Raw genomic sequence first — 288,358 nt, forward strand, 5'->3', positions numbered from 1 at the left:
CTGGGTAATATTTTTGTACTTTTAGTAGAGACAGGGTTTCACCATGTTGATCAGGCTGGTCTCCAACTCCTGACCTCAAATGATCCACCCACCTCAGCCTCTCAGCGTGCTGGGATTACAGGTGTGAGCCACCGCGCCAGGCCAGCACCTTGGATTTTAACCACCATCCTAGATCAGGAAGTTTAAATTTCTCTCCATGTTAAAATTTTCCTTCCTCGTATTGTTAATACATTACTATTTGATTAATACAAATTACTATTTGTTAATACAAATACATTCTATTTGATTCAGGTTTTGAAGCAAAATTCCTGATAATTTTAAAACTATGAGAGTTATTTCTTTCTATGCATCTTATTGCTGAGGTCATCTTAGCTGATCATTAATTGGACAATATAGTGGTAAATCCATACTGGTCTTTGACTCTGAAAACATTCTTTCAAATTCCATTGGTGCTTTCCACTGTTTTGACACGACTTTAAGATGTTACCCAGACTCTTCTGAGCGCAAAGAATATGTGTGTGCATATAAATGGCCTAACAAAACACACCACTCTGTCTATAGCCATGAACAGGAAGTCCCCATCTCTGGGCACTGCCAGTCACCCAAGAGGACAATGTGAAGAGCTGGGGTTGCTGCTCTAGGGAGAAGCTTGTGGGCTTGGGCGAGTTTCAGTTTGGGAGGCTTTGTGACTTAAGCAGGAAAAATATTAACTCAGATTACTCCCTTTGGCCTAAAAATCATTTCTATTTTTTATTGTTTAATTTTTGAAATAGAAAATGTATTCATATGGTTCAATATTTTTAAAGTATGAAAAGATAATTCAATATTTAAAAGTCTCACTCCTCATAACAACTGTAGTCTCTTTTTTTTTTTTTTTTTGAGACGGAGCCTCACTGTGTCACCCAGGCTGGAGTGCAGTGGCGTGATCTCGGCTCACTGCAACCTCTGCCTCCCGGGTTCAAGTGATTCTCTGCCTCAGCCTCCCGAGTAGCTGGGATTGCAGCATCTGCCACCACGTCCGGCTAATTTTTATATTTTTAGTAGAGACGGGGTTTCACCATGTTGGCCAGGCTGGTCTCGAACTCCTGACCTCGTGATCCACCCGCCTCAGCCTCCCAAAGTACTGGGATTACAGGCGTGAGCCACCGCGCCTGCCCTACTAGTCTCTTTTATATCTAGAGATTCTTGTTGAAAATATGACTATATTCCTCGAAATCTACCTCCTTTATTCCTTCCCTTAAAACGGCCTTTTTTTTTTTTTTAGGCATAAATAATATACAACAGCCTGGGCACTGTGGCTCATGCCTGTAATCCCAGCACTTTGGAAGGCTGAGGTGGGCAGATCGCCTAAGGTCAGGAGTTCAAGACCAGCCTGGCCAACACGGTAAAACCCCATCTCTACTGAAAATACGAAAATTAGCTGGGCATGGTGGCGCATGCCTGTAATCCTAGCTACTCAGGAGGCTGAGGCAGGAGAATCTCTTGAACCTGGGAGGCAGAGGTTGCAGTGAGCCAAGATTGTGCCCCTGCACTCCAGCCTGGGCAACAGAGACCGCATCTCAAAAGGAAAAAAATATATATGACAAAGTGTACATATTTAAAATGTGCAATTTGATATGTTTTAACATATGTGTATACCTGTGAAACCATCACCATAATTGGGGTTAGGGAAAAAAATCCATCACCCCAAAAAGTTTTCTTTTTTGTTTTTTGAGACAGAGTCTTGCTCTGTTGCCCAGGCTGGAGTGCAGTGGCCTGATCTTGGCTCACTGCAAGCTCCGCTTCCCAGGTTCATGCCATTCTCCTGCCTCAGCCTCCCGATTAGCTAGGACTACAGGCACCCACCACCATGCTCGGCTAATTTTTTGTATTTTTAGTAGAGACGGGGTTTCATCGTGTTAGCCAGATGGTCTCGATCTCCTGACCTCGTGATCCACCCGCCTCAGCCTCCCAAAGTGCTAGGATTACAGGCGTGAGCCACCGCGCCTGGCCTACCAAAAAGTTTTCTAATGTATTTCCCTAGTGACTAATGATGTTGAGCATCTTCTCATGTGCATTTTTGCTTTACCTGTATCTTCTCTGTTGAAGTATCTGTTCAGATCTTTTGTGAGGACAAGGTACGGGGTTCCAGGTAGGGATCCAAGTTCATTTTTTCGCATGTGGATATCAAATGTCCCGGCACCATTTATTGAGATGGCCGTCCTTTCTCTACCTCATCGCTTTTGTAACCTTGTTCAATATCAGTTGTCCATTGATGTATGGATTTATTTATGGACTCTATTAGGTTCCATTGATCTATCTGCTCTCTTTAAGCCAATACTATGCTGTTTTGATTGCTATAGCTTTATAACAATTTTCTCTTTTTTGGCCCTAATTTCACATTTATTTTATTTTTAAAATTTTGACTTTTATTATAGACTAAAGGGTATATGTGCAGCTTTGTTGCATGGGTAAATCGCATGACTCTGAGGCTTGAGGTCCCAGCGATCCTGTCCCCCAGGCAGTCAGCATAGTACTTAACTAGTCGTTCTTCAGCCCATGCTGGTAACAACTTTCAAAATCAAGTAGTGTTCTTCCTCCAACTTTGTTTTTCTTCTGCAGAGTTATTTTGGCTATTTTAGGTCCTTTGCATTTCCAGATGAATTTGAGAATCAGCTTATCAATTTTTACCAAAAAAAGAATCTCATGGGATTTCAATTGGAATTGCATTGACTCTACACATCAATTTAATTGCCTCCTCTTGTTTCTTTTTTATATGAAAGGTTGTCCCCCTACACACAGTTCTGCACCTGGCTCTTCACACTCCACAATGAATGGAGATCTTTCATTCTTCTCCCTTAGCTCCCATTATAGTTTCATTGTATCCTTTTGTTGGGATGGAACTTATTTCATTTAACTGTAGTGAAACTGATGGATTGCTAGCTTACTGCTGATATTTTGCTATTACAAACAGTGCTGCAGTATAATCACTGTACGTGTCATTTCCCTTGTGGGCAAATATATCTGCAGGATGAATTTGAGAAGTGTGATTGCCAGGTCAAAGGGAATATACACTTAACATTTTAATGGCAAGGGCCAGGTGCGGTGGCTCACGCCTGTAATCCCAGCATTTTGGGAGGCTGAGGCGAGCGGATCACAAGGTCAGGAGATTGAGACCATCCTGGCTAACACGGTGAAACCCCATCTCTACTAAAAAAAATACAAAAAATTAGCCGAGTGTGGTGGCACGTGCCTGTAGTCCCAGCTACTTGGGAGGCTGAGGCAGGAGAATAGCTTGAACCTGGGGGGCAGAGGTTGCAGTGAGCTGAGACTGCGCCACTGCACTCCAGCCTAGGTAACAGAGCTAAACTCCATCTCAAAAAAAAAAAAAAAAATTAATGGTTATGGCTAAATCCTTTCCTAGAGTTTCATTAATTTATATACTTTTCATTAATACATTAGAAGGCTTGTTTTGCCATAGCCTTAACAGTGCATTACCAAACTTTCTTGTTTTTGCCAAATTGATAGGTGAAGATGGCCTATCAAAATCATTTTGATTTTCACTTCTTTATTTCAGGTAAGTTTAAACATTGTTTCATGTGTTTAAGAGCCATTTGTATTTCTTTTTTTTTTTTGAGATGGAGTCTCGCTCTGTTGCCCGGGCTGGAGTGCAGTGGCGCAATCTCAGCTCACTGCAAGCTCCGCCTTCCGGGTTCACGCGATTCTCCTGCCTCAGCCTCCCGAGTAGCTGGGACTACAGGCACCCGCCACCACACCTTGACAGGGTTTCACCATGTTAGCCAGGATGGTCTCGATTTCCTGACCTCGTGTTCCGCCTGCCTCAGCCTCCCAAAGTGCTGGGATTACAGGCGTGAGCCACCGCACCCAGCTATATTTCTTTTTTTGAGACAGAGTCTGGCTCTGTTTCCCAGGCTGGAGTGCAGTGGTGCAATCTCAAATCACTGCAACCTCCACCTCCTAGGTTCAAGTGATTCTCCTGCCTCAGCCTCCCTCGTAGCTGGGACTATAGTTACACACCCAGCTAATTTTTGTATTTTTAATGGAGACAGGGTTTCACCATGTTGGCCTGGCTGGTCTCAAACTCCTGGCCTCAAGTGATACGCCCACCCTGGCCTTCCAAAGTGCTGGGATTACAGGGATGAGCCACCGCACCCCGCCCCATTGTATTTCCTTTTCTCTGACTTTTTGTTTTCACAACCTTGGCTGCTATGGTCTGAAGGTTTGTGCCCCCTTAAAATTCATATGCTGAAATCCTAACCTCCAAGGTGATACTAGGAGGTGGAGACATTCAGAGGTGATTAAATCAGGAGGGATTATGTCTTTATAAAATAGTCCTGAAGGAGCTTGTTGGCCCCTTCCACCATGTAAAGACACAGTCAGAAGGCACCATTTGTGAACCAGAAAGCATTTCCTCAGTAGGCACCAAATCTGTCAGCCCCTTGACCTAAGAGTTCCTAGCTTCTGCCAGAACTGTGAGAAAAAATTTCTGTTGCTTATATAAACCACGCAGTTTGTGGTATTTTGTCATAGCAGCCTGAACTAAGACTTGCACACTTTTTCTCCATTTTGCCATCTTTGCTTATACCTTTTTTCTTTTTCTTTTTTTTTTTTTTGCCATAATGGAGGTTTTAAAAATATTTATGCATTTGAAATTACTAGCCTTTCCTTTGAGGCTTTAGATTTTTAGTCGTAATTAGAAAGTCTTTCCCCACTCCAGTATTTGAATTTCCTCGTGATTTTCTTCAAGTACTTTGATGAGTTTTTTTTTCTTTTACATTGAAATCTCTTCATTATTTGGAGCCTATTCTACTACAGTGCATGATATCTAATTTGTTTCCCTGTTGTCTCAACACCATCTATTTAAAAGTCCATCTTTCCCCCCACCCACCTTTGATGCCACTTTATATAGTAAATGTTCATGTGTTTGAGGCTATTTCTGGATTTTTCTGTTCTGTTCCATGGAATGTCTGTGTAACCATGCATCAGAACCACACTACTGAAACTGTTTTTCAAATTATAATATGGCGTAATATCTGGTAGGAGTAGTCTCGCCTCATTGCTTAGTTTTCTGACATTAATTTTTCCATATGAACTTTAGAATCAGCCTATTGCAGGAAACTGTTTGCATTTTTATGAGGATTATTTGCCATTTTTAAGTTATTGTAGGAAGAATCAACCCTTTCTAGTGTGATTTTTTTTTCTTTTTTTCTTTGAGACAGAGTCTCACTTTGTCACCCAGGCTGGAGTGCAGTGATGCAATCTCAGTTTACCACAACCTCTGCCTCCTGGATTCAAATGATTCTCCTGCCTCAGCCTCCCGAGTAGCTGGGATGACAGGTGCATGCCACCACGCATGGCTAATTTTTGTATTTTTAGTAGAGATGGGGTTTCACCATGTTGGCCAGTCTAGTCTCCAACTCCTGACCTCAGGTGATCTGCCTGCCTCAGCCTCCCATAGTGCTGGGATTACAGGATTACACGGTGGTGCCCGGCCTCAGTTTTGACGACTTTCCCTGATGACTAATGATGTTGAGCATCTGTTCATATGCTTATTGACCATTTATATCTTTTTTTTTTTTTAAGATGGAGTTTCTCTCTTGTTTTCCAGGCTGCAGTACAGTGGCGTGATCTCGGCTCACTGCAACCTCCACCTCCCAGGTTCAAGCGATTCTCCTGTCTCAGCCTCACGAGTAGCCGGGATTACAGGCACATGCCCCCATTCCCAGCTAATTTTTGTATTTTTAGTAGTGACGGGGTTTCATCATATTGGTCAGGCTGGTCTCAAACTCCTGACCTCAGGTGATCCGCCTCGGCCTCCCAAAGTGTTGGGATTACAGGCGTGAGCCACCCACTATATCTCTTGTTCGGAGGAATATCTAATCAAGAAAATCATTTTTACTGTTTTTATTTTTTGGTTTGTTCGTTTTTTTCCTCTGAGATGGAGTTTCACTCTTGTTGCCCATCCTGGAGTACAATGGCGCGATCTCGGCTCACTTCAACCTCCGCCTCCCAGTGCGTCCGGAATTGGTGGGTTCTTGGTCTCACTGACTTCAAGAATGAAGCCGCGCACCCTCACGGTGAGTGTTACAGTTCTTAAAGGCGGCGTGTCCGGAGTTTGTTCCTTCTGATGTTCAGATGCGTTAGGAGTTTCTTCCTTCTGGTGGGTTCATGGTCTCGCTGGCTTCAGGAGTGAAGCTGCAGACCTTCGTGGTGAGTGTTACAGCTGTTAAGGTGGCGCATCTGGAGTTGTTCGTTCCTTCCGGTGGGTTCGTGGTCTCGCTAGCTTCAGGAGTGAAGCTTCAGACCTTCACGGTCAGTGTTACAGCTGTTAAGGTGGCGCGTGTGGAGTTGTTCATTCCTTCCGGTGGGTTCGTGGTCTCGCTAGCTTCAGGAGTGAAGCTTCAGACCTTCACGGTGAGTGTTACAGCTGTTAAGGTGGTGCGTCTGGAGTTGTTCGTTCCTTCCGGTTGGTTCGTGGTCTCGCTAACTTCAGGAGTGAAGCTTTAGACCTTCACGGTGAGTGTTACAGCTCATAAAGGCAGTGTGGACCCAAAGAGTGAGCAGTGACAAGATTTATTGCAAAGATGAAAGAACAAACCTCCCACAGTGTGGAAGGGGACCCCAGTGGGTTGCCTCCACTGGCTCGGGCAGCCTGCTTTTATTCTCTTATCTGGCCCCACCCACATCCTGCTGATTGGTCCATTTTACAGAGAGCTGATTGGTCCATTTTACAGAGAGCTGATTGGTCCATTTTACAGGAGAGCTGATTGGTCTGTTTTGACAGGGTGCTGATTGGTGTGTTTACAATCCCTGAGCTAGACACAAAAGTTCTCCACATCCCCACTAGATTAGCTAGATACAGAGTGTCTACACAAAGGTTCTCCAAGTCCCCACCAGAGTAGCTATAGAGTGTCGATTGGTGCATTCACAAACCTTGAGCTAGACACAGGGTGCTGATTGGTGTGTTTACAAACCTTGAGCTAGATACAGAGTGCCGATTGGTGTATTTACAATCCGTTAGCTAGACATAAAGGTTCTCCAAGTCCCCACCAGAGTAGCCAGATAGAGTGTGGATTGGTGCATTCACAAACCCTGAGCTAGACACAGGGTGCTGATTGGTGTGTTTACAAACCTTGAGCTAGATACAGAGTGCTGATTGGTGTATTTACAATCCCTTAGCTAGACATAAAGGTTCTCCAAGTCCCCACTAGACTCAGGAGCCCAGCTGGCTTCACCCAGTGGATCCTGCACCAGGGCCACAGGTGGAGCTGCCTGCCAGTCCCGCACCCTGCGCCTGCACTCCTCAGCCCTTGGGTGGTCGATGGGACTGGGCGCTGTGGAGCAGGGGGTGGTGCTGGTCAGGGAGGCTTGGGCCTCGCAGGAGCCCACCACGTGGGGGAGGCTCAGCCATGGCAGGCTGCAGGTCCCGAGCCCTGCCCCGCGGGGAGGCAGCTAAGGCCCAGGGAGAAGTCAAGCATAGCAGCTGCTGGCCCAGGTGCTAAGCCCCTCACTGCCCAGGCCGGCGGGGCCCACTGGCTGCTGGAGCGTGGGGCCCGCGGACACCCACGCCTACCCAGAACTCACGCTGGCCCGCAAGCACCGCGTGCAGCCCGGTTCCCACCCACGCCTCTCCCTCCACACCTTCCTGCAAGCTGAGGGAGCCGGCTCCGGCCTTGGCCAGCCCAGAAAGGGGCTCCCACAGTGCAGCGGTGGGCTGAAGGGCTCCTCAAGCACCGCCAGAGTAGGCGCCAAGGCCGAGGAGGCGCCGAGAGCGATTGAGGGCTGTGAGGGCTGCCAGCATGCTGTCACCTCTCACCGGGTTCAAGCGATTCTCCTGCCTCAGCCTCCCCAGTAGCTGGAATTACAGACGTGCGCCACCACACTCGGCTAATTTTTATTTTTAGTAGAGACGGGATTTCTCCATGTTGGTCAGGCTGGTCTTGAACTCCCAGCCTCAGGTGATCTGCCCGCCTGGGCCTCCCAAAGTGCTGGGATTACAGGTATGAGCCACTGCACCCAGCCTTTACTGTATTTTTTAGCAGAAAGAAAATGATTGCATTACAGTGGTTATTTTTAAGGGCCCTAACCTCCACTTTGTCCTGAGATCTACGTTGTGTTGTTTTCAGTGTTTTAACAGGCCTTTTTATTTTTATAAATGCCCCAGAAGTTGTAGCGCAGCCCTAACTTTCTAGCAGGACTTTTAGAAGCTGACAATTTTCCTAAGTTTCATTCATATCACATGAAGGCAGCAATTGTTAAAATATATTTAGATTCCATTAGGGTACATTTTGCTATCACATTGAAGTCTCTCAAGAATCATTTTATTCCCATCAGATGTCGTTACTGAGCAGTTTCTAGTGCTGAACATGACTAAGAACCTTTAGGTGGTGCTCTTTGATTAAAAACGTTTATCCCTCAAACAACTTAAATACAGTAGTATATTGCAGGAAAAAGTGACCTTTATTTTTTTAGGGATGATCTCCCAGGTCTGCTCAATTTTTCTGCCATTTCTATTGCAGAGGCTAATAATTTGCCCATCTCCTCCCAGCCCAAGCACCCCAAGACTGATACTTTTCTATCACCTGCTGCTAATTTTGCCTCCCAAAGAGTCTCCCATCTCGACGCAGAGAGAACCTTCTTAGTGGGGTCACAGCTTCCCTTGCGTCCAAGAGCTGTCTGTCCCACAGCCTGGTCAGACTCCCACAGCCTTGTCAGACTCCCACGGCCTCAAACCCCAGGTTTGCCACTCACTTCCTCACTCACTCCTCTTTGCTCATTTTTCTGCCAACGATTCGTCATGTATTTCTAGGACTATCTGCTCACTTCTCACCCCTTACTTTTTTTGTTTTGTTTTTTGAGACGGAGTCTCGCTGTCACCCAGGCTGGAGTGCAGTGTCACAATCTCAGCCCACTGCAACCTCCACCTCCCAGGTTCAAGTGATTCTCCTGCCTCAGCTTCCCAAGTAGCTAGGATTACAGGTGTGCACCACCACGCCCGGCTGCTTTTTTTTATTCTTAGTAGAGATGGGGTTTCACCATGTTGGCCATGCTGGGCTCGAACTCCTAACCTCAGGTGACCCACCACCTTGGCCTCCCAAAGTGCTGGGATTACAGGTATGAGCCACCGTGCCCAGCCCCAGTCCTTACTTTTGGTTGAGGGTTACCTTTCCTTTCATTCTGGCTAAAGAGTTGAGGTCAGTTGGAAAAACCCAGACTCAATCTTCCTTTTTTTTTTGGAGAGAGTCTCACTCCATTGCCCAGGCTGGAGAACAGTAGCACAATCATGGCTCACTGCAACCTCTGCTTCCTGGGTTCCAGCAATTCTCCTGCCTCAGCTGCCAGAGTAGCTGGGATTACAGGTGTGCACCACCTCACCCGGCTAATTTTTGTATTTTTAGTAGAGACAGGGTTTCGCCATGTTGGCCAGACTGGTCTCAAACTCCTGGCCTCAAGTGACCTGCCCACCTCAGCCTCCTAAAGTGCTAGGATTATAGGCATGAGCCACCATGCCTGGCTGATCTCCCTAACTCTAAATCTTTACCCCTCTGTCTCTAAAGTCTGGCCACCTTTTTAATTCTTTTAGAGACAGAGTCTTGCTCTCACCCAGGCTTCAGTACAGTGGCATAATCATAGCTCACTGCAGCCTCAAACTCCTGGTCTCAAGTGATCCTCCCACCTAAGCCTCCCAAGCAGCAGGGACTACAGGCACATGCCACTACACTGAGATGTTTTTTTTTGAAAAGACAGAGTCTTGCTGTGTTGCCCAGGCTGGTCTCAAACTCCTGGCCTCAAGTGATTCTCCTGCCTCAGCCTTCCAAAGTACTGGGATTACAGGCGTGAGCCACAGTGCCCGGTCCTGATCACCTTTTCTCCATCACTTCTTCCCTAACACTTAGTTTCCCTGTCCCTGACTTTCTCACTACTAAAGGACCCCTGCATTCCTCTAGAAACCTTGTGGGACTAGATTCTTCTGTCACATACCCTATTCTTAAAAATAACAACAACAAAAGCCAATTTAAATACTTTAGAAGATCATACTTTTCAAAGATTTTACTAAATCATTTTTTTAAACAAAATATACATTAAATCTCAGATTTACAGAATATAGAAATAATTTATCCAAAGAAATTTGCATTTAAAATTGTTAATATTGCACCCAACAGTATGTCTTTGACACATTTGCATTGTCAATCTTTCCCACAATTTGCAAAAACAGGAGAGAAATCTGAAACTAACAGAATTACACAAGCTAAGTTTTCTGTAAAAAAAGAAAAAACTTACAATTTTTTATTTACAAGTTAAGGAAAAGTTGTAAACGTTCAGGATTTTACTTCCACAGAATAAAAAGCCATACATTCTTTTATCATACCTAGAAAATGAACATATACACATTGTGATTACCTCATAGGAATTCAACAGGACTGATATTGTGAACATTCACAGCCCAATGGTAAAAAACAGAATTCTCGAACTGTGGAAACTAGTGTGTGAAAGACACAGAATGAGAAAAATGTCTGGAAAAAAATTACTTTCTCCTCCTTGAGGAGTTTCCATAATTACCTAAAGTTATCTTCAAATTTAAAAGGACACACCATTCCCCAGTCTTAGGAATGTGGCTGCCAATAACCTTTTCTCTCGACATAAGACAAGTGAAAAAGAGTGAGGTCTTTGTTCAAGTCCCTTATAAAATACTTTGCATATAGGTAGGCACAAAAGTTTGCTTTCCAAAAGAAAGCTTTGCAAAATATTCTGCAATTTATTACTGATATCCTCAGTTTTTAAAAACCCCCTTTTTAAGCCCATAAATATTTATATGCTTTAAAAAATGAGAGTAGGGAATCAAATCATTTGGTACTATGGGAAGCTGCTAAAATAATATTTGATAGTAAAAGTATGTAATGTGCTATCTCACCTGGTAGTAAACTAAAAGTAAACTGAAACTTTATGGAATCTGAAGTTATTTTCCTTGATTAAATAGAATTATTAAACCAATATGAGGAAACATGAAACCATGCAATCTACTATCAACTTTGAAAAAGTGATTGAACGAACCACTTAGCTTTCAGATGATGAACACTGATAAGTCATTTGTCATTACTATAAATTTTAAAATCTGTTAATAAGATGGCCTATAGGGAGGAAAAAGGGGCCTCTGGGAAATTATGCTGAAGATCACAGAAAGGAAAATGTAACTTTAATTTTATAATACAATACCATTTGAACTGAAATACAACATGCTTTGTAATTCTATTGCCCTGGATTGAGACTGGATTAAAATGTTCCCTTTCAACCATAATGTACATAACCAGTTGAATAATAGGACTTTTATTATTATTAAAAAATTTTTTTTGAGATGGAGTCTCACTCTGTTGCTCAGGCTGGAGTGCAGTGCCACGATCTCGGCTCACTGGAACCTCCACCTCCCAGGTTCAAGCAATTTCCAGCTAATTTTTGTATTTTTAGTAGAGATGGGGTTTCACCATGTTGGCCGGGCTGGTCTCCTGACTTCAAGTGATCCACCTGCCTTGGCCTCCCAAAGTGCTAGGATGACAGGCATGAGTCACCATGCCCAGCCTATTTTTAAATTTTTCTTAAGACACAGTCTTGCTCTGTCACCCAGGCTGGAGTGCAGTGGCGCAATCTCGGCTCACTGTAACCTCCATCTCCCAGGTTCAAGCGATTCTTCTGCTTCAGCCTCTCAAATAGGTGGGATTACGGGTGCCCACCACCAAGCCCGGCTAATTTTTTAATTTATGGTAGAGACAGGGTTTCACCATGTTGGCTGGGCTGGTCTCGAACTCCTGGCCTCAGGTGATCTCCCCTCCTCAGCCTCCTAAAGTGCTGGGATTACAGACCTGAGCCACCACGCCCGGCCGAATAATAGGACTTTTAAAAGTCCTATTTCTTGGCCCTGCTATTGTTTAATAGTCCAACCCAAGGAGTTTGTTATAAAGATTATTTATTGTCTTCAATATCTTTGTGATGAATGCAATTCACACACACACACAAAGTCCTGAGAGTCTTTCATAAAAAAATAGACGTGCTTTGTGGCCGCATCCCGGCCTGGGGGTAAGGGATCAGCTGTCCCCGGTGCGCCTGTACTCCGCGGTGCCATCGGCCACGATGGCATCAAGCGGCGAGCGCTTCTTGCGGATGCTGCGCCCGGAGGAGATGAGGTCCGCGTAGCCCCGCTGGTGCGAGAAGGCGTAGGCCGAGCGCCGCGTTGACACGCCCCGGCGGAACACCTGCTGCCGTCGCTGCCACTGCTCCTCCGCCTTCAACCGCTTGCGATGCTTCTGGATCTGCAAGGGGGAGAGATGGGGAGGGATGAAGATAAGATCCACACCAGGGAGGAGGCCTGGCCAGACGGTTGACAGAAATGAACACTGATGAACTCCCCTGACACCTGCCCCATTTTGATGCAGGCAGTTCTGTCCCCACTTGTGTGTGTGTGTGTGTGTGTGTGTGTGTGTCTATATCTTTTTTTTGTTTTTGAGACAGTCTCGCTCTGTCACCCAGACTTGAGTGCAATGGCATGATCTTGGCTCACTGCAACCTCTGCCTCCCAGGTTCAAGCGATCCTCCTGCCTCAGCCTCCTGAGTAACTGGGGTTACAGGCATGCACTGCCACACCCGTCTAATTTTTGTATTTTTAGTGGAGACAGAATTTCACCATGTTGGCCAGGCTGGTCCTGACCTCAAGTGATCTGCCTGCCTCGGCCTCCAAAAGTTCTGGGATTACAGGCATGAACCACAGTGCTTGGCTATATCTATTTATCTATCTATCTATCTATCTATCTATCTATCTATCTATCTATCTATCTATATCGACATATATATATGATGATATAAATCTATATCCATCTCTCTATATCTATACATAGATTGATTGATAGATCGATCTACCTGCCTACCTACCTGGAGATATATATTGAAGCCGAGGGAAGGTTAACTTTTCCAAGGTCACACAGCTAGAAAATGCAAAGCCAAGATTCCCACTCCTCCGAAGCTAGTGCCCTTTTCTAATTCAGACCAGATGGGTACAGTCAAAGAGAAAATTCAGTAGGGCCTCTTTCCTGGGTTGTTACTACATACTGTTGGCACTGCAAAAGGGAGACCCGAGGGATACTGAAGGTTGCCTCAGTAGCCTCTACTCTCTCCTTCTTTCTAATGGAAATTGATTTTATTCAGATTGCCCCCCCCAACCCCTGACAGCCACATTTCTCATGGGCGGTGGGCAGGTTGATTTCCCTTGCTAAACTAGTCCAGACTGGGCAAGTGACCTAATTTTGGCACGGGAGACCTGAGGGCACTGTACTGGGGCCCTTGGGTGAGAAGTTCCACAGCCCCTAAGGAGCTACAGAATAGGCTCTTATCTCCCCCCGACACTGATAGGTCAGGAAGTGATGCCCAGAACTGCTCTGGCCATCTTCCAGCATCCATATGAAGCTAATAATGAAGGTTTCTGAGAGAAGAGATGGCAAGAACCAGCCCAATCCTTTTTTGACAACATTAAATTGCTCAATCAACTGGGCCTGAAGCCTACTAATGATTAATGATGACGCACTACTGTAGAGACGTTTTGAGTCACAGCTTTCTGTTCCTTGTAGCTCAAAGGATCCTGCTACAGAAGGTGACATGTTTCTTTAAATAAAGAAAAAAAACCCCAATCTGATTTGTATGACAAAATGTTAACACTGTAATTGTTAAACTGAGGAGATAGACATATGGGGCTCATTGTATTCTCCCTTTTTTGTTTATGTTTGGTAATTTTTGTATTAAAAAGCAAGCACACTAAACTCCCAATTCCAAAAGACTTATTTGTGAGATAGAGTTAAAGAAAGAGAAGCAATCATGAAAAATCATTCTTACCAAACTTCCCATGAGCTTAGAATTTTGCAGGAAACGTGCTGTTGGGAAACGCTTTGGATTCTGTGAGGGACAGAGTTGGGAGAGGACTATATTCTTTATACCTTATCACTTTCTGATGGCCAGATGGTCATTGACAGGAATCGGATGGCAACGACGGGTAGTAAGCACACAGCAACAGTCAGGATGATAGTTAACCAAATGTATGGCTGTCTCAGAGCGTTTGAAGCTGTGCCTGTAAAGAACATGGCAAATGCATCACTGTGGTTCTTTTTTCCTAAGAACATAGTTAATATTTCGCCAGGTGTGGTGGCTCATGCCTGTAATCCTAACACTCTGAGAGGCCAAGGTGGGTGGATTGCCAGAGCTCAGGAGTTCGAGACCAGCCTGGGCAACATGGTGAAACCCCGTCTCTACTAAAATACAAAAAATCAGCCGGGCATGGTGGTGTGCACCTGTAGTCCCAGCTACTCAGGAGACAGCAGAATTGCTTGAACCCAGAAGGCGGAAATTGCAGTGAGCCGAAATTGTGCCACCGCACTCCAGCCTGGGTGATAAAGCAAAACTCTGTCTCAAAAATAAAAAATAAAATAAAATAAAGAACATAGTTAATATTTCATAATCTATAAATAGATCATTTATGGTAAAGTTTTACAACTGGATTGGCCTCCCCAAAATATCCATTATGGCTCAAAGAACAGACATTTTAAAATCAGACTAAGCAAAGCAAAATTGGGAAGGTAAATTATTTGAAACAAGGCAAATTTACATAAGTGAGCAAATAAGGAAAAAAAGCACATTTGTTGACATTGCATTGATTAAAAATGCGAAGTTAGGTGATCAAGACTTCTGACTTTTTTTTGAGATAGGGTCTCACTCTGTTACCCAGGTTGGAGTGCAGTGGCATGATCATGGCTCACTACAGCCTCAACCTCCTGGGCTCAAGTGTCCTCCTACCTTAGCCTCCTGAATAGCTGGGACTACAGGTGTGTGCCACCACGCTTGGCTGATTTTTGTATTTTTTGTAGAGATGGGGTTTCACCATGTTGCCCAGGCTGGTCTCAAACTCCTGAGCTCAAGTGATCCGCCCACATTGGCCTCCCAAAGTGCTGGGATTACAGGCATGAGCCACGGCACCTGGCCTTCTAAATTTAAGAATTTAAAAAAGCACTCTTCAGCCGGGTGTGGTGGCTCACACCTGTAATCCCAGCACTTTTGGAGGCCAAGGTGGGCGGATCACCTGAGGTGGGGAGTTCGAGACCAGCTTGGCTAACATGGTGAAACTCTGTCACTACTAAAAATACAAAATTAGCTGGGTGTGGTGGTGCATGCCTGTAATCCCAGCTACTTGGGAGGCTGAGGCATGAGAATCACTTGAACCTGGGAGGTGGAGGTTGCAGTGAGCCAAGATCGTGCCATTGTATTCCAGCCTGGGAAACAGAGTGAGAATCCATCTCAAAAAAAAAAAAAGCACTTTTCAATTTTAGTTCTGGTTTGAAACTCCAAATAATAAAAGCTATAGCACTGCCAGGCCGGGTGCGGTGGCTCACACCTGTAATCCCAGCACTTTGGGAGGCCGAGGTGGGCGGATCACCTGAGGTCAGGAGTTCAAGACCAGCCTGGCCAATATGGTGAAACCCTGTCTTTACAAAAATACAAAAATGGCAGGTGCCTGTAGTCCCAGCTACTCTGGAGGCTGAGGTGACAGAATTGCCTGAACCCGGGAGGTGGAGGTTGTAGTGAGCCAAGATTACGCCACTGCACTCCAGCCTGGGTGACAGAGCGAGACTCTGTCTCAAAAAAAAAAAAAAAAAAAAAAAAAAGCTAGCACTGCCAGTACCTGGTGTTTTATACAGATCATGTCATTTGATCAGTTCTGAGAGATGGGTATTATCCCTGTGTCACATAAGTAAATTGTGTTGTAGAGAAGTTAAAAAATTTGCCCAAGCTAACAAAACCAACCATGGCAATGCCTGAATTAAAGCCTCCTTCTGCCTGACTGGAGCCGTGCTTTTCCACTGCAATTTGTTTTCTGAATTTTTATGTCTGAAGAAGTAATAATTCAGTTCAATAATACAATCACATAATCACAGACACGACCCAGTTTTCAAAATCGAATGACCATCTTCCAGAGCCACATTTCTCATCATGTTTTCTGTACTTATACTCTCAGTTTGTAAAAACAATGGTCTTGATTTTTTTTTTAATGTGGTTTTTACCCTGCTAAGTATGTATGGGATTAAAAAACTCCCTATGGAAATATGCTAAGTAACTGGGTTACTAATATTTTAAAACACAGAGTTAGTAAAGAAAAACACAATCACAAAAAAAATGAGCTGAATCTCAAGAAGGAAAGGGTTACCACAGCAACGGACTTCTACAACTCAACGACTGGTCATAAAAATCTGAATCTTTTACAGGGAAACTAGTTTTTTGTTTTTGTTTTTTTTTGGAGATGGAGTCTTGCTCTGTCACCCAGGCTGGAGTGCAGTGACGTGATCTTGGCTCACTGCAAGCTCCGCCTCCTGGGTTCACGCCATTGTCCTGCCTCAGCCTCCTGAGTAGCTGGGACTACAGGTGCCCGCCACCACGCCTGGCTAATTTTTTCTATTTTTTAGTGGATACGGGGTTCCACTGTGTTAGCCAGGATGTTCTCGATCTCCTGACCTCGTAATCTGCCTGCCTCGGCCTCCCAAAGTGCTGGGACTACAGGGGTAAGCCACCACGCCCGGCCAGGGATACTAGTTTATGGGGATTGTTTCTCACTGTGAGTCCAAGCTCTCTATTCAAAATAAGAAGCTCATGAATTCTAGTTCATAATTATTTTTTATTAACATTTTATATTTATAATATTTATGATATTTATATCAGTTCAGATTCATTCTAGCATTTGTCAATTTGTCATATATTTTATGCAGTTGTAATAACTGGTCACATAACTATTTTGTTTTCTATCAATTTACTTATTGTTCTGCACACATATTTCTTATTTGTCTCTTTTTTGTTACTTTATTATTACTTTTTTAAGAGGCAGGGTCTCGCTATGTTGCCCAGGCTGGTCTTGAACACCTAGGCTCAAGTGATCCTCCTGTCTCGGCCTCCCAAACTGCTGGGACTATAGGGGTGAGCCACTGTGCCTGGCCTGCACACATATTTCTAATAATGTTGACCACTTTTGAATTCTAGAATTTCATCATATTGGTATTTCATGGTATGATTAGCTAATTTAATAATATTCTTAGGTCTTGGGTTATTTCCATTTTTTCCTCTTTTTACAATTAGAAATGTTATGGTGGTGCCATCTGTACAAATTAGCTTTGCCAAAACTTGGTGTGTTTTATTATCTCAGGATACTTTCCCCAAGTAGAAATACCTGGCCAAAATGTGTAAAAAGTTTTATAATCCCTTATGCATTTTCAGATGTTTGGAAAAATTAAAATATATTGCAGTGTTACTAGCAATACTTGTATACTCACTTTTCCAAAAACCTACCAATACTAGGTTTTGGGGGTTTTTCTTTTAAGAAAGGGTCTCACTCTGTCACCCATGCTGGGGTGGCATAATCATGGCTCACTGCAGCCTCAATCTCCCAGGTTCAAGCAATCCTTCCCACCTCAGCCTCCTGAGGAGCTAGGATCACCAGCGTGTACCACCATGCCCAGTTATTTTTTTTTCAATTTTTTCTTTTTTTGTAGAGACGAGGTCTCCCTATGTTGCCTAGGCTTGTCTTGAACTCCTAGGCTCAAGAGATCCTCCTGCATTGGCCTTCCAAAGTGCTGGGATTACAGGCGTGAGCTACCACATCTAGCCCCAGTATTAGGTTTTCTGGGAAAGAAAGAATAGGCTTTTATCTAGCCTTTTGAGTCTTAAGTTATCTAATTCAACACACGTACAGTGCTATTGTAAAGCTATTTTCATTTGTCTTCCTCCCATCATGTTATGCCCTTTCAACCCACCATCACCATTTAATTTCCAGACAAGACATTAATTTTCACTAGCAATAATAATTTGCATATATTTGTTTTGTTGTGCTTTGTTTTTTTTTTTTTTTTTTTTTTTTTTGAGACAGGGTCCCGCTCTGTCACCTGGGCTAGACTACAGCAGTGCCATCACGACTCACTGTAGCCTCAACGTCCCAGGTCAAGCAATCCTCCCACTTCAGCCTCTCCAGTAGCTAGAACTACAGGCATGTGCCACCATGCCTGGCTAATTTTTTTGTATTTTTTGTAGAGATGGGGTTTAACCATGTTGTCCAGGCTGGTCTTGAACTGCTGGGCTCAAGCAATCCACTTGCCTCGGCCTCCCAAAATGCTGGGATTACAGGTGTGAGCCACTGTGCCCAGCCATTCCACTTTGTATATTTTATTACTTAACAGAAGTTATGTCAAAATCTAAACTAATGACATTTGTCTGTACATTTATTTTTGGAATTTGGAAATACCAACCTGTAAATTGAAATGCAGATGGAAAGAGAACATGTATTCCAGCACTATGAAAGTCAAACATGATGCCAAAATAAAGTGTAATGCTTCCAAAAATTGAAAAAGCATTCACGAAAGTCCAATAAGAAGTATCCAAGCCAATCTGTTGGGAAACCAGAGAAAAACAGAGCACTCATTTTGGGGAGTTAGCAAGAAATAAAGGATCTAACAATCCTGAAAACAGAATTCAGCAAGTTAGGCATGATGTGGCTTGAATACTGGACCAGAAACTAAACCATCCTTGACTCAGGCAAGAAATAGAAAATGTGCTTGGTATAAGAGATGAAAATAGCATTTATATTTTGTAAGTGGCACAGGTGCAGTGGGAGTCAGGTGGATGTGCACGCTACCCTATATACAGAAATATAAGTAGGTACCAATAGACACTGAATACGGCCAATGAAAGCCACGTACCTGGAAATTGACTGTTATTACAAGAGCAGAGGCAATGGTGACGGCAAAAGACTGGTAGTCGGAAGGTGCCTCTCCATCCTGCCCTACGGTTTGCAGATAAGCTCCAAGAGGTATGAAGAAGAGGATCATCGATGTTAGGACCCCATGCAACAAGCTTACAAAGAATCTCTTATAGTTGAATAGTAAGTCTCTTTGTCCCACTATGTATAACCCAGGGAATCGGAGGCTCAGTTTGTCACTCACATCCTTAAGGAGAAAACAAAATGATGGTATTTTATTCATCAGGTCAAAGCAGTCAGAGATATGTTATAATTAATATCTCACAAAAAGTTGCAGCCTGCCGTTAAATTTTAGGAAGGCAAAAACTGAACAAGATAATCGATCAATCCTGCAATATTTGTGGTGCGCAGAGCTCAACCTCATTGCTTAGACCACCATTACTTAATATTTAATTCAGAGAAGGGCTAGGTATAAGTTTATTACTTTGCTACTTATGGAAAGAAAACAAATTAGTAATGTCCAAAAATATGTAGGGAGGCTACTATTTTTACCTCCTGAGTGAATATATATTGTTGCAAATCCTTTGGGAAAAAATTTTCTCATACAAGTTGATGAGTTAATTATAAATTATTACTTTTTAGTCTTTATAGTGCTTTCTTTTTAAGAATTGGCATTAGATAAAAATATACACTAGTTACATAAATTTTGGAAAGGATTTAAACTGACTTTAAAATGAGTAAATTATTATTGTGGAGACATATTGGACTCTCGGGTGCCTTTTTTTCCTTTTCTTTTCTTTCTTTTTTTTTTTTTGGAGACAGGGTCTCACTTTGTTGCCCAGCCCGGAGTGCTGTGGCACAAACACGACTCACTGCAGCTTCAACCTTCCAGGCTCAAGCGATCCTCCCACCTCATCCTCCCAAGTAGCTGGGACTTCACAGGTGTGCACTACCATGCCTACAATTTTTAAATTTTTCTGTAGAGATGGGGTCTCCCTATGTTGCCAGGGCTGGTCTCAAACTCCTGACCTGAAGCAATTTGCCTGCCTCAGCCTCCTAAAGTGCTGGGATTACAGGCATGATCCACCATGCCCTGCCTTCAGGTATCTTCATAGTAAGCTCTTACTGTCTAAAAGGAACATAACAAATATGTGTGCCAATGAATTCAACCCAGTCACAGAAATCCTCTTTTCTCTTTTTTTTTTTTTTGTCTTAGAGATGGGGTCTCACTTTGTTGCCCAGGCTAGACTTGAACACCTGGGCTCAAGTCATACTCCTGCATCAGCCTCCCGAGTAGCTGGGACTACAGAGAAATCCTCTTTCCTTATTACAAAACAAGAAGCACAGCCGTGACCCTTGATGCCTGACAACAGAATTATAATAGGGTTTGATCAGAAAGAAGTAAACACCAGAAGAATGCATTGAAACGTTTGCTTGGGACTTCTCTAACGCATTCTCATCTGTCCAGAAGTGTCCCTGCTCGTGCGAGGCTCCTACCTGGTCGAGCAGCCCCATGAGGAGCACGGGCAGGCTGGTGTACAGCACATTGTAGAGGGTGATGAACCAGTCCTCGTATGCAGTCTGTGAGGGGATGACAGAGGCTCCATGTCACCAACAAAGACACATGCCATCCTAGTTAGCACATACTCATCTGCTTCCTTTATTTAACATTTTGTTTGTTTGTTTGTTTTAATAGAGATGGGGTCTTGCTATGTTGCCTAGGCTGGCCTCGAACTCCTGGCCTTAAGCAATCTCCCCATCTCAGCCTCCCAAAGTGTTGGGATTATAGGCAAAACTCTACGCGCCTGGCCTGTTATCAATATTCTTTTTTTTTTTTCTTCTGAGATAGAGTCTTACTCTGTCGCCCAGGCTGGAGTACAGTGGCATGATCTTGGCTCACTGTACCTTCTGCCTCCCAGGTTCAAGTGATTCTTCTGCCTCAGCCTCTCAAGTAGCTGGGATTACAGGCACACGCCACCATGTCTGGCTAATTTTTGTGTATTTTGTTGAGACGGGGTTTCACCATGTTGGCCAGGTTGGTCTCCAACTCTTGACCTCAGGTGACCCGCCCACCTCGGCCTCCCAAAGTGCTGGGATTATAGGCGTGAGCCACTGCACCCAGCCCTGTTATCACTACTCTTAATGTCAAGGTAACATGAAAAAATAACCAAAGATAAACATACAAGCAAATCCCCTCCTTTTTTTTTTTTTTTTTTTGAGACAAAGTCTTGCCCAGGTTGGAGTGCAATAGCACAGTCTCAGCTCACCACAACCTCTGCCTCCCGGGTTCAAGCGATTCTCCTGCCTCAGCCTGAGTAGCTGGGATTACAGGTGCCTGCCACCACACCCGGAAAATTTTTGTATTTTTAGTAGAGACCAGGTTTCACCATGTTGGCCAGACTGATCTCAAACTCCTGACTTCAGGCGATCCACCTGCCTCGGCCTCCCAAAGTGCTGGGATTACAGGCGTGAGCCACCATGCCTGGCCAAATCCCCTCCTTTCTAAGGTAAAATGTTTTTATAGCACCAGAAACATTTAGAGAAGTCATGATCATTCTTAATTATGCCCCAACTGTAAGGAGACACAGCCCCAAAACTACAAATATAGAAGAAATAAATTGTCTTTTCAGAACTAGATTTTTATTCATTTAAGAGCTCTACTTAGTAAATAACAATAATAACAACATTACATTACCTGCGCAGAGTAGCCATTGAAGAAGGAGTACCAGAAATGAACCAAAGTAAAGGCAAAGTTTTTGTAAAAGAAGTATCGTAGGAACTTGCACATCCTTATGTAAGACCATCGGCCATGCACCAGCAGTAGCCTCTGCAGATATCGGAACTGAGCGAAGGAATAGTCACTCGACATGACAGCTTGCATTCCTTCTTGTCCACTTATTCCAACGCCAATGTGGGCAGCTATGGGGCAGAGGGAGAAAACACTGTGGATCATAAACCGATTGTGAGGCAAAACATCAGTTGATAAAAATGGTTCCATAGCAAACAAAAAACAAAGACAGACACTGATGGAACAATAATACAGAAGCTCTTGCTCACCATCCCTCACCCCCAGCTCTTGAACTCAACTCAAAGTCTGAGTTACAAGTTGCTAAACAGAGCACACAGTAGGGCCTCCATAAATATCTGGGAAAGGATCTCATGTGGGTGGCAAATTCCATTTGGATTATCTGCCAAGATCACAGCCATCCCTTCCATCCACAGAGTGAGCCCCAGGCACCCATGTGTACACTGTGTCCTTGCCTCTTTGGCAACAGCTGTGTCAGTCATGGGCAGATATGTAATTTGTGGTAGATACTACAAATCAGCTCCCACAACTTCATTCCATCCTTATTCTAATTAGAGAGGTGGGAAAGGAAATAAAAACCCTACATTTCCCAGACTCCCTTGCAGCTAGGCTCTTTGTGAATTAGGTTCCACTGTTTAGATCCACTTATGACTTGGAAGCAGAAGTGAATCAGAGCCCAGCATCCCTTCCTCTTTTGGGATTTCTGCAGCAGAGCTCATATCTACTTTCCAGCTACCTGGATGTTGACAGGCAACTATAAAGGCTTCTTAATTAGAAGCTCTTTAGAGGAACCTCTTACCACTTACCAGAAGAGTAGAAGCTCTTCTGGTAAGTGACCCAGCCTAGACCCTGCTTCTGTAGACCATCCAGAGCTTTTGAAAGTACCTGGTCCCCTGTATTAATCTTTTCTTGCTTAAATACCAACTGGGGTCTGTTTCCTGTGCTAAACCGTGACTGACAGAAAACCCAAGCTGAGCCAGTCTCTCTCTTGAGATTCTGGAATTAGAAGTCAGTTATTTTGTGTCTAGAATTTTAAGGTCTAAATTCTTGAGGTAAGAAGTAGTTATATTTCTTTCTCTCTTTTTTTTTTTTTTGAGATGAAGTCTCACTCTGTCACCCAGGCTGCAGTGCAATGGCGCAGTCTTGGCTCACTGCAACCTCTGCCTCCTGTGTTCAAGCGATACTCTTGCCTCAGCCTCTCGAGTAGCTGGGATTACAGATGTGCGCCACCACACCCAGCTAATTTTTGTGGAGATGGGGTTTCACCATGTTGTCCAGGCAGGTCTTGAACTCCTGAACTCAGGTGATCCACCTGCCTTGGCCTCCCAAAGTGCTAGAATTACACACATGAACAACTGTGCCTGGCCGAAATAGATATATTTCTTCCTGAAGATTTCTAAGGGGCAGAGAAATAAAGTAGGGGGGAGAGAGGGGTGGGGAGAAGGGAGAGAATGGAGGGAGAGAATGGGGGGAGAGAAGAGTGGGGAGAGAAGGGAGGGAGGGGAGAGAGAAGGAGGGGAAGAAGGAGGAAAGGGAGAGAGAAGGGGAGAGAGACAGACAGACACAGGGTTCCTGGTGCAAATCTATGTCCTTGTTCCAGTATCTTCCTGAGGCCTGGCTTCTTCTTGGACAACAGGAGGTGTTTAAATAAATTTACTTTTTTCTTTTTTTTCTTTGAAGTTCCAGGATACCTGTGCAGAATGTGCAGGTTTGTTACATGGGTATACGTGTGCCATGGTGGTTTGCTGCACCTATTGACCCATCCTCTAGGTCCCCTCCCCTCGTCTCCCACCCCCCAAATTTAATTTTTTCTTAAGCTAGCTTTGGTTGTTCTCCAATACTTGTAATCAAAAGAGTTTTAACCAAGAAACTATTAAACTTTCAAAGTCTTATTTGTGGCCCTCTGGGACCTTAAGACATTTTTTTTTTTCTTTACGGGGGAAGGTTTCCAGAATGTATAAAATTAAAGTCACAATTTTATTTATGCTTCCAATAGTCATAAATAACACTTTCAAATTAGAGAATGATTAGTTTTGTCTGGGTCTTAAAAGTAACGAATATGAAGATAGACAAGATCATTTAGAAAAGATATGTTGGAGAACACAACCTATCATTGCTCAGACCCTGAAAAGTGGCTGCAATGCTGCGGCGTTCCACCTAAAAAGAAGCTTCAAAAATCCTGCCCTAGTTACAGAACACAAGGTCTGGCAAATTCAAAACATAACTGTAGTGATGTATCCAAACCTACGTTTTCAGTAACACTTTGCAGTTCTAAAAAAACAGAACAAATTGCATCTCATATAATATTTATGATCTCTTTGAAAACACACAAATATTTCCTATGACCAGCATGGTTGCCAAACTTGCTCTTTCCTGCCAAACCATGGCCTTTTCTTTCCTGAACAAGCCACTGAGGAAAATGCTGAGATTCTCTTGGCTTATGTGACTGAGGAAGAGGAAGCCCTGCCCCAGGCCCTGGTATCCAGTCCTCAACCTTCCCACTGAGCAGACCAAGGACAAATGTGAAATGAACACTGTCATAGTTCCCAGGGCAACCAAAAGCACTGAACAGATACACTATAAGGTAACATTGGTCTTTTTTGTAAAATTTAAGTACAGGCATTTAGAGTTTCCTGAAATCTCAAATGCGGTGTTAGGTGCCTCACTAGTAGACATTCTTTTATCATTCCTTAACAAAAAGAATATTTCCTCGCTACAGCAATAATCCCTCTTGCCTTTTTTTTTGAGATGGAGTCTTGCTCTGTCGCCCAGGCTGGAGTGCAGTGGTGCGATCTTGGCTCAATGCAACCTCTGCCTCCTGGGTTCCAGTGACTCTCCTGCCTCAGGCTCCCGAGTGGCTGGGATTACAGGTGCCCGCCACCCCCATGCCCGGCTAATTTTTGTACTTTTAGTGGAGATGGGGTTTCATCATGTTGGCCAGGCTGGTCTCGAACTCCCAACCTCAGGTGATCTGCCTGCCTTGGCCTCCCAAAGTGCTGGGATTACAGGCATGAGCCACCATGCCCCACCTTGCCTTTATCTCTCTCCTGCTTCACGTACATTCTCAGGGTCTAAGACCAAGAAGAGACAACATCCACCCAGCTGGTATGAGATATCTTCAGGTAGGATAGAGGGAGAAGGCAGCCTATGATAGTCCTTGGATCCTTGCTAGGGGCAAAAACATGGTGGGTCATGATTCCTTCACTTCTTCCAGACTACACTGCTAAACGTGAATGTTAGCAAATGCTCAGATTATTTTTTGACACTTGAATTTCACTCGACTACTTTATGACCAACAATTTGTGTGTGTGTGTGTGTGTGTGTGTGTGTGTTCTTTTTTGTTGTTGGAGAAAGGGTCTTGCTCTGTCACCCAGGGTGGAGTGCAGTGGCACAAACATGGCTCACTGTAGTCTCAACTTCCCAGGCTCAAGTAATCCTTCCGTCTCAGCCTCCCACGTAGCTGGGACTACCGGTGTGTGCCCCATACTTGGCTAAACTTTCTGTATATTGTTCTTGATGTGGTTGGAAGAAATGACAGCTTTTACAAAGTACATAAAGGCACTAATACTACTTGTATAACTTCTAAGGAGACCCCTAAAGTTTCCTATATTTTTATCCCAAAGGGATGCTCTATAACTTATATATAAAAGTACCTGGGGCCAGGTGAGGTGGCTCATGCCTGTAATCCTAGCACTTTGGGAGACTGAGGCAGGCAGACTGATTGAGCCCAGGAGTTCAAGACCAGCCTGAGCAACATGGCAAATTCCCAACTCTACAAAAAATACAAAAATTAGCTGGGCATGGTGGCTCATGCCTGTAGTCCCAGCTACTTGGGAGGCTGAGGTGGGAGGATTGTTTGAGGCCAGGAGGTGGAGGTTGCAGTAAGCCAAGGTCATGCCACTGCACTCCAGCCTGGGCCACAGAGGGAGACCTTGTTTTTTTTTTAAATGCACCTGGCATATAACAGTGCTTAATAAAAATTTTAAGACAACTTAAGAAAAACAAGCCCCTCTAAGATTATCTACATTGACTTTGTGCAATCCCTCTCATTATGTATTGGTGAACTCAGAGGAACAAAATGTTTCAAGTCTAAGTCACATAATCAGTTGATAAATCTCCAAAGCAAACCCGTCCCCTCCCATTTTCTAGAAGGCTACTTTATAACTGAATAAAAATCATGTTTGACTTGTCCTTTTGGCACAGCTAGTTACGTTAAAGGTACATAATGGAAAATAAACTAGAGCTGGCTGGCTATGGAGGAAAGAGATAGATCTAACTCCGAGCAAGCAATACCATTCGCATGGTAGGGCAAGCACACGCAAAAAAAAAAAAAAAACAGTGTGGATGAATTAAACTGCTAGTGACCACAGACATACGCACTGATAAAGAAGGCAAGATGACATACGTCATACAGCTGACTCCTGTTGAGGAAGATAAAGTTGGAATATTCTTAGTATACATCAAGGAGGAGGAGGAGACTAAGAAAAGAAAGAGACAGACTCATGAGTCACAAAATAGACTGAAAAGTCTAGTTATATATAATGCATTTAAGCAACCCAGCATCACAGGAACATGCAATTACCTGTGTACAGTCAGGTAATACTTCAGCTCAGTGATAATAATACGACAGAGCTGGAGATGACATTAGGGATTATTTTCTTTTCCGATGAGAAAACTGAAACCTGAGCATAAGCCCAAGGTGACACCGGATTTTGGCAATAGGATGAGGACGAATATCCAGGTCATTAGTTTGAGTATTTTTAATACAAGATACTCCCTTATAGTGACAGAGGGAGGAAAAAGGAACAGAATTCAGACAGAGATGAGGGCTGTGGGTGTGCTTCTGCAGGCTTTAATACCAGCACAACTGTATTTCTGCATGGCAGGACTCAATATTTTAATTGTGTGGACTTAAATCTAGCATCCAGAAAAAGGCACCTCTAGAGGTGAGGAGGATGATGAGAGCACGTGGAAGCTTTTCTTCAGTGCTAAACATGTTACTCTAAACTCACACCAGGTGACCCAATGATGAAGTTCCCACAGATTTACCAAAGGTAGGAAGAAAGTCCCAGAAAGAAATGCTTAGATGAAGGAGAATGATATTGTCAAAGCAAGCACCAGCCAGAGTTCAATAATTTATGTCTTACAAAACTTATTAAATATCAGGGTTTTTTGTTTTGTTTTGTTTTTTTGAGATGGAGTCTCACTCTGTCGTCCAGGCTGGAGTGCAGTGGCACGATCTCAGCTCACTGTAACCTCCGCCTCCTGGGTTCAAGTGATTTTCCTGCCTCAGCCTCCCGAGTAGCTGGGATTACAGGTGTGCACCACCACACCTGGCTAATTTTTGTATTTTTAGTAGAGACGGGGTTTCAGCATCTTGATCAGGCTGGTCTCGAACTCCTGACCTTGTGATCCACCTGCCTCGGCTTCCCAAAGTGCTGGGATTATAGGCGTGAGCCACTGTGCCCAGCCAATATCAGGGCTTTTAATAAATCCGAAATATGGGAAGAGAACCAGTAAGAGGAAAAAAATACACAATATCTATATAAAAGAATAAAAATATAAGGATAAATTCCCCCCCATAGACCTTATTTTCCTCTTCGCATCCTTCAGAAGCCCTGTCAGTGATACTCTTTCCTCCTGATGGGCTGTGGGCTTTCTGGGGGTAGGGTCACAGGCGTTGTCATGGTTAAGTGACTTTATGAAACATCTGCTCTATGAAAACCTAAGCTGTATAATCTAAAAAAAGAAAATCCACCCCCTACACATTCCAGCCATTTCTCCTCTCTAGCACGTTGGGCCCCACTGGCCGTGGGTGCATGACTCACTTTTGATCATGTTCACGTCATTGGCCCCGTCTCCGATGGCCAGCGTGATGGCTTTCTTGTACCTCTTCACCAGGTCCACCACCATGGCCTTCTGCTTGGGGGTGACGCGGCAGCAGATGACTGCACTGCACTCGCAGGCCAGGTCCACAAAGTTTTTCTGCCGCTGCTCTTTCTTAGCTTCTAGCCTCCTTTTACTTTGGGTCCGCATCCGTCTTTCTTCTTCTGTTCTTGGGAACTTCAGCTTCAGAATCTTATTTCTCTTGGTCTTTTTCTCAAGAAGAATTTCATTCTGTGAAATCAGAGAGAGAAAAGGTTACATTCACTTTAGTTTTACCCCAGGAGTACCATTCCCAAGATTTAAATTATGTGAAGGATAATTTTTGGATTATGTCACTGATTATATTTGACAAATAAATTTGATTTTATAACCAAAACATGTATATATATGTGTGTGTGTATATATACATACACACGCACATACATGTATGTGCGTATATACACACACATACACATACATGTATGTGTGTATGTATACACACACACACACGCACACATATATATACATATATATATATATATATTTTTGAGATGGAGTCTCACTCTGTTGCCAGGCTGGAATGCAGTGGCATGATCTCGGCTCACTGTAACCTCTGCCTCCCAGGTTCAAGCAATTTCCCTGCCTCAGCCTCCCGAGTAGCCGGGACTACAGGTGTGCGCCACCACGCCTGGCTAATTATTTTTTTGTATTTTAGTAGAGATGGGGTTTCACCATATTGGCCAGGATGGGCTCCATCTCCTGACCTTATGATCTGCCCGCCTTGGCCTCCCAAAGTGCTGGGAGTACAAGCATGAGCCACCGTGCTCAGCTATATATATATTTTTTAATGGAGATGGGGTCTTGCTGTGTAGCCTGGGTTGAAGTGCAGTGGCTATTCATTCACAAGTGTGATCATTGCATGCTGCAGCCTCGAACACCTGAGCTCAAACCACCCTCCTGCTTCAACCTCCAGAGGAGCTGGGACTACAGGCGCATGCCACCACATCCCGCTTATAAAATATACATGCAACAAAAATTTAGAAAATCCAACAATCTATAAAGAAGAAAATGAAAAAACCCATTAATTAATAAACCAAGATAACCACTTTTACCTCTTTGGTATACATCCTTTCATATATCATATATTATTAAGTCTCAAACTTGGAAAAACCACACTTTCATGTATAGGCTAAGAGACTTTTAGGTTGGCAGTTAACATGTGAAAGCATCTAAAAGTGGCTCCAAATGAACTTCTTTCTTTTGAGTTAAAGGCACAGATACACTAATGATACGTACCAACCAAGAACCAGTGATGATTAAGGCACGGTTTCCACCGGGTGGAAAAAAAGATTCCTGCACAGGAGGTGCAAACTTTGCATAGACGCCACCTCTATTCCTCTGGTTTTCCATCCTTGCATGAAGAAGAGAACTAGGGGAAACCAAATTTCAGTGTTTAAAGTGTAAGACCCTAAATAGGCCCTTGACTCTGAGATAACTTTGACTTAAAAAAAAATTGTGACAAAAAAACAAAGTTTACCATCTTACCTATTTTTGTTTCTTTATTTTATTTTCATTATAATTTTTTTGAGAGAGGGTCTCACTCTGTCACCCAGGCTGGAGAGCAGTGGCATGATCATGGATCACTGCAGCCTCGACTTCCCAGCCTCAGGTGATTCTCCTGCCTCAGCCTCCTGAGTTGCTGGGACTATAGGCACACGCTATCACGCCTGGCTAATTTTTGTATTTTTTGTAGCAATAGGGTTTTGCCATATCCCGGGCTTTGACCATTTTTAAGTGTACAACTTAGTAGTGTTAACTATAGTCACATTGTTATCCAACCAATCTCTAGAACTTTTTCATCTTGCAAAACTGAAACTCTATACCTATTAAACAATAACACCTCATCTCACTCGCCCTCCAGTCCCTGGTAACTTCCAGTTAACTTTCTGTTTGAATGAATTTGAGCACTCTAGATACCTCATATATGTGAAATCAAACAGTATTTGTCTTTCTGTGACTGGTTTATTTCACTTAGCTTAATGTCTTCGAGGTTCATCTATATAACATATGTCATAATTTCCTTCCTTTTTAAAGTTGAATATATTCCATTATGTGGAAGCACCACATTCTGTTTATCCATTCACTCACTGATGGGCACCTGGGTTGCGTCCATCTCTTGGCTACTGTGAACAGTGTTGCTATGAACATGAGTGTGCATGTATCTCTTTGAGATCCTGCTTTCAATTATTTTGTGGATATACCCAGAAGTGGGATTGTTGAATCATATGGTAATCCTTTTTGAAATTTTTTGAAACATCACCATACTGTTTTGCATAGTGGCTGCACCATTTTATATATTTCATCAACAACACACAAAGGTTCCTTCAACAATGATTGTTATTTTCTATTGTGTTTTGTTTTTGATAGTAGCCATCCTAAAGGGTGTGAGGTGTTATCTTGCTTTGGTTTTGATTTATCTTCCCCTAATGATTAGTGATGATGAGCCTCCTTTCACATGTTTATCAGCCATTTGCATGTCCTCTTTGGAAAAATGTCTACTCAAAGTGCTTTGCTCTTTTTTTTTTTTTTTTTTTTTTTTGAGACAGAGTCTCGCTCTGTCACCAGGCTGGAGTGCAGTGGTGTTATCTCAGCTCACTGCAACATCCACCTCCTAGGTTCAAGCTATTCTTCCACCTCAGCCTCCCAAGTAGCTGGGACTACAGACGGGCACCACCACGCCCAGCTAATTTTTGTATTTTTAGTACAGACAGGGTTTCACCATGTTGGCCAGGATGGTCTCAATCTCTTGACTTCATGATCCACCCGCCTCAGCCCCCCACAGTGCTGGGATTACAGGCATGAGCCACCACGCCTGGCCAGCCCTTTTTTTTTTTTTTTTAACTGAGCGACATGTAATTTTACTATGTCTCGATTCGTCCACCATGGGGGTACCATGTAATTCATCATTTTTCAAAGACAGTCAAAGGAAGATACAGTTGAAAATGTATACACAGCAACAGAAGAAAGGCAATCTTAGGCCAGGCACTGTGGCTCACGCCTGTAATCCCAGCACTTTGGGAGGCGGAGACGGGCAGATCAGTCGAGGTCAGGAGTTCGAAGCCAGACTGGCCAACATAGTGAAACTCTGTCTCTACTAAAAATACGAAAATTACCCAGGCGTGGTGGCGGTGCCTGTAATCCCAGTTACTTGGGAGGCTGAGGCATGAGGATCACTTGAACCCAGGAGGTGGAGGTTGCAATGAGCCAAGATTGCACCACTGCACTCCAGCCTGGGTGACAGAGTCTTTCTAAGAAAAAAAAAAAAAAAAAGGAAAGACAATCTTGATCTGAATTAGAATACTGGCTATTGTTTGTTAGGAATAAACTTATTTTCATATAAACAAAATTATATCTGTGTTTGAGAAATTCTCAGTGCTTTATATCAACAAATTAAATGTTTGTGTTAAAATGATATATGTGACAAGGCTACATGTAACACTTTCATGTGATAGAAAAATGAGTCATGAAATTTTGGAGTGGAAGGGACCTTAAATATCTTGTCCAATCTCTTCATGTTACAAATAAGGAAATCAAGCCAGAGGAAGGTGATGTGATTTGCCTGCTGCAAGTTGATAGGAAAACTAGAATGAGGACTCAGTTATCTTGTAACTTCTGGCTCAGGACTCTTACTATTACATACAAAAAGCCATTGTTCTTCTCCTTCCAAAGAAGGCTTCTCAGCCTTTGCACTCTTGATGTCTTGGGCCTAATAATCCTTTATTTTGTGTGGCCATCCCTTGCATTGGAGGATGTTTAGCAGCATCCCTGGGCTCTACCCACTAGAAGCCAGGAGCACTTCTCTGCAGTTAAAACAAGCAAGTGTCTCTGGACAGTGCCAAAGGGTCCCTGGAAGGCAAACTCACTCCCCACGGAGAATCACTGCACTAGAGGATTAAGTATCTAGTATCCGTTTTCCACATCAATTTAATTCTCATTTTCAAGTTAAAAGTGAGTGACTAAGACAAATCATTGAAAGGCCATAAGAGAAAAAAAATGAAGATACCTATTCAAATCATTTTATAGGAATCATCAATTTAAGAGCCACCTGGGAAGATGATTCCTCTCTCTATAAAGGTAAACTCAGCTAAGGGCATGGTCACAACATTTGCTACTTGCATACATTTTATCTTTTACTTTAGCTTAGGGACCAATTTTTAAGACTTTCAAAAGAGAGACCAGAAATTTTTTTACAGCCCCATCTACAAAAAATAAACAAAGCCATATAGTAATTAATCAGATTACTTGAAGCCCAAAACTACTAAAGTAAACTCATTAAGCATTAAGCATTTATTTGTCTGTTGCTACTTTTTTTTTTTTGAGACGGAGTCTTGCTCTGTCACCCAGGCAGGAGTGTAGTGGCACTATCTTGGCTCACTGCAACCTCTGCCTCCCAGGTTCAAGCAATTCTCCTGCCTCAGTCTCCCGAGTAGCTGGGATTCCAGGCACATGCCACCATGCCTGGCTAATTTTTGTATTTTTAGTAGAGACGGGGTTTCATCATATCAGTCAGGCTGTTCTCAAAATCCTGACCTCGTGATCCACCTGCCTCGGCCTCCCAATGTGCTGGTATTACAAGCATGAGCCACTGTGCCCAGCCTGTTGCTACTTTTTTAAAACCTAAAAGCACAAAGGGGCATGGCTTATGTACCTCTATTTGGGCACATAAACTAAATCAGTTCTAAATGGAACTGATTTAGATCATAAGGCTACTGATTTTGTCTAATTTGACGGAATACCTAATATACTAGAACAACTAGAAAATGCTTTATCACCATCATTAGAAATAAGACTAATATTGACCATCAATTCCCTCATCACTTTATCACACCTGGCAAATGTGTATGTTAACAGTTTAATCTGACCTCATGCTGGCCTGAGAGAAGCTTTGTAGGGAAAAATCTTGAGGAACTGTGAGGCCATCAGTAAACACATCACAGTAACTGTGTGCAGCATATTTATAGCTTCAGAACAAGACAGGGCTTTTTCATCATACATTTCCAGGTCTGCTGCGACTCTGATTCAAAGCTAACAAACGTTTCAGCATATGCTAACATTTGAATTATCAGGCCTGCCCCACCTAGACTAGATTACAGGGGACCTACATGATGTAACCCACCCACACATTTCCTTCCGGCAAAAGTTTTGGGTTTTTTTTTTTCCTTTCTTCTATTTCCCTTTCAAAAGTAAAAGTTCCTAGAAAAAGCAAAATAGGACTATAATTCATATTAATTTGCTAGCGATATTACAGGCTTTTTAACGGATTTTTTAGTAGGTGAACCGAGTTTTTTTTTTTTTTTAATGAGACAGAGTTTCACTCTTGTCACCTAGGCTGGAGTACAGTGGCGTGAGCTTGGCTCACTGCAACCTCTGCCTCCTGGGTTCAAGTGATTCTCCTGCCTCAGCCTCCCGAGTAGCTGAGATAACAGGCACCGGGCACCACACCCAGCTAATTTTTGTAGTTTTAGTAGAGACGGGGTTTCACCATGTTGGCCAGGCTGCTCTAGAACTCCTGACCTCAGGTGATCCACCCGCCTCGGCCTCCTAAAGGGCTGGGATTATAGGCATGAGCCACTGCGCCTGGCCTGAGCTGAGAAGGAATGGAGAAAAATGGCCTCTGAAGGGCCCCAAGTTTCCCTAAAAGTAAAATCTGCTCAAATTTAGGCTGCACCTTGATTACTTGGAACTGCCTGTTATTGTCTTGCCTCATTTAAACATGAGGAAACTGCCCCAAGTGACACATCGTAACCCCTATTTCTTCATATCTGCTATCTTCTACAGACAGTCTTGCATTTGGAAAGATGAGCTATTACGTAATTTCATACTGCAGGCTTTTACTCACTTAATATCCTCCCCATAGCAGATGGTGGTGTCTTCAGTCAGAAGTTCACAAGCAAATCCTATATTTTCAGCAGTTTCTACAATAGAATAAAATTAAGTCAAATGTCATTCCTGCTGTTTTTATTTTATTTTATTTTGTTTTTTGAGACAGCATCGCACTCCCACTGCCTAGGCTGGAGTGCAGTGGCACGTTCTCTGCTCACTGCAGCCTCAACCTCCAGGATTCAAGTGATCTTCCCATCTCAGCACCACCCCCAGCCCCCAAGTAGCTGGGACTACGCAACTCACTGCCAAGCCACCAAATAATTTGTGTTTTTTCTAGAGATGGGGTTTCGTCATATTTGCCAGGCTCATTCTTACTGTTGAACTGAATAATTGATTTTACCTAGTAATGATATTTTTTAGTTCATGAACATAACCAGATTCACACAAACACACTATTTTTCTATAGCAATCTGTAGGAATCACATGCAGAAAAAAAATCCTTTTCTCCATAATAAAACAAGTGAAAGTCAAAGTCTAATTTGAAATGTTTTCAATAATAAAATGTGCTATATTATCAAACATATAAACTGGTTATTTAGTAAACCAATGTTCATTAAATTACTAAACACTCTCAGTTCCTGGTTCAATTACTCTGTTATTGGCGGGGGGCGGGGGCAGAGGGAAGCATAATAATTTCCACCAACCCTTACGTGAAGATTTTTTTTCCTTTTAAATTACCACCCAATTTGGCATTTATTTAAGGTCAGGGCTGTGCTTCCCGTAACTTTGCAGAGTGTGTAACCCGTTGACGATTTCAGCGCAAGAGACATTATTTGATTTCTTGTGGAAGGCTTACAAAGTAAAGTATCAATACCCAACAAGTGCTTGTTGAGTTCTAAAGTTAAAAAATTAAAATCATTCTTTCCTTAGGTATACAATTTTATTGCCAAGCAATAAAATTGGCAAGAAAACCAAAGTTATTGTTCAGTACTTTGTATTGTTCTACTCTGTGCCCACCAAATGTCAAAGCACTGGAAGGACAGAGGGACAAGAGGGATGGCCCTTTCAGGATGGGAACCCACGTCTGGCTGGAGAGATAAGACCAGTTATAATCAGCAAGACATGGCCAGGAGCTAAATTATAAGGAAGAAACTGCTACTGAGGGGGATCAGGAAAGGATGCAGAAGGATGTGCTGGAAAAACAGAGGAGGGTTTCTCAGAAAAAGCATCTTCCGTCCAAAGAAACAGTGTTTGTACAGGATGAAAAGTCTGAGGAGGTCATCTTGGGCAAAGGAAACGGCAGCTATAAATATTTGTGAATTAACAGATATGCTTCCCTGCACAATGAATTACCCTTTTTGTCTCCAGTAAGCACCCAGATCTTAATGTCAGCTTTTGCAAGTTTTGAAATGGTTTCTGGAACTCCATCCTGTAGCTTGTCTTCAATAGCTGTAGCTCCCAGGAGCTAGAATGTATATTTAAAAAAAAAAAAAAAAAAAAGGAATTAGCAAACAAACCAAAAGTTTTCTGTAATTACAGGTTGCCAACCTGTAAAAAGAAGGGCTAATTATACATCCTGGTTGCTGCTCTCCTGGGGCCAATGGCCAGTGTTGACAGGGAAGGCTGCCATGTTTCACAATTACTGCAAACCAACACAGCTAAAAACTTTTTCCCTAAAGGATGAACTATTTAATTTACCAAGACAAAAATGCAAGTACAAAATCAAGGATGTTAAAAATACACTTTTCTTGTGTATTTGTGGCTTTATACTGACATAAACCATAAACCAGTTGCAATACTAGCTATTTGTTGAATATTTTCCACTTATCTAAACCCTACAAAAACTATGTATTAAATTTGGAAAACTTTTAGAAACCATATATTTTTCTTATTTCAAGATTTTGCAGAATATGATTGTTTCAGTAATTCCCCCAATGTAATAAGTATTAGATGCAGGTTTGTTATTGTTTAAAAATTATAATAAATTTTAATAAGTGATATACAAATTATGGAATTAAATTAGAACTTCTCCTAATGTATTTTGTCTTTTGGTTTCTCATAATGGCAACTTCTGTTCTGCTCCTATTTTGGTGAACAAAAGAAATAACCTTCTTCCATTGTGCCAGTGTCAAATGCTGAAGTTACAATTATCTCTTAAGCATGAGATCAAATATTCAATAAAACTTAATAAAAATTTCAATTCTGCTTAGAATATCAAAGAAAAAGTTATTAAGGCTAAAACTCACAATTAAGTCTTTTTCAATCTCCTCATATACTTTATCCAGAGCTTCGTCCCGGTTGGTGGAGGCCACACTGGCAGCCATAAACTTTTTATTCCATTCTGTAAATTCTTTTTCTTCAATTTCCTTGTAGCAAAGGCATAGGGTTCTAAGAGTTTCATTTGCAAAGATCTGTTTTATTTAAAAAAATAAATCCACCAATGCAAAGAATAGTTAATTCATGTAATTCAGGATCAAGTCTGAAATTTTACTTTGAAGTAATATACTAACAGAATTTAAAAAGAGATCATTAAACATGACAGATTCTGTACAAATACACTTTATAGAGAGGGGATTAAATGTCACTTTTTTTTTTTTTTTTTTGAGACAAGGTCTGGCTTTATCATCCAGGCTGGGATGCAGTGATGCAATCCTGGCTCACTGCAACCTCTGCCTTCCAGGCTGAAGCCATCCTCTCACCTCAGCCTCCCAAGTAGCTGGGACTACAGGTGTGCACCACCACGCCTGGTAATTTTTGTACTTTTTTTTGTAGAGATGGGGTTTCATCATGCTGGTCTTGAACTCACGAGCTCATGTGATCTGCCCAACTCAGCCTCCCAGCGTGCTGGGATTACAGGCATGAGCCACTGCTCCCAGCCTAAACATCACTTTATAATAGACTTTGCTTTTCTAAACTTCTATAGGGTCCAGGACTGCACTTCCAGTTTCCAAAGGGAAAAGCTTACCTTTCTTCTAAATCTTCTATTACCTTTCTCATTTTCTCATTTTCTCTTTTTCTCTTCATGACTAGGAAAATATCAGACCAAGGGAGCTGCCTTGGGGTGTAATGACATAAGCACGAACCTGACAACTTTATAACTTGTTCCAACAAACTGTGATACAAGTCCAATCACCTATGAACTCTCCACTAAGCATTATTCCCTCAAACCAATTCTAAAATACACAAGCCATTGTTAAAGCTGAGGTCAAAGCTTTTAATGGAAAAGAGTATCTGGCAATTTTCCCATGATGAACGATTTAAACATTTTCTTTTTTTTTCTTTTTCTTTTTCTTTTTTTTTTTTGAGATGAAGTCTCACTCTATCGCCCAGGCTTGAGTGCAGTGGTGTGATCTCGGCTCACTGCAACCTCTGCCTCCCTGGTTCACGCCATTCTCCTGCCTCAGCCTCCTGAGTAGCTGGGATTACAGGCAGGTGCCACTGCACCTGGCTAATCTTTGTATTTTTGGTAGAGACGGGGTTTCACCATGTTGGCCAGGATGGTCTCGATCTGTTAACCTCGTGATCTGCCACCTCACCCTCCCAAAGTACTGGGATTACAGGCGTGAGCTACTGCACCCAGCCTGATTTAAACATTTTAAACAGTTTCAACATGAACCAGTAAACATCTCATTACTTTATAGTCACATCTTTTTTATTTTGACCAAGTTTTGCTCTTGTCGCCCAGGCTGGAGTGCAATGGTACGATCTCGGCTCACTCTACCCCCTCCCTCTGGGGTTCAAGCGATTCTCCTGCCTCAGCTTCCCAAGTAGCTGGGATTACAGGTGCCCACCACCACACCCAGTTAATTTTTTTGTATTTTTAGTGGAGACGGGGTTTCACCACGTTGGCCAGGCTGGTCTTGAACTCCTGACCTCAGGTGATACACCCGCCTTGGCCTCCCAAAGTGCTGGGATTACAGGCATGAGACACCAAATACTCAATCAGTTGAACCACTTCTGCCATCTTGGCTAGACAAGATGTGACCTATAGTCAGCTCTGTCATCCTGTCACATATGAATGCTTTCCTTCCTTCGTGCTACAACTTGAAGTTAGTGGAGGTCTTGGGGACCACACACATAGTAAGACTACAACCTAGTATGGTTATGTAGCTTGCTCAAGGCCACTGGAAGAGAGCTAAGCCATTCCCCTGCCTCAGTCCTATAGACCTTGAAGACCCACATGCTGGGAGAGGGCACCATGGTGATATCCCAGGAAGTCAGTGGCAGGGGCAGAACTGGGACCCAGGTGGCTGTATTCCTACTTTACTGCTCTTTCCACCCCAACTATTGCAAAGCAAAGGGAGGGTCAGCAGTTAACATACAGCTTTCATGCAAACTTAACAGACAGCATCAGAGAGTAAGTTCAGAATCCCTTGCAGAAAGAATAAAAGTGAAACTTACATCCAGGGCATCCTGTGTTTCTTGCTTAGTAGGATTCATTCGATGTAACCGTTCATAAATAACAGTGTCAGCACCTTTACAGTAAAGCTTGATATTGCCTTCTGGGGTTCTTACTGGTAGTAAAAGAAGGAAATAAACACAACAAAGTTTGATTTTTTATATATATATTTTTTGAGACAGGGTCTTGCTCTGTTGTCCAGGCTGGAGTGCAGCAGTTCAGTATCGGCTCACTGTAGCCTCGACCCCCCAGGCTCAAGCAATCCTCCCATCTCAGCCTCCCGAGTAGCTGGGACTACAGGTGCATGCCACCATGCCTGGCTAATTTTTATTTTTATAGACATTGGAGGTCTCACTATGTTACCCAGGCTGGAGTGCAGCAGTTCAGTATCGGCTCACTGTAGCCTCGACCCCCCAGGCTCAAGCAATCCTCCCATCTCAGCCTCCCGAGTAGCTGGGACTACAGGTGCATGCCACCATGCCTGGCTAATTTTTATTTTTATAGACATTGGAGGTCTCACTATGTTACCCAGGCTGGTCTTGAACTCCTGGGCTCAAGCAATCCTCCTGCCTCAGCCTCCCAAAATGCTGGGATTACAGATGTGAGTTACCACACCCAGCTAAGTTTGATTTTTTAATAGAAAACTACATTTATAAAGTTAATTTGAAGTGTTACTATCTCATAATTCACTATTAGCTTAAAACCATCAGTTCCTCTAGAAAAGTGTTGCCTTCAACAAAACTGGTAAGTCATTATCTACATTGAATGTAATAGTGAAATAAATATAAAAAGATTCCTTCACAGTCAGCTCTGTTTTTTATAACCTCAGTTATTCTTCCAACAAATATTTACTGACTCCCTACCATGTGCTATGCCATGTTCTAGTTACTTTCTTTTGTAGACTTTTTCTCCATCCAACCAACAGGTAGTTTCTCACCTATGAACTCACAACACTTACTGCTTTTAATACTTCAAGCACAACACCACTCCTTATGACCATTTTTTTTGGGTTTTTTGATTAATGCAATAATTGTAATACATCCCTCACTGCTAACCAGATTTTAAATCAAGGTAGATGGCAAGCGTGATAATCAGTCTAGATCTGTGTAAGGGACACAGAAAGCGTTCAGTAAGTATGCCTAAGGAGGGTGTAATAGTTAAACCTGTATATTTTTATTGGTTAAAAATTCAATCATAGTGGAGAAGGCTTGTAGATACCACCTTAACCAAGTGATCAAAATTAACATCCCCATTAATGAGACAAACCAATAATATATACCTTCTGGCTAGGCAGGGTGGCTCACGCCTGTAATCCCAGCACTCTGGGAGGCCAAGGCAGGCCAATCACCTGAGGTCGGCAGTTGGAGACCAGCCTGACCAACATGGAGAAACCTTGTTTCTACTAAAAATACAAAATTAACCAGGCATGGTGGCACATGCCTATAATCCCAGCTACTCAGAAGGCTGAGGCAGGAGAATCACTTGAACCAGGGAGGTAGAGGTTGCAGTGAGCCGAGATAGCACCATTGCACTTCAGCCTGGGCAGCAAGAGTGAAACTCTGTCTCAAAAAAAAAAAAAAAAAAAAATATATATATATATATGAAACATATATATACACATATATACATACATATATCTACATATATACACATTTATAAATATATGTATATATATACTTATAAATATACATATATAAATATATGTATATATACTTATAAATATACATATATAAATATATGTATATATATACTTATAAATATACATATATAAATATATGTATATATAAATATATGTATATATATACTTATAAATATACATATATAAATATATGTATATATATACTTATAAATATACATATATAAATATATGTATATATATAAAAATATAAATGTGTGTGTGTGTGTGTGTGTGTATACACCTTCTGATGTGATACTTAAAGAAAAGCACAGCATCACTTACGGACTCTTCCTGCCAACAATGTGTAACCTAGCTCTAATCATGAGGGAACATCAGACAAACCCAAATAGAGGGATAGCCTATAAAATAACCAGCCTGTGCTTTTTAAAAATGTCAATGGATGAAAGATCAAAAAGAGATTGAACCGTCCTTGACTCAGAGTCATGATCACCTAATATAACCTGTGATCTTAGACTGGATCCTGGACCAGAAAAACAAAGAATGAACCTCCCTGGTAAAATCTGATAAAGTCTATTGATTAGATAATATTGTACTGTGTTAAATTTTCTGGTTCTGAACATTGCACTGTATATATAAGTGAGTGTTTCTGTTCTTAGGAAATACCTACTATGGTATATAGTACAGTATTTAGGGGAAAGGGACATTAGGCCTGCAATTTATTCTCTTTTTTATATTTTTATTTTCTTTTTTTATCATGTAATCTTGCTCCTTCTAATGCAATTTACTCTCAAATGGTTCAGAAAACAATAACCTGTATGTATGTGTGTGTACATATATATGTGTGTGTATATATAGGTATATATAATGAAATTACATATATATAATTAGATATATATTAGATCTATATATAGAGATATATAAATGAAATTTCATTATGTTAACAATTGGTGGATATGGAAGAGTATGAGGGCTCTTTAAACCATTCTTGTAACTTTTCTATAAGTTTGAGATTATTTCAAATTACGAATTTAAAGCAGTTCAGTGGTAGGAAGTGATTTTCATCTTCACTTGGTGGTCTGTTATGTGCCTGCATTGCAGATGTGATTTTGATTCATAAGCATAGCTTTGCTTTTCTCAGAAATCTTTTCCTGCTGAGTCCTCCCTTCCCTACCATCAAGTACAGAAGAGAGCACTCAGAGGTGCTCAAAAAATAAAAGAGCATGTGTTGTTTAAAATAAAAGACTGCTACAAATGTCTACCTGCTGCTTCAGAAATGTTCCACCTGCTGCCCCAGATTCAGCATCTGGCAGCCCACGTGGTTAAAGAATGTCAGCAGCTGTAATCCCAGCTACTCAGGAGGCTGAGGCAGGAGACTCGCTTGAACCTGGGAGGCGGAGGTTGCAGTGACCTGAGATCGCGCCACTGCACTCCTGGGTGACGGAGCAAGACTCCATCTCAAAAAAAAAAAAAAAAAAAGAAAAGAAAAGAAAGAAAGAAAGAGATTAAAAAAGAACGTCAGCAGCATTTGCAAGATTCAGAGATACTGTGGCTACCCCTTTGAGTAGGGAACACAGTGAAGAATGAAGAAAACAATACCAGTTTCTTTTTTTTTTTTTTTTTTGAGACGGAGTCTTGCTCTATCGCCCAGGCTGGAATGCAGTGGCGCGATGTCGGCTCACTGCAAGCTCTGCCTCCCGGGTTCACGCCATTCTCCTGTCTCAGCCTCCCGAGTGGCTGGGACTACAGGTGCCAGCCACCACGCCCGGCTAATTTTTTTTGTATTTTTAGTAGAGACGGGGTTTCACCGTGTTAGCCAGGACGGTCTCAATCTCCTGACCTCGTGATCCACCCGCCTCGGCCTCCCAAAGTGCTGGGATTACAGGCGTGAGCCACCGCGCCCGGCCAACAATACCAGTTTCAATAAAGCTGCAGAAATCTCCCAGGAGCCAAGTAGCTCTTTCACTGGCTGCTTTATCCTGATGCCACTCAATACAATGGGCAAAAGCAACATCTAAATGAGCGATTCATAGGCAGACTCTGAGGGGGACTTACCAATGATAGACATTCGCTTCCGGTCACTGTTGAAGTCCAAAATGGCAAGGACATTGTAAGTCCTTTCAGTGCCCAGTTCACTGATGGTGATGGTGTTCTGGGTCCTGGCGAGGAAGGCAAAGCCAAAGTTCCTGGCAGCGTTTACCAGGGCACCTTCATCGGGAGAGGCTGCCTGGTAGTTGAGCTGACCTAACAAGGAAGCGAGAGAAATCCCAGAAAAGCTGTAAAAACAAATGCAGAGCTCATTGTTGAGGCCTCTGCTGAGGCTCCTGTGGGGGTCAGATGGGCTGCAAAGCCCAAAACATCCCCAGGAAAACGAGTCATTGACTTGGAAGGGTTATGCCAAGATTAAAACTTCTTTGTTTTATCTTGACTTATAAACAGTAATATAAACTAAAAAAGAAACATTGGTGGAGAATGAGGGAAAATTCCCATAATCCCACCATCCACAGGAGAAACAACAGGTGTTGACATTTTATCATTCCCTCCAGTGCCTTTTAAAATGTCTGTATCTGAAATTGTTTCTATCAAGCTGAATATACATTTACATCCTGATTATTTTAATGCTGTATCTGAGCATATTGCCATCCCTTTTTAAATTCTTTATAAACATTTGAACAAATGTAAATATGTTATCATTTTCCCATTACAGACACTTAGTTTATTTCCAAATTTTTTTACTCTCAAAAAGTCACATTTTAATAACCCTTTTGTATGTGTGTAAAGATTTTTCTGTTTCTTTTTTCTTTTTAGAGACAGAGGTCTCCCTATGTTGTCCAGGCTGCTCTTGATCTCCGGGGCCCAAGTGATCCTTCTGCCTCAGCCTAATGAGTAGCTAGGGCTACAGGCTCATGTCACCTCACCTGGCTTATTCTCTTTCTTTCTTGTTTTTCTGAAACAGGGTCTCACCCTGTTGCCCAGGTTGCAGTGCAGTGGCACGATCATGGCTCACTGCAGCCTCAATCTCCCCAGGCTCAGTGATCCTCCTACCTCATCTTCCCATGTAGCTGGGATTACTGGTACACGCCACCACACCTGGCTAATTTTTTGTATTTTTTTGTAGAGACGGGGTTTCACCATGTTGCTCAGGCTGGTCTCAAACTCCTGGACTCAAGTGATTCGCCTGCCTCAGTCCCTGAATTGTTCGGATTACAGGCATGAGCCACTGCCCCTGGGCCCCTGGCTCATTTTCTAAGAGCAGATTCCTATTAGGAAAATACTGAGCCAGAGAACACTGATAATTTTAAAACTCATTGGTATACAATACTAATTTGTTTTCCAAGAAGGTTGTACCAGTTTATCTTCCCTCTAAAAAAGTATGTTTTCTTTCTTTCTTTTTTTTTTTGTTTTTTTGACACAGTCTTACTCTGGCACCAAGGCTGGAGTGCAGTGGCACCATCTCAGCTCACTGCAGCCTTGATCACCTCAGGCGCAAGTGATCCTCCCACCTCAGCTTCCTGAGTAGCTGGGACTATAGGCGCACATCACCACGCCCAGCTAATGTTTGTATTTTTTATAGAGACAGGATCTCACCATGTTGCCCAGGCTATTTTTTCTTTACCATAGCTATATTCTCCTTATTGAAAAAAAAAAAAAAAAAAAAAACCCACAGGCTGGGTGCAGTGGCTCACGCCTGTAATCCCAGCAATCTGGGAGGCTGAGGCAGGTAGATCATGAGGTCAGGAGATGGAGACCATCCTGGCTAACACAGTGAAACTCTGTCTCTACTAAAAACACAGAAAATTAGCCAGGCATGGTGGCACGTGCCTATAGTTCCAGCTACTCAGGAGGCTGAGGCAGGAGAATCACTTGAACCCAGAAGGTGGAGGTTGCAGTGAGCCGAGATCTCGCCACTGCACTCCACCCTGGTGACAGACCGAGACTCCATCTCAAAAAAAAAAAAAAAAAGAAAGAAAGAAAAGTTGAAACAAACCAACCAACCTTAGTTTGATCACTATCCGATATCTTAATGTTTAAAAGTTAAATAATGGAAAATTGTCTTCTACATTTCAACAATAAGAATAAGCTAGGTTTAGTGGCACGTGCCTATAATTGCAACTATTCAGGAGGCTGAGGCAGGAGGATCACTTGAGCCCAGGAGTGTGAGGTTACAGTGAGCTTTGATATTCCACTGCACTCCAGCCTGGCTGACAGAGCAAGATGCAGTCTCTTTTAGGAAAAAAGAAAAAACCAATAAGAAGAGGAATAAATCTCACAGCCAGATACACAAAAGAGTACATGTGCTAAATGATTCCACTGAAATAAGCCAAAAAACTGACAGAGCTAACCTGTGTTATTCGTAGTCAGGAAAGTACTTTTCTTGTAATCACTGGAAAGGAATGTAAAGGGAATTCTAGGGGGATTGATAATGTTCTTTTTTAAAAATCTGGGTGCTCATTACAAGAGTATTGGTTTGTGAAAATTCATTGAGTTATATACTTATGATACGTACATATCTCTGTATACACATGTTGTACTTCAATAAAAAGTTTAAAAAATACTCTGCCTACCCAAGATCTTCTATTTTTCTACTCTAGTTATTTTGTCTCAAAATAGAAGGAAAAGCATTTCCGTGGCCAGATGACTTTGGACAGAAAGAGCATTTAGTTTTCCAAAATACTTTGACCAGGATGAAGGCCACAGATGCATGAGCAGCTGTTTATCCCCCAGCCTCACTTGGAATGGTTGGTGCTCTGGGGTAATGGTGGCAGAGAGAGCTAAACACACCTTCCTTCCTTCCTTCACAATTGGCTCAGAGGATTCACTTTTTAAGTCAATATTAATCACTTCCTAATTAATAATTAAAGATGACACTTAGGGTCTCTCTGTATTTGTTCACTCAGAAAGTCATTCACTAGAAGCTATAAACGCACTTCCTAAATCCGGCCATCTAGCAAACATATACAAATGCTAGAGGGCAAACTATTTAACCAGAGACAAATCAGCAGTGGTGAGAACAAAGCCTTTCCCTTCGGCAACTTAAGTTGGCACAGCGATATATGGCATAATATTGACAGCAAACGCATTTCCAGCAGAGAAAAGGAACAAAATAATAAAAAGTGGTAAAGTTCCCACAAGTAAGACACTCATATCTAGAGCAAACACCTTGATATTTTTATCATTAAAGAAAAAAAAATGTTTTCCATTACCTTCTGATAATGGAATCACAGAATTGCAGACTAACAGAGATGGGAAGAACGTCAGTGACTTGGTCCAAATGCCAACCTTATGACTGCTGGAAGACACTTGGACTAAAAAACTATGCAGCCATAAAAAGGAACAAAATCATGTCCTTTGTCACAGTAGAGATTAGGCCATTATCCTAAGCAAATTAACTCAGGAACAGAAGACCACATACCTACCACATGTTCTCACTTAACATTGGGTACTCATGGACATAAAGACTGCAAAAATAGATAGTGGGGACTTCAAGAGAAAGGAGGGAGGGAGGGCAACAAGGGTTGAAAAACTTACTATTAGGGCCAGGCACGGTGGCTCACACCTGTAATCCCAGCACTTTGGGAGGCTGAGGCGGGTGGATCACGAGGTCAGGAGTTTGAGACCGGCCTGGCCAACATAGTGAAACCCCGTCTCTACTAAAAATATAAAAAATTAGCCACGTGTGGTGGTATGCACCTGTAATCCCAGCTACTTGGGAGGCTGAGGCAGGAGAATCGCGTGAACCCGGGTGGCAGAGGTTGCAGTGAACCGAGATCACACCATTGCACTCCAGCCCAGGCGACAGTTCGAGATTCTATCTCAAAAAAAAAGAAGAGAAAAGAAAAGAGTGTGGTGTTGGTGGTATAGTGGTGAGCATAGCTGCCTTCCAAGCAATTGACCCGACTTCGATTCCCAGCCAACGCAGCAGGCCGACCTTTCGTCCTGGCTAACATGGTGAAACCCCGTCTCTACTAAACATACAAAAAAAATTAGCAAGGCATGGTGGCGGGTGCCTGTAGTCCCAGCTACTTGGGAGGCTGAGGCAGGAGAATGGCATGAACCCGGGAGGCAGAGCTTGCAGTGAGCCGAGATCATGCCACTGCTCTCCAGCCTGGGCAACAGAGCAAGACTGTCTCAAAAAAAAAAAAAAAAAAAAAAAAGAATAAAAAAGAAAAGAAAAACTAATTATTAAGTTCTGTGTTCACTACCTGGATGACGGGATCAATTGTACCCCAAACTTCAGGGTCATGCAATATACCCATGTAACAAACATGCACATGTATCCCCTGAACCTAAAATAAAAGTTGAAGGTGTAAAAACAAACTAAAAAAAAAAACAAAAACAAAGCAACCTTCCTAAGAAAACTCTTTATTTATGGCACATTTAGAGGCAACCAGAAAGACCTTCTTTTTCTTTCACACACTAATTTGTGGCTCATGAAATTGATGTAATCAAAGAAAGATGCTCAAACCACAAATCCCACCTCTCAGTTCTCATCAACCTGATTCCCTAGCTTCAGGGTAATGGTGGCAGAGAAAGCTAAGTGCACCTTTCTTCTCTCCTTCACAACTGCCTCAGCTGATTCACTCTAAATTTTTTTTGAGATGGAGTCTCACTTTGTCGCCCAGGCTGGAGTGCAGTGGCACAATCTCGGCTCACAGCAACCTCCGCCTCGCGGGTTCAAGCAATTCTCCTGTCTCAGCCTCCCGAGTAGCTGGGACTACAGGTGCCCGCCACCACACCCAGCTAATTTTTGTATGTTTAGTAGAGGTGGGGTTTCACAATATTGGTCAGGCTGGTCTTGAACTCCTGACCTCAGGTGATCCGCCTACCTCAGACTCCCAAAGTGCTGGGATTACAGGCGTGAACCACTGCACCCGGCTCACTCTAATTAAGTGACAATAAACTACCTGGCCAGGCATGGTGGCTCACACCTGTAATCCCAGTGCTTTGGGAGGCTGAGGCGGGTGGATCACCTGAGGTTAGGAGTTCAAGACAAGCCTGGCCAACATGGCAAAACTCCATCTCTACTAAAAATACAAAAAGTTAGCCAGGGTTTGGTGGTGGGCGCCTGTAATCCCAGCTACTCGGGAGGCTGAGGCAGGAGAATCACTTGAACCTGGGAGGCAGAGGTTGCAGTGAGCCGAGATTGCGGCACTGTACTCCAACCTGGGCAACAGGAGCGAGACTCAGTCTCAAAAAAAAAAAAAAAAGACTGGGTGTGGTGGCTCACACCTGTAATCCCAGCACTTTTGGGAGGTCAAGGCTGGAGGATTAAGGTCGGGAGTTTAAGACCAGCCTGACCAACATGGAGAAACCCCATCTCTATTAAAAATGCAAAATTAGCTGGGTGTGGTGGGGCGTGCCTGTAATCCCAGCTACTCGGAGGCTGAGGCAGGAGAATTGATTAAACCCGGGAGATGGAGGTTGCAGTGAGCCGAGATCATGCCATTGCACTCCAGCCTGGGCAATAAGAGTGAAACTTGGTCTCAAAAAAAAAAAAACAAAACAAAACAAAAAAAAACAAAAAACACACACACTCACAAAAACAAGCCCTAGCTCTCAGATGTCTTTTTCTCCTCAATCCTCTCACCCCCTTTAAATGATTTGCCAAGGGTCTCCCACATCCATGGCTTTGTTATCCTTCCCAAAGACCCCATACTAATGCAAACCTTCAGCCTCTGTGCCAATCTCCAGTGCCTACCTGCTCCAGACTCTCACACCCGTGATGCGCAAAACTCATGAAACAAGCTCTCTGATCATTAACTCAGAACCTCCAGGTGAAGTGAAGGCTTCCTAGCCTTCCACATTCTGCTCTCACGTGACCTCTGTGCAGGCGGGAGTCTGCAATGGCCTCAAGGTTCCCATCCCAGTGCTGTACATTCACTTTCTCCCAGTTACTCAATCAAGCACTAATCTAGGTACTGCTGTGAAGGGAATTTGCAGATGTGTGATCCTAATCAGCTGACCTTAAAATAGATTATCCAGGTGTTCCTGACTTAATTAGATGAGCTTAGGACAGAACTCTTCTGGGGGAGAGACTTGGAGCAGCATGAAAAAGGTTCAATTTAAGGGAGATTCTCCACCGCTGGCTTTGAAGGTGGAGTGGACCAGCTGGCAGGGAATGAGGACAGTCTCTAGGAGTGGAGGGCAACCCAGTTGACAGCCAATAAAGAAATGGGGACTTCAGTTCTACAACCACAGAGAACTGAATCCTGCCGCAACCAAACGTGAATGTGGAAAAAGACACTGAGCTCCAGATGAGAACATGGCCCAAACTTGATTTTAGTCAGATGCTGAGCGGTGAACCCAGTCATGCCATGCTCAGAATTCTGCCCTACAGAACCGTAAGCTAGTGAACAGGTGTTTTCAGTAGCTGAGTTACACTAATTCACTACAGAGTAGCAGAAAACAAATGCATGTGGCAGGGTGTGGTGGCTCACGCGTGTAATCCCAGCACTTTGGGAGGTTGAGGTGGGCAGATCACCTGAAATCAGGAGTTGGAGACCAGCCTGGCCAACATGGTGAAGCCCCATCTCTACTGAAAATACAAAAATTAGCTGGGCGTGGTGGTTGGCCCCTGTAGTCCCAGCTACTCAGGAGGCTGAGGCACGAGAATTGCTTGAACCTGGGAGGTGGAGGTTGCAGTGAACCGAGATCGTGCCATTGCACTCCAGCCTGGGTGACAAGAGCAAGACTGTCTCAAAAACACAAAACAAAACTTGGAGGTGTAGTCCCCAAGGTCCCTTTCAAGGGATCATTTCCTGGTACTTTATGGTTAAAAGCCGAAAGCAATTTCTTCTCTAAGCTCCTGCACTAGAAGCCAACATGTCTCTATTCGTACAACCCTTGACCTCAGCTGACAGTGGACAAAGAGCTGTGGTATGTCAGGCTGGAGGGACTTTGTGTTCTTTTTTTTTTTTTTTTTTGAGATGGAGTCTTGCACTGTTGCCCAGGCTGTAGTGCAGTGGCGTGATCTTGGCTCACTGCAACCTCTGCCTGCCAGGTTCAAGCGATTCTCCTGCCTCAGCCTCCCAAGTAGCTGGGATTATAGGCACATGCCACCATGCTTGGCTAATGTTTTGTATTTTTAGTAGAGATGGGGTTTCACCATGTTGGCCAGGCTGGTTTTGAACTCCTGACCTCACGATCTGCCCGCCTCGGCCTCCCAAAGTGCTGGGATTACAGGTGTAAGCCACCGTGCCCAGCCCTGCTGGAAGGAACTTTGTACATCCAACCTTCTTACAACACAGAGGAAGGTGGTTCTGAGAGGGACCCAAACTGGGCTGACTCATCTCTAGCATGTAGTCCAGGGCTCTTCCCATAATATCCCACTGGGGAAAGATAGAATAGGGACCACAGGATGAATTTACATTTGCCTAAGTTGGCCAGTTAGCCCTTAAAATCCTATCACGTACTCAGAGAAGAGTACAATTGTGCTAATGAGTCAAAACCAAACAGAACCAGGTGACTTTGTAATATCATACTTTATGCTTATTGCCTGAGTAAAATTGGCTTGGTGAATCAAATAGACTTAGACCTCTGCTTCCATGATTCATGACCTGGTATCGCCCCTTTCTATCCTTCCCCACATCGTCTGCTGATAAACCCTTCCATGTATCCACCCTAATCTGAACTCTGTTACCTTGCTTCATTGCAATATTAGATTCATCCTTGGAAAATGGGTTTCTTTGAAACTTGCTGAAAGGTATCATATACAGCTTCTATACATTTAGGTGTTTTTTGTTTTTTTTGAGATAGGGTCTCACTCCATCACCGAAGCTGGAGTGTAATGGTGAGACTATGGCTCACTGCAGCCTTGACCTCCTGGGCTCAAGCGATCCCCACCTGAGTAGCTGGGACTACAGGCATGTCCCATCACACCTGGCTAATTTTTTGTATTTTTTGGTGAGATGGAGTTTTGCCATGTTGCTCAGGCTGGTCTTGAACTCTTGAGCTCAAGCAATCCGTTCACCTCGACCTTCCAAATGCTGGGATTACAGGTGTGAGCCACCAAGCGTTGGCCTACACATTTAGTTTTTATGCATATTCCTTCTCTGGAAATTTCATACCTGCTACATAGGAAACATTAAGGTTGAGAAAAGAGAGGGACTTATGTGTGCTGCACTGACTGAAGTAAAAAGTGGAAGATGTAGTGAAGCGGATGAAGTGAGGGAATGAAGTGAAGGCAGACTACGCTCCATTACAGAAACACCAAAAGAACTCCTTTGCTCTTTCTATAAAGTGCATGTGTGTCTATATAATTTATCATTATGTCCATTTGTGATAAAATGACTAGCTTTCCTTGATACAGGACAAACGTGCTGTGACAGAGCTGGCACAAACTGCATCGAAGGATTCTGCAAAGGAACCTACAAGCCATTCTGGCTTGTTCCCATGAAATTCACATTAATTATGCTCCTTTAAATGGAAAAAGGCACCTTAAAGAGATCCAGGCTGAGGCTGATATTATTTCAAACCCAAACTATAACAGAATCTAGTAAATAAGAGCATATATCTGAAATTATTTGGTAGAAAAGATTAGTCAAGTTCAAAGTCCATTTCTGATACAGATAAAGCTTGGCTTTTCACTCTCAGTCAATGCTCAGTAATAAATGTGCTAAGAAAAGTTAGATTCTTCTATCATAGTTCAAGTACCAATCATTTCTTTCAACAAGATTTCATTTGCAAAGTGAAAAAAATACACCTGGAGCTATAGCTATGAATAAGTGTAAATTTTCAGGGACAAGAAGCTTGTTTCCTACTTTGCTCTTCCATAAACCATCTAGTGGTAAGTGCTGAGAAATATTCACTGCATTCGAATATGAGACAGATTTGTGTAGTACTTGACATGCATTTGAGCCATAAGCAGGAGTTACCTGGAAACAAAAAACCTGGTCTCTAATGCCTGAGATGCCAGAGAAACACTCACCATCAGTCCTATCCACCATGACTGTGTGGCAAACTGCGAGCAAGAAGAAGAACTGTCGTACTTCTGGCTCTTTCCCTGACTGGATTTGCTCAATAAGATAGTGGTCATAAAATGCAAGCTTCCCATCAGCATATGTATTCCAGCTAAAATCAACTTGCTGAAAGAAATGGAGAAAAACAAAATATGATTTTATAAAATATTTTTGACTTAACAAATGACATGAACTTTTCTTCAAAGGCAAGGTTTCAATTATGCAAAAACCACCTTAGGATTTTAGCACCTTCTTAAATGTCAAGAGGCTCACAACTGTCTTAAATAAAAAGCCCCCCCCCCTTTTTTTTTTTGGAAACATATATGACCATATATGGGTCTCACTCTGTCACCCGGGCTGGAGTGCAGTGGCTTGATCTCAGTTCTCTGCAACCTCCACCTCCTGGGCTCAAGCAATCCTTCTGAGTAGATGGGCCTACGGGCATGCACCACCATACCTGGCTAATTTTTGTATTTTTTTGTAGAGATGGGGTTTCTCTGGTCTCAAACTCCTTGACTCAACTGATCTGCCAAACTTAGCCTCCCAAAGTGCTGGGATTACAGGCATGAGCCACCATGCCTAGTCAAAAGGTACTTTGTGGTGGACTAAACTATGTTCCCCCAAAAGATATGTTGAAATTCTAACCTCTGGTACCTATGAATGTGACCTTATTTAGAAACAGGGTCTTTACAGATGTAATCAAGATAAAATGAGGTCATACTCAATTAGGGTAGGTCCTAATCCAATGATTGGTATCCTTATTAGAAGGGGAAATGTGGACAGAGACACACCGACACACGGGGGACACCACGTGACAACAAAGGCAGAGACACAGAGTTGTGTTTCCAAGTCTCCAAGCCAAGGAACACCAAGGACTGTGGGCAACCACCAGGAGCAGAGAAGAGGCAACGAAAGAGTCTTCCCTAGACCTTCAAAGGAAGCATGGCCCTGCTGGGACCCTGACATCCCCAGCATCCCAAACGATTCTTCGGCTTAAAGGTCTTACCTCTATTTTGTTGTGGTTGTGTTGAGAGGCATCCCGATGGTCCCCTGAGAAACAAACAGGACAAAACAAATTGATTCTACACCTATGTCCAGAGGCCCCTCCTTACCTGGCTTTGCTTATATAGTGATGGTGATAAGACCATATACGGCCTGGACAGGCTAAAATATTTATTATCTGGCACTTTACAGAAAACGTTAGATGACCCCTGGTCTAGATATTCAAATACCAGTGGCTGTCCCTCTCCACTACCTTCTCCTAGGGGCCTGAATCATATCCTTTGAAACGCTTTACCTCCCCCAAGTCAGAAGGACTCACATATGTGAGCCACGTCCTCAGCCCCTCAGTGCCCTACCACCTTCACTGATACTTCTTATGAGAAAAGGCACTCACGGTGCCTACAAGTAGGAAGTATATATGCATGTCCCTATGTCATTTTAAACAATTGTGCTATTAAGTATATTTAAAATAGCACTCTATTTGAATCTAGTATTAGCCTTAATATTATCTCTAAATTTACAGAAAATTAAATTTCTAAATGTTTCAGAAAATTAGAACTGAAATCAACTTTTAAAACAATTGGCTGGGTGTGGTGGCTCACGCCTGTAATCCCAGCACTTTGGGAGGCTGAGATGGGCTGATCACCTGAGGTCAGGAGTTCAAGACCAGCTTGGCTAGCATGGTGAAACTCCATCTCTATTAAAAATACAAAATTAGCTGGGAATGGTGGTTCATACCTGTAGTCCCAGCTACTCGGGAGGCTGAGGCAGAAGAATCACTTGAACCCGGAAGGTGGAGGTTTCAGTGAGCCAAGATCGTGCCACTGCACTCCAGCCTGGGCGACAGAGTGAGACTCTGTCTCAAAAAAACAAAAACAAAACCAAAAAAACAATTGTAGGCCGGGTGTGGTGACTCACGCCTGTAACCCCAGCACTTTGGGAGGCTGAGGCAGATGGATCGCTTGAGGTCAGGGGTTCGATACCAGTCTGGTCAACATGGTGAAACCCCATCTCTACAAAAAAGCAACAACAACAACAACAACAAAAATTAGCCAGGCATGGTGGTGTGTACCTGTAATCCCAGCTACCCAGGAAGCTGAGGGAGGAGAATCATGTGAACCTGGGAGGCGGAGGGGTTGCAGTGAGCTGAGATCGCACCACTGCACTCCAGCCTGGGTGACAGAGTGAGACACTGTCTCAAAAACAAAAACAACAAAGAAAACAAACAATTGTAGTGAAATACACATAATAAAATTTACCATATTAACCAATTTTTTGTTTGATTTTTTTGAGTCAGGGTTTCACTCTGTCACCCAGGCTGGAGTGCAGTGGTGCAAACCCAGCCCACAACAGCCTCGACGTACCCGGGCTCAGGTGATCCTACCTCAGCCTCTCAAGCAACTGGAACTACAGGCACACACCACCACACCTGGCTAATTTTTGTATTATTATTATTATTATTGTTTTTTGTAGAGGCTTTTTTTTTTTTGAGATGGAGTCTCACTCTGTTGCCCAGGCTGGAGTGCAGTGACACAATTTTGCTCACTGCAACCTCCACCTCCCGGGTTCAAGCGATTCTCCTGCCTCAGCCTCATGAGTAGCTGGGACTAGAGGCACCCACCACCACGCCCAGGTAATTTTTGTATTTTTAGTAGAGATGGGGTTTCATCATATTGGCCAGGCTGGTCTCGAACTCCTGAGCTTGTGATCCACCCACGTCGGCCTCCCAGAGTGCTGGGATTACAGGCGTGAGCCACTGTGCCCGGCCAGAGATGGGGTTTTGTCATGTTGCCCAGGCTGGTCTCAAAGTCCTGGGCTCAAGGGATGTGCCTGACTCAGCCTCCCAAGGTGCTGGGATTGCAGGCGTGAGCCACTGCACACCAGTCAACCAATTTTTGTTGTTGCTATTTTGAGACAGGGTCTTGCTCTGTTAGCCATGCTGGAGTGCTGTGGTGTGATCTTGGCTCACTGTAGCCTTCAACTCCCAGGCTTAAGGGATCTTCCTGCCTCAGTCTCCCAAGTAGCTGGAACTATAGGCATGCAGCACCATACTCTGCTAATTTTTTAAAATTTTTGCTTTGTTACCCAAGCTGGTCTAGAATTCTGGGCCTCAAGCAATCCTCCCACCTTGACCTCCCAAAGTGTTGTTATTATAGGCATGAGACACTGCACCCAGCCCATTTTAACCACTTTTAAGCATACAGTTCAGTGGCATCAAGTATATTCACACTGTTGTGCAGCTGTTTCATCTTGCAAAATTGAAACTCTGTACCCATTAAACAATAACTCCCAATTCCCCTGACTCCAGCCCCTGGTAACCATCATTCTGCTTTGTCTCTATAAATTTGATTATTCTAAGTACTTCATATAAGTAGAATTATACAACATTTGTCCTTTTGTGACTGGCTTACTTCACTTAGCATAATGTCCTTAACCCATTTATGCCTAGTGTTCCATTATTGGAACACCAAGCATGTGGGAGTTATTTATATCCTACTGCTCAAGGTCATCACCAAGTTCTGATTGCAAAAATTCAAAAAATTGCAACCTCTGGCATAAACGAGTTCAGGTTCATCTGTGTTGTAGCATGTGTCAAATTTTCCTTCCTTTCTTAGACTGAATAATATTTCATTGTGTGTATCCACATTTTATTTATCCATTCATCCATTGATGAACGCTTGGGTTGCTTCTATCTTTTGGCTATTGTGAATAATGCTGCTATGAACATAGGTGTACAAATATCTCTTTGAGCCCCTGTTTCAGTTCTCTTGAGTATATAACCTGAAGTGGAATTGCTAGATCATATAGTAATGAGACTTCTAATTTTTTTTTTTTTTTTTTTTTTCAGACAGAGTCTTGCTCTGTCACCAGGCTGGAGTGCAGTGGTGTGATCTCAGCTCACTGCAACTTCCACCTCCCGGGTTCAAGCAATTCTCCTGCCTCAGTCTCCCGAGTAGCTGGGATTATAGGTGTGCGCCACCACCACACCTGGTTAATTTTTGTATTATTAGTAGAGACGGGGTTTTGCCATGTTGGCAAGGCTGGTCTCAAATCCCTGACCTCTTGGGATCTGCCCACTTCACCCTCCCAAAGTGCTGGGATTACAGGCATGAGCCACCGCGCCCGGCTGTGAGCCCACTTCTGGCCACTGTCCTCTCCCACGCATGTGTCCCCAGTGCTGTCCATGGTGCTTCTCTGGTGCTCAGCTGGAGAATGGCCCTAGCAGCAGGACTCTGCATCGAGAGGGCACCAGCAATGCCAGGAGACAGGCTATAGTCCAAGTAATGACCTGCACACGGCAGGCAGCCCCACTCACCCAGAAAATGAGTGACGGCTTCCACTTACCATATATCTGCCCGTTGATACAGCACTTTTTAAAGGTCATGATATTTTGTGTGAGTGTCCCCGTCTTATCAGAGAAGATATAATGGATCTGCCCGAGCTGTTCATTGAGTGTGGTGGTTCTAGCTTTTGCGGGTGTGTCCTTCTCAGCATAGTACATTTGCAGGTCCCAGTTGATGAAGTGACTCTGTCCAAGACGAATCACTTCCACGCTAGGAAGACAGAAGATTATTTTCCGTAGAGAGCTCGGATACGAGTGGCAAGTAGTAGAGATTTTATTCTCATTGTACAGACAAGAGCAAGCTGCTTATTTACTGCTATGGTCTGAATGTTAGAATCCCCCTCCAAATTCATACGTTGAAACCCAATCCCCAATTCAACAGTATTGAGGTGGGGCCTTTAGAAGGTCATTAGGTCATGAGGGCTCCACCCTTATGAATGGGATTAGTGCCCTTATTAAAGTGGCTCAAAGGAGCTTGCTTGCCCCTTCTGCCATGCGAGGACATAGCTAGAAGGCACTGGCTGTGCCTATAAAGCAGAAAGTGAGCCTTTGCCAGACCCTGAATCTGCCGATGCTTTGATTTGAGACTTCCCAGCCTCCAGAACTCTGAGCAATTGAGCAATAAATTTCGAAGGTCTTTTGTTACATCAGCCCAAACTAAGCCCTCTACAAGGAGACAAGCCCATGCACTCAGCCTCTGGTTTCTCCTAACCACATGCATCATTCTCAGGCTTCAGGGTCAAGCTGATTTTAGACAAGTAATTTCCACTCAAAATTGCTCAGTGAGATTTCCCACTCACTCCTGGGCACATTTAGCCAAGGCACCCATGTTCAGAATACACAGCCCAGCAGAATGGAAGACACAGCAACACTGCAGACAGAGCAGTGGACACAGCAAGCTTGACTCTTTTCCCCCATTCCCCATAGCACCCAGGGGCACTGGAATGGCCATGTTCACCTTTGCCCTAAGTGGTAGGGCAGAGGGAGTGAGAGTACCCTAGGGTACAGACTCCACTGTGCTCTCAAACAGGGCAAAAGGCTTTTGGCAAGTACCCCAAATCATGATCCCTAAATTATGATAAGGTTATAGAATATCCAAAATAAGATATTATAAAAGGATCATCTGAATTTTAAAACTATAAGGGACATTACCTATCTCAGTTATAAGGAAGCTGTTTACATAGCCAGCAATTGTTAGGTGGGCCAAGGAAGTCCTTAACAAGTTAAACAGATGGAAAAATGACGCTCTCCCCACTTCTCTCCCTTCCGCAAGTATTTCCTAAGTGCCTACTATGTACCAGATACCATTCTAGGTGCAGGGGACATGTCTTTAAACAAAACAAAGTCCGTTGTCTTAAGGAGGTTACTTTCTAGTAGAGACAGACAAATAAATTAATAAAGAGAGGCTCTATCAGAGGTGAAAGTTCTCTGCAGAAAATCAAAGCAGGGGGCCAGGTGTGGTGGCTCACGCCTGTAATTCCAACACTTTGGGAGGCCGAGGTGGGCGGATCATGAGGTCAGGAGTTCAAGACCAGCCTGACCAACATGGTGAAACCCCGTCTCTACTAAAAATACAAAAATTAGCCAGGCATAGTGGCATGTACTTGTAATTCCAGCTACTAAGGAGGCTGAGGCAGGGGACTCACTTGAACCCAGCAGGTGGAGCTTGCAGAGAGCTGAGATTGCACCACTGCACTCCAGCCTGGGAAACAGAGCAAGACTCTGTCTCAAAACAAAACAAATGAACAACAAACAAACAAACAAAAATCAAAGCAAAGCAAGGTAAGGAGATATGAAGATCTCCAGGAAGGAGAAGTGGTCAGAAACAGAATGAGTCAGGAAAGGTCAGGGTAATAAGGTGTTGTCTGAGTAGAGGCCTTTGTAGTGAAAGGGGAGCAGATAGATACCTACGTAAGGATGCCCCTGGCAGAGAAAAGAGCAGGGACAAAGGCCCTGTGCAGGAAGAATATCAAGGGGCCAGAGTGGCAGAAGCCCAGGGAGGTGGGCTGAGGTGCAGAAGGTACGGGCGGAGTGGAAGGCTGAGTACCAGATCACACTTGGGGCCCTGGGGTTGGGTTTATTCTGAATGAGGTTTGAAGTCAAAGCAGAGATACTATCTGGAAGAACTTGCTCCAGCATGTTTTCAAAGGACCTTTATCTCCAAGAAAAAAGAAATCGTATTTGTCACATGACATACCTTTATATAAAATTATGTATACAGTTTCTTTTATAATACACATTGATGGTTTTAGGCAAAATTATCTGTGTAATAGTTCCCCTGACAAAGGTAACACTCAACTCAGTTTTTCTCAAAGTAGCTGTGGAACAGATGGCTGCCCCAGGGCTTTCCTTCATGTTAAAAGAACAACAGTAACTACATGTAATCAAATTAAAAATAAAGCAAATGCACATATAATGACACTAAAATAAAATAAATGCCTCTAATTATAGGTGTGTATGTGATTCCTATGTCTCTGGGCTATTCTTTATCAGAACTAAGAATGAACTCTGGCTGCTGGGTTTATTCCAAAGCACTATCCCTCCCAAAAAGGTCTCAAAGTCAGTTTGGCCAAGGGCAGTGAACTTTCATATTAAAAAGAGAAAAAGGCCGGGTGTGGTGGCTCACGCCTGTAATCCCAGCACTTTGGGAGGTGAGGTGGGCAGATCACCTGAGGTCAGGAGTTGAAGACCAGCCTGGCCAACTTGGTGAAACCTGTCTCTACTAAAAATACAAAAAAGTAGCCAGACATGGTGATGGGCACCCGTGATCCCAGCTACTCAGGAGGCTGAAGCAGGAGAACTGCTTGAATCCAGGAGGCAGAGGTTGCAGTGAGCCTAGATCATGCCATTGCATTCCTGCCTGGGCAACAAGAGTGAAACTCCATCTCAAAAAAAAAAAAAAAAAATGTAAAAGTAAAAAATGAAGAAGTATCACCAAATCAGCTGCTTACCACTTATCGGAGATATGCCCCTGACTTTGTTGTGGTGGTTGAGATTTGAGAAGAAAAAGAGAACATTTTGAGAGGTTGATGAAGGACAGGGAGTTTCTTTCCTACTAGGAGGTAGTGGCCGGAAAGCACAAATTCTCCACCTTGGGTGTGGCAGATGATAATAAAGGCTCAGATAAGAGGTGAGGACCACTTCCAAAAGGGAAAACTAAGTTTTTCCATCACATGCTAAATCTTCCCCTCCTCCCAGTCCCTTTCTGAAGTCTGAGCTTTGGAACCCGGTGAGAAGGGAACCTTACTAATAAGACAATGACTACAGGAGTAGCAATCGATCTTTGAAATCCCCTACCCTTATCTGCAAACAGGATGAGATAAAAGGTGCCTGGCACAGAATGGATACTCAAATGTTAATTTCCTTTTCCTCTCTTACCCTCAATTCTGAAATGAACGTGATTTTCTTACCTGTTCTTTGTGACCTTTGAAACAGTGATCACTAGAAATGAAGGCACTATGTTGGGAGAAGGTACAACATTCTTCCATTAAAGCAAAATGCCAGAGAGGACAGCCTTACCTGACATAGAGAGAGATGGGTACCATGGTGTTGAGAACAATGATATAGCCCCAGAAAATGAGGAATCCACGGTAGGAGGGTGTATCGTCTTCTCCATCATAGAGGTACCAAGAGGAATTGCCCACCTGTGCTTCCCAATAAGCATGGCCGATGGCAAGACCAGCAGAAAGCAGAATAAGAACAACAAAGATCTAGAAGACAGAAAACATTTAAATGCATTCTGAAGATGGATTTCCAACCTCTTGCATTTCCTAGATGCTAATTAACCTTACTCAATACTTCATATGACTGAGAATTTAGTAGTCTGAAAAATAATATATGTCAAATGAAAACAGCACTAACATAACGCTTTGAAAGTCTGTTTGATTGCTGCGATTGACTGATGTATCCTACATCTCCCATAGAAGGTGAGGTTTTGTTCCCAAAATTATCTCTCCAAAGAGAAGGTGGTGTCTTATATTCAAATCCTTGAAGAATCTTATATTACAGGGCATTCTCTCAATTATGTTTACTTTGAACAATAACATACTGTTTGGGGAAGATATCTTACTTAGCATGAAACAACTTCCAACAAGGCTGAACTGGAAAACTGGAATGCTTATAGAAGATATTCAACAGATTTTTTTTTTTTTTTTTTTTAGACAGCGTCTCACTGTATCACCCAGGCTGGAGTGCAGTGGTGCCATTGTGGCTCACTACAACCTCCACCTCCCTGGTTCAAACAATTCTTATGCTTCAGCCTCCTGATTAGCTGGGATTACAGGCACGCACCACCAAGGCCGGCTAATTTTTGTCTTTTTAGTAGAGACGAGTTTCACCATGTTGGCCAGGCTGGTCTCGAACTCTTGTCCTCAAGTGATCTGCATGCCTCAGTCTCCCAAATTGCTGGGATTACAGGTGGCCCTCGCCCAGCCAGAATTTTTTTTTCAGGGCAAGAAAATTTCACCTATATTTGGGCGATTATTCCTTAAGGTGTAATGTCATAAGTATTGCATGACATTGTAAAATAAGATCACTTAAGAAGCAATATGATAAGTATTATGTTGTAGAAGTTATGAGCATATATTTATGGAAGGAATAAAAAGTCAACCATCCTAGTGGTACTTGGAGATTCGCAAGTGGGAATAAAATTTCCAGAGACAAATTTAAATTTCTGGACATGGAGTCCAAAAGTGCTATATCTCACAACTTTGTCGTGGAAAGAGCAGAGTGCCAACAGGCTCTTTGGGAGTGGATAATCACAACCATGACACCAAAGATGAATGTGAAAAGTTCAAATACAATTTTCATGAAATGAGAAAGCAGGGGAAAATGTTTCTTAAATTATTATTTTTATGTGATTTTAAACATGTATATGCAATCAAAGAATAAGTATTAGAAGTATGCATTCAAATTGAACTAAATACTTGAAAAAAATTTTCATTTGGAAATAGAAGGAGTGCTTAATATTTGGGGTCACCACGTGGGCAGAAAAGAGCGAACATAGCAGGTCTGAGACTGCTTCCTCCGAAGGCCGGCTTGCAAGGTTTGCCCTGGGCTGGTATCTGGTAACTTAGATGTTTGGAGGATTTCCCAGTTATTTTTTATTCTCTGATAAGAATAGCTCATGGGCCGGGTGCAGTGGCTCATGCTTGTAATCCCAGCACTTTGGGAGGCCGAGGCAGGCAGATCACTTGAGGTCAAGGGTTCGAGACCAGCCTGGCCAACATGGTGAAACCCCGTCTCTACTAAAAATACAAAAATTAGCCAGGTGTGGTGGCAGGTGCCTGTAATCCCAGCTACTTGGGAGGCTGAGGCAGGAGAATCACTTGAACCTGGGAGACGGAGATTGCAGTGAGCCAAGATCATGCCATTGTACTCCAGCCTGGGCAACAAGAGTGAAACTCAATCTCAAAAAAAAAAAAAAAAATAATAATAATAAAAAAACTCATGATGCCTAACTGTGCAAACAGCATGGTTTATGCTGACCATCTGCATTCTTTTGGGGAGTCTAGAGTTTTTTTGTTAAAAACCTTTGACACTGAGTCTCTCATGAGCTTCCCTGGTATAGACAACATTTCACATGTGGTGTCATTAATTGCTGCTGGGAGAATTAAGTGCCTATTGTGTGTGTGGTTTGGTGGGGAGTGGGGGCAGGATGGCCGACTTTTGGAAGCTTGTGCCTGGTTTCCTTTGCACTTTGCTCCATGAGTCTTTGGTGATCTTGCTCTGTGTCCTTTTGTTGTAATGACTCACAGCTGTGAATACGACTATGTGCTGAGGCCTATGAGTCCTTCCAGTGAATCATCAAACCTGGGAGTGGTCTTGAGTGTCCTCGACATACTTTATTTTTAGCCTTGCCTTGTATTTGGAGCTACACAGTATATGTTGGGGATGCTGCGGGAGGCTTGTTTCTAAGAGAACTGCCTCTATGGGAAAGTAACAGCAATGAAATCAACCCTACATTGACTTCAGGAGTCCAGCTTCACTAATTTATCTAGGGCTTCCTGGTTTTCCAGTTCCCGTCATCAAAGCACTCAGGGCACCCTACAACCGAAATTTCCCTTCCCAAGGGAATTCTCCTGTTAAAAGTGTGGCATTTCTGAGAAAAAGTAAGGCGTTTCTGGAAAAAAAATCCCTTCTTCCTGCATTTGAAGCTTGGAGTGCCCAATAATTTTTCTATTCCACCTAAAGAGGTAAGATTTTGTATTAGAAAAACATACGATAATATTAGTGCAAAAGACAGCAATCTAGATGAGAGATCTACTGAGATGAAAAATAAATACCGTGTAAACCATGTAGTTCATCAAGTAATCAATTTTAGTTCTTTTAAATCTGGTTTTCCCACTATTCTTCATTATTTTAGTGTCAGCACCTGAAAATGGAAAATTCAATGTAGTCATCAGTTGGGAAAAATCAATTCACTAGCTCACCAATAAAATTACTCTTCTTGGCCAGGCATGGTGGCTTACGCCTGTAATCCCAGCAGTTTTGGAGGCTGAGTTGGGCGGATCACCTGAGGTCAGGGGTTCGAGGCCAGCCTGCCCAACATGGCAAAACTCTGTCTCTACTAAAAATACAAAAATTAGCTGGGCATGGTGGCACATGCCTATAATCCCAACTACTCTGGAGCCTGAGACAGGAGAATCACTTGAACCCAGGAGACAGAGGTTGCAGTGAGCTGAGATTATGCCACTGCACTCCAGCCTGGGCTACAGAGTGAGACTCTGTCTCAAAAAAAAAAAAAAAAAAAAAAAAAAAAAGCTCATGATGCTATTACTCTTCTTTTGGTTTTGATGGAGAAAGGACAGAAAAGCAATCCCCTCTAAGTCTTTAAAGATCATAGCTGATTAATTTCCCAAGAAACTCTGAACGTACCTGCAAAAATGACTAAGCCGTGGCAGAAATCGGTGTTCCTAATTACACAGCCACGTAACAAAATTTTATCAGCATCCAAAGGAAAACTTGTGTTTCTCCAAAATAGTGTTCCTGTAAACTTATCTAGTCGGTTATTGGGTTCTTCACATTCAATAAAACCTTTTAAAAATATAAGATTCACATAATCACATACAAAAGTCTTTCTGGTTTTAATCAATAGGAATTGAACCAAGCAACTAAAATTTAAAGCAAAGTAAGACATGTTTGGTACAAACCATCAAATGTAGCCAATGTATCTTCTCTTTGGAGGTACTGGTCTGTGATTTCAAGTGACATCTTAAATTTTAAATTGGTTTCTCTAAAGGAATGGGGAAAAAATGAATTAAATGAACAAATTTTCGAGTTCAAAATGGAAGTTAATCATCCAAAGTTACATTAGCCATACCTGGACATGAAGCCTAAATAATTAGCTGTTTCTATTTTCAAACTCTGTTCACCTTGGAACTTCAGGTTTGGAAAAGGTTATCCCCTGAAGTCGAGAAAATTTCTGACCTTGGGAAATGTTGGTTCCCTTCACTGTTTGTTGTTGTGAAGGTTAGGACAGAGGTACCCACAAACATCCTTCTCATTAACTTTAACTTTACCATCAGCTAGGACTACCAAAGTGCTGTTTGAAAATGTAGTGTCTAATATTTAATCACATTAAAATGATTCTATAACACATATTTGTTACAGAAATTCTGTTTCGCCTCTGTCAAATTCTTTTCCAGAGTGAATAACTGGATCACATGTTTTTGAAAGACAATTTTATTTGGAAAAGGAAATCTTAGCTTTACTCCCAACTGCCCCACCATAGTGCAAGGTAAGGTCGTGGGTGGGCACAAGGGCAGGCCGGGGCAGGTGCTCTCAAGGGTGAGGCTGCCTTCTCACGACTGACGGCTTTATATAGGATTCACGAATACTCAGGAATTTTCCCTAGGGAAGTTCATTCTCAACCTCACCATTCTGTTCTGGCAGGGCATGTTAGGATCTTATGTCTTTGTAAAGCTTTAGAATCTCTCGTGGAAATAATAGCAGTTTTATAGTTGAGAATAAACAGTCAGTCAGGCGCTGCGGCTCACGGATGTAATGGCAGCACTTTGGGAGGCAGAGGCAGGCAGATCACTTGAGGTCAGGAGTTTGAGACCAACCTGACAACAGAAAGCTCTATCAGGCAACTGCCCATAATCCAATTTGGGTATAGCCTCGGGGCCTTAAAGAGAATGCAGTGTCTTTGTCAGTTAAGCCTTTACAATTAAGAAGTGGTTAATTGGTTTTTAACCAATTAGCCTTTACAATTAAGAAGTGGTTAATTGGCTTTAAGTATTTTTTTCCGCCAAAAAAAAAAAAAAAAGTGTGATAGATTTCCAACAGTCAATTGCCTGATCTATGAAGCAAAGACAGCCCTAGTTTTCAGTCTCATGATTTCCGCTCTCTGTAAAGCAGTGTATGCACATCTGGAGCGTGAGGCGCGAGGAGCAGAGGGAGCAATGTCCCGACTCTACCACTTACTGTGTGACCTTGGGCGGGCTGCTGCACCTCCCTGGGCCTCCGATTCCTCATGGGTAATACAGACGAATAATATTCGTCTCACATGTTCGTTTAGAGGATTAAATGAGCTAATATGTAAAGTGCCGGCAACCTCGTGAGCACTCAATAAATGCCTTGAAAACTGGTCAGAAAACTGGTCAAAAACAGAACTTCATTCTCTTTTAAATGATAGCATAGTAACCAAAACCAACACAAGGAGAATTCAAAATTGCCTCCTGGGGCCAGCTGCTGTGGCTCACCCCTGTAATCCCAGCAATTTGGCAGGCCAAGGTGGGCAGATCACTTGAGATCAGGAGTTCGAGACCAGCCTGGCTGACATGGTGAAACCCCATCTCTACTAAAAATGCAAAAATTAGCTGGGTGTGGGGGCTGGAGCCTGTAATCTCAGTTACTCAAGAGGCTGAGGCAGGAGAATTGTTTGAACCCAGGGGGTGTGGAGGTTGCAGTGAGCTGAGATAGCACCACTACACTCCAGCCTGGGCAACAGAGTGAGACTCTGTCTCAAAAATAAATAAATAAATTGCCTATTGGTGAAGACTTTAAAAATCTGTTCCTTTCTCTGACACAGATAATAACCTCGATATTATTCATATCTGTCTGGACGCTGCTCAGCAGTTGATAAAGGGCTCAGACACATATGCTCCTGTCTGATCCTTTTACCTTCCCTGAGAGGTGGAGAAACGCAGGTAGTAAGAGCTCCACTTCACAGAGGCGCAAAGGTGAGATCGGTAGGGACAGCAGCAGGTGGCAGAGGCAAGGCCAGATATCAAGCCGTCTGGTCCACAATGCCCCGATTTCAGTGGAATGAATGTGCCTTCAAAGGCCAGCTTTAAATCAGGCCCATCGAGACACACTTACCCATCCAGTTCTGCTGTTTCCACATAGCAGAGGCTGTTAGGCTCAGAGCTAGACAGCAGGAGAATGTCAGCCTGTCCAAAACAAAACACACAAATAACACCGAGACCCTGAGGGAAAAGCCGAGCACAGGGGCTGGGGGAGAACAAGAAACAAGAGAAGCAGAATTTATTCACTTACTGGAACAAAATCATTTTTTTTCAGACGAATGACGTCTCCAACTTGAATTTCTTTCCACTTAGCAACTTTGAACCTAAGGATTAAAAATAATGAGGATTTATTGACATTTTAAGTTACAGGCAAGGGAATTACTATTCTTTCTGGATGTTACAAATTCTGGAAAATATGCAAGTCACAGAGAAAATGCTAAAATTTTGCTCTTTAATGATGTAAACATATTAAAGGGGGGCATGAAAATCATATTGACCTCTGAAGGAAGCAATGATGAATGACTTTGATACATTCTTTTCATCTAGGTCATGTAAGGAAGAGTTTATGGGGGCCACTTATGTGCGTGGCAGGGAAATACTTGCCACCCCCTTTTGTTTTTGCTTATGAACTTGCCTCCCTGCTGTGTTCCTTCTCAGTGACCCATCACTTGCTCCATGCTGGTCCCAGGACAGAAGCACCTACATTATGGCACCCACCTGGGCCTCCCAGAGTCTTCGTGGGGCTTCAGAGCTTGCCTACTCTCTTCTGTTTAAATTATCTTTATTATTTATTTATTAATTTTTTTTTTTCATTGAGACAGAGTCTTGCTCTGTTGCCCAGGCTGGAGTGCAGTGGCACGATCTCAGCTCACTGCAACTTCTGCCTCCTGGGGTTCAAGAGATTCTCCTGCCTCAGCCTCCCGAGTAGCTGGGACTACAGGCACGTGCCTTCACGCCTGACTAATTTTTTAGAGATGAGTTTTTACCATATTGGCCAGGCTGGTCTCAAACTCCTGACCTCAGGTGATCCACCCACCTCGGCCTCCCAAAGTGCTGGGATTATAGGCATGAGCCACCTCACCTGGCCGGTTAACTTCTTAATTGTAAAGGCTTAACTGACAAAGACACTGTATTCCCTTTAAGGCCCTGAGGCTACACTCAAATTGGATTATGGTCAGTTGTCTGATGGAGCTTTGTGTTGTCACCAGAACTTGTGTTTACACAGCTCCTTCAGCCTCCCTAGGGCATCATTTTCAGGGCTTTGCTCACGTCTTGACATCTTTCCCCACATTCCCTTGCTAAAGTGAATTTTCCCTTCCCTGTACTGTCAGAGCATTTTGTTTTTATCTTTTTTATTCTGATATGGATTTTATTAGAATGATGTGTGTAGGTGTCTCATCTTCTGTCTTGAACTATAAATTTCTCAAGGATACTGTCCTGCCTCCAACATGCAGAAAGTACTCCATAAGTGTTTGTTAAATTAACGTAGTCAACTGTGACGAAAGCACCAACTCAGGGATCAGTAATGAGTTGTTTTTTGAGCAGGAGGCTTCAGGCAGAACTGCAAATTCAAGTGCTAAATATAGTAACTAAGGCCTAATTCCAAGACTTTTTATGTGTCAACACTGAGGAAAGTAACCTGACTTACAGCCGTACTTCCACTCTAATGCAAATATAGACTATACCAAGCTATAAATATGTTTAGATGGCTTTTTTTCCTTTGCAAATAAGAAAATTATGTTCCAAAGTTACCTTTCAAGTGTCAAAAGACAAAATCACAACAATTTAAAGATCTTAATTAGCTTTATTTACAATTCTAGGATTAGGAAACACTTCATTCAGTAAAATAGAATAAGTGTCCCAATGAGCCTAGCAGAGGAGGTTGTTGTTGTTAAGACAGGAGTCTCGGCCAGGCCCGGTGGCTCACGCCTGTAATCCCAGCACTTTGGGAGGCCGAGGTGAGTGGATCATGAGGTCAGGAGATTAAGACCACGGTGAAACCCCATCTCTACTAAAAATACAAAAAATTAGCCAGGTGCAGTGGCGGGCGCCTGTAGTCCCAGCTACTCGGGAAGCTGAGGCAGGATGGTGTGAACCCGGGAGGCGGAGCTTGCAGTGAGCGGAGATCGCGCCACTGCACTCCAGCCTGGGCGACAGAGCGAGACTCCGTCTCAAAAAAATAAAAAAAAAGACAGGAGTCTCACTAAGTTTTCCAGGCTGGCCTCGAACTCCTGGCCTCAAGTGATCCTCCTGCCTCGGCCTCCCAAAGTGCTGAGATTACAGGCGTGAGCCACCGTGCCTGGCCAACCCATATGTTTAGCCTGTACCATAGCTACCTACACTGGTAAAGAGGAGCTCTGGGTTGCCTTGAATTTGGAAGTCTAGGGTGCATGTCTGGCAGGGCCATGGCCTGAGCAGCCCCTGCAGTGGGGTCACACCTATAGGAACTTGAGCATTAGCAGGGTAGAGCACAGGGGGCCTCCTCAGAGGAAACTGGAACATCGGATAGAAGAATCTAACAGAATTGCCTCCAATATTTCAGTATTCAGAATTGCCTTCCAGTAGCCCTGCTAAGAAGGTGCTGGCCTATCCATTTGTCATTTCGGGCTTACATGCAAATTTCTATTTTAAAATTTCAGAAATACTGAAATGTAAAACATCTACAATTTCGTTAATTGAAAGATAAGCCAAATTTTTTTTTTAATCCTGGAGTTAAGAATTGTATACTAAATTCTTGTAACATTAGGGGAACTGGGGCATAAACATATATTTAAAAAGTATTTTAAATCTCCAAGTCATTTTTGGCCATAAATGAATGGCAGATAAACACATAATGATTAGATGACTGCCTCCAATGAAATTAAGTTTATTATTTATAGTAGGTTCATTACGTCCACTGGGTATATCATTCGTATATGTGAAAATCTTTAAAACAATATTATAGTTTAAAACTTTTAAAAGTGTTGATATGTTAAAAATTTTAATGAATATTTCCTATGGAATTTAGTACTCAAAATAGTCATCTTTTTATCTATTTTTATCACTATCCTTATTAGATTTATTACAACAGGGGTACATACTCATTAAAAAGATAATTTAAGGCCAGGCATGGTGGCTTACGCCTGTAATCCCAACACTTTGGGAGATCAAGGAGGATAACTTGAGGTCAGGAGTTTGAGACCAGCCTGGTCAACATGGTGAAACCCCATCTCTACTAAAAGTACAAAATTAGCTGAGCATGGTGGTGCACGCCTGTAATCCCATCTACTCGGAGGCTGAGGCAGGAAAATTGCTTGAACCTGGGAGGTGGAAGTTGCAGTGAGCCGAGATAACGCTACTGCACTCCAGCCTGGGCGACAGAGCGAGACTCTATCTCGAGACTCTATCTCGAAAAAAATAAACAGTTAATGTACTAATAGCCTTCTACATTGTAATAATTATCTCTGAATGTGTTTCTAGGCAGAGTTATGCATTACATCCTTGAAACTCAGTTACTAATTAGACACAGTACCTGCCATCCTTAATGACTTCACACGTCCTATTGTTGATTTCCTTATCCATTTTATGGCGAGCCTTGAGAAGGAAGATGGGGAAATGCTGTTTTAAACATCTCAATAGAGAAGGAAGGCACAAGAACTTAAAGTCAACTCAAAGCAATGAGTAGAACGTTGTATGAGAAATCCTCACCACATCGTCCACCAGGTCTTTGATTGCAGTGACGCCCAGCACCACAAGCAGGGGCACTAGTGTGGTGTACCAAGCCAGGGTAGAGATTTGAGGAACTGCCTAAAAGAATAAAAGGGCTTATGTGTGTGTCCATGAAGGCATATCAAGCTTACAGGTAACTTATTGCTAATTCTAAGCTTGCTAATTCCAAGTCTCATCACCGTCATCACATAAGTCTACATCCTGCAGAGTATATAGGAAAGGCTCTTCAAGCATTTGGACAACCTCCTTCTAGTGGTTCTCTCTAGCTTCTGGATACCTGGAACAGAGCCTAGAGGGCAGTGGCTCTTGAAATTATCTCATTGCAAACTTAACTGGACACCAAGGAAGTTTTGTATTATGATACCTAAAAAAGAGTTGCTCTAAATCTTTTGTGAAAATCATATTTAACTGGGGGTGAGGGGGTAGGAGTGGCAAGGGAGAAGTCTCGTCTTAACTTTTTTTTCTTTTTTTTTTTTTTTTGAGACGGAGTCTCCCTCTGTCACCCAGGCTGGAGTGCAGTGGCACAATTTTGGCTCAATGCAACCTCCGCCTCCCAGGCTCAAGCGATTCTCCTGCTTCAGCCTCCTGAGTAGCTGGGATTACAGGTATGTGCCACCACCCCCGGCTAATTTTTTTGTATTTTTAGTAGAGATGGGTTTTCACCATGTTGGCCAGGCTGGTCTCGAACTCCTGACCTCAGGCAATCCTCCTGCCTCAGCCTCCCAAAGTGCTGGGATTACAGGTGTAGCCACCGTGCCTGGCCAAAGTCATCTTAACTTTTAAGGAATGCATGCATAGTAGGTTCTATACTGCAGGTTTCTCAGTCAGTGGTTTCTGAGGATCCCATGCTGGAGGCAATGATGGTAAGAGGTACTAGCTGCCTCTGAAAGTGAGGGATTAGGGAGAGCATCTCTGAGGGCATTAGAAGAAAGTGCTTCCTTCATGATCATCACTATTGGCCTATCCAAGAAAGTGAGCTGGCCTTCCTCCATCAAGACAGCCTCTAAGTTTGAACAAAGATTGGGACGCAAGTTTAATAAAGTTATTTCATAACCATCCTCCTGATCACTGGGCTGTATAATGTAGTGGTTAAAATGACAGGCTTTGGAGTCAACTCCTAGATCCAAGTCTTGGTCAGCTCTATCATTTATGGCTTATGGGACTTTGAGCAAGTTACTTTAGCTTACTAGGCCTCAGCTTTTCTCTGCAAAATGGAGGTCATGCCAGGCCTGACCTTCTAGACTAGAAGAATTAAGTGTAGTGACAACACAAGTTAAGAAGCTGCCTACGGCTATTACTGTTACCCTAATTTGGATTGCTGACCTTAAGAGAAGATAACTGGGCCAGGCACGGTAGCTCATGCTTGTAATCCCAACACTTTGGGAGGCCGAGGTGGGCGGATCACCTGAGGTTGGAAGTTCGAGACCAGCCTGACCAACATAGAGAAACCCCGTCTCTACTAAAAATACAAAATTAGCCAGGTGTGGTGGCGCATGCCTGTAATCCCAGCTACTCAGGAGGCTGAGGCAGGAGAATAGCTTGAACCTGGGAGGCAGAGGTTTTGGTGAGCTGAGATCACGCCATTGCACTCCAGCCTTGATAACAGGAGCGAAACTCCATCTCAAAAAAAAAAAAAAAAAAAAAAAAAAAGAGAGAGAGACAGAAGATAACTGGGGTGCAGTTAGAAGATAAAAAGATCCTTCTTCCCACATCACAGTGAATATGTGAAACTCCTCTTCCCTGCTAGAAGGAAGTAAGGGAAAATGGTCTACTTCCTACAGAGCAGCACCTTGGAGTTTGCAGTGCTAACCTCTACACACACCTTTCTAAGCATCTCCTTTGATAACAGGGCCATCCTTTACTATCTGACTTGAAGGTCTTACAGTTTCCTAAATCATTGCCTATCCATTTCTCCTTAGCATCGTCTCTTCTTTTTCTCTCCTCTCCACGCATCCTCCATCCCCACCTAGACACACATTCTACCCCATTTTCATAAAACCTTAAAGGGTCAATCCCAGCAGGTGTAACTTTTCCAAATCCAATGCTTGCCGTAAAGAATCTGATAAAGTGCCGGGCGCAGTGGCTCATGCTTGTAATCCCAGCACTTGGGGAGGCTGAGGCGGGTGTATCACCTGAATTCAGGAGTCTGAGACCAGCCTGGTCAACATGGTGAAACCCTGTCTCTACTAAAAATACAAAAATTAGCTGGGTGTGGTGGCTGGCAACTGTGATCCCAGCTACTCAGGGGGCTGAGGCAGGAGAATCGCTTGAACCCAAGAGAAGGAGGAGGAGGTTGCAGTGAGCCAAGATGGTGCCACTGCACTCCAGCCTGGACGACAAGAGTGAAACACGGTCTCAAAAAAAAAAAAAAAAAAAAAAGAATCTGAAAAAACCAGGTGGATATTCTGAGCTTAAGCTATGTAATCCGCACGGCAGACACTAAGGGTTGATTCAGGCGCTAACTAGTGTGTGTAGAGTTCCCTCGGTTACAGCAACAGTTCTTGCACAGTTAAACTCATGCTCTCTGGATAACTGGATGCTTTGCCACAATTAGGAAAAAAAATTTTTAAGTAGGCCTTTTAAAATGTAAAAACAGTTCACAAAAATAACTTACTGAAATTTATGACCAAAATTTTAATAAAAAATCAATGATCTTTTTGGGGGGGAAATTCAGCATCTAACTACAATGATAAAAGACAAGCACAAAATAGCTTTAATTTTAAGGTGCAAATAATTTTACAAAGTAAGGATTTTATTTTATTTTTTTTTAAGATGGAGTTTAGCTCTTGTTGTCCAAGCTGGAGTGCAATGGTGTGATCTCGGCTCACTGCAACCTCCGCCTCCTGGGTTCAAGCGATTCTCTGGCCTCAGTCTCCCGAGTAGCTGGGATTATAGGCATGCACCATCACGCCTGGCTAATTTTTTGTATTTTTAGTAGAAACGGGGTTTAACCATGTTAGCCAGGCTGGTCTGGAACTCCTCACCCGAGGTGATCCGCCCGCCTCGGCCTCCCAAAGTGCTGGGATTACAGGCGTGGGCCACTGAGCCTGGCTGGATTTTAGTTTTATTCACTTCAGGGATACCAGTTTTAACACCCATATCAGTATAACATGAAATTTTTTAAAATACAGAATTAGAATAATATTTCCATTTGCTCCCTTTCCCTGTTCATATAACACTGATTGAGCTGGTTCTGTGTATGAGGCACTGTTCCTTTATGTACAGAACCCTGATGCTAATATAAAACACTTTCAAGATTATTCACATTATATGTGTCTACAGCTTAAATGTTATCGAGTCACTATAATTCAAACAGATTTAAGATAGCAAAGGGCATTACCTGTAAGATAAGAAGAGCCAGGAAATATAAATTGGCTGCTCTCTTAAATTGCTCAAACAGATTCATTGGTATAAAGGTAAATGCGTTGTACTTGTATGTTTTAATTGCATTATTCTGTTGGAAAAAATAAGAGTCATTCTAAATGATGCTGTATTTATCACAGTGTATACACATCTGCAAAAGTCACAAGTCCCACAGCTTACAGTGACAAAGGAACATCATCTGTCAGAAAGATATTGAGGATTTTGTCTGGGTGCAGTGGCTTATGCCTGCAATCCCAGCGCTTTGGGAGACCGAGGTGGGTGGATCACCTGAGCCTAGGAGTTTGAGACCAGCCTGGCCAACATGGTGAAACCCCGCCTCTACTAAAAATACAAAAATTAGCCAGGCGTGGTGGCCTGCACCTGTAATCCCAGATACTTGGGAGGCTGAGGCAGGAGAATCGCTTGAACCAGGGAGGCAGAAATTGCAGATCGCCCCACTGCACTCCAGCCTGAGTGACCGAGTGAGACTCTGCCTTAAAAAAGAAAAGAAGAAAGAAAGATACTGATATTTCTTTTAAGCTTTTAATTCTAGCCAAGCAGCCAAGCCTCAAAATGACTACTTGGAGTCTTATGACAGAGGCAGTAAAAAGAAACAGACATCAGACTGTGACCAAATAAATCCTGCTGTCAGATTCCTTGACCCATTAGAGACTGTTAGAAAACAGGGTAAAGGTAGACAACAACATGGCCAAAGCCAGGAAAAGTGAGGCTTTTATTTAAGTGAGGAGACAGAGCCTACTATGTAAGAAAGAGCAAAAGGTACTGTAGTGGGTTGCATTGTGTCCTGCAAAAGATATGTTCAGGTCTTAACACTAATATCTATGAATGGGATCTTATTTGGAAATAGGATCTTCGCAGAGATAATCAAGATGAAGTCATACGTGATTAGGACAGGCTCTAATTTAATGAGGTGCTTATTCGGACTGGGGTCCCTATAAGAGGAAAGTTGCACACAGACACACACAGGAAGAGTGCCCCTTGAAGATGGAAGCAGAGATTGGGGTGACTTCATCTGTAAGCCAAGGAACTCCAAGGATTGCCAGTGGCCACCAGAAGCCAGGGGAGAGGCAGGGAACAGATTCTCCTGCAGAGGCTCCAGAAGGAGCCAACCCTGCCAACACCAAGATTTCAGACTTCTGATCCCTGCATCAGGAGAGAGTAAACTTCTGTTGTTTTAAGCCATCCAGTTGTGGTACTCTGCTATGGAAGCCCTTGGCATTAAAACACACATCTTACAACATTTAAGCCCACACTTAATATTTATTATTATTATTATTATTGAGACAGAGTCTCACTACTGTCACCCAAGCTGGAGTGCAATGGCACAATCTCAGCTCACTGAAACCTCTGCCTCCTGGGCTCAAGTGATTCTCTTGGCTCAGCCTCCCAAGTAGCTGAGACTGTGGGCACATGCCACCACTCCAGGCTAATTTTTGTATTTCGCATTTAATCTTTAAGCATTCTTTATCACATTCCAAAGGTAATAAGCATTTTTGAGTCAAAAATATGTTTAAAATCTCTAAATCCATTCCAGGCAGAGAAGGGGAAGATAAGTTCTTAAGAGATTCCTTTCAAACTCATTACTTTCAAACAGGAGGCTTCTGTGCCATCATTGTATATTCTTTCATAAAACATTTCTAAGAGAGCTTAAAATTTAAAAAAGAGAGAGAAAATTTCAATCTACATAATTCTGTTTTGTTTCAAGTCACCCACTACCCACCCCAAAGGTAAACATCAATAAAAATGACATTCTATAGAAAAAATGATGATTATCAATAGCCCCAGGCAGGTGGTTACGTGGAAGGCAGGTGTAGCATGAAGGTAGTAAGCATGCCAGCTACTGGAAAAAACTGCATTTTAATGAAAACAATTCAGAAAGTTAACAACTCACCGCATATTTACTCTCCTTAATACACAAGAATTTTGTGTTCATAAAGTGAGGTTGTTCGTGGTACTTGCGATCGTTTGCTTTGACTTGCCATGTACATTCTTTAAAAAAAAAGGGAGAAAAGTTCGTAAGTAGCAAATTAACATGTTGTTATGAGTTGAATTGTGTCTTCCCCAGATTCAAATGTTGAAGTCCTAAACCTCCATCCCTCAGAATGTGACCTTATTTGGAAACTGCTCATTGCAGATGTAATCAAATTAAAGTGAAGTCATTAGAGAGGACCCTAATTCAACATGACTGATACCTTTACAAAAAGGGAAATTTGGACACAGAGATAGATGGAAGACGATGTGAAGTCACAGGGAGAAAATGGCCATCTGCAAGCCAAGGAGAGAAGCCTAGAACAGATCTCTCCCTTGTAGCTCTCAGAAGGAATCGATCCTGCTGACACCTTGATGCCTCGAGGAAGGCATAAGCATGCCGCTGCTATGAAAGCTGGAGGCAAGCATGCTATAAATCAGGAAGAAAATGAGGAAGCAGGCTGGGCGCGGTGGCTCACGCCTGTAATCCCGGCACTTTGGGAGGCCAAGGCGGGTGGATCACGAGGTCAGGAGTTCAAGACCAGCCTGGCCAAGGTGGTGAAACCCCGTCTCTACTAAAAATAGCCAGGTGCGGTGGCAGGCACCTGTAATCCCAGCTTCTCAGGAGGCTGAGGCAGGAAAATTGTTTGAACCCGGGAGGTGGATGTTGCAGTGAGCTGAGATTGCGCCACTGCACTCTAGCCTGGGCGACAGAGCAAGACTCCATCTCAAAAAGACAAACAGAAAAGAAAAGAAAAGAGAATGAGGAAGCACCTCTTTGGCATCAAGTTCTCCATGAACATGCATGCTGGATGAAGCTCCCTTGAGTGACGCACATAATGGAGAGAACTAGGTGTTGACAAATCCCCACCAAATTGGCAGAGAAGAGAAATTAACAATGAGTGTGGCACAACTATTTTTGGAGATGGGAATATATTAAAAGACATTTGAAAGTAAAAAATTACAAAAATTTCAGTCTTAACAACTATAATAATAAAGATTGTGTGATCTCGGCTCACTGCAACCTCTGCCTCCCGGGTTCAAGTGATTCTTCTGCCTCAGCCTCCTGAGTAGCTGGGATTACAGGTGCCTGCCATCACACCCGGCTAATTTTTGTATTTTTAGTAGAGACGGGGTTTCACCATATTGGCCAGTCTGGTCTTGAACTTCTGACCTGGTGATCCACCTGCCTTGGCCTCCCAAAGTCCTGGGATTACAGGCGTGAGCCACTGCGCCTGGCAAAATGATGTATTTTCTAGACTCCTACTCCAAATGAAATATAGACAATATGGCAAGAGTAACAAGTGTAGGCCGAGCATGGTGGCTCACGCCTGTAATCCTAGCACTTTGGGAGGCTGAGGTGGATGGATCACTTGAGGTCAGGAGTTCAAAACCAGCCTGGCCAACATGGTGAAACCCCGTCTCTACTAAAAACACAAAAAAGTAATGGGGCATGGTGGTGCATGCCTGTAATCCCAGCTACTCGGGAGGCTGAGGCAGGAGAATCTCTTGAACCTGGGAGGCAGAGGTTGCAGTGAGCCGAGATAGTGCCATTGCACTCCAGCCTGGGCGACAGAGGGAGACTCTGTCTCAAAAAAAAAAAAAAGTAACAAGTGTAGACTATTGAGGAATGCAAATAATTAACCTGATTGCTTTTTTAAAGCCACAATATCACTATTGAACATTTTTCTTGCATCATTTTGGCTGCCTTTCATCGGGTAATCATAACAGTTGTGTTATTACAAATGAAAATGTTCCTGGTATCTTTGTAGCTCAAGTGCAATCTTATCAAAAGGGAAAATAAAAATGGAAATATAAAGCCACTCATAAGCACTGTAATCATGTATGCAATCAGAACAGCTCATTCCACTCAAAAAGGCGATCTCAAAGTAGGTAGATAAGACCTTATATAAGGTACTCTTGAATCCATTCTATTTGGCGGTAATTTGCAAATGCATGTGCTTTTAATGGTTTACTTTAGCACACAGATGACTTGTGACACATCCCCGCCACCAGGGTTCTAGAACACTGTTCAGAACCACTGTTAGAAATTTCAGGAAGGCTGAGAAGAAAAACAGACAAGATTTCTCAAGAAGACAGAAAAGGCCAATAAGGGTTTTTTAAAAAGTCAATTTTAGAAATACTCAAGTGGAAAGAAGAAACTGCCCTGTTAAGGAGCTGGACATAATGATCTTTCCCAGTCCACTTCTGGTCCATCCCCCTTGTGGGTCTGTAAATTTGCTTCATAATTAAGCCACCAGCTGGTGGTGGCTCTGTCTGGTCCCAGCACTATACCCTCATCCCTGGCCAATTTTGATTTGGATGATTCAGACAGAGAGGGTGGCATCAGACCTCGAGTAGGCGCAGTGAGGGGTTACCAGAAATGACCTTGATCTCTTAATTTTACATTTCTGCCAATACTGTGGGGAGCCTGGAGAAAGTAACCAGTATGTCTTTGTCTGCAATTGAACCGCAAACGCGTTTTTACTCAATTTTAGAAATCTGACTGCAGTCAAGTAATCAATAACCCTATTTCCAGTTAAAGATCCTTGTTTGGCCTAATTCAGACAAATCAGGGGACAAACAAATTGATGTCTACTCTTTATTCATCTATGAGTTTAGGCTAATTGCTTGAGCTGTATTTCAATGAGATACCATGAAAATATGGAAACAGAGCTCCGTGGACAGACACACTTGCAGAAGACAGCACCTTGCAATCCTCTCTTGGAAGTTCAGTGGATTTGCTGGTACATTAAAGGCTGTGAGAAGTCCTGTAGTAAATAAACTGATTGTATTTTATAAGTTAAATGTTTAAAATGCTTTAATATTTAAAATAGCTTTTCCAAAATTAATATAATCATAGGCACTTTTTAAAAAATCACAGAACAATTATTAACATCAGTTAAGAAGTGCTGCACTGATACACATGCCTTTAGGAAGGGCAGCAAAACAGCAGACGGAGGACTTGACCTTTTTGAGCAAATATTTATTTTAAGTGTCTGCTTGGAACACAGAACTTTACTGGACACTTGAACTACAAAGATAATTTACAGAAAGAGTAGGCATCTTGCCCCATTTTCTTTTTTTGTCCTTTTTTCTTTCTTTTTTCATTTTTTTTTGTTTGAGACAGTCTTGTTCTGTCATCCAGGGTGGAGTGCAGTGGTGCGATCTCAGCTCACTGCAGCCTCTGCCTCCCAGCTTCAAGCAGTTCTCCTATCTCAGCCTCCCGAGTAGCTGGGACTACAGGTGCACACCACCACGCCCGGCTAATTTTTGTATTTTTAGTAGAGATGGGGTTTCACCATATTGATCAGGCTGTTCTCAAACTCCTAACCTCAGGTGGTCCACCTGCCTCGACCTCCCAAAGTGCTGGGATTACAGGCTTGAGTCACCATGCCTGGCCACTTTTTCTTTTTCTTTTCTTTTTTTTTTTTTTTAAGAGATGGAGTCTCACTATGTTGCCCAGTGCCTAGGCTGGCCTCAAATTCCTGGGCTCAAGTGATCCTCCTGCCTCAGCCTTCAGAGTAGCTGGGATTACAGGCATGCACCACAGTGTGCCTGGCTCATCTCATTTTCTAGAATGGATATATTGACAAAGAAAAGAGAAGAAATAAGAAATGCAAAAAATGCACCTTCACCATATGGCCCTTTAGCTAAAAGCTACAAAGCTAACAAGGGTGTGCCATCAGAACTATCCATGTACATGTACAGAGATGATTTTAACAGCTGCCATGTGACGTGTGGCTTAAAGTCACCCTGAGTCTACTAAATGGTTGTGTTGTCAATATATCTAAATATGGCTACGTGCTCTCCAGAGTGTTCCCATGATCACCACGTCCTTTGATCAGTGCCATCTGGAAGAGCAGATGAGTGCAGCCCTCCTCTCATCCTCTCTGTGCTGGCTCCAAACGCTTGCTTACAGACCCACCAACAACCAAGAAGCTGCACTGGTTGGTACACACTGCAGCAAACAAGGAAAACAAGTAGATAAAAAGTCCAACATCAAAAAGAAAAAAAAAACCATAGAAACAATTGAAGAGAGAATGGCTAAAGGACATGAAAAGACAGTTCATACAAAGGGAAATTCAATGCTGTTCTCGCTGAGGCTGGAGTCCAATGATGCGATCTCAGCTCACTGCAACTTCCGTCTCCTGGGTTCAAGAGATTCTCCTGCCTCACTCTCCTGAGTAGCTGGGGTTACAGGCGCCCACCATCATGCCCGGCTAATTTTTGTATTTTTAGTAGAGACCGGGTTTCATCATGTTGGCCAGACTGGTCTTGAACTCCTGACCTCAGGTGATCTGCCCACCTCGGCCTCCCAAAGTGCCGGGATAATGGGCATGAGCCACCGTACCCGGCCTCAAATGGCTCTTAAACCTGTGAGAAGATATTTGGGTTCCTAAAAGAGAAATGCAATTCTTTATTGAGATAGTAGTTTTTATCCTATAATAGCAAAATATTGGCACATGGTAATGCTTGGGATGACATTCTAGGTTCAAAAGAGAGCAGAGAAACAGACACTCTGAGGTAGCCTTTATGGAGAGTAATTTGGCCAGATCTCAAAATTTAACACACACATGCACTGACCAAATAATCACACTTCTAGGAAATATCCCCCGTGTACCTACTGCAGGGATTTTCAATGCAGCCCTATTTATCAGAATGACTAGAAACAACCCAAATGCCTACTGGGAACAGCCAGTTAAACACGATTACAATGATAGCCTATGCAGTCAGCAAAAAAAGAATGAGGTGACCCCATAAATATGGTAGGAATGACCTCCAAATTACACTGTTAAGAGACAAAAGCAGAAGGGTATCTACCATCTTGTGCTTTCAGCTATGTGATGCATAGAATTCATACACAATATGAATGCATATATGTACACACACGTGCACATCTGTTTCTGCATATGTGTATGGGTATATAAGGAAGCAAGTTTGCAAGCATTCTTTGCGCATACAAACGTGTATCTCTCTGGAAGGACATATTTTGAGAAACGTAACCATAATTTCTTTTTGTCATTTTTTTAAAAGACAAAGTCTCACTGTGGCACCTGGGCTGGAGTGCAGTGGCATGCTCATAGCTCACTGCAGCCTCTGAACTCCTGGGCTCAAGTGATCCTCCCACCTCAACTTCTGGAGTAGCTGAGACTAAAGTGCACGCCATCGTACCTAATTTTTAAATTTTTTTGTAAAGATGAGGTCTTGCTTTGCAGACCAGGCTGGTCTTGAACTGCTGCCCACAAGCTATCCTCCTGCCTTGGCCTCCCAGAGTGCCGGGATTACAGGTGTGAGCCACCGTGCCCAGACCAGCAGTATTTTTTTTGGAAAGGAAACTGCATGACTGAGGGACAGAAGAGGCAGGAAGGAAAACTTCATTTTCATTCTGGACCCTTTTCTAATTGGATCATTTACATGTATTACTGTTTTAAAGCAATGTTTGTGATTCCCCTCCTTCCCTCTATTGGCATATATATATATGGCGAATATGGAGAGGAGCAAGGTGGCCAAATAGAAGCTCGCACTAATTGTAATTCCCATAGGAACATCAAATTTAACAACTATCTACAAACAAAAAAGCACCTTTATAAAAACCAAAAAATCAGGCACTCACAGTACCTGGTTTTAACTTTATATTGCTGAAAAAGGACTGAAGAGGGTAGGAAAGATAGTCTTGAATTGCCAATGCCACCCCTTCCCCAGCCCCAGCACCAGATGTGTGGCATGGAGAGAAAATCTGTACGCTTGGGAGAGGGACAGTGCAGCGATTGTGAGGCTTTGCACTGAACTCAGTGCTGCCCTGTTACAGACAGTAGAAAGCAAAAGCAGGCTGAACTCAGCTGATGCCAGACCATAGAGGGAGCATTTAGACCAGCCCTAGCCAGAGGGGAATCTCCTGTACCTTGGTCAGAACTTGAATTCTGGCAAACCTCGTCACCGAGGGCCAAAGTGCTCTGGGGCTCTAAATAAACTTGAAAGGCAGTGTAGGCCACATGAACTACAACTCTTAGGCAAGTCCTAGTGCTGAGCTGGACTTGGAGCCAGTTGACTTAGCAGGCACATGACCTACTGAGACACCAGCCAGAGCAGCTAGTGGAATGCTTGCTCGGCCCCTCCCCGCCAACCTCACTGCTCCAAAAGAGACCTCTTCCTTCTGCTTGAGGAGATGAGAGGGAGGAGTAAAGAGAACTTTGTCTTGCATCTTGGATACCAGCTCAGCCACAGTAGGATAGGGCACCAGGCAGGGTCATGAGGCTGTTTCAGGCCCTAGTTCCCAGACAACATTTCTAGACAATCCTGGATCAGAAGGGAGCCTGCTGCCTTGCAGGGCAAGGACCCAGCTCTGGCAGGATCCATCACCTGCTGATGAAAGAGCCCTTGAGCCCTGAATAAACAGTAGTGATACCCAGTTAATATCCAAGGCTGTGGGCCTTAATTGAGGCTAAGATATTCTGGCTTTAGTTGTGACCCAGCACATTCCCAGCTGTGGTGGCCATGGTGAGAGATTCCTTCTGCTTGAGAAAAGCAGAAGGAAAATTAAAGGGTGCTTTGTCTTGCTCTTGATCTTCCTTCCTTTCTCTTTCTTTCTTTCTCTTTCTTTCTTTCTTTCTTTCTTTCTTTCTTTCTTTCTTTCTTTCTCTCTCTCTCTCTCTCTCTCTCCTCTCTCTCTCTCTCTCTCTCTCTCTCTCTCTCTCTCTCTCTCTCTCTCTCTCTCTCTCCCTCCCTCTCTCTCTCTCTCTCTCTCTCTCTCTCTCTCTCTCTCTCTCTCTCTCTCTCTCTCTCTCTCTCTCTCTCTTTCTTTCTTTTCAGAGATAGAGTCTTGCTATTTTGCCCAGGCTGGAGTGCAATGGTGTCATCTCAGCTCACTGCAACCTGTGCCTCCTGGGTTCAAGCAATTCTCATGCCTCAGCCTCCTGAGTAGCTGGGATTACAGGCATGTACCACCATGCCCAGCTAATTTTTAAAAAATTTTTATTTTATTTTATTTTATTTTATTTTATTTGAGATGGTTTCTCACTCTGTCACCCAGGATGGAGTGCAGTGGTGCGATCTCAGCTCACTGCAACCTCCACCTACCGGGTTCAAGCAATTCTCCTGCCTCAGCCTCCCGAGTAGCTGGGATTAGAGGTGTGTGCCACCATGCTTGGCTAATTTTGTATTTTTAGTAGAGATGGGGTTGCACCATGTTGGTCAGGCCAGTCTTGAACTCCTAACCTCAAGTGTTCCACCCACCTTGACCTCCCAACATGCTGGGATTATAGGTGTGAGCCACCGTGCCCAGCTGTGCCAGGCTAATTTTTGTATTTTTTGTACAGACAGGGTTTCACGATATTGGTCAGGCTGATCTCAAACTCCTGACCTCATGATCCGTACACTTTGGCCTCCCAAAGTGTTGGGATTACAGGAGTGAGCCACCGCGCCCGGCCTAATTTTTTTATTTTTAGTAGAGACAGGGTTTCGCCATGTTGGCCAGGCTGGTCTCTAACTCCTGGCCTCAAGTGATCTGCCCGCCTCAGCCTCCCAAAGTGCTGGGATTACAGGCATGAGACACTGCGCCCAGCCTGCCTTGCACTTGCTACCACCTTGGCCACAGTGGGGTAAAGCAACAAATAGAGACCCCTTTTGGGGTCCCTGAGTCTAGGCCTTAGGTTCTTGGATGACATCTCTGGACTTGCTTTTTGCCAGAGGGGAGCTCACTGCCCTGAAAGGTGACTGAAAGCATTTACCACAAGCTGACTAAAGAGGCCATAGGCCTTTACCGAACATCAGCAGTAACCTGGCAGCACTCCTCATAGGCCTGTGGTGGTGGTGGACATGGGGAGAGGCCCCTGAGCCTGTGGAAGGGGCAGAATAGTGGAAAGGACTGGCTAATGGTTTGAGTGCCAGCTCAGCCACAGTAGAATAGATAGGACACCAAGCAGATTTCTAAGGTTTTGGACTCCAGTCCATGGCTCCCAGATGGCATCTCTGGATCTGGCTGCAGCCTGGGGGAACTCACTGGCTTGAAGCTAGCCTGGCTGGCTTCACGACAGGGCATTGAGGGAACATAGGCAGCCAGATCATGGTTACAGTGGGCCATGGCGAGACCCAGTGTGGTGCCAGCTTCATGTCTGACCCAGTACATTCTCAGTGGTGATGGCCATATTGGTGCTTGTACCTCCACCCCCCTAGCTCTGGGTGGCCCAGAACAGAGGGAGAGAGAGAAGGAGAAAGGGAGAGGAGGGAGGGGGGGAAGGGGGAGAGAGAAATAGCGAAAAAAGAGAGAGAGAGAGATTGATTCTGTTTGGGAGAAAGTAAGCAACAAGAACAAGAGTGTGGGCTTGATAATCCAGATAATTCTTCCAGATAGTCTGCAAGAAATGCAGCGTTATTGAGCTTGGGATGCCCCCTAATGCAGATATGGGTTCAATCATAATATCCAAGTTCTTTTGAATACCTGGAAATCCTTCCCAAGAAGGATGGGTATAAACAAGCCCAGACTGTGAGAGCTACAATAAATATCTAACTCTTCAATGCCCAGACATTGATGAACATCCACAAGCATCAAGAACATCCAGGAAAACATGACTTCACCAAACAAACTAAATAAGACACCAGGGGCCAAACCTGCAGAAAGAAAACTATATGACCTTTCAGACAGAAAATTCAAAATTGCCATTTTGAGGAAACTCAAAGAAATTCAAGATAGCACAGAGAAGATATTCAGAATTCTATCAGATAAACTTAACAAAGAGGAAACTCAAAGAAATTCAAGACAACACAGAAAAAGTTTAGAATTCTATCAGATAAATGTAACAGAGATTGAAATAATTAAAAAGAGTCAAGCTGAAATTCCGGAGTTGAAAAATGCAACCGACATACTGAAGAATGCATCAGAGACTTTTAATACCAGGATTGATTAAGTGGAACAAAAAATTAGTGAGCTGGAAGGTAAGCTATTGGAAAATATGGTCAGAGGAGACAGAAGAAAAAAGAATAAAAAAGAATGAAGTACACCTACAAGATCTAGAAAATAGACTTAAAAAAGCAAATCTAAGAGTTATTGGCCTTAAAGTGGAGGTAGAGAAAGAGACAGGGGTAGAAAGTTTATTCAAAGGATAATAACAGAGAACTTCCCAAACCTAGAGGAAGATATCAATATCCAAGAACAAGAAGGTTGTAGAACACCAAGCAGATTAACCCAAAGAAGACTACCTCAGGCATTTAGTAATCAAATTCCTAAAAGTCAAGGATAAAAGGAAGGATCCTAAAAGCAGCAAAAGAAAAGAAACAAATAAAATACAATGGCACTCCAATACGTCTGGCAGCAGACTTTTCAGTGGAAACCTTATAGGCCAGGAGAGAGTGGCATGACATATTTAAAGTGCTGAAGGAAAATATATTCAAGCATAAAGGAGAAATGAAGACCTTCCCAGACAAACAAAAGCTGAGGGATTTCATCAACACTAGACCTGTCCTACAAGAAATGCTAAACAGAGTACATTAATCAGAAAGTAAACGATGTTAGTGAGCAATAAGAAATCACCTGAAGGCACAAAACTCACTGGTAACAGTTAAGTATACAGAAAAACCCAGAATAGTATAACGCTGTGACTGTGACATGTAAACTACTCTTCAGTAAAATGACTAAAAGATTAACTGATAAAAAATAGTGACTAGAACAACTTTTCAAGACATAGTACAATAAGACATAAATAGAAACAATAAAAAGTTAAAAAGCAGAGGGAGGAAGTTAAAGTGTAGAGTTTATTAGTTTTCTTTTAGCTTAAAATAATGAGTTATTAGACAGTACTTACAAGCCTCATGGTAACCTCAAATCAAAAAACATACAATGGATATATACAAAATAAAAAGCAGGAAATTAAAGCACACCACAAGAGAAAACCACCTTCACTAAAAGGCAGAAGGGAAGGGAGGAAAGAAGGAAGAGAAGACCACAAAGCCACCGGAAAACATAACAAAATGGCAAGAGTAAGTCCTTACTTATCAATATAACATCGAATGTAAATGGGCTAAACTGTCAATCAAAAGACATAGAGTGGCTGAATAGATTTTTAAAAAAAAAGACCCAGTGATCTGTTGCCTACAACAGACACTCCACCTGGACTGAAAATGAAGGGATTGAAGAAGATATTCCATGCCAATGGAAAGCAAAAAAGAACAGGATACCTATATTTATATCAGACAAAATAGATTTCAAGACAAAACTATAAGAAGAGACAAAGTCACTATATAATGATAAAGAGGTCAGTTCAGCAAGAGGATATAATAGTTTTAAATATTTATCCACCTTATGCTGGAGCACCCAGATATATAAAGCAAATATTACTAGAGCTAAAGAGAGTGATAGACCCCAGTAAAGTAATAGCTGGAGACATCAACACTACACTTTCAGCACTGGACAGATCTTCCAGACAGAAAATCAACAAAGAAACATGGGACTTAATCTGCACTATAGACCAAATAGATATTTATAAAATATTTCATACAACAGCTGTAGAATACACATTCTTTTCCTCAGCACGTGGATCATTCTCAAAGACAGAACATATATTAAGTCACAGAACGAGTCTTAAAACATTCAAATAAATTGAAATAATATCAAACTCTGACTGACCACACTGAGTAAAACTAGAAATCAATAATAAGAGGAATTTTGGAAACTATACAAAAACATGGAAATTAAACAATATGTTCCTAAATGACCAGTGGGTCAATGAAGAAATTAAACAGGAAACTGAAAAATTTCTTCAAACAAATGATAATGGAAACATGATAAACCAAAACCTGTGGGACACAGTGAAAGCAGTACTAGGAGGGAAGTTTATAGCTATACGTGCCTACATCAAAAAATAAGAAAAACTTCAAACAACCTAATGATGCATCTAAAAGAACTAGAGCCAGGTGCAGTGGCTCACGCCTGTAATCCCAACACTTTGGGAGGCCGAGGTGGGCAGATCATGAGGTCAGGAGATCGAGACCATCCTGGCTAACACACTGAAACCCCATTGCTAATAAAAAAAATACAAAAAACTTAGCTGGGCACAGTGGCGGGCACCTGTAGTCCCAGCTACTCGGGAGGCTGAGGCAGGAGAATGGTGTGAACCCGGGAGGTGGAGCTTGCAGTGAGCCGAGATCACACCACTGCACTCCAATCTGGGTAACAAAGCAAGACTCTGTCTCAAAAACAAAAAAAAGAACTAGAAAAGCAAGAGCAAACCAAACCCAAAGTTACTAGAAGAAAAGAAATAATAAAGATCAAAGCAGAGATAAATGACATTGAAACAAAGAAAACAACATAAAAGATCAATGAAACAAAAACGGTTTTTTGTTTTGGTTTGGTTTGGTTTGGTTTTTTTTTGGAGACAGAGTCTTACTCTGCTGCCCGGGTTGGAGTGCAGTCGTGCGATCTTGGCTCACTGCAACCTCCGCCTCCCAGGTTCAAGCGATTCTTGTGCCTCAGTCTCCTGAGTAGCTAGGAGTAGCCAGGACTATAGGCATGTGCCACCACACCTGGCTAATTTTTGTAGTTTTAGTAGAGACAGGTTCCACTGTGTTGGCCAGGGTGGTCTCAAACTCCTGCCCTCAAGTGATACACCTACCTCAGCCTCCCAAAGTGCTAGGATTACAGATGTGAGCCACTGTGCCTGGCCAAGAAGTTAGTTTCTTGAAAAGATAAACAAAATTGACAAACCTTTAGCTGGACTAACTAAAAAAAAAAAAAAAAAAAAGCAAAAAAAGAGAGACCCAAATAAATAAAATCAGAGCTGAAAAAGAAGACATTACAACTGTTATCACAGAAATTCAAAGATCATTAGTGGCTACTATGAGCAACTATTTGCCAGTAAATTGGAAAATGTAGAAAAAAATTGATAAATTCCTAGATACATAAAACCTACCAAGATTGAATCATAAAGAAATCCAAAACCCAAACAGATGAATAACAAGTAATGAGATCAAAGCCGTAATAAAAAGTCTCTCAGCAAAGAAAATCCCAGGACCCAGTGGCTTCACTACTGAATACTACCAAGCATTTAAAGAAGAACTAATACCAATCCTATTCAATCTATTCTAAAATATACAGGAGGAGGAAATACTTCCAAACTCATTCTACAAGGCCAGTATTACCCTGATGCCAAAACCAGACAAAGACACATCAAAAAACAAAAACAAAAACAAAAACAAAAAGACCTGTAGGCCCATATCATTGATGAATGTTGATGCAAAAATCCTCAACAAAATACTAGAAAATTGAAATTCAACAACACATTAAAAAGATCATTCATCATGACCAAGTGGGATTTATCCCAGAAATGCAAAGATTGTTCAACATACACAAATCAATTAATGTGATATGTCATGTCAACAGAATGAAGGGCAAAAACCATATGATCATTTCAATTGATGCTGAAAAAGAATTTGATACAATTCAACATCACTTCATGATAAAAAAATCCTCAAAAAACTGGGTATAGAACAACATACCTCAGTATAATAAAAGCCATATATGACAGACCCATAGCTAGTATCAAACTGAATGGGGAAAAACTAAAAGCCTTTCCTCTTAGATCTGGAACATGTCAAGGATGCCTACTTTCACCAGAAGTCCTAGCTAGAGCAATCGGACAAGAGAAAGAAAGAAACGGCATCCAAATTGGAAAGGAATAAGTCAAATTATCCTTGTTTGCGGATGATATGATCTCATATTTGGAAAAACCTAAAGACTCCACCAAAAAACTATCAGAACTGGTAAACAAATTCTGTAAGGTTGCAAGATACAAAATCAACATACAGAAATCAGTAGCCTTTCTGTATGCCAACGGCAAACAATCTGAAAAAGAAATCAAGAAAATAATCCCATTTAAAATAGCTATGAATAAAATAGCTAAGAATTAAGTTTACCAAAGAAGTAAAAGATCTCTGCAATCAAAACTATAAATTGATTGCAATGATGCAAGAAACTAAAGAGGACACCAGAAAAATGGAATGATATTCCATGCTCATGGATTGGAATATTGTTAAAATGTCCACACTGCCCAAAGCAATCTACAGATTCAATGCAATCTCTATGAAAATACCAATGACTGTCTTCACAGAAATAGAAAAAAAATCCTAAAATTTGTATGGGAACCACAAAAGACCCAGAAAAGCCACAGCTAATCTAAGCCAAAAGAATAGAACTGTAGGAATCACATTACCTGACTTCAAATTATATGACAGAGCTATAATAACCAAAACAACATGGTATTGGCATAAAAACAGACACACAGATCAATGGAACAGAAAAGAGAACTGAGAGATAAATTCATACATCCTCAGTAAACTTGTTTTCAACAAAGGTGCCAAGAACATACATTGGGGAAAGGCAGTCTCTTCAGTAAATGATGCAAGGAAAAACTGCATATTTATATGTAGATGAATGAAAGTAGACCCCATCTCTTGTCATATGCAAAAATTGAATCAAAATGGATTACAGACTTAAATCTAAGACCTCAAACTATGAAACTACTCCAAGAAAACCCTGGGGAAGGCTGAGCATGGTGGCTCATGCCTGTAATTCCAGCACTTTGGGAAGCCAAGGTGGGTGGATCACAAGGTCAAGAGATGGAGACCATCCTGGCCAACATGGTGAAACCCCGTCTCTACTAAAATACAAAAAGTTAGCTGAGCATGGTGGCACATACCTGTAGTCCCAGCTACTCGGGAGGCTGAGGCAAGGGAATTGCTTGAACTCAAGAAGTTGAGGTTGCAGTGAGCCAAGATCGTGCCACTGCACTTCAGCCTGGTGACAGAGCAAGACTCTGCCTCAAACAAAAACAAAAACAAACAACAACAACAACAACAAAACCACTTGGGAAACTCTCCAGGACACTAAACTGGGCAAAGATTTCTTGAGTAATACTTCACAAGCACAGGCAACCAAAGCAAAAATGGACAAATGAGATCACAAGTTAAAAAGCTTCTGTAAAGCAAAGGAAACAATCAACAAAGTAAAGAGACAACAGAATGGGAGAAAATATTCAGGCCACTGAATTCATTTTAAATGATAGATTCTTCCCCTTGCCTCATCCCAGAACCACTCTATATCTGCAGGGGCTGGGTCCAGGCACCTAGAGAGTTTGTAAAAATTCTACAAGAGGTTCTGATGTACAGGCAGGACTGAGAACCCCCAGTTAGTGCAAAGGAGAGTGTCTTCCTATGGTGACTTCTATCATTAAAAATCTACTTCTGAACTTGGGCTGCAAAGTAGCAGGAAGAAAACCACCAGCTGAGTTAGGTTTCCACGAGCAAGAGATTCTTACCCAAGGTTCAATCATAAATTACATGACTTGAAAGCAAATTCTCTAAAATGAGCATGTTGCCCAAGATCTTAAAAATAAATAGACTAGGCCAGGCACAGTGGTTCATGCCTGTGATCCCAGCACTTTGGGAGGCCAGGGTGGGCGAATCACCTTAGGTCAGGAGTTCAAGACAAGCCTGGCCAACATGGCAAAACTCCGTCCTTACTAAAAATACAAAAATTAGCTGGGCATGATGGCGGGCGCTGGTAATCCCAGCTACTCGGGAGGCTGAGGCAGGAGAATCACTTGAACCCGGGAGGCGGAGGTTGCAGTGAGCTGAGATCACGCCACTTCACTCCAGCCTGGGCGACAAGAGCGAGACTCTGTCAAATAAATAAATAAACAAATAAATAAAAAGAATAAAATAAAATGAGATGGCACAGTATCACCACCCTTCCCCATCAGTAATCACTCAGTGCAGGAATATCCCTCACCCTGCGACTTTACAAGCATCAATTACTCTGGTGTTCTTAGGCTGTGGAGGTGGATGGCAATTTACAACCGATCAGAGAAAGAAAGAAAATAAGTAGCCAGAGTAGACTCCCATATGTGGTATGTGCCGAAAATGGAAAATGCATCTTATGAAGTGGAACAGCTCCCTCAGCACTTTCCACAGATTCCTTAGGGTATCCTACGATTGATACGTTTCAATGAGCCATCTTTATCTGTGTTTTGGTTCCAACTAAATATTAATTCACAGATGCTCTAAAGACCCCACATTCTTAATTCCAGATTATTTTATGAAGATATCACTTTAAGGCCGGGTGTGGTAGCTCACGCCTATAATCCCAGCACTTTGGGAGGCTGAGGCTGGTGGATCACAAGTTCAGGAGATCGAGACCATCCTGGCCAACATGGTGAAACTCTGTCTCTACTAAAAATACAAAAATTAGCCAGGCGTGGTGGCACACGCCTGTAATCCCAGCTACTTGGGAGGCTGAGGCAGGAGAATCGCTTGAACCCAGGAGCGGGGTTGCAGTGAGCCGATATCGCGCCTCTGCTCTCCAGTCTGGGCGACAGAGACAGACTCCATCTCAAAACAAAAACAAACAAACAAACAACAAGAAAACTCCAAAAATACAAAAACTAGTGTTTCCCAGAACACATGCTGAGAAGTGTGTTCATCAGGAAACGACAGAGCTCATCCCATAGCACCGAAAACATTCCCGCTCATTTCTGAGAATCTTTGCTGAATCTTTACACAAAGGGTAAGGTTACTCCACTTGAACCTGTGGCTTATCTTTCTCCATGGCACATTCTAACAGCATGTTTGTGCCTGTCCTTCCTTCTCACAAAACACAATAAAGGTCCTTCTAGTGAAAAGTACTCTGAATGGGTCTCTCAAAGCACTTGTTTAACAGGAAAGCTTAGTTGGGCTAGGGGATTTCCTTTCTTTAAAAAAAAGAAAGCAACTTTCTGTGCTACAACCCTCATTAAAGAAACTAGCGCAGTTCAGGCTGCTTAGGCAGTGTTTTGCTAGAATGGGTGCTGGTCCCTGGTGTTACTCAGTCTGGTGGTACCTCGCAGGGTGACTCATGTTCTGATGTCTTAAAGAACTGATTCTCTGAAGGAAATTATTCAGGATGTGAAATGTCAAGAAAGACAGATGATGATTAAAAAAAGAAAGAGAAGTCAGGGTGACACTGACCTTAACTGGGAAATTGCACAAATGAGAATACAGTGGGAAAGGAAAGAGGGATGAAGAGGGCAAAGAGAGGAAGGGAGGAAAGAAGGAGAGCAGACTGGCTGTGAGGGAGGCAGGGCACATGGGAAACGGGAGGAAAGAGGTCTGGCATTTACTGAACATCATCTGTGTGCTTGGGAAGGGCACAGAGAGGTATTCGAATAAGAATTTTTGTAAAAAGTCACAGGCAAACTCATTTGATATGGGTTTTGAGAAGCGAGAACCACCCAAATCCCCTAGGAATATAAATCACCCTTGGAAAACATGACTAAGATTCAAGACTGAGCATTTTTTTTTTTTTTTGAGATGGAGTCTCACTTTGTCACCCAGGATGGCGTGCAGTGGTGGGATCTTGGTTCACTGCAACCTCCACTTCCCAGGTTCAAGCGATTCTCCTGCCTCAGCCTCCTGAGTAGCTGGGATTATAGGTGTGCACCACCATGCCGGGCTAATTTTTGTATTTTTAATAGAGATGGGGTTTCACTATGTTGGCCAGGCTGGTCTCGAACTCCTGACCTCAGGTGATTCAACTGCCTTGGCCTCCCAAAGTGCTGGGATTACAGGCATGAGTCACCGCGCCTGGCCAAGACTGAGCTCTTTTAATGCCCATATACCGAGGGTAGAAATCTACAAAACATATGACCTGCAAACTGAATGATCAGGAAAGGATCCTAACCACCAGAATGGGCAGGCAGAGTTGTAAAAAAACAGGGGATGAGAGTTTCCACCCACTACATGCATCTCTGACATTTCTGCAGGCACCCAATCCCGGTCCCTTTGCTGTGTCTCGGACTACACGTCTGATGGCGTGCCACCAAGCACCAAGAGCAAAGTTGACCCTGGACCCCATGGAGCCAATTCTCCTGCCACCCCATCAGATATCTACATTTGGTAGAGATTCCAAAATTGTGATAGGAGACTAAGCAGTGCAATTAGCGGGGAAAGGAATGAGGAAGAAGCATGTTTTATTCACTGTTTGGGCAATCAACTAGAACTTCCTTGTAACTTGTCTGGCTGCTTCAGCTTTAGCTAGTTCACCAATATCCAGTCTGGACCTGTTATGACAGAGGCCACCTTCCTGTTCAGATTGGTGGGAATTCCATTTTCTTTCTTTCTTTCTTTTTTTTTTTTTTTTGAGTTGGAGTTTCACTCTTGTTGCCCAGGCTGGAGTGCAATGGCACCATCTCAGCTCACTGCCACCTCTGCTTCCCGGGTTCTAGTGATTCTCCTGCCTCAGCCTCCCAAGTAGTTGGGACTACAGGTACTTGCCACCACGCCTGGCTAATTTTTGTATTTTTAGTAGAGACGGGGTTTCACCATGTTGGTCTGGCTGGTCTCGAACTCCTGACCTCAGGTGATCCACCCACCTCAGTCTCCCAAAGTGCTGGGATTGCAAGCGTGAGTCACTGTGCCCGGCAGGAATTTCACTTTAATTTTGGTCAAGTATCATGAGTTTAGTACCTTCTGATTCAAGGCAGAAGGCACTTAAGCTCAATCCTCAACAGCCTGAAATCAAAACCAGAAACCCACTCTAAGAGGTAATCCATCTAAATGTTTGCTATGGAAAGGTAGCGGACAAACAACATACAGGAGTCAATGGCCTCCCCACATTTGGGTGAGATGGGGCTCCCAGGGTGCATGCACTCCCCACACTGAGAATCTCCCCACAGGCAGATTCTGTGACCAGAACAGGAAGAATCATTGCAGAAACGGGATTTCATGCATGTCACATCTTCTACAGGTTAAAATTATTAGAAAAAAATAGCTCATCCAGATAGCAGAACCCAAGAAAGAGAAACTAGAGAGGGGGTTTGGCATGGGGGAAAAAGAGGTTTCTAGAAAGCCTGCAAGGGCAGAATGGCAGTTAACAGAGACCTCGGGAAAACCAGCTAAAATCCGAGGCTTCTCTGACTAAGGCTGCAGGGAGGCGTGTCTGGAGGCTGAAACCAGAACACTATGATAATGATTTCTGTGAATGTGATGCTAAGGTTGTTCGGCTAGAATTTTAGGGAACACCATGGAGGAAATATTTTCAGCCTGATATCAAATCTGGGGTCCAGAGAGAAAAGTCTCAGCTTATTCATGGAGAAGAGCTACAAGAGAAGCCCACATCTGTTTGCCAGGGTGGGAGAACCAGCAGGAGATGAAATAGAAAAGCCACAAAAGAAAAGGCGTCATGGTAAAAGCAAGCCAAGTTCTACTGCCCTCAGTGATGTACTGTCTGTGGTCACTTACACTCAACATTGGCAGAGACCACGTGGTCCACACAGCCTAAAATGTTTACTTGCTGGCCCTTTACAGAAAAAGTTTGCTGGCCTTGGTCTAGACCCTGCCTCTGATGCTGGCCTGACCCTGGGCAGACCATATACATATATATATATATATATATATACACACACACATACACAAGGATGGTTATTTATATAACTCATACCGCCAATTTAACAATACTAATAGTTAACATCTAAGACTGATTGATATGTATCCTTTAAAAATTTCTGGGTGCAGTAACATGCAGATTCTTGCATGCATAACTTCATTTTAAGAATATATACACTGGCTAGGCATCGTAGCTCATGCCTGTAATTCCAGGAGTTTGAGAGGTTGAGGTGGGCAGATCCCTTGAGCTCAGGAGTTTGAGACCAGCCTGGGCAACATAGTGAAATGCCATCTACAAACACAAACACACACACAAATACAAAAATTAGTTGGACATAGTGGTGCATGCCTGTAGTCCAGCTACTCAGGAGGCTGAGGTAGGAGGATCACTTGAGTCCAGGAGGTCAAGACTGCAGTGAGCCAAGTTCACACCACTGGACTCCAGCTGGGGAGACACAGTGAGACCCTGCCTCAATATATATATATATATATATATATATATATATATATATGCACACTAACAAAGACCTTAATGTATTTTCTCTGCAGAACTTGTCAGATATGCTCTCCCAGCCCTTCTTACTAAGGACAATGGGTACTTGTCCAAGCCCATCCACCATTCTGTCAGTCGCATCCTAAGAAGAGATCAGAGAAGATTCCCTCCTAGACCACGCAAAATAGACCGATCATCTTTGGCACGTGTGGCCACGACCCACATGAGGATTTATAAGCGACCTAGTCACTGGGACTTCATGTGGTTACCTTTTCTGAATGGCTCCCGGTTCTCCTCTGCTTCCCTGTTGACTCGGTTTTGTTCTGGTTCAACAGCAGACCCCTGGTCATCAAGTTCATCTTCTGTTTCATCATCACTGTAGGGAACCACTTCGTCATTAGGCTGAGAATCCTCATCAAATGTCGTTTCTGAGTCTCTTTCTGTACTCATTCTGCTGGCAAATTGGAACTACCTGCTTAAAAGGAAAGAGAAACCAGAGTGAATTATGATTCAGCCCAGTTTTTGGTTGAATACTGCCTGCATGCTGCTACAATGCCCCTTTTACAGAACATTGTCTAACATGTAAATATTCTGGAATAGTACCCCCAAATTCAACTTGACATGAAAACAAGAACAAAACCATTCAGTACTGATTAAATGCTTGGGTAAGATTTTTAAAAAAAATATGGAGCTGCAAACCTTTTATTTTTAAACAAGGATATATATATATATATATATATTTTTTTTTCAAGGCAATATTTCAAATTAGGGGGTCTCAATGAAATAAATTTAGTGGGTAACAATCAACATTAAAATAAAATGAAACAGGCTATAAAATATCAGATTATAGCACATATAATAAGTACTGCTTGATAAAATAGTTGTACACATTCACATGTTTATTTGCATTGTGGGTGTTAATGGAGTTGAATTTCTTTTTTTTCTTTTTTTGAGATAGAGTCTCCCTCTGTCACCCAGGCTGGAGTGCAATGGCATGATCTCGGCTCACTGTAACCTCCGCCTCCTGTGTTCAAGTGATTCTCCTGCCTCAACCTCCCAAGTAGCTGGGATTACAGGCACACACCACCACGCCCGGCTAATTTTTGTATTTTTACTAGAGACGGGGTTTCACTGTGTTAGCCAGGATGGTCTCGAACTCCTGACCTCAAGTCATCCACCCGCCTCGGCTTCCCAAAGTGCTGGGATTACAGGCGTGAGCCACCGCGCCCAGCTGGAGTTGAATATCTTACTGTGGATTGCTGGCAAAGTTGACAAACCACTGCTCTAAGAAATCTGGTTTCTGCTAACACTAACGTCCTGAGCCTTTGTTCTGATACAACATTTTTAATATAACCTTAGATCTTCCAAGTTTACTGACTTCCCAGGAACACTCCCTAGCCTTTCTATCTTCCTAACTACCACTGCCCACTCTGTATCTGGAATTTGTGTTTGAGCATCTACCGCATAAGATGACCCCATACAAGTGAGAAGAACAACCTTAGTTAGATTTATTTTAGGAAAATATTTACACAAATACCTCAGGTTACAGACACACAGCCTGGCATTTACATAAGCATCACAGTGCCGTGTAGTCAGTATTGTTAATGACAGCAGCTCGCATTTATTTTGTGTTAACTGCATGCCAAGCCTTGCACTAAGCAATTTATAGACATGTGCTCTTTGAAACTTCCCACACCACCATGGTGAATAACAGTATTATTGTTATTCCTACCCAGCAGAAGAGAAAAATCAAAACACTGGAATGCTAAATAACTTGCACAATGATTATTAAAAATTTAAGGCAGCCACGCACGGTGGCTGACACCTGTAATCCCAGCACTTTGGGAGGCTGAGGCGGGTGGATCACGAGGTCAGGAGATCGAGACCATCCTGGCTAACACAGTGAAACCCCGTCTCTACTAAAAATACAAAAAATTAGCCAGACGTGGTAGCGGGCACCTGCAGTCCCAGCTGCTCGGGAGGCTGAGGCAGGAGAATGGCGTGAACCCGGGAGGCGGAGCTTGCAGTGAGCCGAGATTGCACCACTGCACTCCAGCCTGGGCGACAGAGCGAGACTCCGTCTCAAAAAAAAAAAAATGTAAGGCAAAGACAACTGCTTCACAAAGAGAGGTCTATGCTCCATTTTTGTACTATGGTTTATGATATATTTTGAGTGAAAATTGCCTCAAGTAGAACTATGTAGCTGATTGCAAGTTTTGCACCAAATCTTAGACCTCTAAAATAATTTTTACATTCACAAATGGACACTTAGGAAATTTTCAAATATTTATATGAGGATTTTTGCCAAGTATTATGTAAAACATTAAAAGCCAAAAGCAAGCTGGGTTACAATTGTCGACTGTGTAAATAAATTGTGGCATCTCATATTATAGGATAAAGTGCAACAATCTAGATAATCAGAAGAGTATTTGATGACATTGCATTAATGACCTTAAGTTAATAGATAAGTTATAAAGCCATATGTATAGAGTACACCCAGTTATTCACACACACACTTGTTCATTTTCCAAAATTTCAACAATTGACATACATTATTTTATTATTATTATCTTTTGAGACAGAGTATCGCTCTGTCACCCAGGCTAGAGTGCAGTGGTGCAATCTCGGCTCACTGCAACCTCTGCCTCCCAGGTTCAAGCAATTCTCCTGCCTCAGCCTCCTGAGTAGCTGGGATTACAGGCATGTACCACCATGTCTGGCTAATTTTTGTATTTTTAGTAGAGATGGGGTTTCACCATGTTGGCCAGGCTGGGACATACATTATTTTAAGTGAGATGATGCATGCAAAATGCTCAACTCAGTACATAGCCTACAATAAGTATTCAATGAACATTAACTGTTAATTTTTCATATACTTCTTGGCGATTTGTATGTTTCCTTTTGAAAAATGTCTATTCATGTCCTTTGCCCACTTTTTAATGGTATTATTATTATTTTAAAATATTGCTGGCATTCATTATTACAAAGAACAACTTACATTCTACTGCATGATGCTGTACTGTGGCACAGTTCTAAAGAGCCCTATAGTCATGGATGCAAAGTTCCTAGCACTACTGGTCCTCAGCACCTCAGGCCATTATCTTCTGGCTTCAAAGAATATTAATTCCCCAAATCCATAGTCTTTACCTCTGGCCTTAGCTTTTCAGTAGCAAGCACAAGCCTTCCTGGTGAGAGACAGGGCTAGCTAGATTTCCTAGGCCGACTAAGAATCCCTAAGTCCAGCTGGGAAGGTGACTGCATCCACCTTTAAACAGGAGGCTTGCAATTGAGCTCACACCTGACCAATCAGAGAGCTCACTAAATGCTAATTAGGCAAAAACAGGAGGTAAAGAAATAGCCAATCATCTATTGCCTGATGAACTCATCTATTGCCTGATGAGGGACAAGGATTGGGATATAAACCCAGGCACTGGAGCCAGCAAGGGCAACCACCTTTGGGTCCCCTCCTTGTATGGGAGCTCTGTTTTCACTCTATTTCACTCTATTAAATCTTGCAGCTGCACCCTTCTGGTTACCGCTCGAACTGAGCTTTCGCTCGCCGTCCACCACTGCTGTTTTGCTGCCCTCGCAGACCCGCTGCTGACTTCCATCCCTCCGATCCAGCAGGGCGCCCGCTGTGCTCCTGATCCAGGGAAGCACCCGTTGCCACTCCTGATCGCGCTAAAGGCTTGCCATTGTTCCTGCATGGCTAAGTGCCTGGTTTCGTCCTAATCAAGCTGAACACTAGTCACCGGGTTCCACGGTTCTCTTCCGTGACCCACGACTTCTAATAGAGCTATAACACTCACCGCACGGCCCAAGATTCCATTCCTTGGAATCCGTGAGGCCAAGAACCCCAGGTCAGAGAACACGAGGCTTGCCGCCATCTTGGAAGTGGCCCGCCGCCATCTTGGAAGTGGCCCACCACCATCTTGGGAGCTCTAGGAGCAAGGACCCCCGGTAACACTGGCAGTACTTATACTTTCATTGGTTATACTTATCCTTCCCTGGTTATATTTATATTTTCCTGGCAGTATGTATACTTTCATGGTTTATACTATTTTAAAATTATTTTTTATTAAATGAAGCCAAATTTTTTAAAAGTCATCTTTTCCACTAAATCGGCATCACCATGTTAAATCTAAATTTCCCTACTAAGTCTTTATTTTATTTTACTTTAAGTTCTAGGATACATGTGCAGAACATGCAGGTTTGTTACATAGGTATACATGTGCCATGGTGGTTTGCTGCACCCATCAACCCGTCATCTAGGTTTTAAGCCCTGCATGCATTAGGTATTTGTCCTAATGCTCTCCCACTCCTTGCCCCCCACCACCCTCGACAGGCCCCAGTGTGTGATGTTCCCCTCCCTGTGTCCATGTGTTCTCATTGTTCAGCTCCTGCTTATGAGTGAGAACATGTGGTGTTTAGTTTTCTGTTCCTGTGTTAGTTTGCTGAGAAAGATGGCTTCCAGCTTCATCCATGTCCATGGAAAGACCACGATCTCATTCTTTTTTACGGCTGCAGGGATTATTTGTTTTTGAGTTGTTTGAGTTCCTTGTATATTTCTGGATACTAGTCCTTAGTTAGATGAATGGTTTGCAAATATTTTCTCCTATTCAACAGGAAACACTGTTGATTGCTTCCCTTACTGAGTAGAAGCTTTTTAGTTTAATATAGTCCTATTTGTCTATTTTTGTTGTTGTTGTTGCCTGTGCTTTTGAGGTCTTAGCCATAAAATCTTTGCCTAGACCAATGTCCTAAAACATTTTCCCTATGTTTTCTTCTAGTATAAAGTTTTATTAGTTTTTTTTTTTTTTTGAGAGGAGGGTTTCACTCTGTCACTCAGGCTAGAGTGTAGTAGGACAATCATAGCTCATTGCAGCATTGAACTCTTGGGCTCAAGGAATCTTCCTACCTCAGCATCCCAAGTAACTGGGACTACCAGTGCATGCCACCATGCCTATTTTTTTTTTGTAGCGATGGGATCTCACTGCATTGTCCAGACTGGTCTTGAATTCCTGGGTCAAGTGATCCTCCAGGCTTGGTCTCCCAAAGTGCTAGGATTATAGGTGTGGTCCCATTTAAGTCTTTAATCCATCTTGAGTTGACTTTTGTGTATGGTGAGAGACAGGGGCCCAGTTTCATTCTTTAGCATGTGGGGATTTATTTCTGGGTTCCCTATTCTGTTCCATTGGTTTGTGTGTCTGTTTTTAGCCCATATTATGTTTTGGTTACTACAGCCTTGTTATATATATATATCAAGGTGACTGTGAAGGTACTATATGGAAACATTTTTTATTGTTGTAAAATATATGTACATAAAATTTACCATTTTAGCCATTTTGTTTTGTTTTTCTCATTGCAGCCTCCTGGGCTCAAGCAATTCTCCCACCTCAGCCTCCTGAGTAGTTGAGACTATAGGTATAAGCCACTACATCTGACTAATTTTTGTGTTTTTAGAAGAGACAGGGTTTTGCCATGTTGCCTAGGCTGGTCTCAAACTTCTGGGCTCAAGTAATCTACCTGCCTCAGCCTCCCAAAGTGCTGGGATTACAAGTATGAGCCACTATGCCAGGCTTTGTTTCTCCCTACTTTTTTTTTTTTTTTTTTAATTTCTTAAAGCTGTACCATTGGAGAGTTTTAACTTTTTGTTTGTTGGTTGGTTTTCTTTCTCTTCTTCTTCTTATTATTTTTTTGCATCTCAGATGACACAAACCATTGTTTGTTTTCTGAGACATGGTTTCACTCTGCCACTGAGGCTGCAGTGCAGTGGCATGATCCTAGCTCACTACACTAGCAAATCTGAGGGCTCCAGCAATCCTCCTACCCTGCTCCCCAGCCTCCCTAGTAACTAGGACTAGAAGCATGAGCCACCATGCCTGGCTTTTTTTTCTTTCTTTTCTTTCTTTCTTTTTTTTTTTTTTTTAAAGAGATAGGCTCTCCCTATGTTCCTCAGGCTGGTCTCAAACTCCGGGCCCCAAGCAATCCTCCCACCTCAGCTTCCTTTTAGCCCTTTTCAAGTGTAGGGTTCTGTGGCATTAAGTGCATTTATACCAACATTTTGTAAGTTATCCTTTTCATCATTGCTTCCAAACTGCCAGGCATCTGGATATTAAGACTGTCTCCAGCCCTTTGAGGTTGAGAGAGGAAGCAAGCACGAAGGAATGGATTTGACAACCCACTTGTCCGTGACTCAAAGCAAGCAAGGCCTTGCACAACCAACTCGCCACTCACACAATCTGCACAGTCTCAGTGAGAAAGCAGGAGCAGGGAGCTCTACGCTGAGAGTGAAGAAATGTCCTCAACTCGACTTCTCTGCAGTGTGCATGTGTGCGAAACACAGACACACATGGGAGGAATTTGGCTCTGTCATTTTAGTGTACCAAAGGAAAAAAAAAAACAGGGAGAAATCACTTGTTTGAAGCCCTAAATGACATAAGGAAGATTTTCCCGGATCTAAATAATGATCCCTAAGCTCAGGTGCTGTGTATGGTATGGATCTGGAAACTTCATAATGTCTCTGACCGCCACTCCAGGACACTGCAGACAGGTGTGCATTTACTCAGCACCCAGTAAACACCTGCAAGGTGCAGAGTACTACACTAGGCACAGGGAACAGAGCTACTGAGTGACTGCCAGAGTTTCGAAGAATACAGACAAGTCAACTATTAAAGCTAGGAAACAGACCGGATGCGGTGGCTCACGCCTGTAATCCCAGCACTTTGGAAGACCGAGGTGGGTGGATCACCTGAGGTCAAGAGTTCGAGACCAGCCTGCCAACATGGTGAAACTCCGTCTCTATCAATAATACAAAAAAATTAGCTGGGCATGGTGGCACATGCCTGTAATCCCAGCTATTCGGGAGGCTGAGGCAGGAGAATTGCTTGAACCCAGGAGGCTGCAGTGAGCTGAGATCACGCCATTGCACTCCAGCCTGGGCAACAAGAGCGAAACTCTGCCTCCAATAAATAAATAAATAAAATAAAATAAAGCCATAAAACAGTAAAGCCAGTCGTTTTTGCCTCAAATACTCCTCCAATTCATCCCCTCCTCTCTATCTCCATGGCCACCATCATCTCTCCCTGGAAATGCTGCGAGATCCCTCTAACTAGACTTTCCACAATTAACTTCCACATGACCACCAAAGGCGTGCCATTCTCCTGCTTACACCCTTCCTGGGTGTTATGGATTGAATTATGGCCCCTGAAGTCATATGTTGAAGCCATAACACCCCTCAATGTGACTACATGGAGAGAGGTCCTTTAAGGAGGTAGTTAAGGTTAAATAAGGTCATCAGATGGGGCCCTAATCCAATAGGACTTGTGTATTTTATTTTTATTATTTTTTAGACTCAGTTTTGCTCTGTTGCCCAGGCTAGAGTGCAGTGGCATGATCTCAGCTCACTGCAACCTCCATCTCCCTGGTTCAAGCGATTCTCCTGCCTCAGCCTCTCAAGTAGCTGGGATTACAGGTGCCCGCCATGACACTCAGCTAATTTTTTTGTATTTTCAGTAGAGACTGGGTTTCTCCTTGTTGGTCAGGCTGGTCTCGAACTTCTGACCTCAGGTGATCCGCTCACCTTGGCCTCCCAAAGTGCTAGGATTACAGGCATGAGCCACCATGCCTGGCCGATTTCTCATTCGTTAGGTCTCAACTTCAGTGTCCTCTTCCATTCATGGTATTGAGCAGGATTCTGCCCTCCTCTTCCTGCTACCACTGGCCCCCTTGAGCACCTACATTTCTGTTTCCTTCCTAGCACTTATCATGATTTGTAAACATGCATTTGCTTTCATTTATCTGCCTTTCCCACCAGACCATAAACTCTACAAGAACAGATTGGTCTGTGAATACTCAGTGCCTACTACACAGTTGACACTGAAAGATCTGGGGAAAGAGCAAATCAACTTTCAATAAAGTCTTCAAGGGCTCAGAGAGTTGTCTTACACCAAAGTTCTTTACCACCTTTACACAGGTCACACCTACCACATGGTAACAGATTCACAAAGTCACTGGACTAGGGATGAAAGATTGAGGGCAATGATGGGAGAGAACAGCAACAGTTAAGTTCAGAAGTCATACAAGATGAAACTTTATAGGAGTCTGAGTCATTTGAGGCCATCCAAAAACCATTGTCCAAGATTTTACCATGTACGCAAAACCAAACCAGCCCTCTAGTAGGGTACTGAAGATATCAAAGGTGAGGACTGATCTTTCTTGTCCATCACTAGCACCTACCAGAGTCTGGCATATAGGAGGCTCGTTTGTTTCTGTCCTTAGGAGGCTTATAGTCTAGACAAGAATTGGCAAATTACAGCCCATGGGCCAAATTCGGCCCACTACCTATTTTTTTAGATAAAGTTTTATTAGAATGCATCCTTACTCATTACTGACATACTGGCTATGGTAGTTTTGTTTTTTGTTTTGTTTGTTTGTTTGTTTGTTTGTTTTGAGATGGAGTTTTGCTCTTGTTGCCCAGGCTGGAGTTCAATGGCGCGATCTCAGCTCACTGCAACCTTCGTCTCCTGGGTTAAAGCAATTATCCTGTCTCAGCCTCCTAAGATGCTGAGATTACAGGTGTAAGCCACCACGCCTGGTCCTTCATCATTTTTTTTTAATGGCTTTTAAAGTTCACAAGAAGAAAGACTATTTCCGAAATCTGTTTTTCCTCATTTTGTTTATTATTATTATTAAAGACAATGCTGTAAAATATTTAACATATCGTAATATATAATAAGTATGAATTATATTTCTATATGTTCTATGCTATACGTGTTTCTTATTATATGTTCCATACTAAATATAAATTACTACTCTAAGATGGCCCCCAGTGATCCCACCTTTTGGTGTTCACATCTTTAATTTCCTGTGAGTGTGGCATACACATGAGGTGGTTTGCTTCTTTTTTCTTCCTTTTTTTTTTGTTTGTTGATTCAAGTTTTTGCTCTGTCACCTAGGCTGGAGTACACTGGGGTGATCAAGCTCACTGCAGCCTCAATCTCCCGGGCTCAAGTGATCCTCCTGCCTCAGCCTCCTAAGTAGCTGAGACTACAGGTGTGCACCATCACACCCAGCTAATTTTTTTGGTTTTTAGTAGAGATGAGGTCTTGCTAGTTTGCTCAGGATGCTCTTGAACTCCTGAGGTCAAGCAATCCTCCCTCCTTGGCCTCACAAAATACTGGGATTACAGGCATGAGCTACCGTATCCAGCCCCTTTTCCTTCTTTCTTCTTCTTCATTTTCTTTTTTTTTTTTTAAATAAGCCTGAGTTCCTGAACCTTGCTGCTTTATTTTTTGAGATGGAATCTTGCTCTGTTGCCCAGGCTGGAGTACAGTGGCGCGATCTTGGCTCACTGCAACCTCCACTTCCCTGGTTCAAGCAATTCTCCTGCCTCAGCCTCCCAAGTCACGGGGATTACAGGGGTGCACCACCATGCCAGGCTAATTTTTTGTATTTTTAGTAGAGACAGGGTTTCACCATGCTGGCCAGGCTGGTCTTGAACTTCTGACCTTGTGATCCACCCACCTTGGCCTCCCCAAGTGCTGGGATTACAGGCATGAGCCACTGTGCCCGGCCTTGAACCTTGCTTCTAACCAATAGAATATGGCGCAGGTAATGGGATGTCACTTCCATGATTAGGTTATAAAAAACCGTGACTTCTTGTTGCCAGCCAACTCTTTCCCCTTCCCTGCTTTGGTGAAGCAGCTGCCCTATGGAGAGGCTCACATGGCAAGATGTGAAGTTAGCATTGACCAACAGCCAGCAGGGACTGGAGCCCTCAGTCCAATAGCCCTTAAGGAATGCAGTGAATTTTGCAATCACTACATGAACTTGAAAGCAGATCCTTCCTCAGTCCTGCCTTCAGATGAGACATCAGGCCGGGCTGGCACCTTAATTGTAGGCTTGTGAGAAATCCTGATACGGAGAACCCAGTTAAGCTGTGCTCAGATACTTGATTCATAGAAACTGTGAGATAACAAATGCATGTTGGTTTAAGCTGTTAAGTTTTGGAGTAGCTTGTTACACAGCAATCGACAACCAATACACATACCATTAGTCACAAGCAGTAATTCTAGGGTCAGGCACTCAATGTAGCCACTATTATTTCCAAGTTATTCCAAAGAGCCCCCATCTAAAAGGCAGCAGAAATCTTCTCTATTTTCCTAGTTAGTCCAGACACATGCCATACCCTGTTTGGAGTCTGCCCAGTATTCTTTTATTTACTTATTTGAGACAGAGTCTCACTCTGTCACCCAGGCTGGAGTCCAGTGGTGTGATCTCAGCTCACTGCAACCTCTGCCTCCCAGGTTCAAATGATTCTCCTGCCTCAGCCTTTCCAGTAGCTGGGACTACAAGTGCATGCCACCACACCTGGCTAATTTTTGTATTTTTAGTAGAGACAGGGTTTTATCTTGTTGGCCAGGCTGGTCTTGAACTCCTGACCTCAAGTGATCCACCCACCTCAGCCTCCCAAAGTGCTGGGATTATAGGCATGAGCCACCGCGCCTGGCCAATGCTCAGTATTCTTGAAAGTAAAATGACAAACTTGATGACAGTTGTAATTAGATAAAGAATCTCATGAAGCAATAGTAATAAAATGTATCTAAGATCTGCATTAAATTTAAACTTTATACTGTTATAGAAACAGCGTAATTACAGTTCCCAGCAGGAACAGGATTACATTTTTTATTTCCTCCCAAGGCAGGACCTAAAAAATCTAGAAGCCTGGGATAAATAACATAAAACTAAGGTATCAACAGTATCACTATGGTGGGGACAATTCAGCCAGGATCTTTACATATGATAGAAAAGGCTTCTCTGAGTCCACAGCTTCACCCCCTATTCCTCAGAAAATCTGCCCCAGAGCCCTCTCTCACAAAGGAAGATTGGCTGCCTGGGTGTGGTGGCTCACATCTGTAATCCCAGCACTTTGGGAAGCTGAGGCAGGAGGATCATTTGAGGCCAGGAGTTCAAGAGGAGTCTGGGCAATATGGCAAGACCCCATCTCTACAAATAATAATTTAAAGAATTAGCTGGGCACCTGTAGTCCCAGCTACTTGGGAGGCTGAGGCAGAAGGATCGCTTGAGCCCAGGAGCTCAAGGCTGCAGTGAGTTAGGATCTTGCCACTGAACTTCTGGCTAGGTGACAGAGCAAGACCCCATCTCTATTAAAAAACAAAAAACAAAAAACAGACTGGCTCTTGTTTCATTCTGTACAACTTCAATGCGGTCATTAGAAAAGGTACAGGGGAAATCTCAAAACCTTGACATTTCAGAGATGAGCAGCTTTTTCATTCCCCTGGCTAAGGTCCAAAGGATTTCTTAGTCCAGCATTGCCATGGGCTCACAGCATTTCCTAGTAATATTATATTTCTTCTTATCCATAAAAGGCAGCCCTTCCAGGACAAAGGGTTTTCCATACAGATTGTCTCATGCACTTGTCATGGAATTATGCTGAGGCATGTCGCCAGGCAATGTCATTACCTTCTTACTAATGAAAAAACAGGTGGTTTCAAAGCTTGCCCAGGGTGATTTAGCTCCTAGCTATTCAGGCCCTTTCCACACATATCCCAGCTCTGCGCTCTCTGTGGTACAGTGAACGCATCGTGGATTCAGATTGGAATTCAAGCTCTGCCCAGGAAGCATCAGAGCCTGCTCTCCACTCCCAACATCACCTACTTCCCTCCCTTCCCCACACCTACTAACAACATCATTAGTCACAAGAAAACCCTAAGCAAAGGAAGAATTTGACAAGCAAAAAATATCAAACTTTGAGGTCTACAGGCAGATCTGTCCTACACCAGTGAATTCTAAAATGTAAAATGCTTCCCAATGTATGCCGCTGAAGAGTGAAGTGAGATCGATCATTATTTCCTAGATGGTTTTTGAGCTGGGCAACCTGGGAGTCACAGAGGTGAGCAAGAACTTGGGGTGGGTGGGAGAGAGATTTTAAGGAACCAAAAAAACCTCAGAGGCAGGAAAATGCAATGGAAAGGCCCAGCACCGGCGCAGGTGGGAGATCTGGGGGAAAGAGCAGAGCTGGGGAAAGGTAGTTTTGGAGTCACCTCCAAAAGTAAGGCAGCTCATGCAGCCTTGACAAGGCTTTATTCCAGGGAGTGAGAGGGCCCATGGAAGGTGTCTGCAAAGGAAAGAAATCTGATCTGCACAGCACTCATCTGACAGGGGGAAGAGTGACTGGGAAGGTGAGAGCCTGGGAGGGAGACTGTTCAAAAGTCACCCTGGAAACAGCATCTCCTTGTCACAGTTTCTTCACCTGGAACACCAAGTGGTTCCACCTTATTAACTCCACCATCACACTCAGCAACAACACTCAGTGCATGAATCTAGCCACAGCAAGAAGAAATACAGGCCTGGGCCGAACGCGGTGGCTCACACCTGTAGTCCTAACATTTTGAGAGGCCAAGGTGGGCTGACTGCCTGAGGTCCGGAGTTTGAGACCAGCCTGGCCAAGACAGTGAAACCCCATCTCTACTAAAAATACAAAAATTAGCCAGGCATGGTGGTGTGTGCCTGTAGTCCCAGCTACTTGGGAGGCTGAGGCAGGAGAATCGCTTGAACCTGGGAGATAGAGGTTGCAGTGAGCCAAGATGGCACCACTCCAGCCTGGGCGACAGAGTGAGACTGTCTCAAAAAAAAAAAAAAGAAAGAAATACAGGCCTGAACTAGGGTGGTGGCAGCCAGAAAAATGTGCTTAAAATGAAGGCAGGGTGGGGCTGCCATTCTTTTGTCTAGAAAATGAAGGGAAAAAAAAGTAAATAAAAGACTGGGGCTGGTTCCCATAGGATAAGAATGCTGTCATTTGCCCAGATGTTTATTTTGGAGACTCGGCCTCAATCCACAATGTACTTTTATAGTAAATAATGAAAGTTACCAGGAGAAAAGCCTTGTTATTTTTACGTTCAAGCGTCATCCTTAGTTGTTAGGGACAATGGCCTCATTTTTACCCCATTACTATTGACTCTATAATTAGGCTTTAAAGTTATATTCATGTTTAAATAATACAAAGTCATAGGAGCTTTATAATTGACAGCTACCTGGAAGCAAACCCTTCAGGGTAAAATAAGTCTGTCAAGCTGAATTAATTTTAATGTTAGAAGAGTCACCAAGCTATTAATACAAAGATTGCACTCCCGAAAGACATACAAAACATCATAGCTTTCTGGAACAAAATATAAACTTTGAAACTTTTGATCTACAGAGAGACAACTTATATTCCCCATCCAGACTCACTAGGAATGGCTTGTTTGAATGAAAAGGCAGTAGAAGAGGCAGATAAGTAAATAGAAATAATAAACACATAAAATGATACAATAAAAGATTACTCTTACTAGCAATCGAAGAATGGCAAGTTGATGAAAACATAGACACCATTTTATGCCTATTCAGTTGACACTATTCAATGTTTTCAATGTCAGCAGTGGAGATGAATGAATCCTCACCCACCTTGCTGCTGGCCTTGAAATTAGTATATATATTACTGATGGCAACGCTTTATGTACCCAAAACACTAAAGATATATTTGAAGCAATCACCTCGTTTACAGAGCCTTTTCCAACAGGAATACTTCAATGAAAGGACTCTTATTGAAACAAATTTTTTTTTTTTTTTGAGACAGTGTCTTCCTCTGTCACCCAGGCTGTAGTGCAGTGGGGAGATCTCGGCCCACTGCAACCTCTGCCTCCCGGGCTCAAGCAATTCTCCTGCCTCAGCTTCCCAAGTAGCTGGGATTATAGGCATGCACCGCCATGCTCGAGTAATTTTTGTATTTATAGTAAAGACAGGGTTTCACCATGTTGGCAAGGCTGGTCTTGAACTCCTGACCTCAGGTGATCTGCCTGCCTCAGCCTCCCAAAGTGCTGGGATTACAAGAGTGAGCCACTGCACCTGGCCACAAAATTTTTGATTGGCGTCATTAGTTATAAAAAGCAGGAATGGAAACCACATGAGTGTCCAACAAGATCTCATGGTTTTACAATTTTTTTTTTTTTTCTGATGCAGGGCCTTGCACTATCACCCAGGCTGGAGTTAAGTGGCATGATCATGACTCACTGCAGCCTCAACCTCCTGGGCTTCAGTGATCCTCCCACCTCAGCCTCCCAAGTAACTGGGACCACAGGCACATGACACCACAACTGGCTAATATTTTGAGAAAATTTTTGTAAAGACGAGGTTTCACTACATTGCCCAGGCTGATCCCAAACTCCTGGCCTCAAGCAATCCTCCCACCTCAACCTCCCAAGGTGTTGGGATGATATGCTTGAGCCACCACGCCTGACCTAAACATTTTTATGTTTTAGTATAGCTATTAAAAATAACAGCTATTTTTAATAACACTATCAGATGAAACGTAGGAAATGTTTTACAGTATTAACCGTGGGGGTGAGGCAGAAATCAGAATTGTGTTCTATAACTGCAGCTTTGTAAATAATACGTTTGTTTTTAGAACTAACATTTGCACTGAAAGATACATAATTCTCTGTGTGTTTTTCCTTCCAAAATAATCTGCAATTAATAATAGCTATCCACTCCCTATATCCAAACACTGCTGAGCAATTGCTCATATACTGGGTACATTTCGTGCAATTTTTACAGCACACACAAAAGGAAGGGCTTATCCTCATTTTGTGGGCTTGGAGAGGTTAGGTGACATACTTCTCCAGGGTCACATATTGAGGTTTCAACCAGGTCTGTTTGTCCCCAAATCTCTTATGATTTGTCCTGGTGCTGTTCAAAGGGGGAGAAAAGTTGGATCAGGCCATTAGGATTATGCCGACTGATGCTTACTTTTTTTTTTTTTTTTTTTTTGAGACAGAGTCTCACTCTGTCTCCCAGGCTGGAGTGCAGTGGTGTGATCTCTGCTCACTACAATCTCCGCCTCCCTGGTTCAGGCAATTCTCTCCTGCCTCAGCCTCCTGAGTAGCTGGAATTACAGGTCTACGTCACCAAGCCCAGCTAATTTTTGTATTTTTAGTAGAGACAGGGTTTTACCATATTGGCCAGCCTGGTCTCAAACTCCTGACCTCAAGTGTTGCACCTGCCTTGACCTCCCAAAGTGCTAGGATTGCAGGTGTGAGCCACCACTGTGCCCAGCCACTGATACTTTCTTAATATCATTCTGTCTCTTTGCAAATGATTACAAAAACAAAAATGGTAGCATGGAAGTGGGTTCATGGAACCCACTGTGCATGGTGCATGGAATTGAGCTCAGAAGGGATGTTTTGCATGTCAAGGCAGAAGAGTTGAAACTTGCCACATTTTGTCCCTTGTATTATACCTTTCTGGTGTGTTAGTAAACAGAAGATTCCATCTCCCTCCTAAGGATGGTGAGCTGCATGAAATGTAGTCTGGGTCCACCATTTCCTCCAAGAGCCCTTGCTGATCCTCAGCAAAGATCCCCAACCATTACTTAGCACTAAGGACAATGGACCTTGAGTGCCCTGGAGAGGGGCCAGTGACAAAGATAGCTTGAAAAGTCAGTGGCCCAGGCCGGGCATGGTGGCTCATACCTGTAATCCCAGCACTTTGGGAAGCCGAGGTGGGTGGATCACCTAAGGTCAGGAGTTCAAGACCAGCCTGGCCAACATGGTGAAACCCCATCTCTACTAAAAATACAAAAATTAGCCAGGCGTGGTGGCAGGCACCTGCAATCCCAGCTACTTGGGAGGCTGAGGCAGGAGAATTGCTTGAACCCGGGAGGTGGAGGTTGCAGTGAGCTGAGACCATACCACTGCACTCCAGTCTGGGTGACAAGAGCAAAACTCTATCTCAAAAAAAAAAAAAAAAAAAAAAAAAAGAGAAAGAAAGAAAAGTCAGTGGCTCTCCTTAGTGATCTGTATCCAAAGCTGTGGCTTCAGCTGAAAATACAAACAGATGCTCTTAAAATTCCCACATGGCTCCTTTTCATTTGTAAATCTGTCTCAAATTTCCAAATATTTATATGTAAACATGTTCCAAAGCTTAAACAGACACTAAGGTGATTGGCACATTAAGTATGATTAGGGCACTTACTTGGTATCTTTTCTAGATACTATCATGGTTTCCTGAACATCTAAGACTGGTCGACAGAGCCTTACCTCTCATTCCATCTGAAGGTTAACACCTTTACAAATTCTGGGTCTGAGATATTTAATCACTGTCTCTTATGCTGTATTTCAAGTCAGCTTAGAGTACTCAACTTAGATTACAAACTCTTCCAAGGCAGCAGAGTTCATATCCTAAGTTTTGGACCAAGATTCTACTGCAAACATATGGTTAATATTTTATAGGTCCCTTGGAAATACTTGCATTTGGCTTGAAATATCTACAGAGCTTCCTACCAACAGTCAGCAATTCTATCTGTTCTGGCTTTCAGAGTTTGAACAGGTCAAATATAAGGAGTGTGTCCAAGCTTCTCCTACAAATCTGATCAGTTTAAGGACCCATGGTAAGACTTCTGATGTAAGGCTTCTGAAACTCCCCATGTTTTCCTAGGATGATGGTGGCATGCGTTTACAGAGAGCTAACTATGTGTTCTATGCACCAGGCTATCCACTATGTATTCGCATTAGCTTACTTTGTTTGAGGATCAAATTATTATCCCCATTCTACAGATAAAGAAACTGTAACTGAGAGGTTAAGTTCTTTGCCCAAGGACATATAAGGGGTAACCAGAATAAAATCCCTTGGAGACATGCTGCCACAAGCCAAGGAACTTCCAGAAACTAGGAGAGAATCCTGAAACAGATCCTTCCCCAGCACCCTCACAGGGAAGATGGCCCTGCAAAACCTTGATCTTGAACTTCTGGCTTCCAGATTTGTGAGACAATAAACTTCTGTTCTTTAAGCTGCTCTGTGTGTGGTACCTTGTTACAGCAGCCCCAGCTAACTAATATATGGCTTTAATGTGTAGCTTTAACATTGGAGAGGGCCTTTCAAATTCCTTAATTCCAACAAACAGAGGACTCCACGGTGAAGTACTGCAAATTTGTTACTTAATGTCTTTAAATTCTGAATCCACCTTTGCCAAGACTATGTGCACAAAAGGAAAAACTGTGGTTACCTTTTGTAACAAGTTATATAAATAAGACCTAAATGACCATGTTTTCTTTTCTCTCTTCTAATTACCCAAAGGTTAACATGCTATTTTAAAGTTTAATTTAATTTAATTTTGCAGCTTACCCAGGTTTAACAGTTATTTGCAGAGAATAATCAGAAGGAACTGCAACTGGTGTTTAATGCAAATAAGGCCAGGCTGCTGAACTAGGGATGACTCATGCAGGCCTTGTGCAAACATCTATTCTGATTTGCATTTAAGAGAAAAGGTACACCTATAGAAGTATCCAACATGTATTAAAACATCTTCAAAATGTTTTGGAGTTTTAAAGAAGTGCCCATTAAAGATGCTTTCTGCTCCACCTCTTAAAAAAAGCATGGCCCCAGGAAAAATGATAATGTATTCTAGAACTTTTTTCTGCTGTGATATTTTCTCCTCCCAATCAATGTTTGCTTCCCCTTTAAAATCTCTGTGTACTTTCATGGGTGCAGTAGCACATGGTGATGAGGGCTTGGGTTTGATTGAGCAATGCTCACCCCATCTCCAGCCCCTACCCCACAAAGGCAAGTAGTACAGAGAATATATATACTTATGATTCTGACATAAATAAAATGTAAAGCCAATCAAAATGTTTGCATATTTTTTGCTTTTCCACATTCCCCCTTTTCCATAGACCTAGACTTCAATCAACCTGCATCTCCTATAAAGAGAAAATGACTTTCTTGAATGCAACTGGACTCCAATGAAAACAATCCTCTTTAACTCTCTTGTTATCATAATACTATTTATAGCTTTTACTCAATTAATGTTATTATAAGCTCTTATATATTCAACATGTTACAAACCTGAAAACTTACCCCCGAATTAACCTGATTTAGGTGAAGACACCCTATAGAACTCTGAGTTGAGTCAGGAAGATTGATCCATTATTTAGGAAACAGAGCTCACTGTCATTGTCTCCTGTAGGTCTAGGGAGGAAGCAGGCTCTGGCTGAATTGTCTAGAGGATTCTCTCCCTCCCAGCAACCAATCTCCTTCCCACCCCATCTCCACTCTTGTGAGCAAACCTTCAGCTGTCCATCAATAAATCATGCCAGGGATAAATTCCCAACAATAGCAAATCTAACTGGCCTCAACTTGCTATTTTAACACTTTGATCCTAACTTCCGAGAGCTCTTTTTAAAAAGAAAGGAAAAAATGGAATTAGTGTAAGAATAGAGAGAAGAGCATTAAGGATAAACTAGGGGTTTAGTGCCGGGTGCAGTGGCTCACACCTGTAATCCCAGCACTTTGGGAGGCCAAGTTTAGTGGATCACTTGAGGTCAGGAATTTGAGACCAGCCTGGCCAACATGATGAATCCCCGTCTCTACCAAGAATATGAAAATTATCCAGGCATGGTGGCGTGAGCCTGTAATCCCAGCTACTCAGAAGGCTGAAGTACAAAAATCGCTTGAACCTGGGAGGTGGAAGTTGCAGTGAGCCGAGACTGTGCCACTGCACTTTAGCCTGGGCAACAGAGTGAGATTCCATCTCAAAAAAAGAAAAAGAATAAACTAGGGGTTTAAATAGTCCCTAAATCAGCAATCAGAAACAAATCAGGAGTACCTGCACACTGCACAACTCAAAGAAAATTACTGAAAAGCCTTTAAATGTCACATGGATTTGAACTTCACTATTAGATATCTGGAGCTAATTAAAATATTTTCAAAGCGTGTTTTAAAAGTGCTCTGAATAGACTGTGCTCTGGATTTACATGATGCCATCCTTTCAAATATTTCGGAGTTGTGACATAGGCTCTTCTACAATATTCATCAGTGAAAAACTGAGCTACACTCAAGAGCAAAAGCTGGTGTTTGGGCCACAAAACGGTCACCTCCAAGTGCTCCGCAGCTAGGCCTGCCTTATATATCAGTTCCTAGGCTCATTCTGGCTATTGCCCTACCCATCCTCAGAGTCCAACCTACTCTTTTCCTCCTTCATCTTAACAGACGTGTCTACAGTGAATTTGTGTCTTAGTTTTCCAAAGCTTAAACCTCAGGTACAGAAAACAATGTTGCACTAACCATGACAGCTAACTCTGTGCATGTTTGCATGTATCACATGAGTATTTAAATATTATCAATGTTTGGCTGGGCACGGTGGCTCATGCCTGTAATCCGAACACTTTGAGAGGCCAAGGCGGGTGGATCACTTGAGACCAGGACTTCGAGACCAGCCTGGCCAACATGGTGAAACTCTGTCTCTAGTAAAAATACAAAAAATTAGCCGGGCGTGGTGGCGCACACCTGCTATAATCCCAGCCACTTGGGAGTCCGAGGCACAAGAATTGCTTGAGCCCAGGAGGCAGAGGTTGCAGTGAGGAGAGACTGTGCCACTGGACCCCAGCCTGGGTAACAGGCAAGACTATCTCAAAAAATAAAATAGAATAAGAAAATAAATATTATCAATGCTTGTTATGGCTTAAACATTAGTAATTTAGGCTATCAATAAGGAATGTTGGGCTAGGCCTGTGGCTCACACGTGTAACCCAGTACTTTGGGAGGCTGAGGCAGGAGGATCACATGAGCTCAGGAGAACAGGCTGGGTAGTATGGTGAAACCACAGCTGTACAAAATATATATATATATACTAAATTTAGCAGGGCATGGTGGTGTAGCTGTAGTCCCAGTTACTTGGGCAGCTGAGGGAGGAGTATCACTTGATCCTGAGAGGCAGAGGTTGCAGTAAGCCAAGATGCTGTCTTGAAAAAAAAAAAAAAAAGGGAATTTATTTTGCTGTCTGGACCAAACACAAAATACAATTACACTCACCATACTCTGAAATCAGAATCAATGACTCTCAAGAAACAGCTTCCATAGGTCAAATGGGGATCTACAAGCCTTCCAGATTATCTTCAAAATCTATTGATAGACATTTCTGTTGTGCTTCATTATAGAAATTACTAGATTTTCACATATGCGTTAGAACTTGGAGAGGCTCCATCTGCTCTGACCGTGCCCATTGCAGGCCCCACCCTAGCTCCAGCCACCTTCTGCTCCCTCACAAGTACACTCACAAGGGCAGCTAGGCAGCTTCATTCCTTTTCCAGGTCCTCAAATCCCGATGTAATGTCTTTATCATTTGTACTTTAACAACTTACTGCCTGAACCATTCTTTGCATTATGGCTTGTATTGTGGTTGTTTTTCTTTCTAACAGAGTAAAAATCCAAAGGTGCAGGCAAAGCATGGTGGCTCATGCCTATAATCCCAACACTTTGGAGGGCCGAGGTGGGCAGATTGCTTGAGTTCAGGAGTTCAAGACCAGCCTGGGCAACATGGTGAAACCCTATCTCTACACAAAAATACAAAAATTAGCTGGGAATTATGGTGTGTGCCTGTGGTCCCAGCTACTTGAGAGGCTGAGGTGGGAGGATCGTTTGAGCCCAGGAAGCAGAGGTTGCAGTGGGCCATGACTGCACCACGGCACTCCAGCCTGGGCAATAGAGTGAGACCCTGTCTCAAATAATAATAATAATAATAATAATAATAATAATAATAATAATCTGAAGGTGCAAGACCATGGCCTATTCCTCTTATTTCTCAAGTGGGGCAGAATCAAGAAATGGTTAAGGGCTCCTGTCTGAGGTCAGACAGATAGGGGATGAAATCCCAGCTCTAAGGCCTGCTACCTGCAGAAGCTTGGGAAAAATATTCTTAGTAAGCTCCTACTTCTCCATTTATAACATGAAGATAATGGTTACCTTACAGGGTCCTTGTGAAGCTTAATCTTGATCCCATGTAAAGCCCTTGGTAGCATGCACAGTATGTGGCCCCAGATGTCCACTGAGTGAGGCATTCCAGTGATGCATTTCATCAGAAATTCAGTAACACACACAGATATAATTCGTAATATTTCCCCCTTCGATAAAGCTTAGTTTAGTTTATTATTAACCATCGTAAACCTGAAACATCAGGGAACTGAAGTTTTCAAGTGAAAAACAGAGTAGGAAAACAATAAAAACTTTTATCATTGCACTTCACAGCTTGCAAAAGCTTTTCAGATACCATTAACATACTTATCTCTAAAACATCATTGAAAAGTAGATTATTTTCATTTTATTCTCTGCAATAGCTCCATTGCCCAGAACAGCATGTAACACACAGTAGAACTTTCACAGAGAACTACCAAATGTAGAATCAAGCTCAGAGTTCAAGGCTGTATCCAGGTTCTCAGAAATGACAAGATGTAGAGGAACCAGAACCAGATCTTAGCATTTGAATCCAAATCCTGCATCCTTTCCCCTCAATCACACTGTCTCCTGCCCCCAGGGTAAGGTTCCACAGAACTGTAATTATTTAAGACATTCTATATTTTCTAGATGACTATAACTTCAAGATAAGAGAGTAGAGTGCTTAAAAAACCCCTATTAAAGAAAAAAAAAGATCTCTCTTATGTCAACAAGGGAAGAGAGAACCAGTAATATAACTACTTGGATACAGATTTTTGCTTTCCTCAAAGTACACTCAGCAAACCACCTTGATCATGGTATGAACAAGTGAAACAAACCACATTTCAAAACCAGGTTGAATGAAAAGATGCATTGGCTGAGCTTGCTTGGAAATAATATGGAGAGAGAGGAAGTGGACAGATCTATAGATAAAAACAACATTGGCCTTGGCCATGAACAAGGGGGTTCATTTTACTATTTCTACATATGTTTGAAATCTTTCTAAATTAAAACAAGGCAACAACAACACAACAAAAACTCTCCTTCACATAAACCAATGTATTAACATTAGGTCACCATTGTGTAAAGCACATGTGTACTAATCACTAACACAGGCTCTGAAGGGAACACATGCTTTGTGCAGCCATTGGCTCCATCTTGAAAACTCAGATATTAAATAATCTTTTCATAGACAGTTAAGAGGAGATTATTTTTTAAAATGAAATACAGGCCGGGCACAGTGGCTCACGCCTGTAATCCCAGCGCTTTGGGAGGCTGAGGCGGGCAGATCACCTAAGGTCAGGAGTTCATGACCAGCCTGGTCAACATGGTGAAACCCCATCTCTACTAAAAATACAAAAATTAGCTGGGCGTGGTGGTGCACTTCTGTAGTCCCAGCTACTCGGGAGGCTGAGGCAGGAGAATTGCTTGAACCTGGGAGGCGGAGGTTGCAGTGAGCTGAGATCATGCCACTACATACCACCCTGGGCTACAGACAGAACAAGACTCTGTCTCAAAAAAAAAAAAAAAAGAAAGAAAAAGAAAAAAGAAAAAAAAAAAGATACATCTGAATATTTAATAAAGTGAAAATGTTATAGAAAACCATAATGTTTTATGAGTCAGGGCCACTCCATTTGCATTGGACTTGAGGAGGCATATTTCTTCTTTGGTTAAACAGGAATATTTAGCATTTACTTGTTCTTTTTGTGCATTACAATTTTTTTCTTTTAAGAATCAGTTTCAGTCTGGCACAGTGGCTCATGCCTGTAATCCTAGCACTTTGGGAGCCTGAGGCAGGTGGATCATTTGAAGTCAAGAGTTCAAGACCAGTCTGGTCAACATGGTAAAACCCCATCTCTACTAAAAATACAAAACTTAGCCAGGCATGGTGGCACATGCCTGTAATCCCAGCTACTCAGGAGGCTGAGGCAGGAGAATTGCTTGAACCTGGGAGGCGGAGGTTGCAGTATGCCAAGATCACACCACTGCACTCCAGCTTGGGTGACAGAGTGAGACTCTGTCTAACAAAAAAAAAAATATATATATATATTATGAAGTAATATTGCTGTTCCTCAGTTTATCATCTGTAAAATGAGTAAAAACAATAGCAGCTGCCTTTTACAGCTGCTGTGAGGATAAAATGATTCAATATATGGAAAGCTCTGGAATAGGGCTTGACCCAAAGGAAGGCTCAATAAATATTAGCTGTTGTTATTCTTATGTGAGATAATTAAATACTAGGAGAAGAAACACATCACCAAATTGACACTTCAGGGACAGCTGAGAAGTTACTACAGCCCACGCCGGGGCTCAAATTTACTTTCGTGTGTTGAATCATTAATAGCAAGGGAAATACCTAACTCGTAACCTACTGTCCTCAGGCCACAGGAAAATGTCACCCTAGTAGTGAGAGAGATATTAAATATTTTACTCTACCAGCTGCTCAGAGCAAAGCAGCCTGGGGTGTATCCATTACTGCCTTTTTCAGATCTCCTGAGAGATGTCACAAACCCCAAACTCTGGAATTTAGAATATAATATGAACAAGGCAACTTAGAGTTGGTATCTTTGCATAGTGAGTAAATGTAGAATTTTTCAGAATGATAAAGTGGTTTTGTTTATGGTGTTTGTTTTTTTAAGAAATAGAAATTGTCTTTACATCTGACACCTCTGCCACAATCTCCAGTGTATATCTTGCCAATAAGAGACACATTACACTAGCCAGCCTAAAATAGTCTCAGGTTGTTTACCAACAATGTGTAATTGTGCATTGGAGAACCCGGGGCTGAAAGTATTCATAAATTCATGTTACACTCCCATCAGAATTGCCTTATTAAATGGTTCTAATGCTAGCATCCTACATAAATGGCAAAATTCATGCATTATATAATAACATCAACATGTGGGAAGGGAAAGATTATAACAGACACCGAATCTCTTAATTTTTTCTCTACCAAGATAAAAAAAAAATCCTGGACATGTGCTTGCTTCGGCAGCACATATACTAAAATTGGAATGATATAGAGAAGATTAGCATGGCCTTTGCACAAGGATGACACACAAATTCATGAAGCATTCCATTTGTAAAAATTAAAAAAAAAAATTAAAAGCCTTGATAAAATGTCCTGCGGATTTGACAGTTTCACATTGACGCTTAATCAAGTTAATTCTTGATTATTTGTGTGTTTAATGACTGATGTAGTTATTATCCATGAATCCCAGGCTCTGGTCAGCTGCCTGGCCTCACCTAAGTTTACACAGGCAAACTCCCAAAGGGAGCTTTTAACTTTTAACTGTTTAAAAAGCGGTTAGAGGTGATCAATATTCTAATTGTTTCCAGGCCTTGAAAACAGAGAATCCTATATTCTCTCCTGTTCTCTACAGAGTCACAGCAGTGCGATTCCAATTCAATCCAATCCCCAGCCGTAACATAATTAACGGCGCAGCACTGCCAGGGACAGACAGATGAAGAGGGCTTGCACGCGCCCAGACACCAGGCTCACTGCTGAACCATTTGAGCTTAAGTTACATATAGTTCATTATCCCCCTTTACCCCTAAATACTTCAGGGGTAGTCTCTCACATTCTCTTACATAACCATAGTAGAATTATCAACTTCAGACAATTTAACATTAACATTCACAGTTATCTAATAGTCTGATTTCATCATTGACCCAATGATATCAGTTATAGTATTATTTTTCCTCTAGCACAGGATGCAGTCTAGAATCAGGTGTTACTTTAGGTAGCCATGTCCTTTAATCTGAAACATTTCCACAACATATATATATATATACACACACACACACACACACACACATATATATACACACATATATATGAAATATTTACACAACATATATATGTGTATATATATATGTATATATATATTTGAGACTGAGTTTATCTCTGTCACCCAGGCTGGAGTGCAGTGGCATGGTCCTGGCTTACTGCAACCTCCACCTCCCAGGTTCAAGCGATTCTTGTGCTTCAGCCTCCCAAGTAGCTGGGATTACAGGCGCCCGCCACCATGCCCAGCTAATTTTTATATTTTTAGTAGAGACACGGTTTTACCATGTTGGCCAGGCTGGTCTCGGACTCCTGACCTCAGGTGATCTGCCCACCTTGGCCTCCCAAAGTGAGATTACAGGCGTGAGCCACTGTGCCCGGCCTCCACAACCTGTATTTGTCATTTACAACACTGACATTAAAAGAATATGGTATTCCTTCTCTCTCTCTCTCTCTCTTTTTAAAACTGAACCTCCCACTTTTGGGCTTTCTCTGTCATTTCCTCGTGATTTAATTCAAGGTCTCTGTTCTTGCTGGAACATCACATAGGTGATGCTGCGTCCTTTCAGATGTGACATCTGGAGGCACGTGAGGTCTCTGCCCCTTGTCAGTGATTGCATTTTGATTTTATACTTTGGTCATGTGGTCAACGTGTTGTTTGATTTCTCCACTGTATGTATTTTTTGAACTTGTAATTTGTGGGGAGACACTTTTAAGACATCGCAAATGTCCTGTTCCTTATCACAATTTCCTCCTAAACGTGACACTCATGGATGATTCTCCCCTGATCCAGTCTCTACTACAATGGCCATGAAAGGATGATTTCACAGCACCCATCCCCTCCACGCATATTGGTGAGCCTGGGCATGCCGCTGTAAGCATAGCCTCCCTACTTTCCACTTATTAGTTAGTAATCAATATGGATGTGTAAATTCCTATTTTTTCTCCAATGGCATATAATTCCTTACTGTCCATAATTATTTTGGTGTCCACATGGTCCCTGATTTGGCCAATCAAAGCACTTTCAAGGTAGCACATGTGTCCTTGTGACAGGCTCCCATCATTCTTTCAGCATGTCCATACCTTGTGACAATAACAAGATGTTCCAGGCTCAAGTTGTACCTCTCCTGCCCTAGCCTGTAATCAGCCATTTCTCCCAGTACCCCTGGTTCCTTTGAATGGGAAATGATAATAGAGACCAAGATCTTGGCACTTGATGTGCTTGTTACTAGCGGGGTGACTTTGCTTCTTGGTCCTGGTCCTTTGATGGACAGAGCTAAGTAAAAAATGTATACACACACACACATACATATACACTTATGCATACACACGTACATGGGAATACTTATACACGCATGTATTTCAGAAATCAGTTCATACCTATTCCTCTGATTTCAATTGATTCCCACAATGTTCTTTTCCCCCATCTCCCATTTCCTATCTATATGTTCCTTCTTTCTCAGTGAGAACCCTGGCTCTTCAAAACAATAACTCATTTGCTCAATGCTAAAATACATCTAAAACTGTTTCAGAGTTGCTTTGCCAGTATCACTACATAAAGTATACTGTAAGAGTTTAAAATTTCTTTGCAAGTTTCCCTCACCACCCAACTTTAGACAAGATGGAGCATATCTCATAGAATACTGTGTTCATAGCTCCCTGGATTATTTCTTTTTCTCCCCTCTTCACTGTGGTTATGGAATTCATTTGAAGTACAACTGGGTTTCTTCATTTCATGTTGCTCTCAGTTTTAGGGTTTCCCCTATCCCTATTATATATATACTTATATTTAAATATAACTTAAAAAAATAGGGATGGGGGTCTCACCATGTAGCTCAGACTGGTCTTAGGTGGGAGGATCATTTGGTCCTCAGCTCAAACGATCCTCCCACCTCAGTCTCCCGAAGTGCTGAGATTACAGGCATGAGCCACCAAGTCTGGCCCCATCCTTGATTTAAATTTATTTTTGAATATGTAGGACATTAACAGGTTCCCCAAAGCCAAAACTATGCAAAAGGGTGTCTTAGACAAGTAACCCTCCTCACATAACCCCTTCTCCTTGTTCCCACCCACCCTTTGTTGGTAATCGACTTTACTGTTTTCTGTTTATCCGTCCTGTGTGTTTTACAAAGATAAGAAGATAGGCCAGGCGCGGTGCCTCACGCCTGTAATCCTAGCACTTTGGGAGGTGGAGGCGGGTGGATCACCTGAGGTCAGGAGTTCGAGACCAGCCTGACCAACATGGAGAAACCCCGTCTCTACTAAAAAAAAAAAAATACAAAATTAGCCAGGCACGGTGGTGCATGCCTGTAATCCCAGCTACTTGGGAGGCTGAGGCAGGAGAATTGCTTGAACTCGGGAGGCAGAGGTTGTGGTGAGCCAAGATCGTGCTATTGCACTCCAGCGTGGGCAACAAGAGCAAAACTCTGTCTCAAAAAAAAAAAAAAAAAAAAAAGATAGTTGTATTTTTCCTTATGTTTCCTTTTTTCTTTTACAAAAGTAGAAAATATGTGTTCTTTTGCACTTAGCTTTTTTCACTTAGCAATATCTCCTATAATCACTAGAAGTCACTTCTCAGGCAACTGTTTGCAAGTAGAGAAATATTTATGTCTTATGTCTATGTATAAATCATTTTCCTGGAAAACTTTTAAAAGAAATCCATAGGCCAGGCATGGTGGCTCACGCCTGTAATCCCAGCACTTTGGGAGGTTGAGGCGGGAGGATCACAAGGTCAAGAGATCGAGACTATCCTGGCCAACATGGTGAAACCCCATCTCTACTAAAAATACAAAAATTATCCGGGCGTGGTGGCATGCCCCTGTAGTCCCAGCTACTTGGGAGGCTGAGGCAGGAGAATTGCTTGAACCTGGGAGGTGGAGGTTGCAATGAGCTGAGATTGTGCCACTGCACTCCAGCCTGGGCGACAGAACGAGATTCCATCTCAAAAAAAAAAAAAAAAATCCATAGATCCCATGATGGCTCGCTTCCCTTTCTTTCTCTGTTTTCCAAGACAGAAGTCCTCATCTACCACCCTAGGTCCTTAAAGTCTAGCTTTCCTTTAAAGACTCAACTTTAACCTAAGGGTAGGATATTACTGCAGTGAATTTATCAACCTCTAGGCAAGATATTTACAACTCCAGGGACCTTCCCTAAGCAAAATTTCAATCTAAGGTGATAACTCCAATAGCAGCAACTAAGTAAATATTCATTGAGAATTTTTAAAAAATCACCTTGTGAACCTTTAATCCCTAACAGATAATCTGGTAACTCATGGCAAGTGGTCATCAAAGAAACCAGGAAGGGCTGGGCACGGTGGCTCACGCCTGTAATCCCAGCACTTCGGGAGGCTGAGGCGGGCGGACCACGAGGTCAGGAGATGGAGATCATCCTGGCTAACACAATGAAACCCCATCTCTACTAAAAATAAAAAAAAAAGAATTAGCCGGGCTTGGGGGCGGGCGCCTGTAGTCCCAGCTACTCTACTCGGGAGGCTGAGGCAGGAGAACGGCATGAACCCGGGAGGCGGAGCTTTCGGTGAGCAAAAATTGCGCCACTGCACTCCAGCCTGGCAGACAGAGCGAGACTCCGTCTCGGGAAAGAAAAAAAAAAAAAAAAAAAGGTATTTGGATGACTCAGAATAGGCCACCATCGTTGTTGGGAAACTCCTAGTCCTGCCCTGTGCAAACCAACTGCAGCTTAATTGTCTCTGACTGGCAATTGCTACCACCCTCCTACCATTCCCCTCATGTAGGAGAGCTGCTAGGAGGTCCACTCACTTTGTCACTAGCACCCAAATTCAAAGGCACTAGAAAGAAGCTATCACTCCAAACCCTCTACATACCAGCAAGAAGGAGGTTGGTGCTGCAGTACCTGGATATTGCAAGTTGGCCAATCTCTCCCAATCTCTCCAATATACAAAGATCGGGGGAAAAAATGACTAAAAATTATCCTCCCACCTAATGATTTTAATTCCCGGTAGAAATGTAAGTGGAAGGAAGCCAAAGATGAATTCAGTACTATAATATCATGATTAACAAAGTCTTGGGATGAACATTTCATCAACACAATCACTCTGGGATAATGCCTGGGTGGATGAGATACTTGAGTAGCTTCTGCTTCTACATGTCCTAGAACCAGCAGAGGGAAAGGGCCTGTCCCTAAGACCCCTCCAGCTGGGAACAGAGCCTGCAGCCCCAGAGATGCCTGAGGAACCCCCTCTGTGGCCAGCCTATCTCCACCTTCGTCTTTGCTCTTCCACCTTTCCCAAACTGAACATGGTTTGTTTTAAGGGAAAGAGCAGCTAGTGGCTTCCACAAGATCCAGCCCAAAAGTAATGCACATTCTGGCACTTAACCCGAATCTCCTGCAACCTCTTCTCATCTTCATGAAGCTTCTGACAAGGAAATGTGGCTATACTATATCCTCCTCTTTGTTCACCAAGGTAATAAGGAAGATACTTTTTATTTTTTTATTTAAGATGGAATTGGCTGGGCGCAGTGGCTCACGCCTATAATCCCAGCACCTTGGGAGGCCGAGATGGGTGGATCATGAGGTCAGGAGCTGGAGACCAGCCTGACTAGCATGGTGAAACCCTGTCTCTACTAAAAATACAAAAATTAGCCAGCCATGATGGCGCGCACCTGTAGTCCCAGCTACTCCAGAGGCTGAGGCAGGAGAATCGCTTGAACCCAGGAGGCGGAGGTTGCAGTGAGCCGAGATTGCACCACCGCCCTCCAGCCTGGGCAACGGAGCGAGACTCTGTCTCAAATAAAATAAAATAAAATAAAGTAACATAAAATAAATAAAATAAAATAAAAAATAAAATATAAAATAAAATAAAATAAAATAATGAAGCCCTGAACTCATAGCCTCAAGCAATCCTTCCACCTTGGCCTCCCAAAGTGCTGGGATTATAGGCGTGAGCCATTGCACTCACACTGTGTTGTTGTTGCTATCAGGGCAACTGTGATATTTATCTTAAGAAAGTTTTAGATTTAAATGCAATGGCCTCTCTGAAGATTCTTGAGATAAGACAAAGAGTGGGAGAGACCTATTCTCTACTCTAGCATGGCACCACGCGCAGTACGGCCTTAGCAAGTCACATCCTCACCTGGGCTCAGGTTATCATCTGTCAGTGAGGGTTCTTGACCAGATCAATGATTCTAAGATGTGGCCACACATCAGAATCCCACAGTGTGCTTTTAACAGCAATAGTTTGTTGAACCTGAACCCAATCTACTGAACCTGGAATGGGGAACAGGTAAAGTCTGTCCCTGCATTTCTCCAGAAGATGGCTGAGGTCCTTTCTGGCACTAAATCTCCTAATTCTATAGGTTTTTTTCTTTTCCTATTTTTTTTTTTTAATGGACTAGGCCAGGTACAGTGGCTCAAGTCTGTAATCCCAGCACTTTGGGAGGCTGAGGCGGGCAGATCACAAGGTCAAAAGATTGAGACCTTCCTGGCCAACATGGTGAAACCCCGTCTCTAAAAATACAAAAATTAGCTGGGCATGGTGGTACACACTTGTAGTCCAAGCTGCTCGGGAGGCTGAGGCAGGAAAATCACTTGAACCTGGGAGGTGGAGGTTGCAGTGAGCGAGCCGAGATTGTGCCACTGCACTCCAGCCTGGTGACAGAGCAAGACTCTCTTAAAAAAAAAAAAAAAAAAAAAAAAAAAAAGGATTATTACTGAATAGTTTTAGGTTTACGGAAAAATAGAGTGGCAATCCCCACATATCCTTTCAGCCCCGTGCCTTAGTGTACGCTATTCACATCTTGCATTAGAGTGGCACATTTGTTACAACTGATGAGCCAATAATGAGATACACACACACACACACACACACATATATATATTTTTTTCTTTTGAGACAGGGTCTCACTCTGTTACCCAGGCTGTAGTGCAGTAATGTGATCTCGGCTCACTGCAACCCCCATTTCCCAGGTTCAGGCGATTCTCCTGCCTCAGCCTCCTGAGTAACTGGGACTACAGGTGCCCGCCACCACGCCCGGCTAATTTTTGTATTTTCAGTAGAGACAGGGTTTCACCATGTTGGCCAGGCTAGTCTTGAACTCCTGACCTCAAGTGATCTGCCTGCGTAAGCCCCCCGAAGTGCTGAGATTACAGGTGTGAGCCAATGTGCCCGGCCCCAGTAATGACATATTGTAACTGAAGTCCCTAGTTTACATGAAGTCCACAGTTCACTAGGGTTCACTCTTTGTTGTGTGGGTTTTGGCAAATGTATAGTGACACACATGGTACCTAGTTGAAAGAATGACCTCTTGCATTAAGTCTTACTCTCAAGGTGGAACACACAGTAAAGGCAGAAGAGGAGAGCAATAGGCTGCTTATATCCCGTGATCCTCAAGTGATGACAAATCAAAGATATTTACAGTGAACAGTGGTGCATGTGCCCAGCACCATAAACATGAACCTACTTACTTTTTTGCTTTTTCATTGCTCCTTTTTAACACTTGGAATATCTTTCCTACAGCAATACTCTCTGTTACTTAAACTACCAAACCCATTATCTCCTGATGAAGCAATGTGCTTCCCAAACATAGTAATTCAAAGCTGTGTCTTTACAGCCTTGAACAATCTTTTAAAAATCTGAGACATAGCAACCAGATGTTGATAGAGATTACTTCTCTTGATCCAAAGATAACTGGCACTTGGAGTTCTAAGAAAGTCAGGAGTTCAAAGAATGAGAATCTAAGTGAGGGAAAATGAACTCCTTGAACACACGTTTTTTGCACTGTTATCAAGTTATTTCTTAGGATTGATTGTCAGAATGAAATGGTTGTTAAAAAATTGTACTCTAGGCCGGGCGCGGTGGCTCATGCCTGTAATCCCAGCACTTTGGGAAGCCGAAGCGGGCAGATCACCTGAGGTCAGGGTTCGAGACCAGCCTGACCAACATGGAGAGACCCTGTCTCTACTAAAAATACAAAATTAGCCGGGCTTGGTGGCACATGCCTATAATCCCAGCTACTGGGGAGGCTAAGGCAGGAGATTCGCTTGAACCTGGGAGGCAGAGATTGCGGTGAGCCGAGATCGTGCCACAGCACTCCAGCCTGGGCAAGAAGAGCAAAACTCCATCTCAAAAGAAAAAAAAATTGTACTCTAAAGATAGAGCTCTGTTTCCACAAATTGTATCAGAAACGAGAGGTAACATTTCAACATTTAAGCTTTCATATGCATTTATTTTTCAAATTCTAACAAACATTTTCAAGTTTGTTAGAACTAAACAGAACCTACTAGAATCAATTCTATTGATGTCATTTCTTTTAACATAGCAACTTATCACACAATAAGTACTCCATGTATGGGTTTTAATTGACCAAATAAGTAAATTGAAGAAAGTTTGGAAAACTTTCTCTTCCTCTGACACAATTCTTCACTGTTCTTTTTTTTGGGCGGGGAGGGGGATGAAGCTTTGAAAAATTTATTTTTGCATAATATAAACATGTCAATCTTTCCCTTTAGCTCCTTCTTCCACTCCTCCTTCACTGTGCCGAAGAGATACTGAGTTCTTCCAGATTTTTGCTTAGCTGGGTAGTTTCTGAACTCAACAGACTCTCCAGGTAGGTAGTTCCTGCATGGGGCTTTCCTGTCACTGGATCTATGACTTTTCCAACTTTGAAAATGATCTTGGCCTGTTCATGTTTTACATGCTTCGTTCATGGGACAGGTAAAGCTCTGAGAAGCACGATATCCCCAGCTGTGCACTGCCGAAGGCCATCGTGAACAAAGGAGGTTTTCCACTTATTATAATACTTTAATAAATAGGGATCCAGAACAAGCCCGGTCACTCTCGCTTTAGCAGTCTTTTGTATTTTTGTCCCAGTCACCTTCCCCACGATCCATCTGGCATGGACAGATGAACGAACGACGGACATGTGGCTTTGGTCACCTCCGCCATGACTGTGCAGCCACCTGCCCCAGGGAGACTGCCTTCCTTCCTTCCTTCTTTCTTTCTTCCTTCCTTCCTTCTTTCTTTTTCTTTTTCTTTCTTTCTTTCTTTCTCTTTCTTTCTTTCTCTCCCTCTTTCTTTCTTTCTCTTTCTCTCTTTCTCTCTTTCTTTCTTTCTCTCTTTGTCTCTTTCTTTCATACCGAGTCTTGCTCTGTAGCCCAGGCTGGAGTGCAGTGGTGTGATCTCGGCTCACTGCAACCTCTGCCTCCTGGGTTCAAGTGTTTCTCCTGCCTCAGCCTCCTCAGTAGCTGTGATTACAAGCTCCTGCCACCACACCTGGCTAATTTTTATATTTTTAGTAGAGATGGGGTTTTACCATGTTAGGCAGGCTGGTCTCAAACTCCTGGCCTCAAGTGATCCACCTGCCTCAGCCTCCCAAAATGCTAGGATTACAGGTGTGAGACACTGTGCCCAGCCTGACACTATTCTTGAATTAACTTTTCACTTTCAGTTGTCAAAAAAAAAAAACAGAAAATAAGTGTTGGTGAGGCTGCAGAGGAGTTGAAACACTTTTGCACTGCCAGTGGGAATATAAAACGGTGTAGCCACTATGGAAAATAGCATAATGGTTCCTCAAAAAATAAACATAGAATTACCATAGGATCTAGCAATCTCACTTCTGGGTATATACCCAAAAGAATTGAAGGCAGGAATCCAAGCAGATATTTATACAGTAGACCCATGTTCACAACAGTGATATTCACAAAAGCAAAGAGGTAGAAACAATCCAAATGCTATCTGATAACTGGATACGCAAAATGTGGTATAGAGACAAGGAACTATCATTTGGCCTTAAAAAGGAAATCCTGGCACATGCATAAAGACATGCTAAGTAAAATAAACCAGTCACAGAAGGACACATGATGTATGATTCCACTTACATTAGGAATGCAGAGTAGGCAAATTCAGAGACAGAAAGTAGGATGATGGTTGCCAAAGGTTGGGAGGAAGGGGAGTTGTTTAATGAGTGCAGAGCTTCAGTTGGAGAAGAACTTCTGGAGGTGGATGGTGGTGATGGCTGCACAACCATGTGAATGCCCTTAAAGACACTGAAGTGTATAATTAAAAATGGTTGGGTCGGGTGCAGTGGCTCATGCCTTTAATCCCAGCACTTTGGGAGGTCAAGGCAGGTGGATCACAAGGTCGGGAGTTCGAGACCAGCCTGGTCAATATGGTGAAACCGCGTCTCTACTAAAAATACAAAAAATTAGCCAGGCATAGTGGCGGGCACCTATAGTCCCAGCTACTTAGGAGGTTAAGGCAGGAAAATCGCTTGAACCCGGGAGGTGGAGGTTGCAGTAAGCCGAGATCACGCCACTGCACTCTAGCCTGGGTGACAGAGCGAGACTCCATCTCAAAAGAAAAAAAAAAAAAGGTTAAGGTCAAGCGCATTGGCTCACACCTGTAATCCAAGCACTTTGGGAAGCTGACTGGATCATCTGAGGGCAGGAGTTAGAGACCAGCCTGGCCAACATGGTGAAACCCCGTCTCTACTAAAAATACAAAAATTAGCCGGGCATGGTGGCAGGTGCCTGTAATCTCAGCTACTCAGGAGGCTGAGGCAGGAGAATCGCTCGAACCCTGGAGGCAGAGGTTGCAGTGAGCTGAGATCACGCTATTGCACTCCAGCTGGGGCAACAAAGCAAGACTCTGTCTCAAAAAGAAAAAAAAAAGTTAAGATGGTAGATTGTATGTTGTGTATATTTTATCACAATAATTTTTTTTCTTTTCTTTTTTTGAGACAGAGTTTTGCTCTTGCTGCCCAGGCTGGAGTGCAATGGTGCCATCTTGGCTCACTGCAACCTCTGCCTCCCAGGTTCAAGTGATTCTCCTGCCTCAGCCTCCCAAGTAGCTGGGATTACAGGTGCCTGCCACCACACCTGGCTAATTTTTTGTATTTTTAGTAAAGACACGGTTTCACCATATTGGCCAGGCTGGTCTCGAACTCCTGACCTCAGGTGATCCACAGGCAGGAGCCACCGAGCCTGGATAACAATAATTTTTTTTTAAGTACTCAGTTGTTCTTTATCTCCTTTGGAGAAAGGAGAAGAGATTTAAACTGATTTCAACTAAAAATTTCCTGATCAGACAAGTTGCCAAAAGAATAACTGGAATTTCTTCTCTGACTGTGTTTCTCAAGTATCTAGCCAGGCAGTGTGCTAAAAGCTAGGGACAGTGGGAAACCAAAAATCACACATCCTACCTTAATGGGGCTAAGAGTTCAGCCCAATGGCTCTGAAACTTTAGCACATATGAAAATCCTCTGGTGGGCTTGCTGAGCACAAATTGCTAGCACCTACACTCAGGATTTCTGACTCAGGGGGACTGGGCTGGGGTCCAAGACTCTTCATTTCCATCAAGCTCCCGGGTGATGCCAGTGCTGCCGGTACAGGGACCACCCTTTAAGAAGCTCTAGGGCAGGAGGAGGGACTTGTAGGTAAAGAAGCAGTTTCAATCAAGTGTGCTGTGATGGGAATCCACCCAGTATACATACTAGGTAATGCATCCACCTGTCCTAGGAGAGGTCAAGAAAGCCTTTCCTAGAGGAGGTGTTGCAGAAATTGAGGTCTAACCTGAGACCTACAGGACATGTAGGAGTCAGACGGGTGCATGAAAGGGACAGAGCATTTCAGGTGGAGAGTGTCCGATTTGCACAGGTCTAGAGGTAAGAACAGCCTGTTCTTGAAATTGCAAATCTTTCCATGTCATGGGCAGTCAGAGAGTGATGGGGAAAGTAATGAGTAAGGAAGAGAGAGGTGAGGTCTATCAAAAAGGACGTTAGAATCCTACAGTTTATCCACAGGATAAAAGGAAGCCAACCTCAGGCAGGCTTGCAGCATTCAAGAATTGAAGCTCTAAGAACTAAGGTGAGCTCATCAGCTCCGGGAGAAGGCATAGGTCCAGTAGAGTCCACCATAAGCAGGTGGGGAAGGGGGCAGTGGTACATGCCCCTTTAATTCTCGCATCATCTCACACAACCCAAGCTCCATTTCCTCAGAAAGCCTTCTGCTGCTCAGGTAAGAAAAACCCAAGGCCATTGTGCCATCCAGTACAGTGGCCACGAGCCATGTGTGGCTATTAAATTAGCTAAAATTAGAAGCCAGATCGGCAGTTGCACTAGCCTCATTTCAAGTGTTCAACAGCCACCTGTGACTAGGGGCTAGAAAGAACCCTTTTGGGCCGGGCTCGGTGGCTCATGCCTGTAATGCCAGCACTTGGGGAGGGCGAGGTGGGTGGATCACCTAAGGTCAGGAGTTCGAGACCAGTCTCGCTAACATGGTGAAACCTTGTTTCTACTAAAATAACAAAAAATTAACCAGGCATGGTGGTGCGCGCCTGTAATCTCAGCTACTCAGGAGGCTGAGGCAGGAGAATCGCTTGAACCCAGGAGGCAGAGATTGCAGTGAGCCAAGATCGTGCCATTGCACTCCAGCTTGGGCAACAAGAGCAAAACTCCATCTAAAAAAAAAAAAAAGCAGAACACTTTCATCATCCCAGAAAGTTCCCTAAGCCAGCACTGGTCCAGGAAATGAAGTATAAGCAGGATTAGATCTAAGACTTGCCAGGCATTTTGGTTTTACTGCCTGAAGCCAGCAAGCAACTGGTTTGGGTCTTCACTCATGAAAACACACACACATACAAATATATACACACAGAGCTCTAAATTGATTTTTAAAAAATCTATAGGGTATAAAGCAAGACAATTAACAATTATACATTATATACAGTCTACAAATATCCTAGATATCACTTTTATAATGAGATATAAGGAATTCTGGCTGGGAGCAGTGGCTCACGCTTGTAATCCCAGCATTTTGGGAGGCTGAGGCAGGCAGATCACCTGCAGTCAGGAGTTCGAGACCAACCTTGCCAACATAGTGAAACCCCATCTCTACTAAGAGATACAAAAATTAGCCAGGTGTGGTGGTGGGCACCTGTAGTCCCAGCTACTGGGGAGGCTGAGGCAGGAAAATTGCTTGAACCTAGGAGGCGGAGGTTGCAGTGAGCAAAGATCATGCCGCTGTCCTCCAGCCTGGGCAACAGAGTGAGACCCTGTCTCAAAAAAAAAAAAAAAAAAAAAAAAAAAAAAAAAAAAAAGAAAAGAAAAAAAAGAATTTTCTTAAGCTACTAAGAAGAATCCTAGAATCATACCTATTCTCCAAAGCCACCTGTAAATCCTAAAAATAACCAGTCAAGGGAATTGAGGGAGGAAAACATAGTCCAGATTAGAATTCTAAAAGGCCATTTTTACTGTTTACATGCCAAAAAAAAAAAAAAAAGCGAAGCTTTTAAAGCTTTCTCTATTGTGTATTTTACCAAAATCAGTATGAAGGATTCAAAATATTACATAGCTAATCCTTACTCCAAGTTCTAAAAATAAAATGCAAGAGATGGTTGCATGCCAAGTTGGTAACAAATCCCTATGCCAAGGATAGAAGTGGAAATTGATGCAAGGAGGAAATGAGTTATGCTGTAAAATGAAACACACACCCAAGAGAAAGGCTTAACCCTTGGGCTGACCATAGCAGCAAACACTGTAACCAGTTAAAAAGTCCAAGAAGCCAGAGGTAGATGATAATTCTACAAATTCAGAGATGTTCTTGTTTTCCCAGCTGCTCCACAAGGACTTTACCAGCCTAGATAAACAGAGCCCGCCTTCCACTTTCCATGAAGGATCAGGTGGGCAGCTTCCCAGTGAGTAAGGTGGGTGGCTGAGTATCCCTATCTTGATGGTGAGGGACAGGTGGCTTTGGGAAGTGTACTCAGACAGGACAGCTTCCTTGCTCAATCGTAGTCTGACCCAGGCATATTAAGGGGAGGACCAGCTCAGAAAGAAAGCAGAGCCAAGTGTATGCATTGCTCAAAACCTCTGATGACCAGGAAGGCTTGGCCGCCATTCCCTAGAGCCACGCATTCTGCCTGCCCCACGACTCTTCCATCCTCAGAGCCGTATTTCCTCCTGGGCCTGCCCTGCCAGATCTGATTGGCTCCCTTCTCCCTGCTCTGCTATTAAACGCCTTCCTTGGGTTCAAATAAAGCTAGTTCCTCTAGAGCCTTTCTAGGTATGCCCGTGCGCCTTCCCAGTCCAAACCCACTATGAATGGAAGACCATTCATTCACCAATTCCTCGTTTAGTTAAAAATCAAGACCCACCAGCAAGAAACTCAGTGCAAGGCTCCTTGGAGGTGCTGGGGTAAAGCAAGAAACTGCTAGTACTTCATTAAGCCAGTAGGCAACTGGTTTGAGCCTTAATTCATGAAAACACACACACTTCCCTCTAAATTGATTTTTAAAATATCATAAATGCCATCGGACTATCTCACATGGCAAGAAACAGCCAAAGATGACTCCAGAGTAGATAATTGAAATGGATGTGGGGAAAGTAAGCTCATTCAGGAGCACTGAGCCTGGGGCATCCCAAATGCACAGCAAATAGTAGATCTGATCGAAGAACTTTTATTTGTAATTCTGATTTCATAATGTATTAATGATAGCACCAGCTAGCATTTATTGAGCCAATGCTATGTGTCAAGTACCATACCAAGCATTTAACACACACAAATGCATTTAAATATACAAGGATCCAATAAGGTAGGTCCTGTTATTCCCCTTGTATAAATGAAGACACTGAGGTTAAGAAACTTGTCCATGGTCTCACAAGTGTGCGGTAGAGTCCAGATTAAAACCCAGCCAGCCCAGCATCCTGCTCATAAAACCCTCATGCTGAGAACTGCTGAACTGCATTTTTTTTTTTTTGAGACAGAGTCTCACTCTCTCACTCAGGCTGGAGTGCAGTGGTGCGATCTCAGCTCACTGCAACCTCTGACTCCCAGGTTCAAGCGATTCTCCTGCCTCAGCCTCCTGAGTAGCTGGGACTACAGGTGCATGCCACCATGCCCAGCTAATGAGAACTGCTTTTTCTTGCACTCAGGCAGAAGTGCCTCAGCCTAGCAAGCTTCCCTAGGTGCCCACCCACCCCAGCTGCCAATGGGAACTGCAGTCCAAGATTTCACATTTCGGTTAGATGTCTCAAAATTTGTTTAGCACTTTCCAGAGCAGTCCACAAAATGCCACTTGCCTTGACAGGCCTGTGTTCTATGCAATGGCACCACAGAATTTAGTTACCATCCACTTTGCCTCCATCCAGTTTGGGATCTTCCCCACTCCGTGAGACACAAGGCTCCTTTCTCCTGCCTCCAGCCGGCCCACCCTCAGAACAGGGTACCCCTGGAGCCAAATTGTTGAGGCAGGAGCTCCAGATGGGTAGAAATGGGATAGAGGAGAAGGAGAGGCTGAGACAGGGACTTTGAGATGCACTGCAAGCCGCCAGTGGGGAGGCTACCCCTTGGGGGCAAACCACACGCAGGGGACAGGTATACTGGGGCTTGCCTACTGCGGCAGATTGCAAGTTCATGGCAATATACCTGTAGGTGAAAACATGTCAACATGCCCCAATGTTAAGGACAGAACAGCAAAGGGACAGTCAGATACGAGTTAAAGTCACCGTTCTTCTAGAAACATGGATGTGAATTTTGTTTGTTTTGTTCTGTAACAGAGTCTCGCTCTGTCGCCCAGGCTGGAGTGCAGTGGCACGATCTCGCCTCACTGCAACTTCTGCCTCCTAGGTTCAAGCGATTCTCCTGCCTCAGCTTCCTGATAGCTGGGATTACAGGCACGTGCCACCACACCTAGCTAATTTTTGTATTTTTAGTAGAGACAGGGTTTCACCATGTTGGTCAGGCTGGTCTTGAACTCCTTTTCAAGTGATCTGCCCACCTCAGCCTCCCAAAGTGCTGGAATTACAGGCGTGAGCCATTGCACCCTGCCTGGACTTGAATTTTTGTCAGAAACAGATTCGCAATTAATGCTGATTGCAACTGATGGCAGAATTAAGATGGTAAGTCTTATATCACAACCACCTCCTAAAATCAAAATGGAGCTGTTTCTGTAGGAGTCAGACCACCTCCTTTAGAGGATATGGGAGTAGTCCATCACGCATTCAGACAGTTTTATTAAGTGTGATATAGTCTACCTCTCTCAGCACTGGGCGTGGTGCATCTCCTATTGTTAGGCAATTCCCTTACTTCCTGATCCTTCAATTCACTTTCTTTATAATTACGAAATGGTCTGAGATTACCAGGTTCCCCTTGCTCAAGCTTCCAAAAATCAGGCTGACAAGTTACATTTGGACATCTGCTCTTCAAAAGCCAAAGGCAGAGTTTTCTGTTAAATAATGAGCTGTCCAAGCATATTTTGATTCATTCAGGCCACATACAGCAGCAGGAGTTTCTGGGTGGTGCCTCAGGTCTAAATTTTACTGTAATCCTACAGGTTAGAAATCAATGAGCTGATCAGAACATATCCAGTTTCCAAAGATATGAGTGGCACCATCAATATAAATTAGTTCTCCAGTAATGTCAAAGGGCACACTTAGCAGTGCTGTCGGAACAACCAGAAAAACCACATTCAAAAGGGAACACAGCCTAAGGCACACAACTCATGATAAATACCTGGGAAAAAACCAGTTAGCTCTGCCTTTAGCTGTTCCCACCCCAATTTTCACAATTAAAACTACAATCAACATACTGATTATTCGGCAGACATCTCTATAATGTTTATACTCCTAAAAAACATGTTATGTTGGTTAACTGAACCTATACAATACTTAGAAATCTCCCTAAAATTATCCTAAAAACAAAACAAAAACAAAAACTTTGCAAGCTTTCTGAGTTCAAACCTGTGATTTTGTTACATATCAGTGCTTTATAAAAGAGCTAAGATAATTATAAGGAACAAGCCTCCTAAAATGTAAAATTCCATTGTTCCTCTACTACCCACCCATCAGTGGCAAGTAAACACCTTACCATGACATTCACTGTGAGTATTGCTAGCGGGAGAAGTGGAGGAGAAAGCAGTCAATTATACCTGATGGTCAGGGATGGAGAGAGACAGGAGGGATGCTGAGTTGGCCTTGAAGGTCAAGTCCCAAGCCGGGCCACTATCTGATTGGGAGATAGAAAGTGAGAGGAGAAAGGCATTTCTGGAAAGAAATCCCTGGGGGCAAATATTCTGCAGCACTGAAGGCACACAGGATTAGTTCAGTTACTAAAGTGCGGGTAGACAGGGGAGGAGGAAGAAGAGAGTGGGAAGAGGAGACTGGAAAGCAGACTGAGGCAAGGCTGGGAAGGCCTTGGGTGCTAGCGGCATTTGGAATTTGTGTGCTAAGCAGGGAGAGGCCATCTGAGTTCTCCCATGCATTGAGTAAACAACACGTCCTGACCTCGTGGCAGGTATTCAGTCAGCTGCTGGTGAGCAACGTGGCTCCTGTCCCTATGAAGCTTAAAGTCTAGGGTAAGGCAGACCCTAGGAATTCGGCGCACAAAAGCCTGTCTGCTGTGATGGAGAAATAACAGGGACGATGAGGACATAGAGCAGGGAAGGGGGCCTAGGAAGCTATTCTGGAAGAAGTGAGTTGGTTCCTGAAGTTGAAGCACCTGCAGAGGTGAGGAGGTGGGGAGCAGAAGTGCAGGATCCATCTGTGCAAAGAGCCTGGGGCCTCAACAACACGAACTGTTTTCATCAGATTTGCATTTTAGAAATGATAACCCTAGGCCTGGAGCGGTGGCTCATGCCTGTAATTCCAACACTACGGGAGGCAGAGGCTCTACTAACAAGTCTCTACTAAAAATACAAAAATTAGCTGGGTGTGGTGGTGCATGCCTGTAATTCCAGCTACTCAGGAGGCTGAAGCAGGAAAATCTCTTAACACAGGAGGCAGAGGACGCAGTGAGCCAAGATCACACCATTGCACTCCAGCCTGGGTGACAGAGCGAGACTCTGTCTAAAAAAAAAAAAAAAAAAAAAAAAGAAAAGAAAGAAATGATAACCCTGACTAAGGACTCCAGGAAAAGATGGTGTTAATCTGTGGCCAAGACAAGAGTGCAGAAAGTCCTTACTGTCCTCTGGCAACAGGGGCCAAAGGCGGAGGCTAATAAGGTGGTGCAGACAGAAAGGATGGGATTTATGGCAGAACTTTCAGAGGCAGAGGCAGCATTTTACAACTCACTTCATCCGGGCAGGGGGTCTGGGAGGAAAAACATTGAAAAAGGTGCCCAGTTTCTAGCCTTAGCAACTGCTGCAGGCAGCTGAACTCTGCAAGGGTTCTTATTTGGCCCCGACATTCTATACGCACTTATTAGCACTTTATTCAAGAAGAGGGTGGTTCCCCGAAATGTTTCCATATTTAGCCAAAGGAAGCTAAATTTCAAACTTCAAGTATCTACTCAAACCTAAGACTGAACCCCTCAATTTCCCTCATAACTCCATTATCCCCCAGGCTTCCTCACGTCAGTAAAAGGCAACCCCATCTCCCAGGTGCTCATGCCAAACACCTAGAGTCATGCTGGAGTCTCATCTTCCCTCCTACCCTGCTCCCTATCCATCTGTAAGCCCTAGGCTCTGCCTTCCAAATGTTTCCAGAACCTAAAACCTCTCCCCACCTCCCTGCAAGCTGCTTGGCTGAAGCTCTGTTCTCCCTCACCCAGATTAGAGGTAGCCCCAGATAGCATGCCCTTCAGTCTAACTCCAACATGGAGGGCAGGCTGATTCTTTCCAAAGGTAATCAGATGGAGTTACTCCTCGGCTCGAAACTCTGCAGTGGGTTCTCACTTCTCTCAGAGTAAAACCCAAAATCTACCTGCTCTCTTTCCCTCTCATCTACAGCCACCCTGCTGTCTCCCTGGTCCTGGAGCTTGGGGCCACACAGTATCTGTTCCTGTACCTGGAATGCTCTTCCCCCGTAGCCACAAGGCTTAGCCCCTCACCTTACTGTCCTAGCTCTAATGTCACCTTTTTAGGAGCCCAATCAATCACCACCATATTTAAACCCCAGCCTTGCCAGTCCCCCTTCTTTACATTGTTGTCCATAGCACTTCTCATCTGCTATCAGACTTTAAAATTTATTAGGCTGGGCACAGTGGCTCATGCCTATAATCCCAGCACTTTGGGAGGCCAAGGCAGGTGAAACACCTGAGGTCAGAAGTTTGAGACCAGCCTGGCCAACATGGCGAAGCCCCGTCTCTACAAAAATACAAAAATTAGCTGGACATGATGGTGTGTGCCTGTAATCCCAGCTACATGGGAGGCTGGGGCAGGAGAACTGCTTGAACCTGGAGGCGGAGGTTGCAGTGAGCTGAGATTGTGCCATTGCACTCCAGCCTGGGCGACAGAGTGTGAGACTCCATCTCAAAAATAAATAAAATAAAATTTATTTATTAATAATCTCTTCTAACCGGAATGTACACTCCCAGAGCGAAGGGATTTTTGCTTATTTTGTTTAGCTACATCCCCAGCACCCAGAATACAGTACAATGTACGGTAACTATCTTACAGATGTTTGTTGACTGAATGAAAAGTCACCTGTTAATAAGGCTCCCTGAGTCACCTGGACAAAATAGTAAGCCCTCACCTCTTTTGCCCTTCATGCTTATTTATTTTTCCTTGCACATATCATCAACTTGTGATAAATGTTAATACCACATATTAGTGTGTTTATTCTCTTCTCCACACAAGAATGCCAACTCCATAGGGGCAGGAATCTTGTCTCTTTTCTCTTTGTTGTATGATGAACACCCAGGACAGAGCCTGGCACAGAGGAGATGAGAAAGAGAAGGAAGGAGAGACAGAGGTCAGGTGTGGTGGCTCATGCCTGTAATCCCAACACTTTGGGAGGCCAAGAGGGGTGCACTGCTTGAGCCTGGAGAGTTCAAGACCAGCTTGGGCAACATGGTGAAACCCTGTCTCTACAAAAAGTACAAAAATAGTAGTTGGGCGTGGTGGCATGTGCCTGTAGTCCCAGCTACTTGAAAAGCTGAGTCGGGAGGATTGCTTGAGCCCAGGGGTCAAGGCTGCAGTGAGCAATGATCATGCCATTGCAGTCCAGCCTGGGTGACAGATGGAGACCCTGTCTCAAAAAAAGAAAAGAGAAAGAGAAGGAAGGAGGGGGAGAGAGACGAAAGAAAGAAAAAGAAAGGAGGAGGGAAGGAGGAAGGAGAGAGGGGGAATGGAGGGAAAAGGAGAAGGAAAGACAGAAGAAGGAAGAGAGGGAGGAAGGGAGAAGGGAGGAAAGAGAAAGAAGGAGACAGCGAGGGGGGAAAGAAATAGAAAGGAGGAAGGAATTCTAACTCCATATTATCAAGGTCACAGATGAGTAGCCTAAAATAAAAAATTGGTTGTTCTACCTAGAGCAAGAGAGTCTGTCAGGATTCTGTCAGAGAGCAGTGAAACAACTGGCCATGTTTTTTTTTTTTTTTTTTGAAATGGAGTTTCGCTCTTGTTGCCCAGGCTGGAGTGCAGTGGTGCATTCTCGGCTCACTGCAACCTCCACCTCCTGGGTTCAAGCAATTCTCCTGCCTCAGCCTCCCAAGTAGCTGAGATTACAGACATGTACCACCACACCCGGCTAATTTTGCATTTTTAGTAGAGACGGCGTTTCTCCATATTGGTCAGGCTGGTCTCAAACTCCCGACCTCAGGTGATCCGCCTGCCTTGGCCTCCCAAAGTGCTGGGATTACAGGCGTGAGCTGCTGCGCCCAGCCTAGGCATTTCTTTAAAATCTATCCATTCATGTGCTCCATTAGTCAAAATAAAAGGCAATATCTAGTAATGATGCCAGGATAAGGAGTAGGCTACATTGGATTCTAATCAAAGGAGGCATGAGTCACTGAAAAACCATCATCATTTGTTGGCTGCTTTCTTCTATAGTTTCTGAACAATAAATAAGAAGGATTGGCCAATCTTGTTACTTGGCATAACAAACCAGGTAACCATACTTGATGATTCAATTCCATTTGGAACCGATACTACACGTTAAGGAAACAAAACTAACATTGGCATTCAGCTGAGTTCTGTCCAACGACCCTTTGCCTCCACTGTGTCTTGTTGGGCATGCTGCTATAATTTTAAAGGTAATGACTGTAATAGTACCACCTCGCATTCATGTGAGTTCACGTGAATTAGGCTTCTACCACTCTTGAAAGTAATTTTAATTATCTCGTTTCATGACCTTCACCTTGCAGGAAAGAAACAGAGACATGAAGAGGTTAAGACAAGTGACGGAGGTCTCAGGGCCAGGCAGGGAAAGAGTGACTTGTTTTGGAGCGTGGGAGCCCACCCACACAATCAACCACAGTCACCCAGATCTGCCCACTGAGGTGAGAGAAAGGAGGGGAAATAAAACAGCAAGCCCTTTTCTTTCCTCCTCATATCTGTTCTCAGGACTCATTTCCTGTCTAACTCAGAGTCACCTTAGATCCTTAAAAGTGACTGGAACCAAGTCACCAAAAAAAAAGAAAAAAGCAATTATTTTTCACAATATGAAGCCTTCTTTGGGAGAAGTTGGCTAGAAAATAATAGGAGAAAAGGCTGGAACAACTGTCTAGGACATTTCCTAATATGTTATTTTCACCCCCCTTCCCTCAAAGGTCAACAAGATACTCCACTGTGGAAGCTTCTTCAAAAGCAGTTCATCTGGATGTCTTCAATACTCCAGATGGCTTCTCTAAGTCCTACTCCAGGCCGATCGTTATGCAATCTGTTATCTTCCTTTCCAACTGTTTTCTCAGGCTTTTTTTTTTTTTTTTAAATAGGGTCTCACTGTCACCCAGGCTGGAGTACGGTGGTGTGATCACAGCTCACTGCAGCCTTGACCTCTTGGGCTCAAGTGATTCCTCCCACCTCAGCCTCCCATGTAGCTGGGACTATAGGCATGTGCCACCACACCCAGCTGATTTTTACATTTTTTGTAGAGATGGGATTTCGCTATGTTTCCCAGGCTAGTCTTGAACTTTTGGGTTCAAGCAATCTGCCCGGCTCAGCATCTGAAAGTGCTGGAATTACAGGTGTGAGCCACAGTGCCTAGCCAGGCTAATTTCTTATCTATTGAAAGCTGGAATCCAATGCAGGAATCCAATGCAGAAACTATGTAAGATTTCAATCTGTTATATATCTACCATCTTCCTGAGACAGGCCATTGAAAGTCAAATTCCACTGTCATTTGTTTCAGGGGAAAAAAGAAACATGAATATATATGTTTGTAAACACAAAGATGATTTCTAAAAAGATAACCAATAAACTGGTGATGGTCCGTGCCTTTGGGTAGGAGAGTTGGGTAACTGGGTTAAAAGGAGGCAGGAAAACTGACACTTTATTATTTATTTATTTATTTATTTATTTATTTATTTATTTATTTATTTAGAGACAGGGTCTCGCTCTGTTGCCCAAGCTGGAGTGCACTGGTGGGATCTCGGCTCACTGCAACCTCCGCCTCCCAGGCTGAAGTGATCCTCCCACCTCGGCTTCTCAAGTAGCTGGGATTACAGGCATGTGCCACCATGCCCAGCTAATTTTTTGTAGTTTTTGTACAGACAGGGTTTTGCCGTGTTGGCCAAGTTGGTTTCGAACTTCTGGGCTCAAGCGATCCTCCTACCTTGGCCTCCCAAAGTTCTGGGATTACAGGCGTGAGCCACCTTATCTGGCCAAGGCTGACACTTAATACCCTTTTGTACCTTTCGAAGGTTGTACCATTTGCATGTATTACTTATTCCAAAAATTAAATGAAAAAACAAATAATAGGTGGAACAAAACTGAAGCTTGGAAACGGTGGGAGCCCTTTATCAGGAAATAACAAACATGATGGTATCACATCTTGACTTTCCAGTGATGGGCAACAACAGAAGCATTTACCAGATAGTGAGCTCCCCACATGCAAGTGGCAACTTTAATTGTACCTTAAATCTTTGCCCTTGTATTAGTTATCTGTTGCTGCCTAACAAAATACCCTCAAATTTAGCAGTTTGAACCACAAGTATTTATAATCTCAGTTTCTTTTTTTTTTTTTTTTTTTGAGACGGAGTCTCGCTCTGTCGCCCAGGCTGGAGTGCAGTGGCGCGATCTCGGCTCACTGCAAGCTCCGCCTTCCAGGTTCACGCCATTCTCCTGCCTCAGTCTCGGGAGCAGCTGGGACTACAGGCGCCCGCCGCTACGCCTGGCTAATTTTTTGTATTTTTTTTTTAATAGAGACGGGGTTTCATCATGTTAGCCAGGATGGTCTTGATCTCCTGACCTCGTGATCCGCCCGCCTCGGCCTCCCAAAGTGCTGGGATTACAGGCGTGAGCCACCTCGCCCGGCCTATAATCTCAATTTCAATGGATCAAGAATCTGGGTATGGCTCAGGGTCTCCTCCCAAGGCTGCAGTCAAGGTGTGAGCCAGAGCTGCAGTCACCTAAAGGTCGGCCTGGGGATGATCCACCTCCAAGCTCACTCACAGGGCTGTTGGCTGGATTCCATCCTCGTGGGCTGTTGGCCAGAGGCCAGCTCCAGTTCTTTGCCATGAATGTCTCTCCATGGGGCAGCTGGCTTCTCTTACAGTAAGTGAGAGCATGAGAGAGCATCAGCAAGAGGGAAGTGGGGTGTTTCTGTGCCCCAGCCTCAGAAGTGACATCCCATCACTGTGGCCATATTTTATTCACTAGAAGGGCATCACCAGGTCTAACCCCTGCTCAAGGGAGAGGATTTCCCAGAAACAGAAGAAATCACAAATTACACTTCACAAGAATCCTGAGATATTTTAGAAAGGTTCCAAATTTGGCCAAAAGTAGCTTAAGAAGGCTTTTATGGACCAAGCATAAGAAGTTTAGCAGGGCTGGGTGTAATGGCTCACACTTGTAATTCCAGAACTTTGGGAGGCTGAGGTGGGCAGATTGTTTGAGCCCAGGAGTTCGAGACCAGCCCAGGCAACATAGCAAAACCCCATCTCTACAAAAAATGCAAAAATTAGCTGGGCATGTGCTTGTGGTCCCAGCTACTCGGGAGGCTGAAGTGAGAGGACTGCTTGAGCCTGGGAGGTCGAGGCTACAGTGAGCTGTTACTGCACCACTGCACTCCAGCCTGGGCGACAGAGTGATACCCTCCCTCAGAAAAAAAAAAGGAAGAAGAAGAAGGAGAAGGAGAAGAAGAAAGAAGTGTAGCAGCAGAGAGAAATTACTTGACTCAAACCAGCATTGAGAGAGGCAGAGAATTAGGAGCACTCACAGGCAGAGCTGAAAGGCTCCCAGAAGGGGCAAAAATAAAATGTAAAATTAACCTTTGAAATCCAAAGTTGGTATCAGGTATAGCCTAATGTTCACTTTTTAATTTTAGCAACACCGAACATGGTATTTCTACCTTATATTTGGTATAATTATCCATTCTTAACTTGTGTAATGAAAGAAAAAATAGGGGTGGGCGTGGCGGCTCACGCCTGTAATCCCAGCACTTTGGGAGGCCGAGGCGGGTGGATCACGAGGTCAGCACTTCGAGACCAGCCCAACCAACATGGTGAAACCCCGTCTCTACTAAAAACACAAAAAAATTAGCTGGGCGTGGTGGCGGGTGCCTGTAATCCCAGTGACTTGGGAGGCTGAGGCAGAATTGCTTGAAAACTGGAAGACAGAGGTTGCAGTGAGCCGAGATTTCCCACTGCACTCTAGCCTGGGAAATAAGAGCAAAACTCTGTCTCAAAAAAAAAAAAAAAGAGAAAGAAAGAAAAAATAACAAAAATAACATAGGTAAATTAACAGTTATAATATTAAACAGTCTCTTTTGGCTAAACCTGTTATAAATCACCATGGCATATAAATGTTAGAGCTTAGATGCTGAATAAACCAACTGGCCTTGAAGCCCACGTTTCTAATTCTCATAACAGATTTATTATGAATCTCAAATTTCACAAATTTGTCTATGTAAAATTGTTTTGGAAGATGTCAATAAATGTAGAGAAATGTTTAAAATCTGAAGTTGGAAAAAGGTAAAGCAAACATTAGTTTTTAATCTTTTGCTCACTTGAGTAAATCCTTGAAAGGATTAAAAAATATCCAACTTGTGAAATTTGTTTAAAGTCCTTTTAAAATAAAAATGCATAAATGTATAATTACTCTAAACCTAACTGAAGACTTTATAGAATTCACCCAATTTGAAAACAGAGGTCTTCTGGCCTGTCTCCCAAGTCATTATGCACAGCTGTGGGAAACATCCTGTTGTATGTTTACATATATTAACAGCTTCAGGAATTTCACAATTAAAACTATGGTGGGCTGGTTTCCAATTCAGGCAGGTGGGTGAGGGGGTGTGGAGAGCAGGCAAACCAGAAATAAAAACAAGCTTCTTGAAAGATGGGGGAAAGGAAATCGTAACTACTTAGTAATCAGGAGTCCATATAGTTTGCCAGTTCTACTAAACGCTGGAGGGATTTCATTTAAACCCTAAGAAATACACTTGTTCAATCATTTTGCAGCCTTCAAAATCTCTCAATTGGCTTCAACCAAGAGGTTGCCTGATGGAGGTAATATTGTACACGATATGTAAAAAACTTTTATTTTTTTCTGTGGACAGTTTCACCCCAATAGAAGGAAGCTGTGTTTTCACCTTTCTCTCTTTTGTTTTTCCAGCATGCCCGCCCCTCGTCCTGACATAACTGATTAGGAAATGATTTCTAAATGGTCAAGAGTCCAGCCTCGATAGCCACTTCTCTGATTCCAACAGAATTTCTACAGAAGACAATTTCCTTGTCTCAGCAAGGTATGTATGATATATGTGGCCTGGCCAGGCCGGCTGCTCAAACAGAGCTGTGTTTGGGTCAGCCCACTGTTTAAAATGTTAAAATCAGACATGAAGACCATTCACATAACCACTGCTGGTCAGATATGAGTCATCTCCAAGAACACCAAAAAAGGAAGCATTAAATGCTGATTGGTCTCCTTCAAAATCACTTGGGAAACTCCAGAAAGGGAAGGGATAAAACACAGGAACTTCTACTTCTTCAAAGTCTCCCGAGGTGATTTTTAATACTCAGAAGTTGGGACTGAGTTCCTGATCTAGGTTGAAGTGTAATGTGAATTCCATTCTTGCCAGTAGGTGGGTTATTTTGATCATTATCTTTATTCTTGAGACTGTTTCACTCCATCTGGAGACAGCTTTGTTGAGTTTTGGCAACACTGCAGAGTTGTTAAAATCATAAAACAGAACCACCTGTTTTTGAGCTATATGGGTTATTAGAAAAAATATCCAAAATTCTTTATTTTTACAAGAGGAATCCACAGCTCAGAAAGATTAGGGGAGGTGTGAGTGCTGAACTTGTATTTAGTCTCCCTGGGCCTCAGTGTCCCCATCTGTAAAGTGAAAATTAATATATTCATTAATTGATCAGTTATTGAATGCCTACTAGGTTGTGGACTCCAGGGATGAAGAAGATACGTGATCTCTCACTATAACTTAAATCCTAACACAGACTGTTACAGTTCAATATGGGAAACATAGGTGGGTGCAGTGGCTCGCACCAGTAATTCCAGCACTTTGGGAGGCCGAGATGGGAGGATAGCTTGATGTTGATGCCAGGAGTTTGAGACCAGCCTGAACAACATAAGGATACCCCTGTCTCTACAAAAGAGGAAATTTTAATTAGCCAGGCATGGTGGCACACACCTGTAGTCCTAGCCACTCAGGAGGCTGAGGCTGGAGGATGGCCTGAGTCCAGAAGTTTAAAGCTGCAGTGAGCTGTGTATGATCAGGCCACTGCACTCCAACCTGGGCAACGGAGCGAGAACCCATCTCTAAAAACCAGTAATAATAATATTTAAAATACAGTAAATGCCAGGAGAAGACAATATGCTCAGGTTGCAGTGGGAGCTTGGCAAAACCATACCTAACCCAGCCTGGGAAGCACATGGGAGGCCTCCGCCATAGGCCAGAAAGCTGCTGCAGTGAAATCCATTTAATTGGAGAATGGAGCAGAAAGGGCAGAAGATGCAAAGAAGCCCTGCTGTCTATAGAATTTGCTAAAATAAGATGAAGCAATAGTTTGCCAGCAGCAAATAACTACACAGATATGAGCTATGAAATTAAGTAAAACTAATCAAGGCCACCCACAGCTGCTGCGTTGCAGACGCCAATCCAGCATCCTTAAGTTACACCATTCATTTATTTCAATCATTTTCCCCATAGGTTTATATCTAGACATTTCCATAAACCCAAGTAAATTTTTTATTATGCGTGTAGGCATCCTATAAAGAGTAGACTCTTATATTGTCTACTTTCCAAGCCATTCTCTGTCTTGACTACGCACGAGAGAATCAGCCAGGTTTATCCCAGACTGGCTAATAAGACTCTGGCAAGGAGAACTCAGGCATCAATGTTTTTGATGCTTCCCAGGTGAACTTGAGAATCTCATTTATCAAAAAGTCAAGAATGAATGGTGCGCACACACACAGACAAAAAATTCTTCAGTCACCTCTGGTTTATGCATTTTTAGAAAGGCTCCAGATAATGTGAAATCTATTTGTTTGAGCCTTGACTATAATATGATTCTTTTAGGAAAACAGATTTACTGTCTAAATGATACCTGGCTCAGATTAATTCTAGTTTGTCTCTTTTTTTTTTTTTTTTTTTGAGACAGAGTCTCACTCTTGTTGCCTAGGCTAAAGTGCAATGGTGCAATCCTGGCTCACTGCAAACTCGCCTCCTGGGTTCAAGCAATTCTCGTGGCTCAACCTCCCGAGTAGCTGGGATTACAGGCACCCACCACCATGCCCAGCTAATTTTTTTATTTTTAGTAGAGACAGGGTTTCACCATGTTGGTCTGGCTGGTCTCAAACTCCTGAGCTCAAGTGATCTGCCTGCCTCAGCCTCCCAAAGTGCTGGGATTACAGGCGTGAGCCACCGTGCCCGGCCTAGTTTGTCTTTTCTAAAGATGCACTGGCTGAAGGGAGGCAGGGACGTTCCTAGAAGTATGATGGGTGACAGAGAACACACTGTTCAGGTTAAGAATGCTCTACAGAGAGACTATAAAGTAGAAACTGTAAAGATTACAGGGGAAAGAGGGCATCTGATGGAACGCAGGCATGGATAAGATAATATTTATATATCTTTATGTTTAACAAAAGTTCTAACATGCTTACTGTGGTCCTTTGAAACTGATGACAGGCACACAACAGGGTGGACACATATGGTTTAACAAACAAGTCTTTTTTATGTATTTATTTCCTTTAATAATATAGAAAGACTGCGGGGAATAAGAACTTTAAAAATATCAAATATGCCTGGTAGATGCTGCCTTAAGTGAAGCAAGACTCCTGATATTCACAAGAAGAGACAATATAAAAGGAAATTGAAGGCCAGGCGTAGTGGCTCATACCTGCAATCCCAGCAATTTGGGAGGCCAAGGCAGGTGGATCACTTGAGGTCAGGAGTTCAAAACCAGCCTGGCCAACATGGTGAAACCCTATCTCCACTAAAAATACAAAAATTAGCCAGGCATGGTGGCACGCGCCTGTAATCCCAGCTACTCAGGTGGCTGAGGCAGGAAAATTGCTTGAACTGGGAGGCAGAGGTTGCAGTGAGCTGAGATCGCGCCACTGAACTCCAGCCTGGGTGGCAGAGTGAGACCCCGTCTTAAAAAAAATAATAACAATAATAAAGGAAATTAAGCATTGAAGAAAACACAGAAGCCATCTCCTCTACCATACATCGAAGGGCACATGGTGACAGAGCTGTTGTCATTTCAACAGTATTTCTGGGCTTCCCCTGTTCTCTACATCCTTGCTACTTGAGAAAGAAAGAGTGAGCAGAGGACATAACTCAGGAGGGCTCCTACTTGAATTTTTACTGGGGTGGGCAGAGACTACGCTGAAGAAATCACATTTGGGCCAAAAGGCAAAAGATAAGGAGCCTTTCAGAGGAAGAGCTTTTCAAGCGAGAAAGCAGCAAATCTGAAGTTCCTGGGACAGGAAGGGACTCGTCATGCTTCAGAAACTGAAGGAGAAAAAGAATGGAATTTGCAGGGGGAAGCCGGGGTCAGGGCGAGCTGGGCATAGAGAGCTATGGAGAGAAGGTAGCTGTTGTTAAAACCACAGCATGAGCTTCTGCAAGGGTTGGCAGGATCTGAGTGGGTGCTCTGGTTTGGAAGGGGCAGGGTAGAAGTGTAGCCCTCATGTAAGAAGGCTGCTGGAATGGTCCAGGAGAGGGAGGGTGACAGCTTGAACCTCGCGGATGGCAGCGGAGATAGAGGTTATCAGGTGGAGTCAAGGTCTTCCAGAGGTAGAAGCAACAGGCCTTGGAGACGGATTGGAAATGAAAGCAGGGTGCAGTCTGGAAGAGAAAGGGGTCAGAGATCAAGTCCAGGCTTAAGCCAGAAGGCTTAAGCACCAGCTAGGGGGTATCATCTTCTCAACTGATGTCAGAGTTCAATGCTCAAGGTGCTGTGTTTAGGGGCATGCAGGAGAGTATTATGAAACGTGCCTATGACTAAGTCCTGCGAAACTGTAGCATTTTAAGAGGACTCCTACCCGTGGTTTAGGGTAGAATTCCTCAGCCTCAACCCTAGTGACGTTTTGGGTAAGATACTTCTTTGTTGTAGAGGCTGAGCTGCATATTGTAGGATATTTAGAAGTATCCCTGGCCTTGACCACTGGACGCTTGTAGCATCCTGAATTGTGACAACTTAAAGTGTTCCCCAGGGAGCAAAAGTCACATCTGGTTGACTAAGTTAAGTACACTTTTACAAAGTCTTTAAGAAACTGGTGGTGCCGGTCTTCTGTCTCAAAAAGTTCACGGGCAGGCCAGGGTAAGAGCTTCACAAATCATTTCAACTTTCTCATGTTCCGGCTTTGTTGACAAGCACCTAAAATTGACTTTAAAAAACCAGACCTAGTATTAAGGTGGATGCTGCCTCATCGAATTAGAAAACAATTGGAGTTATACTAACCCCAAAATACACAAGATCTTGAAAAATCTTTATCCTTTGTCTTTTGACAACAACATAAACCCAAAATAGAGCAGTGAGTGGATATAGGTGTTAGCTGGTTTTTCCCCTGTATGTAAATATTTCATAGCTCAGAGTTATGGGATGGTGTTTATTTCAAGTAACATTTGTAAAAATATCTCTAACCCAAACCAAAATGCCATAAGAGTCCTTTTTTTCCTAAGTAGATGCTTAAAACAAATTCCCGGTATTTTTGTTGCATTTCCAAAGCATGGCAGTAAGTATCAAAAGTTAGTGCAAAAATCTTTAAATATCTATTTTTGTTGTTGTTGTTGTTTTGTCTCGTTTTGTTTTTTTTTTTTTTTTTGAGACGGAGTCTCGCTCTGTCGCCCAGGCTGGAGTGCAGTGGTGCAATCTCAGCTCTCTGCAAGCTCCACCTCCAGGGTTCAAGTGACTCTCCTGCCTCAGCCTCCTGAGTAGCTGGGATTACAGGCGCATGCCACCATGCCCAGCTAATTTTTGTATTTTTAGTAGAGATGGGGTTTCACCATGTTGGCCAGTCTGGTCTCAAACTCCTCACCTCAAGTGATCCACCTGCCTCAGCCTCCCAAAGTGTTGGGATTACAGGCATGAGCCACCGTACCTGGCCGTAAGTATCTATTTGTGTTTGTGACTATTATACTAAGTTATGAAGTCCAAGAAAGAACTTGGTTATTCTCCTCTGGCAGCTTAGTGAAGGAGTAAAAGCCATAAAATTCACTTAATTAGGCCACGGTGGATTCTTTTCATTGTAGAGTCACTATAAAAACAGCCAACAATTATTGGTTCAATGTTGTTCAATGGCCTTCTCTCTCATAAAACATGTGTCTAATAATGGCAGCTAATGCTAGTACCTATCAGTGTGGAAAGGCATGTTTCTGACTTTACTATTTAATGTGTAATTATAGAACAGGTGCTACAATTTAAGAACTGCGCTGGGGGCTGAGCTACAACATGAGTCTTGCCAAGGTGCTATTCTCACCAAGGTGGCCACTAGTGTAAACACAGACAAATAGACCAGCAATGACAATATAGCTCAGGGATGCCACACCCCTGGGCCCACATCTGTCCTGCTTCTCACCTGCTCAAGGTGACAGGACTAAGGAATCCTAACACACCTTTGCTGCTGTGGCTGGACATCACTTCAGAATCCTGCTCGTCAAAAACCTCTCAGCCAGGGATTCTCAATCTGGAGCAGGCATCAGAATCACCTGGAAGTTTTATTAGGACACTGATTGCTGGGTCTTAAGCCCAGAGCTTCTAAGTCAGTGACTCTAGAGTGCAGCCCCCAGTCGTGCTGATGTTGCTGGTCCAGGGACCATACTTTGAAAACCAGTGTCTAGGCAACCACCACTGATCAAGCCACATCTGATATAAAAGCTAGCTACTATCTCCGAGATGGTACCACCTATGCTAGGATGAGAATGTACAGGGAACTACTAGAACAAAGGAAGAGTCCCTCACTTTGGTCTGGGAAAGACAAGGAATCAGGAAATCCTCCAGGAGGAGGTAGCACCTCCTGGAATATCTGCAACTATACGATGCTCAGAGCTAGTCTAAAAATGGTGCCTGTAACAGAGAAACAAGCAAAGAAATTAAACAAAAATCCCAGGATCACCTTTTAAATGGAGACCAGTTGGTCCAGGGCAGAGGAGGGGAGAATCCAATAAATTTAACATAAACAGGACATTAGAGCTGAGAATGTTGCTGGGTATCTTCTAATCTAAGCCACTTTATTTCTTTCTTTCTTTTTTTTTTTTGAAACGGAGTCTTGCTCTGTTGCCCAGGCTGGAATGCAGTGGTGCGATCTCAGCTCATTGCAACCTCTACCTCCCAGGTTCAAGGGATTCTCCTGCCTCAGCCTCCTGAGTAGCTGGAATTATAGGCACGCACCACCACGCCTGGCTAATTTTTGTATTTTTATTGGAGACAGGGTTTCACCATGTTGGCCAGGCTGGTCTCGAACTCCTGACCTCAAGTGATCCACCCATCTCGGCCTCCCAAAGTGCTGGGATTACAGGCGTGAGCCACTGTGCCCAGCCAAGCCCCTTTATTTCAAAACCACAATGTGTTCTTCCAATGGTTCATGAAAACTAGAAACACAAAAAAATGTTAAAGGGTGTTTTTAAAAATTCAGGTTTGCTTGAAAGAGATACTCTTATCTTTTTTACGTCTAGTAAGGGGTATTGAAATACAGCAGATATGCAGAACAACATCGACTTTGAACAGAAGAATGACCCCTAACAACTCAGAGCTTAGACAAATTCCAGAGTTTACAAAGACTGCCAGACAGGATGTTATGTTAGAAATACATTTAAGCGATATTAAAATAAGTATTCAAATACAAAATTTTGAAGACAGGAAACTTCATAAGAGTCATGTTAAATTCTCAGGATCCTCTGGACCGGAAATCATTGTATAATGCCTAAGATATCGTGGCAAACAAAATTTTACAAGCAAATAAAATGTACTTTAGTTCTCACAACGGTCACCAATCTTTATATACCCTTAGTCCTCTGCCAAGTGCAATTAAAGCCACTTTATGCTTACTGATTTCCTTATGACACACACACAAGAACCCAAAAGACAACATAAATTCGTCTGATAAAAAGTGAGCCTAAAAGCTCCATCTAGAGCACCGCGGGAGGAGCTCCGTCTAGAGCACCGCGGGAGGGGCTCCGTCTAGAGCACCGCGGGAGGGGCTCCGTCTAGAGCACCGCGGGAGGGGCTCCGTCTAGAGCACCGCGGGAGGGGCTCCGTCTAGAGCACCGCGGGAGGAGCTCCGTCTAGAACACTGGGTGGAGCTTCGTCTAGAGCACTGCGGGTGGGGAGTGTTGGCTCCGCTATACCATTTCCTCTTGTAATTTTGGCTTCTTTGTCATGAGCTTCTTTTTCAAAGTTGGCTTTTAGAGCCCATTGGTTACTGATATTTACTGATTTTCAGTTTTTAAAAAGTCTATTCCTTTAAAAATGCTCTAAAATTTGTCAAACCTCAGGGGTTAGATACCTTTTTGAATGTCAGTATTTTTTCTGAAGGTTTAACATCTATCAAAATAGAGAAAAAACAACTTTAAAATAAATAGGCCTCATTTAAAATTTTATACATCGTCTAAAGGGACCTATATAGTATCCATTGTGTAGACATGACAGTACTGGATAAAAGTGAATATTAGTCCCAGCCACTTGGGAGGCTGAGGCGGGAGGATCCCTTGAGCCCAGGAGTTTGAGGCTGCAGTGAGCCATAATTTGACACTGCACTCCAGCCTGGGCAACAGAGCGAGATCCATCTATAAAACAAGACAAACTGAATACGGAATGAACAAAATAAAACCTATTGTCTATCCCTGCTACTGAAACACATATATTTTATTGTCATCTGGACCTACAAAGCTTGAAATGATTTACAACCTGTACATTTTAAAAATTGGAAGCTTATGACAAATGAGATCACAGAGAGGCATGGAATTACAATGAGAGGGTATCCTATAAAACATCAGGTCCATCATTTGAAGCACGAAAAAATCGGAGCTTAGAAAATTAACTGGCCGTGCATGGTGGCTCCCAGCACTTTGGGAGGCCAAGGCGGGAGGATCACATGAGGCCAGGAGTTTGAGATGAGCTTGGCCAACATGGTGAAACCCCATCTCTACTAAAAATACAAACAATTAGTCGGGCGTTTTGGTGCCCGTCTGTAATCCCAGCTACTTGGGAGGCTGGGGCACAAGAATCGCTTGAACCCGGGAGGCAGAGGTCCTAGTGAGCCGTGATTGCGCCACTGTACTCCAGCCTGGGTGACAGAGTGAGACTCTATCTCAAAAAAAAAAAAAAAAAAAAAGAAAGAAAGAAAGAAAGGAAAAGAAAAGAAAATTAACTGCTCATCACTGAACTGAAAGTTAGGAAAAGAGTACCCTAACCCAGTTCCTGGCACCACCCACTCCCCCAAACCCTGCTTCCCTTGTGTTTCTCATCTGTCCCATGGGGATAATTCCTGTCCTGCCAACTCCCAAATGAGAAAATTTTAAAACTATAAAGTGCTTTAAAAATGTAAAGAATTGCTATTATTAGCTGAGGTCAGCCAGCCCATTCAGTGACTCACCAGAGCTGACATCTCCTGGGCTTGTTTCCCAAAACCAGGCTGCTGTTTATTACAAATCATAGATATTAAAGATAGAAAAAATATCACAACACAGCCCTTTTAGGAGAATAGGAAAATCAATCCTCCTCCCACTCCCACCCCCAAATAAAACAAAATGCTTGGCAGATCCAGGAGTTTCTATAAGGAGCTTGAATATACAGGAAGTCCACAAATTACAAATGATTTTGTGTTCCAAGAGTTCATTTCTGGGTGGGTTACCAGATGAAATATAGGACACAGAGTTATATTTGACATTAACATAAAGAACACATCATTTTTAGTATAAGTCAGTCCCAAACATTGCATAGGACACACTTATACTAAAAAAAATTACTCATCGTTTATCTGAGATTCAAACTGAACTGTGTCCTGTATTTTTATTTGTTAAATTTGGCAACCCTATCTCTGAGTCATTTGGATCAATTTTCCAACCTTCGGCTGTGAGGTCTCGGAAAGAACCCTCGCCTTGTGAGTGTGGAAACACGACTGCAATTTCTGGTTTTGTCAATTACTAGTTCTGAGACTTCAGGCAAGTTATAATTCCTTTGCTTGCAAAAAGAGACCAGGAAATTAATACGCCACGGGACTAAGTGGGTCAATATAACATGTGGAAATACAGTACATTGAACACAAAAGCAGCACCACTTTGTTATACTACCCTACACACATGAAAAGAGTGATTTGGTTTTTAAGTCAGGCCACACAAGCCAATTTTAAAAGTCGGTTTTCCACAAGAAATTCCCTGGCTTTAGCAAGTTCCTATACCATACAAAGCGCCCCTTTCCCACATCTGAGAACGTTTTGAGCCATGTATGGTGGTCTTGTCCACTAGGCAACCCTGTATCAGCCCTCCACCCTGTCATCTTTGTCCATAAAGCACGGCTTGTGACTTTGCACAAATGCTTTTTTTTGCTCACATGTACATACTTTGTTGCCAAAAGATAGTTGATTATTTTACATAAATTAGTGCAAACTAAAAGGTTGATACCAATGATAGGAAGCACTGGCTTCCGAAGCGTTTCCAGCATCCCCAAACAGCTCCTTAAACCCAATCCTATGTTGCAATTCCCAAAACTGTGTCTCCAACCTAGACTTCTGAATCACCAATGCTTGACCCCCGACCACACCTAGGTGTCCCAGCAACTCAAACTAGACATGATCGAAGCTACATTCATCTTCTAAAACTACTCCTTGGTCTCAGTGATGCCATCACCTTTAGTCGCTTATGTTAGAAATTTGAGAATTGTCAACAATTCTCTTCTTTTACATCTTCAAATCCAACCCATCACCAAGACCAGGATTCCCCTTGTGAAGTGCGGCTCCTACCTTCCACTTCTCATCCCCACTCCCATCATCGGGCCCAAACCCCCATCCTCTCTCTCTCATGGACACTGCAGCAGCCTCCCAGATTTCCTCTCCTTGCTTCTGGCCTCATTCCCCGCCCCCACCCCCATCCCCCACCAACAACCAACCCATTCCCCATATCGCAGTCTCTGGATTATCAAACAAAACCAGGAATCAAATCACATCACGCCACTGCTTAAAAACGTTAGTGACTTCCTATCAGGTTCTCTGCAGTTTGGTGCCTGCCTCCCTTATCCCATGGTAGGCCCAGCATCTTAAAAATGTTAGTGACTTCCTATCAGGTTCCCTGCAGTTTGGTGCCTGCCTCCCTTATCCCATGGTAGCCCCAGCATCTTAAAAATGTTAGTGACTTCCTATTAGGTTCTCTGCAGTTTGGTGCCTGCCTCCCTTATCCCATGGTAGCCCCAGCATCATGTCACACCCAGTATTCTGGCCTCCCACAATTCCTAGAGCACAGCACTAAGCTCTCACCCACCCCAGGGCCTTTGCACATGCGGTTCCCATTGACTGGACCACTCTTCCCCTGACTGGTACTTTCTTATCCTCTAGGTCTCAACTTAAGTATAACCTCCTTCAAGAGACCCCACTCCCTGGGCCATTTTTTAAATTATGGTAAAATGGACAAAGCATAAAATTTACCATTTTAACTACTTTTATTTTATTTATTTTATTTTTTTGAGACAGAGTCTTGCTCTGTTGCCTAGGCTGAAGTGCAGTGGTGCAATCTCCACTCACTGCAACCTCTGCCTCCTTGGTTCAAGCAATTCTCCTGCCTCAGTCTCCCGAGTAGCTGGGATTACAGGCACGCACCACCACACCTGGCTAATTTTTGTATTTTTTAGTAGAGATGGGGTTTCACCATGTTGGCCAGGCTGGTGTCGAGCTCCTGACCTTAGGCAATTTGTCCATCTCGGCCTCCCAAAGTGCTGGGATTACAGGCATGAGCCACCGTGTCCGGCCTTAATGCCTTCTAAGTGATATTAAGTGCATCCACATGATTCTGCAATTGCTACCACCACCCATCCCTAGAAATTTTTCATCTTCCCAAACTGAAACTCAGGGTCCATTAAAAACTAACTCTCCATTCCCCACTGGCCCCAGCCCCTGGCAAACACTGCTCAATTTTCTGTCTCTGAACTTGACTATTCTGGGCACTTCATATAAGTGGAATCACAAAATATTTCTTTGTCCTTTTGTGTCTCATTTATTTCATTTAGCATAATGTTTTCAAAGTTCATCCATGTAGCATATATTAAAATTTCCTTCCTTTTTTCTTTTTCTTTTTCTTTTTTTTTTTTGAGGCAGAGTTTCACTCTGCTATCCATGGTGGAGTGCAGTGGTACAATTTTGGCTCACTGTAAACTCCGCCTCCTGAGTTCAAGCGATTCTTGTGTCATAGCCTCCCGAGTAGCTAGGATTACAGGTGCCCACCACTGCACCTTTTTGTACTTTTAGTAGAGACAGGGGTTCACCATGTTGGCCAGTCTTGAACTTCTGGCCTCAAGTTATCCCCCAGCCTTGGCCTCCCAAAATGCTGGGATTACAGGCATAAGCCACCGTGCTCAGCGAAAATTTCCTTCCTTTGTAAGGCTGAGAAACATCCTAATCATATGGGTACACCAATTTTGTTTATTCATTCATTCGTCGGTGGATGCCTGGGTTACTCCTAGGCCATTTTAAAGTAGGTCTTCATTATTCTCTTAGAAATATCTTATTTTTCTTTAAGGCCTTTATCACAGATTATAATTCTAATATCAAGTTGTTTCATATCTCTTTTGTTCAATATTTTGTTTAGTCTCTATCTCTCATCACACTCTCAACAACCCCGTAAGCTCCCTGAGGGGAAGGGCATGTCTGCTTTGCTCCTCACTGTGTTTACTGCCAGCACCTGGCAATGTAGTGGGTATTTAATAAGTAATTGTTGAATCACTGAATGAAAGAAAATCACTAGGCCACCTGAAGGCCCCTTGTCTTAAGAGTCACTGTGGACCGTGTAATCAATTGTGAAGGTGAGCAAATGCATACTTACATCCACACGCACATATTTGTAGCTCTCTGGGCACAAAACATTCCTTTTATGACATGTCAGTCTATTTGCAACTAGCACATATTTCCATGGCCTGTGCTTTTTTTGAAGAATGTATTACGTGCACAAGTAGCTAGTGTGTTTGGCAATATAAAGAAATTAAGTATTGACAAATAATACAATAAGGATGAAATTTTATTAATTTTTTTTTTTTACAATTAAAAAAAATTGAGACAGGGTCTTGCTACGTTGCCCAGGCTGGTCTCGAACTCCTGAGCTCAAGTAATCTGCCCACCTCAGCCTCCCAAAGTGCTGGGATTACAGGTGTGAGCCACCACACCCGACCGTAATATACATGAAAAACATTATGCTAAGTGTAAAAAGATGATCACAAAAGACCACATATCATACGATTCCATTTATATAAAATGTCCAGAATCGGCAAACCCATAGAAGCAGAAGGTAGATGAGAGGCTGCCAGGGGCTGCAGGGACAAGGCAATAAACCAGGCACAGCTAAAAGGTATAGGATTTCTGTTAGGGGGTGATGAAAAGGTTCTAACATAGATTGTGGCAACAGTTGCACAGCTATGTAAATATACTAAGAACCATTGAATTGTATATTGTAAAAGGCTGAATTGTATGGTACATGAATTAGATCTCAATATAGTTGTTTAAAACAAAAAATCCATGTGTATGGAGATGGGGAGTGGCTGGAAAAAGCTTAACCTCCCAATTAGGCAAAAGACAAACAGGATAGGGAGGGGGACTAGGGGCTTGTGAGTGGCAATAGCTGCAGCAGCAGCCCTGGCAGGACAGCCTGTGGGTTACAGACCGCCCTCCTGTCAATGAAGTCAAGTCCTCTGCTTCCTGAAAACCGTCTCTTTTTTCTAACAATGTTCTTTCCCCCAAACTAGGAAGACAGGCTGATGGTAAACACAAAGTTCTCTGAACCAAAGCCTTATATGTATGTTTCTGAGGAGGCTCTTTATAACCTAGTTGCAAGCGATCTGAACACAGCCCAGCGAATTTCCAGCTTTTGAAACTCAGATTTCCTTTTGCGACCCAGGTTCTGCTGAGAAAGTTATCTTTGGCTCCTCTCTCTCTCACACCCCACATCCCATCTGTTCGGAAGTCCTGTTGGCATTTCAATCTATCAAAATAAAAGTCGCACGTATGCCTGTGTACGATCCCATTCTCTCTGTGTCCTTTCTCCTCTGTCTTTCTCAAGAATCTGACATCTCAGCCCCACAGCTACCATCCTGGTGGACACTACCACCCTGGGAAAAGCTTCCACCCTCACTTGCCTGGCTTTGCCTCCTGCTTGAACTCCCAGATTGGGAGCCTTCTGCCTGGACTGGTCTTCACACAGATCACACCACTCCAAGGAGCAATGTCCTGCACTGAGCCATCTTCCAAGAAATCAAAGCCAAAGTCTTTACATAGCCTGGCAAGCCCTGCAAGACCTGGCTCCCCTTCCTCTCTGCCCTTACCTCCTTCTTCTCCTTCCCTTCCCCACTTACTCACTGGAGGAACAGCTAGATAAGCCAAGCACTCTTACCCTAGGGCCTCTGCAGCAAGTTATCTGTCCCCTCTGCCTGGGACACTCTTTCCCCAAAACTTCCTGTGCCACCCTCTCTCCTCCTGAGTGTTTGCTCAAATATGACCTTCTCAAGGAGGTTCCACTGGCCACTCTATTTACAATGGCAGCTTGCACCCTTGCCCTCCCATTCTCTTGGTCCCAGTGACCTCAAAGATTCAGGGCATGTTAGCTGCTACTTACATCACCATTCACAGCCTAAGGTTCTCAAATTGACTTTTAAGAATTTTCATGTTGTTCTACACAAGGGGAGAAAGCCTAAGACTGATAACAAAAGTCTAAATGCTCTTAATGCAGCTGAACTAGACAAATAAAGTATCAGATCGCCAAGAGATTAACCATGTTAACCCTAGTATTCTTTTTGTGGCTGTGGTTGGCATTAAATAGGAAAGTGGGTGGACACGTAGGGATAGTAGTATTTTTGGTTGGCTTCAAGCTTTGATGAGTTTTTGTGTGTTTTGTTTTGTTTTACTTTAAAAACCTGCTTTTTAAACACGTAAATCCTTATTTGGCTAATTTTCAGGGCACAGTGTGAGTATAAACTCATATGAGAGTCTATTGTTCTCTAGAAACTACAGATTAAGGTGTCTTTAACAGACTGACGTCTAATTATTACATAAAGGCGTCTGATTTTTATACCAGGACACCTATAAGCACATTATTATAGAGGTGGAACATTTGATAACTCTGCCATGCTACAATCTGTAACTGACCTTTTGCCTTGCCATGGATTCTACCCTAAGGGGAAAAACAACCTGACATTAAAAAAAAAAAAAAAAAAAAAGTCAATTCTATGGAATGTCATCTCTGGAAGGTGGCTGTGGTTAGCAGAGATGGCCAGATAGTAGGGCCACAACCCTGGGGCTTTTACACCCACCCTGACACAGAGGAAAGAGTCACCCATAGCACAGACCAGTTGGATGATAGAATGGCTTATGACGGTCATGGTGGTGCGTGCCTGTAATCCCAGCTACTTGGGAGGCTGAGGCAGGAGAATCACTTGAACCTGGGAGGCGGAGGTTGAGGTTGCAGTGAGCTGAGATTGCACCATTGCACTCCAGCCTGGGCAACAGAGCGAAACTCCGCCTCAAAAAAAAAGAAAGAAAGAAAGAAAGAATGACATATGACTGCCAGCTCAGTGAGAGCAGCTGCAGGTGAAAAGGAGAGGCACGTGCTACCTTCAGGTGTCTTCAACAACACCCTCCTCCCACATTCCCTGCATTCTTATTTCCATGCTACTCTGGAGGAAAGCATGGTAATAAATACTATAATACGTGGCCCTGCCCATCTTATTTATGAAGGATACATTTTACCAAACTGAAAAAGGGGGACTCAAAAACTGACATGAACAAACAGATATGTGTATGCCCAGGTCCATGGCAGCATTAGTCACAATAGCCAGAGGTGGGCCAGGCGTGGTGACTCACACCTGTCATCTCAACACTAGGAGGCCAAGGCAGGAGGCTAGCTTGAGCCCTGGAGTTCAGCCTGGGCAACATATTGAGACACACAGACACACACACACACACACACACACACACACACACATTTTTTTTTCTTTTATTAGCTGGGTGTGGTGGTGAGTGCCTGTAGTCCCAGACATTTGGGAGGCTGAAGCGGGAGGATGGCTTGAGCCCAGGAGTTCAAAGGTGCAGTAAGCTATGATCACACCACTGCACTCCAGCCTGGGCAACAGAGTGAGACCTTGTCTTAAAAAAATTTTTTTAATTGAAAAAATTACAGTAGCCAGAGGTGAAAACTACCCAAATATCTATCACAGATGAATGGGTAAACAAAATGTGGTATGTGCATACAATGGAATATTATTCAGCCCTAAAAAAGGAAGGAAATTCTGACTTGTGCTACAACATAGATGAACCTTAAGGACATTACACTACTGAAATAAGCTAGTCATAAAAGGGCAAATATTGCATGATTCCACTTAACCTGAGGTACTGTAGAATAGTCAAATTCATGGAGAAAGCAGAATAGAGGTTACAGGGACCAGGAAATAGGAAGAAGGGGGTAGTTACTCTTTCATGGGCACAGTTTCTATTTGAGATGATGAAAAGTTCTGAAGGTGGATGGTGGTGATGGTTGCACAACAATGTGAATGTACCTAATGCCACTGAACTGTGCACTGAAAAAGGATCAAGATGGTCAATGTTATGTATATTTTACATTAAAAAAAAAAAAGTCAGGCGCAGTGGCTCACACCTGTAATCCCAACACTTTGGGAGGCTAAGGTGGGCAGATCACTTGAGGTCAGGAGTTCAAGATCAGCCTGGCCAACATGGTGAAACACTGTCTCTACTAAAAATACAAAAATTAGCCAAGCCTGGTGGCCATGCCTGTAATCCCAGCTACTCAGGAGGCTGAGGCAGGAGAATCACTTGAACCCAGGAGGCAGAGGTTGCAGAGAGCTGAGATCGCACCACTGCATTCCAGCCTGGATGACAGAGCGAGACCCCATCTCAAAAAATAAAAAAATTAAAAAACTCCCGTGAAATAAACTTCTACACCAAGAAGACAAGATCATAAGGAACCTCTCCTCCTCTCAAAGTTGTACTGGTACAAATCAGAGCACAGATTTTCTTTTAATTCTTACAATCTTTGTAGCCTGATGAACTTCACACACTTACAGTCCTTACTGTAACAAAAGTTCTGGAGGTTGCTGGGTGCAGTGGCACATGCCTGTATTCCCAACTACTCGGGAGACTAAGGCGAGAATCACTTGAGCTTAGGAGTTCGAGACCAGCCTGGGTAATATCTTGAGACCCTGCCTCTAAATGAAAAAAACAAAAACAACAACAAAAAACTGGAGGTTGATACAGCAGCTACTAGTGCCTGACTTAGAGGACTCACACTTTAATTTTTCAATATAAAGATAGGGGCATTATTTCCCAGCATGAAATGTACAAAACCTACCCACCTCCCCAAGTGAGTAAATATTTAAACCACCCAAGCCAAAGGGTTTCCTATGCTGTTGTTTGTTTGTTTGTTTGTTTGTTTGTTTGTTTTTGAGACAGAGTCTCGCTCTGTCGCCAGGCTAGAGTGCAGTGGTGCAATCTCAGCTCACTGCAACCTCCGCCTCCCGGATTCAAGCGATTCTCCTGCCTCAGCCTCAGGAGTAGCTGAGACTACAGGCGTGTGCCACCAGGGTTTCACCATGTTGGCCAGGATGGTCTCGATCTCTTGACCTCATGATCTGCCTGCCTTGTCTTCCCAAAGTGCTGGGATTACAGGTGTTAGCTATGTTCTTATAGAAAATGTTAAGTGTTCCTTCTGGATCTACAGATCATGCACAGAAATCTCAGAGGATCATGTCAGTAACTCACTAAGTTCCAGGAAGAGAAAATAAGGATGTGTACATGAATCACACCACACTCTATAAAATAAATAGTACATCCAATCCATGGAAGCTTCCCTGAACAGCAAGAATATACATTCTGATACTAAGTGAAGGACAGTATTTGGTGCCTGAGGGTTTCCAAAGAAGATTTTCTAGTGCAACTCAATTTCAATAAAGGTTAGAAAACTGTTTTCAAAAGCCACCTGCACTAAATCAAACAAACCGCAACTCCAGTAGAACAAAAGCCACTCAGCAGCAAAGTAACAAAGCCATAAATGACAGCCCTGTCAATAAAGACCAAGCTACTAGCCAAAGGTCAGGCTCCACAGTACTCATTGCAGAAGTGCCAGGCTTCTCAATCACGCTGTGGGGGATGGTGGCCTTCGCCACTGAAAGGCTGCCCAGGAACAGAGGTGACCCTCCCCTCCAGGAGTCAATGTCAGACTGAGAGCTGGTTTCACACTCCATCCCCACCACAGCTTCCAGGCCCATTTGTCACCTATTAAATGCAAATATACTAGATTGAAAGACTGATAAAGAACACAGATCTTCAGAGTGGAAGTAGCCTGGGCTATCCCCCAGGACCTAAGGAAACCATCCCTCCATGCAAAGAGGGACAAGGTCCCAAGCAGGAAGAGAGCAGACACCCGATCTGCTTTCTTTCTTTCTTTTTTTTTTTTGAGATGGAGTCTCACTCTGTCGCCCAGGCTGGAGTACAATGGCAAGGTCTCAGCTCACTACAACCTCACCTCCCAGGCTCAAGCAATTCTCCTGCCTCAGCCTCCTGAGTAGCTGGGACTACGGGCGCATGCCACCACACCTGGCTAATTTTTGTATTTTTAATAGAGATGAGGTTTCACTATGTTGGCAGGCTGGTCTTGAACTCCTGATCTCGTGATCCACCCACCTTGGTTTCCCAAAGTGTTGGGATTACAGGCATGAGCCACCACGCCAGGCCTCTGATCTGCTTTCTCACCAAAGAAGAAACCCAACTCAGGCCCTCTGTGAACCCCACAGACTTCCATGAAGCAGAGAGGTAATTCCCCCAGCATAGTCTAAAGATGAATGAATGAAAGGAGCTATACCAAGGTTCTCTGTCATTAGCAACGCCTACCCAGGATCCACAACTAAGAAAACCACACAGGGAGCAATGAGCCTTTCAAGAAGCCACAGGGTTCAGAAACTGTTGAGTTTTAAACAGGTAGTAATTAAAAAACAAAACAAACAAACAAAAAAACCAGGAGTATGGGTCAGACATGGTGGTTCACACCTATAATCCCAGCATATTGGGAGGCCCAGGCAGGAGAACTGCTTGAGCCTAAGCGTTCAGGAGAAGCCTGGGCAACATGGTGAGACCCTGTCTCTACAAAAAAAAAAAAAAGAAAAAAGAAAAAAGAAAAAAAATAGCTGGGTACTATGGCACACCTGCGGTCCCAGCCACTTGAGAGGCTGAGGTGGGAGAATCACCTGAGCCCAAGAGGTCAAGGTTGCAGTGAGCCATGTTCATGCCTCTCCCCTCCAGCCTGGGTGACAGAGCAAGACCCTGTCTAAAATAAATAAATAAATAAAGTTAAAAATAGAAAAACAGGAGCGTGGAGGATGAGGGAGAGAAGAGACCAACTGATGTGACGGGTAAAGGGGGCTCAGGAGCATTCCACGGGTTTCTACTGTGCAGGAAGAGGTAGCACCCAGGTGAGACAGCAACCAGGCCCCCTCACAAGTTCTCCTGCAAGGTTAAGAGGCAAATGAGCACTCTGGTCCTCTGAGCCACCAGGGCTTAAGAACAACAGTGTAGATTGGGGATTTAGAACCTTGCCCCTGCTCTGGGGAACTCTATCTTTCCAGTGCCTGGTGCAAATGGGCACTGATGTTTGCTAAATAAATACTAACTTGTAGAATGATTCCTGTTTCCCACATAGCCCAGGAGAAAGGCAATGGCTGGGTGAGTGATATTTACAAAGTCATAGCAACAACACAACAATGTATTAACGACTACCTTTTACTGAGCTGTGTGCTAAGTCCTCTACCTAAGCTATCTCATTTGGAACTCATCACACAGCCTTGTGAGGCCATACTATTATTATCCCATTTACAGATGAGGAAACTGAAGCCTAGAGAGGCAAGGTAACTTGCCCTAGGTTATGCACCTAGGAAGCTATGAGGCCTGCGTTCCAACCCAGGTCAAAAGACTCCAAGGCTGGCAACCTCTGTTTCACTGCTGCCTCTGGACTGCTTGCAGGGACCAGTTATGAAACATATTTCTCATTGTGGAAGGGTTGGGCAACAATTTATTTAAAAGTGCAGTGCATTTATAAGTACCAAGGAAAGTACTAATATGGCCTTAAAGATTCAGATGATAAAAAGTTATCTGTTTTTTAAGAAAATGAGGCCGGGTGCGGTGGCTCATGCCTATAATCCCAGCACTTTGGGAGGCCACTTTGGTGGATTGCTTGAGGCCAGGAGTTTGAGACTAGCCTGGCCAACATGGTGAAACCCGTCTCTACTAAAAATACAAAAATTAGCTGAGCATGGTGGCACACGCCTGTGATCTCAGTTACTCGGGAGGCTGAGACACGAGAATTGCTTGAACCAGCGAAGAGGAGGTTGCAGTGAGATTACACCACTGCACTCCAGTCTGGGCGACAGAGCAAGACTCTGTCTCAAAAAAAAAAAAAAAAAGAAAATGAGAAACAAGACTAATATATACATATACACACGTATATATACATGCTCATATCTATATACATACATGCACATATATATGCTTTCAGAATCTTCCTCCACGATACCAGGTCTTCAGTGATAGAGGACCTCAAAAGATCTTAGATTAGGTATTACTTTTAGCTGGGCACGGGAATGGGGATTCAGGAGTAACTTGGTTAACAAAATGAAAAAGATAACCTGTCTTCTTTTTATGGTATTAACACTCTTCTGGCAGCAAATTAATTTTTACTTAATAAGAAACAAAAAACCTACAGGCATGAATACAATTAATCTAACTGAATGTCAACAGACCTGAAAACTCACAAGATACCTAAAGACACCACTAAGAAAAACTTTCCAGGAGACTAAACTAGAACCAAGTGTACAAATAAACTCTAAAATTAAGTGCTTAAGCAATTTAAAAGGCATCTCTTTTTAGAGAGATTTGGGACATAAATTGTTCTGGGGCCAGGCACAGTGGCTCACACCTGTAATCCCAGCACTTTGGGAGGCCAAGGCAGGAGGATTGCTTGAGGCCAGGAGTTTTAGATCAGCCTGGGCAACATAACAAGGCCCTGTCTCTATGTATTTTATTTATAAAAGATTTTAAAAAACAACTTGTTCTGGTACCTAAAAAGCAAGTTCCTCTGCATTCATGAGTGCATCGGTTTCTTTTTCAGTAACCGACACTAAAGAGCAAAGGTAACTAGGAAAAATCTCTCTGGAGTTGTTAGAATGACCTGCATTCTGTGAATGTTGCTTATAAAAAACTAAAATGGAATTTTAATTCATAAGGCAATAAAATCTTAAAAATATACCAGACACCTGCAATAATAGTATTTTTAGATATCAGTCTAATAAAGAAAGTAAGAAACCAACATTCAAACACTGACTATATATAAAGAACATTCATATGTTCTCTGATTTAATTCTTTCAACAATCCAAAGAGATTGATAATATCTTCTCCCCTCAACAGAGCAGCAAACAGAGGTTCAGAAAACAAGAATTCATTTAAGGTTATACAATTAACAAGTAAAAGAACTGAAATCTGTGGGCATTCTTATATTTTCCACTACTCCTTGCTTCAAAAGGAAGGAAAAGAAAGAGGAAAGAGGAATGGACGGAAGGAAAGGAAAAGAACATTCTACAGCCAGATCTGGTAGTGACTCCATTAGCACTAAGATCCCCTAGACTGAAAATCAGATTAAACATAAAATCAGTCCTGAACTTGCCTTACCACCGAAGACTTCTTTTTGGTAAGCCATTTGCTGTACCACATTATTATTTTTAAACTTCTATTGAACAAAAAACAAAACAAAACCTCTCCCAGTTCTATCACTAGGATGTAATAACATGTGCACACAGGTGTGTGTGTTCCTTAAAATCCTTAAGGAAAACTTGAAAGCAGCCAGAGCTGACCTCACACAGGTGGCATCTGTGTTGGACAGTAATAACCAAAAGAGTCTTGCTCGGCCCTTAATAACCCACGCAAAGAATCACTAAAAGTTACTAAAATACAGCCACTGGAAAATGACGAATGAGCAAAGTGGTTAATGTTCTTTCCCAAAATTATAGCAAGGAAAGCTCCACTACATAATGAAAATCATTAAGAGAATTCAGAGGAGTTAACTGCAGGCAGGCGTGACTTCTCCCCCAGAAAGTAATCAGCTAATAAGCATTAATTATCTTGTGCACAGTCTGCGCATTTATAATAGGGTTTAATAAAGCCTTCAACAACAGGCCCAGAATTAATGAACGGCATCTTAGGTCTAACACAAAAGTATTCCTTAGCAGACGAAAATTAGCGCTTCTACTTCACATTTGCTGTTGTGTGCCCCATATATACGGGCTCGTATTCACTATCCCTGGAGGCTTTATCACGCGTGGTTTTTTTTAGCTTTTGTTCCTGAAAGCAGTTAACCTTCATCGATAACCTACCGTGTGCCGGGTGATCTCCAAACATCCCACTCGTTTTTTCTTTTTTTAGTTTCCCATGGGTAGTGGCAAAATTTTGAAGGCAATGCAACCAGGAAGATGGGAGCGAATATTTTCTCACGCCAACAGGGAGGCCAGTTTCCGGGAGAGGAACTCGGCGGCGTCTGGAGCTACCCAGGAAGAGCTTGCAGCCCCCAAGGGCAGCGCGTGCAGGCCAAGGGGGTCGGGTAGGGTTGAGCGGGTACTCACCGGGCAGAAACGCGGCCCAAGTCCTCCTTACTTTTGCGTGTCAATCCCTCTTCCCCATTTTGCATCCTTACTGCAATCCAGTCTCCCCCGTACAACTGTCACGGATCTGCGCTCTGAGAACCGCCCCCCCCCTCCCCACCCGCCACCAACCCCCGGCAGGGACCACAGGCACACGCCTCCGTCGGAAAAGTTGGGCGGACACTTCAGAACTTTTCTTTCACTTTGGGGAGAAGGAGGGAGTTGGAGAAGTGGGGGCGAGGGGTGTTAAAGCACTGGGCCATTCTCTGCAACATCTCCCCGCGCCCCCCAACAAGTTGCCCCTCCGCGTGCACACAGCGAGGTGACAGCGCAGGGCACCAAACTGCTGAGGGAAGAAGATGCCTGCAGCCATCTCAGCGGGGCTGGCGGACGCGACCCGACAGTCACCGGAAAAACTGGTGTCTGTCTTCCCCATCACCTCCCCTCCCCATCCCACAATAAAGCGCACGGAAGATGTCTGGGAGTACCTGGCCCTGCCACAGGAGCTGGGGAGGAGAGCGATCTCACCCCCTCCATCCCTCCCGGCAGGTGGGCCGCGGTCAGATACGTTTGGCCCGCAAGTCCTTTTCGGACACTTTGGCATCTGCTCCCAAAGAGCGCCCCAGCAGGACCCGGTCACCGGGGTCTTCCAGAGGGGCGGTAGCCACCGCACAGGAGCCAGCGGCATACCCCAAGGAGCCGCAAGCCCTACCTGGCTTAACCCCCGGACATGTGTGTCGCTACCGATCGAAGAACCCAAACACCCCGAGAGTTCCCTCCTCTAGGCAGGTGAAAACCCCACGGAACTCTCCGCAGCGCTGCCTGCCCAGCCGGCCGTGTCTCGCCGTCCCCGAGGCCTCGGGGGCTCCCAGCACCTCCACCCAAATCCCACCTGTGCGGGCTCGGGAGTCCGAGGGCGCTGACAGCTGCTGCCGCCGCATCCCGGATCTCCAAAGTGCGGCGGGAGCGGCCAGGGAACCTGCAGGACACCGCCGGGCCAGCGGGCTTGGGAAGGTCTGGGGGCCCCCGGCGCCGCACCCCTGCTTACCTGGCGTTCGCTGGGCCCCGGCTGGGGCATCCGCCTGGTGCGCGCCGCTCGGAGCGCTCGCTGCGCACCTGGCCGCTGCCACCGCCCGCCCGGCCCCAGCCCTGGCCGCCGCGCTAGCGCTGCATGGCGCACGGGGGCTGGCCGGGGGCCCGGGGAAGCGTGTCTAGTTGGCGGCGGCACCTCCGGCTCTCGCGGCTCGCTAGTGGCTCCCCCGCCTTTCCCCGCCCCGCGTCCGTGCACCCTTCCTCTGCAGCCGCCCTTTTCCCTCGGCTCCACCGGACCGGCCAAACTGGTTTCTCCGCTCGGGGAGGTGCCTCTGGTTTCCCTCCAGCAGCCGCGGCCGCCGAGCCTCGCTGGGGCTGGGGCTGGAGGCGGGCTCGGCCTTCTCCCCTCCCTTTTTCCCTCCCTAGGGCGGAGAGGGGCTGGACTGCAAGCCCCGGGGCGGCCTGAGGCGGCCCAGGTCCAGCTCCTGTCCCACGCCCTCCGTGCGTCCTGGAGTCAGGTGGGCACCCCTTTCAGTCTTCCGAGCCCAGCCTGCGAGCCCTTGCCTCGCCCAGCCTGAGACCCAGCTGCTGCGGCTGCTCTTAGCTCCCCGGGGGCCGCACTCGCCACCCCACCTCCCCAGCCCAGCGTCACTTTCCCGCCGCCCTTGGCTGGCTTGGCCGTCACCCCGGGTCGAGGACTGAGCCAGCCTGGAAAGCTGGCGGGGCCGCGGCGCGCCCGGGACCTGAGCTCCCTCGGTAAGGGGAGCTGTGTCCTCTTAATGCCAAGTCACGTTTGGAGACCGGTCACCGAATGCGCGTCAAGGTTCGCCGCGTGGAGGGTGAAGAAAGAAGCTGCGCCTCAAGACTTCCAGAAACGTATCCTGTGATTGCAGCCAGCAGGCTTTCTGCCGAGTCCAAACGCTCTCGAGTTTTTTTTGGGTTTGGAGTCAAAAGGAGTTAAGATGCGGCCCGTGAACCACGCGGTGTAGGTGGAAATTTTGGACTCAGCGCCTCGTTGCTGGCTGGTGTCTAAGCGGGTGAATCGTGCCTCCCTGGCAGTATAGACATTACCCTCCTTCTTGAGTAGACTTTTGCCGCTCCCCGACTATGGACCGAGTCGTTGGGATAAGAATGGAGGAAAATCAAAGATCAGAGTTTGCTTAAAATGCAGTAGGGGAGCCAGGACTCCCACACGATTCCCAGTCACCTAGAGGCTCACATCTATGCCCAAGAGTCCAGACTCCCAACTGGGTCATCACAGAGGCTTCCTACAGGAGGCCGTGCTTGATGGGACTCAAAGATCCACAGCTTTAGGGATCAGAGTTGTGTAGAGAGGGTATTCAACGGGTGGCCAACTGGTAGAATCTTGTCTGATACCAACCCCGAGGCTGCTCTAGGCTTCTTTTTCATGAGTCAAACTTGATCTCTGACTAGGTGCTGGTCAGTCACTCAATCTGTTCAGGCCTCAGTTTCCTCATTTGTAAAATGAGATTGGACCAGATGGTCTCTTCCAGCACTTACATTCTGAAGCTAACGATGCAAGAGAACATAGGGTACCGATGCAAGAGAACATAGGGCCTGTTGGTGACACTGGTTGATCTAAGACATTTAGACTTGTTTTTGGTAGCACCTGCAAACCGTTGACAATTTAGGACCGAGCATGAGCATGATCAAGGTTGTGTTTTAGGGAAAATAATAGGGAGATAGTCTAGAGAGGATAAAACTGAAGATGGGAGAATCACTTGAGAGGCTGGGACAGCGACATACGGAGGAGTTGCCAGGGGAAGTAAAAAGGGGGAAATTCAAGGGACACCACAGAAGAGAGATAGGACACGAAGTGGCCACAACCTGCAACTGACTGGGAGAGGGGAGCAATGGAAGGTGAGCCAGGTTCTCAAGACTGGGTTATGGCATGCAAGAAACAGCAGACTCCAAAGGAGGGAAGCCGTTTAGGAAGACTCTGCCCCTATCTGGATAAATGCCAGCAAACCTAGGAATCAAGGGGGGATTCCAGACTAAAGGGGGCACCCCCTCCTTGCAGATCCACTACCAAGTGCTCAACCTGTCCAAGAAAATGTTACATAGAATAGACGAAACAAGGACGCATCCAATCTACACCTGTACCTAGATCTGATCAATACCATTCTGATGTCTGCATTTATTTACTTGTTTATTTATTTATAGAGACAGGGTTGGGTTTCACTATGTTGCCCAGGCTTGTCTCGAACTCCCCAGTTCAAGCGGTCCACCTGCCTCAGCCCCCCAAGGTGCTGGGATTACAGTCATGAGCCACCACCTGTACTAAAAATACAAAAATTAGCCAAGCATGGTGGCGGGCGCCTGTGGTCCCAGCTACTCAAGAGGCTGAAGCAGGAGAATCGATTGAACCTGGGAGACTGAGGTGGCAGGCAGTGAGCCGAGACTGTGCCACTGCGCTTCAGCCTGGGCAACAGAGCGAGGCTCTGTCTCAAAATAAAATAATATTCTTTCATTCAACAGAGATTTGAGTGTGAGTGCCTACTGTGTGTCAGGCAGTTTTCTAGTTGCTTGGGTATATCTATGAGCCAATCAAATATCTTTTGTTTTTTTTTTAGACAGAGGCTCGCTCTGTTGCACAGGCTGGAGTGCAGTGGTGTGATCTCGGCTCACTGCAACCTCCGCCTCCTGGGTTCCAGCAATTCTTCTGCCGCAGCCTCCCGAGTAGCTGGGGTTACAGGCACAGCCACCAGGCCAGGCTAATTTTTGTATTTTTAGTAGAGACGGGTTTCACCATGTTGATCAGGCTGGTCGTGAACTCGTGACCTCATGATCCACCCACCTCAGCCTCCCAAAGTGCTGGGATTATAGGTGTGAGCCACTGCACTCGGCAAGTATCTTAAAAGGTGGCAAATGCTTTGAAAAAATAGAATAGGCTGGACTGGGAGAAGGCCCCTGAAGGAGCTGCCTTTTGGAGTGCTGTAAAAGTTATATTTCTTGATCTGAATGATAATTATACGAGTAGACGCATATGCAAGAATTCATTGACCTGTATGCTTAAGATTTATACATTAAAAAATAATAGACCAGGCACGATGGCTCACACCTGTAATCCCAGCACTTTGGGAGATCAAGGCAGGTGGATCATGAGGTCAGGAGTTCAAGATCAGCATGGCCAAGATGGTGAAACCCTGTCTCTACTAAAAATACAAAAAATTAGCCAGGCGTGATGGTGGGCGTCTGTAATCCCAGCTACTGAGGAGGCTGAGGCAGATAATTGCTTGAACCCTGAAGGCAGAGGTTGCAGTGAGCTGAGATTGCCCCACTGCACTCCAGCCTGGGCGACAGAGTGAATAATACTACTACTACTAATAATAATTGAGCAGGATTAAGAGATTAGGAGTGGGAGGATGAGTCACAATTTTAAATAATGTGGTCAGGGTAGGCTTCTTGAAAAGTTGCATTTGAAAAATGACTTGCAAGAAGGTAGAGTTTCATCTTTGATGAGACAAATCCTTTGAAAACCCATCTTGCATGGAACCCACCAGATGGAGGCATGTTAAAACCTTATCCTAGGCGCAGTGCCTCACGCCTATAATCCCAGCACTTTGCGAGGCTGAGGCCAGTGGATTGCTTGAGCCTAGGAGTTCGAGACCAGCCTGGGAAACATGGTGAAATCCCATCTCTACAAAAAATACAAAATAAAATTAGCTGGGTGTGGTGGCCCGCACCTGTAGTCCCAGCTACTCAGGAGGCTGGGGTGGGAGGATCCTTTGAGCCCAGGAAGTGAAGGCTGCAGTGAGCTGTGATTGCACCACTGCACTCAAGCCTGGGTGACAGGGCAAGACACTGTCTCCAAAAAAAAAATTAAAAAAAAAAAACAAAAAAAAAACAAAACCAAAACAAAACACCCACACCCACACAACTCCACAACCTTATCCTAGAACATTTCCCCTATGTAAGTCTTCCTCATCTTAGGAAGGAGGTTCTCAGAGTGCATCAGCTGGTGTTGCTGATGAAGGAATTAGCTCACCTGGAAACCGACCTTGTCCTTTCTGAAAGAACCATGCCAAATTTTGGGGTGCCTTGTCAGGGCAATCACTGGAAGTGTCTCACATGCGACAATTTTAAAATGCATCTTACATGAGTCACTGAGAGATGACTTCTTTGTCCTGGCAGAGCCCTGATTCCACCAGCCTTGGCAGCCCTTTCTCAGCATTCTCAGATGGGATTGAATAAACACTCTGGTTTTATTTAGAAGTCACTCTCATTTAGTAACCAACGAGCTGCTGGGGGAAATCACGAAATGTAACAGAAATGGCCATTTCTTTTTATGTTTTATTTTTTATTATTTTTTTGAGACAGGGTCTCACTCTGGCACCCAGGCCAGAGTGCAGTGGTGATCATTGCTCACTGCAGCCATTGCGCCCAGAAATAGCCATTTCTAAAAGAGGGTAACAATGATTTTCAACTTTTGTAGTTCATAATTTCCTCTGTTTCTTTTTTTCCCCCTTTTCTTGGCAGCAGTCTTATGTACATTTGCTTGATGTGGGTAGGAAAGCCAGGGAGGTTGCCAAGAGAGCTAGCTCAGTTTTACTGAAAATTTATTTCCTGGAATTTTTTTTTTTTACAAGATAAGATAAGTAATAAAAGATATGTTTAAAGGGAGGTGATACTGCTTGTATTCAGTTCTTTGCTAAGCCCAGTGGTCGTTTAAGCTAAAGCATTTAATGCCAATGGAAAGACTCATGCTGCACTAGGTGCTATTGTAACCCATGCTTGGCAGTCAAGATTAACTCAGTTGAAAGTTCTTCACAGTCATTATCCAGACCAGATCCAGAATTTTAAATCTGATAAGACACCTCTTATGTGAATCTGTCCTAGCAATAAGTGACATTAGAATTTTCAAATATCTGCCCCACATCCTTCGAAATGGCTTTTAAAACAACAAATACAGATGATATATTCTATTTTCTCTGGCACAATGAGTTTTCCAACATTCCTTCTGAGTTTCTAGGCTTTCCACTTCCTTTACTACTTAATGACTTCTTTTTTTCTGACTAACATTTTAAAATAAGAAATTAGATTGCAAAAGAAATATTAAACATCAAGTAACTAAATGTGTCTCAATGATTTTGGCAATCACACAGACTTAACATGCATAAAATGTTACAGGAGGAATTATTCATGTTATTAAAATTCACTTCCCTTTCTTTTGTATTCATAAGCATGCAAATGTGTAGGATTGTCTACCATTCTTTTCTACAAGGAAGAGATTTTAATAAACCACTTACTGTCTTTCTCTATGGAAATGTAATAAACATTACCTGATGTTGATAATGTAACACCAGTTAAACTTAATGAGTAAAATTAATACAGACAGTTCATGAATAATTTTCCAAAATAACTTGCGATTGTTGTTAGTATATGTCGCCATGTGTTCCTGTAGTTGTAGGAAGTTTGTTATGTATTATCTTAGGCTCTGTTCTCATCATTTTCCATTGTGTCATGAAAACACAATGGAAAACACCTTTTGGACTTTATCCCTCTTCCTTCCTGACCTGCACCCTAAATGTGGCTAATTCCAGGTTGCTGTGAATAGAAGTTTACTAGATTTTTTTTTTTTTGAGATGGTCTCACTCTGTCGACAGGCTGGAGTGCAGTGGCGCGATCTCAGCTTGCTGCAATCTCCACCTCCCAGGCTCAAGTGATTCTCCTGCCTCAGCCTCCCAAGTAGCTGGGATTACAGGCACGCACAACCACGCCCAGCTAGTTTTTGTATTTTTTTGTAGAGATGGGGTTTCACCATGTTGGCCAGGCTGGTCTCGAACTCCTGACCTGAAGTGGTCTGCCCTCCTCGGCCTCCCAAAGTGCTGAGATTACAGGCATGAGCCACTGCTCCTGGCTGAAATTTACTAGATTCTGAAGAGCACGTGCTACTCCTCCTGTTTGAAATGCCCTACCTCATGTGCCTGATCTCATCATCCTTCACATCTCAGTTCCCAAGTGGCTTCCTCTGGGAAAGCTTTGCCCTAGTCTCCCTCAAACTAACTAAGCTTCTAACATTTAGTTGGTTCTTGCTGTTTCCACAGCATTTTGCAGCTGACTTCTAGGGAAAGCTTCCCATTGTATTTTCACTGTTTACCTGTCTTGTTCCTCACTGCACTGTGAGCCCATTTAGACATGAAACTGAGTCTTATTCTTCTTGATCTCTTTTGGCATACAGCATTAAATAGAGCATTCCAGGTGCTTATTAATTCTTATAGAATGAATGAATGGTTGGCATGGTCATAATTCTCAATAGTCGCATAGTATTTTCTCCTGCTGATGATTTCTTTAATCACTTGCTATTCTTGGATGTTTATGCATTTACCAAATTGGTTTCCAGAAATATCTCATTTATCACAACCCACCACTATGTTAAGGGCTTCTGAAGGTCATATTTCTATCTGGTTCCTGTTATTTTGCAGGCTGTAATCTGTCCCTCTGTATTTCATTCTAGAAACAGTGTGCCTCAGTATACAAAAAATTTTTGTCTTGTTAGAACTAGGATATGAGTAAGCCTTGGTTGCTAACACTGGATGATAAAAAGAAGGTTATTCAAATTCTTCCATAAAATCACAGGAGTGTACCTTGTGTATGAACACAGCCTTCTGTGTTTTCCTAAATTTCCAGTGAGCGTGAGTGGTTGTCCCTCCCAGTTAAAGAAAAGCAAATTAAATGCAAAATAAAACAATGAGAAACAATTTTGTACTCATCACATTAGCAAAGTTTTTTTTTTTTTAAGTCTGGTGTTGCAAACACTGGCAATATTTAGGAGGAAACAGGCACTCATTCACTGTAGGTAGGGGTACAAATTGTGCAACTTCTTTGAAAGGAAATTCAGAACTATATCAACATTTTAAGATACATGCCATGTGCCCCAAGAATTTATGTCTAGGAATTTATCTTAGAGATACACTTGAACATTTATACAAAGGTAAATGTACACATATATTCATGGCTGCATGCCTTTTCTGCAAAAGACCAAAAGTGACCTCAGTGTCCATTCACAGAGGTTACTTCCATACAATAAAATACTAATCTGCCATTTTTTTAAAAATTAAGGAATTCTAGTTTATTTCTGTATACATAAATATAATTCATGTGTATAATGTTTATAGGTTTCCATTTGTGTCATATATAATATAATGTAATAAATGATATAATGTATAATCTAAATTATAATGTATATTATGTATACAATATAATGTATAATCTAAATTATAATGTATATTATGTATACAATATAATGTATACATAATCTAAATTATAATGTATATTATGTATACAATATAATGTATATTGTATGCATATAATATAATGTATGTTATATGTATATAATGTAATATGTAAGTGTTATATATTCTCATATGTGTAATATATGCTAATATATGTCATATATTACACATACATATATGTATATATAGACTGAAAAGATACACAAGAAGTTGGTAATGGTGCTCATCTCTATGATGGGAGACTAATTTTCACATATATGTTTGTATAGTTGAAACTATTTTATTGTATTTTTCCCTGCTTTTCTTGACTGTAGAAACTTTGTTTTTTTAACATATTTCTGGATGATTTTTTAATTTAATTTTTTTGGCAAAAAATACGCATACAAACACACATATATATATCTTAAACTCAAATAGTACTGCAAAGTTTCTAAGGGAAGACAACAGTCTTGTCATTCCCCTCTTTTCTCAGGCTCAAATGCTACTCTCCAGTAGCACTCATTTTAAATTTTAGTTTTTCTTACATTCATTTTCTTTTGTTTTCTTTTTTTTTGAGACGGAGTCTCGCTCTTTTGCCCAGGCTGGAGTGCAGTGGCATGATCTTGGCTCACTGCAAGCTCCACCTCCCAGGTTCAAGCGATTCTCCTGCCTCAGCCTCTGGAGTAGCTTGGACTACAGGAGCCCGTCACGGCGCCTGGCTAATTTTTGTATTTTTAGTAGAGACGGGTTTTCACCATCTTGGTCAGGCTGGTCTCAAACTCCTGACCTGTGATCCACCTGCCTTGGCCTCCCAAAGTGCTGGGAATACAGGCGTGGGCCACCGCGCCGCGGCACATTCATTTTCTTTCCCGGCCTCCCCTAGATGGAGTCTCGCTGTGTTGCCCAAGCAGGAGTGTACAGTGGCGTGATCTCAGTCCACTGCAACTTCCGTCCACCAGGTTCAAGCAATTCTCCTGCCTCAGCCTCCTGAGCAGCTGGGATTACAGGCGACCACCACCATGCCCAGCTAATTTTTATATTTTTTAGTAGAGGCGGTGTTTCACCATGTTGGCCAGGCTCATTCACTTTCATATTACTAATAACAAGCTTGTTTGGCCATGTCTTGATGTTTTCCCCTTTTAGACATTATCTACTGAATTCCTATCAGAGAGGCAGATTTAACTGGCTTACACATCCCACTCCTGACACCCTCCCATACAAACTCTTGCTCTTACTCCAATCTCAAATCATAATTAGATTGCAACTTACAGCCAAATCAGTTTTCAGTGGACACCTTATTATGACTATGGAAATACTGTTTGCAGTTAAGCCATGCAGTATAGTAACATTGCACTTCCTTTCTCATAAAGTTTTTTGGATTTGTGTTGAGTTAATAATTGCCTTTCCCCCTCATTTACTTTGTCTTCCATGTGCCTATCATTAATTCAGTTCCAAAATGTCTCACATAACCATAAAGCACCTCTCAGTATGGCCAGACACAAAATTCAGCTGTTTGCATTTTTTTCCCATGAGACATTCCCGGCTGTGGACTCTGTCCTCTTGCTTTAGGATGAAATGATCACTATCATCATCCTGAGAATTCCTTTTTTGTTGTACTTGCTAGTTCTGGTGGAGCACATCTGAAAAAGAGAACACTAGAGAAAACTTTTTTGAGGCCTAAGGTATCACCTAGGATGCCTTCAATTATAAATAATAGCATTCTGGAATACAAATAGGATTTTTATTACTATTATTAGGTCATCTCTAACTCTCTGAATAGTTAGCAGCTCAATGATGTCATCAGGGCCCAGGCACTTTTTGTACCCTTGCTGTGCCTTCATCACAACAATGATGATGTGTCTGCTTTATGTCACAGGTGGCTACAGCAGCTGGCTAATTTCATTTGTCAGAAACTGAGTCATACCTTAGCTGCACAGAAGTCTCAGAAAATGAATATATATCATTTACATCTTCTATTGTGAGAACAGGTCTCAAGTCAATAGGAAAGAAGGGATTGGGGGAATAGCTGTTGGATAGGCAACCCACAGGGTCTGCACATCATGTGTATTTAAAAATGTGTTTAGTCTGCATTCATAGTTTAGCTGGGTATAGCATTCTAGGTTGGAATGCATTTTTTTTCCTTAGAATTTTGAAGGCCTTGTTTCAATATATCCTAGATTCCAGTGTTGCTGTCAGATGCTTGATATTATTCTGATTCTCAATCCTTTGTATGTAACCAGCTTTCCACTTTCTGGAAGCTTTTCCTCTGATTCTAAAATATTACTGTAGTGTGCCTTAGTGTAGGCATGCATTCCTTTTTCTTTTTCTCTTTTTTTTTTTTTTTAAGATGGAGTTTCACCCTTGTCACCCAGGCTGGAGTGCAGTGGCACGATCTCAGCTTACTGCAACCTCTGCCTCCCAGGTTCAAGTGGTTCTCCTGCCTCAGCCTCCTGAGTAGCTGGGACTACATGCACACACCACCATGCCTGGCTATTTTTTGCATTTTTAGTAGAGATGGGGTTTCACCATATTGACCAAGCTGGTCTTGAACTCCTGACCTCAGGTGATCTGCTCGCCTTGGCCTCCCAAAGTGGTGGGATTATAGGCGTGAGCCACCGTGCCCGGCCTACTTTCTCAATCAAAAAGTAATGCAGTTTTTTAGGATGCATTTTTTTAAAAACAGCAACAAAAATATTTGAATTTGGATTATCTTTCTCAGTTACACTTACTTTTATCCAACTGCAGTTGACCTGGGGTAAGCTTGGCAACAATGAAACATCTTTTCCAGGCTATTCCCTTTGGAGTCTTTCTTGTTCTCTGGATCCCTAGACTTCTCTTCCCACCACTTGATGCCTTGCCCAACCTATCCTCTTCACATTTTCTTTACAATTAAAACTGACCTAAAACCATTGCTTACCTTTTAGAGCTAACGTAGCTAATCTAATAAATTAATTCACAAAATACAATGATGAACTCTCCTTACACAAAACATATAGGCATTTAATCACAATCTTCAATATTTTTATCCCAAATGAAAGAGTAAAAGGTGGGAATTTCACAGCGGTTGATGATGATTAACTGATCCATATTTTCTGTCCTTCAAATCATATTCCCTAATCCAGTTCCTAACAGTTCTGAAACAATGCAGAAGAAAATCTTGGCTTTTTAAGGAATGCTTCATTTGATAGCAATTTAAAAATGCACTTGTATTCAAATCTAAACAATCCATGACATCTGTGGGGCACCTGATCAAGAATTGCTCACATTCCATCTTGTGAGTCAAAGCACAGGATTGCTGTGCTTCTCTGAGTCCCAGCACTGAAGACCTACACAAGCATCTTTCCTATGACTCACCTAAAATACTTAATTTCTCAAAGATGTAGACAATCAAATGCTGGCAGGTGATTCTGTAGGCTAAACTGTCTGGTCCTCAGCTGTGCTGAGTGTCAGTGATATGCATAATGGTAGTTTTTAAACTTTTTTATACTGAACTTTCAGTTGTTGTTTTCTTTAACTCTAACACCTCAAAACAGGAGAGTCATGTGTAAAACAGGAGGGACTGGGGCAGCTGACATGATTGGCACAATGGATGGCCCCTGTGTCAGGTTTACCATAAAGCTAATGATACTTAAACTTCAGGGACTCTCCAAAGTCTTATGCCTCATTTTACATTATTAATTTGGTAAAAAAAATTTTTTTTTGAGACAGAATCTCACTCTGTTGCCCAGGGTGGAGTGCGGTAGTGTGATCTCGGCTCACTGCAACCTCCACCTCCTGGGTTGTAGTGATTCGCCTGCCTCAGTCTCCCAAGTATCTTGGACTACAGGCACACGCCACCATGCCTGGCTAATTTATTTTAGTAGAGACAGGGTTTCACCATGTTGGCCAGGCTGGTCTCAAACTCCGGACCTCAGGTGATCCATCCACCTTGGCCTCCCAAAGTGCTGGGATTACAGGCATGAGCCACCACGCCTGGTCAAATTTTGTAATTTTTTTTTCTTAAAGAACTCTCCTCTTCCTCAATTGTATAAACTTCAGGCCCCATGAAACCTGGTTTCACACCTGATAGGACCCAGAGCTTCACCCCTCCTTCCTCTCCTCTTCAGCCCTCTCCAAGGAGCCCTAGTCCTCTGTGGAACAAAAATAAAAGACAACCTGTGACTGGGCACAGTGGCTCATGCCTACAGTCCCAGCACTTTTGGAGGCTCAGGCAGGAGGATCACTTGAGGTCAGGAGTTCAAGAGCAGCCTAGGCAACATAGTGATACCCTGTCTCTACAAAAAAAATTTAATTGGGCATGGTGGCATGTGCCTGTAGTAGTCCCAGCTATTTGGGAGGTTGAAGCAGGAGGATTGCTTGAGCCTAAAAGGTCAAGTCTGCAATGGGCTTTGATGGTGCCACTAGCCTGGGCAACAGAGTAAGACACTGTCAAAAGGAAAGGGAAGGAGAGGGGAGGGGAGGGGAGAGGAGAGGAAGGGAGGGAAGGGGGAAAGGAAAGAAAGGAAAGAAAGGAGAAAGAAAGTAAACAACAACTTGTAACAATTCCTGGACTAGGAATCAGGGGAGAGGGTCTGACACCTGTGCTTGCTACTAGCCCTTTGTGGTCCTCAGTCAGGTCACTTGGCCTTTTTCAGACTCCGTTTCATCATCTGTAAAATGGGTGTGTTTGACCTGATGATCGCCAAGCTCCCTTTGAAAACTAAGTCTTTGATTCTAAGTCTACTGGGGCCACTTTCTACATTCCCTTACAATAGCCTCTATTCATGGGTTTGTCTTTCCCCACTGAGGTGCTGGACAAACTCACCCTCTGATCTTCTGGGTCGTGCCCGGGCTTAGCCCAGCTCCTCCCTCTTCAAGCAATGACGTCCGTGATGGTGATGGGACTGCTGTCTCTCCTCTCCCCACGATTCACTGTCTCCGCTCCTGCTAGATGAAAGAGGAATGACAGGGTGCAGTTCTATGTGTTAACCCTTCTCAGAATACCTTCATTTAAAATAGAAATTAATATTTCATCTCAATGGCATAACTCTTTAGTGGTGAAATTTTAGGCAGCAGTTGCAGTCAAGTCTGAGGAAGAGAGACTGTCTTGAGCTCTTGCAGCAGGCAGTGTTTAGACCCCCTCAAGCCACAAGGGGACACTGCCCGTTATTCTAGAACCAAAAGATTGACCCAGGTTAAAAGGCACAGGAGCCCTGTCAACATGGGTGCAAGGAGACTTTCACTTGGAATATCATTTACACTCACACAGCAGTGGAAGTTAATTGCATGGTGGAGGATGGGGACTTCACCTGCTTCACCACCCACGCTCCACTTTCCCCCTTGTCACAGATCCTGATATTATTTGGGGGCAGCAGCATGCCCAGCTAAAGGACCATGTGTCCCAGTCTCCCTTCAGCGTCATGTGGTCATGTGATAAGGTTCTGACCCATGAGGTGTAGGCAGAATGTTACATGAGACTTCCAAAAACTCCCTGAAAGTCCAGAAACACACCCTTCTCTTTAGTCTTCAAGTCAGAGATGTGATGATGATGGCTGCTAAGTGGTTGCCATCTTGGATCTGAGGGGACTTTGCAGATGGAAGTCATTTACTGAGGAGGGTGGACCAGAAACATAAAAAGAGCATGGCTCCCTGATGACATCGTGGTGCCACTTCCTCAGCCCAGACCACCCCCACTCTGGACTTATTTTTAGTAAGAAAATAAAATCTTTATGTGTTTAAGCCACTAGCTCTCAGTTCACTGTCACTCATAGCTGAATACATTCCTGGCTGAAATAAATGAGAAGACTAAACTTTCCACCTTTTAAAGAAAGAATATGGTGAGTAAAAAACAGGGTAAGGTCTAGGAGAGATACAAATAACCTTAAAACTCAACCTTCCTCAGCAGAAGGATATAACATATATATATATATAATATATATAACATAAAACATATAACATATATGTTACATTTATAACATATAAAATATATGTTACATATAAACATATATAACATGTATGTTACATATAAACATATATAACATATATGTTACATATAAACATATATAACATATATGTTACATATATCATATATTTATATATATAACAAGGATACATTCATTTAAACCCCGAATCTCAAAAGTTCAGACAATGTATTGAAAGGGAAAATAAAACAAAAGCACTTTAGTGTGAGCATTGGCGATTCCTGTTGCTCCCCCACAGGGTAGAAGATGAGAGGTTGGTGAGTCAGGAAGTGTCACCTCTGTGCACAACCTGGAGTTGTTTTGGAAGGAGGAGAGACGCCCAGAGCTTGAGCAATGCAAGCGTGATCCCTGCTCTAGGGAAGCGTGAGGTCATCTGCACATGCTCATTCATGCTCGCTTTGCTCCCCGCAGTAGCGGACTCCTAGCACCTCCCTCAGACCCATCTCTGTTTTGGCTGCTGTGGCCATAAGATCTGCACAAGCCTCTGTCACAGTGCTGAGGATACAACTGGTGAGCAAGCCCCAGTGCTGGCCCTGGAGGAGATGAAAGCTCAGTGAGCCGAGAGCAAGGAAACAAGCCATCAGCCCCTGGTAGGACAAGTATTCAGAAGGGGGAAGGCCCGTGAGAAGACTGAGGAGGGGCCCTGACTCATTTTTGGAAGTCCCAGGAGGCTTCTTGGAGAAGGTGACACCTAAATAGAGACCTGGAGGATGAGCAGGAGTTTCCGTCCTCCCCTTAGTCACTGTTCAGTGGCAGCTGCTGTCACATGACAGTTCTTTGCCCCAGATCCATAGAGTGAAGTAGGTAGCAATGAGGTAGTTAGAAGAATACACTGCTGGGCTGGGCATGTTGGTGCACACCTATAATCTCAGCACTTTGGGAGGCCAAGGCAGGCGGATCACCTGAGGTCGGGAGTTTGAGACCAGCCTGGCCAATATGGCGAAACCCCATCTCTACTAAAAAATACAAAAACAGTCAGCCAGGCATGGTGGCACATGCCTATAATCCCAGCTACTCGGGAGGCTGAGGCAGGAGAATCACTTGAAGCTGGGAGGTGGAGGTCACAGTGAGCCAAGATCATGCCATTGCCCTCCAGCCTAGGTGACAGAGCGAGACTCTGTCTCAAAAAAAAAAAAAAATTAATTAATTAATTAATTAATTAAAAAAAAAAGAACACACTGTCCTCTCTTTTCCTTTCCTGGAAGTCTGAAGACAGAACCATCTCATTTGCTCTAGAAGGAGTCAGGGCCAACATCAGGGAGTGGGATTAAGGGCCAGGGAGGATGCTGAGTTAGGAAATACCCACCTCACCACTCTGGGGGTCAGGCCCACTGGACTATTCAGGCAGTGAGCAGCAGTACCCATGAGCATGAGCCTTCTTCTCACACTCTTCTCCCCATGTGGCTTATTTTGGTAAGAATTTCATTGAGATATAATTTACTCCTTCCCGTAGGACATAGCTAAAAAAAGAGAGAAAGAGATAATTTATACACCACACAATTCACCTATCTAAAATGTGCAATTCAATGGATTTTAGTATATTCGTAGGGTTGCTCAATGATCACCACAATCAATTTTAAAACATTTTCATCGCTTCAAGAGGAAACCCCATACCCTTTGGCTGTCAACCCTCAATTTCCCCAACCCTGGCAACCACTGATTTCCTTTATCTCAATAGTTTTTGCCTATTCTTAATATCTCATAGAAATGGAATCACTTACATGGTCCTTTGTCACTGTCACTGATGTCTTCCACGCAGCAGAATGTTTCTGGGGCTCATCCAAGCTGTGCACACTCCTTCATTCCTTGTTATAGCCAAATTATACACACACCACTTTTCCTGTGTCTCAGACTGATGTCTGGGCCAGTCATCAATCCTATTCGTCAATTTATTCTCCAAATGCGTCTAGAGCAAATACCATGTGAAACCCATGGTTTTATGGCCCCCAAAGCTCCCAATCCATCTTCTTGTCTCCATCTCTATCATCACCATCCCGGTCTGCCATCGTCTGTCTCTGGGACCAAGGAGCTTTCCAAAAGTGAAATGTTAGCCTTCAACAGTGACTGCCCGCCCCCAAGGACTTCCCGTGATCTTAGAATAAAGACAAAGCTACCTGGCATGGCTATCAACACTCTGCCCAGTCTGGCACTTCCCTCCACTCTGTTTCAACTTCTCTCTTTTGGCTTCAGCTATCCTGTCTTCTCTCAAACACTGTCACTTGCCACCTTGAGGCCTTGGCCTGGAACAGGCTTTATCGCTCACCTGGTTAAGGCCAGTTTACCCTCCAGGCTGCAGGTCAGTGGTCTCTTCCAGGAGAAATCTTTGCCAAAGGAGCCTCATCATAGCTCTCATAATTCTCATATCACTCTGTTCCTTTCCCACTCTGTCTCCCTTCTACACTGGAAGCTCTTTGAGGGTGGGCGTTGTCTACTTTTGCTCATCATTGGTTTCCCTCTACCTAACAGTGCCTGGATTAGAAATACAGAAAGGACATCCATACCAACATTTATAGTGTGCCCTGTAACCAGACACTTTTACAGATTAATTTTTTTAGTTTTTTAAAATTTTATTTTAAATTCCAGGATACATGTGCAGGACGTGCAGGTTTGTTACATAGGTAAATGTGTGCCATGGTGGTTTGCTGCACCTATTAACGCATCACTTAGGTATTAAGCCCAGCATGCATTCGCTATTTACCATGATGATCTCCTTCCTCCTGCCCCCCACCCCAAGCCCCAGCACTGCCGCCCCACCACCAGGCCCTGGTGTGTGTTGTTCCCCTCTGTGTCCATGTGTTCTCTTTATTCAGCTCCCACTTATAAGTGAGAACACTCAGTGTTTGGTTTTCTGTTCCTGCGTTAGTTTGCTGAGGATAATGGCTTCCAGCTCCATCCATGTCCCTGCAAAGGACATGATCTCGTTCCTTTTTATGGCTGCATAGTATTCCATGGTGTATATGTAGCACATTTTCTTTATCCAGTCTATCATTGATGGGCATTTGGGTTGATTCCATGTCTTTGCTATTGTGAATAGTGCTGCAGTGAACATATGCACACATGTATCTTTATAATAGAATGATTTATATTCCTTTTGGTATATACCCAGTAATGGGATTGCTGGGTCAAATGGTATTTCTAGTTCTAAGTCTTTGAGGACTCACCACACTGTCTTCCACAATGGTTGAACTAATTTACTTTCCCACCAAGAATACAAAAGTGTTCCTATCTCTCCACAGCCTCGCCAGCATCTGTTGTTTCTTGATTTGTTAACAATTACCATTCTGACTGGTGTGAGATGGTATCTCATTGTGGTTTTCTTTTGCATTTCTCTAATGGTCAGTGATGTTGAGCTGTTTTTCATGTGTTTGTTGGTTGCATAAATGTCTTTTTTTGAAAATTGACCAGACACTTTTATAAAGACTATCTCGTGTCATCGTTATGATAATCCTATGTGGAAGTTATCTTCAGCTTCATTTTACCAATGAGATAAATGAAACTGTGGTAGTATAAATAAATAACTTGTCTAAAGATACTGAGTAGCAGAGGAAGCATTCCATCCCAGACCCATTGAATTCTCAGATCTAAGATCCTGCCAGGCTGTTTCTGGAATACAGAGCAGAAAATTCCCTCCTGTTCAAGCGCTAACTAGATAAGTCCTTCTTCACAAATGCCAAGTAAGCACAGAAAAAGAGCAACAGGGAAAAAGTTTATGCTCCAAGGAAAAAGTCAACCCCAGACTGCAGGGATCGTGGTGAGATTGTATCAGGATTGGACCTTGGGGAAAGCTTCCTTATATTTGAGACTCATAAAAAAAAAAAAAAACCTCCCCACAGGTGGTCAGTTTGGTTCTTACTGGCTTGCTGGAAGTAAGTTCTCATGTTTCTAAATGCAGACCGGGTATTTCCTTTGGAATGTTCTCACATTGTTTTATTTTGGGGTGTCAACCTTTTCATTTTAGTCCAGCAAAGAACTCCTTGTTCGTTTCCTTTGGGGGATTTATTTTTCCTCCTTTTTCTGAGGCGGCAGTACCTCTACCAGGAAAAACTGGTTACCAGTGCTGTCCCCAGAGTTGTCACTGAGGTGTTTCCACCGAAAGCTTCTCTGTCACTTTGAGGTCACCTGAGAGCATGAGAGCCAGGCTCACTGGTGACCTCATCCCTCTGGCCCTATTCCAGCAGCTTAGCTTTGAGCTTCGTCATCACAGTGCAGCAGCTGACTACTTGCTAACTAACGTGTTATGCCATTGATAACCAGGAATTTCCTGACTGACGTTGAACGGGAAAAGGATGGCGGATCAGAACCCCTAGAAGGAGGTCATCTTCATATTACAAAGGACAGCCCATTTAGGGAAGTGACTTTGGTGTTGTTTAATAGATTCCCTTTGCTCTGAAGCACCCTGGGTATGTTCTTTTATAATCAAAACAGCTGATCACTTTTATTACAGAGATAAATTTGCTCAAAAATAATGCATCTATGTATACAATGAAATATTATTCAGCCTTAAACAGGTAGGAAATTCTGACATGTGAATGAACCTTGAGAACATGATGCTAAGTAAAACAAGCCAGTCGCAAAAGGATAAATACTGTACAATTCCACTTATGTGAGGTCCCTAGAATAGTTAAATTCATAGAGACAGAATGTAGAATGGTGTTTGCCAGAGGCTAGAGCAGAGGCCCCCAGCCCCCAGGCCACAGACCAGTACCAGTCTCACTCATTACTGCCTGAGCTCCGCCTCCTGTCAGATCAGCTGCAGCATTAGATTCTCACAGGAGCGCAAACCCTACTGTGAACTGCACAGGCAAGGGATCTAGGTTGTTCACTCCTTATGAGAGTGATGATCTGTCACTGTCTCCCATCACCCCCAGATGGGACCATCTAGTTGCAGGAAAACAAGCTCAGGGCTCCCACTGATTCTACATTATGGTGAGCTGTATAATTATTTCATTATATATTACAATGTAATAATAATAGAAACAAAGTGCACAATAAATGTAATGCACTTGAATCATCCCAAAACCATCCCCCACCCTGGTTTGTGGAAAAATTGTCCTTCACAAAACCAGTCCTTGGTGCCAAAAAGACTGGGGACTGCTGGGCTAGAGAGAGGGGTTAGAGGGAGTTCGTGTTTAATGGGGACAGAGTTGTTGTTTGGGAAGATGAAAAATTTCTGGAGGTGGATGGTGTTGATGGTTGCACAATCATGATTGTACTTAATGTCATTGAACTGTATACTTAAAAATGGTTAAGATGCGGCCCAGTGCAGTGGCTCACACCTGTAATCCCAGCACTTTGGGAAGCCAAGGCGAATGGATCACCTGAGGTCAGGAGTTCGAGAGCAGCCTGGCCAACATGATGAAACCTCGTCTCTACTAAAAATATAAATATTAGCTGGGCGTAGTGCTGGGCGCCTGTAATCCCAGCTACTTGGGAGACTGAGGCAGGAGCTTGAACCTGGGAAGTGGAGATTGCAGTGAGCCAAGACTGCACCATTGCACTCCACCCTGGGCAACAAGAGCAAAACTCCATCTCAAATTAAAAAAAAAAAAAAAATGGTTGTGATGGTAAATTTTGTGTTGTGTATATTTTCCCACAATAAAAAAATAATGTGCTGAAGATGCTTCTCAAAGTCTTGCCTGCTATCCTGCTACTTGTTCATCAATTGCAATTTGGCCTGCCACCTACCTTCTTGAGCCTTGTTCCTCAAAGTATGGTCCCTGGACCAGCAGCAGCAGCAGTTGGAAGCCTGTTAGACATGCGGCATCTTGGCCAGATGTGGGGGCTCATGGCTGCAATCCCAGCACTTTGGGAGGTTGAGACTGGCAGATTGCTTGAGCTCAGGAGTTCAAGACTAGCCTGGGCAACACAGCGAAACCCCATCTCTACAACAAATATATATATATATATATATATATAAATTAGCCAGATGTGGTGGCATGTGCCTGTAATCCCAGCTACTTAGGAGGCTGAGGTGGGAAGATGGCTTGAGAGCAGGAGGCAGAGATTGCAGTGAGCTGAGATCGAGCCACTGCACTCCAACCTGGGAGACAGAGCCAGACGCTGTCTCAAAAGAAGGAAGGAAGGAAGGAAGGAAAGAAAGAAAGAAATGCAAATGACTTAGGCCAGGTGTGGTGGCTCATGCCACTAATTCCAGCACTTTGGGAGGCCAAGGTGGGAAGAGCATTTGAGGCCAGGAGTTTGAGACCAGCATGGTCAACATGGTGAAATGCTGTCTCTACTAAAAATATCAAAATTAGCTAGATGCGGTGATGCACACCTATAATCTCAGCTACTCAGGAGGCTGAGGCATGAGAATCACTTAAACCCTGGAGGCAGAAGTTGCAGTGAGTCAAGATTGTGCCACGGCACTCCAGCCTGGGTGATAGAGCAATACTCTGCCTCAAAAAAAAAAAAAAAAAAAGAAAATGATTTATATGCAGGTTAAGGTTTGTGGAGGGCTGTTCTGGACCAGTGGTGGGCAAGTCTGCAGGCACACTGGAATCACCTGTGGAGTTTTTAAATTACTGATTTGATTGGTTTAGTGTGGCCAGGCATCAGGATTTACAACTGCTCACATTAGAATTCAAGTAATTCTAGTGTGCAGCCAAGGTTGGGATCAACAGATCTGGATTATCTTTTCTTCTAACACTTCAGTGTTTTCACACTTTTCTCATCTCAGTGAACACTTATTTCCTGGGGCATCATTTCTGCTTGATTCTTTTTAATCATTTCAATTCCTTTGTTAAATTTATCTGATAAGATTCTGAATTCATTCTCTGTGTGATCTTGAATTTCTTTGAGTTTCTTCAAAACAGCTATTTTGAATTATCCATCTGAAAGGTCACATATTTCTGTCTCTCCAAGATTAGCCCTGGTGCCTTATTTAGTTTGTTTGGTGAGGTCACTTTTTCCTGGATGGTCTTGATGCTTGTGTATGTTTGTTGGTGTCTAGGCATAGAAGAGTTAGATATTTATTGTAGTCTTTGCAGTTTGGGCTTCTTTATATTCATCATTCTTAGGAAGGCTTTACAGGTATTCTAAAGGACTTGGGTGTTGTGATCTACATTTGTGGTCACTGCAGCTGTATCTGCATTAGGTGCTACCCCAAGCCCAGTAACACTACGGTTCTTGCAGTTATAGAAGCCTTGGTGTCTTGGATAAGATCCAAAAGAATTCTCTAGATTACCAGACAAAAACTCTTGTTCTCTGCCCTTATTTTCTCCCAAACAAACAGTCTGTCTCTCTGTGCTGAGCTGCCTGGAGCTAGGGGAGGGGTGACACAAGCACCCCTGTGGCCACCACCACTGGGACTGTACTGGGTCAGATCAAAAGCCAGCACAGAACTGGGTCTTGCCCAAGGCTTGCTGTAACCACGACCTACGTTCGCTCAAGGCCCTAGAGTTCTCTAATCAGCTGATGGTGAAGCCAGCCAGCCTTGTATCATTCCCTTCGGGGTGGCAAATCCCCTGAGTGGGTCCAGAGATGCTATCCAGGAGCTAGGGCCTAGAGTTGGAAACCTTAGGAATCTATCTGGCGCTCTATTCTACTGCAGCTAAGCTAGCACTGAAACCACAAAAAAAAAAAAAAAAAAAAAAAAAAAAAAAGCTCTTCCCACTCTTCCCTCCCCTTTCCCCAGGCAGAGGAGTCTCTCCCCATGTCCACCACTCACCACTCCCACAGGTGCATAGGGAAGGCGACTTACTGCCAGGACACCACCAATGTGCCCTTAAGGCCCAAGGGCTCTTCAGTCAGCTTGTGGTGAATGCTGCCAGGCCTGGGACTCACCCTTCAGGGCAGTGGGCTTCTCTCTGGGCCAGGTTAGGTCCAGAAGTGCAGTCCAAGAGCCACGGCCTGGAATTGAGGACCCCCAGAGGCTGCCTGGTGCTCTTCTCCACTGTGGCAGGCCTGATACCTAAGCTGCGGACCAAGTCCCCTTTATTCTTCTTTTCTCAAGCAGAAGGAGTCTCTCCTCAGAGCCACTACAGCTGGGAATATGCTGCATCACATCTGAAGCCAGCACATCTCAGAGTCTCTCACCCGGGGCCCACAGCATATCCTACCTGGCTACCACTGCTGATTATTCAGGGCTCAAGGGCTCTTTAGTCAGCAGGTGATGGATCCTGCCAGGACTGGGTCCTCCCTTCAAGGCAGCGGATTCCCTTCTGGCCCAGGTGTGTCTAGAAATGTCATCCAGGAGCTAGTGCCTGGAATAGGGGCCTCCCGACTCTGCCCAGTGCCCTATCCTGGAGCTGAGCTCATATCCAAGGTGCAAAACAAAGTCATCTTTACTCTTCCCTCTCCTCTGTTCAAGCAGAAGGAAGGAGTCACTTTCACTGCTGCAAGCTGTGCTGCCTGGGATTGGGGGAGTACTCCCTTAGCACCCGTGACTAGTGTCTCACTAGGTTGTGTGCCCCCACAGTACCCTGGCTCCAAGCCCAGCGCAGCACTAGGACTTGCCTGGGATTTGCAGCCTTTGTGGCCTAGACAGCCTTTTAAGTTTATTTAGGACCCCAGGGCCATTTAGCCCATGGTGGCAAGGCTTGCCAAAACTCAAATTCCAACCACTGGTATGGGCAATGTCCCTCTGGCTAAGGCTGGTTTAAATGCTCCCTCCATAGGCACCAGCTGAGTTCTGCCCTGTGCTGGCAGCACTGAGTTCTAATGCAAAGCCCCAGCCTCTGCACTCCTCTTACCACAAGCACACAGGTTCTCTCTCTGCACCAAGTAGCCACTACTAGAGGATGGGAGAGGGGTGGCATCAGAGATTCAAGACTTTCCTTTCTACCCTCTTCAGTGCCTCTGTCAGTGATGTGAATTTAAAACTACGTATTGTGATTGCTCACCTGATTTTTGGTTCTTATGAAGGTGCTCTTTAGTGTAGATAGTTGGCAAATGTGGCATTCCAATGAACAGAACAATTGCTGGAGGCTTCTCTTCGGCCATCTTGCTCTGCATCCCTCCTTGGGGCTTCCTTCCTTCCTTCCTTCCTTCCTTCCTTCCTTCTTTCTTTCTTTTGATGGAGTCTCACTCTGTTGCCAGGCTGAAATGCAGTGGCGCAATCTCAGATCACCACAACCTCCGACTCCCTGGTTCAAGCGATTCTCCTGCCTCAGCCTCCCAAGTAGCTGGGATTACAGGCACGTGCCATCATGCCCAGCTAATTTTTGTATTTTTAGTAGAGACAGGGTTTCACCATGTTGGCCAGGCTGGTCTCGAACTCCTGACTTCAAGGGATCCGCCTGCCTCGGCCTCCCAGAGTGTTGCGATTACAAGCGTGAGCCACCACACCTTGCCATGAGCCACCGCGCCTGGCCAGTTCTGTTTGAAAAGTCTGAAGTTTTGTTTGAAAAGTCTCAGCTAGGAGTGGTGGCTTATGCCTATAATCCCAGAAATTTGGGAGACCAAAGCGAGAGGATCGCTTGAATCCGAGAGTTCCAGACCAGCCTGGGCAACATGGTGAGATCCCATCTCTTAAAAAAAAATAAAATAAAATAAATAGCCAGGTGTGGTAGCAAGTGCCTGTAGTCCCAGCTACTTGGGAGGCTGAAGTGGAAGAATCACCTGAGCCCAGGTGATCAAGGCTGCAGCGAGCTGTGATCATGCTACTGCACTCCAGCCTGGGTGTCAGAGAGAGACTGTGTCTCAAAAAAGAAAAGTCTCATCCTCTTGGTTTTTTTCATAATCTAAATGCATGCAAGAGAGAGACTTCTTGTGACCTCATTAATTGAGCCCCTCATCAGGGCATGAAAACATTTATATTGATTCGTTTTCTAGATAACTAAAACTTACCACTTTTGTGACAAAAAAAGTTCAAAATTGTGATCATTTGGATGAAAATATCTAAAATGGGCCTGGCGTGGTGGCTCACGCCTGTAATCCCAGCACTTTGGGAGGCCCAGGCGGGTGGGTCACCTGAGATCAGGAGTTTGAGACAAGCCTGGCCAACAGGATGAAACCCCATCTCTACTAAAAATACAAAAATTAGCTGGACATGGTGGTGGGTGCCTGTAATCCCAGCTACTTGGAAGTCTGAGGCAGGAGAATCGCTTGAACCCAGGAAGTGGAGGTTGTAGTGAGCCGAAATAATGCCACTGCACTCCAGCCTGGGAGACAGTGAGACTCTATCTCAAAAAAAAAAAAAAAGGAAAATATCTAAAATTTATTTGTGTGTCCCCAATTCTCAATAGCAGGTCCATGGCTCATTCAATGGCTCATTCAATTATTAGTGAGTATGCTTAGGTGTCAGGATTCCCGGGACTCAGAAAATCAGGACAAGTGCTGTGATCACAGAGCTGTATCAACAGTGCTAATTAATAGAGAATATTTGGTAACAGACATGTTTAATATTAGATAAGGAGACTGCATCTGGACACTGAGGAAATCCTGGGCAACTTTAGCCAAGTGAACTCATTCACCTCACTTGTTATGCCTGATAACTGAGTCCTTTCTCCATGAAAACAAATACAGACCATCTACCATGCGACAGCAACTGCTGAGGATCTAGAAGTATAATGGTGAATGAGGAGGCTCCTATTCCCACTGAGCTGCACCCTAGTCTAAGAGATGGGCAAGAAACAAATGATCAAACAGGCAGAGGTTTATAATCTGAGGTGTTAGTAAAAGCCATGAAGAGAAATAAAGCAGGATCGAGAGCTACTATTTTAAATCAGTGCTTCTCAAATTACCCGAGGTGAGGACCAGTTTTTCTTTTTTCAATCTGTTTTGGACTTTTTTTTTTTTTTTTTTTTTTGAGAGATGAAGTCTCACTCTGTCGCCCAGGCTTGAGTGCGATGGTGCAATCTTGGCTCACTGCATCCTCCGCCTCCCTGGTCCAAGCAATTCTCTTGTCTCAGCTTCCCAAGTAGCTGGGACGACAGGTGTGCACAGCCATGCCCAGCTAATTTTTGTATTTTTTAGTAGAGATGGGGTTTCACCATGTTGGCCAGGCTGGTTTTGAACTCCTGACCTCTGGGTACAGAGCATAATATGGTTCTAAACTATTTCTGTTTGGCTTTAAAATCATTTATAACAGAGAAACCAAAATTGCAAGGTGATAGAAATAGAAGAAGAAATTTTGAAGCATTGGATTAAGCCCAGGATATTAATTTTTTCACTTTTCTGCAAAAGGAAGCAAGTGATGCTGTATTTTCAAAATGTATCTTTAATCATTCGTCAGTAGGCAGTCCCAACAATTTCTCCTGTAAAATTACAGGTCAATTTAAGCTATTTTTTGATGGAAAAAATAGATTCTAGATCTAAGAATTTCCTATTTGTGTATCTTCTTTTGATGGAAAACAAAATTCAAAACATTTTGTCAAATTCATAAGACATGTGGTGGTAAGTTTTGACAGATGTGCAATATCAAGATTATCACCTATTTTATTGATAATTATGGAACATGTATGACAATCTATAATCATAGCATCTGAAGGAACCGTACTGGCAAGTTTCTAACTTCTACTTTTTCCTTTTAATCTTTTGAAAAATATATTGTACTCCTTCCTTGCATGGAAATATTAAGATTACTCAAAATACTGATGATATCAAACAAATCAGCAATATTGTTTTTACAATATTTACGTCTTTAAAAAGGTGGAACCAAGGCTGGGTGCAGTGGCTCACATCTGTAATCCAAGCACTTTGGGGGGCCGAGGTGACAGGATCACTTGAGGTCAGGAGTTCGATACCAGCCTGGCCGACATGGTGAAACCCCATCTCTACCAAAAATACAAAATTAGCTGGGCATGGTGCTGTGCGCCTGTAATCCCAGCCACTGGGGAAGTGAGTCAGGAGAATTGCCGGAACCTGGGAGTTGGAGGTTGTAGTGATCCGAGATTGCACCACTGCACTCCAGCCTGGAGACAGAGTGAGACTCCGTCTCAAAAAAAAGGTGGAATCAACCTATTTTTTAATCTTTCAGAGGCACAGAGTTTGTTTCACAGTTCAAACATTCTTGATGGATGGCCTCCTTTTGACAAACATCGTACCTCAACATGCAGTGTTACATATAATCAGCTTTCATATTGTTACATAAATGTAATTATCTTAATTTTAACACATTAGCTTTTATTTAATTCACAATTCTTACTATAATGCTCATCACATTGACTTTTTTTTTTTTGTAGTAAGATGTTATGGAGGAAGCAGTATGTTGGTTTATATTCCGGTGTAAACTCCTTAATCTGTGTATCTATTCTAGAAAGCTTTCCTGTCATTGTGGCTACACCATCAGAACTGACTCCGACAGGAAGCTTAAAGTGCAAACTACACTTAAACCAATGTAATCCTTCAGAGTTTTAAACAGCTCAGAGCTACTTGTGTCCATAGGCAATTAAGTTGAAAGAAATAATTATTTATTTGATAGCATCATCTTCAAATCACACATATACTTTAAAAACTGCCATTGGCAGCCATATGTGGTGGCTTACTCCTGTAATCCCCTCATTTTGGGAGGCCAAGGCAGGTAGATTGCTTGCACCCAGGAGTTTGAGACCAGCCTGGACCACATGGCGAAACCCTGTTTCTACAAGAAAAAAAAAAAATACAAAAAATTAGCCAGGTGTGGTGGCACACACCTTAGCCCTGGTTACTCAGGAGGCTGAGGTGGGAGAAGTTGAGGCTGCAGTGAGCCATGAGTGCATTGCTGCATTCCAGCCTGGGCAACAGAGCAAGACCCTGTCTCAAAAAAAAAAAAAAAAGACTGCCATTGGCAATATGTGTACATTAGTCAAGTTGCAAAGAAAATACTAGCTTAATTTATTCAGTTGGTTGGTTTCTGTAATTCCTGAATACATTGAGCTATAATATCATAGGAAAATGGTACCTGAGCTACCTTCTCTGTCAAAGATTTACCCATTTCCAAATAAATTTTTTTTTTTTTTTGAGACAGAGTCTTGCTGTCGCCCAGGCTGGAGTGCAGTGGCACGATATTGGCTCACTGCTATCTCTGCCTCCCGGGTTCAAGCAATTCTCCTGCCTCAGCCTCCCAAGTAGTTGGGATTACACGCGCCCACCACCACACCCAGCTAATTTTTGTATTTTTAGTAGACACCGGGTTTCATCATGTTAGCTGGGCTGGTCTCAAACTCCTGACCTCAAGTGATCCGCCCACCTCAGCCTCCCAAAGTGCTGAGATTACAGGCATGAGCCACCGAGCCCGGCCTCAAACATCCTTTCTTCAATCTTTTACTAATGTCTCAGCAACTGTACTTTTCAATCTTAGCAACCCAAAGTGCTGCTTCATAAGATACCTGCAAATTACTAATGTTTGTAAATGAAATATCAAGTGACTGCTTCCATCAGCTTTTTAATTTGTTAGTCTTTCCTTAAGAGGATTTTTTTTCGTTTTAAAAAGAGATGAGGTCTCATTATGTTTCCCAGGCTGCTCTCAAACTCCTGCGTTCAGGTGACCCTCCCGCTTCTGCCTCCCAAAGTGCTAGGATCACAGGAGTGAGCCACCGCACCCAGCAAAAGGATTATTTTGGTATTGAACTTTTCACGCTTTCTATGTAAATCCTGCTTAAGTTTTGATGGTTTCAAAGCATAATTAGCCAGTACAGCTCTATAAATAACACATCATAGTTTTTAGCAATTTGCCATCAATGATCGCTACAAACCCAACATTAATACATAAGTGAATATATATCTAAGTAAAATTAGTATATATGATTTTACTTTTATGCTATTGGAAATAACATCTGTTGTCACTATTTGGTTGACTATCACTGCTATTTTTGGAAAAAAACAAGTCTTTTCTTGACAAAAATAGTCCAGTAAATCTTGTGTCACCATCAGTAAATTAAGGTAAAAAATACAGAAAACCAGGCACGGTGGCTCACACCTGTAGTCCCAACACTTTGGGAGGCCGAGACGGGCAGATCACCTGATGCCAGGAGTTTGAGACCAGCCTGCTCAACATGGCGAAACCCTGTCTCTACTAAAAACACAAAAATTAGCCGGGCGTGGTGGCCTGTGCCCGTAATCCCAGCTACTCGGGAGGCTGAGGCAGGAGAATCACTTGAACCAGGGAGTCGGAGGTTGCAGTTAGCCAAGATTGTGCCACTGCACTCCAGCCTGGACGAGAGTGAGATTTCATCTCAAAAAAAAAAAAAAAAGCAAAAACAAAATACAGAATACAAAATTGTCTTTACAACTAATAATGCTAAACTATAAATTGAAAGGCAAGCCTAATTAAGGGCTAAAATTACGATAATGCAATAAATTATGAAAATGTATGTGTGGTCCTAACATGCACGACTAGGATGTAGTGCACTCTACATGACTCAGCACCTGAATTCAAAGCCCCCCAAACTCATCTATACCCCGGTCAGTGAGACAAGTCACTGTCTTGGATATTGCAGCAAATTCTAGATGTGTGCCTTCAAAATTTCTGGGCTCAACTCATGGCCAAATGGCAGCAAACTGTTCACAGACAAACTCCGGTCTGTTTGCCTCACTTGGAGTAGCACGTTTTAAAATGGCAGGGATTGAATCTTGATAGAGGTGACATTTGAGCAGAAACTTGAAAGAAGGGAGGCTACCCGTCTCATACATATTTGGGGGAAGGCAGTGTAGGTAGTAGGGCCAGCAGGTGTAACGTTCCTCAGGCAGAAACATGCTTGTGTGCTTTAGAAGTAGCCACCGGGGCAGCGTGGTGGCCGCAGAGTGGAGAAGGGGCAGGGCCACGTGGGATGAGGTTGGAGACAGTGGGCAGGGGCTAGATGACACTGGCTTTGTAGTCAAGATAACAACTTTTGGGCCAGGCGTGGTGGCTCACATCTGTAATCCCAGCACATTGGGAGGCCAAGGTGGGTGTATCACCTGAGGTCAGGAGTTCGAAACCAGCCTGCCCAACATGGTGAAACCCTGTCTCTACTAAAAATACAAAAATTAGCCGGGCATGGTGGCACATGCCTGTAATCCCAGCTACTTGGGAGGCCAAGCCACGAGAATCGCTTGAACCCAGGAGGCAGAGGTTGCAGTGAACCGAGATAGTGCCATTGCACTCCAGCCTGGGCAACAGAGTGAGACTCTCTCTCAAAAACAACAAAAAAACCACTTTTGATTTTGCTCGGAGTGGGGGATTTGAGATGGGGAGTGACATGTTCAGGTAAGTAATTTACTCCCAAATTAAACTTCCCAGGATTACCCACAATTCCCCTGCATATGGCAAATCTTGCAGTAGATCAGGAGGGTCTAGGGTCAAGAGGATGAAGCAAACGCCACTGAAGTGGCTACGTTGTCTGGGGTATAAACCCGGGGTTCAGCCGGGCGTGGTGGCTCACACCTGTAATCCCAGCACTTTGGGAGGCCAAAGCGAGTGGATCACCTAAGGTTGGGAGTTTGAGACCAGCCTGACCAACATGGAGAAACTCTGTCTCTACTAAAAATACAAAATTAGCCTGGTGTGATGGCGCATGCCTGTATTCCCAGCTACTCGTGAGGCTGAGGCAAGAGAATCACTTGAACTTGGGAGGCTGAGGCTGCTGTGAGCCGAGATTGCACCATTGAACTCCAACCTGGGAAACAAGAGCGAAATTCCATCTCAAACAAAACAAAACAAAACAAAACAAAAAAACCCGGGGTTCATTGTCAGGTACCAGAGTAATTTAGGACACAGACACACAGGAGGAGTTTAGGAGTGGAGGTTTAACCATTAGAAGAGAAGAGAAAGAAAAACAGCTTCCTCTTAAAGGAAGTGTGTCTGGAGTTGGTTCCTGCCAGTGGGTTCGTGGTCTCGCTGACTTCAAGAATGGAGCCATGGACCTTTGCAGTGTTAGAACTCTTGAAGATGGCACGGACCCAAAGAGTGAACAGCAGCAAGATTTATTGTGAAGAGCTAAAGAACAAAGCATCCACAGCGTTGATGGGGACCCGAGGCGGGTTACTGCTGCTGGCTGGGGGGTGGCCAGCTTTTATTCCCTTATTTGTCCCCTCCCATGTGCTGTTTCTGTCCTGTCAGAGTGCCCTTTTTTCAATCCTCCCCGCAATTGGCTACTTTTAGACGCCTGCTGATTGGTGCATTTTACAGAGCGCCGATTGTTGCATTTTACAGAGCACTGATTGGTGCATTTTACAATCCTCTTGCTCACTACAGAGTGCTGATTGGTGCATTTTACAATCCTCTTCTAAGACAGAAAAGTTCTCCAAGTCCCCACTCGACCCAGGAAGTCCAGCTGGATTCACCTCTCAGAAGGAGTCTCTGAGCAGAAAGGACCAGCTTGTGGAGAATGCACCGAGTTTTATAGTCCAGTTTGAGGAGGTGTTGTCTGATTTACTAGGCCTCACAGATTGGTTCCATCATGTATGACATTTACAAAGCTCTCTGGGAAGGCTGGTCGCCCTACCCTAATCTTCTTATGCAAATGGACTTTCCAGTTGTTGGGGGCCATATTATCTGCTTCTTACCGTACACGTGGCTGGCAGAGAAGGCAAGATGGAGCCACCATCTTGAAAGGGTCTAGTCCTTAGTTCCTGCTGGCATTCATCTGTGCAGCAAGCTGCCAGCTTGCTTGTCTTTGTCTGCAGCTCAACTTTTATCAGCTGCTCTTTGTTAGAAAATTATTTGGGGCTGCTTTTCATTAAAAGGAAAGCCCTACCAAGGACTCCCATGCCCTTGCTATCTCCCTAAGTAATTCCTTTTTAACTCCTATATCACCACAAGCCAGCTTTCCTGGGAGTCCCCTAGTTTCTCTCCAGGCCCTAGGTCACTTCCTGTCACCACTGAATCTGTCAGCATCTTTTTGGTGCACTCAGGCCTCCTGGCTCTCCTCCTCAGTATAGCCTTGAATTAATCACCAACTTATCACATAGTGAACAGATGTAGCCTTTTCCAAATCACTCAGGGTCTTCATTCTGAACCCAAATCACCACTCTGTGCTTTAAAATATCTCTCTCTTGCAGTTTGGTGTGGGTGTAGGACTACATTCTGGCCAGTGGAGCTTGAGCAGAAGTGATACATGCAACTTTCAAGTCATGCCCCGTGCCCGTTCTTTTCTTTCTGCAGGAGGGAATAGAGATGAATTGGCAGGATCAGGAGCAGTCATGTTGCACCAAGAGAAGATGAAAAAAGCATATGTTGCAGATTGCAAAGTAACTAGGTAAGCATTTGAGTCCCTAAAACTATTCCTGGTATGACTGGTAGTGGCATGCTAGCTTGGACTTTTTTGTGTCAGAGAAATAAACCTTCATCTCACTTAAATCAGTATTATTTGGGGCCACTCTCTCTGTAGTAGGAGTGAAACTAGTATCCTAACTAATTTAACCGTCAAAAGAAAAAAAAAATATGAGGCGAGAAAATAAGGAATCAAGAAACAAAAGTCAAGTTTTACTCACTTCATAGTTTGGCTCAAAAGCAACTTTAAATATGTGAGAAATGCAATAAATAATAATCATGCATACAGAGAAATTCCTCAAGTGACAAATGCTTTTACTTTCATTTCCTTTCTTGAAAATTGACAGAGTAAGATTCAGATGCATGTACTGACACTCACGTCAGTAACATCGGCTCAGGTTAGACTTTGGTCGTCTCATCCTTCGACTACCTAAGGGACTCATGGCCAGTATATTTTACAGCCCCCAGTGCCAGTTACTGAATTCTCACCTGAGAATGAATTCCCTAAGTCTGTAATGTTTCATCATCTTGCAATACAGATAAGCCTGTGTTTAGAGTCGGCTTTTCCATATGAGTCCCTCCTCTTTCACACTGGGGCTGAGTAGAAGGTGATTGACCTGCCTGAGACTTTATCAGTTTGGAGTTCATGTTCCATGTGGTGTTGGAGGGAGCAATGGAGGCTGTGAAATCAGACATCCTGCTTTTTGACAGGGTTGTTTGATGACTCACCCAAGCCATTTTTTATTCTCGGTGCACATTCTAGTTTCCCTTCTCCCGACAGTAGCCTGATGCACCTGTGCTTGCACTGTCCTTAAGCCTGTTGCTATTGTTATGTGGTGTCACTGAGCCCAACACTGCGTGTGTGTGTGTGTGTGTGTGTGTGTGTTGAAAGGGGTAGGAAAGTGAGGATGATTTTCAACCATTAAACCCTCAAGGGGCCATCTTCTGAAGCCTGGCATCATCATTTTTGTTCTCAAGAACATTTAAGTCAAAAATAACAAGGTTCCTTTTGCTCATCTTCAAATCATTTTACTTGTTTGATCCAACTGCTAACTAGAAGGTGAATTCTTTCTGCTGCCATTTCATAATTCTAGTGTATTAAAAAGAGATGGGGGCTGGGCACGGTGGCTCATGCCTGTAATCCCAGCACTTTGGGAGGTCAAGGTGGGAGGATCACTTGAGGCCAGGAGTTCAAGACCAGCCTGAGCAACATAGCAAGGCCTCCTACAAAAAATTTTAAAAATTAGCTGGGCATGGTGACACCCACCTGTAGTCCCAGCTGCTTGGGAGGCTGAGGCAGGAGGATTGCTTGAGCCCAGGAGTTTAAGGTTGCAGTGAGCTTCAAGTTTTTATACCTTCAATCATACCATTTGTGGCTTAGGAACCCCTAATATATTACATGGAGGGTAATGTAGACACCAAGAAAATGATTGAAAACAATTTATGCCTAAATACATTTGTATTCTTCTTTAGAGAAACCTAGTAGACAAACTAAAAGCTACTAAGCAAATAAATCAAGGTACTGTATTTTACAAAATGACTCAATTTATGCATCATTTAAAGAGTGTGGATCCCTTGGGAACTTTAAACATGGTTGCATTAGTTAAACAGTTGCTTCATTCAGATCCCTCTAGGAACTTGGGCAGCACAAGGGAAGGGGGGCCTCTGTTCCTACTGTGTGGTCCTGGTGATCTGTGTAGGTATCTTCTTTTACCGGGTTAAGTGATAAAAACGGTGTCTTGTGCTCTTTTATCCAAGTCCAAGGAGCATCTTTGTGGGTGTGGGGTTGCAATTATACCTTTCCTCCCTGGGCTGAATCCACAAAGAAGAAGAGAAAAATAACATTTCTGGAGGCCTGGCCAAGCCCTGGAATAAAATGGTTGCCTGAGAGAAACTGCAAGTTTGGGAGGCGGGGACTCTTTTCATTGTAACCAAGAGTGGAGTCCTCCATTTCTTTTTCTTTTTTCTTTTTTTTTTTTTTTTTTGAGAGGGAGTCTCACTCTGTCACCTAGGCTGGAGTGCAATGGCGCAATCTCGGCTCTCTGCAACGTCTGCCTCCTGGGTTCAAGCTATTCTCCTGCCTCAGCCTCTCAAGTAGCTGGGATTACAGGCACTTGCCACCAGGCCCAGCTAATTTTTTGTATTTTTGGTAGAGATAAGGTTTCACCATGTTGGCCAGGCTGGTCTCGAACTCTTGACATCAGGTGACCCACCCACCTCGGCCTCCCAAAATGCTGGGATTACAGGTGTGAGCCACCGCGCCCGGCCTCCTCCGTTTCTTTTGCTTTCCTTTAGTCAATAATGGAGACAGTGAAGGCATAGAAGTGTTCATGCTAAAGACCATTTTGAAAATCCAGCCACTTCCTGTCTGTTACACTCCAGCTGCCTATGTCCTCATCGTGTAATGGGAGGGTCACACTAGAAGAGGAATGGGCCACCGACTGTCTAACGTCACCATCCTCCTGCTGAACTTGGGGAAAGCATCACTTTTTGCTCTGAACCCAGACCTAACCTCTGGTTCTTGCTCTATGTCATGCTCCAGAAAGCCATCACTATCAATCTGAGTTGCCACAAAAATTCAATTTTTTGTTTAATAGACTTAGGATCTTCAGTGAAACTTATGGCCATCCCCAATGGTCACTTCCATCTCTAACATCTCACGACTTTATGAAAATAAAACAACCAGCTATCATCAGGGAGAGAACACAGAGTTAGGAGTTAGTGGATAAGGGTGAGGGTCATGGGTGAGTTACTTCCCTTCTCAAGCCCCCTACTCTCTCCTTCAGATCTACATGTTACTGTCTCAGGCCAGGTTCCCTGACCATCCTGTTTGCAGTGACAACTGTTGCCCCCCACCTCTAAGTACTCCCTACCCCACTTCCCGTTTTATATCTGATCATCAGCATTTGTGATGGTTAATTTTACGTTTCATCTTGACTGGGTCATGGGGTTCCCAGATACTTGGAAAAACGTCATTTCCGATTCTGTCTATGAGTGGATCACCCTCCTCAATGGGCTGTTGAGGGCTTTAAGGCAGAGGAAGGGAGAATTTGGCCCTTTTTTTTTTTTTTTTTTTTTGGAGACAGAGTCTCACTCTGTCACCCGGGCTGGAGTGCAGTGGTGCGATCTTAACTCACTGCAACCTCTGCCTCCCAGGTTCAAGCGATTCTCCCGCCTCAGCCTGCCAAATAGCTGGGATTACAGGCACATGCCACTATGCCCAGCTAATTTTTGTATTTTTAGTAGAGACGGGGTTTCACCATATTGGCCAGGCTGGTCTCAAACTCCTGAGCTCAAGTGATCCACCTGCCTCGGCCCCCTAAAGTGCTGGGATTACAGGCGTGAGCCACCTCGCCCAGCCCTGAATTTGGCCCTTCTTTTCTGCCAGATGACTTGAGCTGGAATATCACTCCCTCCTTCCCTCAGACTGCAGTTTACATCATCAGCTCCCCTGGTTCTCAGGCCTTTGGACTCAGATCGAATGATACCCCTGGCTTTCCCCAGCTGCCAGCTTGCAGATGGCAGATGGTGGGACTTCTCGGCCTCCATAATCACATAAGCCAATTCCTTATAATAACTCTCCTTCTCTTTCTCTCCTCTCCCCTCTCTTATTTTGAGCTGATTATTTTGGGAAACTGCAACCACAGGAGAAGCTCTGAAAACAGCGTGGAAGTTACCCTATCATCCACGTTACCCCAGGAGGACAGGATGACTCTAAGTCACTGGAGACGGTTATCCTTTATTGATGGAGAAGGCACTGACTTAAATCTCTATAACAAATCTTACTCTTATTTGCCAGTTTTTCCTGAGCATAATCAACTTTCCCTACACCCTTCTTTTTGTTTCAGCAGACATGGCATTTAAGTGTGAGTTCAAAGCCACCTCTTTGAAATTTACCAATTTCTCTGGGTATCTCCCTGTATACTACACGAGGTATACATGTTAATAATCTTCTGTTTATTTGTCTTTTTTTAATCTGTTTTTTGTTACAGTGGCCCATCCCAACTAAGAATTATGAAAGATAGAGAGAAAATTATCTATTTCTCTACATTTATAGTAATGTAAATAGCATAGCCACTCTGGAAAATATCAGTTTCTTAAAAAGCTAAACACTTGGCCAGGCACAGTGGCTCATACCTGTAATCCTACCACCTTGGGAGGCCAAGGCGGGCAGATCACCTGAGGTCAGGGGTTCGAGACCAGGCTGGCCAACATGTCAAAACCCCGTCACTACTAAAAAATACAAAAATTAGCTGGGAGTGATGGCAGGCGCCAATAATCCCAGCCATTCAGGAGGCTGAGGCAGGAGAATGGCTTGAACCTCGGAGGCGGAGGTTGCAGTGAGCAAAGATCGCGTCACTGCACTTCAGCCTGGGCGGCAGAGCAAGACTCTGTCTCAAAAAAAAAAAAAAAAAAAAAAAAAAAGAGGCCGGGCACAGTGGCTCAAGCCTGTAATCCCAGCACTTTGGGAGGCCGAGGTGGGCAGATCACGAGGTCAGGAGATCGAGACCATCCTGGCTAACACGGTGAAACCCCCTCTCTACTAAAAATACAAAAAATTAGCCGGGCGCGGTGGCAGGCGCCTATAGTCCCAGCTACTTGGGAGGCTGAGGCAGGAGAATGGCATGAACCCGGGAGGCGGAGCTTGCAGTGAGCCGAGATTGCGCCACTGCACTCCAGCCTGGGCGACAGAGCGAGACTCCGTCTCAAAAGAAAAAAAAAAAAATTCTGATCCCCGAATGCTCAGGGAGACTGATTTGAGTAATAATGAAACTCTGGTCTCCCACACAGACAGCTCTGCATGAATGACTCTTTCTCTATAGAAATTTCCCTACCTTGATAAAACAGCTCTGTCTAGGCAGTGAGCAGGGTGAACCCGCTGGGCAGTTACAGCATGAGGCAGCCTTGCTGTGATGGCACCGTTGTGTATCTCAATTGTGTTGGTGGTTACAGGAAGCTACACTCGTAATAAGATTGTATAGAAGTAGACACGTGTGTGCTTATAAAAACAATGAAATCTGAATCAGCTCTGTGGAGCATTTCAATGTCAATTTCCTGATTTTGATTTTGTACTGTAATTATTCAAGATGTTACCACCACTGAAGGAGGCTAGGTATAGGGTACACTGGGCCTCCCTGTACACTTTCTTTGAACCTTCTGGTGACTCTATCATTATTTCAAAATGAAAAGTCAAAAAAAAAAATTGTAGTTGGGCTCTCAAGCTTGGCGTGTGGTCAGTGGGGAACCACACGGGTCCAACATGCGCATCGAGAAGTGTTATTTCTGTTCGGGGCCCATCTACCCTGGCTATGACATGATGTTCATCCACAACGATTGCAAAGTGTTCGGATTTTGTAAATCTAAATGTCATAAACACTTTAAAAAGAAGTGCAATCCTCGCAAAGTTAGGCGGACCAAACCATTCCAGAAAGCAGCTGGTAAAGAGCTTACAGTAGATAATTCATTTGAATTTGACAGACATAGAAATGAACCTATCAAATACCAGCGAGAGCTATGGAATAAAACTATTGATGCAATGAAGAGAGTTGAAGAGATCAAACAGAAACGCCAAGCTAAATTTATAATGAACAGATTGAAGAAAAATAAAGAGCTACAGAAAGTTCAGGATATCAAAGAAGTCAAGCAAAGCATCCATCTTATCCAAGCCCGTCTTGCAGGCAAAGGGAAGGAGTTGGAAGAGAAAATGGTACAGCAGTTACAACAGGATGTGGACATGAAGATGCTTCTTAAACATTTCTGTAACCATTTCTTTTATGGACATTTGAAAATGCCCTTTGGAGACTTGGAACTGCTAAATTATTAGTTTATTTTTTACATAAGTTCATTTAAATGAAAAGTGATTAAAATATATCTCTCCTACATTGCCATCTACAAAACACCAGATATTACGGATGTTAGATTGCATCTCAGTATTAAATCTTCACTGATAGATGTACTTATGTAAATCATGAAAATTCTACTTATAACTATAGAAGTGAATTGTGGACGTAAAATGGTTATGTCATTTGGATAATGGCACTAGGCAGCATTTGTATAATCACTAATGGCAAAAAATCATGGCTAGTGATGTATAAAATAAAATATTCTTTCCAGTAAAATATTCACTTTATTAATGTTATAGAAGGGGGGATACAACAAGGAACTAACAATTTGTATGACGGTGTCAAATATTTTGATTTTAGTATTTCCTGTTTTGGTTTATTTGCATCTTAGAAGAGCATAATGACATTGTTTGATGAAGCCTAATTATGCTGGACTGTTTCAACTTGGTTTAACCTTTCTGATAGGTAGTTGTGGATGTTTGGGATGAGAACTGAATAATCTTTGCCTGGAGTGACACTACACTCTAGAATTTCCACTTTGGAGAATACTCAGTTCTAACTTCTGATTCCTGGTAGAAAAAACTTTATTTTTCTAGCCTAGCAATGATCTAGAAGCAGAGGAATCCTAGTGCCTTTTAAAAGTTATTATGTTGTTTTCTTTTAACAAGCTCCTGTTTTTGGAAAGTAGAATTTATGGGTACAACATCTGCTCATTATTTGCACATAAAATAAAACCATTTAAAAAGAAAAAAATTATAGTTGGACATAAAACAATTTTTAAATTTAAAATTACCTCAGGATATACACATGCATGGAACTAATATTTTATACATAATCTTAACTTGCTTTGCTCAGTGTATCTACTTGTAAATGTGTCTCACCATTCAGTTCCCTGTGTTCTGTTGCTGAATATGGTGTTATAGCACTTCTGGTATGATAGCCGTGGACTGTTCTCTGATTTTCTCCATTTTTTTGCTAATGATGTGTAACTATGACATGTGGACAGTACCCGGATTGCCTGGTTTGATCACTATGGCTACTTCTGTAAGCATCTCATGGCAAATCTTGTCAGAGCACATATAGATTCTGTGAATCTGCATGGTCAGAGTAAGCTTGCTCTCTTTGGGTGGCTGGAGGGTTATGAATATTTTTCACAACTGTCATTTCCTGAACTTGACCTTTGGTGTACTTTCCAGATTTGCTAATGCATCTGCTATGCTTGAGGCATGGCTTTAAAATAATATAACTTTTTCGGCCAGGTGCGGTGGCTCATGCCTCTAATCCCAGCACTTTGGGAGGCTGAGACAGGCAGATCACTTGAGGTCAGGACTTCAACACCAGCCTGGCCAACATGGCAAAACCCTGTCTCTACAAAAAATACAAAAATTAGCCTGGCATGGTGGTGCATGCCTGTAATCCCAGCTACTCGGGAGGCTGAGGCACGAGAATTACTTGAACCCAGGAGATCATGCCACTTCACTCCAGCCTGGGCAACAGAGCAAGACTGTCTCAAAGAAAAAAAAAAAAATTGGGCCAGGTGCAGTGGCTCACGCCTATAATCTCAACACTTTGGTGGACTGAGGCAGCTGGTTCATTTGAGCTCAGGAGTTGGAGACCAGCCTGGCCAACATGGGTGAAACCCTGTCTCTACTAAAAATACAAAAATTAGCCAGGCGTAGTGGTGCACGCCTATAATCCCAACTACTTGGGAGGCTGAGGCACGAGAACCTCTTGAACCCAGGAGGCGAAGGTTGCAGTGAGCCGAGATTGCACCACTAAACTTCAGCCTGGGTGACAGAGTGAGACTCCATCTCAAAAAAAAATTATATATATATATATATATATAATATATATAAAATATTATGTATATAATATATATATAACTTTCTCAAAGCAAACGATACCATTTTGATCTCCTATTATGTACTAGTTGTTACATATATTATCTTATTTAGAACTTATACTAATCTAGTGAAATATGTGTTTCTTTCCTTGTAGAACATAAACAAGAGAAATTATTTATCTGAATAAACGTTGTTCCTAAGCACCGTTATTCCAGCAATGCTGTTGTGCTTCACAGCCCTGTTAAACGTGTCTTTTAGGCTTGTTTTCTGACTCTGCAGCACATTCTTTTGACTGCACTCAGTTGTGGAAAATTTTGATCTTTTTAAGTTTAGGCATCTGTAGTCCCAGCTATTTGGGAGGCTCTGCTGGGAGGATCCCTTGAGCCCAGGAGGTAGAGGGTACAGTGAGCTATGATCGTGCCATTGCACTCCAGCCTGGGTGACAGAGCATGACCCCGTCTCCACAGGGTCTCAACGAAACAACAACAACAACAAAACCAAACCAGCCAACCAAACAAAAATAATAAAGTTTAGAATTTGTCTACCTACTTACCTACCTACCTGTATCTATCATCAAAAGTAATTCAGCACAAATTAAAATAAGGAAGTATTTTTAACTTACAGGTTATAGAATGCATTTCCAATGCCACCAAAGATGCAGAGAACCCTCTGTATTGCTGGGGAAAGTGTGAATTGCTACTACTTTTTGGAAAGCATGTTGACAATATATTATGTCCACAGCCTTTAAAAATGTTCACACCTTTTAATGAGTCATTCTACTTTTAGGCATGTATGATATATTTTGAAAACTTTGTAACAATTGACATCCACTGCAGCCACAGTCTAATGGAGGGAAACGGAAACCCAGTCCACCACCTACACAATCTATTCCAACCCCAATTTACCATAAGGTTTTACTTCTGTTATGATTTTTTGCATGCATTTTTTTTAACACGTTGGCTTTCTTGGGAGGGTAAAGTTTTTTCAAGAACTAAGTGTATTTTCAAGAACCCAGCACATAATAGATGCTCTGAATAAATTTTATTCACCAATTTTATTCACTGGCTTACCACGAGCCAGTCCTGTACAGACATTAATTTATTTCAAGACAACCCTATAAAGTAGGCTTTTCTTTCATATTTTATAGGTGAGGAAACTTGAGGCAGAGAGAGAATAAGTAATTAGCCCAAGGTCATACAGCTAGTAAGAAGTGGGGTAAGGTGGGAAGCCAGGCAACCTCTCTTGAGCTCTAGGCTCTTAACTGCCTCTCCCGTGTGAGCAGACAGTCACAAAATGTGCCAGGACTGCACCAGTTGATATACATGTTAATTAAATAAACATGAACCCAGGACGACACTGATAAATAATCATGAGAAAATTAGAGCATTCTCTTAGTGAAACATTATATAATCAGGGACATCATGCTTTCAAAACTTACACGTTAGTCTGGATAAATGTTTTTAACACTAAGCAAAAATCAGGAGACAGAAGTGTATGTGCAGCATGGTTATACCTAACACAAAATGACTGGAAAGAAACACATCAAAAGTGTCAAGAAGCTGCAAATCAGATGGGCATTCATTCATCTCTCCTTTTCACTGTTAATTTCCATTTTCCTTTAATCAGCCTATTAGTTTGCTACTGCTGCTGTAACAAAGTTCCACAAACTGGGTGACTTAAAACAACAGAAATTTATTCTCTCACAGGAGCCCAGAAATCTGAAATTGAAGTTTGGATAGGATTGGTTCCTTCTGGAGGCTGTTGGGGAGAATCTGTTCTTGCCTCTCTTAGCTTCTGGTGGTGGCTGTCATCCTCGGGGTTTCCTGGCTTGTAGTTGTGTTCCTGCAATCTCTGCTGCTGTCTTCACACGCCCTTCTTCCCTGAGCATCTTCATATGGCCTTCTTGTAAGGAGTCAGTCATTGGATTTGGGTCCAAATCTAACCCAGTATAACCTCATCTTAACTCATTATTCTGCAAAGATCCTTTCACCAAATAAGGTCACATTCTGAGGTTCTGGGTAGACATAAATTTTGAGGGGATACTACTTACCCCAGTATAATGAGCAATTTTTTTCTATTATTTTATATTGGAAAGATGTAAACATTAAGAAAATAGAAGCTTGAGCCAGGTCTATGAAGTTAGGTGGATGATTAAACAGAATCAGAATAGTTGTAACTAAGTGATGGTACAGCTAAAACACTTTTTCCAACATAGTCGCAGACATAAAGCAGCATGACAGCTTAGTACAAGTACTAGATCTAGAAACTTCAGTCTGGGTTAGAATCCTGCCTCCCCACCTGCCTTGTGTGCCTTTGGGCGAAGGGCTCAAACATTCTGAACCTTGTCTTCCACTCCCGTACAGAAAGAAAGCTATGGGTATTTTAGACTTCAACTGTTTCTAGCCATACAACTGGACCTTCCAAGAGGTCCAGCATAAATAATTTCAGTGGGGAAGTAAACTTTTTCCTGTCTTTTTCCTCTCACTGGGGCTGGAGAGACGGGAGAAAGGAGTAAAAGAGATTTTAAAGCCTTGCATGTTCCCCTGGGAGGCCAGGGTGCAAGAACAGCTCGTGAATGGATATTTGGCTGAGGTGTGACCTGGAGTGTTTTGCACAATGAAGCAAGGCTGGTTGAGCTGGCAGAGATCCAAGGAAGGGGGCTGGAAGGATGAGGGTGTCTGTAATGGGAGTGAGGAGCAGGAGGTCACAGCCACGTGGCAGAAGCCTTGCAGCCTGTGGAGGAAAGCCCACCTAGGGGTGAAGGTTTGCCAAGAAATTCTCAGGACTGAAGGAGAAGGTGCGCACTGTTCAGCATTAGGCTGTTTGCCCAGGAGTGCCATCGCATTCCCCAGTGTGAGAACGGCCACCTCTCGGTCATTTCCTCAACCTTTGGTGAACACTTATGACATCGTGGGGAGAGATGGAGAAAAGGACTTTGTGTTCTCATCTGGGGCGTCATGCTGGGGCACCTGAACACAGAACCCATGAGTGAGCCTTGAAGGGGCCAACTGAGCCAGAGGTGGTTGGAAGAGCTGCGCCACTCCTGTCTCACTGCAGGTGGGATAGAGTTCCCACTAATTTCATTTACATTTGTACCTCAAAGCACGAAGTGGTTTAGCTGACTTCTGCTCTTCATGAAGGGCCCAGCTCACATCCTTTAGTAATAATTCAAACATTCTGACTTGCACTGGGCAGCATGTTTATCATAAATGCAAGGACTGCTACTTTGGTGTAGTAAATTATTTAAACGTGTAAACTCTCATATACCAATTTGCAAATCAAACTCTTTTCAAGGCTTTATTTCAATGTCGTTGTTAGCTTTTTTGACTTTTCTCATTTTCCCACTAGTTTGCTTGATTGCACATTATAGAAAATTCACCATTCTCATTCATTCTGATCCCACATTTAGACTTCTCTTTCAAGGACTTGAAAGAATTTATAAATATTTGCAATACAGGATGCAAATTAATCCTTATACACACTTGGAAGGTACCCTGCAATATCTTTCCCCATCTATCACTCACCCACTGTTTATTGCCCTCTGAACAATGTCCAGCCTAGTTCCTTTCTTATTTCGTTACATACATAAAATTGCTTCCCATCCACAATCTCTCCTTAGAAATGCTGCCCTTTGGCCGGGCACAGTGGCTCATGCCTGTAATCCCTGTGCTTTGGGGGGCCAAGTAGGGCCGATCACCTGAGTTCAGGAGTTCGAGACCAGCCTGACCAACATAGAGAAACCCCATCTCTACGAAAAATACAAAATTACCCAGGCATGGTGGCGCATGCCTGTAATCCCAGCTACTCGGGAGGCTGAGGCAGGAGAATCACTTGAAACCGGGAGGCAGAGGTTGTGGTGAGCCGAGATCGTGCCATTGTACTCCAGCCTGGGAAACAAGAGTGAAACTCCATCTCAAAAAAAAAAAAAGAAAAAGAAAAAGAAAAAAAAAAAGAAATGCCGCCCTTCCCACAGCTACCCTACTTACCACGTTACTGCAGACTGCACCACCAGTGAATGTAACCCAAGTTGCAGTAAATGAAATATCTCCCAGAAATTTGGAGTTGGGACATAGGGACTGAGCAACTTATCATCTCTGAAGGACCAGACTGGAGAGAAAGGGGAGAGAGAGAGAGAGAGAGAGAAACTGCCTGGAGTTGCTACTCCCAGTTCTCAAGTTCAGTTGGGTTTCTTAAGATTTATCTCTTTATAACAAATCTCCCTTTACATGAATTAGCATGAGTGGGTTTTAGTTAATTAATTATACCAATTTTTTTTTTTTTTTTTGAGACGGAGTTTCACTCTTGTTGCCCAGACTGGAGTGCAATGGCACGATCTCGCCTCACTGCAACCTCCACCTCCCGGGTTCAAGTAAATTCTCCTACCTCAGCCTCCCAAGTAGCTGGGATTATAGGCATGCGCCACCATGCCCAGCTAATTTTTTGTATTTTTAGTAGAGATGGGGTTCCAACATGTTGGCCAGGCTGGTCTCAAACTCCTGACATCATGTGATCCACCAGCTTTGGCCTCCCAAAGTGCTGGGATTATAGGCGTGAGCCACTGCGTCCGGCCAACCAAATAATTCTTGAGTCAGATTTTCAGAGTGAGTCTTCAAAACAAAGTTTATAAAATCAGTGAGTACATATTAACCATCTTAGGAGCTAATCTCATTCATTTTTCTTTCCTTTTCTATTTCCTCTTTTAAAAATGTGAAATGTATCATCCATACAGAAGAGTGAGCAAAATTTACATATATGGTTTAAAGCAGCCCCTGGTTGAAACCATACGTACGTGTTTTATGCACTCTTCTAGGCCTGATGGTAAATATTTTTAGCTTTGCAGGATATATAGTCTCTGCCAAAACTGCTCTAGACTGCTATTACAGCATGGAAGCAGCTGTACGAAATACGTAATGGATGAACATGGCTGTGTTCCAACAGAACTTCATTTATAAAAACAGATACTGGGCTGATTTGGCCCACAGGTCATAATTTGCTGATCCCTGGCTTGAGCAAAAATTTTAAAGCAAAGGTCTGTATAACCACCACTCAAGTTAAGACATAGACACAGACACATCCCTGTGTGTCCCTCCTAGATGAGAACACTTCAGTCCTCTCTAGACTGGGCCCCTATCCTGACACTTGGGATGAACATTTTCTTGAGTCTTTTTATAACTTTGCCGTGTATGTATGCATTTCTAAACAGTATAGCTTATTTTGCCTTATTTTTTGAAAAGAGAACCGTATTAAATGCATGCATCCTTTTTTCTCCTCCTCTTCCTTCTTGGCTTGCTTTTTTATGTTTGTGAAATTCACACACAAGTAGCTGTAATTTGCCTTATTACTGTACAGTTTTTCATTGTATATAAGACACCAGAATGTTTGTTTGTTTGTTTCTTAAATATATTCCACTGCTGATTAAAATTTGGGCTGTTTTCAGTTGGGGAGCAATAATGAACAATGTAGCCATGAGTGTTTCAAATGTCCTCTGAAACCTAAAACCTATTAGTCACCACCTTGTTATTTGGCAGAGTATAGAAGGTAACAGATAAGGGAGCCTTGGTGACACAGTGAATAAAGATTAGCCCCCAGCAGAGAGGAGAGGGTGGAGAGTAATTCTCAAGGGCAGTCCAAGAATATGCAGCACTCATGTCTCAACGACTTTCAAAGGATTGAAAGAAGTCACAGCATCTTCTCTCACCAAATGCAATTTAATAGAAATCAACAATAAATTTATATAGAAAATTCTCAGGCTGGGCTCGATGGCTTATGCCTATAATCCCAGCACTTTGGGAGGCCAAGGCAGGCAGATCACTCGAGGTCAGCAGTTCGAGACCAGCCTGGCCAACATGGTGAAACCCTGTCTCTACTAAAAATACAAAATTAGCTGGGTGTGGTGGTGCTCACCTGTAGTCCCAGCTACCCAGGAGACTGAGGCAGGAGAATTGCTTGAACCTGGGAGGCAGAGGTTGCAGTGAGCCAAAATTGTGCCATTTTACTCCAGCCTGGGCAACAGAGCGAGACTACATCTCAAAAAAGAAAAAAAAGAGAGAGAAAATTCTCATGGCCGGGCATGGTGGCTCACATCTGTAATCCCAGCACTTTGGGAGGCCGAGGCAGGTGGATCACTTGAGCCCAGGAGTTCAAGACCAGCCTAGGCAACATGGCGAAAACCCATCTCTATTTAAAATTTTTAAAAAAGGAAGAGAAAATTCTCATATGTTCAAAAATCAAGAAATTGTTTTAAGAACCCCACAGATTAAAGAATAAGTCCTACTGAAAATTTAAAAAATTTTTTGAATGATAATGAAATACCACATATTTAAATTTGGGGGTACAACTGAAGTAGAAAATAGATGAAAATTTGTAGCCTCATATTTGCATGTAATACACAGTTTAAAATAGACTAAGATAGTGTATTAGTTTGTTTTCATGCTGCTGATAAAGACATACCTGAGACTGGGCCATTTACGAAAGAAAGGGGTTGATTGGACTTACAGTTCCACATGGCTGGGGAGGCCTCAAGATCATGGCAGAAGGCAAGGAGGAGCAAGTCACATCTTATGTGGATGGCAGCAGGCAAAGAGAGAGCTTATGCAGGGAAACTCTCGTTTTTAAAACCATGAGATCTCGTGAGACCCATTCACTATCACGAGAACAGCACGAGAAAGTCCCGTCCTCATAATTCAATCATCTCTCACTGGGTCCCTCCCACAACAAGTGGGAATTATGGGAGCTACAAGATGAGATTTGGACGGGGACACAGAGCCAAACCATATCAGATAGAAATGATGAAAGGCTGAAAATTAATGAGCTGAGTATCTATCTAAAGAACTTAAAGAGCCACAAAATAAGCCCAAAGAATATAAAATAAGTAAATATATAGTAGTAATAAGAAAGTAAGTAGAAAGTAAGTAGTAGAAAGATAAGAATAGAAAACAATGAAATAGAAAACAAATATACTGCTGGGTGCGGTGGCTCACACCTGTAATCCCAACACTTTGGGAGGCTGAAGGCCAGGAGTTCAAGACCAGCCTGGACAACATAGCGAGACCTCACCTCTATAAAAAAAAAACAAAACAAAATTAGCCTGGTGTGGTGGCATGTGCCTGTAGTCCCAGCTATTTGGGAGGCTGAGGCGAGAGGATTGCTTGAGCCCAGGAGGTGGAGGCTGCAGTAAGCCATGATTGTGCCACTGCACTCCAGCCTAAGTGACAGAGGGAGATCCTCTCTCAAAAGGAAAAGAAAAGAAAACAAACATGCAATAGAGAGGAATGACACAATCATAAGGTGATTCCTTCATGAGAATAATAAGATGGCAAAACTCTGGAAAGAGAGTGAGAACACATATAATGTTATGAATGAAGAAGGAACATTACAAGCCAGGCACAGTGGCTCACGCCTGCAATCCCAGTACATTGGGAAGCCAAAGTGGGCAGATTGCTTGAGGCCAGGAGTTTGAGACAAGCCTGAACAACATAGCAAGACTCCATCTCTCCAAAAAAAATACAAAAATTAGGTGGGTATTGTGGCATGCACCTGTGGTCCTAGCTACTTGGGAGGCTGAGGTGGAAGGATTGCTTAAGCCCAGGAGGTTAAGGCTGCAGTGAGCCATGATCACACCACTGCATTCAAGCCTGGGTGACTGAGCAAGATCCTATCTCAAAAAAAAAAAAAAAAAAAAAAAGAAAAAGAAAAAGAAAAAGAAAAAGGAACATTACTTAAGTGCCACAGACATTAAAAAGATATGAGTAAGTTGTGAACAACTTTTTGCCAGTTCATTTGAAAAATTAAGTTAAATGGACAATTTCATATAGACATATATTATATAGGAATCTCTATCATAATAAGTGAGTACAAAGTGAGTAATTGTAATGCTCAGATCTGGGGAGGATGGAATCTCAGGGAGGGGAGCTGCATTTCCACTGATATTTGGTGATCTAGGAGGGGGTGCCTGAGAGGCTGATCAATGCTTTTGGACAACCTTGCAGGGATTGCAGGGAGAGGTGCACTGGCATCCTGGAGTCCAGGGCTGCCAAGAAGGTGAGGCCCCGATGAGCAACTTTTGCTTTGTGTTAGAACCCTGAAGGGCTACACGCTATGAATAGGGGTGAACTAGAATTTAACACACTATTGTTGGGACTGCAGCTCAACCTCAAATCTTCCCAGTCTCTCAAATTGGATTGCTAGTGTTCCAGGCTCCTGGCAGGGGCAAATTTCTCTACAGAAAGATGGCATCAACCTAGGCATCAAATTATTTCTAAAAATAATTTTGCAAATATAAAGTCCAGCACAGAATAAAAAACAACAAGGCAGCCAGGCACAGTGGCTCATGCCTGTAATCCCAGCGCTTTGGGGGGCCGAGGCAGGTGATCACTTGATGTCAGGAGTTCGAGACCAGCCTGGCCAACATGGTGAAACCCTGCCTCTATTAAAAATACAAAAAATAGTCAGGCGTGCTGGCGCAGGCTTATAATCCCAGTTACTCGGGAGACTGAGGCAGGCGAATTGCTTAAACCTGGGAGGTGGAGGTTGCAGTGAGCCAAGATCCCACCACTTCACTCCAGCCTGGGCTACAGAGTGAGACTCCATCTAAAAAAAGAAAAGAAAAGAGAAGAAAAAAAACAGCCAGGCCACATGTGGAGACAAAACACTACATGAGCAAAAAAGAGCAGAACTAGCAAAAATTGAAACAGACCTAAAGGAACTCCAGATATTGGAGTTAGCAGACTAGACTTGCTTATGATATTCAAGATTAAAAACAAGACATAATTTCAGCAGAGATCTGAAAACTACAAAAAAGACCCATTACAAGAAAGGATTATTCCAGGCTAATCTCACTCATGAAAATAGTTGTAAAAATCCTATGCAAAATATTTACAAATAGAATCCAACAATATGCAAATAGGCAATAAGTAATGATCAAGTTGGGTGTTTTTTTTTTCCCCAGGAAAAGATTTATTTAGCACTCAAAAATCAACCATTGTAATTATCTACATTACCAGAACAGAGGAGAAAAAAATGTAAAATCATGTCAAAAGATGTAGAAAAAATTTTGATTACATTCGGTATCCATTTATCATCAATGGAAAAAATAAAAAGAAACTTCCTTATCTGATAATGAGCATCTACAAAAAGCCTATTGTGAACACCATAATTAATAGTTAAATGTTGAAAATTTTCTTTTGATTTGGGGAATAGGGCAAGTATGTTGGCTAAGTCCTCTGGGAAGCAGATGTCAAGGTGGATTTAGAAGTGCAATGGATTTATTGGAGGCATTTCCCATGAAAGCTCAAGAGGGGAAGCAGCAAGAGAGGGCAGAGAAAGCTTCAGACCTAAATGCTGATCTGACCCCTGTGCAAGGAGAAGGGAAGGAAGAGGATAAGGTAGGAAGAACAGCAAATTACAGTGCAGCTCTGAGAATATCTTGACTAGCCGAATGGGGAGCTGTGGCTCAAAGATTTCCCATGGAGGAGTCCCACACCGGCCAAAAAGATGAGTCCTTGCATCACTGCCAAGCCCATTAATTGATTGGAGGCTGCTCTGGAAATCTATGGCCCAACTCAAAAGCTGAAGAAGATGCCGAAGGTGCCTGCAGCCAGAAGCTGTGAGCCAACTGCGCTCTCCAAGGCAGGTTTTTTTTTTTTTTTTTAAGATGGAGTCTCACTCTCACCCAGGCTGGAGTGCAGTGGCATGATCTCGGCTCACTGCAACCTGCACCTCCCAGGTTCAAGCAATTCTTCTGCCTCAGCCTCTCTAGTAGCTGGGACTACAGGCGTGTGCTACCACGCATGGCTAATTTTTGTATTTTTTGTAGAAATGGGGTTTCACCATGTTGGCCAGGCTGGTCTCAAACTCCTGAGCTCAGGTGATCCAACTGCCCCAGCTTCCCAAAGTGCTGGAATTACAGGCATGAGCCACCACACCTGGCCTCTGTTTTGAAGGAAGATATGAGAGACTCACCTCCACATCTGCCACAAGAATATTCAATATCACCACTTCTATTCAATATTGTACTAGAGGTCCCAGTCAGGGAATAAAGAATAGAAAAATACAGAGAAGAAATTTAGAAATTTAGAAAGAAACACTACTGATGTTATTTGAAGATTTAGAAAGAAATTTATACATTTAGAAACTCTACTGACGTTATTTGAAGGTTATATGGCTGTGTATATACAATATTCTAAAGGAATATATAAATAAGCATTTGGAATAAGTGAGTTAAGCAATTTTGTTGCATATAATGTCTACGTAAAAAGTCAACTGTGGCCTAGTGCAGTGGCTCATGCCTGTAATCCCAGCACTTTGGGAGGCCGAGGTGGGAGGATCACAAGGTCAGGAGTTCGAGACCAGCCTGACCAACATGGTGAAACCCTGTCTCTACTAAAAATAGAAAAATTAACCGGGCATGGTGCCACACACCTGTAATCCCAGATACTCAGGAGGCTGAGGCAGGAGAATCGCTTGAACCTGGGAGGCGGAGGTTGCAGTGAGCCAAGATGGCACCACTGCACTCCAGCCTGGGCAACAGAGCGAGACTCCGTCAAAAAAAAAATGTCACTTGCATCCTTAAATAGCAGTAGCGTAGAAAACTAAGGTATCAGGCCAAGTGCACTGGTTCATGCCTATAATTCCAGCACTTTGGGAGGTTGAGGCAGGAGGATGGCTTGACCCCAGGAGATCAAGACCAACCTAAGCTAGGCAACATAGGTAAGACCCTGTCTCAACAAAAAATAAAAATATTGACCAGGCATGGTGGCACATGCCTGTAGTTCCAGCTACTTAGAAGGCTGAGGTGGAAGGATTGCTTGAGCCCAGGAGGTCGAGGTTGAAATAAGCCATGCTGGTACCACTTCACTCCAGCCTTGGTGACAGAGAGAGACCCTGTCTAAAAAAAAAAAAAAAAAAAAAAAAAAAAAAAAAAAAAAAAAAAAAAAAAAATCAGGTATCAAGAAATACAATTTAAAAATGATGTGCAAGAGCTTTACACAGAGAACTGTAATACATTAAGAGAAATACACACACCCACCCCCGCAAATAAAAGAAGAAACAAACCATGTTCACAAATTGTTAGAATAAATATTGCAAAAATGTCACTTCTCTGTATTGATCTATGGATTCTATTTGCATTCTACAATTTTTTTTTAGATACAAGGTGATTTAAAATGAAAGAGGTTGTACACATTTTCATGTTTCTTAGCTACTGGATATCACCTTTTATAAAGCGCATGTTCCAATTGCTTGCCTATTTTTCCCTTTATTGTCTGTCTTTTTCTTATCGAATTACAGAAGTTCTATGTATCTTCCAAATACAAGTCCTTCTCACTATGTGTATTACAAATATCTTTTTCCAGTTTGTGGCTTGCTTTTCACTCTCTTAAGGAAAGGTTTTAACTTTTTTCTTTATGTTAAATGCATTGTGTGTCTTGTTGAAGTAATCCTTCCCTATCTCAAGAACATGAGAGTATTATCTTTTATTATCCTCTACAAACTTTATTGTTTCACCTTGCACATTTAAGTCTCTGATCAACCTGTTATTAACTTTAGCATACGGTGTGAGGTAAGGTCAAGTTTTATTTTCTTTATATGAGGGTTCAATGTAAACTTGGTATTCTGGGTCAGGTGTGGTGGCTCACACCTCTAATCCCAGCACTTTGGGAGGCTGAGGCGAGCGGATTACTTGAGGTCAGGAGTTCAAGACCAGCCTCGCCAACATGGTGAAACCCCGTGTCTACAATAATACAAAAATTGGCCTGGCGTGGTGGCACGTGCCTATAATCCCAGCTGCTTGGGAGGCTGAGGCAGGAGAATTGCTTGAACCCAGGAGTTGGAGGTTGTAGTGAGCTGAGATAGCGCCATTGCACTCTGGCCTGGGCAACAGAGTGAGATCTATATCTATGTCTATATCTATATCTATGGCATTCTGTATATGAATGTTGTAATAAGTTCTCTTATTTAGTAAAGTGTGTCTGTCCACTTTATTCCTCAAGAATACCTTGGCTATTCTTGGTCCTTCACATTTCCATATAAAATTTTAGAACCAGTTTATTAAATTCCACTAAGTAAGAGAAAGAAAAAAAAAACCTGTTGGAGTTTTTATGAGAATTATATTGGGTGTGGTAGCCTGTGCCTATACTCCTAGCTATTTGGGAGGCTGAGGCAGGAGGATTGCTTGAGCCCAGGAGGTTGAGGCTGCAGTGAGCCATGATCATGCCACTGCACTCCAACCTGGGTGATAGGGAGGTCAAGGCTACAGTGAGCTGTGATTGCCCCACTGCACTCCAGCCTAGAGTGAGTGCCAGAGTGAGAACCTGTCTCAAAAAACAAATTAAAAAAAGTAAAACAACTAAAAAGAATACAACATCACTTGCATAGTAGTCCTTCCATTTTTGCACAACCTGAGCTTAGTCATGAGGAAACATCAGACAAACAGGAATTGGGAGATATTTACAAAGGAACTGTATTTTTCACAAACGCCCGTATGATGAAAGATAAATAAAAGCTGAGGAATTGTGCCATTATAAAGAAGACTAAAGACACATTAGAATAAAATGCATTGAGTGATCCTGGATTGGATTTCATACCAGAAAACATAAAAATTGCTATAGAGGACATTTTTGAGACAATTGGTAAAATTCAAATAGGATCTATACATTGGATAATAGTGTTGTTTCAATGTTAAATTTCCTGATTTTGGTAACTATACTGTGGTTATATAAATAAATGTCCTTGTTCTTGGGAAATAAACATACCTAATCATTTAGGATTAAGGAATCTGATGTCTGAAATTTAGCCTTAAATGTTCAGAAATATAGAATATGTAATATGAATTACATAAAATAAATATAGATTTATAGATAGATAAAACAAATGAGGCAAATATTTTTCGTAGAGTAGATTGTTTAAAGACACTGTACTAGGCTTTAATGTAACGTATAAATTAACATTGATTTATGCAAAACAAGGCTGTGAAAGCCCACGCAGCTTAGCTGTTCAATATACCTGGTCTCAGGTATATGAAAGAAAGAAGGCAGACCTCCCTCACTTCCTTTGCAAATCTCCATAGGCCCTTTCTATGGCAGGATACCAACTGCCTTCTTAGACATTCTAGAGGTCCAGAGGTCTCTCCCAATTCATTAGTCTCACTGTGAATTGTAGAGAGCATATTACAGAGGGTCAATAAACTTTGGCCAATGGTAGTGATATTTGTAAGCAATAAAAGAAGGTTGGGTTGATCAGTCCGTTATAGAAATCATATTTGATAACAGTAATCTTGCTTTGTAAATCTGGCTTAATAGTTTCGAGCCACAATTTAAGGCTGTTCATTTATATCATCAACTGAAGGTTAGAAGATACCATGGCCCACATAAAGGTAATCATTAATATCATCTTTCTGTACTTGTTCTTGTCAGAGCCTGCCACGTCCATGTCCCATTTAGCCTTCAAACTCACAGATGCAGATTCTCTTTCTCAGCTGAAGCACAAGGAAAAAGAGTTCAGTGTTATATTTTAAACTAATGGTCTATTGACTCCTAGTACCAGTTAATAGGCTGGGCTATCTCTACTTTTGCTGGAGAATAAAATAGTATGAAGTTAACTATAATATTCTTCTTACAGCAACAACAAAATTCTGTAAGAAAGATCATTCCCACCCAATATGGTGCTCTTTAAATGGTCCACAGCTTAAAATGTATATGAGGTCATATACGCTTATATTTGCCTAAAGAAATTCTGGAGAATAGACCCAAAACTAATAAATAAAAGTAATTCATTACCTGTGAGGGCTGGAGAGATGAAAATTCTGGAGATAAAGGATTTTAAAAAGTATTCCCCGGAAGACATTTTCTATTTTTAAATTCATGAGGTATGTGAATATGTTAACGATTGAGAAAGAAAAATCCCCAGCTATCGAGGCAGACTTCCCAAAGAGGCACCTTTGACTTTGGAATCATTTAGCTGTAGTTTTCTGCCCTGAAAGCCTCTTTTGTTATCCCCGGTCCATCCTGCAGGTGTGGTTGATAACAAATGGCAAAGAATAGGTGAAATTTTATGAGGTTAAGTGCAAATAATGAATATGACCCTCTTTGCGGTTCTTCCTCAATCTTCTATTCAAACATAAACTCAGTTCACGAAGAATGAAGTTTGTGGCATTGCTCAAGAAAGGCAGGATTCAATAAAATCTTTTTAGGGCCAAATGGAATTTTTTCAACTTTAATGATTTTTTCTTTAATTATGTTAAAGGAAGCTCCAGAATCTCTTTTTAAAAAGTATTTGTAGCCTGGGCAACATGGCGAAACCCCATCTCTACAAAAAATATAAAATATTATCCAGCAGTGGTAGCATGCACCTGTAGTCCCAGCTACCCAGGAGGCTGAGGTGGGAGGATCATCTGAGCCCAGGAGGTCAAGGCTGCAGTGAGCCACTGCACTCCAGTCTGGGCGAGAGCGTGAGACCTATCTCAAAAAAGAAATCAAACTATTTTTTGTATCGTTTTGCTGATTACAATGGTAAAATATGTTTGTTGTAGAAACTTTGGAATACATAAAAATTAAAGAGGACTAGTTCATTAATACATAAGTCATAGTTTAACAGGGTCTAAGTTAGCCTTCCATACTTTGCCTATTTACAAAGTAAGACATAAATTTCAATTCTTTTGTAATGTGATGGTTTATGTTTTCTTTAGATAGGATGTGATGTACCAATCTGAGTGTTGGGAGGAACTACAGCCTCTCTTTTGAAATGGAAGATCCTCGGCCCAAGCTATAAACATGTTAGTCCAAAATTCATCTGGAATTTTGTTGTTTGGGATGCAAAACACAATATTCCCGTAGAAGCAATATAAAAATTATGGCTAGATTCTAAGGCAAGGCAACAGACGTCCATGGAATCCAGTGACTCAGAGCACCAACTGTCCAACTGTGCTTCATTTTCACAGAAAAAGGGAGGCTAGAACATGTCTTTCCCTCAAAAAAAGCAAAAACAAAGTTTATGCAAAAAGTATTTTGTTATACTGATATGATAAATATTTAATGAGATAAATTTTTATCAATTATTTACCTAAAGTGACTTTATTTCTTATTTACTCCATTACTAGCAGGTTTATAAGCTTTTCCTCTCGCCTTTATTCACAATTTCTATTCTGCCTTTACTATTTGTAATGGTTTCCCCATTCCCCAGTTAACTCCTTGGCAAAGACAGAGGATGAGTGAAAAGCTTGTGGCCTGTAGACAAGATATCAGAATTGATCCACAGGAAAGAACCTCTTTTCAGAAGCCATCTTTACCTTGGGGTTTGATAAAGAACATAAAAGCCTCAATTGGTGCTATTTAATATTTGTTCTGAGACCGGTATTTGCATTTAGGGTGAAATGACTTGATGCACATTGTTTACAGCTAACTCTGAAGTTCAGGGGAAGGGGAATAATCCACTGAGTTAGAAGGCAAATATACCAGACTGATCATGAGTAAAAGAAAGCCCTGGTGATCAGCTCTTCCGCTTATTCACTAGCTGTATCTAGTGAAAATGGTCGCACATTTTCAAGTGGATTTTTAAAAGCTATTCTCAATGCTTTTAAAGGTTTTACAACCTCAGGGGAACAATGCATGCAATTGAACCACACAATAAACAGTAAACACCAATTGCCCCCCACAATGAAAAGCTAATGGTCTTTGAGAATACTCTACAACAGAATCCACTTAGCAGCTAATAGTCTCCTGCTAATGGTCAATTCACTTTCAGCAATAAGAACCCAGGCAAACGGCCTCATAAATTTTAAAGAACAAAGGGTACAATAAATGGACTGCAAATCGCCCCATTCTCTGTAAGCAGCACTCTAAGGAGTGAAATTTCCAATTGCTAATGGCCAGTGTATTGGACAAGTGGAGATTTTCCTACTGAGGGACCAGAGAAGATGACAAAATATGATGGTTTTCACAAAGAGGACTAGAAGCTGGGGAAATTAAGTCCTTGGGTCTGCAGCACAGTTTGAGCTGTGAAAGTCGTTATGACCAGAAGATTGTCTAGCCTTCTCTGCAGTAGCCTGGGAAGCTGCTATCAGATTGCTTGCTGTTTGCTTTAATAGTGTATCGAGACCAGAAGCACACACACTGCTAGAACCAAAAATCCTGGATAGATTTAACAAAATCCACCAACCTTTCAGGGAGGATACATAAAAACACCCTTTTTTGCATTTTGATCTTGTGGGTACTTCAGAAATGCCATTTGATTCATGATGGTAAGTAGCCTAAATGAATGCAATGATATGTGAATTGATTAAATTCTGTATCAAAAGGGATCTCTAAGAAAGGAATAATAAGAACAGGAAAGTAGAAATATTGTGGAAACATTTTTGCAATAGACTGAATACGTTTTCCCAAAATTCTTGCCTGCCTGCCTGCCTGCCTTCCTTCCTTCCTTCCTTCCTTCCTTCCTGTCAGGCCTCTGAGCCCAAGCTAAGCCATCATATCCCCTGTGACCTGCACATACACATCCAGATAGCCGGTTCCTGCCTTAACTGATGACATTCCACCACAAAAGAAGTGAAAATGGCCTGTTCCTGCCTTAACTGATGACATTATCTTGTGAAAGTCCTTCTCCTGGCTCATCCTGGCTCATCCTGGCTCAAAAGCTCCCCTACTGAGCACCTTGTGACCCCCACCCCTGCCCGCCAGAGAACAACCCCCTTTGACTGTAATTTTCCTTTACCTACCCAAATCCTATAAAATGGCCCCATCCCTATCTCCCTTCGCGGACTCAGCCCACCTGCACCCAGGTGAAATAAAAAGCCTTGATGCTCACACAAAGCCTGTTTGGTGGTCTCTTCACACGGACGTGCATGAAACTTACTTCTTTCTTTCTTTCTTTCTTTCTTTCTTTCTTTCTTTCTTTCTTTCTTTCTTTCTTTCTTTCTTTCTTTCTTTCTTTCTTTTTTTGACAGCATCTCACTCTATTGCCCAGGCTGGAGTGCAGTGGCATGACCTTGGCTCACTGCAACCTCTGCCTCCTGAGTTCAAGCAATTCTCATGCCTCAGCCTTCCTAGTAGCTGGGATTACAGGCACCTGCCACTGTGCCCAGCTAAGTTTGTATTTTTAGTAGAGATGGGGTTTTACCATGTTGGCCAGGCTGCTCTCAAACTCCTGATCTCAGGCGATCCACTTGCCTCAGCCTTCCAAAGTGCTGGGATTACAGACCACCATGGCCAGCCTGCCCCCAAATTCATATGTTGAAATCCTTCCCCCTAAGGTGATAAGATTAGGAGATGGGGCCTTTGGGAGGTGATTAGTTCATGAGGGTAGACCCCTCATGAATAGGATTAGTGCCCTTCTTATAAAAGGGATCCCAGAGAACTCTCTTGCTTTCTCTCTACCATATGAAGATATAATGAAAAGACTGCAGTCTGTTACCCAGAAGAGCACTCATCAGAACCCAGTCACGCTGGCACCTTGATGTTGAACTTCCAGACTCCAAAACTATGAGAAATAAATGTCTGCTGTTTATCAACCACCCCGTTTATAGTACTTTGTTATAGTAGCCTGAATTGACTAAGACAATTATGGAGCTAGAAAGAACTGTGAGATCCTCTTATGGTCAAAGGAGCTGAAACTTAGGCTTTGTCCTGAAATTTCCCTCTTTTTTTCCCCCTGAATCATTAATTATTAATTTTCCCTTTCCTTGATCCTAGGTTAAAAAAAAAAATCCTCTCTTAACCCTATATTCTGCTCCAGCTGTGTCTCATTTTTCTGTTGTCCTTTATATCAAAACTCTCCCCAAAGACTTGTTATGCTTTGTCTTGACTTCCTCTCCTTTTATCTCTCTTGAACCTGCTTCACTCAGACATCTGACCCAAAACTCCACCAAAATCGCCCTTGTCAAATCCACTAAGCAATCTTCAGTCTTCATTTTATTGACAAGTCAAGAGCATTTCAACCATTGGATCACTGCCTCTTTCCTGAACTGCTTTCTTCACTTGGCTTTCATGATAGCTAATGCAGAGTCCAGGTAGATGGCAAGTGCTTTGGTTTGAAAGTGTCCCCTGGAAGATGGAGTGTTGCAAACTTCATTGCCACTGTGGTAATGTTAAAAGGTGGGGCTTTCTCGAGGTGATTGGGTCATGAGGGTGGAGCCCTCATGGTGGATTAATGCCATTATTGTGGGTGTTTGGCCCCCTTTTCCTTTCTGTCTCTCTCACACTCTTCCTCTCTCACTCTCACCCTCTCTCACCCTTCCATCTTCTGCCCTGCCAAGGGATGACTCTTCAGATGCCAGTACCACAGTCTTGGACTTACCAGCTTCCAAAACTGTGAGACACAAATTTCTTTTAAAAGTAAATTACCCAGTCTTGAGTATTCTAAGACAACCACTAATGACTCCTGCTTCCTTTTCCATTAAGAAGAGCTCTTTTTGGGGTATAGCAGCAATAGGTCTTGCATTTCCCAAACCTTTTTCTCCCTAGGTAGGGGTAACAGAATTTGAAGTGAGGTGGTTAAGAAGTGTCTTCTTTACTCTTCCCCATCTGGCTCCAAGTGGATGCCCAGGGTGACTTTGGAAGCCTCTGTTAGCCTGAGTACCTGAATAACTGTGTGGAGCAGAGCCCCTTGTGGTGTGTCAGATGAACTTCAGACATACAGCACAGCATCAGAGTTTCTCCTGCTCATTGATGAGCATCTGCTTCAGTCTTCCTTATTGGCAAACCAGCTGTCTTTGCTTCTCAGTCCACATAGTAGGCAGCCTACAAGGTAGCTAACTGTAGCACCTGGGGTCACATGTTTCAGCCCCAAAACATTTAATGACTGACTGAATTCCTAATTCTCAGAAAAGAATCTGCTTGGTCCACGTAAGTTCAGGTGTCTACCTCTGGTCCAACCAGCTATGACCAGGGAGATGTCCCTGAAATATCATCTTGGTGGTTGGAGATCTGCTCTGTGACCTTGTGCATCAGAACATGGGGAGAGGTTTCAGGAGAGTTTCTGTGTGAGTGGGAAAACTATTAAGTGCCTACTCTACATCCCAATATTTCACTGTTTTTCCCTTTCTCTAGCCCCATCTCCCATCCCTCCACGCTCCACCCCATCCACTCTAAATACTCTTTTACTTTCTTGAATCCTCTTGGTATGTCCTGCAACTCCAGTAGTCTTCTCTGGTCAAGTTTGCATATTTTCCTATATTCAGTGCCTCAGAGTCAGATCTTGGAATCCTCTGACATCTCCAGACCATTTGTTTTCTGTCCTTGTATAAAGTCATCAGCTCCTTTGAGGTCTACATCATTTGGCTATGCCTTTCTCTCTCTTCTCTTTCTGCTATCTAACCACATCCCAGGTATCCACTTTCATGCATCAAATATTTTACCACCTGTGTCAAAGTTTCCTCTTCAATTTCAGCTCCTGTTCTCTTCTGGGTGACTTCAGCTTTCACATGGCAGGTACATCCCACACCTTGCATTCTCCATGTATTGAACGCCTCTACTTTATGACCTTCTTGTCCTCTCCATTTTAGTCTACCACATCCATGGCCACACTTAAACTTTGTTCTCATCTGAAATTGTACCTTGGAAATCTTGAACATCCCAGTCTCTAATGACAGGTTTCTGATTTTGAAATTCTTGCCCTTGGTTCCTCTTGACAGAACTGTTTTCGGTTTTGCTCTGCTCCACTCTTGATTTCTTTCCTTACCCACTTTAGACTCCATGAACCATCATTTCAACCACTCTCTTTTTCAATACCCTCAGCTCCCTTTCCCCTTCTTCCATTTTACCAGCTTTGAAAATCCCCAAATCTGGATGAATACAAGAAGCTGTCCTCTTCCCACCGACCCAAATATATGACTTTATAGCAGATTTTTTGCCTACTTAATACCCCACAGAGGCTCTCTAATGCCTCAGGATAATGTTCCAATTTAACATGGCAGCAAAGCTCCTGAAGACCTGGCCTCTATTTATGGCTCCAACTTCGTCCCTCACTTCGTTTTCTCCACTCCAACTGTACTGAGCTCTCTCCTGTGTCTTCCACACCCAAATCTCTGCACTGGCTTTCATACCTACCTGGAAATCTTTTCTCCCAGCTAATGCTAAGTCTTCCTTCAGTTCTTAACATACACATAATTTTCTCCTTAGTCTTTCTCCTGAGGTTTCTATAACTCTTCCTCAAAAATCTGCCTTTACTCGCAGTCTCTGCATCATAGAGCTTGTCACTTTTATGCAATGGTTTGGTTTTTTCATATACTCTTGAGGAACAAAGAGGCATGGTACCTTGTCTGTTCATCATATTCACATTTCCAGCACAGATTCTGGATCAAAGTAATTTTTTTTTTCAGGGTCTTACTCTATCGCCCAGGCTGGAGTGCAGTGGCGTGATCTCAGCTTCCTCTGCCCCCTGGGCTCCACCCCCTGGGCTCAAGCGATTCTCTCTCCTCAGCCTCCTGAGTAGCTGGGATTACAGGCATGCACCACAACACCCAGATAATTTTTGTATTTGTAGTAGAGATGGGGTTTTGCCATGTTGGCCAGATTGGTCTTGAACTCCTGACATCAAGTGATCCACTCACCTTGGCCTCCCAAAGTGCTGGGATTACAGGTGTGAACCACTGCACCCAGCCCAAAGTGAGTCTTTTTTTTTTTTTTTTGAATGGAATTTCGCTCTGTTGCCCAGGCTGGAGTGCAATGGCATGATCTTGGCTCACTGCAACCTCTGCCTCCCGGGTTCAAGCAATTCTCCTGCCTCAGCCTCCCGAGTAGCTGGGATTACAGGCATGCACCACCATGCCTGGCTAATTTTGTATTTTTTGTAGAGATGGGGTTTCTCCATGTTAGCCAGGATGGTCTCGATCTCCTGACCTCGTGACCCACCCACCTTGGCCTCCCAGAGTGCTGGGATTACAGGTGTGAGCCACCGCGCCTGGCCTCCAAAGTAAGTCTTAATGAATATTACATAATATTCAAATGAATGAATGGATGTAGAAGGTAGGAAGATAAGGTTCCCTCAATGTTTTTTAAAGCAATATCTGACATTCAAAAAATTGTACATTATTATTTTTTATTTATTTATTTTTTTTAATGCAGTCTTACTCTATCACCCAGCCTGGAGTGCAGTGGTGTGATCTCAGCTCACTGCAGTCTCAACCTTCCAGGTTCAAGTGATCCTCCCACCTCAGCCTCCCAAGTAGCTGGGTCTACTGGTGTGCACCATCATGCCTGGCTAATTCTTTTTCTTTTTAGAAACAAGGGTTTCACCATGTGGTCCAGGCTGGTCTGAAACTCCAGAGCTCAAGTGATCTGCCTGCCTCAGCCTCCCAAAGTGCTGGGATTACAGGCATGAGCCACTGCACCCGGCCATTATTTTCTTCTTCTTTTTTTTTTTTTTTTTGAGACAGAGGTTCGCTTTTGTCACCCAGGCTGGAGTGCAATGGCGCGATCTTGGCTCACTGCAACTTCTGCCTCCCAGGTTTAAGCGAATCTCCTGCCTCAGCCTCCCAAGTAGCTGGGATTACAGGCGCTTGTCACCATGCCCAGCTAATTTTTGTATTTTTAGTAGAGACGGGGTTTCACCATGTTGGTCAGGCTGTTGTTGAACTCCTGATCTCCAGTGATCCGCCTGCCTCAGCCTCCCAAAGTGCTGGGATTACAGGCGTGGGCCACTGCACCTGGCCCATTATTTTCTTAATATTTATGTTTTGCTTCCTTTCAGTAGAACAGACACACAAGAAGTAATTCTTAGAAAAATGCTGATGAGCACCTGGAGGCTCTGATGTCCACACTAGATGCCTTAGAAAAAAGAACTATAGCCATTGCTATTCCCATCATTGTGCTGCACAGAGGAATGTAGGTATCCCTGGGCTTTACATGTAAGGGCAAACAGGACGTGATAACCCTCGAGGATGTGTTTGAGAAGGGACATGTGCCTCATGGAGCCAAGCACTCCTTCCTATGCTCCCTCCAACAAGTTTAAGAAATATTTATTTATTTATTTATTTTTTGAGACAGAGTCTTGCTCTGTCACCCAGGCTGGAGTACAATCATACAATCTCGGCTCAGTGCAAGCTCTGCCTCCCAGGTTAAATTCTCCTGCCTCAGCCTCCCGAGTAGCTGGGATTACAGGTGCCCACCACCACGCCTGGCTAATTTTTTGTATTTTTTTTAGTAGAGATGGGGGTTTCACTATGTTGGCCAGGTTGGTCTCAAACTCCTGACCTCATGATCCACCCGCCTCAGCCTCCCAAAGTGCTGGGATTACAGGCGTGAGCCACCGCACCCGGCCTTATTGATTTATTAATTTGTTGAGCACAGGCGAGTTGGACGCTAAGAATATCAACATAGAAAAAGCACAGAACCTGCTTCATGGGACTTATTGACTAGAAACAGATGATCAGATGAGAAAATAGGCAATTACAACATGATGTCATGTGCTGTGATAGAGGTAAGCACAGGCTTCCATGGGTGCCAAGGAGGAATCTGTAACCCAGCCTGCAATGGTAAGGGAAAGTTCCCCAGACGTAATGGCACCAGAACTTAGTCTTGAAAGAACAGGAATTACAGAGGAGAAGTGGAGATGGTTGAGGGCATTCCTATCAAAAACCCAGAGAGGGCCGAGTGCGGTGGCACCTATATTTTAGGGTATATCATATATGATAAGTTGTAAAGAAAAGCAAGAGAATGATTAGCATAAAATTTAGAGTAGCAGCCTCTTTTTTTTTTTTTTTTTGTAGAGATAAGAGTCTTGCTATGTTGTCCAGGCTGGTCTCAAACTCCTGGCTTCAAGTGATCCTCCTGCCTTGGCCTCCCAAAGTGCTGGGATTACAGGTATAAGCCATTGCACCTGGCCCAGTTACTATTTTTAAAGTAAGAAGTTGGTAGAAAACTGGTACAACTTAGGACTTCCATTTCCTGGTGACAATTGTCCTTATCACTTCATAGGTCTTTGAGGAAGGTTAGATGTGATCAACAATGATGTCCTGTTCTGACTAAACGTTAATTGTCTAGCTTCAGAGGCAGAGCCTGAGTTAGGTCCCTTTCTCTGTGGTCATGAGAACCTGACTCAGTGACGTTGACTCACAGAATGTGAGCTTCATCACTAGCTCTTATCACCTTGGGTCTAGAGGGTCAGAAATGGAAGCTCTCCTGCAAAGGGGGGCATTGAGAGTTCAAGTTTCTCACTAGTCCAGGCAGGAGTGGGTACATGTTTACTGCAGAACAGAGTGGGTGTGACCTGGCGTAACAGCCTAGGGGTCTTCAAAGAAAGCCGGGTCCTATCTTATCTCGCTAGAGGAAAGCCAGTCTAAGTAAGGGGGTGGAAGAGCGGCGGACCATCTAGGGAGCCAACAAAGTCGCATTTCAAAGCTGGATGTGATGCCAGGCACAGTGGCTCACGCCTATTAATCCCAGCACTTTGGGAGGCCGGGATGAGCAGATCACTTGAGGTCAGGAGTTTGAGACCAGCCTGCCCAACATGGCAAAACCCCATCTCTACTAAAAATACAAAAATTAGCCAGGCATGGTGGCTGGTGCCTGTAACCCCAGCTACTTGGGAGGGCGAGGCAGAAGAATCATTTGAACCCCAGAAGAAGAGGTGGGGGTTGCAGTGAGCCAAGATCGCGCCACTGTTCTCTAGCCTAGGGGACAAAGTGAGACTTTGTCTCAAAAAATAAATAAATAAAAAATAAAAAAGCTGAATGTGTTTTGGCAGGGTCTAATCACTCATTCCTCTAAGAGGCATCAGAGGCCCATTATCAAGACAGGTGGAAAGTGCTTTGAAACATGTTTAATACATTACTTATCCAGCACTTAGCTAGTCCCTGCTACATGCCAAGGCTCTTTACAAATATTAGCCCGTGTAATCCTCATAACAAACCTGTGAGGTGGGTAATATTATTATCCTCATTTCAAGAGGAAGGTATTTGCCTGAGGGGATACAGTGAATATGGGAGATGGAACGTGGGCCCAGAAGCCCAGCTCCAGATCCAGGTTCATCACCACCATGCTGAGCTGCCTGGTTGGTCTCTAGAAGCTCTCACAATACCTGTGGCTGACCCACAGCTCCAGTTTGCATGGGCAGAGGGAAAGGATTAGCCCAGCTTCCTGGGCCAGTGTGCAGGTGCTGGCTTGTCTTTGTAGAATTTAACTATTGGCTAGGAGCCAATGGCAGGATTTGCATGACCCAAAGACCAGCCCAAAATGAATGACGCTGGTGGCCTTTGTGCTAGGAGGACTGTCTCGCCTTCTTAGTACAGACTTTCTACAACAGCGCTGGGGACAAAATCACAGGAAAGTACAAGAAGCAGGGTGGAAATGTGCATTCAAATGATAAACTGGCTGAAGGATCTAGTGAGTCTGCTAGAAGAGCAAAGGTCAAGAACTGCTTGCAGCCTTGACCATCGTTGGCAAGTCTTTCCATGTCCTCGCCTGTGAAATGAAAAGTTACACCAGGAGTTCCCAAACATGGCTCTGCCTCTGAATTCCCTGGAGAGAGAGAGGAAAAAACATAGGCTTCTCATCCCAACCTGTGCAATTGTGACTTATATAGAAAACTAGACACAATTCTGGAGTAGTTTATTCCCCAATGATTCTAGATTATCAAGTTTTTAGCATATAGGAGGCTCATAAGAAATATAGAGCTCTGCATTACTGTGAGGTTTGGCTTCATTTCAGAATTTAAAAGAGCAGGACACGGTGGCTCACACCTGTAATCCCAACAGTTTGGGAGGCCAAGGCAGGCAGATCGCTAGAGTTCAGGAGTTTGAGGCCAACCTGGGCAATATATCATAACCTCGCCTCTACTAAAAAAAATTAAAAACTAGCTGATTTTGGTGGCTGAGGCTTATGGTCCCAGCTACCCAAGAGACTGAGGTGGAAGGACGGCTTGAGCCTGGGAGGTTGAGGCTGCAATAAGCTGGGATCTCACCACTGCACTCTAACATGGGCAACAGAGCAAGACCCTATCTTAAAAAAAAAAGAAAAAAAAAAAAGAAAAAGAATTCCTACCAAAATGCCAAAAACTCCAATATGTATAGGAGTCAACGCGACAGAGTTGATTACGGACAAATAAAAACTTAGATCCCCCTCTCTTATAAAAATAAATGATTTAAAATTTTATTTTTTTATTTTTTGTATTTTTTTGAGACAGAGTCTTGCTCTGTCGCCCAGGCTGGAGTGTAGTGTGGAATCTCGGCTCACTGCAACCTCCACCTCCTGGGTTCCAGTGATTCTCCCGCATCAGCCTCCCAAGCAGCTGGGATGGCAGGCGCCTGCCATCCCATCTGGCTAATTTTTTTTGTATTTTTAGTAGAGACGGGATTTCACCATGTTGGCCAGGCTGGTCTTGAACTCCTGACCTCAGGTGATCCACCTGCCTTGGCTTCCCAAAGTGCTGGGATTACAGGCATGAGCCACTGTGCCTGGCCCTGATTTAAAATTTTCAATGTGAAGGAAAAGCCCTTAGAGCAGACAGGATGCCAGACACTGCATCCCCTTCTTCGAACTGCATAACAACTCCGTGTTATGTTCAGGCTCTTCCCATTGTATAGGTGAAAAGTGAAATTCGGAAAAAATGACTATTTGCTAATGATCGCAAAGCTCATAAAGTTCTGCCAGACACTGGATATGTACATTTCCATAAACGCTATCCATGTGTTCATTCAGGTATTTGCTTATTTGCAAATAAATAAATATTCGTTTATTCAGCAAATATTTACCGAGTCTTATGCTTTTCTTAACACTGAGAACACAAAAATATACAGACTGCACTATATACAAGTATAAGGATATCACATGTAGCCCCCAAATATAGACAACTATTATTTATCAATTTAAAAAATTTAGGCAGAATAAAATATTCATGCTAAATAATAAGTTTAGCCTCTTAATCCATCCTTCCTTCCCTTTCTTGCTTGCTTTCTTTTATTTCTTTTTATTTATTTATTTATTTATTTATTTTTGAGACAGTTTCGCTCTGTCACCCAGGCTGGAGTGCAGTGGCATGATCTCTGCTCATGTAACCTCTGCCTCCCGGGTTCAAGCAATTCTCCTGCCTCAGCCTCCCAAGTAGCTGGGACTACAGGTGCCCACCACCATGCTCAGCTAATTTTTGTATTTTTAATAGAGACGGGGTTTCATATATTGGCCAGGCTGGTCTCAAACTCCTGACCTTGTGATCCACCCACCTCGGCCTCCCAAAGTGCTGGGATTACAGGTGTGAGCCACTGTGCTCGGCCTATTTCTTTTTTTTGAGACAGGGTCTCACTCCATTGCCCAGGCTGTAGTGTAGTGGCGCATACTCTGCTCACTGCAACCTCCACCTCCCGGGCTCAAGCAATCCTCCCACCTCAGCCTCCTGAGTAGCTGGGACTACAGGCTTGTTCCACCATTCCCGGCTAATTTTTGCATTTTTTGTAGAGACAGGGTTTCTCCATGTTGGCCAGGCTGGTCTCAAACTATTGGCCTCAAGCGATCCACCTGCCTCAGCCTCCCAAAGTGCTCGGACTACAGGTGTGAGCCACCACGCCTGGCTGGCCCATTTCAAAATATTCCCAGTCTTTCCAAAATTAGGAAGCCCTGAGGGGTATGGAAAAGATCCAAATTCCCCACAAATTAACTTTGAGAAATCCTTGACTGTCTACTACTAATAATGTTATTTTTGCTAAGAACATCTTTTCTCAGTCCACAACCAGAAAACATTCCTTTGACAACTTTTATGGCTATTAATATTGAAGGAAATATTGAAAAAGAGTCCTAGAATAAGTAAAATTCAGTTTTAAGAAAAAGAGAGAGGCAATTATAACGGACATTCATGCTTCATAAAACTTTTCTTTTATTATTATTATTATTTATTTTATTTTATTTTATTTTTTTCGCGACAGAGTCTTGCTCTGTCGCCCAAGCTGTAATGAAGCATCACAATCTTGGCTCACTGCAAACTCTACCTGCAGGGTTCAAGTGATGATGGTGCTTCAGCCTCCTAAGTAGCTGGAATTTACAGGTGTGTGCCGCCACGCCAGGCTAATTTTTATGTTTTTAGTAGAGACAGGGTTTCACTGTGTTGGCCAGGCTGGTCTGGAACTCCTGACCTCAAGTGATCCCCCTGCCTCTGCCTCCCAAAGTGTTGGGATTACGGGCGTGAGCCCCTGTGCCTGGCCCCAGCACAAAAATTTTTGATAGCTCCATGTTCCTTTATAATCTTGAACGATAATACATAATTTTACAAAACTGTCATTAGTATGTTTACAATTTGGTGATATTTTAAATGCAACGCATTTTCACCAGCAGTTTTCTAAGGTGTGGCAGAATATGCAAGTGTTTTGCTTTTGATACTATACAATGTTGTTGGGCACAATCACTTAAAAAACATACTGACCCATGAAGTTTAGCTCTTGGAGTTTCCTTAGAGAATATTCAGACCAAATGTACTATTGTGTGCTTGAGGAAGCTGAAGACTAGAACTTGCCCACACCTCTTGTGGGGCTCATTCCCTGCACACTGCTTCTGAAGAGAGCATGAGAGCCTGGTGAGTTTGACTTCCCTGAACTGGGCCTGAAGCTAAAAGTATGGTATGGAGACAAGGTAAGGAATTTCAGTGGTGAGAATTCCAGGATCATCCATGCTGTGGCTCTGCAGCTCTTGCTGCAAATTCCCAGTTCATTTAGACAAGAAAACAGGAGTGGAACAGGTGAGGTGTCCACACAGGGTCAGGATCCACGGCAGAGGCAGAGTATCTTTGTGCACCTTTTCCTGGGTGCCCTTCAAGGTATGTAACAGTTGTTAGATGAAGGGAGAAGTTCTTCGTTGGTCAGGAACTTCATTCTCTCTAACCTCAACGGTATCTGAAGACTCTTAACATCATGGAATTGTAGTTAGAGGAGATGTTGGAATCATGGCGGGAGGAGCAGGTAGCTCTGTGGTTTCCAAAAGCCACTGTAGAAGATCAATCAGCAGGTTTGGGGTGGAGCCCCAGAAGCTAGAGTCTAACTTTCAAAAGCTCTTTATGTGATTCTGATGAGAAACTGGTTAGGAAAACAGTGAAGTAGACCACCCTCCCACCTAGGCAGGGAGTCACTTCCATTCAGTGGAAAGCCCATGAGGATGTGAGGAGGACTTAAATATTTCCAATGACAGAGAACTCAAGTTTCTGAAACTTACTCCCCGTGGGAATTCCCCCATCCCATATGAAAAAAAAAAAAATTCCTTTCATTCCAGCTTATCTATGGCCAGTAGTTGTTTGAAAGGAATTTATACCTCTGCAAAGAAGTCACTAAAAACTGTCTTACAAATACTAAAATCTACTCCTTGAATCAATTTAGCAAAATGCTTTGACCAGATAACTCCATTTTTGGGATATTATCCTAAGGAAATAATCAAAAATATTTTTAAAAAGAAATCCTTTATGAACAGTTTTGTTTATTGCACCATTATTCATACTAGAGCAAACAACAACAACAACAGCTCAATTAGAGACCTGTTAGGTAATTGGAGAATGGTTAAGTAATCTTTGGCATGTCAACTCAATGAAATATTATGTGACCACTTAAAAGGATTTGACAGAGTTTGAAACTATGTGAAAAATTGCTTCTGTTACCCTAAGTGAGCCATGATTGCATCACCGCACTCCATCCTGAGTGGCAGAGTAAGACCCTATCTCAAAAAATAAATAAATAAAATACAATACAATAATTAAACAGCAAGACATGAATTTGAGACCAGGTCCAGTGGCTCACACCTGCAATCCCAGCACTTTGGGAGCTGAGGTAGGAGGATCATTTGAGGCCAGGAGTTCAAGACCAGCCTGGGAAACATACTAAGACCCCCCTCACCATCTCTATTTAAAAAAAAAAAAAAAAAAGAGCGGGTGTGGTGGCTTATGCCTATAGTCCCAGCTACTCAGGAGGCTGAGATGGGACGATTGCTTGAGCCCAAGAGTTACAGGTTACAGTGAGCTCTGGTTGCACCACTGCACTCCAGCCTGGGTGACAAAGTGAGACTCTGTCTCATAAAGAAACTTTAAAAATCACCAAGATGATGAGACTTTAATAGAACTTCAGAGTATTCCATTTAGAAATGATGTTCTAGCTGGGCACAGTGGCTCACGCCTATAATCCCAGCACTTTGGGAGGCAGAGGCGGGCAGATCCAGAGGTCAGGAGTTTGATACCAGCCTGGCCAACATGGTGAAACCCCATCTCTACTAAAAATACAAAAATTAGCAGGGCATGGTGGCACACGCCTATAATCCCAGCTACACAGGAGGCTGAGGCAGGAGTATTGCTTGAACCTGGGAGGCAGAGGTTGCAGTGAGCCGAGATCGCGCCACTGCACTCCATCCTGGGTGACAGAGTGAGACTCTGTTTCAAAAAAAAAAAAAAAAACCAGAAATGATGTCCTAGACAATACATGTACACTGAGATGAGAAAATCATGAAAATGCCAAAGTGTTAAAAGAGAAGATAATCTAGATCAGTGGATCCTGATTTGGCTGCACATTGGAATTACCTGGTGAGTGGTTATAAATCTTGATGCCTGGCCACACCTAAACAATCAAATCAATAGAAATTTTTAAATAAAAAAATTTGAATAAAACATATGATAGAAATTTTGTAAAATAAATACAACTCCATAAAGGAAGGAAGTTCTTCCTTCCTTTCTTTCAATTTCTTTCCTTTGAAAAGAAATCAAAATATAAAAGTGGTTGATTTGAATGGCAGGGATGTAGGCAATTAATTTTTATCTTCAAGGGCTTTTTTTCCCAAGTTTATTTGCTAACCATTGCTCAGATAATAAAAATTATATAACAAGCAGTTAATAAAATGTTTCATTGGCTCAGGATTGCCATGTAGAAAAATTCCAACTTTAATAAAATATACCTTAATTTATTATTTAATTAAGGGTGTGGTACGAGCCCTTCCAGTGACCAGCTTCCTCTGAAACTCACATCCTACCCTCTCAACCTTGCTGATCTGCTCTCTGTGCTTTCTTGCTCCTCTCGTTTCTTTTGTTTTGTTTTGTGTGTTTTGTTGCTGTTGTTGTTGTTGTTTTGCTTGTTGTTTGTTTTTTTTTTTTTTGAGACAGAGTCTCGCTCTGTTGCCCAGGCTGGAGTGCAGTGGTGCCATCTCAGCTCACTGCAACATCCGCCTCCCGGGTTAAGCAACTCTTGTGCCTCAGCCTCCCAAGTAGCTGAGACTATAGGCACCTGCCATGACACCCAGCTAATTTAAAAAATATTTTTAGTAAAGACAAGATTTTGCCATGTTGGCCAGGCTGGTCTCGAACTCCTGGCCTCAAGTGATCCACCTGCCTCGGCCTCTCAAAGTGCTGGGATTACAGGTGTGAGCCCCCACGCCTGGCCAGGAACATTGTTAAAAGCCCAGCTTACAGAGCCCAGGATCACAGAGCCAGCCTAAGATTGAAGCTAGACCAGGGCAACAGAGAACCCCTCCTAACCCCCACCATGAGCCTAACAGCATGTACCAAGCAATAATAGTCTATGACTAGGGGAAAGACAAAGGCAAGCAGAAAGGTCCTCTCTGTGGCTCCGTTGGCAGAGATAGCCACAAGATGAAGGTGGGGCAAGAATATCCCCTCACCTCCCACCTGAATCACAACACAAGCTAGGAGAATTTGAAACTGGTTTGTGCACTGAAGGAAACCATAGCAACAACAAACCCAAACCTACTCAACTCCTGACTAGACTGACTCAACCCTCCACATTAATGACCTGTCATAAAAGGTGTGCCCATTTCAGACATAAATACCACTTCAGTGTCTACTGTCCTATAAATAATGCCAGGTATTCAATAAAAAATTATGACATATCAAGGAAACATTAAAAACAAAAAGCAACAAACAAAATCCCAAGAGATAAAGCAATCAATAGCAAGAGATTGATCTATGAGCAACATTTTGAAACTATCAAGCAAGGAATTAAAAATAATTAGGATTAATGGGTTAAAATATCTGATAATTAAAAATAAACAACAAACATGAACCAATAGGTAATTTCAGCAAAGAGATGGAAATTATAAGAAAGAGTCAAGAAGGAACATCTTCAAAACAGCAAAGCAAGGAACTCCAAAAATTCACTACTCCATTAAAGCAATGAGAACATTGTCAAAATAAACTTTTACAACTGTGGAAATTAACTAAAGGCTTGCAACATGCTGAGAACTGAAAATATTGAGAAGCACTTATTTAAGAAAAATGGCTGAGGCTGGGTGCATTGGCTCACACCTGTAATCCCAGCAGTTTGGGAGGCCAAGGTAGGTGGTTTACTTGAGGCCAGGAGTTTAAGACCAGCTTGGCCAACATGGTGAAACTCAGTCTCTACTAAAAATACAAAAAAGAAAGAGAAGGAAGGAAGGAAGGGAGGGAAGAAAGAGAGAAAGAAAGAAAGAGAGAGAGAAAGAAAGAAAAGAAAAGAAAGGAAAAGAAAAGAAAAGAAAAAAGAAAAGAAAAGAAAAGAAAAGAATAGCCGGGCATGGTGGTGCACTCCTATAATCCCAGCTACTTGGGTGGCTGAGGCAGGAGAATCGCTTGAACCTGGGAGGTGCAGGTTGCAGGGACTCGAGATCACATCACTGCACTCAGTGCAATGAGATGTCTGTTTTGGTACCAGGCTGTGCACTACACAAGGCAATGAGATGACATTCAAAATGTTAAAAGAAAGATTGTCAACCAAGAATTCTATATCAGCAAACCTTCAAAAAACAAAGGAGTAATTAAGACATTTACAGATGAACAAAAACTGAGAGAAGTCATCTTTAGCAGACTTGCCCTACAAGAAATTCTGAAAGGAATCCTTCAGCATAAAATGAGAGAACCCTACATGTTAAATCCACATGAAGAAATAAAAAGTACGGTAAAGGTAACTACATAGGTAAATGTAAAAGACAGCAGAAAAGTGTTTTTATTTGTAACCCCTTTCTTTTCCTCTCTTATTTAAAAGATAACCGCATACAGTAATAATTATAAAACTATGTTGATTTGTAATGATTATAAACCAACTATAAACCAACTATGTTGGTTTATAATGTATAGTTAGTACGACAAAAATCACACAAAAGTGGTATGAGAGAATGAAGCTATATTGTAGCAAAATGTTTGTATACTGTTGAAATTAAGTTGGTATTAATCCAAACTATATTATTTTAAATTAATATATTAATTGTATTCCACAGGGAAACCACCAAAACAATAACTAAAAACATACAGTAAAAGAAACAAAGGGATTAAAATTGTATACTAGATAATAGCCATTAAACAAAAGAAAGCAGTAATGTAGGAATAGGAAATAAAAAATATATAAGACATAGAAAAAGAATAGCAAAATGGCACACACATTTAAGAATGAAAGACTAAACGTTTTCCCCTTAAGACTAGGAATAACACCAGGATGTCCACTCTCAACACTTCTATTTAACATTGTACTGAAGTTTCTAGTCAGGGCACTTGGTCAAGAAAAATAAATAAAGGAAACTAGATTACAAAGGAAATAAAATGATCTCTATTTACAGATAATAAGATTTTGTATATAGAAAATCCTAAGAAACCTAAAAAAGAACTTATTAGAACTAATAAACAGTTAAGCAGGGTTACAAGATACAGGGTCAATACACAAAAAGAAAATATATTGCTATACATTAACAATAAATAACTCAAAAAATAAAACTAAGGAAACAATTTAATTTACAATAGCATCAAAAAAGAATAATATACTTAGTGATAAATTTAACAAAAGAAGTGCCTAACTTGGACATTGAAAACTGTAACACGCCATAGAAAGAAATTAAAGAAGGCCTAAATAAATGGAAAGAAACCCATATTTGTGGATTGAAAGACTCAATATTGTTAAGATGGCAATCCTCCCTAAATTGATCTACAGATTCAATGCAATGCCTATCAAAATTCCAGTTGGCTGTTTTTTTCTTTTTCTTCCAGAAAATGACAAGCTGAGTCTAAGATTCATATGAAAATGTGATATGGTTAGGCTTTGTGTCCCCACCCAAATCTTATCTTGAATTGTAATCCCCATAATCCCCACGTGTCAAGGGAGAGACCAGGTGGCAGTAACTGAATCATGGGAGTGGCTTCTCCCCTGCTATTCTTGTGATAGTGAATGAGTTCTCACAAGATTTGATGGTTTTATAATGAGCTCTTCCCCCTTCACTCAGCACTTCTCCTTGCTGCTGCTTTGTGAAGATGTCTTGCTTCCCCTTTGCCTCATGCCATTATTATGAGTTTCTTGAGGCCTCCCCAGCCATGCAGAACTGTGAGTCAATGAAAACTCCTTCCTTTGTATGGGTTCATGTTCTTTGTAGGGAAATGGATGAAGCTGGAAACCATCATTCTCAGCAAACTATCGCAAGGACAAAAAACCAAACACCGCATGTTCTCACTCATAGCTGGGAATTGGACAATGAGAACTCTTGGACACAGGAAGGGGAACATCACACACCAGGGCCTGTCATGGGGTGGGGAGACGGGGGAGGGATAGCATTAGGAGATATACCTAATGTAAATGACGAGTTAATGGGTGCAGCATACCAACATGGCACATGTATACATACGTAACAAACCTGCACGTTGTGCACATGTACCCTAGAACTTAAAGTATATTAAAAAAAAACAAAAAACCTCTTTCCTTTGTAAATTACCCAGTCCCCAGTCTCAGGCAGTTCTTCATAGCAGTGTGAAAATGGACTAATAAAAAATGCAAAGGATCCAGAATAGCCAAAGCAATCTTGAAAAAGAAACAAAGTTGGAAAACTCACACCTTCAGATTTCAAATCTTACAAAGTTACAGTTATCAAGACAGTGTGGTACTAGCATAAGGATAGGCATATGGGTCAATGGAATAGAGTTGAGAATTCATAAGCAAATTCATATTTATTTATTTATTGAGACGGAATTTCATTCTTGTCACCCAGGCTGGAGTGCAATGGTGTGATCTCAGCTCACTGCAACCTCTGCCTCCCAGGTTCAAGCTATTCTCCTGCCTCAGCCTCCCAGGTAGCTGGGATTACAGGGACCCACCACCAAGCCTGGCTAATTGTTGTATTTTTAGTAGAAATGGGGTTTCACCATGTTGGCCAGGCTGGTTTCAAACTCCTGACTTCAGGTGATCCACCTGCCTTGGCCTCCCAAAGTGCTGGGATTACAGGTGAGAGCCAGCATGCCTGGCCAAATTCATACATTTATGAATTTGATTTGTACCAAGACAATCCAGTGGGAAAAGAATAGGCTTTTAACAAATGGTGCTGGGACAACTGGCTATCCACATGCAAAAAGAATCAAGTTGGACGTCTTTCTTATGCCATTTTAAATAAACTCAAAATGAAGCATAGACCTAAATAAAAGAGCTGAAACTACAAAATCTTTTGAAGAAAACAGGTATGAATATTTGCAACCTTGAATTAGGTAATGGCTTCTTAGCTACGACACCTAAAACATAAGCAATCATGGAAAAAGAAGGATTGCTAGTTTATTTTCTCATTGATTTGTGGGGGGTCCATGTATCTAGGGAAACAATCCTTTTCTCAGTTTTAGGAATTGCAAATATCTTCGACCGTTCTGTTATCTCTCATTAATTTTGTCCATGATTATCCTTTTTTGATCTTAAATATTTATCTTTGCCTTGTGGCTTATGCTTTTAAAGTTTTGCTAAAAGTGTCTTTTTTCATCCTTAGGTGACAAATATATTTTTCTATATTTCCTTCTGTTAAGTTGGCAGTTTTATCTTTCATGTTCAGGCCAATAATCCATCTAAAATCCACCTTTACATGTGTTTTCATTTAGGGATCCAGATTCATTTTTCTCCATACAGTGAATTTGTTTCCCTCAAAGTATATACCATATAATCATTTCCCCATTGTTGTATGGACCCCTCTTTATCATAAATTAAGTTTCAATATGTAAATAGATCTATTCCTGAGTTCCTATACCGTTCCATAGATCTGTATGTTTGTTCTTACAACAATATTTTTAAAAAATTAATAAGGCTATTAGAAAAGTAGGACTAGAAGGACATTTTCTTTTTCTTTTTTAAATTTTATTCATTTATTTATTTATTTTGAGATGGAGTCTCGCTCTGTCTCCCAGGCTGGAGTGCAGTGGAGCGAACTCGGCCTACTGCAACCTCCACCTCCCAGGGTCAAGCAATTCTCTGCCTCAGCCTCCCGAGTAGCTGGACTTACAGGCATGCACCACCACACCTGGCTAATTTTTTTGTACTATTAGTAGAGATGGGGTTTCACCATGTTTTCCAGGTTGGTCTCGAACTCCTGACTTCAAGTGATCCACCCGTGTCGGTCTTGCAAAGTGTTGGGATTACAGACGTGAGCCATTGTTCCCGGCCAGCTACACTTATTTCAAAACAAAAAAGGTAGCTTTTTTAAGACCATGAGCAGCAGAATCAATATCAAGTAGAATGGTGACAGCCTGCCCTTCAAAACATATTTATTTATTCTTGCTAGAAATGAGTATATAAGTTGCTATGGTGATGGTTGTCAACTGGACCACAGAGCTGGACTGGACATTCAATGTGGTGAAAAGTAGGTAACCCCTGCTGCCTGTGAGAGGTAAGACATCCAGCATCTCATCAAACTGATGCTAAAGAAAGATTTTCTGCTCCCTGTAACATAAAAGGATTTTACCGCATGGGTATATCAGTAAGTGCATTTAGGTCAACAAACAGTTCTACTCAACAACCACACAATATGTAGAGCTTGCTCAAGCAAATTGTGTGATAACCATATGCTTTTATAGACAATGTAAGTCATTGCTACATATTATTTGTAATGATTGTTGGCTTGTTTAGTGTGGTTCCAGGTCTTTTAATCCCTTCACATATGACCCCAAATTTGAGAAGTCTGTCAGATATCCAAGTGGTGATATCTGGTGGACAGTAGGATGTGAGTCTGGTGCTTGCCAGAGAGGAAACTATGAGTTTGACCACAGTCAATTCTATATCTTCCTGGGACTGGAAGAGATCACTTAGAGGAGGAGTGTAGATATAGAGAAGGAGAAGGATGAAGACCAAAGTCCTCAAGAACATCAATATTTAGAGGTTGAGGAGCCAGAGAGGAATTAGTCAAGGAAAAAAGGCCAGTGTGGTGGGAGGAGAGTCACAGGGCCTGAAAGTGTTTTGAGAATGAAGGAGAACTCAAGTGTGTCTATCGCTGCTGGCAGATCTAGTTAGGTGAAGATGAAGAACTGTCTTTGACATGGGTCACCCTGTAGCATGATAATAACTCTAAGAAGTGCCATTTTGATTGAATGGTGGACACTGCAAAAGCTCAGTTGGAGAGGGTTCAAGAGCCCATGGGAGGTGGAAAGTGGGCAGGCAAAAGAGGGAGTGGCTGGAGTGAATCAAGAGAGAATACTTTTTAAAGACATATGAAATCAAATCATGTTTATTTGCCCATGGGAATAATTTGGTTGAGGGGACAATCAATATGGCATGAATGAAGGGGATATTTGCAAGGGCAGAGTTCTTGAGGGCAGAAGGAGACTGAAACTCAAAGCACAAGTGGAGGAGTGGCCTTCTTCATCCCTACCAAGAGAGAAGGTGGATTTTGCAGGTACAAGCCCAGGTAAGGTGATAGATGCGATGGTAGGGATGGAATGGTTCTTTTTTGACTGTCCACCTTTCTATGATATATTGGGCAATGCTGTTGGCTGAGATGGGTGGTGGGGGGGCAGGTGAGGGTGATAAACATGACTAGATTTCATATGTCTTTAAGGAAGTGTGGAATAAGCATCCCAGAAAGTAAGAGGGGAATGTTTTCAGGAATTGTAAGTGGAGTGACAGACATTCCTAGGTGTCATGTGAGAGTTGTGGTCATAATTTTGAAGTAAACCAAGTTGGACTGGTTTGTATGATTTTTTAAAAGTATTCATCTGTTTAGGTGTGGGTAGAGTCAAGAAACAGTCGAGCTAGATCAGGGTTTGGTGTTTCCTAGGTGTATCAATTAGGATGCTTTTCATTGTGAGTAACAGAAAACCTCTCTCAAGCCACCTTCAACAATAAGAAAATGAATTATTGAACTTAAAAGAAGGTTCAGACATAGGTCAAGCTCCAGGGTTGTTGATTCAGTGGCCCCGTGAGTTCATCAAGGACTCAGGTTCTTTTTCCCTCTGCTTGGCTGTCTATGGAATTGGCTGCTTCTCGTGGCTTGCACCCTGCTCTTGTGATGCAGTGGCTGGGGGCAGTCAGTCTACCTCTACCCGCTTCCTCATTCATGTGGAGCAAAAGAGAGGGAAACCCTCTCACGCTCTCACTAGCCAGGGAAGACAGGGCATTTCCTTCAGGCATCAACAGTTACCATGGGAATGCCATGTGCTGGTGGCTTCAATCTGGTCCTCCTGAATCAGTCATTGGCAAGCACTAAGGGATTTCTAGGATGTATTTAGACCAGTGGTTCTCAAAGTGTGATTTTTGGACCAGCAGCATCCGCCTCACCTGGGAACTTGTTTGTTTAAAATTCAAATTCTTGGGCCTCATTCTAGATCTATTATATCAGAAATTCTGGGGCGTGGGGCCCTACGGTCAGTATTTTAACAAGCCCCTCAAGCAATTCTGATGCACGGCAAAGCTTGAGAACTAATGGCTTAGGATAAGACAGTGAATGCCATGAACAAAATGAGGGATCTTTGAGGGAGGAGGATATGGCAATAAACATCTACTAGTGTCTACTAGACCAGGTGGGCACCTGAGAGAAGGCTCACAGAGTTCAGGGTGTCTGCGATGCAGACATTCTAGGGAAGGGCTCCAAAACAAGGGTTAGAAGAAAAATGAAGACACAGAGGAACAATGGATCTGGTAAAAGTGGTGAAATTAGTAGACTGGTGATCACAATGAAGCTGGAGAATTGCAATGAGCTAGCAGGATAGAAGACGTGATGGCCACACAGATGAACTCACAGAACTCCAACTGCATGTCTGAACCAAGGTCACGCTGACTATTCACTGCTCTCAGCCAACAAATGAGGGTGGCAAGAATGCTAAGGCCTAACCTCCATTCAGGGCCACACGCTCTTCAGATGGTTGACTTTGGCTCAAGGACCACCACCAACTCCCCATCACCTGACTTTGGTGAGCCTTCTTTAGACTGCATGTTCTGTTTCTTTGTTTGTTTGTTTTTGGAAACAGAGTCTCACTCTGTCACCCAGACTGAAGTGCAGTGGCATGATCTCTGCTCACTACAACCTCTACCTCCCAGCTTCAAGCAATTCTCCTGCCTCAGCCTCCTGCTGGGATTACAGGCATCCTCCACCACACCCAGTTACATTTTGTATTTTTAGTAGAGATGGGGTTTCACCATGTTGGCCAGGCTGGTCTCAAACTCCTGACCTCAGGTGATCTGCCTCCCAAAGTGCTGGATTACAGGTGTGAGCCCCCATGCCCGGCCCTTCATGGTGTTCTAAGAATCTTCCATCTAACCTTCTCTCTCATTCTCCTTCACTCATGGTTAGACTTGTATCACAGTTCAACAGCACTGCCATATTTACCCAACTCCATCCCTAATTTTTTTCTCACAGAGGCACTTCCCCTTTTAATATTTTTGGCATCTGCTTCTTGGGAGAATGTAGACTAATATGGAAGTTTCCTGAGTAGAGTTTGAAAATGAGATTGTGTGTCAGGTACTGTGCTATGCATGGAGTATGGTAGGGTGGTCTCTGCCTTGCCAGAGCACCACTGAGGAATACAGATGTATAACCAGTCACTGCAGGACAGCATAGTAAGGCATCATGGGGCAGTCCCAGCTGCTGGAGTTGACGTGGGCATGCTTAGGGATGGTGGAAAGATGATGATACTGTTGGTAGAGTGGGTATCCTGCCAACTGATAACACACCCATTAGTTTAGGGAAAGACCTGGTGTTCAGTTGCTAGCCTCTCAAAGAGTTGTCCCCACAAACACCTGTGTAAGTATAGCTCAATGACTACACTGAAAGGATATAGTCTCAATGAATGTCATTGGTTCCTACAGGCATGATAAGACAATTTCTATCATTATTCCTGATATGGTTTGGCTGTGTCCCCACCCAAATCTCCAACTGTAGCTCCCATAATCCCCACGTGTCACAGGAGGGACCCAGTGGGAGGTAATTGAATCATGAGGGCAGTTTTTTCCCATGCTTTTCTCATGATAGTGAATAAGTCTCATGAGATCTGATGGTTTTATAAAGGGGAGTTTCCCTGCACATGCCCTCTCTCTTGCCTGCCACCATCTAAGATGTGACTTTGCTCCTCCTTTGCCTTCCACCATGATTGTGAGGGCTCGTCAACCACATGGAACTGTGAGTCCATTAAACCTCTTTTTCTTTATAAATTATGCAGTCTCAGGTATGTCTTTATTAGCAGCATGAGAACAGACTGATACAATTTCCTTTCCCATGGCCTTCAGAAAATAGATGGATGACTTCATGGATATTGAGGAGGGGGCAAATACTTTATAATGGTTTGCTTTTTGTGACAAAGTCTTTCTTTTCTGCCTGCCTTTCTCTAACATTTCCCCTAGTGGCTGTCAACTCACAATGAGTGGTTCTTTCCCTACTGACTGCACTAGGTAGTTGTGAGGGACCATGAGATAAAGCCCCAAGCTCCTTTAACAACAGTAAGCTGCTCTCCCATGCAGAGTCCTTATTCCATCTCCACCTCATGCCTGGCTACAGGCACCTGAGGAAAGGAGTGTGCTCCAGTCTCCTGGGCTCCACACACTTCCATTCTGAAGGGAATGTTGGGTCCCTTTTGGATTTTTATCCTGAAATTCAAGATCCATGAATGGATTCGAGGGAGGCTAAATCTCCTGGAATTATGTGTACATTTCTTCACACAATTTTTTTGTATATAATTTGCAACACAGTTTTTTTTTGTCATTTTTGTATGTTTATGACATGTTAGGGGCATAAAAAGGGATGGGGTCCATAGTTTTTTATTATTTCTCAAGTTTGTGACCTCAAAAAATATTGAGTCAGTCTTTTTTTTTTTTTTTTTTTTTTTCAGATGAGTCTTGCTCTGTTGCCCAGGCTGGAGTGCAGTGGCACAACCTTGGCTCACTGCAACCTCTGCCTGCTGGGTTCAAGCAATTCTCCTGCCTCAGCCTCCCGAGTACCTGGGATTACAGGTGCCCACCACCATTCCCGGCTAATTTTTTTGTATTTTTAGTAGAGACAGGGTTTCACTGTGTTGGTCAGACTGGTTTTGAACTCCTGACCTCAAGTGATCCACCCACCTCGGCCTCCCAATGTGCTAGGATTACAGATGTGAGCCACCCCACCCGGCCCAGTCACTTTTTTTTTTTTTTAAGAGAAAAATACTCAAGCCTTTATAGGGTGTCTAGATGAAAAACTGCCTTTAAAGGGTATCTGTTGTTGTAGTTATCCATTTTAATTTTAATATTATTATTCTACTTTATTTTATATTTTAGTTTAGACAGGGGCGCACTCTGTCACCCAGGCTGGAGTGCAGTGGTGCCATCATGGCTCACTGCAGCCTCAACCTCCCAGGCAGAAGTGATCCTCCCATATCAGCCTCCCAAGTAGCTGGGACCACAGGTGTACACCATCATGCCCAGCTAATTTTTAAATTATTTTCTGTAGAGATGGAATCTCCCTATGTTTCCCAGGCTGGTACGTCTCCATTTTAGATTAAAAGAAAGGTCTCTTTGTCTTTGTGGTGATATAAGAAATACTGTATTATGGAATTTTGTGGGATAATAATTAAAGGGGGCTGGTATATGGAACAAAAGGAAATTAATTTTGTACCTTAATAAATCTATGTCATAAAAGAATTTTAACCTCCATAGAACACTGTCTTGGAAACCGAAAACTAAAAAGAAGAAAAACATCATAATTTTTCTTTTTAAAAAATTCTCTTTTCTTTCTTTGTTCTTTTTTCCCTTCCTTCCTCACTCCCTCCCTCTCTCTTTCTTTCTGGTTAATCTTAGGCCTAGTTATTTCCAGATTAACAGGCAAAAGTCTTCATTAGAGTTATAGTTACAACATGAAAATTACAGGACAAACTTAACTGTGTTACAAAAATGCCAAACGCAGATGGAAAGTGTGCAATTCTTGTCTGTCTGAACTTTCCCTCATTCACCACGAGAGGGAGCGCCACACCACAGGGACAGCTCCCTTCACTGCCTGCGTAGCTGTCTTAATGGTCCGCTATGTCGTGAACATTTTGCCACGTATGCACAGAGGTCAGCAAAATCATGGAAGAAGAGGGTCTTGCTGATTGGTATACATGTCATGAGGGGCCCCAGCAGACCTCAGCTCTGTGTTCAGGTCAAGAAGCTGCAGCTGACCCAAGACACAGCAGCTCCTAACCACGCCCTGATGTGCAGCCTGCGTGCTGCTGTGGGGCAGGTCCTGAGGCCTCCACCAACTCATCTTTTCTAGAATGACAAAGTGAAACTCAGTTCCTTCCTCTACAGGTGACAAAGCAGGTAGAGTAATCGATGAGCTAATAAGTGAGTAGACATGCTAAAGCATTTATGAGATCTATTATGATCTCCTGTGAATGATAGGAAAGTGATGCTATAGATGAGAAGCTGACATCAGGTTCATTTATTTTTATTCACAATTTTCTATCACCAGCTCTGTGCTGGTGATTGTATTTGAAATGTATGGTCTCAGGTATTGATGACAGCTGGAGGGAGATCCTTGGAGGCTGGCCTTCAGGCTCTTTTGGTTTTTATTGTTTTTAATTGTGGTCAAATATACATAAAAATAACCCCTTTTAAACGTGCAGCTCTGTGGCATTGTGTACATTCACGTTATTGTGCAACCATCACTACAGTTTATCTACAAACCCTTTTCATCTTCTCAGATGGAAATGCGGTACCCATAAACCAACAACTCCCCATTCTCTTCTCCTCCCAGTCCTTGGTAACTTCTGTTCTACTTTCTGTCTCTGACTCCATGAATTTACCTTTTCTATTCTAGGTACCCCTTATAAAGGGAATCATGCAATATTTGTCTTTTTAAATCTGGGGGATTTCACTCAGCATGTCTTCAAGATTCATCCATGTGGCATATATCAAAATGTCACTCCTAAATGTGGTATATATGTGAGGAGTTATTATTTATATTGTATATATTCCACACAATGGGATATTAGCCATAAAAAAAAGAAATCCTGTCCTTTGCAGCCACATTGAAGGAACTGGAGGTCATTATGTTCAGTGAAATAAGCCAAGCACAGAAAAGCAAGTGTGGCATGTTCTTACACATATATGGGAACTAAAAATCCTGGATGTCATAAAGACAGAGAGTAGATTGGTGGTTACCAAATGCTGGAAAGAGTAGGAGAAAGATGGGGACGAAGAGAAGTTGATTAATTGGTACGAATGTTTAGTTAAATAGAAGAAATAAGGCTTAGTGTTCAATAGAGCAGTAGGGTGATGATACTTAACAATAATCTGTTGTATATTTCAAAATAGCTGTAAGAGAATAATTCAAATGTTCCTAGCATAAAGAAAAGATGGGGCCTGTTGCAGTGGCTCACGCCTGTAATCTCAGCACTTTGGGAGGCCGAGGCGGGCAGATCACGAGGTCAAGAGATCAAGGCCATCCTGGCTAACACGGTGAAACCCCGTCTCTACTAAAAATACAAAAAAATTAGCCAGGCGTGGTGGCGGGTGCCTGTAGTCCCAGCTACTCGGGAGGCTGAGGTAGAAGAATGGCATGAACCCAGGAGGCGGAGCTTGCAGTGAGCCAAGATCGCCACTGCACTCCAGCCTAGGTGACAGAGCGAGACTCCATCTCAAAAAAAAAAAAAAAAAAAAAGAAAAGATAAATATTTAAAGTGGTGAATGTACCAATTACCCTGATTTGATCTTTACACATTATATGACTGCATATAATGTGTGTATATAATATATAATGTATATAGACATGTACTCCAAAAATATGTACATCTATTATGTATCCATAAACTTAAAAAAAAGTCTCTGTTGTTTAAGCAAAAAAAAAAAAAATGGTCGTTCATTTTTAAGGTGAATAATATTCCACTGTATGTATGTCTTAATGTGTTTAGTGTTATAACAGAATACCTGATTCTGGGTAATTTATTCTAAAAACAGGTTTATTTAGCTCATAGTTCTACGGATCAGGAAGTTCAAGGGCATGGTGCTGATTTTTGGTGATGGCTTCCATGCTGTGTTATAACATGGCAGAAGGTCAAAGGGGGAGCAGGTATGTTCAATATCACAAGAGCAGTGATATCACTTTATAAGAACTCCCAGGCCGGGCACAGTGACTCACACCTGTAATCTCAGCACTTTGCGAGGCCGAAGCATGAGGTCAGGAGTTCAAGAGCAGCCTGGCCAATATGGTGAAACCCTATCTCTACTAAAAATACAAAAAAACAAAAATTAGCCAGGCATGGTGGCACACACCTGTAGTCCCAGCTATTCAGGAGGCTAAGGCAGGAGAATCACTTGAACCCGGGAGGTGGAGGTTGCAGTGAGCCGAGATCGCACCATTGCACTCCAGCCTGGGTGACAGAGCAAGACTCCATCTAAAAAAAAAAAAAAAAAAGAACTCCCACTTCCAGGAGCTAATCCATTCCTGAGCAGGTGAGAACTCTCTCTCATACCTGTGAGTGAGACAGCATTAATCTATTCGTGACGATGGGGACCCATGAACCAAATACCTCCCACTAGGCTCCACCTCCCAACACTGCCATGTTGGGAATCAAATTTCAACATGAATTTTAGGTAGGGATAAATCACATCAAAATCATAGCAGTATACACCACATTTTGTTTATCCATTCATTATCTGATAGACATTTGGGTTGCTTCTGGCTTTTGGCTATTGTGAGTAATGCTGCGATGAATATTAATGTACAAATATCTGTTCCAGTCCCTGCTTTCAATTCTTTTGGGTGTATACCCAGAAATATAGCACCTGATAATTCTGTGTTGAATTTTTTTGAGAAACTACCATACTGTTTTCCTCAGTGACTGCACCATTCTGCATTCCCACTAGCAATGCACAAGGGTTCCAATTTTTCCACATCCTTGCCAACACTTATTGTTTTCTTATTTTCTCTTTTTCAGAATAGCCATCCTGCTGGGTGTGAAATAGCCATCCTAATGGGTGTGATTTGTCTTGTTCAACAGTTTTATCAATGATTTAGATGGAAACAAAAAAAGTTGCTTATCTGATTTGTTGAGCAAAGGAAGGTAGAAGCCGATGTGTTATATGACAGAACTGGGAACCAAAATAAAGTTGCTCACTTACACAGGGGTTGACAAACTATAGCCTACGGGAGAATCTGGCTCGCTGCCTGTTTTTATAAACAAAGTTTTATTGGAACATATCTACCTTCATTTGTTCATGGATGTCTATGGCTGCTTTGCGCTGTAATGGAAGAATTGATTACTTGAGACAGAGACTGCATGACCTATAAAGCCTAAAATATTTATTATTTGGCCCTTTTCAGAAAAAGTTTGTTGACTTCTGGATTATATGTCTTTTAAAATTCTATTTATTTATTTTTTATTTTATTTTATTTTATTTATCTATTTTGAGATGGAGTCTCGCTCTGTTACCCAGGCTGGAGTGCAGTGGCACGATCTCAGCTCACTGCCACCTCCGCCTCCCAGGTTCAAGCAATTCTCCTGCCTCAGCCTCCCAAGTAGATGAGACTACAGGTCACCACCATGCCTACCTAATTTTTGTATTTTTAGTAGAGACGGGGTTTCACCATGTTGGCCAGGCTGGTCTCTAACTCCTGACCTCAGGTGATCCACCCATCTCGGCCTCCCAAAGTGCTAGAATTACAGGCATGAGCCAACATGCTCAGTCTGGGTTATATGAAAGAGACAAATTTAACCAGAAAATATTTAATCTCTATAAGTATAAAATATTTGTATGTAAGTAATTAAAACAACAAAGAATTGGGAACTGGCTGGGCACAGTGGCTCACGCCTGTAATCGTAGCATTTTGGAAGGCTGAGGGAGGAGGATTGCTTGAGCTCAGGAGTTTGTGACCAGCCTGGGCAACGTATTGAGACCTCATCTCTAAAAAAAAAAAAGAGTCAATGGCTTTCTATCATGTAAAAAGAGACATGGTGTTTTGTTTTGTTTTTTAACAGTAGACTAAATATGACTCAATATTGACTTTAGTGTTGATTGTAATTTTATACCACATTAACAGGAATAAGCGTCTATAACAGTGATTCTTAACTTTGGCTGCACATGGAAATCACCTAGAAGATTTAAAAATACTGATGTCAAATCCCTGGGGAATCTGATGTAAACGGTCTGGGTGTGGCCTGGGCATCGGAGATTTTAAAGCTTCTCAAGTGATTCAATGTGCAGTTGTGACATTCCTCCTCTGCTGGACTCAGGCCCAGTCTCACCTACAGCTTCATTCCATATGTCCCATTTTATTTATTTTTTATTTTTATTTTTTGAGACAGGGTCTCACACTGTTGCCCAGGCTGGAGTGCAGTGGTGCAATCATAGCTCACTATAGCCTTGACTTCCAGGACCCCCACCTCAGCCTCCCGAGTAGCTGAGACCACAGGTGTGCGCCACCATGCCTGGCTAATTTTTTTGAATTTTTGTAGAGATGAGATCTCGCTATGTTGCCCAAGCTGATCTTGAACTCCTGGTCTCGAGCAACCCTCTTGCCTTGGTTTCCCAAAGTGCTGGGATTATAGGCATGAACCACCATGCATGGCTGTGTCCCATTTTAAAGGAAATAAAGACAAGCTGGTTCCTTTTCAAGGAGTAGGAGTCAGAATTGCTGGGGGGGAAAAAACAGGAATTCGTTTTTATAAGAGGAACAATTGCAGAAAGTACAAGTGTGAGGATCCTGGAGAGAGATGTTTCTAGCTGGCATTCTGCATTTGAGGGCTGCCTTATAGAAGAGGGGCCTGACTGCTTTTGTGTGACATGACCCAAGGATACAAGCTGGGAGCAGGGAGTAGAACTGCCCCGCTATTATTACAACTTTTCTTTGAAAACAGTACGATCCAAAGAGGGATACTGCCAGAGGGTCCGCCCATCCCCCAGATCACCAACAGGGGTCCCATGGAGCAGGTCCAGGAGTGTAATGCCTGATAGTAATGGTCAAGATAGCCCAATCCCAATGGTGCGTATCTATTGGTGCTTTCTCGTGCCAGGCACCATGCCCAGACACTGCGTTTTCTGACTTGTGAGTTCACACCATTTCCACGGGGAGGGGGCTATGATTTTTCCAGGTCATATTTGAGGAAGCAGAGGTTCTGAGGCGTGTCCTGGTTCATGTGTGGTGGCAGAGCTAGGACCCATTTGCAAGAATTAAATCTGTCCACAGAGAATGCATATTGCCAACACTGAGGGATTTATGAAGAAGGAACTTTTGCTTCCAAAGTGTTTGATGAATGGTTTTCCAGGCTGGGCTCCTCTGATTCTAGAAAATACAATGTGTAAATAACTGAAAATATGAGGCCGAGTTTTCACAAAAATGAGGTTGTATTGAAACCAAATCCTCCAGCAGTGACCTATGCAGATGAGAGGTGGGATTCAAAGCAGTCTCCTTAGAAAACTTGATCCTTAGAATCTGGCATGTCAGGGCTCCAAGGAAGGCAAGGGATGATCTAGTCCACACCCATCTCCCAATTTACAGATGAAGAAACAAGTCCAGAAAGGGTCTGGAGACTTGTCCTGGACTACGTATTTAATATTTAGAAAATGGTGTTCTTCCTTTTGCTGCCTTAATCAAACAATCCTACCCTTACTCAAAACAGTGCTGGGGCTCGGCTCATCTCAGAGTCCATGCGGCAGGCACCAGAGAGAATCAATCCCTTCACTTAGTGATACATTTTGACTTTGATTCAAAACAACATTACTGAGCACTCTGCACTCTTTTTATGTTCCAGACTTAACTCTGAATGACTTGTGACTATCTGCAACAATTAAATCAGCCCAGAAAGAATGCAGATTGTCACCACTGAGGGATTGACAAAGAAAGAACTTTTGCTTCCAAATTGCTTGAAAAGTAATTTCCAAAGAGTTGCCAAGGAACTGTTGTGCACATCAGTGTCACGGACAGGGCATTCCTGCCCACCTGCCCAGGGCAACTTCACTGGAGAGTCCAGCAGGCCCTGCTGGGTGCATTCTGGTATGCGTGCCACAAATCAGCCACTGAATAGCTTTCACAGAAGCTGCCCCCAAGAGAGAAGCTCCCCTCTGGGAAGAAGCTGCCAAGCTGGGGTGACATTTCTCAGCACCCCACCCCCATCTACCCACTCAGATCTTGCATCTAGGTTTCCAGCAGTGTAATCAATGAGTAGAAGGGCTGCACGTGACTTCTGGGGCAAAGGTGAGTAGGAGAAAGGTGCACCTTCTCTTCTCCTGCTCATTTCCCATCAAGGAGCTGCATGCAAATACCTCCTATGCCCCAGGGAGCGAGTGCCACAAGAGGGAAAGAACCTGGGTCAGAACCAGTTTTATACTTTAGCTGAACAAGAAATAAACTTTTATCTCTTAAACCTTTGAACTATGGAGGTTTTACAGCAGGTAGCATAGCCCTAATGTGGCCGCCCAAGTCAGATTTTACCAAAACCTAAACAGAGACACAGAGGCTAACATGGTGCCTGCTACACAAACAGCATTCAATAAATGTGTTGGTGAGTAAATAAATGAATCTCAAGAATGTGATTAATGGTTTATTTAGTCAAAAGGAAGTTAAAGAGTGCTAATAAATGACTTTTCGGTTGCAGAGTGTATTTTGCTACATGCTGACCCCTGGTTTTCCCGGCTGCACTCAGGAATAAATGAGGGGAAATGAATTGTAATTTCTATGAAGAGACAGCCACACCCAGGAATGGATTTCTGAATCAAATGAGGTCATTTTAATGCATGGAGAGCTCAGAAAACAGAGTAAGGAGCTCCTCTATTAGGTGAATTTAGGGTTCTTTGCTGGCTTGTGGGTGTGGACATAGAGCCATGTCCATATACTGTGTCATTGCCTTGAAATGCTGTCTCCTGTACGTCAGAGCTGGAAGTGGTCATACAGCACCTGGCCTGTTCTTCATGTCACAGATGAGGATGCCAAAGCCGGGGAAATGGACAACTCACCCAGGGTCCCTTGGTCATCAGCAGGCCCACACTCTAGGCAGGATGGTGTGGATTAAGGGTGGGGACAGTGGAACCCAGTTGCTAAGCTGGATTTTTTTCTAGGTCACTTTGCAAGCCAGGGATCTTCAGCCAGTGACACACCACTCGGGCCTCACTCAACCACGCTACCTGCTACAGGAGATGGGACCATCTCCAGATGGGACCACCCATTTGGCCCACCTGGGCTGAGTGTGGCTTGCACACTGGTTCCCAAGTTCCTGTCCCATGCCCAAGAAGAATGAGGATGCACTGACAATTAAAAAGAGAGCAAAGTGGGGAGTTTTATTGAGTGATGAAACAGCTTTCAGCAGAAAGGGGATGTGGGAGTGGTCCCCCTACCCAAAGGCAGGAATGTCCCCCCTAATATGGCTAAGTCTGGGGCTTTTATGGGTTCAGAATAGGGGAAGGGCAGGCTGTAGGTAGTATTGAAAAAGGCAATATTCGATTGGTTAAAAGTCATCATTCAGAAAGAATAAATTGGGAAAGGGTGGGCAAACAGGAACAGAAGTTCTCACTCTGGGACGTGGGTTTCATCCAGTCTTTCAACCTTCAGGCTGTTTTTGGCTTGAAGGTGGGGTTTCACTGGGGACCCTCCCCTATCTGCCAAGGCATTTGGCTGCCTCCTGTCACTATCAGTTGCCTGGAATCAAATCCTATCTCTGCTTCTTGCAAATTACTTAACTCCCCTACACTTGTTTCCTTACCTTTAAAATGGGGATAATTGGAATAGTTCCTACCTCATGGCTATGTCATGAAGATTAAATGAGTTAATATATTTAAGGTGCTCAGGATGGGACCTGGTGTGTAATAAGTACCATGTAAGTGTTAGTGGTTGTGGTTACATTATAGTGATTATTATTAATGAATTCAAATTGCCCCTTTCCTGTGTCACCGTTCTTAAGCTTCAGAATAAAGATATTAAACATCATAGAAAATGGAAAGCCACAGTGAATCAGAGGATGCCAGGAACTCTTATACCAAGTTCTCAGAACACACAGCCTAAGAAACCAGAATTTGTTATAAAATAAAGTGTGAATTGATATTTGGCACACATGGAGTTATTCATTAAGAGTAGAGAATTCAGGCCTTATTCATGTCTCAGGAATGGGCTAAGGACAGTATAAGTGCACCATTGTTCTTAACTGTAGAAAGGAAAAGAAAATATGAGTGTAAAATTAATCCTGGATGAGAGAGAATGGAATATGAGAAGCAGCCCAGAAAACAAATATGGTCAGATATTGCTTTTCTCTGGTAAGATTCCAAAGACATTGATTGTTGTGGATTTAATATTACAAAGAAGTTTATCAGGTTTGGGGAATCCTAGAATGTCAGGCTTTTAGAGAACTGCCTAGAACTCAAGAGGGCTTCATTGAACCAAGCACATATATCCTCTCAAGTTCTCCTGCCCCAACCTTCATTCAATGGCAGATCTCCTTAATATATCCACAGCAGATGGTTGGCCAACTTCTGCTTGGATGCTCTCCTAATGGGAGGCTCAGGGCACCACGGGCCACCCACTGGTTACCAGACAGCTCTAACTGTTAGAGAATTCTTTCCTAGACTGGGCCAGTAATCTGCTTTACTGAATATTGGCCGATTATCCGTACATTTATCTTTTGGTGTAAAAGAAAATAAATCTTGCTTTCTCCTTCTTGATGGTGGAGACTGGCATTAGAACTTCTGGTAGAATGCTGGTCCTGACATTAACTTAGCTATGAGACCTCAAACAAGTTGCTTAAGCTCTCATTGCCTTGCCTTGCTTTGCTTTACCTTATTTTCATAAGAGGCTTGTGAAGGTTCAGGTGAATAAGCATGATGTAGATAAAACATGGAGGAGAAAGCCTGTTACTATTTATCCAATAGATGATGGTTAAAATTATCACTATGTGAATTCAGCTCTTGGGACTCCCAAAGCCTTCTCTAAGCTAAATATCCCATTTCCTCTATGATATGGTTTGGCTGTGTCCCCACCCAAATCTCACTTTGAACTGTAGTTCCCACAATTCCTACATCTCATGGGAGGGACTCAGTGGGAGGTAATTGAATCATGGGGGCAGGTCTTTCCCATGCTGTTCTCGTGATAGTGAATAAGTCTCACGAGATCTGATGGTTTTATAAAGAGGAATTCCCCTGCACATGGTCTCTTGCCTGCCACCATGTAAGACATGACTCTGCTCCTCATTCACCTTCCACCATGATTATGAGGACTCCCCAGCCACGTGGAACTGTGAGTCAATTAAACCTCTTTCCTTTATAAATTACCCAGTCTCAGGTATGTCTTTATTGTGAGAACAGACTAATGCACTCCAGCTGTTCCTACCTGGCCTGGTGGCCAACCCCCACCCCATTCTGGTTGCTCTCTTGGATTGCTTAATTGAAGGTTTCACTTCTCCCTCCACTTGTCCCATCATCATCAGTCCTTGTCCAATAAAAAAGAGACCCTCAATGAAGGGGGACTCAAGTCAGAACAGGTGCAGCTGGCTCCTGAAGAAGGAGTGAAAAGATTCTAACTTTAGGGGCTGAGACATTCTAGTGGGGAGAAGGCCTTTGGGGTGCCCCAGGAAGAAGTCAGGTCAAGGCATGAACCCACAGGTGGCTGCTCCAGGGTTGTGGTGTGTGGGCAGAGAGAAAGCTAAAGGGGAGATTTCAGCTTTTCTCCCAGAATGTTCAAGCCATCTCCAAGGAGCAAGAAGCCAGTCAGGACTCAGTGAAGATCTGTCCACAAATAAGAAACTATGACATTGGAAGGTACTTGCTTTATCTTGTGACCCTCAAGACCCTGAGCTCAGTTAACGGGGTGCAAGAGGTAGCCTCTTGCTAAATTAGGTTTATTTCTCACCCTTGATCTGGGCACTGCAATATCACAAAAACTGCCTAAATTCATGCCCCATTAGTAACATGCTAATGATGTTATTACTCACTTACTGAGCTTGTGGTCGCTAAAACCTTTAGATTTTTTTTTTCATGAGAACCACCTGCAAAGTTTTTTCCATGCTGCATGTGTATAGCTGACTTTGGAAATCAAATAGGGAAATTTATAAGCTGCCAGCACAGTGTCTAGCTTGTTGTAAGCACTAAAAGAATGGTAGCTATTTTATTAGCAGTAGTAGTAGTAATATTATCCTCGTTAGGTTTCATTTCCCTGGTTTCAGCAGCTTTGCTCATTGAGGTTATTTTGAGTACCAATTCTGTTTCTCTCTCTCCCCACCCCCCTCTCTCCTCCCAGCCTCCAACTAGGCTCCAGTCTGACCAGGGTGCTATCTGAATCTATCTTGGGGCTTAACTTAATGATAGAATCTGATACAGCCTGAGACACAGAGCGTGCACAATTAGAAGCAGTGCTACCACTTCACTCCTTCTTCTCATCCAGAAACAGATCCTTCATCAATGTCCACAATTTTACAATGAGAAAATTTCTTCCCTGGCTTTAGCATTGTCCTTCTCTCTATTATTCAAATGTAAAATACAAACGTCTGTGGAGGAACTACTTATTAACCACCTAGGAACTTAGACGGAATTAGTTGATAAATATGAGGATCCTGGGTTATGGAGAGACAGTGGAAGTAGAAGGAGGTGTGACATCATAACAAAATTATATGTATATATATATTTTTTGGTCTCTGTCTCTGGTTCCTGGCATAGAGTTCCTAAAACCTGTAAATTCCTGAGCAATAGGGGTGCTAGGTATATCTTTTGTTCTACTATTTTTTTTTTTTTTGAGACAGAGTTTTGCTCTGTTGCCCAGGTTGGAGTGCAATGGCACGATCTCAACTCACTGCAACCTCCACCTCACAGGTTCAAGCGATTCTCCCGCCTCAGCCTCCCGAGTAGCTGGGATTACAGGCACCTGCCATCACGCCCAGCTGCTTTTTGTATTTTTGTAGAGACAGGGTTTCACCATGTTGGCCAGGCTGGTCTTGAACTCCTGACCTCAGGTGATCCTCTAGCCTTGGCCTCCGAAAGTGCTGGGATTACAGGTGTGAGCCACCATGCCAGGCCTACTATTTGGCTTTTAACCCTGTCTCCTGACACAGAGCTTCTAGTCCTTGAGGTTTCCTGGGTGATGAGAGCATCTTTTGTTCTAATGAGGTGACTCCTGGTGGCTCCTGGATGGCAGCTGGTCACTAGAAAGACGATACCATGATTAGATGCATAGAACTTTCAGCCTCATGCCCCCATCTTCTGGGAAGGAGCAAGGGGCTGGAGATGGAGTTGAGTTCATAATTGGTCATGTCTATGTGAGAAAGCCTCCCTAAAAATCCCTGAACAACACAGTTCAGAGAGCCTCCAGGTTGCTGAACAGGTGGAGGTGCTGGGAGATTGGTGCACCCCAGAAGCCATGGAAGCTGCATGCCCCTTCTCCCCTATACCTTGCTCTAGGTGTCTCTTCTATCTGGCTTTTCCTGAGTTGAGTTGTATACTTTTGTAATAAACTGGTAATCAAGTAACAAAGTGTTTCCCTGAAGTCTGTAAGACAATCTAGAAAATTATCAAACCCAAGGAGGTGGTTGGGGTCAGAAGCACAGGTGACAACTTGGACTTGCCATTGGCGTCTGAAGAGGGGCCTGTTTTGTGGGACTGAGCTCCTAACCTGTGGGGTCTGCACTGATTTCAGGCAGATAGTGTCAGAATTGAATTGTAGGACACCCAGTTGGTGTCTGCAGAGAACTGGAAAATTGCCTGGTGTGGGAAAAACCCATATACATCTGGTGCCAAAAAGAGAGTGTTATGAGTGAGTGTAGAAGGAAAAAGTGGCTGGGTGCATGGCTCACGCCTGTAATCCCAGCACCTTGGGAGGCTGAGGCGGGTGGATCACAAGGTCAGGATTTCAAGACCAGCCTGGCCAAGATGGTGAAACTCTGTCTCTACTAAAACAAAAATTGGCCAGGCGTCGTGATGGGCACCTGTAATCCCAGCTACTTGGGAGGTGGAGGCAGAGAATTGCTTGAACTCAGGAGGCAGAGGTTGCATTGAGCTGAGATCATGCCACTGCACTCCAGCCTAGGTGACAGAGCAAGACTCCATCTCAAAAAAAAAAAAAAAAAAAAGAAGGAAAAGCAGTGAGTTTTCCCATACACAGTGTAAAAGGAGATAAACCTGTGAAGAAAGGAATGAACAGGCCAAGCACAGACTTTATTTACATCCCACACTTGTCTTGAGAAGTTTTCATGAAGCTACACACCAAGAGAATGGTAGCTATTTTATTATTGGTATTATTATCCTTGTTAGGTTTCATTTTCCTGGTTTCACCAATTTAGTTTGTTGAGGTTATTTTGCCCTTGCAGAGAAGGGCAAAATTTTACACACAGAGATTGTAGTGAGTTGAATGGTGGCACCCACCCCAAAATATATACCCACCTCCTAATCCCTGGAAGCTGTGGGTGGGACCTTACTTGGAAAAAGGATCTTTGTAGATGTAAGTACATTAAGGATCCTGAAATGAGACCATCCTGGATCATCCAAGTGAGCATAAATCCAACAACAAGTGTCTTTTTTTTTTTTTTTTTTTTTGAGACAAGGTCTTACTCTGTTGTCCAGGCTGAAGGGCAGTGGCGCGATCACAGCTCACTCCAGCCTCGACCTCCTGGGCTCAGGTGATCCTCTACTTCAGCCTCCTGGGTAGCTGGGACTATAGGCCCACACCACCACGCCATGGCTAATTTTTGTATTTTTAGTAGAGATGGGGTCTTGCCATGTTGCCCAGGCTGGTCTTGAACTCCTGGGCTCAAGGGATCCTCCCGCCTTGGTCTCCCAAAGTGCTGGGATTATAAACGTGATCTGCCCACCTGACCTTAACAAGTGTCCTTTTAAGAGAAAAGCAGAGGGAGGTTTGAGATGGAGAGGAGAAGCCATGTGAAGATGGAGACAGAGTTTAGGGTGATGCAGGGAGGAAAGCCAAGGACTGCCTGGAGCCGCCACCAGAAGCTGGGAGAGGCCAGGAAGGATTCTCCCCTAGCACTCCCAGAGGATGCAGGGGCCTTGCTGACACCTTGATGTGGAACTTCTGGCCTCCAGGGAGAATAAACTTTTAAGTCACCAAATTGGTTTGTGATAATTTGTTACAGCAGCCACAGAAACTAACACAGAGGGTATTTTCCTCCTCACAGTCTGAAGGACCTGCCCAGGGGAAGAAGTAAACCACCTCTTACCTTTCTGACCATCTCAGAACCACGAGGAAATAGGAAGTGAGGCCTGGTACGCAGAGGGACGACTCAAACAGGTGATTAAGGAATTAACCCGTCACTAGTTGGAGGATAATGCCTCAGTGAGCAAGAGGCATCCCGAGTTCATAGCAGACAAGGATGCCTGACAGCTCTGGTGGTCCCTGACAAGTCTGACACCCACGGAGAAGCCTGAGGGGACGAAGCTGGCCTGGGTGATGGGCGCCATGTTGGATCCCAGGGAGGCAGGAAGGCACCAGGCAACGCCCCTGACTGGGAGTCATCCCAGGCTTGCGTCTTCCTGTTTGCTCAGGAAGAAACATTCATTTTCTCTGGCCTCAGCCTCCTAAACTGAAAAAAATAATGTTGTTCCACTCTAAGAATACTGCTGCGGGCTAATTTATTCATGGCTGTGACACACATAGCTTTCTTTAAAATAAAGTCCCTGGTGTCATTTTTAATAGGGTCATAAATGCAACTCGAAGAAACTGTCTTTTTGCATCTACCTGTGATTGTTTCTTTGTATCAGTCAGGGTAGTCTGGGTTATTCTGTGGTAACAGGCAGTGCCCAAATCTCAGTGTTTTAAAACAATGAAGGTTGTTGTAGGCTGAACTGTGTCTTCAGATGTGGTCACATACTGAGGTGCATATGGATTTTTGAGGGGACACAGTTTTTTAAGGGGACATTGGTCATTGAGGGAACACAGATCTTTAAGAGGTAATTAAATTCAAATGAGGTCATTAGGGTGGGCTTTTATCCAATATGACTGGCGTTCTTAGAGGAGAAAATGTGGACACAGACACAGAGGGAAGGTGATATGAAGATAAAAGGAGACAATGCCCATCTGTAAGTCAAGGAGAGAGGCCTGGAATGGATCCTTCCCTCATAGCCCTAAGAAGGAACCAATGCTATGGACACTTTGACCTCAGACTTCTAACTTCTACAACTGCGAGACAAGCAATTTCTGTTGCTTAAGCCACCCAATCTGTGGTACTTAGTTACAGCAGCCCTAGCAAACCAGTTGGCTTAGAATGGGTGTATTAATCCATTCTCACACTGCTCTAAAGAAATACCTGAGACTGGGTAATTAACAAAGAAAAGAGGTTTAATTGGCTCATAGTTCTGCAAGCTGTACAGGAAGCATAGCGGCTTCTGCTTCTGTAGAGGCCTCAGGAAGCTTCCAATCATGGCAGAAGGCGAAGGGGAAGCAGGCACTTCACACGGCTGGAGCAAGAGAAAGAGATAGAGAAGGGGGAGGTGATACACACTTTGAAACGACCAGATCTCATGAGAACTCACTATGGCAAGAACAGCACCAAGGGGGAATCTGCCCTCATGATCCAATCACCTCCCACCAGGCCCCACCTCCAACACTGGGGATAGCAATTTGACATGAAATTTGGGCAGCGACACAGATCAAGCCATATCTATGAGGAATAGAGATTTTTGCACTTTTCAGTCATTGCTTTCTCCCTGGTTCCCAGAACAGGATTATGTTCTAGACACTTAAGAAATATTTGCTAAATTATGTTGAGTTAATCTTATAATAACATAATTAAGGTCAACTTTGGCTATCTGTGTGATGTTAGTTTCTTCAAAATAATGTCTTCAAATAATTTCTCTGAAATAATAATTGCTGATGTGGGAGAAGCTCTACTTACTTGTGTCACTGAGTCCTCAGTGCAATTGCCTGGAGCTGAAAGTGGTCCTGGCCCTGGCCCTGTCGTGTAGCAGAAGATCTATGCTCTTGGAGATGCTGTGATATAAATCAACTCAAGCTAGTTTAGAGAATGGAAGGATTTCTTTTTCCCCTAAGGAGTTAACAACAAAGTCATGGTAAGTGTAGGGGGTCCTTCTGGGCCACAGAAACAACTAGAAGCAGAGATATTTATTTTATTTTATTTTATTTTGAGACAGAGTCTTGATCTGCCACCCAGGCTGGAGTGCATTGGCGTGATCTCAGCTCACTGCAACCTCTGCCTCCTGAGCTCAAGTGATTCTCCTGCCTCAGCCCTCTGAGTAGCTGAGATTACAGGCATCTGCCATCATGCTCAGCTAATTTTTCTATCTTTAGTAGAGAAGGGGTTTCATCATGTTGTCCAGGCTGGTCTCAAACTCCTGACTTCAAGTGATCTGCCTGCCTCAGCCTCCCAAAGTGCTGGAATTACAGGCGTGAGCCACCGTGTCTGGCCTAGAATCAGGGATTAAAATAGCACCACAAATCTCTCTCTCTCTATCTCTCTCTTTCTCTATCTATCTATCTCTATCTATCTATCTATCTATCTATCTATCTCTGTCTGAATTCTATATGTGCTTCTTTCTTCATAGCAACTTCTTTCTTTCCTACTGTGTCGTGCTGCACAGTGGCGTCCTCTATATGGCTGGGACCTGGCTATTGGATTCTTTCCTTAGCTCCAACTTGGGTGCTACCTGGAGAAACATTTTGATTGGTCTCCCTTGGGATGAGTGCTCTCTCTGGTCCCATCAACTGTAGCCTGATGACCGTGTACTCTTGCCCAGTGTAGTCAGGTGTTTACTCTGGCTTTATTAGCTGTGGTCAAGGGGACAGTCTATAGCATAGACATGGCCACCAGGCACCATTGTTTTAATATTCATTGAAAGAAAAACTAGAAACCCATCACTATTTATGCAGACTCTTCCTTTTTCTTGGGTTCCTGTTCCTGCTTCATAGTTGATTCCTTTGTCACTCATCACAGCCTGCACTCAGGAATTAACCATGTTGTACTTTATACTGATCCCTGCTAAGGAATCTCTCACACTCTCAGAAATGCCCAATTCTGTGACAAAGCCAGACCACCCTCTACAGGTCGGGGCTTGCGCCCACCACAGGCTAAACAGTCTAGGTTTGGCCAAGAGCAGGGTTTGAAGAAAGAGGCATATCACAGCTGGGCACTCAGTAGGTGTCAGTACATTGTGTTGAATGAAAGGTTCTGAGCCAGAGTCCTGAAGCAGGCACCTGGGCAGGCACAATCACAGGGCTCTCACCTCTCTAGCTGGGACCTGGGCCTGAGCTCAGTCCCCGTGATGGCCCTTGGTGAACTTTCTCAACATATCCCTTTCTTCTCCTTTGGTGACTTCCCATGGCTGAATTTTACCTTTACTGTGTACAGGGTTGCTGTCTATCTCAAGCCCCTCCCTGCCACCTATCATAAGCTCCATAAGGGCAGGCAGTCTTTTTCACACCGCATGCCTGTCATCTAGCTCACTGCCTGGCATATAGTAGGTAGTTGAATACATGAATAGGGTAATGGGTGATCAGGGCCTGGAGGAAGGTAGCAGGGGAATCTATACTAGACCCAGAGTCCGGAAAGGCATCCCCAAGAAATGGCATTAAAGCTAGGGCCTGATGCTAGGGTGAGAATAGTCTGGGAGGAGGATAAGCACAGAGCTCCAGGGACTCTCCTCTCTCCTTCTCTGCCCAGGGACCTGCTGCGAGCTGGTAGCACAGACACAGCCAGTGGGGAACAGCTTGCAGCAGGCCCCTGGACAGGGAAGGAAATTAGTGGCAGAGCCAGGCCTAGACTTTGACTCTCCACACTCGCTGTCACAGCCAGAAGAGTCCCTGGTTTGGTTCCATTCCAGAAGGATTATAGTAGGTTGATGCTTTCTTGAACTCCAATGTGGTTAAAATCATCACCAAACACTTGGACCCAATCAGAGGACTCCAACTGTTTGATATTCCATAGACTCTCAAGAGGAAACCATAATTGCCTATTAGTCATTTTGCAGCTGGTACCAAATTATGAAAGACAGCACACTTGTGTGTGTGTGTGTGTGTGTGTGTGTGAGAGAGAGTCAAAAAGTGGATACTAAGATAATGCAGAATGGCTTAGAATAGTTGAGAAAATAAACAAGTAAAAAGATTAGTAAATAAGAAAACCATTGAGTCATTTATTTGAATTATATAATTGATTCAGAATAGATTAAACACCACAAATGGATAGAGCTGATGCTCTTAAAACCCAAAAGAAAACACTTTATCCATAGTGTTGGCAGTGTTGGTTCAGTGTTAATCCAAATACGATATGAAGCTACCCAAATTCGAATTAAAGGGTTCTTAGTACAGCAAACGCCAGGACAGAATAACAAGAATCCACCATCCACCCAAAGCTAAAAAAATGCTGTGCACGCATGGCTGAAACCCTTCTTTCCCAAGTGGAAACACCAACGCATTAACAAATATTTAATGGGACTTACCATGTGTGAGGTACTCAGAGAAGCTTCCAAACTTAGCAACCCCTTTTGTGGCTGTCCTGAGAGATCCTTTCACATTTACTAATTGCACCTCAGATCCATTTGTTGATGAAAAGCACCATGCAGATGGAGATCTTTTATCAAGATTTTACATCCCCTCCCTCTTGCTATTTGGCTTTCTTTTCCAACGGCATCCAAAAATGGGGCATGAGCTCATGTTCCCCTCTGCTGCCCCTTGTTCCTTTCTTCCCTCTTTCCTACCACCATTCAAGGGGCAGGTTTAGGTGATCTGGCTACAGATTGTTCAGCCCAATTGGACCCCTTTAAGAGTTCTTCTCACCTTTTTACACCATTGGTGGGAAAGTAAATTAGTTCAACCATTGTGGAAGACAGTGTGGTGATTCCTCAAAGACCTAGAACTGGAAAAATACAATTTTACCCAGCAATCCCATTACTGGGTATATACCAAAAGAAATATAAATCATTCTATTACAAAGATACATGCACGCATATGTTCATTACAGCACTATTCACAATAGCAAAGACATGGAATCAACCCAAATGCCCATCAGTGACAGACTGGATAAAGAAAATGTGGTACATATACACCATGGAATACTATGTGGCCATGAAAAGGAAAAAGATCATGTCCTTTGCAGGGACATGGATGGAGCTGGAAGCCATTATCCTCAGCAAACTAACACAGGAACAGAAAACCAAACACTGCATATTCTCACTTATAAGTAGGAGCTGAACAGTGAGAACACATGGACACGGGGACGGAAACAACGCACACTGGGGCCTCTCAGTGGGTGGGAGAACATTAGGAAAAATAGCTGATGCATGCTGGACTTAATACCTAGGTAATGGGTTGATAGGTGCAGCAAACCACCATGGCACACGTTTACCTATATAACAAGCTTGCCCATGGACCCCAGAAATTAAAATAAAATAAAAATTTTAAAAAAAAGAGTTGTCCTCTGCCTGAGCAACATAGGAGACTCCATCTCTAAAACACATTTTAAAAATTAGCTGGGCATGGTGGCATGCACCTGTAGTCTCAGCAACTCAGGAATCTGAGGCAGGAGGATTGCTTAAGCCTGGGAGTTTGAGGTCACAGTGAGCTTTGATTGCACCACTGCATGCCATCCTGGGCAACAGAGTGAGACCCTGTCTCTAAAAAAAAAAAAAAAAAAAAAAGTTGTCAAGCTGGGCATGTTGGCTTTCGCCTATAATCCTAGCACTTTAGGAGGCCGAGGTGAGTGGATCACCTGAGGTCAGGAGTTCGAGACCAGCCTGGCCAACATGGTGAAACCGCATCTCTACTGAAAATACAAAAATTAGCCGGGTGTGGTGGCACATGCCTGTAATCCCAGCTACTCAGGAGGCTGAGGCAGGAGAATCGCTGGAACCCGGGAAACAGAGGTTACAGTGAGCCAAGATCGTGCCACTGTACTCCAGCCTGGGTGACAGAGCAAGACTCCGTCTCAAAAAAAATAAGTTGTCTTGTGGCCTAGAAAGTTGTCCCTCCACTACACAGAGTCCCTGGAGGACACCTAGGACTCAAGGACTCCCTTACCATAAAATGACACATCTGCACAGAGCAGTAATTTGATGAATGAGTCTCTGTGACTCCCCTGTAGACTCACAGCATTGCTTCTCAGGCCAAGTTCTGGAACACATCATCCTATTCCCCCATCCATACTGCCCTCTGACAACAAGTATCTGAAATGTTTTGGCCTAGATTCCTATCTCAGGCAGACACCTAGAATTTTAGAAAACATCAAGTTGAGTATTGTTGTTAGAGGTGGCACTAGACATTTAGCAACCCAGAAGCCAAACCCACAAGGGAAAGGTGTGACCAGGGACCACACAGTGGATAAGTTTCAGTGACTGATGGAAAGCTCATTATAACCAAATGACATCTCTTCACCAGGTGTAGTGGACTGAATAACGGCTTTCAAAGATATCAGGTCCTAATCTCTGAAACCTGTAAATATTACATCATTTGGAAAAAATATCTTTGCAGATGAGATTACATTAATTATCCTGAGATGAGGGAGATTATCTGGATTAGCCGGGCCCTCAATGCAATCACATTTATCCCTGAAAGAGAAGACCGAGGTAGATTTTACACACACACACACACACATACACACATACACAGAGGAGAGGGTGATATGAAGATGGAGGCAGAGATTAGAATGATGTGTCCACAAGTCAAGGAATGCTTGCAGCTCCTAGAAACCAAAGGAGGCAAGAACAGATTCTCTCTGGAACCTCCAGAGACAGTATGGCCCTGCCAACCCTTGATTGTGGCCCAGTGATAATGATTTCAGACTGCTGCCTTCTGGAATTGAAAGGGAATAAATTTTTGTTGTTTTAACTCACCTGGTTTGTGGTGCTTTGTTAGGGCAGGCACAGGAAACTAACACACCAAGTACAGAACATAAAGAGAGGCGTCGTGTGTGAGAGACACGCCTTTCTCATTTGGCCTTTCCCAGAATTAGGTGTGGCTGGTAAATCTCAGTGCTTGACATCAGATATTGATTGCATAAGACACGCGAGAATGACGTGAGAGGCTTTATAAATCCAATGAGTCAACCAGGGGCGGGCGGTTGGCTGTGGAGACGTCTAGGTAAGCTGTGACCATGACCGGGTTAAGCTAACACTTCTGTGAGAACACGTGCTTCAAACAAACAGTCCAGACAGACCTAGAAGATGTGATCTCCTAGGTCTACAAACTCCTACAAAGCAGGAGACCACTGAGATATTAGGTTGGTGCAAAAGTAATTACAGTTACTGCCATTTAAAAGTTATGGCAAAATCACAATTACTTTTGCACCAATCTAATGTAATCACAGAGCTGCAACAGAGGTTAGTGCTCACTTCCTTCTGCCCATCTGTGTGACAAAGTCCCAGGGTTACACAGCCAGCCAGGAGGGAGCCTCCCCTGGTGCCCATGAGTCTCATGACTCCTAGTTTCCTGTTGGCTTTCTTTCTGGCTCTGCCTATCTGCTATGGACCTGTCATTCATGCAAATTGGGTGCCTCTGTTTCTCGGGAGCTGTGTAGAGCCTAGACAAGTTCAAATCATCCCAAAGGACTTAGAGTAGGTCAGAATCAACATAATCAATGCCCCTGACACTGCCCCTCCACATGCCCTACAGGAGTTGGGAGCGCGCACCTCCACCCTATATTGTTGTCTCCAAATTCTTCTCTCCCTTCCCTTCTCTCTTCTTCCCTGAGGTCAGCCTCACATTCTGCAGGTCTAGCAAAAGGGTGTCTCACCTCAGTCATGAGAAAGGGGAGTCCCAGCTCCAGGAGAAGCAGGAGCAGTCCAGGAAGAGGCTTCTCAGACCCTGAGAACTGAGCCATGGAGTGGCCATGTGCTGTTTTAGAACACAGCTGTCAGGACACCTCGGCTCTTCTTCACCAGAGACTAAAATCAAGAGAAGCATCAGAAGTTTTGGAGTTCTCACTGTTCTTGCCCCAGGGCCGCAGAGCTGCAGCTACCTGCTCCTCCCACAAGATCCAGATAACTCTCAGCCACCCTGGAGGAGTCCTTATTCTTCTAGGCCCCCAAGGGTTCTCAAGCCTAGACACGTTAAAAATACCTGAGTATTTTTAAATAATCCCAATGCCTGAGTCCCTCTCCTACAGACTCTGATTTATTTGGTCTGGAGTGGGGCCCAGGAATCCATATATTTTTGAAAAATCACTCCAGGATATTCTCTCTCTCTTTTTTTTTTTTTTGTACTTTATTTATTTATTTATTTCCAGAGAGGGTCTCGCTCTGTCACCCAGGCTGGAGTGCAGTGGCGTGATCTTGGCTCACTGCAACCTCCACCTCCGATGTTCAAGCGATTCTCCTGCCTCAGTCTCCCGAGTAGCTGGGATTACAGGTGCCTGCAACTATGGCCAGCTAATTTTTTTGTATTTTTGGTAGATACGGGGTTTCACCATGTTGGCCAGGCTGGTCTCGAACTCCTGACCCCAAGTGATCTGTCCACCTCAGCCTCCCAAAGTGCTGGGATTACAGGCCACTCCAGGAGATTCTAATGCGCAACCAAGATTGAGAACTCTTGAGTTGCCTGGGCTTCAGACTTTTTATTTTGCATCCCCTCTCAGCAAATCATGAAAAGCCTTGTCCCCTGGCATCATAGCTTAAATAAGTTAAAGTAGTTGCATGGAATATTATTTCTGACCTATTATACATAACTATGAACATTTTTAAACAAAGCCATTTTAAATGTATTAATAAACATATCCAATGATATCTAAACATCATAGTGATTTGATATCTATTATCCATTTGAAAATACATAAACAAGCCGGGTGCGGTGGCTCACGCCTGTTCTTCCAGCACTTTGGGAGGCCGAGGCAAGTGGATTACTTGAGGTCAGGAGTTCGAGACCAGCCTGGCCAACATGGTGAAACCGCATCTCTATTAAAAATACAAAAATTAGCTGGGCATGGTGGCGGGCGCCTGTAATCCCAAATACTTGGGAGGCTGAGGCAGGAGAATCGTTTGAACCCAGGGGACGTTTGAACCCAGGTTGCAGTGAGCCGAGATCAGGCCACTGTGCTCCAGCCTGGGTGACAGAGCGAGACTTCATCTCAAAAAAAAAAAAAAAAAAAAAAGAAAGAAAGAAAAAATACATAGACAAGCTCCTTTATAGTAGTCTAAAATTTTACACTACCTTTTTTTCTCCTTGAACTCATATTTTCATTGCCTTTCCCTAATGTATTTTTCTAATGTAATATATTTTTATACTCCAATGCCTGTTGATCATCCTGTTTTATTTCTCTGCCACAAAAATATCTACATAAATTGAAAATTTTATACATAAGACTTTTATTCTGCATTCTTAAGCCCTAAGTGTTAAAATATTTCTTCTTGGTTATCATGAATGTCACTAGTAGTACCCATTAATCAGCATTACATAAAAATATCACGTTATTAAACATGAATACAATTTTTAAATAGGAAAGGTAAAATTGCATTTTAAATGAATTTCTCAGTGAGCTAGATGAGTATTTGTTCGTGTTTTCCAATGAGCTCATGTATATGGGAATGAATGAGACAGAGTTAGCAACAGTTTTATTTTTATCCTTAATTTTATAGATTCAGGTGCTGGTAAACATTGGCTTACATAAGTAAGTAGGAGGAAAGAGAAAAATTTCTCTTATATTAGTAGCACTCAATTCTCTAAGCTCCTTCCAAGGTATCTGCCAAAAATCATATTTTCCATCTGTCAGTTGACAGCTCAATTAAGTACTCCTTCAATTTTGCTCAAGGCAAGGAACTAGAAACCATTTGACTTGCAGAAGGATTTGTTACTCAGTCATTAGAACCACTAATTTCTCTTACTCTCTAGGAAGTACACCAAAAAGCTTTACCAAGACTTACCAAGTGATTCTTAATTATAAGTTTCTTTGGAAGCATATTTTCATACCTGGTATATTCAGAAAAGGTTGAAAAGCCTGAAATATCATTAATTTCAATTCTTGTTTATCAACGTAATTTAAAAATCTATACTTTTTAAATTACGTGCTTGAACATGTGGGCTCGCCCCACCCTGCCCCCCAGTTTCAGTCATTCAACATACAGAAAATGTCTGCCGTGTAATCAAAATAGCAAGGCCAGGTCTCACTGTCAAAACAGGCTTACTTTCTGTTAGAAAATGTCCAGCTTTGCCAGGCACAGTGGCTCATGTCTGTAGTCCCAGCACTTTGGGAGGTTGAAGTGAGCAGATTGTTTGAGCCCAGGAGTTTGAGACCAGCCTGGGCAACATAGTAAGACCCCATTTCTTTCTTTCTTTCTTTTTTTTTTTTTTTTTGAGACAGAATCTTGCTCTGTCACTCAGGCTGGTGTGCAGTGGCACAATCTTGGCTCACTGCAAGTTCCACTTCCTGGGTTCAAGCAATTCTCCTGCCTCTGCCTCCAAGTAGCTAGGATTATAGGCACCTGCCACCACACCCAGCTAATTTTTGTGTTTTTAGTAGGGACGGGGTTTCACCATGTTGGCCAGTCTGGTCTCCAACTCCTGACCTCGTGATCTGCCCACCTCGTCCTCCCAATTTCTACAAAAATAACATTTAGCCAGGTGTGGTGGTGTGTGCTTGTAGTCCCAGCTACTCAGGAGGCTGAGGTGGGAGGATCCCTTGAGCCCAGGAGGTCAAGGCTGTAGTGAGCTGAGATCTTGCCACTGCACTCCAGCCTGGGTGACAAAGTGAGACCCTGTCTCAAAAAAGAAAAAAAAATGTTCAACTTTATTTTTTAATGCAAATCTTTCTGTTGACTTGCGCCCTCCATGATGGCATCCTTGCATTTCTGACTGAGACATGGACAGTTGGGCCATGGAGCCCCACCCACCATGAATGTCTGGGTGACAATGTAATGGGGTCCAGGTGAAGAAAGGCTCAGCTCTGTCAGGGCATCTGCTTTGTGCCCCTGGGCTCCACCTTAGGAGGGCTGCCGTCTTTGACAGCCAGGGCAGGAGGTGGCTTATGGTGGAAGAAGGGACCCGTGTTTGGGTGGGTTCTCCAAGAAACAGACCCACGATGAGCTTACACATGCAGAGACTTGGCATGCAAAGATTTTGTTAGAGGAATCAAGGATGAGAGAAAGCAAAGGTGGGGTGGCGGTGCTGAGGAAGGCCGGGACCGGTCAGATGGCAGTGTGAGTGCGAGGCTGCATGAAGGAGAGAGGGTGGAAGCATCCCAGGCTGCTGTGCACCCTCAGGAAGTTTCAGCAAGGCCACCAGGGAATTCGCGAGTCAAGTCTGGCCATCGGAGGAGTCCTGAGTCTCCCAGGAGCAGATCTGCCTCAGTTTCCCAGTCGCATTCAGCGGTTGGCTGAGAGCAGCTCATGGTGATGGAATCATGCACATTTGTGCCAGTGGATTTCAGAAGGCAGGAACTGGGGCCCCTGAGTCAACTTAGCCCCCTGGAGCTGGAATTCTGTGAGGAGCCTTCTCATGGCCACTCCAGGAAATGTTTGAATGAAACTTGTCATCACTTCTGCCACCCTGGTCTTTAACAGATGTGAAACAAGGGCATGACGACATGGACAAAACACCGTGGTTTGTCCATTAGCCACAATGTACTTAAGATGGAACCAATCATGGGCTCGTAGTATCTTGATTAAAGAAGGCTAATGCCAATGTTTCACATTGTTATTGTTTGGCACCTGGGATGTTTTTAATACCCCTGGGGCAATGTTCATACTCAGACGCTGGAGAGGTGAAAGGGATCTCTTCATTTTGCACGGTGGGACAGGAGAGATTATAAATGGGCAGAAGGGAAAGGACTCCTTGTACATAAACTAGGACATCCCTGTGTAGAGGTTCCCATGGACATCCCAGAGGGGCAGTGTCAGTTTGGGTCGGTCTACTTCTTAAGAAGCAGACACTAAGATGGAATTAGACACGCAAGAGATTGATTGACTGGGGAACACATCTGTGAAAGGTAAAGAGAACGCCTTCAGAGTACAGCTCAGACCTGATACCTGTGGGAGGAGGGAGGGCAGGAAGGAGGCCTGGGGCGGAGCAATCTCAGGGAAGCCCAGCAGATGGAGATCTTCAAGGCAAAGGAGCATTCACTCTGCTCAGTGATGGACTGGGAGCAGCTTGAGGAGTGCAGTGGGGGTGCTGGGGGCTCCCTGTGAGGGCTGAAACAGATCAGAATATGCAGAACGCAGTGCACCAGTTTCTCTCTATGCGGCAGGTTGCCTTGAAGGGAGATCAGAGCAGCGTACTTTGTAGCTGCACAGTATTCCCTCTTGGGGACATCTCTTTCCTCCCATTGCCTCCTTCTCCCTCTCCCCACACTGTGTAGCCCCTTAATCTCTTCTCCTTCAGGCCTCAGCATCCCCTCTCCCTGGTCTGTCCGACTCTCCCCCACCTCAGTCTCCATTTGTGTCATGAAAAATCTATGGGCCCCATCCAGGTGCACAAAAGTCACAGCCAGGCTCTCTCCTGCCCACTCTGCTGTGGAGGTGGAGGGGAGAGCCCTGAGCCCTGAGGATGGAGGCATGGAGAAAAGAAATTAGGATGGTCTTGACTCAAAGTGACAGCTCACTTTTCTTTTCTCTTTCTGATTTTCCTTTGTCAGCCTTGGACATCTGAAAATAAACTGGTCCTCTGGCACCATGAGGGTTAATCTCTGCCATTAACCTCCCCTGGCCTGCAAGAGATGTCCTTCCTGCAGGCACAACAGTGGGACAACATGTTACTAATAGAGAGTCAGTAACCTGAATTGCATTACAAAACAGGTCCGCTAAATTAGCCTTGGGAAGTGCCCTGCCCACTTGCTGGGTATATTTTTGCTTGTATGTAGCAGGCAGAAGAGGGAAGGCTGTCCAGCTCCCAAGCAACTCCTGAAACTCTGTCTTCCATTCGGAAGGCTGGACTTTGCATCACTCAACTTTGTTTCTTTTCACACATTCCCAATTCTAACCCTAAATAGATTTAATACAAAATAAACCCCACCCCAGATTAAAATAGCATATTATTTGTGCTTTATAGGAGTCTCAGAAATTACTTTCAATAATCTCTGTATAAAGTTTTAAAACCCTAAACTAGAGTTAAACTTGTGGAAAAGAAAGGAATAAGTGAATGGTTAACACCAATTCACAGTAGGTATTTTACTTTGTAATAATACTGCTGAATTTCTTTCTTTACAAAAAAAAGCATGCATTTATAATCCTTGATGATCACAACAACCCCTTGATAATAAAATTAAGTTTATGACATGTATTACTGAAAACTTTAAAATGAGGCATCTAGAGCCCAGAGTGATTAAGCAACTTACTCAAGGTCACACAGGAAGTGATTAGGAAAGCTGGAACTACAACTCTTTGGCCTTTTGGATCAGACCTCTATGCTGAAAAAGAATCCTGAGTTTCAAGTCTGGAAGATGAGGAAGGAAGCCGTGATGTTTGGAGACAGAGTGTGCCTTCTATAGCTCAAGATAAAATTCTGTTATAGGAAGAAGCTCAGATTTCTTAAATACCAAGATTTGATCCCAAGTCAATGACCAATAAAAGCTTATTATCTGCAACCATGTCAGACTCTGGCCCAAGAGTTTAATCTTTCTAATCACATATTCTATACATTATTCGAGAAAGAAAGGTCCGGAAAAGCATCCCTAAAGACTCAAATATTCCAAGGAGCAAAAAATATAGATAAGACAAAGCTCCAAAGACTCCTAACAGTGGAAATAGCTGTCAGATGTTATAGAGAAGGGAGCTGATGGGTTCCCACATGCTGTTAACAAACCATGAAGAAGTCCCTTAGCCTTTGGACCTGGAGTTCTCAACCCTGGCTGCACATTAGAATCACCTGGGAAGCTTCTGAAACTCCCAATACCCAAGACATACCCAGGACCATTTATATCAGAATCTTCCAGCGATGGAAGCCTGGTGTTGGGAAGTCTTTAAGGCTCCCCAGCTGACTCCAATGTGTAGCCAAGGTTAAGAACCATGGCTCTAGGACCTAACACATAAGTTGAATGAATAGACGGATGAATGAATATCAGCAACAGAATTGAAAAAAGAAGAAACAAGAAACTAAATTTGATGTTATTTACTCAGATGGAAGACCCTGAGGTCCTCACTCAAAATGCGTATGCTGTTCACGCAGAAGCAGTTCTATGAAGTTTGGATGTCAAGATTCTCAGCTCACAACAGGGATGAGAAGAGAAGATGGTTCTCTGTGGAGCAGAGTCACCAACAATAGCAGGAAGGACAAATGTGACAGCCTGAAAGACAAGTAAGAAATGCAAATCCTACTTCTATGGTTGAATGTGTCCCCCTAAATTCATGTGTTGGCAACTGAATCCCCAATGCTAGTTTTGAGAGGTGGGTGGTGTTAATCACCTTTAAGAGGTGATTAGGTCATGAGGCTCTGCCCTTATAAATGGATTAATGTCGTTAGGGTGGGAGAGGGTTAGTTATCGCAAGAGTGGGTTCCTGATAAAAAGGATGAATTTGGCATCCTTCCCCTTTCTCTTTCTCACATGTACTCTATTGTCCTTCCACCTTCCACCATGGGATGACCAGTAAGGCCCTCACCAGATTGTAGCCACCTTGACCTGGGACTTCCCAGCCTCCAGAATGTAAGAGATAAATCTTTGTTCTTTATAAATTACCAAGTCTTTGGTATTCTATTATAACAACACAGACTAAGACACCTATAAAGCAGGAGACAGAACTCAGCGAAGAGTTGTCTGGGGCCCTTTAATACCAGGGTAAACTGACCTGCCCAGCCCAGTTTCCCTGGAGGCGTCATTGTATTAGCAGAACAGTGCAGTTAATTGGTGTTTGGGTGCCTGAGTCACCCAGCGGAGGCGAAGTTCTGTTCTCTCTACACTGTGTAAGAACTCACAGGAGGATGGGCAGAGCACTCGACTTCCTCAGCACTGGCTATCACAGACTGCGCTTACTAGAACTGCGTCTGTTTTTGAAAGCCTGGGTGGGTTTAATAGTTGGTAAAAGCAGCATGTTAAAGTTGGCAGCAGAAACTGCCTCCTAAGAGAATCACTTCCTAAGAGGGGAATATGAAATTTCTCATTGAGGCAGGCTGTCCCCTTCTGTCCCTTTGTCAGGGAAAGCCTCTCTCTGGGGGAAAGCAAAGGTGGAGCTAGGGGTGCATAGACCTCTGTGGAGAGAAAACCTGAATTTGGCAAAGTGGTCCTCTTACAGATTTCTTAGACTGAGGAGTTAAGCTTTTTCTTGGTTTTGCAAATTCAGTGTCTCTTTTGGCAGATATTTGTTATTAGAAGAGATCTGTACTTTCTCAGCAGGGAGTGACATTGCTCTGTGTCCTTAAGATATTGCCTGTTCTGGGGAGTTGGGTATGTTCTCCAACAAGCTGGAGACCTAGATCTGTATTTCCGTGGGAACAGGAGGCCTCTGCAGACTTGAACTTGACCTCACACTAAAGGAAAGCCTGTGCGAAGGAAGAGGACTATCTTAGAGGCAGTCATTTAAGTCTGAGTGCCCCAGAACACAGGGATGTTGGGTGGCTACTTTCTGGTGCCATTTCATTTGTCCCACTCGAGGCCATAATGCAAGCTTGGGGAGGAGGAACTCCCGTGAGAAAAGAGACCATCCCTGCTGATAATCCTACTAACCTGATTCTAGGTCAGTAAATGAAAACTTGAAAGGTGAATTTCAGACTGGAGGAGGCAGCGGGGAAAGGGACTCAAGTCCGTTTTTCTCGGACCAATGGCAGTGTATGGTAATGTGGGGCTGGCCCTGACATCGGGAAGACAGTTAAGAGCCAAACATGGTGAGGAACTCTGGGGCTGGGTCAAGGCTGGAAGCTCAGAGCCACATCTATTTGGAAGTATCAGCTGTCCTTTGGGTTGTATTTTCTTTTTTCTGTCCCCTGAACAATATATCAAGGAAGTTTGGCTGCAAGTAACTGCTTGGTCCCTGAGATGCTTTGGGGAGAATGGGGAAGGCAGGTCTGGAAGGGAGCACAAAAGATGGCAAGAGAGTTGCTATGAGCAGGGGTCACCAGCAGAGGGCAGAGGGCAGAGGTGCCCAACGGAGCAGAGAGTGCTCAATGGCCATGGGCGGCAAAGGGTGCAGTGGGGTCGCAGTCAAAATGCAGGCTGAGGGGGACCTGGGCATGTGGGCAACGGCATCATGGCGCTCACAGAACTCTTTAGAGGATACACTGAAGGGCACCAATCCCTGACAATTAGCAAGTCAGGATCGAAGCCAACATAATTCGAGTATTTCATGGAAACAATATCTAACTACAAACAGCTGGGTCTTCAACATGTGGGAAACACTGCGAATTGAAGACTTGTGTTCAGAAATTCTATCCACCAGCTCCCAGCCATGGGACTTCAGGCAGTTCCCCTGCGCCACCCAGTCTCGGTGCCTCATACGACAAACAGGTGCCTGACATTTACCCTACAGACCTCTTGAGGTTGTTGTTTTAAGTAGCAAAGGCAATAAAGCTCACGTATATTTTGTAAATGGTAAAATACTTTGCAGACTTAACACACTATTTTATCTTGGAAAGTTTTTCCAACTGAAATGATGAACCAGGTTAAACATTTTTTGACTTTCACCTGTGATCCTAACAGGCACTCCGGGGGATTCTATCTGGCAAGTGTGGGAAACACAGCTGGCATCTCTCCTGGTCCACTGGCCTCCCATGGGGGGAAGGACAGTCCCTAGGAAGCAGCCCATGGATATAGGGAGGAGGTGTGGGGTGGCACACTCATCTCTGACTTACAGGAAAAACAGAAACTGTCTCTAAAGCAAATAAAATACAGAAAATGCAGCTCAGCATATAACCAAGATAACCAAGCAGAGAAAAATATTTAAGTCACAAATTGGCAGTTTAAGGAATATCAACATTCTGAGGGAAAATTCAGGAGACAGCTGATGAATCCACAAGTTCTTACTCAATTAACTTTAATTGGCTAGTATCTGATAGGCAGCTGTTTTAGGCAGGGCACGATGGAAGTTATAATGTTAAACAGAAATAGATGTCAGCTTTGCCCTTAGGGAACCATATATATATATATATTTGTTTTTGTTTTTGTTTTTGTTTTTTTTTAAGAGACTGCTCTTGCTCTGTCATCCAGGCTGGAGTGCAATGGCATCATTATAGCTCACTGCAGCCTCGAACTTGTGGGCTCAAGCAATCTTCTTACCTCAGCCTCCCAAGTAGCTGTGACTACAGGTGTGTACCATCACCCCCAATTAATTTTTAAAATTTTTGTAGAGACAGAGTCTTGCTATGTTGCCCAGATTGGTCTCGAACTCCTGGCCTCAAATGATCCTCCTGCCTCAGCCTCCCAAAGCACTGGGATTACAGGAGGAGCTGCAATTTTTGAGGGAGAAAAATTGACATGTGCAAGAGCAGCAACAGGCCAAACATGAGCCATGAGATCCTACACCTATACCATCCAATATGGGAGCAGGCCATGAGCCACATATGGCCAGTGAACTCTAGAAATTCAGGCCACTTTGAGAGGTGCTGCACATGTAAAATACACTCCAGAGTCCAAAAGCTTGGTACAAAAAAAGAGAATGTAAAATGTCTCATTAATCAATTTCACATTGATTACATGTTGGAGTGATATTTTTAGTATATTGGGTTAGATAAAAAATATTAGTAAGTTTTTTTTAAAAAATGCTTTTCATTAAACATCAGTTATCTGATACATTTATTTATGTGGGATCCTCCTACCCAAATAAGCTTTAATTAGATGTTGTTGTGCTCCTGTTAAATTCAATTCTGTGGAGTTTAGCACCACTGCCAAGAGCCTCCTTCTTAGCACGTCTCTTCTTCCTCTTTAGCGGCAGTTCTCAAAATGTAGTTAGAAGGCCGACTCTGTTTTCACCTGAATTTAATCTAAATCTGATTCCAATCAAGATCCAGATAAAATGCTTGTTACTTATCTCAGCAGCTAGTTTCCCAGATTCAGGGAGTAACATAAAACACCTGCCTAGCAATAGCAGAATTCTAATGTTTTGAATGCCTTGGGCCAGGGACAGTTTTGTCACTATTCAGTTTCAGCCACCAATGAAAACTCCTTCTCCTTAGCTATCTGGTATGGACGGTTGACTAACTGGTTGAAAAACAGTCAACAGTCTGGTTAGCGTCTTTGAAGCTTCCTGAGGATGTGTACCACTCAGTCATACCTTCACCGTGCTTACAAGAGCACCTGTTGTGTATGTAGTGGCTGCCCCACAAGTAGTTGTATTGATAAATTCTAAATGTTGCTATTCTTTTTTTTTTTTTAAAGAGTCTCCTTTTTTTTTTTTTTTTTTTTTTTTTTTGAGGTGGAGTCTCGCTCTGTCGCCCAGGCTGGAGTGCAGTGGCGTGATCTTGGCTCACTGCAAGCTCTGCCTCCTCGGTTCACGCCATTCTCCTGGCTCAACCTCCCAAGTAGCTGGGACTACAGGCGCCCGCCACCAAGCCCGGCTAATTTTTTGTATTTTTAGTAGAGACGGGGTTTCACCGTGTTAGCCAGGACGGTCTCGATCTCCTGATCTCGTGATCGCCCGCCTCAGCCTCCCAAAGTGCTGGGATTACAGGCGTGAGCCACTGCACCCGGCCTAAACGTTGCTATTCTTTAGAAAAGCTAAAGTCCAGCCCCTGAAAGAAGCCTGGAGGCTAAAGTTTTCTCTTTCAAATGGTTAGTGATGAAAACTGAACCCTTTGGATCTGATTTTATTCTGCTTATAAAAGCTGCACTAAACTTGAACTTCACTGGATAGGGCGGATTGTATGCAGGTCCTAATAAAATCCCTACACAATTTCCCTCCCTTCCAGGCTGACCTGCCCTGCCTGCAGCCCACAAGCCACCCCCTTCTTTTCCCACGCATGGCCCGAAGCTACGAGCTCTCAGAGTTTTTCCTTCTTGCAGCACGAGATGACACAAAGATAGGTTCTGGCAGCTGCAGGTACGTCCACCTCAGCAATTCTAGAAAATGCCTTGTAATTACTAAGCAGAAAGCACGCAATCTGAGGGGGCTGGAGAACTGAGTCTTCACATAACAAAATCTGATTCTATATGGCATTTTATATCTTCCAGTGTGATGGGGAAATGGGAATGCTTTGAACAGCTGACCAGATGAATTTTAAACAAGAATTGGTAAAAATTGGACTATTAGAGATTTTGAGCATTTTCTTGTGGATTTATTGGCCATTTGTGCATCTTTGTGAAGTGTCTGTTGAGGGTTTTTTTGCCATTTTAAATTGCATTGTTCGTCTTTTTATTGTTGGCGGGTATGCATTCTTTAAAAATTGAGATGTAATTAAAGCCTAAAAGCATTCTTTATATATTTTAGATACAAGTCATTTGTCAAATATATATGTTCCAAGCATTTTTTCCCAGCCAGTGGTTTGTCGTCTCTTTTCATGAGCTGAAATTTTTCATTTTGATAAAATCCAATTTTTCTTATGGTTAGTGCTTTTTGTGTTCTGTCCAAGGACTCTGCCCATCCCAAGGTCATGAAGTTATTATGCTTTATTTGAGTAATTTTGTGGCTGTGGTTATTACATTTAGGTGTATGATCTATTTTGAATTAACTTTGATAAACGGAGTGAGATAGGGATTGGAGCTCATTTTTTTCCACACATATATCCAGTTGTTCCAGCAATATTGTTAAAAAGACTTTCCTTTCCCCATTGAATTAGCACCAACAACTGGAAATAATCCAAATGTCCAGATATAGGTAAATGGATAAACACATTTTAGTGGAATAATGGAATAATAAAATACATTCCATCACTGGATTCTAATTCCAGTAATAGAATACATTCATGGAACAATGAAATATATTCAGCAATTTTTTTTAAAAAGCAAACTATAAATACATGCAACAAGCTGAATGAATCTCAAAGACATTATTTGAATGAAAGGAGCTAAAAGCAAAAGAGTTCTTACTGTATGCTTCTACATACATGAAATTCTAAAACAGACACAACTGATTCTATAGTAACAGAAAGAAAATCAGCAGTTTCCCGGTTGAGGGTAGGGATGGAAACTTTTCTGGCATGATGAAAATGTTCTATATCTTGTTTTGGGTGTTGGTTACATGGACATTTACAATTGTCAAAGTTTATTTGTTTGAAATATCTAAGGGCTACATGTTTCACTGTGTGTTAATTACACCTCCATTTAAAATATATTAAAGAAAAAAAAGGATTAGAATGTGAACCTTCCTGGACTGTACCCAATAAATAGCAAAATTCCTCTCTCTCCGCAGATGCCTTGCTGTTGGAGGCTGGGAAAGGAAGATGAAATGTGCAGAGCCCTTGACTTCTCCCTTTTCTTAAGACTGTGGGATAAATTTTTCAAAACATTGGCTAGGAGACTTGCATTCAAAACCAGCTGAGTAAATAATGGGGCTTTGGTGAGTTGTTTTTTCCCTTCTGTGTTTGGAAATTTGAGCCTGGTGTATCTTTTTCAAGCACATCTCATTTAGAGGATAATTTACATTTGCACAAAATCATGGCTACAGCCCATCTGCTCAGCGATTATGTAAGATCCAACACTCATTAGAGTGTGACATGCATTGATCTTAGTGAGCATATGAACTTGTGTGCTTGGGATTCAAGTTCTTCTAAAATAACTTCCAGCACCAACCAGCTACCATAGCCTGTTGTTTCTGACATTTTCCTTGGAACATGACAGTTAATATCCATTTGAAAGAAACTAAATTATTGGGGGGCTTTAAATTCCTAATGGCTATAGCAGATTTTCTGGTAGAGTTAAGCAAGATTGAGTTGGCAGTTGTGAAAGGGCGGAGGCTAGAAGGAGAGCTGTTTGTTTTTTGTACCTGATGGTTTTATCACCAAAGAGTATTTGTAATAATGAAACAGCTGGAGCAGTAACATGATTCATATTAATATATGCATGTAAATGGGTTAGGAATGGAATTAACATAATTTCTGTGCTCTGGTTTTCCCTTAGAAGTGGAGACTACTGGTTTATTTACAGTCTGCAATGAGCACAGCCAGGCAGTTCTGCTGCTGGACAGATGGCAGGGAAGGCCAGGCCATGTGCTGTGGATCAGGGGGTGAATGTGAACATGACGGTGGATGGCACAGCTCTGCAAAGGGGCTGGCCAGAAGCAGAGAGCAGATGAAAACAAAGGTTCCTTTTGTCTCCCAGAGTTCTTAGCCCTTCCCATTTAGTCCCTTTGTCCTAGTTCCTCCTGCCAGGGCTTTGCAGAGAAGGGGAGTGGGGAGACACAGGGAGAGGCCAGGACCAGGGGTTCCAAGGCAGAACCTCGTGGGAGGAAGTGACCAGAGGAGGGGCTGCAGTCACTAGACTCAGGGCACTGGCAGGAAGCAGGAACTGTGACCAGGTGAGAAGGTGGGCTCAGAGACACTGGAGAGGAAGGACAGGTCGAGGAAATGGTCCACAGGCCAGTCAGCCTCTCAAAGCTGAGGGAGGCAGGCAGTGAGAGGGCCCAGGAAACACCCTGCTATCAGGACAGAAATCTGGCCGGGGGACAGGAAGTTGAGTGTGACACACCAGGAGACTTTGAAGCCTGTGATACCAAGAGGAAATCCTAGGCCATTTAGCAAAGAACAGAATTTGGCCCCACGACACAGAGGCCCTTGGGAGGAAAGTGAATGCCTAAATAGAAAACAGGCCTGGGGAGGCCACTATAGGGTGGTCTTCTGTATTTTTTCCCTCTCCGTTTTCCATTATAATTCATCTCCTTCCCAGGCCAGGTTCACTCCCACGATAAGAGAGGCAAAGCCCCTGGTCAGAAGGGAAGAAGCCTCCATCCCCAGCCCATGTCTGTCTGTCTCATTTGTGTGTGTGTGTGTCTTGGGGGGAAGTGAATGGAGAAAGATACTGGAAGTATTACAGTGATGGTTGTCCCCCACGTGGGAACATGGAGTAAGAGGGAAAGTCATTTGAGGAACTGCCCAACTGTTCTCCACTATGGCTGCACCATTTACATTCCCACTAGCAATGTATAAGAGTTACAATTTATCCCCATCCTCACCAATACTTTTTATTTTCTGTCTTTTTCATCTTAGCTATCCTCATGAGTGTAAAATTGTGAGTTTAATTTATATTTTTCTAATGACTAATGATGCTGAGCATCTTTTCATGTGCTTACAGGCTATTTATATATCTTCTTAGAAGAAATGTCTGTTTAAATCCCTTGCTCATTTTTAAATTGTTTTTTAAAAATTGTTAAATTGTAAGAATTCCATGTATATTCTGGATACAAATTCCTAGTCAGTAGACAATGTGCAAATATTTTCTTCCATTCTGTGGGGTGTCCTTTCACTTTCTTGGTAGTGTCCTTTGAAGCACACACATTTTTAATTTTGAAGGAGTCCAACTTAACTATTTTTCTTTGGTTGCTTGTGCTTTAGGCAACACATCTAAGAAACCGTTGGCTACTCCAAGGTCATGAAGATTTATGCTCATGTTTTCTTCTAAGTGTTTTATAGTTTTATCTTTTACATGCAGGTCTATGATCCACTTTGTGTTAATTTTTGTATACAGCGTGAGATGGAGTTGAAAATTCATTCTTTAGCATGTGGTTATGCAGTTGTCCTAGCACCATTTGTTGCAAAGACTCTTCTTTCTCCATTGAATTGTCTTTGTGACCTTGTCAAAAATTAATTAACCATAAATATAAAGATTTGTTTCTGGACTCTCAATCCTATTCCATCGATCTATATATCTATCCTTAGGCCAGTATCTTCCAGAGGCAAAAGATCATCAGGGTGGCTTTTAGCAGTGGGAATCCCAGAAGAGCCCACAAGGCACCCAATAGACACAGTCGTTTCAGAGAGTGCAAAGCCAGCTCACATGGTACCAGTGAAGGACCCTACAGGTGCTAGAGGATTTCTGGATGCACCATGAAAAGGGGACAGGACTCTTAGAGGGGAATAGAGTAGACTTTTTTCTTTACTCCCCATTACCAACAAGGTGGGGGCAAGCCTTTGCACTCAGCAGTAACTTGAGCACATGAGTTTTGCCCTAGACATTCTAAAGCGTTGTTTAGTGACATAGAGGATATGTATAGGACTTGATTAGTTTTGCTTTGACTCTGGCCATAAGTACTTTTCTGGCTACATCTTACTCTTGCACTTGTCCTGCCTTGTCTTCCCAGCAGATCTCAGACTCTCTATGCCTGCCTCTCCCTGGCTCCATGTTGCACTGGAGTCCACAGTTCAGCTCAGCCAGGGTGTGTGATGGCCAACTCTCCTCATGCCTCCAGCCCTCACTTGACCGTCTCCACTCTGATATTCCCAGAGGCACTGGTTTCCTGGGGCTGCTGTTAGAAATTATCACAAACTTAGTGCCTTAAAACAACACAAATTTATTCTCTCACAGTTCTGGAAGTCAGAGTTTGAAATTAGTTTTATTGGATGAAAGTCAAAGTGTTGGTAGGGCTGGTTCCTTCTGGAAGCTCTAAGGGAGAATCTATTTCCTTGCCTTTTTTACTTCTAGATGCCACCTACATCCCTTGGCTCAGGTCCCCTTCCTCCATATTCAAAGCGGCCGTGAAGCATCTTGCTTCTATAGTTGTATGTCTTCTGTCTTATATGGTCAAATCTCCCTCTGCCCTCCTCTTGTAAGGACACTTATGATTACATTTAAGACTTGGATAATCCAGGATGATGTCTTGATCTCAAGCTCAACTTAATCACACCTGCAAAGTCCCTTTGCTATATAAGGTAACACTCACAGCTTCTGGGGACTAGGACAACAGGGCATTAGTCAGCTTTCCACACCAGGTGGGATGCATGCAGCTGTACTGGCTAATCAGAGCTGATGCCTGTTCTGACTGGTTGGGTTCTGTGCCAGGTGTCTATATTTTACTTCGCTCTGAGCAGTTATCAAATATTTTGAATATGATCCTTGTTGTCAGCCTTCTTTGTTAAAGAGATGAGTAGACATGAATCTGTAGAAGCCTGGGGAAACGAAGTGTGAAACTGATTGGTGTCCTCCTGTAAAAAAGGCAAGTGTGAGTCAAGAAAAGGAAAATCATACAATAGAAAAGTCCAGGGACAGGTCAGTCATATGGATCTGAAATATCTGAGATGGTTAAGAGAAAAGCCACAGAAAAGTGAAGAGCAAAGTGTCTTGGCCTGCTGAGCGGGTAATAAACAACAGAGAGCTTCCTGCAGTTTCAATTTAACCTGAATCCCACGTGGAGAGACAGCCTGGAGCCAACCAAGAAGGGCTTGTTTCTGTGCAAGAAAGATATGGTAGAGCCTAGGGCCAGCCTGGAAGCTGGACTCCGGATGAGACTGAACAGAATGAGCTAGAACTGAGATGCAAATGTAGGACATTTATTTCCCACACAGGTCCCTGAACCTGTACAGCAACTCCTGCCTTCCTTTGGTGGCATTGCCTCCCAGAGAGTAATCACTGGATCCATCAGTCACACAGAATCATTCCGGAGAATAGAGGTTCTGGGCCTCTTCCCATAATCATCAGACTCTCTAGGGGTGGGATTCTGGAATCTACGTTTTAATAAGAACAGATAATTCTTAACATGCTAAAGTTCCCAGGCAGGAGCACTGTAACTGTTATATTTGAGGAGACTTAGGAGCATAATCTTTTCATAGGATTCTGTACAAATGGTTTGGAGTCAGCCATGAATGCAAGTGAAATAGTCATAACCGTCATGGGGAGAGACCCCATAGTCATGTGAGACATGAAGGTTTCTACCGCACTGGCCAACTGTGATTGATTGATGGTGGATACCTGGATCATGGTGTTGAGATAAATGATGAGGCTTTGCCTGAGCTGGGACAGGAAGAGAGCAGCAATTAATTAGTAATGTCTGCCATGGCTATAGGTTGGAGATGGTGCTTGGTGGTGAACAAGTGCCTCCTATCTGCCATTTTCTCCTAGAAAGACCTCACTGTACCTTCTCATTTTATGATGAGATGAAATGTACATACAAAACACTGGATAGAAACATACATGTACAGTTTGAAGAATAAAAATAAAACAATTCTTTAAAAATTGTCTCTAGTGAGCTGGTTCCAACATCTCCTTGGGTAACACGTTGCATTGTCTCACAACTTGCTTAATGTCTAATTTAAATAAATCCCTTTTGGCACAATTTAGGTCCAGTCCCTTTCATTCTATCCTCAGAGAAAAACAGAACAGCTGCTCCTGCTCTCCTATTCAATATGCTTCCCTATTTTAAAGAATTCAGTTCTTCAGAAAAAAATTAATGAGACTCTTCTATTTTAATGAGGTACTTGTTTGGTGGATTGGCACTTTTCCTCCCCCAAGCTCAACATTCTGGGTTACAGAAATGAATTAGAATAGAACATTGAGAGTAGAAGGAATTTAGATGTCATTCAAGTCTCTGTTTTCACAGATGGGACAAGAGGCCCAGGGAAATGGAGGACCTGACTTGCTCACACAGCAGAATCAGAACTAAGACCCAACCATCCTAACTTTCAACTGAGAGTAACTTCTACCAGATCACGATATTTGGATATGTAGTGTGTTTTGAAGTTGGAGAAGAAATCCAAGACCAAACATGTATTGGGGTTTATTTTCCATCACCTCAGTGGCTTCCATTCTCCAGCTTCTGAGTCTTTTTGTTTGTTTTTGTTTTTTTGAGACATGGTCTCACTTTGTCACCCAGGCTGGAGTGCAGCGGTGCGATCTCCACTCACTGTAGCCTTGACCTCCCAGGTTCAAGTGATCCTCCTGCATCAGCCCCCCAAGTAGCATGGACTACAGGCACATGCCACCATGCCTGGCTAATTTTTGTATTTTTAGTAGAGATGAGGTTTCACCATGTTGCCTACGCTGGTCTTGAACTCCTGGACTCAAATGATCTGCTTGTTTTGGTCTCTTAAAGTGCTAGGATTACAGGCATGAGCCACTGCGCTGGGCCTGGCTTCTGAGACTTTTCGCCAGAGGGCTTCAGACCCACACCTGGGGCAGGCCAAAAGCACTGGGGGCTTCATTCCCCAGGAGCAATGCTTAAGGAATGTGGGTCGGGAATGGGTGGATAAATGCTCCTGATTCTTCACCGCTTCCTTGATGTCATGATTCTGGGGTATGTGTTCCCTGGTGACTCAGAGGCTCCTCAGCAGATCTGATCCCCAGTTGCCCACTCCAGTGACTCTCTCGTTAATGTACCCTTCATGAACTTCCCTCCTGCCCTCTATCCCTGCCCTACTTCCTCATTATGCTTTCTGAGATTATCTCCCAAATAAATTATTTATACCCACATCCTTCCTTCCGGACCTTCTTTTGGGGAAATGCAAACTAAGACCATACTTATAAGAAAAGAGCATACCAGGAAGCTCAACCAGAGCTGTGAAGCCAGAAGTTTGCCTGCGAATGGATTTCCAGTTCTGTAATCCTCAGGATCAGCTTTGCCACTCACAGAGCCAAGTACAAAGTGAAAATGGGGAGTCCCTGGTTGGGAAAGCACTAAGACTTTCAAGATGATGACAGCAGAGCATTAAACCATGGGCAGAGGCCAGGCATGGGGGCTCACGCCTTTTATCCCAGGACTTTGGGAGGCTGAAGCGGGCAGATGACTTGAGGCTAGGAGTTTGAGACCAGCCTGATCAACATGGTGAAACCCCGTCTCTACTACAAATACAAAAAATTAGCTGGGCATGGTGGCACGTGCTTGTAGTCCCAGCTACTGGGAGGCTGAAGCAGGAGAACTGCTTGAACCAGGGGGGCAGGGGTTTCAGTGAGCCAAGATCACACCACTACACACCAGCCTGGGTGACAGAGCAAGACTCTGTTTCAAAACGAACAAACAAACAAACAAACCCACAGCAGTGCTCTCCTGAGTATGCAGCCTGCAGCATGAGTGACTACACAGGTTGCACAGCCATGAAGTTGGCTCCGCTAATCTTTCTCTGTAAGAATTACTGTAACACTGATGACGCCATTCGCTGAGTCATTACTGTGTGCCAGGCAATGTGTTGGACTCTAGATTGCATCATGAATACTGTAGGGGAGGAAAAGATTTTTTTCCTCACTCACCACAAGGTTTATGGCTGAGGCCTTTATAACAAGACAGATTAAACCATACACATTTGTTTAGTATAAGTTTCACATGACACAGAAACCTTTAAAAATGAAGACGCAGCCGGGTATCGTGATGTATGCCTGTGGTCCCAGCTAGCTGGGAGGCTGAGATGAGAGGACCCTTTGAGCCTGGGAGGTCGGGGCTGCAGTGAGCCGAGATCGCACAACTGCACTCCAGCCTGGGTGACAGAGTGAGACCCTCTGTCAAAAAAATAAAAGAAAAAAAAAAAGAAAAGAAAATTCATCAGTACCCAATGATAGTCACTGTAAATATTGTGTTTCCTTTCAGCCTTTGTTGTTGTTGTTGTTACTGTGTACCCTTTTACATCTACCTTTATCAAAGCTAAGATGATAGGCAGCCTTTTTCATTTAACAACAGTGTTAAATTAGTATATTCCCATTTTATTAAAGTTTTTTGAAGACCTTTTCAAATAGCAGCTTATTATGTAACATGTGAACAGTAATTTAACAATTCTCCCAGTCAGAGATGTGTAAATTTGTTTCTATTTTTTCAATTTATCAATAATTTACTGGCACAGCCTTGCACCCCTGCTGCAGTGTAAGACAGTACCCTGTGACCTTGTCTCTTTTAGCATTGGTATAAATTTTTAAAAAATGTTTTGGATAATTTTATAAGCAATTTATAATTTATAATTTTTATTTATTTATTTTGAGAAAGGGTTTCACTCCTGTCACCCAGGCTGGAGTGCAGAGGTAAGATCACAGCTCACTGCAGCCTCCACCTCCTGGGACCAAGTGATCCTCCCACCTCGGCCTCCTGAGTAATTGAAACCACCTGGTGTGTACCACCTCACCAGGCTAATTTTTCTTTTTTGATTTTTTTGTAGAGATGAAGTCTCGCTGTGTTGCTCAGGCTGGTCTTAAACTCCTGGACTCAAGTGACCCTCCCACCTCAGCCTCCCAAAGTGCTAGGATTACAGGTGGAAGCCACCTTGCCTTGCCTGAAGGCAATTTTTTAAAGGCATGTCTCAGAGAAGAGTTTTGAGTAATGGCCTAATGTGTTGGAACTAAGAGTACGTAACTTCACAAGGTGGCTATTTTAAAGAAAACCACAGACACCTGGATATAAAAGTTTTGAAATATGGATTTTTAAAAACCCATCTATGACTTTGCCATCATCCCCATAGTTAATACTGTAAATGATCAATGACAGAAGAAATCAGGATGTTATGAGCAGGATCTTCAGTGTTTGTAAGGAAACCTGCAGGATGTGTGGCTGGGCTGAACTGTGCCCAAACACACTTTGTTCAGTGCAGTTTAGAAATGGCTTGTGATGGTTGGGTACTGTGTTGCCTTCTTTGCTTTATGAACACTTTAGAAAGCTTTGCACTGTGTGGTAATAAGTAGGTTTTTCTTCTTTTTCTCTTTCTTTCTTTTCTTTTTTCTTTTTTCTTTTTTTTGCAGTTGCATTTTGTTGTTGTTGTTCCCTCATTTGTTTCTGTTATCTTGCATCCAAATACCCTTCCTCCTCAGCAGCAATGTTGAAATATCAGGCAAGTAGGTGCTGCACCCCATGATGTGAGGAGAAGGGAGGCAGAGGTTCCCTCTTACTACTCCCTGGTGATGAGAGATGAGCTTAGACCTGGCCAATCGTGTTCTCCACCCAGGACTCTGACTCTCAAGAAGTGATACAAAGATACAGTGAAGATTGACCCCTGCCAAGGCAGCAGGTGTTCAGTGGCCCGTGGGGGAACGTCTGGGGGTGGGGCTGTGAGGCAGTGGCAGTGGCCTAGCAGATGGTCCCTCTCTGTGGATTTTGGCAGTGTTCTCGGCTGCTGGTGCTCCTTTTATTCTCAACCCATTTCCAAGCCATGCTCTTCAATGTTCCCATTAATTTCATACACCCTTTCCATACATCGTGTTTCCTACTTCAGTTTGCCAGAGTTGACTTGTGTTTGTTGTCACCAAGAAACCCGGACTCTGCTCCTTGTCAATTATGGTGTTTATTTTAATTTGTTTCTAAAACTGAGTATGAAGAATTGGTCAGGACCTGTATTTCTTTTTGTGTGTGTGTGAGACAGAGTCTCAGTCTGTTGCCCAGGCTGGAGTGCAGTGGTACAATCTCGGCTCACTGCAACCTCCACCTCCCAGGTTCAAGTGATTCTCGTGCCTCAGCCTCCTGAGTAGCTGGGACTACAGGTTTGTGCCATCATGCCCCATTAATTTTTGTATTTTTAGTAGAGACGGGGTTTTGCCATTTTGGCCAGGCTGGTCTCGAATGCCTGACCTCAGGTGATCTACTCAGCCTCCCAAAGTGCTGGGATTACAGGTGTGAGCCACCGCGCCCAGCTGCAAATACCATTTTTATGGGAAAATAAGATGGGCCCCAAAGCATGTTGTTAAGGATCATAATCTGGCATAAACACAGCCCATTTGTGAACTGGAAGCACTTGTCTTCACTGCCTTTTGTCAATACTAAATCCCATTGTGTCTTCATGTTTTTTTACACAGCCCACATTTCGAGATTTACTCTTTAAAAAAAAACCCAAACCTTGTGACATCTTTGTGTCCACATCCTTTGCCAAGAACTCTGTGCTCATGTTCTTCGCTTCTATAAACTTAGCTTCCTGACTTCACTACCAGACCCTCGCCCGGGACTTTGAACATAGAACTCCTATTCTTTCCAGCCCATGATGATTTCTCAGAGAAACCATCAAATGCAGAACTGATTTCCTTCCACCAAGTGTCCTCCCCATCTGCATGCCAGGTCTTAGGCCTGACCTTGTCAGCCATGAACTAGTTTTGCCCAAGCCTAGCACAGCAGCATTGACCAAAGAGTCCTTTGTGTTCCAGAGCTTACGAGTCTATTACCAACCAAATATAGATGTTTCCTGTGTCCTCCAGGGAAAAGTTCTCCAAGTATTGCTTTTACAGTAGGGTATATCTGGAAGAGCAAACATGCAAGAACAAAACATTCAGGAATATTCTGAAAAAAGGGTAATGGAAAGGACTTGCCCTACTGGCAATTACAATTTATTAGAAAGCAAACTCATATAAAAATAGGGGTATTGTGGTAATAAACAGGCCAATGGAATAGAGCTTCAGAATGGGAATTAGAACCAGGAGGGAAAGATATCTTCTTTAATACATGGCATCAATGGACAGTTAACTAGCTATTTGGAGAAAAAAGTTCAGCGGGCTCCAACATGGGAGGGTGATATGCTTGATGTAAAGATGCCAACAAATGTAGCCAAGGATATAAAGTTTCTTTAATGGCAGAGGATACTGAAAAGTGTCTGAAAATCATGCCCACACAAAGTGGATTGAGGGCGCCCAGGTGGAGGCTCCCAGGCCCCTGCACGTCCCATGAGAACACAGGTGCCTGGAATACCAATCTCCTAGTAAGAGAAGCGTGCACCCGCCTGTTCTTGGGGGACTTTGTGCCCTACCTGGACTCTCCTACCTGTTCTGGAGACCCTGGCTATGTGCCTAGTATTCATCAGGTCTAAGCAACTTGTTCAAAACAGCTCCAGGACTTTCTTAAATGTTTGCTGCAAGGCAAGGTAAATTGAAGCTCAACTTCTCAGGATGTGACTGTCTTCTGGCAGGACCAGGCCTCAGGCCTGCTGGAGAGTGCTTCCTCTATTCTCCTATCTCACCCCTTATATCAGAATATATTCCAGCCAGACCAAAGATTTATATATATATAATGAATATTGGCAATAATAGTACTAATGTAGAGAAAGCTCTGAGAAAAGCATGAGTAACACTTCTGAAAAATGGGCAAAGGATATGAAAAATTCAAAGAGGGCAAAATACAAGTGCGAGTACATGCATGAAGAGATACTGTCATTCTCAAATGATTACGTAAATGCATTTCTAAACAGTGACTCAGCATGTTTCAATGATTAGATTGGCAAAGATTAAAAACATTGAGAATCTACAATGTTAGTGAGAGTGTGGTACATAGAAATTCTTATTGACTTTTGGAGAATGTTAGTAAAGTTATCTTGAAGAGGAATTTGGTTGAAACTATCAGAAGTTTAAGGGTACATTGATGGTAGGAATTAAAAAATGGTACAACCATTTTGGGAACCAGATACTTTCTTATAAAGTTAAATATGCACCTACTGTATAAACCAACCAGTCATTACACTTATAGGTGCTCAAGGTCCACGGAAACAAATATCCACACAATACCATGTACAAAGATATTTGTAGCAGCTTTATTCATTGTAGCTTAAAACTGAAAACAACCCAGAGATCTGTCCACCAAAAAATGCATAAACAAATTGTGGCCTACCTATACCGTCCATTCCATCCACTGGATACTACTTATCAGTAAAAATGAAGGAAGTACGAATATGTACAACAACACATGAATCTCAAGGGAAGCCAGAAGCCAGAGCCCATGCTGGGTGTAGAACTCTTCTTTATAGAAGATCTAGAAAGTGGGCCAGGCACACTGGCTCATACCTGTAATCCCAGTGCTTTAGGAGACCAGCCTGGGCAACATAGCAAGACCTCATCTCCACTATAAACTTAAAAAATTTAGCCAGGTGATTTGGCATGCACCTGTAGTCCCAACTACTTGGGAGACTGAGGTGGGAGGATGGCTTGAGCCCAGGAAGTCAAGGCTACAGTGAGCCGTAATTGCACCACTGCACTCCAGCTTGGGCAACAGAGCAAGACCCTGCCTCATAAAAATACAAATAAAAATCTAGAAAACGTAGGCCAATGTATGGTGGCAGAAAGCAGATCAGTGTTTGCCTGGAGCAGGATATAAATGGGGGGATAGACTACGAATGGAAAAGAAGAATGGAAATATTCTGTATGTTGATAATGCTAGTGGCCTTACAGGTGTATATATTAATATATATTCACAAATGTGTATACATAAACACAGGTATTATATATATGTTAAGACTCATTAAATTGTACATTTTATATAGGCCCATTTATGTAAATTATATCTCAACAAAATTGATTTTATAATTACATCAAAAAGATACCTGTATTGCTATGTTTATTGCAGCACTCTTCACAATAGCAAAGAGATGGAATCAACCTAAGTGTCGATCAATGGATGATTGGATAAAGAAAATGTGGTGCAAATACACCCTGGAATACTACTCAGCCATAAAAAAGAATGAAATCATGTATTTTACAGCAACACATGTGGAACTGAAGGCCCTTGTCTTACATGAAATAACTCAGAAATGGAAAGTCAAATACCACATGTTCTCACATATAAGTGGGAGCTAAATAATGTGTATATATGGACACAGAGTTTGGAATAATAGACATTGGAGACTTGAAAGGGTGGGAGGGTAGGAGGGGGTGAGGGATGAGAAATTACATAATGAATACAATGTAAATACACTATTCAGGTGATGGTTACACTAGAAGCCCAGATTTTACCACTATGCAATATATCCAGGTAACAAAATTGCACTTGTACCCCTCAATCTATACACAATTTTTAAAAATGGAAAAAAATGATTTAAAAAGTTAAAGAATGCATTCTCTTTGATCCAGCGATTCCACTTCCAGGAATTTACCATACATAGATACTCACACAACTGTGCAAATATGCAGGCGTAAGGATGTGCATTGCATGATGGTTTGTAGTTGTGCAACCATTGAAAATGGCCACACTATCCACCAAGAGGGCAGTAGATAAACAATCAAAGGTGAAAGAGCTGTTATAGCCTGTCCTGTAAACTCCAAGAGGGCTGTGTCTCCAGACCTCACACAG

General features: G+C 43.2%; 2 protein-coding genes, 1 long non-coding RNA gene, 1 other non-coding gene and 1 pseudogene across 5 annotated transcripts; 3 read left to right on the plus strand and 2 right to left on the minus strand.

The window, feature by feature from the left end:
* Positions 1 to 10,020: 10,020 nt before the first annotated feature.
* On the minus strand, positions 10,021 to 163,977 carry ATP8B1 (ATPase phospholipid transporting 8B1). Of its 2 annotated transcripts, none has more exons than XM_003827250.6 (28): positions 163,649 to 163,977; positions 92,137 to 92,342; positions 72,890 to 72,987; positions 70,955 to 71,068; positions 67,594 to 67,692; positions 67,418 to 67,479; positions 64,157 to 64,229; positions 63,980 to 64,050; positions 61,807 to 61,889; positions 61,532 to 61,690; positions 60,940 to 61,028; positions 58,175 to 58,365; positions 54,658 to 54,866; positions 51,317 to 51,360; positions 50,280 to 50,436; positions 41,408 to 41,596; positions 37,719 to 37,831; positions 35,564 to 35,728; positions 34,671 to 34,782; positions 33,334 to 33,409; positions 28,731 to 28,863; positions 27,398 to 27,686; positions 21,459 to 21,682; positions 20,261 to 20,344; positions 18,765 to 19,010; positions 18,315 to 18,453; positions 13,974 to 14,104; positions 10,021 to 12,302 (listed from the first exon to the last, which is right to left on the minus strand). In XM_003827250.6, the coding sequence occupies exons 2-28, from the start codon at positions 92,315 to 92,317 to the stop codon at positions 12,078 to 12,080; spliced, it is 3,756 nt and encodes a 1,251-aa protein (XP_003827298.1). In that variant the 5' UTR covers positions 92,318 to 92,342; positions 163,649 to 163,977; the 3' UTR covers positions 10,021 to 12,077. The 2 variants fall into 2 exon arrangements, with proteins under 2 accessions (XP_003827298.1, XP_034799701.1); XM_034943810.4 differs by having other exon boundaries at positions 92,137 to 92,339; positions 163,649 to 163,966.
* LOC112437845 (U6 spliceosomal RNA) lies at positions 115,607 to 115,713 on the plus strand. The gene has a single exon (XR_003026346.1). It is a non-coding gene; the product is annotated as a U6 spliceosomal RNA (small nuclear RNA).
* Positions 123,800 to 125,238, minus strand: LOC129394623 (small ribosomal subunit protein uS17m-like; annotated as a pseudogene).
* On the plus strand, positions 140,244 to 145,572 carry LOC134729254 (uncharacterized). Its single transcript, XR_010110158.1, has 2 exons — positions 140,244 to 141,001; positions 143,476 to 145,572. It is a non-coding gene; the product is annotated as an uncharacterized LOC134729254 (long non-coding RNA).
* A 34,014-nt stretch (positions 163,978 to 197,991) lies between the features above and the next one.
* On the plus strand, positions 197,992 to 199,951 carry LOC100985508 (probable ribosome biogenesis protein RLP24). Its single transcript, XM_034943574.2, has one exon. The coding sequence runs from the start codon at positions 199,201 to 199,203 to the stop codon at positions 199,762 to 199,764; it is 564 nt and encodes a 187-aa protein (XP_034799465.1). The 5' UTR covers positions 197,992 to 199,200; the 3' UTR covers positions 199,765 to 199,951.
* Positions 199,952 to 288,358: the final 88,407 nt, after the last annotated feature.

This window comes from Pan paniscus, chromosome 17 (assembly GCF_029289425.2).
Source record: "Pan paniscus chromosome 17, NHGRI_mPanPan1-v2.0_pri, whole genome shotgun sequence".
Taxonomy (NCBI): domain Eukaryota; kingdom Metazoa; phylum Chordata; class Mammalia; order Primates; family Hominidae; genus Pan; species Pan paniscus.

Bases quoted from the DNA above. Each gene is read 5' to 3' on its own strand.
- ATP8B1 (XM_003827250.6), bottom strand. From the start codon at position 92,317: ATGAGTACAGAAAGAGACTCAGAAACGACATTTGATGAGGATTCTCAG. The intron at 72,988-92,136 runs GTAACCACATGA...TTTTTTTTAAAG, and splicing joins CCGGGAGCCATTCAGAAAAG to AATGTACATGGCAAGTCAAA. The intron at 27,687-28,730 runs GTACGTATCATT...CTGATTTCACAG, and splicing joins TCATCACTGGTTCTTGGTTG to AATGAAATTCTTCTTGAGAA.
- LOC100985508 (XM_034943574.2), top strand. From the start codon at position 199,201: ATGCGCATCGAGAAGTGTTATTTCTGTTCGGGGCCCATCTACCCTGGC.